We start from the raw sequence: 288,358 nt of genomic DNA, 5'->3' as shown, positions 1-288,358 counted from the left end.
CAGTTTGAAGTGATTTTTGGAACCTAAGAAAATAAAATCTGTTACTGTTTTTAATTTTTCCCCAGATGGGACCAGATATCATGATCTTAGTTTTTTGAATGTTGAGTTTCAAGCCAGCTTTTCCACTCTGCTCTGTCACTTTCATCAAGAGGCTTCTCACTTTCTGTCATTAGAATGGTATCATCTGCATATCTGTGGTTATTGATATTTCTCCCAGAAATCTTGATTCCAGCTTGTGCTTCATCCAGCCCAGCATTTTGCATGATGTATTCTGCATATAAGTTAAATAAACATAGTGACAATATACAGCCTTGTCATTCTCCTTCTCCAGTTTTGAAGCACTCCATTGTTCCTTGTCCAGTTCTGTTTCTTCTTGACTTGCATACAGGTTTCTCAGGATACAGGTAAGATGGTCTGGTATTCCTATCTCTTTCAGAATTTTTCACAGTTTGTTGTGATCTACACAGTCAAAGCCTTTCACATAGTCAATGAAGCCAATGTTTTTCTGGAATTCCCTTCATTTCTCTATGATCCAGGGAATATTGGCAATTTCACCTCTGGTTCCTCTACCTTTGGTAAACCCAGCTTGTCCAGCTGGAAGTTTCTGGTTCATGCACTGCTTAAGTCTTGTTTGAAGGAATTTGTGTATAACCTTACTAGCATGCAAATGAGTGCAAATGTATCATAGTTTGAACATTCTCTGGGATTGCCTTTCTTTAGGATTGGAATGAAAACTAACCTTTTCCAATCCTGTGGCCACTGTTGAATTTTCCAAATTAGCTGGTATATTAAGTGCCGCACTTCAACCGAATCATCTCTTAGGAGATTAAACTGCTCAGCTAGAATTCCATTACCTTCCCTAGCTTTGTTCATAGTAAAGCTTTGAAGTTAAGGTCCACTTGACTTCACAGTCCAGGATGTCTGGGCTTAGGTGAGTGACTACATCATCATGGTTATCCAGGTCATTAAGATCTTTTTTGTACAGTTGTTCTGTGTATTCATGCCATCTCTTCCTAATCTCTTCTGCTTCTCTTAGATCCTTACCATTTTCATCCTTTATCATATTAATCCCACCTGGATTGAGATACACTTGACAGTATAACATAGGTGAGGATGCCATTGCTCAGATTTTTAACCTTATGCTTCAATTATCATTATGTAATTTCACTATGTCCAATGTATCTGCTATTGAAATCACAAAAACAAGACAATGGGTTTTGCAAAACTAGGCAATGCTTTTAAATCTAACAAATTAATCTCATTTTTGCATTAAAGACTGTGATTCAGGGTTATTGTTATGGAATAGTGAGGGATGGTGAATTCATGACACACATTCCAACAATTGCTCATTTGTGACGCACACAGCAGTGAGGATACTGTTTTTGCTACAGAGACTCTTTCTAACACCAGTACACCAGACGCCTACAACCAAGAGTTCCAAGTAGCCCTAAGGCTAAAATCTATAACCTAAACAGTCAGTTCAGCTCAGTTGCTCAGTCCTGTCTGACTCTTTGTGACCCCATGAATTGCAGCATGCTAGGCCTCCCTGTCCATCACGAACTCCTGGAGTTCACTCAGACACACGTCCATCGAGTCAGTGATGCTATCCAGCCATCTCATCCTCTGTCGTCCCCTTCTCCTACTGCCCCCAATCCCTCCCAGCATCAGAGTCTTTTCCAATGAGTCAACTCTTCGCATGAGGTGGCCAAAATACTGGAGTTTCAGCTTCAGCATCAGTCCTTCCAAAGAAATCCCAAGACTGATCTCCTTTAGAATGGACTGGTTGGATCTCCTTGCAGTCCAAGGGACTCTCAAGAGTCTTCTCCAACACCACAGTTCAAATGCATCAATTCTTTGGTGCTCAGCTTTCTTCAGAGTCCAACTTTCATATCCCTACATGACCACTGGAAAAACTATAGCCTTGACTAGCCAGAACTTTGTTGGCAAAGTAATGTCACTGCTTTTGAATATGCTATCTAGGTTGGTCATAACTTCCCTTCCAAGGAGTAAGCATCTTTTAATTTCATGGCTGCAATAACCATCTGCAGTGATCTTGGAGCCCAAAAAGATAGTCTGACACTGTTTCCATTGTTTCCCCATCTATTTCCCATGAAGTGATGGGACCAGATGCCATGATCTTCGTTTTCTGAAAGTTGACCTTTAAGCTAACTTTTTCACTCTCCTCTTTCGCTTTCATCAAGAGGTTTTTTGTATGGATATGAGAGTTGGACTGTGAAGAAAGCTGAGCACCGAAGAATTGACGTGTTTGAACTGTGGTGTTGGAGAAGACTCTTGAGAGTCCCTTGGACTGCAAGGAGATCCAACCAGTCCATTATGAAGGAGATCAGCCCTGGGATTTCTTTGGAAGGAATGATGCTAAAGCTGAAATTCCAGTACTTTGGCCACCTCATGCGAAGAGTTGACTCACTGGAAAAGACTCTGATGCTGGGAGGGATTGGGGGGAGGAGGAGAAGGGGACGACAGAGGATGAGATGGTGGGATGGCATCACTGACTCGATGGACGTGAGTCTGAGTCAACTCCGGGAGTTGGTGATGGACCGGGAGGCCTGGCGTGCTGCAATTCATGGGGTCGCGAAGAGTCAGACACGACTGAGCGACTGAACTGAACTGAACTTTCTGCTGTAAGGTTGGAGTCATCTGCATATCTGAGATTATTGATATTTCTCCCAGCAATCTTGATTCCAGCTTGTGCTTCCTCCAGCCCAGCGTTTCTCATGATGTACTCTGCATAGAAGTTAGATAAGCAGGGTGACAGTATACAGCCTTGATGTATTCCTTTTCCTATTTGGAGCCAGTCTGTTCCATGTCCAGTTCTAAGTGTTGCTTCCTGACCTGCATATAGGCTTCTCAGGAGGCAGGTCAGGTGGTCTGGTATTCCCATCTCTTTCAGAATTTTCCACAGTTTACTGTGATCCACACAATCAAAGGCTTTGGCATAGTCAATAAAGCAGAAGTAGATGTTTTTCTGGAACTCTCTTCCTTTATCCATGATCCAGCGGATGTTGGCAATTTGATCTCTAGTTCCTCAGCCTTTTCTAAGCTGTACAGAAAGCTTAATAGTAAACTTGGTTCTCTCTATCCAACTACAGGACACTACCTGGGATGTTCAGAAGGTCATCCTTCTACAGTTATATAGACCTCAACTCATTCAAAGAAAGATAAAAAGATAAAAGATCTCCATGATGACCTACTGTAAACAAACAAACAAACTACTTAAGCAATCTACAGATTCAATGCAATCCCTATCAAATTGCCAATGGCATTTTTCACAGAATTAGAACAAAAAAGTTTACATTTTGAATGGAAACACAAAATACCATGAATAGCCAATGTAATCTTGAGAAAAACAAAGAAGAAAAATGAAGCTAGGAGGAATCACGCTCCCTGTCTTTAGACTATATTACAAAGCTGCTGCTGCTGCTGCTGCTGCTAAGTCGCTTCAGTTGTGTCAGACTCTGTGCAGCCCCATAGACGGCAGCCCACCAGGCTCCCCCATACGTGGGATTCTCCAGGCAAGAACACTGGAGTGGGTTGTCATTTCCTTCTCCAATGCATGAAAGTGAAAAATGAAAGTGAAGTCACTCAGTCGTGTCCGACCCTCAGAGACTCCATGGACTGTAGCTTTCCAGGCTCCTCCGTCCATGGGACTTTCCCAGGCAAGAGTACTGGAGTTGGGTGCCATTGCCTTCTCTGTATTACAAAGCTACAGTAACTGAAAGTGGTACCAAATGCTAAGTGGCACCAAAATCAGAAATACAGATCAACAGAACAAGGACAGAAAGTCCAGAGATAACCACCAGGCATCTATGATCACTTATGACAAAGTAAGCAAGAATATACAACAGAGAAAAGACTTTCTTCAATAACTGGTGCTGGGAAAACTGGACAGCTACATGTAAAATAATAAAATTAGAACTTTCCCTAACACCATACACAAAAATAAACTCAAAATGGATTAAAGACATAAATGTAAGACCAGACACTACAAAACTTTTAGATGAAAACACAGGGAGAACTCTCTCTGACATAAATTGCAGGACCTCCTAGAGTAACGAAAATAAAATAAAACATAAACAAATGGGACCCAATTAATCTTAAAAGCTTTTGCACAGCAAAGAAATCCATAAAAAATACGAAAGATAATCTGCAGAATGGGGAGAAATATTTGCAAACAAAGTGACTTACAAGGGATGACTCTCCAAAATATACAAACAGTTCATGCAGTTCAATATAAAATAAATAAATAAACAAAAAATCCAAAAAATGGGCAGAAGATTAAAAGAGAATGTCTCCAAAGAAGAAACACAGATGGCCAAAAAAAAAAAAAAAAATGCATGAAAAGATGGTCAACATCTCTAATTATTAGGAAAATGTATATCAAAACTACAGTGAAAAAAAATGAAAAAAAAAAAAGCAAAAATCTACAGTGAGGTTTCACCTCACACCAGTCAGAATGACCATCATCAAAACAATAAATACTGGAGAGGATGTGGAGAAAAGGGAACCCTCCAACACTGTTGGTGGGAATGTAAACTGGTAAAGCCACTATGGAGAACAATATGGAGTTTCCTTTAAAAACTAAAAAGAGAGCTACCATATGATCCTGCAATCCCACTCCTGGGCATATATCCAGAGAAAACCATAATTCCAAAAGATACGTCCACCCTTATGTTCACTGTAGCACTATTTACAACAGCCGGGACATAGAAGCAACCTAAATGTCCATCAACAGAGCAATGGATAAGGAAGATGCGCTATTATAAATATAGTGTAATACTACTCAGCCATAAAAAAGAGTGAAATAATACCATTTGCAGCAACATGGCTGGACCTAGAGATTTTCATACTGAGTGAAGTAAGTCAGACAAAGAGAATATGATATTGCTTATATATGGAATATAACAAAAGGCTACAAATGAACTTATCTACAAAACAGAAGTAGAGTAACAGATGTAGAAAATAAACTTACGGTTAACATGGGATAAGGGAGGGGAGGGATAAATTGGAAGACTGGGATTGACACATACATACTACTCTATATAAAATATTAAAATAGATAACTAATAAGAAACTACTGTAAAGTACAGAGAACTCAGTAATGATCTACATGAGAAAGAACCTAAAAAAGAGTGGATATATGTATATGTACAGCAGATTGACTTTGCTGTACATTGGAAACTAAGACAACAGTGTAAATGAACTATACCCCAATAAAACTTAAAATAAAAATGAAAGAATGTCCTGAGCGAGCCAAAGCAGGGGCCCAAGGCACCAAAGGTCTGCTGGAGCAGGCACGTCATACCTGGACTTTGCTCCTAAGGATTCTGAAAGTGAAATATAGAAATTCTTTTCTAAAAGATAGTTCATTTGAAGTAGTAATCAAAATGCAAATTACTTAAAAAAATATACATTCACCCCAATGTTCATGGGGTATGGAAAAAGAATCTTTAAAAAGTGGATATATGTATAACAGAGTCACTTGGCTGTACACCTGAAGCTAACACATTGTAAATCAACCATATGCCAATCTTTTTTTTTTTTTAATGGCCTCAAAAAGACCTACTGTAAATAAATAAGTAAATAAAAAAAAAAGATAAAAGTTCTCATTAAGACAGAAACAACTTCTCATGGACCACACTGTGGAGTCACATACTACAGACACTTTAATACAATTCATTAGAACCAAAGAGTATATATTAGACATCTATAAAGAGTATAGATGACAAGAGTTTAATAACTACAAAAAAAAGCTAAAAAGTGTAAACATACCACAAGTATTCATATCTTTACTTACTTTCTACCAGAATCAGGGCCCCGAAAGCAACAGCAGTGACAAAGATGGCACAGATGACATCTAGATACACAGCGAGCCATCGGGACGTCGTCAAAAGCAGGAACCAAGCCTCTGTTTTGTGAACCATAATAAGTGTAATATATAAACAGAAAAACCATGTTAGCTGCTTCTCATGAGGGAGAATATTTTCTCAGTTGAGCTACAGAAGATTTTACACAGGTAGGACAGCAAAGTTACATACCCAAGGAACCTGAAGATTCTAGAAAACTAGGTTCTAACACAAGACAATGAATGTATGGGACACACAGGAATCAGTCCAGGAAGCATGCATTGAAAATTTCAACCCACAGGTTATCAACAGAAATAAGATCACAAGAAGGAAGATGGAAAATCATCTCATCTGTGCATTTCCTGCAGTGCTGGGCCTCAGTGTGAAGATCATCCTCTCACAGGGTCGACTGCTCCCAGCTCTCACACAGCAGAGAGCACAGCTCACACTGTTTCCAGCACCTTCTGCCCTCACCACAGGGCCCTGCAGTGTTTATTCTTAGGAGCCAATGTCTATGTGACCATCAGCTAACAGGAACTGCATGTGACTTTCTTTTTTTTTTATGTAATTTTATTTTTTAACTTTACAATATTGTATTGGTTTTGCCATATATCGAAATGAATCTGCCACAGGTATACATGTGTTCCCCATCCTGAACCCTCCTCCTTCCTCCCTCCCCATACCATCCCTCTGGGTCGTCCCATTGCACCAGCCCCAAGCATCCAGTATCGTGCATTGAACCTGGACTGGTGACTCGTTTCATATATGATATTATACATATTTCAATGCCATTCTCCCAAATCATCCCACCCTCTCCCTCTCCCACAGAGTCCAAAAGACTGTTTTATACATCTGTGTCTCTTTTGCTGTCTCGCATACAGGGTTATTGTTACCATCTTTCTAAATTCCATATATATGCGTTAGTATACTATATTGGTGTTTTTCTTTCTGGCTTACTTCACTCTGTATAATAGGCTCCAATTTCATCCACCTCATTAGAACTGATTCAAATGTATTCTTTTTAATGGCTGAGTAATACTCCATTGTGTATATGTACCTGCATGTGACTTTCAAAATGCCATTTTTATCTTCAAAATACAATAATTATTGGAAAGTTTAGCTTGGATTTTATAGACTTAGAGGAAATTCTGAATTTTCTACCTAGGGAAAAAATTTCACTGATAAAAACATAATCAAGTGGATGGCAAATCAGGAAATTATTTCCTCAATCACATCTGCCACCCTCCACGCTCTGAAAAGAGTCAGCAAACCGCAGTCTGGAGGGTGAGAACAGCTACCACCTGGTTCTGTAAATAAAGTTTTATTGGAACACAGAAACTGCCATTTTCTGATGTATTATCTTTGCCTGTCTTTGTGCTACAACAGCAAAGGTGAGTAGTTGCAACAGACACAGTACAGCACACAAGCCTACAATATTTTCTATCTGGATCTTCACAAAAAAGAAGTTTTCTGACTCTTACCCTAAAGAGACAGAAGTCTACAGGGCACAGTGATGCAAGGACAATGCGAGCCAGTCAGGGGAGAAAAGCAGGGGATGACAGGGAAGAAGGGAGCACTGAGGGGATGCTGAGAGGAAGGGGTGGGGGAGGCAGGTGTGCAGAGGGGGATGAGGAGTGACACAGAGAGAGGTGCTGGCCTACTAGGCCACCTGAGAGGGAGGTCAGCCTCAGAAGGGAGCACATCCCATCCTTTGAAATCATCTCCAGAAACTTACAGACCTGAGTGCAAATCCTGGTGTGCATCAAACAGTTCCAGAAACTTCTGTTCAGCTTTGTACGCCCGGATGGTCCAGAGTCCCCGGAGAGAAGATGCTAAGTGGGAAAATACTGGGCTCCGTGCTGGGGAAGCAGAGACAGACACACAGTAGAGAAAGTCAAGGAGGCTGGATGCAAGGAAACCCACTGCCTCCCGGGCTCTGTGGTCACACATCCCATCAAAGGGAATCCTCCATGTGACCCTCAAATTCCTGCTCACACTAAGCTTCACTTTAATGACCTGCGAATGAAAGATTCTCCTTGAAACTATTTTTGATCAAATTCAAACCACAGCTAGATTTAGATAAAGAAATTCTTGTTCTTTCATCAAGATCCTCTCACACACGCCTCCCTCCAAATTTTTCTGGCATCTCACCAGGTGGAAATTGTTGACAATTTTTAAAAAATATATTGAAGTACAGTTGATTTACAATAATGTGCTAGTTTAAGGTATATAGTATAGTCATTCAGTTATTTTTTTTCGGATTATATTTTATTACACGTTAATACAAGATACTGAATAAAATTCCCTGTGCTTTGCAGTAATTCCTTGTTGTTGTCTATTTGACACATTAATAGCAGTATGTCTATTAATCCCATACTTCTAACTTGTTCTTCCCTCTTTCCCAATCCCCTTTGCCAACTGTAAGTTTGTTTTTTATGTCTCTGAGTCTATTTCCATTTTGTATACAGATTCATTTGTATTATTTTTAGATTCCATATATAAGTGATATCATATTTATCTTCCTCTGACTTACTTTACAAATAATAATATTCCCAAGTCCATCAATGTTGCTGCAAATGGTAATATTCCATTCTTTTTCATGGGTGAGTAATTACCCTTCACTATTGGGTAGTGAAGTGAAGAATAATGGTAGTGAATTACCATTCACTAATTTTTGAATCAGTAGCCTTTTAAAATTTAATTCCTAATTAGAGTCCTCACCACACTGAATTTTGTTGAGTAACCTGTGGGCTGTCTCCTCCTCAGATGAGTAACATAAGGGCTGGGATAGAGTCAGTACATCCCCAACCCTGCACCAGAGCCAGACACAGGACAGGGTGAGACGACTAAGGGGAGTGGACAGTCTGCTGCCTCCCCTGTCCTGGGCCTCTCCCTGCACCTGCGCCAGGAACCTCTGTGCAGGTCATGGATCACCCGGTGCTGCACCACTCTTGTGCCCACAGGACCTGGCAGATGAGGAGCCTTTGAACAGTCTTGACTTCCATTCCAGGAACCTGATGGACATTTTATTAACTGCCTGCTAGATACCTGTCCTGGTGTTCTGAGGTCACTGCAGCGTGTGACACTCACATCAATCTTTTAGAATCTGACAGTGGCCTTAGTGGCCATTCTCTTTTGAGTGACTACATGTGGGTTTGGGCCTGGTGTCACATGACTGACCATTCATATCCTGCCTTCTTTTCTAAAAGCACACTGACCACAAGCATCAAGGTCAGGCTCCTGCACATCAGGGAACAGGTAGGCTGCAGGCTGCCAAGCAGGGAGGACACTTCTGGTGGGGTTTTCATTCCTCCAAAGAATGAGGCTGTAACTTGCTGTTGTCAGGGACACATAGTGAGCCTGTGACCTCTGTCTGGGGGTGAATGATAACTTGTGCTGTATCAGCAGGAAATACTGACATCACTTTGTTACCTGTGTGTCTCCTAGAGAAGACCTGTTAGTACAATTAGGTTGTTTATGGGAAGTTAGTAATGCATCTTACAGGAGGCTTCAGAGATTTTATAAAATTATGGGGAAAGAATCAAGGGTGAAACTCCAAACTGTTTTCAGGTTCTCACTCTTTAGTCCAGTATCTGAATGCCTGTCTGATGACAGTTCAGCCAGTACCAACATGCATCTGCGCACTGCACATTTAGAGGGGTTGAGGTACAAATAGGTAAAGACACAGAACCTCCTCTTGTGTTTAGTGTTCCCAATTCTATAAGGAAGGAAGGAGCAGGCTTCCTTCTGTGAGACACTGGGGCTCAGAGAGAATGGGAGACCCTCGGCTGGGGGAGGACAGCATGGGCTAGGGGCCAGGTGACAATCCACTCAGCCCTAGGATGAGATGGTTGGATGGCATCACCAACTCAATGGACATGATGAGTTTGAGAAAACTCTGGGAGATGGTGAAGGACAGAGAAGCCTGCCATGATGCATGTAGTCCCTGGGGTCAAAGAGTCAGACACGACTGAGGGACTGAACACAACCACCACCACCACCTAGATAGAGAACATAAACATTCTAATCAACTGGCTACCGCATATGGTTATCTGAGGTATGCAGGATGGGGTACCTGGATTAAATGTATTGTCTAACTTGTTTTATTGACTATATATTCCAAAGCCTTTGATTTTGTGGATCACAATAAACTGTGGAAAATTCTGAAAGAGATAGGAATACCAGACCACCTGACCTGCCTCTTGACAAACCTGTATGCAGGTCAGGAAGCAACACTTAGAACTGGACATGGAACAACTGACTGGTTCCAAACAGGAAAAGGAGTACATCAAGGCTGTATATTGTCACCCTGCTTATTCAACTTATATGCAGAGTACATCATGAAAAATGCTGGGCTGGATGAAGCACAAGCTGGAATCAAGATTGCTGGGAGAAATATCAATAACCTCAGATATGCAGATGACACCACCCTTATGGCAGAAAGTGAAGAGGAACTAAAAAGCCTCTTGATGAAAGTGAAAGAGGAGAGTGAAAAAGTTGGCTCAAAGCTCAATATTCAGAAAACGAAGATCATGGCATCTGATCCCATCACTTCATGGGAAATAGATGGGGAAACAGTGGAAACAGTGGCTGACTTTATTTTTCTGGGCTCCAAAATCACTGCAGATGGTGACTACAGCCATGAAACTAAAAGACGCTTACTCCCTGGAAGGAAAGCTATGACCAACTTAGATAGCATATTAAAAAGCAGAGACATTACTTTGCCAACAAAGGTCCGTCTAGTCAAGGCTATGGTTTTTCCAGTAGTCATGTATGGATGTAAGAGTTGGACTGTGAAGAAAGCTAAGCACCAAAGAATTGATGTGTTTGGACTGTGGTGTTGGAGAAGACTCTTGAGAGTCCCTTGGACTGCAAGGAGATCCAACCAGTCCATTCTAAAGGAGATCAGCCTTGGGTGTTCTTTGGAAGGAATGATGCTAAAGCTGAAACTCCAGTACTTTGGCCACCTCATGCGAAGAGTTGACTCATTGGAAAAGACTCTGATGCTGGGAGGGATTGGGGGCAGAAGGAGAAGGGGACGACAGAGGATGAGATGGCTGGATGGCATCACCAACTCGATGGACGTGAGTTTGAGTGAACTCCGGGAGTTGGTGATGGACAGGGACGCCTGTTGTGCTACAATTTATGGGGTTGCAAAGAGTCGGACACGTCTGAACCACTGAAATGAACTGAACTTAACTGTTTCAGCCTACTCGGTGCAAAAAATCCAAACAATCCACAGTGATGGTGCCAAAGTTCTCAGACTCTCCAGATCAAATACTGAGAAAATCGTGTATTGCTTCTTGACAAAAGCCTCAGAAGGAGCCCATTTCTCCACTTCCATGTGAATGGGAAATAGCCCTTGCCCCATGCAAAAATTCTGTCAAATATTCTTTCTGGAACAACCTCTCTCTCAATGTGCCAGAGACCTGCTTTGCGACAAGACTATTTGAATGACTCCATCTCATGAGTGGCCTCAAACCATAAAACGTCTGAACCCTGTCTACACAGAAGACTGGATGGAGCTCATCACTTCCTTTTCTGCCTCCCCAGGTCCTACCATCCCACTGAGTCATATAGGTAGAACTGCACACACACCTGGACTCTACTGGTCCCCATCCATCCAAACACCTCGCCAAACTCGACCTCACAGGAGGTTAGCTGCTTCTCTTGATGAGTGAAAATGTCTTCTACAGATTTTATGAAACTGATGATCACTATTCTTTTTGCAAATAAAGGTAAGTACCTCAAGTGTTTACTATTAAAAACAAAACATACAAATGCCACAATAAAACTCCTGACTGGATGAACTGAGATTTTTTTCCCACTTAGTAGATACAGAGAAGCATGAGACTCAACATGCGTCTGTTCTTGGCTTGGTTTCTAGAAGGTTAAATTGGTATTAATCTCCAATAATTATTCACGGTTGAGGTCTCTGATGCAAACATATTCTCTCCTTACTTTTTGGTTATTTTTATAACTTTTAAAAATATATAACAATCTATTTTCCTTATTTTTGTTTTAATACTGATGAAATGTGTGCAATAATAAGAGAAAAATTTGATTATTTCATCATCTGTGATTACCTGTATAATAGACTAATGAATCATAAAATGTGTTCCCCATTATTCTGTTTTTTGCTGCACCTTGCAGAATGTGGTTTCCCAACAAGGACTAAACTGGTTGCCCCCACAGTGGAAGCACAGAGTCTTAACCACAGGACCACCAAGGATGCCTCTGTTCCCCATTATTCTAAAACTAGGAAGGTGAATGGAGTTATCAACTAAATACATACTGAACCGATCCCCCTCCTGAGTTCTCCTAGGGGATTATTTTCAGCATCACTTCTATGAATAGCTTTGAGAAAGGGGAACACAAACAGTGTGGTTCAATTCAGTTCAATCGCTCAGTTGTGTCAGACTCTGTGTGACCCCATGAACCGCAGCACGCCAGCCCTCCCTGTCCATCACCAACTCGCGGAGTCCACCCAAACCCATGTCCATTGAGTCAGTGATGCCATCCAACCATCTCATCCTCTGTCGTCCCCTTTTCCTCCTGCCCTCAATCTTTCCCAGCATCAAGGTCTTTTCAAATGAGTCAGCTCTCCGCATCAGGTAGCCAAAGTATTGGAGTTTCAAACACTTCAAAATCAGTCCTACCAATGAACACCCAGGACTGATCTCCTTTAGGATGGACTGGTTGTATCTCCATGCAGTCCAAGGGACTCTCAAGAGTCTTCTCCAACACCATAGTTCAAAAGCATCAATTCTTCCCCACTCAGCTTTCAAACAGTGTGGTTATCACCCCAAATACTGAAAATGACCAAGAGCAGACATGAAAATAAAAGGGCTTATCTTTTCAATAGGGCTCCCCTGGTGACTTAGATATCAGAGTCCACCAGCAATGCAGGAGAGCTGGGTTCAACCCCTGGGTCAGGAAGATCCTCTGGAGAAGGGAATGGCTATCCACTCCAGTATTCTTGCCTGGGGAATTCCATGGACAGAAGAGCCTGGTGGGCTACAAACCATGCAGACTCAAAAAGTCAGACATGATTAAGCAACTAACACACATCTTTCCAATACTTTTAACAACTGCAACTTACTAGAACATGTGAAAGAATATTTTTTTCAAATATATCACTTTTAACATATATTTCCTGAGGTCTCCTTTCCTTTCCCTAATCTTTTCCTTTCCTTGTCATTTCTGGTAACTTTCAGTTCAGTTCAGTTCAGTCGCTCAGTCGTGTCTGACTCTTTGCAACTCCATGAACCACAGCACGCCAGGCCTCCCTGCCCATCACCAATTCCCAGAGTTTACCCAAACTCATGTCCATTGAGTCAGTGATGCCATCCAACCATCTCATCCTCTATCATCCCCTTCTCCTCCCGCCTTCAATCTTTCCCAGCATCAGGGTCTTTTCAAATGAGTCAGCTATTCATATCAGGTGGCCAAAGTATTGGAGTTTCAGCTTCAACATCAGTCCTTCCAATGAACACTCAGGACTGATCTCCTTTAGGATGGCCTGGTTAGATTTCTTTGCAGTCCAAGGGACTCTCAAGAGTCTTCTCTCCGACACCACGGTTCAAAAGCATCAATTCTTCAGCGCTCAGCTTTCTTTTGAAGAACAATTCTCTATTTTCCTTCTACATTAGTTCCAACATGATTAAATACTTTCAATAATGGTATTAACAGAGTGGATACTCAGGACATAGGTCATGAACAAGACAGAAATGTTTCCTGTCCTCATGGTGCTCACATCCATCCTCCTTGGGATAAAATGCAAAGGGCAGCTGACCCGCTGCCAGCTCCATTTGCCTTAAGGGCCAAACCTACTCTCAGGGGCTATAACTTTCAATCACCTAATGTTAACAGTGAGAAATGCCATAGAACAGTCTGCAGAGTTTCAGGGGTCTGGTTAATTGAGGCATAAATGGAAGATAGACTGCACTGCCATCCCAACCTGAGAGCCCTGGTACTCACTTGTACATTCCAGGCGTTTCACATCTCGTGATGTCTCTAAGAAATATCGCCGAAGAAAAAAGAAAATGATGCCAAGGGGAATCACAGGTATAGCAGTCCAAGGAATTGCAGCCACCATCACGCCCACCACACCAATCACAAGTAGAAATGTCTGAAATAGCGAAAATACAGAGGCCTTCATGTCAAGGATACTTTTCAAAGATAAATTTTATTGATTTGTTAGGATTAAACTCCTTTCCTTGAAACTTGTTGAAACAGCAGGGAATGCTTTCCCTTCCAAAGAAACAGAAGTATAGGTGGTCCTCATGATGTTTATTGCATGCACCAAACACTCTGATAAGAACTTTCTAGGTATCAGCTCTTGTGATACACTCAGTAGCCCTTTGAGGCAGGAATTATTATTATTATTATTTTTTTTTTTTCTCTAATTTTATTTTATTTTTTAAACTTTACATAATTGTATTAGTTTTGCCAAATATCAAAATGAATCCGCCACAGGTATACATGTGCTCCCCATCACGAACCCTCCTCCCTCCTCCCTCCCCATACCATCCCTCTGGGCCGTCCCAGTGCACCAGCCCCCAGCATCCAGCATCATGCATCGAACCTGGACTGGCAACTCGTTTCCTACATGATATTTTACATGTTTCATTGCCATTCTCCCAAATCTTCCCACCCTCTCCCTCTCCCACAGAGTCCATAAGACTGTTCTATACATCAGTGTCTCTTTTGCTGTCTCGTACACCCGGTTATTGTTACCACCAGAAAATTACTAGAAATAATCAATGACTACAGTAAAGTTGCAGGATATAAAATCAACACACAGAAATCCCTTGCATTCCTATACACTAATAATGAGAAAACAGAAAGAGAAATTAAGGAAACAATTCCATTCACCATTGCAACGGAAAGAATAAAATACTTAGGAATATATCTACCTAAAGAAACGAAAGACCTATATATAGAAAACTATAAAACACTGGTGAAAGAAATCAAAGAGGACACTAATAGATGGAGAAATATACCATGTTCATGGATTGGAAGAATCAATATAGTGAAAATGAGTATACTACCCAAAGCAATTTATAGATTCAACGCAATCCCTATCAAGCTACCAACAGTATTCTTCACAGAGCTAGAACAAATAATTTCACAATTTGTATGGAAATACAAAAAACCTCGAATAGCCAAAGCGATCTTGAGAAGGAATTATTATTTTTAACAGATGAGACTATTTGAGGCTCAGAGAGTAGGAGCTGCATCTCAAACTATCAGGAGTCAGCAGGTGTTACTAGAGAAAGGAGTGAGCAAGCATTACAGATGAGGAATCCAGATGCTTCAGCTATCCATGTAGGGATAAAGAAGTGGTTAATCACTTTCACTTTTCACTTTCATGCATTGGAGAAGGAAATGGCAACCCACTCCAGTGTTCTTGCCTGGAGAATCCCAGGGACGGGGGAGCCTGGTGGGCTGCTGTCTATGGGGTTGCACAGAGTTAGACACGACTGCAGCGACTTAGCAGCAGCAGCAGCAATTACAAATTCAGTGTAACGTATCTAGTAACAGTATTATCTAATTTTACAAATGGAGACAGTGAGGCACAGGGAGAGGAAAAGTAACTTGATGGAAACTGCAAAGCCTAAGTCACGGAGCTGGGAACCCCATGTCATGAGCCATTATGTCATATTTAAGCTTGCCCCCAACATACAGCCATCTTTCTATCATTATACTAAGTATTTAAAATGCCCATTCCAAAGGTTAACTATTATAACAACACCAGATTCCATTTACAATGTGTGTACTGTGTGTAAGGCCCTGTGTTGGGTTCCATGAATATTCTCTTAATCATCACATTATCCCCTGAGATGATTTTCTCTTAGGAAATGATCTAGGTCTAAAAAAGACATCAGGTAGAATAGAAAATGAAATCATTGGTTGATGCTGATTTAAGCATCCATCTTTATCAGGAAAAGTATGATGATACTCTGGAGGACAGTATCAGGCAATAAGAATGCAATCAACACTGAGTGTCTGCCTGCCAAGAAAGTCGGGTGAAGTGGTAGGGACTAGCAGATTCACCCAGTTTTGACCAAGGCCTCTGAAGTTTATGATCTCAGGTGGATACAAATCCATGGTGATATTCACAGGGGGATGGGGAAACACAGGGAAGAATACCTGAATATTTTTAGACAATTCTAAGACTTATGACTGATTTTATAGGCTTGTTTAACAAATATAAAGAATGGCATGAATGATTTTCAGGCAGTAATCACAGTTAATGGAAATTTTGACCAAAAAGGAGCTGGGATGAGAAGGTTGAGATGCTTAACTGAGTTAACACTGGATATTCTTTACAGATAAGAAATAATGAAGTTGGGAGGGTAAGTGGTTGTCCTAAAGTTTCCCAGTAAGGTATTGCTTATCCTGGAGAAGGAGAGGAGCAGTTTGTGCTCAGGGACTCCCAGAGCCACAGCTGCAGGCAGGAGGAACAAACAACCAGAACTGTGACTCTGTGGCCAGGAGCCCTTGGGAACCAAACTGCATGATCTGGATGGAGACCCACGTGCTTTCCCGTTTCTCCCTGTCTCTGCTGTGGTATCAAAAGAAAACTCAGAGTGAAGAGCATGGAGTTCTGAAGGAATAAATGATAATCTTAAGTGGAGAAAAGTAGGGCTGTCTGACTGCCCTCCTATTAGACCTACAGAAAACAATTTCTTTCAGCCACTGGCTTGACTGTGCGTCCTACCAGGCTACAACCTTCATGTTCATAGGGAGGGGTCCTTCCAGCTCCTTCTATGTCTAGACTTTAGGTCACTTGGCTTGCCATTGTTTTTTGTCAAAAACAAAAACTACACCTAAAGTGTTAATTATTAACAGAAAAAACCCCAAATTATTGGTTTTTAGCAGACTTGCATCATTTGATGAACAACATTCATCCATTTCAACAATCTGGCTCTCCCCAGGTGGCTTCCCTGGTGGATCAGTCATTAAAGAATCTGACTGCTATGCAGGAGACCCAGGTTTGGTCCCTGGGTCAGGAAGTTCCCCTGGAGAAGGAAATAGCAACTGACTCCAGTATTCTTGCCTGGAACATCCCATGGACAGAGGAATCTGGCATGCTAGAGTCCATGGGGTCAAAAAGAGTCAGACAAGACTGAGTGACTAAACCACTCCAGGTGAGGGCCTTTTATGACTAACCCAGCCTGGCACGTAGCCTGGGAAGCAGAAGTAAGATCAAAATGAAGGGCTCCATGGAAGCTGTGCCAATGCTTTTTCCTTAGGTACCCACTGAAGACCCATTACTAATGCTCTCAGAAACTCTGGAGTTAGGTTCAGATTTCATGGCCCTAAATTCTAAAGCAACTCAAAGAAGGTGCCTCTAACAGCTTTATTATACATACACACACACACACACACACACAACATATTGGTTTCCCAAGTGGCTCAGATGGTAAAGAATCTGCCTGTAATGCAGGAGACCCAGGTTTGATCCCTGGGTTTGGAAGATCCCCTGGAGAAGGGATGGGCAACCCACTCCAGTATTCCTGCCTGGAAAATCCCATGGACAGAGGAGCCTGACAGGCTACAGTCCATGGGGTGCCAAAGAGTTGGACATGACTGAGAACTTTTACTTTTATATTTATGTACATTTGTGAATCTTTTATTGCCAGCCATCTTAAACCCTTTATAGAAGTTTGTAGAAGATGAAAATAGTATCTAAGCAAGAAGTTAACATCTGAAGAAGGAAACAAAAGATCCTAGTGTACAATAAACACACAATAAATCCCTTCCTTGTAGCCAACCTCATTTCTTTCTCCTACATTCTCAGAAATGCCAAAAAGCCCAATTCAAGCTACACACACAGTTACCCCCACCTGGTTGGATTCCAGGCCCATCTGATGGACCACATCACCATGGCATGTGCTTCTGCACCTCTGTCAGACTATGGAACAGAGACAGTGATGGGTATATAGAAAGAAGTATATTGACCCAGAAGCAAATGACCCAAGTCCTGATATTCCCCAGATAAGGAGAATCATTATTTTTACATATTTCCCATTTGGGAAATTCTATCCAAAGTCTATGAATCCACATAATCAAATAAAAAAATTCTTAGATGAAATCTTTCACTTGAGAGAAAATGGTGATTTTTCATAATTCAGAAAAATTCACAGAAAATCCCTGGGCTGGGAAGATCCCCTAGAAAAAAGAATGGCACACCACTCCATTATTCTTGCCTGGAGAATTCCATGGACAGAGGAGGCTGGCAGTTTAGTCCAGGAGGCTGCAAAGAATCGGACACAACTGAGTGACTAACAAGCATACACATCCACGTACAAACCCTAAGACTAAGCTTTTCTAAACCTGGCCTTTGCTTGGGATATGTTAATCACATTCTTCATCCCTTATTTGACTGCCTTGGGTCTTTTCACAACCACATAAGCTCTGGGACCTGGATATCCTTCAATTCACTCCCAACTTAGAGTCATAGCTAACTCCACTGAAGAGTGAATAGTGGGGTTTGGTTCACAGTTTGCTAACCAGCACGATAGGAAGCTTTAGGGAAACATGGTGTATCTCTTCCCTCATGTTTAGTGTATCTCACTGATCAATAGTTTCCTTTCCACTTTTGTCAGAGTTCAACGATATTACAAAATTTAAGACTGGAGTCCTCTTATTTTATAATTTATCATGGTACACCTTAAAAAGAAGAGCACTATAAAAGTATATCACAGGGAAATCTATTTAACATTCTGTGATAACCTATATGAGAAAAGAACCTAAAAAAGAATGAATATAGGTACATGTATAACTAAATCACTTTGCTGTACATCTGAAACAAATACAACATTGTAAATCAACCATATTCCAATAAAATTAAAATAATTTTTAAAAAAGAAAAAAGTCTTTAAAAAAAACTAAAATCAAGGGTTTTGAAATCCATCTTATAAATAAAAGAAAAAAAAACAGCATATTAAAGTATGTAGAAGAATGAAAATAAAAAAAAAAAAATAGACTCTTGAGAGTCCCTGGTACAGCAAAGAGATCAAACCAGTCAATCTCAAAGGAAATCAATGGTGATTATTCACTGGAAAGATTGGATGCTGAAGCTCCAATACTTTGGCCGCCTGATGTGAAGTGCTGACTCATTGGAAAACACCTTGATGCTGGAAAAGACTGAAGGCAGGAGTAGAAGGGAGCGACTGAGGATGAGATGGTTGGATGGCATCATCAACTCAATGGACAGGAGTTTGAACAAACTCTGGGAGATACTGAAGGACAGGCAAGCCTTGAGTGCTGCAGTCTATGAGGTCACAAAAAGTCAGGCACAATTGAGCAACTAAATGACAAAAGACCTGAATGAAAAAGAAAACTAACTTCTAAGCAGAAAAATCAACAAACACAAAGCGTGGTTCTTTGAAATCACCACAAAATGCAAAAGAAAAAAAAAAGAGAGAGAAAATTTACAATTCACATGAATTAAAAGAGGATAACACAAAAGATTGGGCTTCCCTGGTGGCTCAGATGGTAAAGAATCTGCTTGCAATAGGGGAGATCCACATTTGATCCCTGGGTTGGGAAGATCTCCTGGAAAAAGAATAGTAACCTATACCAGTATTCTTGCCTGGAGAATCCCATGGACAGAGGAGCTTGACAGGTTACAGTCCATGGGGTTACAAAGAGTCGGACATGACTGAGGAACTAACACTTCGGCTTTAATTTTAACACAAAAGATACCATAAGCATTACAAAGAGACTATAATAAACATTGTGCAGATAAACGTTTAAATTTTAATGTAAAGGACAAATGTCTTAAAAAATGACATATAAAACTAACAATGATATAGAAAATCATAATAACTACATATTGATTTAAGAATTTGAATCCTTTTTTTTTTAAATTTTACTTTATTTTATTGTTTTGGCCATTCCGTGCAGCTTGTGGGATCTTAGTTTTCCTACCAGCAATCAAACCCAGGCCCGCAGAAGTGAAAGCACCAAGTCGTGACCCCTGGACTACCAGGGAATTCCCTGAATACATAATTTTTAAATTTCTCAAAGAAAAGACTGTAAATCCATAGGGCTTCACAAAAACACTGTGCAGAAAAGTTTTACCAAACTTTTCCCAGTACTTTTCCAAGGTCCAGCATTATCATGATATAAAAACCAGATAAAGACATTAAAAGAAAGAAAAATTGCAAACCAAACTGTCTTGGAATATTAAACGACATACCAATGAACTGAATCTAGCAATATAAAAAGGGTAATATTTCACAATCTAACTTGACTGGGCAAGTCCAAAATACTCAGGGTCGCCTGTTACAAAGGACAGGTTGGAACCCTCGGGCAGGAGCTGATACTGTTCTCTACAAGCAGAATTTCTTTTTATTTCAGGGAGGCTTTGTCCCTACTTAAAATCAACTATTTATGGACTTCAATCACATCTACAAAATACCTACAGAGCAACACACAGATCACCTTTTGACTGAATAACTAAGGAATGTAGTCTCGTCAAGCTGACATTAAACTGACCATTAAAAATGGAAATATTTCCCATGTATTTCCATGAGGATACATAAGAATTGATGCTTTTGAACTGTGGTGTTGGAGAAGACTCTTGAGAGTCCCTTAGACTGCAAGGAGATCCAACCAGTCCATCCTGAAGGAAATCAGTCCTGAATATTCATTGGAAGGAATGATGTTGAAGCTGAAACTCCAATACTTTGGCCACCTGATGCGAAGCGCTGACCTCATTAGAGAAGACCCTGATACTGGGAAAGATTGAAGGCAGGAGGAGAAAGGGATGACAGAGGATGAGATGGTTGGATAGCATCACTGACTCGACTGACATGAATTTGAGTAAGCTCCAGGAGTTGGTGATGGACAGGGAGTTGGTGGCGTGCTGCAGTACATGGGGTCGCAAAGAGTCGGACATGACTGAGCGACTGAACTGACTGACATACTTCTGATAACAAAAGCTGACAAAATATTTTAAGTAAAGCAAATTATAGACCAATATCCTTCATGAACAACAGGTCCAGAAATTCTTGACAAACTACATACAGCAATACAGAAAAAAGATGCTACATTATGACCAAGTAAACTCTTTTCCAGGAATGTTAAGTTTAATTTTCAAATACCAATCACCATAAATCACATTAAAACATAAAGATAAATAAGTGTATGACCAGCTGAAGAGATGTAGAAGAAATATTTGTTAAAATTCCTTACCTCTTCCTCATTTTTTTAAAAAAGTAAAATTCTTGACAATTGAGAAATTAAAAGAAACATTTTCAATCTGATAACAGATACCTACCTAAAAAATTGCAATTAATATTATTTGTAATGAAAAATTACTGAAAGATTTTGCCCTAAGAATACAAGATTATCTTATCTAACTGATTCTCTTTAACTAACTGGAAATTCTAGCCACAACAAGTCAAGAAAAGGAAATAGAAGTCATAGATATTGGAAATGAAGATACAAAACTGCCATTATTTATAGCTGACATGATTGCATATGGACAAAATCCTATAGAATTAAAAAAAATAAAAAACATACCACTATTGACTCCAGGAAATGTAAAGTTAATTCACAAATAAATCAACTATATTTCTATAAACTAGCAACAGCAAGTGAGTAATAGTATCAGAAACAAGACTTCCTAGTGGTCCAACTGGTTAAGAATCCACCTGCCAATGCAGGGAACATGGGATTGATCCCTGGTTTGGGAAGAATCCACATGTGCAGAGCAGGTAAGCCCATGTGCCACAGTCACTGAGCCCAGGCTCTAGAACCAAATGGCTGCACCTACCGAGCCCATGTGCCAGAATTACTGAAAACCATGTGCCCTAGAGCCCATGCTCTGCAATAGGAAAAGCCACCAAAATGAGAAGTGCACCCATAGCACCTAGTCACCACCCGCCACCGCAACTAGAGAAAACCCATACATAGCAAAGAAGGCCCAGTGCATCCAAAATAAATGAATAAATAATTTAAAAAGACAATCCAACAATACTATGAAAAACAAATATGCATGAATAAATTTAACCAGAGACATGTAAGATGTCTATACTAAAAATTACAAAATATTTCTAAAATTAAAGAAGACCTAAATAAGCAGAGAGAGACAAATATTAGTAATTGCAGATCCAACATTGTTAAGACTCAGATTTCTCAAAATATTCTATAGCTAAAAGGAAACATTAATAAAATGTTCAGGCTTTTATTTAAAAACAAATTGAAAGATTTCTAAAATTGATACATAAAAGTAAAGAATCCAGAATGATCAAAGCAAACTTGACAAAGAAACACAAAGTTAGACAATTTAAACTATGGGTTTCATCTCTTATTAAAATGTACAGTAACTAAGAATGCAGTATTGGTATAAGGATCAAAATATTGGCATAAACTGCAACTACTCAGGAACAAAATCTATTACACAGATGCAGATTTCCTTAATTCAATGCATAAAAGTCTTTAACAAATATGTCCAGAATAATTGGAAAAAATAAAACTCAACCACTAATTACTCTTTCACATTTAAAAATTAGTGCAAGATGCATCAATATCCAAAAAGGTAGAACACAGAAAAGTATCTTCACACTCCTAAGGATGTGCAAAGATTTCTTAGGATACAAAAACATCAACTACGGTTCGATGCACGATACTGGATGCTTGGGGCTAGTGCACTGGGATGACCCAGAGGGATGGTATGGGGAGGGAGGAGGGAGGAGGGTTCAGGATGGGGAACATATGTATACCTGTGGCCGATTCATTTTGATATTTGGCAAAACTAATACAATTATGTAAAGTTTAAAAATAAAATAAAAAAAAAACATCAACTACAAAAGAAAAAAAAAGGTAAACATTAGACTTCATCAAAATTAAACCTTGACCTCCACTAAGGATATAAATGGCAAGCCACTGACAGGAAGAAAATATCATGGCATTGAAACATGTATAATATCATATATGAAATGAGTAGCCAGTCCAGGTTCGATGCAGGATACTGGATGCTTGGGGCTGGTGCACTGGGACGACCCAGAGTGATGGTACGGGGAAGGAGAAGGGTGGAGGGTTCAGGATGGGGAACACGTGTATACCTGTGGCGGATTCATGTTGATATTTGGCAAAACCAATACAATATTGTAAAGTTAAAAAATAAAATTAAAAAAGAAAAAATATCCACAAAGGACTAGCATTAAATATATATTAAAAATAAACATCCCCAAGGGGGATTTGAGGAAGCGGTTGGGGAAGTGATCAACACATCACAGAAATCTCAAAATGACAAACTCATTATTCAGTGGGAGAGGCTGCAATACTCTACACATTTTCCCTGACATCTCCACACAATGAAATGCAAGGGTCACTGGTGCTGAGACAAGTAAAGGCTGTAAAAGCAAGTGACCCATAATAACCTATTACACTGAATCTCAGGCTACAGTTCTCAATATCCAGATGCAGTGGCATGTTCTTTTGCACTCCCCTTTCTGGAAAGAAATGACCACATTCACATTTTCTTTTTCTTGGGCATTTTTACTTCATACAACTGCAGTCAGTGCATTCTTTTTGTGCTGAGGAGGGAATGACACAGTCCCTGGTGTTCCCACCACGGCCTCCATTGGTGACTCAAAGGCATTTGCCCTTTGTGACCATGAAAGGACGTGAAGTCTAGTTCAGCTCTGCCAAGCTGCTAATTTTTTTTTCCCCTCGAATGACGGATGTGTGGGGAATAAGCGTTTTGCAACTTAGTTTTCCTCAATAAATTACAGTATTTTGCTGAGAGCAGCTGTGTGAAAGTTCACATGCTCAGAGCAGTCCCAAACTTTTTTTTTTGTGGAAAATTACAATGCCTAAACCTAACTTCCACATCTCACCTTCATTTTCACTTGTTTTACCAGTAGGAAGACTCCTTGGAGGTGATGATTTCAATGACAAGAATTGTAGATAATTGAGACTGCTTATTCAGTGTTATTTGGGACTTTGGCAAATTGTATGAAAATTACATTACTCTGAAATATTTAATGCTCAATGGTCTATCTTGAAAACAACTGATTTTTACTTTGTGAGTCTATATAAGAAAGTGTCCATCAAAATTTACAAGGATTACAATCCTAGAATCTCTGTGATACAAACTCATGAGATATTTATGGGCCTGGAAACTGTCTCTGACAATAAATTTAATGCAACATAATGCCACTTTGGAGAAGGCAATGGCACCCCACTCCAGTACTCTTGCCTGGAAAATCCCATGGACAGAGGAACCTGGTGGGCTGCAGCCCATGAGCTCGCGAAGAGTCAGATACGACTGAGTGACTTCACTTTCACTTTTCACTTTCATGCATTGGAGAAGGAAATGGCAACCCACTCCAGTGTTCTTGCCTGGAGAATCCCAGGGAAGGGGGAGCCTGGTGGGCTGCCGTCCATTGAGTTGCCCAGAGTCGGACACTACTGAAGCGACTTAGCAGCAGCAGCAATGCCACTTTGCCAAAGGCAAAAGGAGAAGAGGGTGACAGAGAATGAGATGGCTGGATGGCATCACTGACTCAATGGAAATGAACTTGGGCAAACTCCCAACAGGAAGCTTGAAGGAAGAACAGGAAGGCCTGGAGTGCTGCAGTTCATAGAATCACAAAGAGTCGAACATGACTTAGCGACTGAACAGCAACAAATGCCACTGTCATCAGACTATTTCTCTTACCTAAGACACACATGTGGTATTTTTAAAATAGTTACCCATTACTTAGTGCTCAACATGCATTTATATATTATGCAAAAATTAATTAAAATGAATTTCATTTTGTCTTCCCAACAAACATTAGGAAGTGGGTATTACTTTCTCCATTTTACAGAAAGGAGAGTGTGGCTTTGTGGGGCAGAGATGGTAAGAGGGAGAGCTGGGATGGGGGCTTGGAAAGGTAGACTGCGGGGCTCTGCACTGACACACTTTAAAGCTGTGAATGATTATCATGAATCATGAATGATTATCAGGTGCAATCACACCACATAAATTGACATTTTTATGCTGCTTTCCTTCATCCTTTGAAATGGTGAACAACTCCAATTTGCCCAACCACTTATATAATGTGACTGGACAGGCTGGTAGCTGTGAGAGTCAGTGTACAGGATGGTGCACAAACTCATGATTGTTTCTCTATTGGAATGTTGTCTCTGAGTGACATCACCTGAGAGGGTGGATTGTCCTGCAGTGTAGACCACTACTCAGAGTCCAGGGTTTGCCTTAGCCACACTTGGCATCACTATCACAAAATATTAAATAAATTATCTGAAATACAATTTAAGGGAATGAGAAGGAATTAGATGAGGGAAAGTATATGGAATAAACACTTTCAGTTCAGTTCAGTTTAGTCGCTCAGTTGTATTTGACTCTTTGCGACCCCATGAATTGCAGCACGCCAGGCCTCCCTGTCCATCACCAACTCCCGGAGTTCACTCAAACTCACGTCCATCGAGTTGGTGATGCCATCCAGCCATCTCATCCTCTGTCGTCCCCTTTTCCTCCTGCCCCCAATCCCTCCCAGCATCAGAGTCTTTTCCAATGAGTCAACTCTTCCCATGAGGTGGTCAAAGTACTGGAGTTTCAGCTTTAGCATCAGTCATTCCAAAGAACACCCATGACTGATCTCCTTTAGAATGGACTGGTTGGATCTCCTTGCAGTCCAAGGGACTCACAAGAGTCTTCTCCAACACCACAGTTCAAAAGCATCAATTCTTTGGCACTCAGCTTTCTTCACAGTCCAAATCCCACATCCATACATGACCACTGGAAAAACCATAGCCTTGACTAGACGGACCTTTTTTTGGCAAAGTAATGTCTCTGCTTTTGAATATGCTATCTAGGTTGGTCATAACTTTCCTTCCAAGGAGTAAGCGTCTTTTAATTTCATGGCTGCAGTCACCATGTGCAGTGATTTTGGAGCCCCAGAAAATAAAGTCTGCCACTGTTTCCACTGTTTCCCCATCTATTTCCCATGAAGTGATGGGACCAGAGGCCATGATCTTAGTTTTCTGAATGTTGAGCTTTAAGCCAACTTTTCCACTCTCCTCTTTCACTTTCATCAAGAGGCTTTTGAGTTCCTCTTCACTTTCTGCCATAAGGGTGGTGTCATCTGCATATCTGAGGTTATTGGTATTTCTCTTGGCAATCTTGATTCCAGCTTGTGCTTCTTCCAGCCCAGCATTTCTCATGATGTACTTTGCATATAAGTTAAATAAGCAGGGTGACAATATATAGCCTTGACATACTCCTTTTCCTGTTTGGAACCAGTCTGTTGTTCCATGTCCAGTTCTAACTGTTGTTTCCTGACCTGCATACAGGTTTCTCAAGAGGCAGGTCAGGTGGTCTGGTATTCCCATCTCTTTCAGAATTTTCCACAGTTTATTGTGATCCACACAGTCAAAGGCTTTGGCATAGTCAATAAAGCAGAAATAGATGTTTTTCTGGAACTCTCTTGCTTTTTCCATGATCCAGCGGATGTTGGCAATTTGATCTCTGGTTCCTCTTCCTTTTTTTTTTTAAAGTAATAAAAATAAAAATGATCAAGAATCTTCTAAAGTTTATCAAATAAACCAAGGATAAGCAAAATCATCAAAAATGAGTTTGAACACTGGTACACTAACACAGCTGAACAATGCCCTTCCAGACCCTTCCCTTCTAGCCTCTCAGCTGATCATAGAGAGAAAGCCTGGGTCCCACACAGGAACTCTGCTTCCAGCATCTACAGTGGCCTTTCCCTCTCATCTGGGATCAAAGCTCACCTCCAAAGCTCTGCCACCTCCTGGACCAGGTTCCCTAACTGCCTCCAACCTCCACATCCAGTTTGCCTTCCAGGACTTCTTCCACAGGGCTCCCACAAATAGGATTCCAAAGTCATCAAGGGGTGAATCTCTGGATGTCTTCCTTCCCTGGGGAGGGAGAAGACCTATGAGGGGCGGGCTTCATGCCTGATTCACCCCTGTACTTCCTGGCCTCAATCCTTATTTGTTGAAGGGAAGGATGGAAGAGAGGGAAAATTCTCCAATCATACTCCCCTCCCAGAAACTAAAATCTCAAACAACAGGCAAGAGCTTCTCAGACCCTGCATTCCAGATGGGCCTCTCTCCTGATTCATTCAAATTCTTTCCACCCTGTCTTCACCTCAACTCCCTCCAAGCCTCCTGGATTTGCAGTCCTTTGCTCTTTAACTCCTCGGGTCACCAGACGCCTCCTGATTCCAAATCACCAACAAGTTTCCGTGGACTCACCTCATTTGCACTGAACAGATTTGTCCTTCTTCGGGTCTCCACCATATTTCCTCCTCTCATCCTTGCTGTTCATTATCCATCTTCAGTACTTCCCTTCTCTCTCTGCTTTCTCCCTGAATATCAGGGCTTCCCTAAGCTTCTGATCTGGGCTCCTAAAACGCTCTCCCCTCTCTGGGCAATCTTATCCATCCTCATGGATTTAGCTACCTGCTCAGTGAAGAATACGCAGGCTCCATGCTCATCCCAGTTCTCTCTCTCAAAGAGCAGACTTTTACTTCTAATGAACTATAGGACACTTCCAGCAAACTTCAAGATAATTGAACTACAAGTGGTAGGGGAAGGACTGGAAATCAGCTAGACTAGAAATTTCTCTTCTCTTTAATGAGAGTATTTCCTGCTGAAATCAGGTAGCATCTACCCCTGTCCCTCTACATGCTATCCAAAAATATGTGACAAATTCTGATTATGATGACTAACCATATGCTAAGCACAAGGCGGAAACCCAACCTTGGCCTAGCTTGCTGTAGCAAAGAAACAGAACCTTTCACAAAATCCTTTCAAAGTAATTTATAATTACTGTCAAAACCTGACACTGTTTTTAGGGAAAAATTGTTTCTGGGGATAAATTATGTAGCTTAACCCAGCAGGGCATAATTATAAAATAAGTTTGCAGAAGAGAAAAAAACAATCAGACATCTTTGTAGTAAAAGTTCTCTGCCTCCAAGTCTCAGTTCTCATTGGTAACAGTGGAAGCCTTGCCCTCAGACTGCACTGTCTGTAGGACACTGTTGCACTGTTCATTGCTGCATTTCTCTGTGCAGCTTTTGATAAATGCATTTCATTTCCAAAATTAACACTTGGAAAGAAAAAGTAAATTCCCCACATGCTTAATCACTGATAAGTAGACAAAATAACAGAGGGGGAAAACAAACAAACAAACAAAAAACATAACACTCCATAAGAGCAACAATACTGAATGTGAGAATGAGAGCTGAGATGACCTAACATTATTTCTTAGACTTCAAGTTCACAGACAAACTGAGGCGAGATAGAAAATATTCCTGTAAGTCTCTCTCTCTCTTTTTAAAGACACCTTAAGATAGAGCAATCAGCTTGTAAAAAGAAAAACTGCCTACATAAACAAAAGACATTTTCTGAGATGACTTTGATCCCGGAATCAAATTACTGGCTTAAAAGCTTTTGTGTCTTTAAAGGTGCTGTCTATGGTCCTTCTTGGACTTCTCAGGTGGCTCCATGCTAAGAATCTGCCTGCAATGCAGCAGATGCAGGAAACACGAGTTTGATCTCAGGGTTAGGAAGATTCCCTGGACAAGGAAATGGCAACCAACTCCAATATTCTTGCCTGAGAAATCCCATGGATGGAGGAGCATGGCAGGCTGCCATCCACAGTGTCACAAAACAGTCGGACACAACTTAGCAACTAAACAACACTGTCCTTATTAAAATATTATTTTCACCGTATTTTTAGCCAATCTTTTCTTTGCAAGTAACCACACCTGGCTTTATCCAAATAAAACGGTGCAGCAGATATCTGTCCCCTGTGGGAGTACAATGCATCATGCTCATGCTCAGTTTTGTCTGAGTCTTTGCAGCCCCATGGATGGCAGCTCACCAGGCTCCTCTGTCCACGAATTTTCTAGGCAAGAATACTGAAGTGGGTTGCCATTCCCTTCTCCAGGGCATCTTCCCAACCCAGGGATTGATTCCACGTCTCTTGCATCTCCCGCATTGGCAGAATTGATGCTTTTGAACTGTGGTGTTGGAGAAGACTCTTGAGAGTCCCTTGGACTGCAAGGAGATCCAACCAGTCCATTCTAAAGGAGATCAGTCCTGGGTGTTCATTGGAAGGACGGATGCTGAAGCTGAAACTCCAATACTTTGTCCACCTGATGTGAAGAGCTGACTCATTTGAAAAGACTCTGATGCTGGGAAAGATTGAGGGAAGGAGGAGAAGGGGATGACAGAGGATGAGATGGTTGGATGGCATCACTGACTCACTGGACAAGAGTTTGGGTAAACTCTGGGAGTTGGTGATGGACAGGGAGTTGGTGGCGTGCTGCGGTTCACGGGGTCTCAAAGAGTCGGACACAACTGAGCAACTGAACTGAACTGAGCCACCTGGGAAGCCTAATAAAATGCATAATTTAGTTAATCTAGGCTATCTTTCCATGAGAGGTGGTTATTTTTATATTAGGAAATGTGCTCATAATAAAGGGATTCCACGCCAGACACCTTGGAGGCAGAGGCAGAACCACTTACCCAGCATGTCGCTGCTTCAGACCAACGTTGACGTGACTGTGTAGCCACTCCTGCCCCAGGGGTTACTCATGTTAACTCAGGATCTCAATCAGAACTGCACCTCTTTCTCACAAACACAGCCTTTACTGAAGATAACAGGACACACTGCCAAGCTTAAAGGCCTACCCTCAGCCCCTGTGAGAAGGCCTTGAGAAACAGGCACTCTGCTCTTCCCTGTGAGAACTCTGACAGGACTGTTACATTACCTGGATGAAATCAAGAAATATCAGGGGCAGTAAGTCATCCATATGCCCAACGTCTTTGGAGAAACGATTCAAAATTCTTCCTGCAAGAACAAGATACAAGAAAATACTCATTACCTCAGGAGCTTTACGAGAAATAATTCATGCACATATCACAATAATATTTTTGAAGACTATGTATTTAGGGACTTCCCAGTGCAGGGGGCATGGGTTCAATCCCTGGTCCGGGAAGATTCCACATGCTGCAGAGAAACTAAGCCTGTGCGCCACAACTACTGAAGCTCATGCGGCTAGAGCCTGAGCTCTGCAACAGAAAAACCCACCACAATGTGAACCCCAGGCACTGAAGTGAAGAGTAACCCTTGCTTGCTGTTAACTAGAGAAAGCCCATGTGCAGCAAGTAAAAATAAACCTAATGCAACTAAAAATAAATGAATAAATCTTAAAAAAAATAAAGTACATGTATTAAATATTTAATATATTGGGCTTCTCCAGGGACTCAGTGCTAAAGAATCCATCTGCCAATGCAGGAGATATAAGAGACAGGGGTTCAATCCCTGGGTCAGGAAGATCCCTTAGAGAAGGAAATGGCAACCTACTCCAGTATTCTTGCCTGGGAAATCCTATGGACAGAGGAGCCTGGCAGGCTACAGTCCATGGGACTACAGAAGAGTTGGTCATGACTTAGAGGTAAAAACAACAACAAGTTTAATACATTACAAATTCATATGAAATAAGCCAATGTCAGTGGTAAAAAGAAAGACAAAATAGGATGATACCTAAAGAGAAACAAAAATACCACCAAATGGCAGTGGGTGGGGAAGTGAAACTTAGCCCTGATTTTTAAAAGAATGGGGGAACCCTATGTCAGTATCAGGAAGAATTGCTGGATTTGAGAAAGTTCCCTCGCTTTAGGTCCATCCTGTCTAAGGCTCACTCCAAGTGCTAAATCTGTAAATAAACAGTTGTAAAATACCTAAGTTAATCTTAATTGTGATACCAATTTTGCTTTAATTATCAAGATTAATTTTGCCAAGTGATGCTTGCTACAGTAAACATAATTATATCCTCTCTCTAATTTTTTTTTTCCCTCCATCGGCTAACAGTACTTCACATTTTGGGAAATTTTGGATTCTGGACATTTCCAAGTTGTGAGTTTACTATTGCAATAATAAGTCGCTATTTTCAGAGGTGTACCAGGTGTGACAAGCATAGACTTATGAATAAGCATCTAAGAAGACCACCAGAATGTAGGTAGGAAAACAGAAATATTACTAAATGACTAAGAATCACTTATCATTGACTTTATTTCCCTTCTCAGAATCCACAATAATAGCATATCCTTAAGTCTGCAGGACAGAATATGGGAATTTCTGGTAAATATCTGGCATAAACTAAAAATGTCACATCAGTAAACAAAAGATGCTGCAGCCATCAGGACTCTGCAGCCACCCCTGCAAGGGTGGTGAACCCTGAGGAGACTCAGGATGACAAAGAACAGGACACTGGCCCCAGACAGGGGAGGTGCATATCAAAGAAACTGTAACAGGGAGGAGCCAATTTTGACTCCATGCTGGATCTGTTTCTTTGACCATTGCTAGTCATTGCTTTGGTCAGGGAACCCTGCCCCTCTGCCTGAACGTTAAACTAAAGTGGCTCTTTTCAGCTCACAGGGAGACAATCTGACCCTCACCACATGTGAATGGCTGCAGAAAAGAAAAAATGGACAAATATCCTCTTATTGTGCAAGATAAATGGCCTTTTGACTTTACTTCTTCACCTGCTCTCCTCTCTGTTCTATAAAAGAACCAGGCATCCAGATCCCAATAAGATGGCTAATTTGAGACATCAGTCTGCCATCTTCCCAGTCTGCCAGCTTTCCAAATAAAGTCATTATTCTTTGACTTAACACATTGTCTGTAAGATTTATCAGCGTTTTGAGGCGAGAAGAGCCAGCTTGAACTTGGTAACAAGTAACACCACTCTGTGTGGTTCTCTCTTCATGCCATCACATTCCAGAAACAAAGATACCATAAATAATCTATTATAAATTCTACTTTTGAAAATAAACACAGGGTAGAGTTCAATTTAATATACCACTAAAAGAGTAAATAACTGGCCCCTAAACCTTTAGGCCTATCTTTGCAATCCTTATTCGGGCTTCTATTTTCTTGAAAGGATGAAGTTCTTTTTTTTTTTTTTTTTTTTCTTTTTAAACTTTTTTATATTTGTATCAGTTTTGCCAAATATCAAAATGAATCCACCACAGGTATACATGTGTTCCCCATCCCGAACCCTCCTCCCTCCTCCCTCCCCATACCATCCCTCTGGGCCGTCCTAGTGCACCAGCCCCAAGCATCCAGCATCGTGCATCGAACCTGGACTGGCAACTCGTTTCCTACATGATATTTTACATGTTTCATTGCCATTCTCCCAAATCTTCCCACCCTCTCCCTCTCCCACAGAGTCCATAAGACTGTTCCATACATCAGTGTCTCTTTTGCTGTCTCGTACACCGGGTTATTGTTACCCTCTTTCTAAATTCCATATATATGCGTTAGTATACTGTATTTATGTTTTTCCTTCTGGCTTACTTCACTCTGTATAATAGGCTCCAGTTTCATCCACCTCATTAGAACTGATTCAAATGTATTATTTTTAATGGCTGAGTAATACTCCATTGTGTATATGTACCACTGCTTTCTTATCCATTCATCTGCTGATGGACATCTAGGTTGCTTCCATGTCTTGGCTATTATAAACAGTGCTGCGATGAACATAGGGGTACACATGTCTCTTTCCCTTCTGGTTTCCTCAGTGTGTATGCCCAGCAGTGGGGTTGCTGGATCATAAGGCAGTTCTATTTCCAGTTTTTTAAGGAATCTCCACACTGTTCTCCATAGTGGCTGTACTAGTTTGCATTCCCACCAACAGTGTAAGAGGGTTCCCTTTTCTCCATACCCTCTCCAGCATTTATTATTTGTAGACTTTTGGATCGCAGCCATTCTGACTGGTGTGAAATGGTACCTCATAGTGGTTTTGATTTGCATTTCTCTGATAATGAGTGATGTTGAGCATCTTTTCATGTGTTTGTTAGCCATCTGTATGTCTTCTTTGGAGAAATGTCTATTTAGTTATTTGGCCCATTTTTTGATTGGGTCGTTTATTTTTCTGGAGTTGAGCTGTAGGAGTTGCTTGTATATTTTTGAGATTAGTTGTTTGTCCGTTGCTTCATTTGCTATTATTTTCTCCCATTCTGAAGGCTGTCTTTTCACCTTGCTAATAGTTTCCTTTGATGTGCAGAAGCTTTTAAGGTTAATTAGGTCCCATTTGTTTATTTTTGCTTTTATTTCCAATATTCTGGGAGGTGGGTCATATAGGATCCTGCTGTGATGTATGTCGGAGAATGTTTTGCCTATGTTCTCCTCTAGGAGTTTTATAGTTTCTGGTCTTACGTTTAGATCTTTAATCCATTTTGAGTTTATTTTTGTGTATGGTGTTAGAAAGTGGTCCAGTTTCATTCTTTTACAAGTGGTTGACCAGATTTCCCAGCACCACTTGTTAAAGAGATTGTCTTTAATCCATTGAATATTCTTGCCTCCTTTGTCAAAGATAAGGTGTCCATATGTGCGTGGATTTATCTCTGGGCTTTCTATTTTATTCCATTGATCAATATTTCTGTCTTTGTGCCAGTACCATACTGTCTTGATAACTGTGGCTTTGTAGTAGAGCCTGAAGTCAGGTAGGTTGATTCCTCCAGTTCCATTCTTCTTTCTCAAGATCGCTTTGGCCATTCGAGGTTTTTTGTATTTCCATACAAATTGTGAAATTATTTGTTGTAGCTCTGTGAAGAATACTGTTGGTAGCTTGATAGGGATTGTGTTGAATCTATAAATTGCTTTGGGTAGTATACTCATTTTCACTATATTGATTCTTCCAATCCATGAACATGGTATATTTCTCCATCTATTAGTGTCCTCTTTGATTTCTTTCACCAGTGTTTTATAGTTTTCTATATATAGGTCTTTAGGTAGATAAATTCCTAAGTATTTTATTCTTTCCGTTGCAATGGTGAATGGAATTGTTTCCTTAATTTCTCTTTCTGTTTTCTCATTATTAGTGTATAGGAATGCAAGGGATTTCTGTGTGTTGAGTTTATATCCTGCAACTTTACTATAGTCATTGATTATTTCTAGTAATTTTCTGGTGGAGTCGTTAGGGTTTTCTATGTAGAGGATCATGTCATCTGCAAATAGTGAGAGTTTTACTTCTTCTTTTCCAATTTGGATTCCTTTTCTTTCTTTTTCTGCTCTGATTGCTGTGGCCAAAACTTCCAAAACTATGTTGAATAGTAATGGTGAAAGTGGGCACCCTTGTCTTGTTCCTGACTTTAGAGGAAATGCTTTCAATTTTTCACTGTTGAGGATAATGTTTGCTGTGGGTTTCTCATATATATAGCTTTTATTATGTTGAGGTATGTTCCTTCTATTCCTGCTTTCTGGAGAGTTTTTATCATAAATGGATGTTGAATTTTGTCAAAGGCTTTCTCTGCATCTATTGAGATAATCATATGGTTTTTATTTTTCAATTTGTTAATGTGGTGTATTACATTGATTGATTTGTGGATATTGAAGAATCCTTGCATCCCTGGGATAAAGCCCACTTGATCATGGTGTATGATCTTTTTAATGTGTTGTTGGATTCTGATTGCTAGAATTTTGTTAAGGATTTTTGCATCTATGTTCATCAGTGATATTGGCCTGTAGTTTTCTTTTTTTGTGGCATCTTTGTCAGGTTTTGGTATTAGGGTGATGGTGGCCTCATAGAATGAGTTTGGAAGTTTACCTTCCTCTGCAATTTTCTGGAAGAGTTTGAGTAGGATAGGTGTTAGCTCTTCTCTAAATTTTTGGTAGAATTCAGCTGTGAAGCCGTCTGGACCTGGGCTTTTGTTTGCTGGAAGATTTTGGATTACAGTTTCAATTTCCATGCTTGTGATGGGTCTGTTAAGATTTTCTATTTCTTCCTGGTCCAGTTTTGGAAAGTTGTACTTTTCTAAGAATTTGTCCATTTCTTCCACGTTGTCCATTTTATTGGCATATAATTGTTGATAGTAGTCTCTTATGATCCTTTGTATTTCTGTGTTGTCTGTTATGATCTCTCCATTTTAGTTTCTAATTTTGTTGATTTGATTTTTCTCCCTTTGTTTCTTGATGAGTCTGGCTAATGGTTTGTCAATTTTATTTATCCTTTCAAAGAACCAGCTTTTGGTTTTGTTGATTTTTGCTATGGTCTCTTTTGTTTCTTTTGCATTTATTTCTGCTCTAATTTTTAAGATTTCTTTCCTTCTACTAACCCTGGGGTTCTTCATTTCTTCCTTTTCTAGTTGCTTTAGGTGTAGAGTTAGGTTATTTATTTGACTTTTTTCTTGTTTCTTGAGGTGTGCCTGTATTGCTATGAACTTTCCCCTTAGGACTGCTTTTACCATGTCCCACAGGTTTTGGGTTGTTGTGTTTTCATTTTCATTCGTTTCTATGCAAATTTTGATTTCTTTTTTGATTTCTTCTGTGATTTGTTGGTTATTCAGGATGAAGTTCTGATAATAGACACGGGAAGGTGAGACAAGATACACACTGTGTATGCCTTCTGTTCTAGAATTGGTGACCTTAAAGATTTAAACTTGGTTCCAAATCCTTGAATAATTAATCAGCATCTGGAGAAGCCTACAGATCATCAAGTGCCTGGTTAACAGTGGTTACAGGCTGTGATAACAGAAATTCAGTCCCACTTGATGCTCCCAAATTTACAACTATAGTTTCCACATTAACAGGAAAAGTAGAGCAACTTCACAGCTATAATAGCAAAGATTCTTCCAATCACTTCCTCACTCCATTCATAATAAAATGAGATTGTGTGAGCCTCTGCAGTTTACAATCCTGTGCTCCTCACAGTGTCTGGACTAAAGAACATGTGTTGAATAAATCTGCACAAGATGCTGCACTAAACAGTCTTATTTAATCCTCACAACAGTCTTGTGAAACAGGAAGGGCAGCAGTTAATTCCATTTCACAGGAAAGAAGTTCCCAGACACCATGTTGACATCCTCACTGAGGTTCATTAGGCACTAACCCTGTGCTAAGCGCTGTGAATGTATTAACCTGCTTCATGCCCACAACATCAAGATATCAGTAAGTGTGTAAACAGTATCCTCATTTCATAGGTAAGAAAACTGAGACACAGAGAAATTAAATAACTAGTATAAAGTATTAACATAACTATAACTGGCTATTACTATTAGTAACTATCTCCAGGACTGAACCAATAAAGTTGGCTCCAGGGTCCATACTTATAACCATGACAGCATCCTGCCTGGAGATTTGCCTGCCCAGTAGTATCTACCTACTTTGGCCTCGGTCACACAGATAGTTGATGGCCAGGCCAAAGCTACTGCTGTCCTCTCTCCAGTCACATCCCGGCCTCAACAGGCCGTGTCAATTATGACCTGCAAAAACAAAGCCACCCCTGTGTTTCAGCACAAGTCTAACCAACTGAACAGAGTGGGCATGTGTGCTGATGGACTAGCTCTTCATAGGAACCCAGGTCAGGAGGCTACCTTCCAAAGCAAGACAGGTTGAAGGCCTCAGGGTGTAGGAAGCAACCACTGGGAGCCCTTTAGGGACACTCTTACTTAATAATGAAGATCCACCTGCTAGGTATCACAGACATCTTTAATGTAACCAAAAGTCCATTGTAAAACTAGAGAGTTGATTTTATCGAAGAGGATGTTTACATTTCATTGATTTTGTATTTTAATTAATCTTACTTTACCATTTAGGTAAAATTCAAAATATGAGCACATGTCAGAGCTCTGTGGTCCCAGAAATGGATGGGCAATGAAAGAAACAAACACACAGCCTGTCTCCTGTAGAGATGTTCTTGGAAGATGGTCCTTCCTAGTTAGCTTAACACCATGTAACACAGCCAATGTTTTAACACCAAGTCAAAAACATTTCAACACATTTTCACCATCTGTTGGGTATTTCATATGCCACATAACAAATGGACTCCTAAATCATACTGGAAAGTACACATTCATGTATTTTTACATGAATGCATAAATTGGAATGAAAGCTTATATGCTCCTATATTCAGATTTTCTCTGGTAGGAAAAATTACCAGTGAAGCTTTTTGTAGAAAATGAATAAACATACACAGTGATTTTCTTCCAAGCATTTCTTCCACTTTCAAATATGAAAATGCAAATAGGCACTTAATGTTTTAACAAGACATATTCATTATGAAATTTCATGTCTGACTTACCTATTGGATTTCTATGGAAGAACAATACCGGAGCTCTTAAAATGGACTCCAACATTTTGTTGTGCAAAGCTCGTGAAGAATTAACAAGGATGTAGACTATCAACAGAGATCTTGTGATACCAAAAAGGACAGTAGACACAGTTAACCCTGAAATAAAGAAGCATCAATCAGCACAAGATCTCTGTCTTATGTTCAACCATGCTAAAGCATGGCAGGCAGTTTAAAAAGATACTGTGCATTTTATTCTATAGATAATATTTGTATAGAGATTTACATATATACAGAATAAAAACATATATATAAAGTAGGTTATCTAAGAGTTTAATGCTTTCAAAAATACATTTATAAAGAAAAGTGTAAAAATCACTGTTTTCCTCTCACTAAATAGAAACAACATGGGGGGAAAATGTGTAAACTGCAGCTTCATTCTAGCCTTGCCAATTCAATTACAAGTTCTAATAAAACTTATAAGAAAGATAAATATACAAGTAACTGATCTTCCTTTCTCCACATTTCAAATCTCATTATTTACAATATGTCCCATAATCTAAAAGTAAGGTACACTTTGGTGAAAGTGAAAGTGTTAGTTGCTCAGTCAAGTCATACTCTGTAACCCCATGGACTGTAGCCCTCAGGTTCTTCTATCTATGGAATTCTCCAGGCAAGAATACTGGAGTGGATTGCTATTACCTTTTCCAATGCTTTGCTACCAGCATGTGATTTAACAGGGAAGAGGAGAAGTGATCTACAATTTCCTTGTAATTTACAAGGAAATATACTTCCATGTAAAGTAGCTTTTTAAGAACCTATTGTATAATACAGGGAACTCTACTTAATGTTCTGTGGTGACCTAATTGGGAAGGAAATCCAAAGAGAGGATATATGTTCAACTGGTTGACTTGGCTGTACAACAGAAATTAACACAACATTGGAAAGCAACTATAATAAAAATTAATAAAAATTTAAAACATTAAAAATAAAGTAGCTACTTCTGTGCCCAAGTAGCTATAAAGAGCATGAAAAGACCATGTTAAGTTGCAAGTAGACAATCTCTTTCATAATTGAACTGCAAGAAACTACAAATTATATTTTGACATGAGATAATCTAAACATGATAGTCTAAACTAATCTCTCACTATTTTATAGAACCCCAAAGCATTTGTAAATAAATATAATCATTTAAAGTTATGTCTTATCAATGACATAAATGAACACTACAATGCTCACTTAATATAAAAATTAAAATAGCCCTCCAAACATCTCTTCAACTCACAATGCTAAATAGAGTGGGGATAAATTCGGCAACATATATTCCATCAAGTACTTTTTTCCATTCAGCTAGCACATCAGTGTTATTTAAATGCTGAAAGCTGGGTAAATTCTTGAATTTCATCAACAGGCATTTGCCTTAGCCCACAATCCTATATGAATGTTTAGCAAAATCCCTTCCTTTTTCTTTAAGCCCTCATTGTCCACCAATTCAGAAGGCAAACAGCTGGTAGATTCAAGTTTCTTATCAAGTGATGAATAAAATAAATACAAAATTTCAATGAGTGGATTTTTACATAATTTAAGGGTCTGTCTAGTCAAGGCTATGGTTTTTCCAATGGTCATGTATGGATATGAGAGTTGGACTGTGAAGAAAGCTGAGCACCTAAGAATTGATGCTTTTGAACAGTGGTGTTGGAGAAGACTCTTGAGAGTCCCTTGGACTGCAAGGAGATCCAACCAGTCCATCCTAAAGGAGATCAGTCCTGGGATTTCTTTGGAAGGAATGATGCTAAAGCTGAAACTCCAGTACTTTGGCCACCTCATGCGAAGAGTTGACTCATGGGAAAAGACTCTGATGCTCGGAGGGATTGGGGGCAGGAGGAGAAGGGGATGACAGAAGATGAGATGGCTGGATGGCATCACCGACTCAATGCACGTGAGTTGGTGATGGACAGGGAGGCCTGGCGTGCTGCAATTCATGGGGTCACAAAGAGTCGGACATGACTGAGCAACTGAACTGAACTGAACTCTTTGAAGAAACTTTTTCCAAGCATTTCCTGTGAGGATATTTAAATTTTTACTTATTAAAAAAAAATATTGGGGTATAGTTGCTTTACAATGTTGTGTTAGTTTCTGCTGTTCAACAGAGTAATTCAGCTATAAATATACATATATCCCTTCCCTCTTCCTCCCATCCCTCCCTTCTAGGTCATCACAGAGCACTGAGCTGAGCACCCTGTGCTATATAGCGGCTTCCCACTAGCTATCTGTTTTGCACATGGTAGTGTATATATGTCAATCCTAATCTTCCAATTCATTTCCCTCACCTCCCCATGCCCGCTCTGTGTCCAAACATCTATTCTCTACAACTCCATTCATCCCCTGCAAATAGGTTCATCTGTACCATTTTTCTAGATTCCATGTTGTTGTTGTTCAGTTACATAGTCGCATTCAACACTTCACAACCCCATGGACTGCAGCATGCCAGGCTTCCCTGTTACTCACCATCTCCCAGAGTTTACCCAAGTTCTTGGATTGGTGATGCCGTCCAACCAGCTCATCCTCTGTCTCTCTCTTGTCCTTTGCCTTCAACCTTTCCCAGAATCAGGGTCTTTTCCAGTGAGTCAGCTATTTGCATCAGAGGCCAAATAATTGGAGCTTCAGCTTCAGCATCAGTACTTCCAATGAGTATTCAGGGTTGGTTTCCTCTTAGACTGACTGTTTTGATCTCCCTGCTGTCCAAGGGACTCTCAGTCTCAAGTCTTCTCTAGCACCACAGTTCTAAAGCACCAATTCTTCAGTGCTCAGCCTTCTTTATAGTCCAGCTCTCACATCCATACATGACTACTGGAAAAACCATAGCCTTGAGTATACCACCCTTTGTCGGCAAAGTGATGTCACTGCTTTTTAACACACTGTCTAGGTTTGTCATGGCTTTCCTGCAAAGAAGCAATTGTCTTCTAACTTCATGGCTGCATTCACCATGTGCAGTGATTTTAGAGCCCAAGAAGAGGAACTCTGTCACTGCTCCCACATTTTCCCTTCTGTTTGCCGTGAAGTGATAGGATTGGATCCCATGATCTTAGTTTTTTTTTTTTTTTTTTAATATCCAGTTTTAGAAGCTCTTTAGTTCCTTTTTGCTTTTTGCCATTAGAGTGGTTATCACCCACATATCTGAGGTTGATATTCTCCAGCAATCATGATTCCAGTGTAACACATCCAGCCTGGCATTTCACATGTTGAGCTCTGTGTATAAGTTAAATAAACGGAGTGACAATAAACAGCCTTGTTGTACTCCTTTCTCAATCCTGAACCAATCAGTTGTTCCATACAGGGTTCTAACTGTTGCTTCTTGATCTGCATACAGGTTTCTCAGGAGACAGCTAAGAAGGTCTGGTATTCCCATCACTTTAAGAGTTTTTCATAGTTTGTTATGACAAACACAGTCAAAAGCTTTAGCTTAGTTAGTGAAACAGAGGTAGATGCTTTTCTGGAATTCCCTTGCTTTCTCTATGATCCAGCCACTGTTGGCAACTTGATCTCTGGTTCCTCTGCCTTTTCTAAACACAGCTTGACCATCTGGAAGTTCTCGGTTCACATGATGCTAAAACATAGCTTGAAGGATTTTGAGTATAACATCAGTAGCATGGGAGATGAGTGTACTTGTCTGGTGGATTGAACATTCTTTAGTACTGCCCTTCTTGGGAATTGGGATGAGGATTGACTTTTTCCAGTCCTGTGGCCACTGCTGGATTTTACAAATTTGCTGACATATTGAGTGCAGCAATTTAAATCTTTTAGGATTTTAAATAGCTCTGCTGGAATTCCATCACCTCTAGTAGCTGTATAGGCAGCCATGCTTCCTAAGGCTCACTTGACTTCACACTCCAGAATGTCTGGCTCTGAGTGAGAGACTACATCATGGTGGTTATCCAGGTCATTAAGATTTTTATTGTATAGTTCTTCTGTATATTCTTCCATCTCTTGTTGATATCTTCTACTTCAGTTAGGTCTTTATCATTTTTGTCCTTTATTGTGCCCATCTTTGGATGAAACGTTCCTTTGATATTTCCAAGTTTCTTGAAGAGATCTCTAGCCTTACACTTTCTGTTGTTTTTCCACTATTTCTTTGTATTGTCCATTGAAGAAGGGCTTCCAATCCCTCCTTGCTATTCTCTGGAACTCTGCATTTAGTTCTAGGAAGTCTTCTAGGTCTTCATAGAACTGGTCAACTTTAGCTTCTTCAGCATCAGAGGTTGGAGCTTAGACTTGGATTACTGAGATGTTGAATGGTATGCCTTGGAAATGAACTAAGATCATTCTGTCATTTTTAAGGTTGCACCCAGGAACTGCATTTTGGACTCTTGTGGATTATGAGGGCTATTCCATTTCTTCTAAGCAATTCTTGCCCACAGTAGTAGATACAATGGTCATCTGAATTAAATTCACCCATTCTTGTACATTTTAGTTCACTGATTCTTAAGATATCTATGTTTACTCTTACTATCTCCTGCTTGACCACGTCCAATTTACCTTGATTCATGGACCTAACATTCCAGGTTCCTATGCAATACTGTTCTTTACAGCATCAGATTTTACTGTCATGAACAGACATATCCACAACTAAATGCATTTCCACTGTGGCCCAGCAACTTCATTCTATATGGAGCTATTAGTAGGTGTCTTTTGTTCTTCCCCAGTAGCTTATTGGACACCTTATGACCTGGGGAGCTAATCTTTTGGTGTCATATCTTTTTGCCTTTTTATGCAGTTCATGGGTTTCTCATGGCTAGTACACTGGAGTGGTTTGCCTTTCTTTCCTCCACTGGATTACATTTTGTCAGAACTCTCCACTATGACCCGTCTGTCTTAGGTGGCCTTGCATGGCATAGCTCATGAGGGCCATGGCATAGCTCATAGCTTCACTGAGTTATGCAAGCCCCTTCACCATGATAAGGCAATGATCCATGAAGAGGCTAGATTCTATATATATGCTTTAATACATTATTTTTTCTGTTTTATTTTTTTTTCTTTCTGACTTACTTTACTTTGTATGACAAACCCTAGGTCCATCCACCTCTCGACAAATGACCCAATCTCCTTCCTTTCTATGAATAAGTAATATTCCAGTGTACATGTGTTTTATTTGCTCTGCTGCTGCTGCTAAATCACTTCAGTCATGTCCGACCTGTGTGACGCCATAGACAGCAGCCCACCAGGCTCCTCTGTCCCCGGAATTCTCCAGGCAGGAACACTGGAGGGGGTTGCCATTTCCTTCTCCAATGCATGGAAGTGAAAAGTGAAAGTGAAGTTGCTCAGTCCGGCCCGACTCTTAGCGACCCCATGGACTGGAGCCTACCAGGCTCCTCCGTCCATGGGATTTTCCAGGCAAGAGTACTGGAGTCGGATGCCATTGCCTTCTCCGAGTCACTCAGTCATGTCCAACTCTTTGCAACCCCATGGACTGTAGCCCGCCAGGCTCCCCTGTCCATGGAATTCTCTGAGCATGAATACTGGAGTGGGCTGCTACTCCCTTATCCAGGGGTTCTTCCTGACCTAGGGATGAAACTCAGGTCTTCAGCATTTCAGGAAAATTCTTTACCATTTGAGCTACCCAGGGAGCCCCTCTCCCCTGATCCAGTGTATATATATATATCACAAATGAGGTGAAAAGACAGTCCTGAGAATGGGAGAAAGTAATTACAAAATAAGTAACTGACCAAGGATTAATCTCCACAATATACAAACAGCTCATGCAGCTTAATATCAAAAAAACCAAACAACCCAATCAAAAAATGGGCAGAAGACCTATATAGACCTTTCTCCAAAGAAGACATACACATGGTCAAGAGGCACATGAAAAGATGCTCAATATCATTATTTGAGAAATGCAGATCAAAACTATAATAAAGTATTACCTCACACCAGTCAGAATGGCCATCATCAAAAAATATACAAACAATAAATGCTAGAGAAGGTATGGAAAAATAGATCCTTCTTGAACACTTAGTAGGAATGTAAATTGCTACAGTCACTATGGAGAACAGTATAGAGGTTCCTTAAAAAAATTGAAAATAGAACTACCATACGACCCAGCAATCCCACTACTGGGCACATACGCTGAGAAAACCATAATTCAAAAGACACACGTACCCTAGTGTCCATAGCAACACTATTTACAAAAGCTAGGACATGGAAGCAACCTAAATGTCCATCAACAGATGAATGGATAAAGAAAGCATTTAAAATTTTATTAAAGACATCCTTTAAATAGTATGTAATGCTATGCTATATATATATATATATATCCTAAATACTCTTGTGAATAGAGAGAGTCATGTTAATAGTTAATATTAGTCTGGCAAGCCAAAGTTTGAATTAATCACACAGTTGGGGAGAGATAACACTGTGATCTCAGGGTAAGAAAGAGCAGGAATCCTAATTCCAGACACTGGACTTCCCCTGCTTAGCTTCCCAAGTTATTAGTGAAGCTCAGGAAATAAGCAGTATGGAAAGGGGAGCTTTGCATACCTGGGAGGGAATAATGCTTTTATTTTTAGCCCATGCTGCCAGAGGATTTCATCCAAGATCAATAAAAGCCAGGGTTTATTCAGAGAGAATTGGAACAACCTGAACCACAGGGTGGGGATTCATTCCTATCCCCCTTGCCCATCCATATAATGGTATAAGATTTGGCTAAAGCACCTACTAGGATACACAGTAGCTACATATTTCCAGTGGCTGATTTTCTCAATATGCAATCCTGGTTTAACTACCAAAATCCAGTATGGAACAAGTTAAGAGTCTTCATTCAACCTTTTTTCTTCTAGTAGATATTTAAAATAATTATACTAATTAATTCACAGACTAAATGTGATTCAGATACTTAATCTATTAAGACATTACCTAATTACTCTGGAGCCCTCTTGTTCACGCAAACTCATTTAAGCACCTCAAACTCTGGTATTATGGAGCAGATGACTCAACTTTACCTGAATAAACACTTAAGTACCAGTTAAGAACGAATACTACATCTTCATCTTCTTTTACATATACCCCAAAATACAGGTCATTTTGTACATTCGCCCTATGGAACAGGAAGTAAAAAATATTACACTATAGATATACATAGAATTTATACAAATATCACAAAAAATTTTCTCAATTCAAGAAATGCATATTATGCTGGAAAGTGTTTCCCAGATTGAAAGGCCCTGTGTGTATCTCCCTTTTACAAATCTGAATCATGACTTTCAGTTTTCAAAATTATCTGTGGAGATAGACTTAGAAAATGAACTTATGGTTGCCAAGGGGAAGGATAATTAGAGAGTTTGGATGTTGATGCACAAACTGCTAGATTTAAAACAGGTAAGCAACGAGGACTTACTGTATAACACATGGAACTCTGCCCAATATTATGTGGCAGCCTGGATGGGAGGGAATTTTGGGGGAGAATGGATACATGTGTATGCATGCTGCATCCCTTCACTATTCAAATGAAACTATCACAACATTGTTGATTAGCCATATCTCAATACAATAGTAAAAGTTCAAAAAAAGAAAAGAAAAATTGTCTGTGAAGAAGCTGCTAAAGGGAGGGGACATGGGGAGAGACCACAAGGGGATCGATCACACACCACCCACAGGAACTTTCATCTTTCTTCAGGGAAACTACGTGAGGGTCAGTCCCCTTGACTCTGTGGGAAAGTGAAGCTTTGTGTAGATTTCGCAGCATTTTGGGTCAGAACAGGAATAACTCACCAGAATGCAAGCCACCAATCCTGCAGAACGTAGGCAACCTGGAGCAGGAAACAGCAGTCACTCACACAGTGACATCACTGAGCCTCATACCCCGCTCACTAGGATGGGGGACGAAAAGGCTCCACAACACAGAGATAGTCTTTCCAGTTCAGGTCTGCACCAAACCCCACACCCCAGATGACCACAGGTCAGGGGAGGGCATCTTACAAGTTAATATTTTTGAAAGAAATCCCCTTTTCCCTAGAAGACTTTGCTCCCCAGATATAATGTACTTCAATGCAAATCCAAGTGGACTGCCAAAGTCAGTAACAACAGAACAAATGTTGGGATTTTTCAAAGCAAAAAGCTTGACAGGTACAGTGATGGTCAGTCCTGGGTGTCGGCTCAGCTGGGCCAGTCTCCAGTGATTCAACTAAATAGTCATCTAGATGTTGCTGTGACGGTATTTTGTGGATGTGGCTCACATCCATTATCAGAACCTAAGTAGGAGATCACTCTTAACACTGTGGTCACCTCATTCAGTCAGTCAAAGGCCCTAAGAGCAAAACCCAAGGCTTCCTGGAGGAGGAAGAAATTCTGCCTCAAGACAGCAGAGTGAGCTCCTCCCTGAGGTTCCAGCCTGCAGGCCTGCCTTTCTGATCTCACATTCACCAAGCTAGATCCCACAACCTCATGAGCCAAGTCTTTGAGATAAATCTCTTAATACAAATATTTAAAAAGAATTATACAATTACAGTATAAATAGTATATAAATATCAAGCCAAGAGCATAAACCAAAATAAACTCCCTTACGTACCTGAGCTGCGATGTTTACTAGAATAAAGAAGATGATGATAGGCCAGTCGGCACCAGCTGTGAAGTAATTCTTATAGGTCTTAAAACCAACTTTTCCTTCCAAATGGTCCTCTACAGGTAGAGTAACCTGTATATTCTCAGTCTAGGAGGGAAAAATGGCAGTAAGAGATGAAATTTTAAAAATGAACCCCAAATTTCAAGAGTTCAACAATGCCCTCCACTGCAAAGCTGTGGGAATCAGAAATATCCCACATACTGGTAGGAGTGCAGGATGGTCCATCTCCTACGGATATAGGTATGGGAATATCTGGTCAAATCACATATGTGTTTACCCCTGGACCCAGCCATCCCACTCGTAGGAATCTATGAGAAATAATCAAACGCATTCACATGAGGTTATTCACTGTTGGGGAGCTTTGCTTAAAATAGCACATGACTCTCAACACACACAAATCAAAATAAATTAATGTATAAATGTAGAAACTTCCTCTAAAATAACACACAAAATGATATGGAGCTAATGTATCCCTCGAGATGACTGTGTCATTTAATGACAGAAATGTAAAACATACGTGGGGCTCAAAACTCTAGCCAAATACAGTAAACTGAGTTCACAGAGAGTGTTAAAGAGGAGTTTGGACAGCACGTTGCAAGCATATGATCTGAATCTATTTGGTTCCTAAATTTCAGACAGTGATTCCTGAGTTTAGAAAGTGAACAACTAATCCAAATACTTATCAGAATCATCCAGGCTCCTGGCTTTGGATATCAAGGAATATCTGTGTATATTTTTAAGGGAGATCTAGTGCATTTCTGCAATTCTGTCTGGAGGACTTAGAATGCATTATGCAGTCACAGGAGGCTAGAATGTCCTTGGCTCTACCCCAGCCCCTGGGATTCAAGGTCGATAAGATGTGGTTCTCAGTCTTGAAGGGTAAGAAAGGAGGATGGGAACTAACACCGAAGTGTCTACCGTGTATCAGGTCCTTTGCCCACATTACCTCTGGCCTATCACAAACCATCTGACACCGAGGCAAAAATACTACTGTCAGTCACATGCAATGCTAGAACATTCCAACATACAGGAAAAGTAGCTGATTTAATGTGGCAACAGCAGGACTCAGTCTAACAGGGTCTTCATGTTAAGCCTCTGGATACATAAAAGAATCAGGGGCAACCAGCATGAGTAGGATGTAACTATGGTAAACTGAAGAGTCCTCAATCTGTGTGAGCCACATTCACTCAGAAATTCATAGCAGTGCACCCACTTCTGGTCTCCATAAGATTCTCCATCCTACACTCAAAGGGGAACCCCAAGCAGGCTTGCTCCCCTCATGCTCTTCTAACTCTACCAATTCCATGGAACAAGACTTTGGGAACCTTAGGGTCTGCTTTGGGACAAATGAAGATGTCATGAGCAGAGCAGATGAAGGTCCATGAGACCACCAAGAGCAGACAGGCCCAGGTGTGTTGCAGGATGAGAAACTCACTTCTTGGTCCTCTTGAGCTGCATCTTTCAATGAGGGCCTGGGAGACTTGAAAGACTGAACCAAAGACTCAGAGATGAGACTGGGAGCTCCTGGAACTGGAGATGGTTCAGACTGCTCATTCCCCTTCTCAAAAAGGGAAAAAATATCTATCCCAGATTTCAGGAACTCAGAGTAAGTTCCTCTTTCCACCGTTATCCCCTAAAATAAAATTTTTGAGAGAAATTAATTTATATTTGATAACATTCAGTTCACTTCAGTTGTTCATTCATGTCCGACTCTTTGCGACACCATGAATCACAGCACACCAGGCCTCCCTGTCCATCACCAACTCCCAGAGTTTACTCAAACTCATGTCCATTGAATTGGTGATGCCATCCAGCCATCTCATCCTCTGTCATCCCCTTCTTCTCCTGCCCCCAATCCCTCCCAGCATCAGGGTCTTTTCCAATGAGTCAACTCTTCCCATGAAGTGGCCAAAGTATTGGAGTTTCAGCTTTTGCATCAGTCCTTCCAATGAACACCCAGGACTTTAGAATTGACTGGTTGGATCTCCTTTGCAGTCCAAGGGACTTTCAAGAGTCTTCTCCAACACCACAGTTCAAAAGCATCAATTCTTTGGCACTCAGCTTTCTTCACAGTCCAACTCTCACATCCATACATGACCACTGGAAAAACCATAGCCTTGACTAGAGGGACCTTTGTTGGTAAAGTAATGTCTCTGCTTTTGAATATGCTATCTAGGTTGGTCATAACTTTCCTTCCAAGGAGTAAGCGTCTTTTAATTTCATGGCTGCACTTACCATCTGCAGTGATTTTGGAGTCCCAAAAAATAAAGTGAAGTTGATAATATTAAACCAACCTAAATACTAATCAAGAGAAGTTATCTGGTCTTAAATGATCATTTTAGAAAGAAAAATGATGCCTGGGTCTAGAATTCTTGTTGAGAAATCTAGTTCACTTAACTCAGTACAGAACTGAGCATTGTGTTCTCTGCCAAACCCTGTCCCTGTGTTAGGTGATTGGGGATATGAAAAAAACATGTGTTCATGTGTTAAAAATGGAGGCCATTGACATGACTACCCTGGGCACTTAGGGAGGATCAGCACAGTCTTTTTACACAACATGGAAACTGAGAGAAGCCTCATATGACAATTATAGGAAAGAAATTTATACTTAATCCAGAGGTGGGCACAAGTACATCTGCATACAGGTAAGAGTCTCTCATTAAATCTTCACTGACCACTATCATTGTCACACTATCATGTGCCCGGCCAGAATAATAGGAACCAGCCCTGGACAGAAAATCCATGAAAGGCATCTCCATGGTCTCTACAACTGCCCCCACACACTCAGCAAGTTCCCAACTGAAAATTCAATATTCCACCTGATAAAGTAATTAAACAAGGAGGCCATGGGACTGGAGTGGCTCTAAAGCCTTGGCAGTCTGTGTCCACAAACCAAAACCTAAGCCAGAATCAATTCACTCAGATCTGAGATAAAACTTAGGAACGACCAACCACAAGCAGCCAGCTAGGCTTCCCCAAATCAGGCAACTGCTAAAAATACAGCCAATCAAATCATTTCTTTGAACACATGTGACATATCCTTGCACAGTTTCTCTCCCTGACAAATTCATGTAAAATAATGTCTGCAGATGTTTTACTATTTTCTGACCCCTGAAACCAGACTCAGCTCCTTCCCTCAGTAGCAAATAAAACATTAGTGAAAAAAATCTCAGGATGCAAAATTCATTAAATGAGAGCAGCTCTGGTTAAGGCAGCTCAGGTGGAGGGGGATGACCAGGACCCTCGCTGGGACCCCTCTCCCCCTCTTCCTCGAGGGAGTCCACTGGGAGAAATGCAGGAAAGCATCTGGGTACCATCAGATACTGCAGAACTAGAAAATGATGCAGGATATATTATGCCGTGTTCCACTTGGGAGGTGAAATTCACATACCTCTAGTGAAATTACCACTCACCACATCAAATCTGTAATATGCAAATTTAAATGACTGGTGGTACAAAGACAGCAATTTCACTCAACAGTCAAGCACTGACAATTCCGGGGGGATGAGGGGACAGCCATCCCCCATCTGCTGTGAAGAGAGGGACCTGACAATGAAGATGGACCCCAACTTATGCAGTGATGCTCACCAGTGGACAAATAGTTGTTTTATTAGTACTAAAATTGGGGTAGTGTCCTCAAAGGAAGCACTAAGGGGGCCCCAAAAAATCTAGAAATGGGTGAAATAGGTTACACTCCTGCCCACTGATCCTGTGCTCATAACACTGTCAACACTGGGGTTTACACACTAGAATCGCCTCCTCTGCACATGAAATCAACTGCTCTCGAGCTTGAGAACCCTTAGCCCCTCCCCCCATTCCTAGAGGAGTGGAGAAGGGCTGACACATGGAACTGCTTCTAGAGAGTTAGGGGTCCTGTATCTTAATAATCTTTCTTAGAGCAGAGATTCATTTCAGAAGTCAGGGCCTATGGACCAGTCAGGGGTTAATGACAGAGGTGCTGAGGCCCAGAGGTAAACAAGCCAAGGAGTGAAGCATCAGTGATCTCTAAGTCTGAACACTTCTCACTAATCTCCAACACACCACCAACCATGTTAAGAGTTGTGGCTTGGATGGTGCCCCCTCCTCAAAAAGATGTGCTCAAACATGACACCTGGGGACGTGATGACCTTATTTGGATACAGGGTCTTCACAGATGTAATCAAGTTAAGATGAGGTCACACTGGAGCAGGGCGACCCTAAAGCCAATAAGACTGATGTTGCTATGAGAACAGAAGAGACCCAGACTGACACGGGGACATGGCCACAAGACATCAGAGGCAGAGACCACAGTGCTGCAGCTGGAAGCCAAGGAACACCAAGGAATGCCGGTGAACACCAGAGGCTGGAGGGAAGGATTCTCCCCTGGAGCCTTCAGGGAGAGCATGGCCCTGCCAGCACCTGGATTTGGGACCTGTAGCCTCCAGAAGAGGGAGACGATAAAGTCCTGCTGTCACCCAGCTTGCAGTGCTGTGATACGGCAGCTCTAGAAACTGATACCCTAGCCTGAGCTCACACTTCTGTGTTCTCAGCTTTACTAAGACTCCTAACTGCTTCTTCTGTCACCCCTCCAGTGACCATCAGGGGACTCTCTTAACTCCCACATCAGATGATATCCCCCCTCTGCTCTGGACCATCCAAGACTTCCATTCCACTTCCGGGCTCCCTGCCCACAGCTCAGAGACCAGCTCCTCCCATCCCCCTGCTCACTCTCCTCAGACACTCTGGTCTTCCTGCTGTTCCTCCAACCTGCCAGGTCAGCTCCTTCCTTAGGACCCCCTGCCTCAGACCCCCTCCCCCAGGTTACTGTGTGGCCCCCACCTTCATGTCACTCAGACCCCGTGGAGCACCAGCTCCTCAGGCCGGCAGCCAGGACATCACCCTCTTTGTCACATCCTCCCCATCAGAACTGGAGTGCAAGGAAGGCAGGGCCTTGTCCTCCTGCTGCACAGGCTCCCACACATATTGGGCACATAGAGGCCTGGGCAGGGAGACCAGAGACTGGAGACACCAGCAGAGAGGACGTCTCTGACCTGGGTGCTCAGCTACCCAACTTCGCTTCTGGTGTTAATGGAAGATGCTCTTTTGGCAAACTATGTATGACAATGACCTGGATACCAACAGATCTTAGAATCTCTAATTTCTAAGTGATACACTTTGACTTAAGTCATGGAAGAGGAAACTAAAAAGTTCTAAATAAAACTGCAACATTACCCTTAACAAATTTCATTAGAATAGTGATGATTCAATAACATTGTGGTTGCACTTTTATACACTTTAGGGTTTATATGGCTTAGAGTGTGATAACGACACTTCTACAGGGCTTTAGGTTCATTCTCCAAGGCATGAACACCAGCTCTGAGAAGAAGGGGGCAAAAACTGAGGGAGAAGAGGGCGTTTACCATGAACTCAAAGACAGTGACCTGCAGGGAGGTCTGTCCTTCAACATAACTGAGTGTTTGCAATTCCAAGGATTTCTAGAAATTACTTACATCTTTCAATACCAGAATCTGACTTGCATCTTTTAGGTGCTGCAACTGATGAGTCACTAAGATTGTGATCTTATCCTTCAAGGCCTGACAAACACACCTACAAATATAAAAGGCACAGTAAGCAAAAGCACATTAATGGAATGCCTCAAACTGAAAACCTATATTTTGAAAACAGTGAGACAAAGACCACACAGCAGTGAAAGATCTTTAGTTTAAATACCAAATCGATAATAAAAATTAAATAAACATAAATCAATTAATCCAACTAGTTTCTTAAACTTATCAGCAGAAAATTTGAATCTAGTGCCATAAAAAGTTCTTAAAACCAGTCTACTGAAGGAGGCAAAAACAGCTAAGTTTCTTCCTCTAAAACTCAGCTTAACAATTATTTACAGTTCATAAAGGAAAACAACTGAGTAATACTGAGATCTCAAAACTTGACTAAACTAAAACACTATTTTATTGCTATTCGGGAATGGGAGAAGAGGGATCAATGTCATTTAAAACTTGTGTACATTCTTAGACATCTTTCTAGGAGATTATTTATAATTTATGATGTAAATATTCACAACAAAATATTAATAGATTCTTGGTAATCTTTGCCAGAGTGCATTTGCTAGACACATGTTCCCAAAGAATATTAGATAGAAAATGAATGCCAGAGTGGCCTCCATGAGTCACTACAACTCCCAGTTCCCTCCAGGAATCACGTCTTTCATTTGGAGTGAACACCTTCCACATATGAAAGTAAAAGAACAGAATCCAAATGGCCCAAATCACAGTGGAAATCACCCAATGACTCAGAGCACCCACCAGTTCTCTTAGTCAAGACACCCCTCACTATTCAACCTTAAATTGTTTTCACAGTAAAAAACAAACAAACAAAAAAAAACTAGTCCTACATTTCAAATGTAGACCCCTAGGAACTCAGCCCCAGTGTCATCCCACAAAGTCCACAACCCCTCCAGGGAAGCAAGTGGGTTTGGGGCCCCAGTGACCACAGGCAGGGCTCCAGGCAGGTACTCTGGGAGCCCGAGCCCCTTGCAGAGCAAATCGCAGGAACCTGGACCAGAGTTCAGCCTGTGAGTGAGTCAGATGGAGGCAGCAGGCTGCAGCTCAGTTCTTCTCATGAGCCTGACATCAGATGAACAACTCAACCTCAGTTTCTTCATCTCAAAACAAGATCAAACAACTCATCGACATGTTCTGAGAAATCAAACCACCAATCTACTCAGCAAATGTCAGCTTTCTTTTCCTCTTCTCCCTAAACATGAGCAGTCATGTGCTTTGGACTCGGGTCAGAAAACTCTTAAGGAGACACTCTGGACACTGAGTCTGTGATCAAAAACAAGACCCTGGAATGTAAACACATATACCATACATTCGCTAAGTCCAAAAGGATTCATTTTTACATTTTGACATGTGTTAGCTCAGCATTCATACCTAAGTTTCTTGACTAACAGCTTTTCAAATTTAGTACTAAAACAGATTTTTTTCTCCTTGATTCATAATTGCCTGCCAATAATCCCTTAAAGTGGATGTTAATCAAATCTGACAGGGTTTTGTGTCCAAGATGAACCAACCCAAAAGTTTTAAGATGTTTTGTTCCTAACATCCCATCACAGATGAGGTAATACAAATAATTACAATGAAGAGATCAGTTAATGCCTTTGAATTTTTCATAAATGATGCTTTTATCCATATCACTAGAAAAATACACTATTTTCCAAGTTTTTAAAGATTTCCCCTCTAACTACCTCCTCCCTCTTCTCTTCTCCATGTAACCCTGTGAACCTCTCTGAGTGACCCTCACTGTAGAGAAACTTTTCATCTTTTATGTGGATATTTTATCAATGGTGCTGTATAGAAGGAGAAGTTTTGAAACTACTGTAAAAATAAGACCGATAACCGGAAGCAGGAGACTTAAGTCCAAACCCTGACTCCAGGGAACTCCTGACTCCAAGGAACATTAATTGACAGGAGCTCATCAAATGCCTCCATACCGACACTGAAACCAAGCACCACACAAGGGCCAATAAGTTCCAGGGCAAGACATACCAAGCAAATTCTCCAGCAACAAAGGAACACAGCCCTGAGCTTCAAGATACAGGCTGCCCAAAGTCACCTCAAAACTATAGACATCTCATAACTCATTACTGGACATTTCATTGCACTCCAGAGAGAAGAAATACAGCTCCACCCACCAGAACACCGACACAAGCCTCCCTAACCAGGAAACCTTGACAAGCCACCTGTACAAACCCACACACAGTGAGGAAATGCCACAATAAAGAGAACTCCACAAACTGCCAGAATACAGAAAGGACACCCCAGACTCAGCAATTTAAACAAGATGAAGAGACAGAGGAATACTCAGCAGATAAAGGAACAGGATAAATGCCCACCAAACCAAACAAAAGAGGAAGAGATAGGGAATGTACCTGATAAAGAATTCCAAATAATGATAGTGAAATTGATCCAAAATCTTGAAACTAAAATGGAATCACAGATAAATAACCTGGAGACAAGGATTGAGAAGATGCAAGAAAGGTTTAACAAGGACCTAGAAGAAATAAAAAAGAGTCAATATATAATGAATAATGCAATAAATGAAATTAAAAACACTCTGGAGGCAACAAATAGTAGAATAACAGAGGCAGAAGATAGGATTAGTGAATTAGAAGATAGAATGGTAGAAATAAATGAATGAGAGAGGATAAAAGAAAAACGAATTAAAAGAAATGAGGACAATCTCAGAGACCTCCAGGACAATATTAAACGCTCCAACATTCGAATCATAGGGGTTCCAGAAGAAGAAGACAAAAAGAAAGACCATGAGAAAATACTTGAGGAGATAATAGTGGAAAACTTCCCTAAAATGGGGAAGGAAATAATCACCCAAGTCCAAGAAACCCAGAGAGTCCCAAACAGGATAAACCCAAGGCGAAACACCCCAAGACACATATTAATCAAATTAAGAAAGATCAAACACAAAGAACAAATATTAAAAGCAGCAAGGGAAAAACAACAAATAACACACAAGGGAATTCCCATAAGGATAACAGCTGATCTTTCAATAGAAACTCTTCAAGCCAGGAGGGAATGGCAAGACATACTTAAAATGATGAAAGAAAATAACCTACAGCCCAGATTATTGTACCCAGCAAGGATCTCATTCAAGTATGAAGGAGAAATCAAAAGCTTTTCAGACAAGCAAAAGCTGAGAGAATTCTGCACCACCAAACCAGCTCTCCAATAAATACTAAAGGATATTCTCTAGACAGGAAACACAAAAACGGTGTATAAACTTGAACCCAAAACAATAAAGTAAATGGCAATTGGATCATACTTATCAGTAATTACCTTAAACGTACATGGGTTGAATGCCCCAACCAAAAGACAAAGACTGGCTGAATGGATACCAAAACAAGACCCCTACATATGTTGTCTACAAGAGACCCACCTCAAAACAGGGGACACATACAGACTGAAAGTGAAGGGCTGGAAAAAGATTTTCCATGCAAATAGGGACCAAAAGAAAGCAGGAGTAGCAATACTCATATCAGATAAAATAGACTTTAAAACAAAGGCTGTGAAAAGAGACAAAGAAGGTCACTACATAATGATCAAAGGATCAATCCAAGAAGAAGATATAACAAGTATAAATATATATGCACCCAACACGGGAGCACCACAGTACGTAAGACAAATGCTAACAAGTATGAAAGGAGAAATTAACAATAACACAATAATAGTGGGAGACTTTAATACCCCACTCACACCTATGGATAGATCAACTAAACAGAAAATTAACAAGGAAACACAAACTTTAAATGATACAATAGACCAGTTAGACCTAATTGATATCTATAGGACATTTCATCCCAAAACAATGAATTTCACCTTTTTCTCAAGCGCACATGGAACCTTCTCCAGGATAGATCACATCCTGGGCCATAAAGCTAGCCTTGGTAAATTCAAAAAAATAGAAATCATTCCAAGCATTTTTTCTGACCACAATGAAGTAAGATTAGATCTCAATTACAGGAGAAAAACTATTAAAAATTCCAACATATGGAGGCTGAACAACACGCTGCTGAATAACCAACAAATCACAGAAGAAATCAAAAAAGAAATCAAAATTTGCATAGAAACAAATGAAAATGAAAACACAACAACCCAAAACCTGTGGGACACGGTAAAAGCAGTCCTAAGGGGAAAGTTCATAGCAATACAGGCACACCTCAAGAAACAAGAAAAAAGTCAAATAAATAACCGAACTCTACACCTAAAGCAACTACAAAAGGAAGAAATGAAGAACCCCAGGGTTAGTAGAAGGAAAGAAATCTTAAAAATTAGAGCAGAAATAAATGCAAAAGAAACAAAAGAGACCATAGCAAAAATCAACAAAACCAAAAGCTGGTTCTTTGAAAGGATAAATAAAATTGACAAACCATTAGCCAGACTCATCAAGAAACAAAGGGAGAAAAATCAAATCAACAAAATTAGAAACGAAAATGGAGAGATCACAACAGACAACACAGAAATACAAAGGATCATAACAGACTACCATCAACAATTATATGCCAATAAAATGGACAACGTGGAAGAAATGGACAAATTCTTAGAAAAGTACAACTTTCCAAAACTTGACCAGGAAGAAATAGAAAATCTTAACAGACCCATCACAAGCACGGAAATTGAAACTGTAATCCAAAATCTTCCAGCAAACAAAAGCCCCGGTCCAGACGGCTTCACAGCTGAATTCTACCAAAAATTTAGAGAAGAGCTAACACCTATCCTGCTCAAACTCTTCCAGAAAATTGCAGAGGAAGGTAAACTTCCAAACTCATTCTATGAGGCCACCATCACCTTAATACCAAAACCTGACAAAGATCCCACAAAAAAAGAAAACTACAGGCCAATATCACTGACGAACATAGATGCAAAAATCCTTAACAAAATTCTAGCAATCAGAATCCAACAACACATTAAAAAGATCATACACCATGATCAAGTGGGCTTTATCCCAGGGATGCAAGGATTCTTCAATATCCACAAATCAATCAATGTAATACACTACATTAACAAATTGAAAAATAAAAACCATATGATTATCTCAATAGATGCAGAGAAAGCCTTTGACAAAATTCAACATCCATTTACGATAAAAGCTCTCCAGAAAGCAGGAATAGAAGGAACATACCTCAACATAATAAAAGCTATATATGACAAACCCATGGCAAACATTATCCTCAATGGTGAAAAATTGAAAGCATTCCCTCTAAAGTCAGGAACAAGACAAGGGTGCCCACTTTCACCATTACTATTCAACATAGTTTTGGAAGTTTTGGCCACAGCAATCAGAGCAGAAAAAGAAAGAAAAGGAATCCAAATTGGAAAAGAAGAAGTAAAACTCTCACTATTTGCAGATGACATGATCCTCTACATAGAAAACCCTAAAGATTCCACCAGAAAATTACTAGAAATAATCAATGACTATAGTAAAGTTGCAGGATATAAACTCAACACACAGAAATCCCTTGCATTCCTATACACTAATAATGAGAAAACAGAAAGAGAAATTAAGGAAACAATTCCATTCACCATTGCAACGGAAAGAATAAAATACTTAGGAATATATCTACCTAAAGAAACTAAAGACCTATATATAGAAAACTATAAAACACTGGTGAAAGAAATCAAAGAGGACACTAATAGATGGAGAAATATACCATGTTCATGGATTGGAAGAATCAATATAGTGAAAATGAGTATACTACTCAAAGCAATTTATAGATTCAACGCAATCCCTATTAAGCTACCAACAGTATTCTTCACAGAGCTACAACAAATAATTTCACAATTTGTATGGAAATACAAAAAGCCTCGAATAGCCAAAGCGATCTTGAGAAAGAAGAATGGAACTGGAGGAATCAACCTACCTGACTTCAGGCTCTACTACAAAGCCACAGTTATCAAGACAGTATGGTACTGGCACAAAGACAGAAATATTGATCAATGGAATAAAATAGAAAGCCCAGAGATAAATCCACGCACATATGGACACCTTATCTTTGACAAAGGAGGCGAGAATATACAATGGATTAAAGACAATCTCTTTAACAAGTGGTGCTGGGAAATCTGGTCAACCACTTGTAAAAGAATGAAACTAGACCACTTTCTAAGACCATACACAAAAATAAACTCAAAATGGATTAAAGATCTAAACGTAAGACCAGAAACTATAAAACTCCTAGAGGAGAACATAGGCAAAACACTCTCCGACATATATCACAGCAGGATCCTCTATGACCCACCTCCAAGAATATTGGAAATAAAAGCAAAAATAAACAAATGGGACCTAATTAACCTTAAAAGCTTCTGCACATCAAAGGAAACTATTAGCAAGGTGAAAAGACAGCCTTCAGAACGGGAGAAAATAATAGCAAATGAAGCAACCGACAAACAACTAATCTCAAAAATATACAAGCAACTCCTACAGCTCAACTCCAGAAAAATAAATGACCCAATCAAAAAATGGGCCAAAGAACTAAATAGACATTTCTCCAAAGAAGACATACAGATGGCTAACAAATACATGAAAAGATGCTCAACATCACTCATTATCAGAGAAATGCAAATCAAAACCACTATGAGGTACCATTTCACACCAGTCAGAATGGCTGCGATCCAACAAATAATAAATGCTGGAGAGGGTGTGGAGAAAAGGGAACCCTCTTACACTGGTGGTGGGAATGCAAACTAGTACAGCCACTATGGAGAACAGTGTGGAGATTCCTTAAAAAACTGGAAATAGAACTGCCTTATGATCCAGCAATCCCACTGCTGGGCATACACACTGAGGAAACCAGAAGGGAAAGAGACACGTGTACCCCAATGTTCATCGCAGCACTGTTTATAATAGCCAGGACATGGAAGCAACCTAGATGTCCATCAGCAGATGAATGGATAAGAAAGCAGTGGTACATATACACAATGGAGTATTACTCAGCCATTAAAAAGAATACATTTGAATCAGTTCTAATGAGGTGGATGAAACTGGAGCCTATTATACAGAGTGAAGTAAGCCAGAAGGAAAAACATCAATACAGTATACTAACGCATATATATAGAATTTAGAAAGATGGTAACAATAACCCTGTATACGAGACAGCAAAAGAGACACTGATGTATAGAACAGTCTTATGGACTCTGTGGGAGAGGGAGAGGGTGGGAAGATTTGGGAGAATGGCATTGAAACATGTAAAATATCATGTAAGAAACGAGTTGCCAGTCCAGGTTCGATGCACGATACTGGATGCTTGGGGCTAGTGCACTGGGACGACCCAGAGGGATGGTATGGGGAGGGAGGAGGGAGGAGGGTTCAGGATGGGAAACACATGTATACCTGTGGCGGATTCATTTTGATATTTGGCAAAACTAATACAATTATGTAAAGTTTAAAAATAAAATAAAATTAGAAAAACAATAAATAAAAACAATAAAAAAAAAAAAAAAGATTTCCAAGTCATGCCATAGAAATGACTGAGTCAGCAACCAGTTGTATAACAGTTATTCCTATATAAAGGCTGTGTTAATCCTATAATCCCACATATAATCCTATACAAGGATTCTATTAAGAGGGGACGCATCTTGTGGTGGAGGCAATACAAGAAAGACAGAGGCCTCACCTCTATTCATTCAATCAGCAGAAGTTTGCTGAGGAGCCAGGCACTGTCCTAAGTGCTGAGGATCCACCCACAGGTCAAGACAGAAGACAACACTCTGCACCGTGTAGAGGACACAGTGAGCAAGCATAGAAAACCCACTATTTGGCTGTGACCTGTGCTCTGAAGGAAAAAGAAGAGCAGCTGCTGTCTTAGATGTGGAGACACGGGAGCCCTGAGACTAAGTGGGGAAACATCCTGGAAGAAGGCACAGAAGGTACAGGGTTCCTGGGACAGAACACGCTGGGCTGAGGTGCTTTCCTGCATTCATAGTTTATGGGTGGCAGGCGGTGGTGGTGGTTTAGTGGCTAAGTCGTGTCTGTCTGACTCTTGCAACCCCATGGACGGTAGCCCGCCAGGCTCCTCTGTCCATGAGGTTTTCCAGGCAAGAATACTGGAGTGGGTTGCCATTTTCTTCTCCAGGGGATCTTCCTGACCCAGGAGTCGAACCCGGGTCTCCTGCACTGCAGGCAGATTCTTTCCCAACTGAGCTACAATGGGTGGCAGGGGGACTCATAAATGGTCAAGTGCACCCACCGAGGGCTGGGGGAAGACAGAGAGCACCGCGCCCCCTGGAGGAGCAGGAGGGAATGGCAGGTCCCATACTCCACCTTCCTTCTGTGTCCTGGGGCACTGCTCCCTGGCTCTGGAACAGAGGGGACCAGTATGTACAGACAGACAGGGGTGAGACAGGACCCCCACAGAGCCAGCTCAGCTGGACACAGAGTGGGTGTGCAGATGAACTGGAAAGGCTGATGGGAGCAGACAGCAAGGAAGCCTGTTTGTTTGAGGACTTGGAGCTGCTTTGTGAATGTGGTGGTGGGTGGAGGTGAGGTGGGAGGAGGTGTGTCCGTGAAGGGCTGGAGCAGGTGGGTGAGCTGTGTAGACAGGAGGGTGAGCTGTGTAGACAGCAGTGTGGGAGTCTGATCAGGACAGACCCCAAGGTCTGATGATGCAGGAGGCAAGGGTCTAGTGATGTGGGGCTGAACCAGGATGGGATCCATGGCTGGACACAGGTGAGACTGCATCAATTCACATAAGGCCTTCACCTTCTGTAGCTGATAGAATCCACTGTGTTCACAGCATAAAGCTGTAAAAGTCATGAACCTCAATAACCTTGAATATAAATTCATGACTGAAGGAAACTGTTAACAGCAAGCAAAGTGTGAGTCATTCATTTGTAATACAAAACCCTCCTTTTGAGTAAGCTTCCACACGACCACCATACCTCACAGCATATTGTTCCATCTGATTCTCTGACTTGAGAACACTCTCCAGTTGCTGCTGAGTGGTTTCCTAAATTTCTTTCATGCTCTCTGCTTTAACTTTCCCTAGAGAATGTGGTTCTGATTACAAACAACAGTCTTAAGCTTGCTTCTATCAAGTATATATCCAAAGCGGTATACTCAAAATATTTGAAAAGATTTTATAAATATCTCCAGGGTTTGAAAAAGAACTCAGGAGAACTTCTGCAATCAGCACCCTGTACTTGGCACCAAAATGCCTTGCTCTCCCCTCCCTGTGACACAGATGCAATGACCAGGAGAATCTGTTCCTGCCGTGATGGAGAACTTGTGCAGATGCTCACAAGATGGGGTGACACACATTTGTGAGCTCAGGGTGGGGCGCTGGGAACAAGGAGGCTGAGCTACTCAGGATGCCAGGAGGGCGGGGGTGGGGAATCCCTGTCACAGCACAAGCTCCTGTCACTGAACTGATGATAAGACACAGGCACTTCTCTAAGGGAAAATTCATCAAGTCATGAAGAGGAGAGGCTGGGAAAGGGGAGGTCAGATCAGACAGCTGGGGACCATGCCATGTGTGATCTGCCCTGTTCCCTCTTGTTCTCAAGGATTCTGTGCTACTATTCAGGTTTTTATGTGTGTTACAATATACCTAACATGAAATTTACCATTTTTGCTATTTTAGGCTTACAGCTCAGTGGCATTAAGTACATTCACATTGCTGTGCAACCATCACCACCATCCATCTCCACAAATCTTTTATCACCCCAACACCAAGCACGTTTTATACAAGGTCAGGTTCCACCAAAGTCTAACAAAGCCTGCTTAGTGGACGTGGAATCCCAGCTCCTAGCCAGCTCCTAGTGTCCAGAGCCCAGAGCTCCTCACAGGCCTCCCTCTCAAACTTGCAGACCCTGCTGAAGTCTCTGTTTTGCTATTCTGGACCTGCTGTAAATCAATCCCATCCCCTCAGATTCACATGTGGTCACCTGAGTCATCAGCACCTTAGAATTTGGTGTCATGAACTTTAAAGAGGTAATCATTACCCTTAATTATACTGGACCTAATCTAATCTGACTGGTGTGCTTAGATGAAGAGACTAAGATACAAGGACAGAGACACAAGCAGGAAATCAATAAAGTTAGAACACACCCCCTCACCATGCACAAAAATAAACTCAAAATGGCTTAAACACTTAACCATAAGACATGACACCATAAAACTCCCAGTAGAGATCACAGGCAAAACATTCTCTGACATAAATTATACCTATGTTTTCTTTGGTCAGTCTTCTAAGGCAATAAACATATAAGCAAAAATATACAAAAGGGGGCTTCGATGGTGGTTCAGTGGCAAAGAATCCACCTGCCAGTGCAGGAGACATGGGATTCTTCCCGGGTCCAGGAAGATCCCACAAGCACAAAACACCTCAGCCCATGCACCATAACCACTGAGCCCTGTGCTCTGGAGCCCAGGAACCTCAACTACTCGCCCACATACCATAGAGCTGGGCTCTGCAACGAGAGAAGCCATCACCATGAGAAGTCCATGCACCACAACTAGAGAGTAACCCCTGCTCACTGCAAGTAGAGAAAACCCCGACCGTGCGAGGACACAGTGAGGGGATGTGATCAGAAGCCAAGGAGACAGGTCTCAGGAGAAACCAAACCACCCATACCTTGAACCTGTAGCCTCAAGAACCGTGAGAAATTTAATTTCTATTCTTTGAGCACCCCCATCTGTGACAACTTGCTATAGACTGAATGTTTTCCTCCTCAGAAGTCATACATTGAGACCTAATCCCCACTGTGTTGGTATTAGGAGGTGAGGCCATTGGGAGGGACCAGATCATGAGGGTGGAGCCTCCATGCAAGGGATTAGTGTCCTTATAAAAGGGACCCACATGGCTCTCACCTCAGCCACCACATGAGGCCGCAGGAATCGGACCCTCACCAGACTGAATCTTTCAGCACCCTGACTAGGACTTTTCCAGCCTCCAGAACCTTGAGAGATAAACTTCTGTTATTTCTAAGCCACCCAGCTCTGGTGTCCTATGAGAGCAGCCTGGACAGGCACAGTCCTAGAAACACAGGACCTGACAGAGAGAATTCCCAAACAGCTCCTCTGTGCTGCACACCCCGCCTCTTCCAGGCGAAGATGTGCCTGCTATTCCCCTCACAGCCCTGCTTCCTCCTCCCTCCACACCTGAGCTTCTTCTCCTCTTCCTTCAGCAAAGGACTGGGTCCTCCTCTCAGCCTCCACATACCGGCCCCACCTTCAGGCCCCCATGACACTTCCTGCCCAGCTCCAGGCACAGGGACCTTTCCAACTTCAGTGAAAGCCTCCAGCTGACACTTCCACTTTACATTCCGCACTTAATATCCTGTATCAAAACCCTCTAAACCCTGACTAGGCTGAGCTTTTTCCAGTCATCTGTCTTAACAAGCTCCACATAGATACAGGTTCCTCAGAAGCAGGAATGAGAGCTGGGCGTCCCAGTCTCCCTTATTCTGCCCAGTGTGGGTCCTTCCCATTTCCTGGCTCACTGTCCTTCTTGTAAACTAAGAGGTTTATGAAATAACATCCGTAAGGGCATTTGATCTTAGTGCACACAGCAGGGTGTTTATAAGTGCAGCTGGAAGGCTCATTGGCTTTAACAAAGTGAACAACAGCAAGTGACTTGACCATGGGGGAGATGTGAAGGCTGTTTTAGAAGAAAAACAAGTTTGCAAGGCTTTCAAAAAGGCCAATCTAGACTCCATAAGAGGCCTCAGTCAGTGTGTATTAGGGCACATTATACACAGAAGAGAATCAGAGTTGTTCTACTTTAGTCATTGTATAGCCAACCAGGAGCCACTGACAAGTTCAACATTTTAGAAACAGGAATGAGAGTCAAGACTTAAGCCAGATTATAGGTGACACTACATTGTAGGTCTAAGTATTAATTCTAATAAGCATCCATGAAATAACATGCAATGATCCAAATCATACTCAGATGTGGAATACATGATTCTCAAATTCTAGACTTTATTAAGTCTAGACTTAATAAAGACTTTATTTCCAAAGTGATAGAATAACAAGCATAAACCAACAGGGTCTTTCCATGGAAGCCCTATGTCAGTACTGAAAACTTCACTTCTAACGTGCCTTAAGCCAATAATGGAGGGAAAAAACTAGCAGCCAAGTACCGAGTCATAGAGTCTCTCTCTCTGATTTTAAAACCCCATATTGTCTTTCTTATTCCTGGCATCTGGATCCACCTGGAGTGTCTGACAATCAACTGCAAGTAGCAGGAGGGAAGCTGCCATCTATCCCTGACTCTCTAAAGCACGGACCCCACTGCCCCCACACACTGGAAGCACCTGCTGTATTTTCCTGTCCTGACCTCTTCATGAGGCAAGATTTCTCTACGATGGATCTTCTGTGGAGGGAAGGGAGGTGAGGGAGGGACACCAGGGCAGAGGGAGCTGAGTCTCCTGGAGCATAAAGACCTTTCTGAGCTCTCTTCCATCATTTCTGAAGGGCACTTGGAAAGAAGAAACAATAGAAAACAGGAACAAACTCACTGTTCAAATAAGTGCCTGCTGACTCCTACATCCACTGCGCTGAGTGGATCGTCCAGGAGGTAGATGTCTGCGTCCTGATACACGGCTCTAGAAAACACAGAGAGACGTCAGGAGACGACACTTCACACTCCCTGGGTCTCATCTCTGAATCATGATGTTGTCCAACAACTTCATGTTTCTTCTACAAACCCAGGGAAAGGGCCAAGACCCTGTTTCACACCAGCCCACCGGTGAGCGGGGTCTGCGTGCTCACGCCCAATAGGAGCTGCGAAGGAGGAGGGGCAGGACGGCAACTGAAACCCCATTTACCTGGCGAGGCTGACCCGGGCTTTCTGGCCTTCACTCAGTGGGGTTCCTCTGTCTCCTATCTCAGTTAGATCTCCTTCCTCCAAAAGCTGTAAATCCTATACAGATAGGAAAGGGGAAAAATAAAAAGATATAAATTGTGTTCTACTACCATCTTACAGTTTTAGCATTAGTTCCTCATACAAGTATTTGATTAACATGCATATATGCTCAGCTGCTAAGTCGTATTCAACTCTTTGTAACCCCGTGGACTAGGACTTGTCAGGCTCCTCTGTCCATGGGATTCTCCAGGCAACAACACTGGAGTGGTTTGCTGTTTCCTCCTCCAGGAGATCTTCCTGACCCAGGGATTGAATCAGTGTCTCCTGCGTCTCCTGCACTGGCAGGTGGATTCTTTACCACCAAGTGACCTGGGAAGTGACAGCAGTGGGACTAAGTCAGAGTAACTAAACTGTAACCTTGAAAATTAAAAGAAAAAAAAATCTGTGTTTATTTGTTTTCATTCTGTAGTTTGGGAAAGCATGTACGCATTTGACTATTTTAACGGTATTTACTTAGGACCTACTGTATGACAGGCATTGCTCTGGGCACAGTGAACTCAGTTGTGAAGAAACAAACCTCCTAGAGTTTCTTTCCATGATGGAAGATGGACGATATGGAAAATAACCTGAGCACAAGTACTGAGGACAGGAAGGAAAAGGAAGCCGGCTCAGGGGGACAGAGAGTGAAGGAGGGAAGTGAGTCCACACTGGGGTGTGAGGGCTCTGCTCAGAGCCCGGTAAGCAGATCTGGGGCGGGGGGGGCAGGGATCAGGCAGACCTGGAGAGGCTGCTCCACACAGAGGGATGGGCCAGTGCAGGGGACACTGAGGAGATGCCCAAGGTGTTCAGAACAAGGAGGCAGGAGAGCAGAGCAGAGTAAGAATGAGGGCCGTGAGGGCAGAGACAGAGCAAGAGGAGCCTGGGGTCACTCCAGTAAGAAGAGGAGGGGGAGGTTGGACCTATTTGAGGTTTTAAGGAATTGCTCCTGTGCTTTACAGAAAAAGACAGTAAGTGGGGAAGGGTGAGGGTAGATACAAGTGAGGACGTTACTGGAATAATCGAGGTGAGAGACGACAGTGGTCAGGACCAGAGTGAGAGCAGTGGTAATGGAGAGATGGGGTCACACTCCAAGCACATGTTGAAGGCAGAGTCCAAAAGATCTGCTGACAGGATAGGTGTGGGTTGTAAGAGAAGAGGAGACTGTGGTAATTGGGGCGTAAGGAAGGGGAAGAACAGGGTCTCCATTTACTGAACTGGAGAAGATGGTGGGTACAGGTTTAGGGGACTTCGCTTGTGGACAAGCTGAGATGACCTCTCGGTGGTGTCACATTGCAGCTGGCATGCAAGTGTGAAGGTCTGTGCTAGACACACAGGTGTGAGGCTGGCAAAGGCACAGGACTTCTTTTTATCAAGGAATGAGTGTCTCTTAAAAAGACATTTTGCTGATCTCTGCCTCAGCTTCCCACTTTCAGAGAAGGGATAACACCTGACCCAAGTCTTCACAGTGATACTTAAAGTGAGTGACAGACAAGGTCTGTACAAGAAATGGGAGCAGAAAGAGCAGGCTGGGCAGGAAAACCGAAAGGAAAGAAACAGTGTGCTTGAGGGACACCCAGCAGATCAGCTGGACTAAGTAGATACTTGTCTGTGAAAGCAGGAAAACTCAAAGCTAAGAAGGAAATAAAGCTGTAACTTGAGGATCTGGGAATCAATCAAAAGTTATATTTGAATATTATTTAAGAAGTAAATAGACAAAGACAAATCAGCCTATTTTCCCCAGGGTACCATGGGAAAAAAAGAGAATAGATGACAAATACATTCCCAAAATGACACGATAGAAATCAGGCTTAAGAAGTTGTTCAGTCACTCAGTTGTGTCTGACTCTTTGTGATCCCATGGAACGCAGCACTCCAGCCTTCCTTGTCCTTTACCATCTCGTGGAGTGTGTTTAAACTCATGTCTACTGAGTCAGGGATGCCATCCAACCATCTCATCCTCTGTCATCCCCTCTCCTCCTGCCTTCAATCTTTTTCAGCATCAGGGTCTTTTCTAATGAGTCAGTTCTTCCCATCACATGGTCAAAGTATTGGAGCTTCAGTCTTTCCAATGAATATTTGGGGTTGATTTCCTTTACAATTGACATGTTTGATCTCTTTGAAGTCCAAGAGACTCTCAAGAGTCTTCTCCAACACCACAGTTCAAATACATCTATTCTTCTGCACTCAGTGTTCTTTATGATACAATTCTCACATCCATACATGACTACTGGAAAAACCATAGCCGTGACTAGATGGAATTTTGTTGGCAAATCAATGCCTCTGCTTTTTAATATGCTGTCTAGGTTTGTCATGGCTTTTCTCCCAAGGAGCAAACGTTTTTAATTTCATGACTGCAGTCACCATCTGCAGTGATTTTGGAGCCCAAGAAAATAAAGTCTATCACTGTTTCCATTGTTTCCCCATCTATTGCCATGAAGTGATGGAACTGGATGCCATGATCTTAGTTTTTTGAATGTTAAGTTTTAAACCAATTTTTTCACTCTACTCTTTCACATTCATCAAGAGGCTCTTTAGTTTCCCTTCACTTTCTGCTATATGGGTGGTGTTATCTGCATATCTGAGATTATTGATATTTCTCCCAGCAATCTTTATTCCATCTTGTTCTTCATCCAGACTGGCATTTCACATGGTATAATCTGCATATAAGTTAAATGAGCAGGGTGACAATATACAGCCTTTCACTCCTTTCCCAATTTGGAATCAGTCCGCTGTTCCATGTCCAGTTCTAATTGTTGCTTCTTGACCTCCATACAGGTTTCACAGGGAGCTGGTAAGGTGGTCTGGTATTCCCATCTCTTTTAGGAATTTTCCACCCTTTTTTGTGATCCATACAATGAAAGGCTTTATCATGTCAATGAAGCAAAAGTAGATGCTTTTCTGAAATTCTTGTGCTTTTTCTATGATTCAACAGATGTTGGGAATTTGATCCTTCGTTCTCTGCCTTAGAGTTAAGTTACATGGTATTTCATTAGAAGTCTGTGGTTGCCTGCAATTATCAATTGGCACATTCTGTCACAGACAGGGTTTTTTTGGAGTTTTTATCTACTAAACCCCCCATGCCTCAACCTAGGATGCACAGCAGTCCCTTTCTGCAGATGAAGTCCTCACTTCTCTGTCTCTACTGCAGCAAATTTGGGGGAAAAGCAAGTAGCATACTGGTGCCACCATGACAAACAAGTCCTTTGACCTCCCTAAGTCTCATTTTCCTCTTCTATAGAATGTGCTGCAGAAACCAGAGTCACTGAACTCAAGGACGCTGTGAGAATCTAAAGAATTGTGTGAACACCTCCACAAATGAAAAATGGACATGAGTTGATTATAAGTTGCTGTCGGTGACTGATTCCTATTTTCTCACCAAGCCAACAGTGGGACCCTGTTTACAGTGTGAATCATAACCTACAAAGCACATGACCACCACGGAAGAAAGAGACTCCATCATAACCCTCCCTGACAACCATAAAGACACAGACACAGACAGGTTCCCCACTCACTCAAATCTTAATGGAGGTGCATCTGATGAAAGGCAGCAAGTGCTCTGCTGTGATAATTTATAATTACCTCCCATTCTTTCTTTCTTGAGCTCAGAAATTAATACCATCTCTTGCTTTGGGTTTTCATTGAAAAAATGAGCTATGTTATGTTCTCAGTCTCATGCCCACACATAGAATCACTTGGCCTCTCTTTCACTGTTGAGAGTCCTTGCAAACGGTTCCGCTTAGTTTTTATGCTTTGATTTTATGTTGGTCAAATGGTTTTCTTCTTAAAATAGCACATTTTAATACAGCAATCTTAACCACATTCTAGAAAAAGCATTCATGGTCTCTCTTTCCAGGACCTAAGAAATTATCTCTGAGTCTGGTAGTAATACTTTGACTGTGTTGTTGACTCTGAAAATTATATATGAACAAGCCACTAGGGGAAAAACATTTTGGAGGCTTTGAAGTAAAACCAAGTAGAGTTGATTTGTCAACCAACTTGTTCTGATTAGATTAAAGGGGAAAAGCCTGAGTTGAGCATATATTACAGTTTCTTCCACTGACAAGAAAGTGTTCTTATTCATATTTGTTACCTCAAAGTTAAGTAAGTAAGTGTTAGTTACTCAGTTGTTTTCCAATTCTGTGATCCCATGGACTATAGCCTATTAGGCTCCTCTGTCCATGGAATTCTCCAAGGCAAGAATACTGGAGTGGGTTGCCATTTTCTTCTCCAGGGGATCTTTCCAACCCAAGGAGTGAGCCCAGGTCTTCCTGTATTGCAGACAGATTCTGTACTGTCTGAGCGACCAGGGAAGCCCAAGAATTCAACCAATTCTCACTGAACAGCAGACACACAAACTAGAGGCAAACTAGGAGAAGACAATGCTGGTTTGATGCCATCCATCCAGAAGCACATCAAGGGCCCTTCAGCGATGGTGGAGACTTACAGTAGAAGCACCATGGAGCAGACTGCTGAAATGGTTAATGAGGGCCAGATGTGAGGCCCTGGCAGAGGACGGCTGGGTTCCAGAGTCAAACAGCAGGAGGCCCTGCTTCCTTCACAGCTTTTCTTCCATTTGGAATTGCTCTTTCTCTCACGGTCTATCAATATCCTGACCATTTTCTAGCCTCACCCAAAACACACTCTCCCATGAAACCATCCTGCACTCATCTCTCTTCCTGCTGGGTTCCCAAGGCTCTCATCTCTCATGAAGGACCATCTTATCTGCTCCATTATTTGTACACGTGCACATGGCTTCTCTCAGCTCCTGCAGGGTAAGATCTGTGCATGAAGCTCTGTGCTGGACCCTGATGCTCATTATCTCTAATCCTCACAGCAAGATGCACAGTAAGTGCTGGCCCCATTTCACAGATGCGGAAACTGAGAGTGAGTGAGGTCACATCACTGCTCAGCTGTTAAACAGAAGAGCTGGAATCTGAACCAGCTCATGTCAGTTTAGAGCCTTCTTCTTTTTCACATCATGCTGCCCAGATGGTGACTGAAGGTATATGTGAAATGAAGACAACTCAATAAAGTAACTCAAGACTTGAAGGCCTCTATACCTAGACATATAAGTATCAACAAACTTATTATCTGATGATTGTCAAAGCAGTCTGAAAAGAAATGTCCAAGTAAGTGATCTATGTGGAAAAATATTAAAGTAGAATTTATCAATTTGGTACCTTTAAATACATGTTCACTAAACATTTTCAAATGCCTTAAGGATAACATGTAACAAATGTTACATACTATATTGGGTAACAGGATATTGTTATTGTTGATTTACATAATGTACTATGTATAGAGCTCCTATAGAAATATCAACTTAAACAATGGAAGTTAAATACTCTTCCATAAGAAGTTAAATACTTTTTCTTACATGTCACATTTTATAGATATAATTTTCCAGAATCTGGATGAGCTTATAATTGAGAATTAATTTATTTTAAAACTCATTTACAGAGTACTTGTTAGGTCCCTAGCAATCAGGTGCTTTAAAATGATAACCACATTTCATCCTCAAAATAACATCATGAGGTTGATAGTTTTACTATCTCCATTTTACAGATGAATAAACAGGATTGTAAGGATCAAAAAAACCAAAACCAAACATCTGGTCAATAGAATGACTGGGACTCAATTCCTGAACCTTCTGACTCCTAGACCTTGGAGTTGATGTCATTAGCCTGAATCAACATCACAGTCTGATTACTTCATGTCTCCCTGTTTTGTTACAGAAAAATTTTCAGCTCAATGAACTTAAATAGTTACTTCAATAAGTTCTAGTATAATACATCTAGTTGCTACTAACGTATGTTATATAAAAATGTTGCTTTTAGAAAGAGAGTGATGAAGATCCTACAGGCAGGGCAGCAAAGGAGACACAGGTGTAAAGAACAGACTTTTGGATTCAGGTGAGAAGGTGATGGTGGGATAATTTGAGAGAATAGCATTGAAACATGTACAGTGCCATAAGTAAAATAGATGACCAGTGCAAGTTTCATGCATGAAGCAGGGCACACAAAGCCAGTAATCTGGGGCAATCCAGTGGGATAGGGTGGGTAGGGAGGTGGGAGGGGGGTTCAGGCTAGGGGGACACATGTATACCCATGGCCGATTCATGTTGATCTATGGCAAAAATCATCACAATATTATAATTATCCTCCAATTTGAATAAATATTTTTAAAAAAATAAATGTTGCATTTTTATGGCTTTTCCTCCAGGATGTGGGGGATGTAGGGGTAAGGAGAAATCTTTGTTATATTTATATGGATGGATAAATGGATAGAGAGGAAAAGGGTAGAATGATACCGATAGTAACCATTAACTGAAACTCTGGTTTGTTTACATTTCACAGGCATTTTCTGTAGTCTTTACAGTAACCCCAACCCTCCCCCATTTAATAAGAATGGAAACTGAGACAAATATCTGGAGTTACTACCCAGGACTGGTTCTCTCCAAAGTGAAAGTGAAAGTCACTCAGTCTTGTCCAACTCTTTTCGACCCCATTATAGTCCATGGAATTCTCCAGGCCAGAATACTGTAGTGGGTAACCTTTCCCTTCTTAAGGGCATCTTCCCAAACCAGGGCTCGAACCCAGATCTCCCATGTTGCAGGTGGATTCTTTACCAGCTGAGCCACAAGGAAGCCCAAGAATACTGGAAAGGATAGCCTATCCCTTCTCCAGCAGATCTTCCTGACCTAGGAATCGAACTGGGGTCTCCTGCATTGCAGGTGGATTCTTTACCAACTGAGCTATGAGGGAAGCCTGGCCAAGCCTTTTCTACCACACATGCTGTCTCTGTGCCTACAGGCCAGACTAAACTCCAGGACGCTACTATTTCCTGTGATTGCCTTATGACCATCCTCTGATACCTGGAATCCAAAAGGAGACAAGCAGAGGCTCTCTTAACTTACTAGGTAGTTCTCAGGTATCATAAAGACCTTGCTGACCTCTTATTAACTGGAGTCATACATGACATTTCAGAGCAGCAACAAAACCTCCTGGAAACCCTCTGACCCAATGTTCTCACTTTGCTGCAGAAACGTCAGAGGTCCAGGCAGGTAACAGGATATGTCCAGAGTGACAGCAGGCAAGTGATGAAGCTGGGGCCAGAACTCTCCTCTCCGCTACTTCTCCACTCTGGGCCTCCCTTCCTGCCAAGGATGGAATGAGCATGAGAGGCCCAAACCCCATGTCCCAACTACGCACAAGAACAGGAGAGCAGTCCATGTTTATAGAAACGTCACATCACATACAGAAGAATCACCGTGCAGCCCAGTCCTGCAGGTCCCCTTCCCACCAGAGTCTGTGCTGCACACTTGCCCCAGGGAGGGTAAAGCCCCAGAACACTGCCCGTGTTACTGATCTAGTCACCCCACGAGGCTGCGGCAAAGCATCAGCTCCCTGGGATCTGAACTTGAGCTGCAAATGTAGAGATGAGGTGTCTCATTGCTCCAGGCCTCAGTTATACTAACTATAAAGTGAGGAAGGGAATATTGAAGACACTCATAAAGAATGAATAACTCATAAATCTAAATTATCTGTGTGCATGTGCACGTGTGAAAGACAGAAAAAGCCTTTGCACATGGACTCTTAATAAATGGGAGCTACTGTTCTCACTGTTCTACATTTGCTCTCCCTTCTTTTCTTACATGGAATCTACACCATTTAATAAAAATCTAGCTCATTCCTGCTAATTTAACATCATTTCTGCAAACGCACAATCACCCATGAACAAGAACACAGAATAAAGAAACAAGCCCATTAAACAAGCAATTCTGTTTGTTCACATCATTGTAAAATGCTACTTACTTGATACAGGGCTTCCTAGCTGGCACTAGTGGTAAACAATCTACCTGGCAATGCTGGAGACATAAGAGACGAAGGTTTGTCCCCTAGGTCAGGAAGATCCCCAGCAGGAGGGCATGGCAACCCAACCCAGTATTCTTGCCTGGAGAATCCCATGGATAGATAAGCCTGCCACGCTACAGTCCATAGGGCCGCAGAGTCGGACACAACTGAAGTGACTTAGCACGCACGCTCTCACCTGATATAACCTATGATGTTCAAGTCATTTTTTGAGGAGAATTACCAGTTCCTCACAAAGCAGGTTTGGAGTCTTCAACACCACACCTTTGAAGCTCTGTCCCTGTCTTCTCCTCACAGTACAAGAGAATAGTGGGATTCCAGACTGCACTGAACAGAACCCAGGGGTGGGGGTGGGGGGGAGCCCTTTAACACTATTATTCACTGAATTTTATAACCCAAGAGAGTAACAGAGTATTTAATGTTATTTACTTTTTTCCCTTTCTTTTTGCCAAATTGTATTCTCCTATCAGTTTAGTTCTCATTATTTATTCACCAATCTTATTTAAATCCCAACGTACAGTTAAACCTTTCATCTCACCATTTCTGTGAAACACAATGCCATTTCTGAAAATAATCCCCCTCAGTGAAATGATGCAGTATTAAAAAGAAATGTTTAAGCATTCCTGTTTCCTTAAATGATAAATTACAAGTCAAAAATGAAGTGGAGAGAGACACTCACAGACTGAAAGGGAACAAGGAAGCATCAGCTAAGTACAGGGGCAGACCTTACGTGGGTTCAAACAGTGCTGAAGGAGATATCTCAGTGAGATGATCAAAAACATGCAAACACACACTAGCAGGTTGATGATACTCAGGTGAAATATATTTTTTCAGGTGAAATATAGTGATTTTTTTTTCCCCAAAGGCTTTACTATCTTTTACAGAAAACTAATGAAGTGTTTACAGATGAACTAATCTGAGGTCTAGGATCTGCTCCACAATACTCTGGGTGAGGGTGGGGCTGGCAGAGGGCAGGGGTAGAGATGCAGCGAGACTGGCCACCAGCTGATTCTGGCTGAAGCTGGGGGTGGTACATGAAGGGTTCATTACACTGTGCTCTCTGTTTTTGTAAATTTTTATAGCTTTCCATTAAAAAAGTTAAAAGCTAATGAAACTTCACAGAATGAAACAATCCCCGCCCCACACCCGCCTCCCGGCAAAGGCATTCTGTAAGTGTCATTATCCCATAAACATTAAAAGGACAGCATATGTAAATATGCCTGCATAAAAACCCAGAAGAGCAACTTTAAAAATTAAGCAACATTAAAAAATCTTTCCATTTTGTTAAAAAGAACTTTTGACAAACCTTGTAGTTTAAAATCAACACTATCATTATTTGAAATTCAAGTAAACGCAACTCAAACGTCATTACTCACGTTTTTCAAATCACAAGCCTCTATTACTTTTTCATATCGTTCTTTGTCATATTTCTTCCCAAATAAAATGTTACTCTTCACAGTTCCTGGAAACAACCAGGGCTGCTGAGAGACATACGCGATCCTCCCGTGGATGCTGACCTTCCCTTGGCTCAGGGGCAGCTCCCCCAGTAGAGCATGTAACAGTGATGACTGAAACAGACGGCAACACACACACATGAACAGGCAGCACTCAGGGCGGAACACACCCCGCAGCACAGCCGACCCCACCCTGGTACTTGATACAGGATAGAACCTTTTCCTTCAATAGGATAAAGTACAGCCCTCGCAGTTGATAAAAAAAAAGAAAATACCACAAATGGTCAAGGAAAACAATGACTGATAAGGAATACATTAATAGTATAGTGAAGTCGCTTAGTCATGTCCAACTCTTTGCGACCCCATGGACCGTAGCCCACCAGACTACTCTGTCCATGGGATTTTCCAGGTTACAATACTGGAGTGGGCTGCCATTTCCTTCTCCAGGGGATCTTCCCAACCCAGGAGTCGAACCTGGGTCTCCCACACTGCAGGCAGACTTTACCATCTGAGCCACCAGGGAACATAGTATAACAACAGTATAAACAATCTACTCTGCCCAAGTATCCTTCAGATGAAGTTCTACTCAGGAAAGAGTAATTAAGAATGTTAACATCCTTCTCTAACAGAGCAGCCCAGCAGGATGTATATTTTCTATATCTGATGTTTAATTTAGTTGCTCCTGCATCTGGGTCTCTTTTACTTGACAAATACTTGTTCTTAAAAAGCTATGTGTGAAGAATATATCAAAAGATGATTAACTGAAAAAACTCTGAAGTGGGCTGTGTCTGCAGAGCAAAAGTCTATCATAGAGGAAATCATCACCCTTTTGTGTACACACTCCCACATTTTTAAAAATAATTTTATTTATCTTGAGTTTTTTTTTTTTTCATTTATTTTTTACAATATTGTGTTGGTTTCTGCTGTACCACAATTCTAATTTTATTTATTTTTGTTTGCATTGGGCCTTCATTGCAGTGCATGGGTTTTCTTATTAAGGAGCACAGGCTCTAGTGGGCAGGCTTCAGCAGCTGCAGCCCGTGGGCTCAGCAGTTGCAGCTCCCAGGCTCCAGAGCACAGACCGAACAGTTGTGGTGCACGGGCTTAGTTGCTCCACATGTGGGATCTTCCCAGACCAGGGATCAAACCGGTGTCTCCTGCATTGGCAGGTGGACTCTTATACCACTGAGCCAGCAGGGAACCCCACATCCCACATGTAGATTTCTGTATTTTGTTGTTTGTTTTGCTGTTTGTTGTTGTTGTTTTTTGTGCATGTGCACATTTCCTTCAGATCTTCAACATCACAGAGACGTGGTATGTATCCACACCATCAGAGCGCTCACGACACTGGGCTGAAATAATATGTCTGCATGTCTGTCTCGCCCCAGAACCTGGTTGCCTCTGAAAGGCAGAGAGTTGGGGTCTTGCTCCGTCTGTATCTTTATCTCCAGCACGTGGCTGCACATTCGCTGCACGTGCACTGACAGGATCACATCAAGGCACAGGAGGAAATACTCAAAGTTTCTGGGAGGAGCTTTATGACCTCCAGACCTCCTGGAGGGGGTCACAAGATGAAAAGGAGTCCTCATTGTTTCTGTCCATTCTGAACAGCTGTCACATAAACAGTTTCCTTCACTGAGATGTCCAAATTCCCCACAAGCAATTTGCAACTGGGCCATGTGAAGCACCAAGAAAGAAAAGACAATGTGTATTTATCCTGATTTATTTGCCACAGAACCTTCTTGTAAAATGAGTATTTCATGGAAACACTAGAGAAACACTGTTCTAGACACACTCAATTCAAACTGAATCACACTTGGCTCTGGGCTCCACTCTGAGGATTGAACAGGGGCTGTGGAATTGCATCAAGCTGACAAAAGGCATCACAACTTACCTTTCCTGCGCCCACAGGTCCAATCACAGCTAACAGTTCACCAGGTCTGACAGTAAATGAAAGGCCTTGTAGGGTTGGGGTCTCTGATGTCTACAAATTAAAGTGTATAAAAATGTACCCATTTTAATAAAGTAACACAAATTGTTTTACAAAGGGGAAAAGATAACAATAGTCGACATAACTGATATGCAAAATATAACCCACATTTTTCTCTTTCCTGTTTTAAAATATTGTGTTCTGGAGGTCTCTTCATTAAATCTTATCTCTTTGGGGATTTGAGGCAGCTTTAGCTAACTTTAGGAAGGTTCCTTCTTTGACTAGATTCCCATACAAACAGAGGAACATTCCAACTACCACACAATTGCGCTCATTTCACGTGCTAGCAAAGTAATGTTCAAAATCCTTCAACCTAGGCTTCAGCAGTACATGAACAGAGAACTTCTAGATGTGTAAGCCGGGTTTAGAAAAGACAGAGGAACCAGAGATCAAAGTGCTGATATTTGTTGGATCTCAGAACTCCAGAGAAATATCTACTTCTGCTTCATTGACTACGCTAAAGCCTTTACCAGTGTGGATCACAACAAACTCTGGAAAACTTATAAAGAGAAGGGAATACCAGATCATGTTACCTATCACCTGAAAAACCTGTATGCAGGTCAAGAGGAAACAGTTAGGACGAGACATGGAACAACAGACTGGTTCCAAATTGGGAAAGGAGTACATCAGGGCTGTATATTGTCACCCTGCTAATTTAACTTTTATGCAGACTACATGATGCAAAATGCCAAGCCAGATGAAACACAAAATGGAATCTAGAATTCTGACAGAATATCAACAATCTCAAACATGCAGGTGATACCACTCTAATGACAGAAAGTGAAGAGGAACTAAAGAGCCTCTTGATGAAGGCTGAAAGAGGAGAGTGAAAAAGGTGGCTTAAAACTCAACTTTCGAAAATCTAAAATCATGGCACCTGGTCCCATCACTTCATGGCAAATAGAAAGGGAGAAAGTGGAAACAGTGGCAGATTTTATTTTCTTGTGCTCCAAAATCACTTCAGACAGCGATTGCAGCCATGAAATTTAAAGATGCTTGCTCCTTGGAAGAATAGCTATGACAAAACTATACTGTGTATTAAAAAGCAGAGATATTACTTTGCCTATAAAGGTCCACATAGTCAAAGCTATGGTTTTTCCAGTAGTCATATATGGATGTGAGAGTTGGACCATTAAGAAGACTGAATGCTAAAGAATTGATGCTTTTGAACTGTGGTGTTGGAGAAGAGTCTTGAGAGACCCTTGGACAGCAAGGAGATCAAACAAATAAATCCTAAAAGAAATCAATCTTGCATAGTCATTGGAAGGACTGATGCTGAAGCTGAAGCTCCAATATTTTAGCCATCTGATGCGAAGAGCCAACTCATTGGAAAAGACCCTGATGCTGGGAAAGATTGAAGGCAGGAGAAGAGGATGACAGAGGATGAGATGGTTGGATGGCATCACCGACTGGATGAACATGAGTTTGACCAAGTTCAGGAAATGGTGGAAGGACAGGGAAGTCTGGCGTGCTGCAGTCCATAGAGTCACAAAGAGTTGGACATGACTGAGCAACTGAACAAAAACAACAGAAATACTGGGGTGGGTATCCATCCCCACGGACAGAAGGGCCTGGTGGGCTACAGTCCATGGGGTCACAAAGACTCAGACACAACTGAAGCGACTGACACTTCACAATGAAGCCCAAAATATTAGATCTGGGTTTTCAAGAAAAGATGTATTTGTGCTCTATGTCTTTTGTTTAAGGTGATCCTATTGTATAGCACAGGAAATTATATTTTTGTAATTATTTTTATAATTTAATATAAAATTTATAACAATTTTATAATTGTTTTATACTTATTTTATAATTATATTTATATAGTCTATAATAAAACAATGAAAAATGAAAATTAAAAGAATAATTTACATACTTTAAGTTCAACATGTGCTAATACACTGAAAGCTCTCTTGAAAATGAAAAAAAGAGCAACATATCAAATGCCTCAGGCTGATTTTACACTTAATCTCCATTGATTGCAAACCTTATTCCTATTCTGAGAATTTTTATAACATATTCTCAGTAAATGAGAAAGTCACATTTTACAGTATGTGTAAAATCTCAAAATTTTCTAATAAATCTATGTCACAGTTGTCTTTTAGCAGGCACAATTTTGGAAAGCAAAGTGTCTTACCTTTTCCCAAGAAGCTGAAAAAGCTTGCACATCCACGATTGTTTTACCATCCGATGGCAGCTGAGGGTAGCACTGTGATACCTCATCAAGTAACAGAAAGTTCTACAGAAAAAGGCAAAACATATATTGTTTATACTGCAAGAACAAAGCACAAACAAAACAACTGCTTCTCTGAAATTTGCAATAAAAATTTTATACAGCCTATCATTTTATAGCTGTATTTTATTAGGTCTTGGTTCACCTGAGAAATAGTAAATAGTATATGGTATGTAATACATTATTATTATAGTATGTATACATCTAAGTATATAATACAGTATAGCATATATATAAAATATAGCATATATATAGTATATGTGTATGTGTGTGTGAGAGAGTGTGAATGTATAAAACAGATACTAAAGAATTCCTGGCCATGAGGCTATCTTTGCTACTTTTTCAACAAGTGTACTGGTTCCTTTCTAAGAAGAAAATATGGCTTCAAACTCCAATGCATTTAGAACCTGGACATTTCTATTGTTTTACTTCTGTGTTACCAACAATGAACAGGTGAGCTAGTAGGAAATTATTTCATAAATATTAACTGAATCCCACCAGGTGCCAAGCACCATGCAACACTGTTAGGAACACAGAGAGGAAGGCCCTTCCCAGGCCGTCAGGAATCAGGTGGCACAGGACAGGCTGGGAACACAAGACCAATGACAGAGACTCTGAGTGCAAACCCTGTACTCAATGCTTTTCTCCTCATGTGTGTCAAATCCATATCACTGCTTGTCATTATTCTAAAAAGAAAACACTCTTAAGTTTCTATGCCTTAAAAAATATTTTACAAGCATCTTTTCAAAAATGCTGTCTCTTGTCCTTACTTGGTGCCCCCTCTCCTCTGCAGCAGGAATGGCCGCACCTACCACTTGTTATCTTCTACACCACTTGGCAGTCAATCGATGCAAAGTAGCTTATAAGACAAGGTCTTATAAATTGCTACAAAGCTGACAAACACATCCCTCTTGCCTTGCAAATGCTAGACATAATTCAATGAGAAAAGCTAGAGGGGTAGAGATACTGAACACACAACTTAGACCATTCCCACTCCCCAAGGTCCCGGAACTGTGAACATGGGGCAGAGATGGCTGGCTGTCCTCGAAATCTGCTCTCATTCTTCTGAGGTAACAGACCCTGGATTTTAGCTGCACTTGGCAGCCTGGAAGGAGGTCCTCTGCTTCTAGACTCCCGAGCAGATAGGAGCAGCCATGCGACCAAATCCAGGTCAGTGGAGAGTGACAGCAACCAGGACCTTCCTCCACTCCAAGGCCTGGGCCTTGGGGGCTGGCAGCTGGGTCGAGGTCACATGTGATGGGATAACAAGAGAGAAAGAGTCTGGGTCTCTAACACCATGGAGATGGACTGGTTGGATCTCCTTGCAGTCCAAGGGACTCTCAAGAGTCTTCTCCAACACCACAGTTCAAAAGCATCAATTCTTCAGCGCTCAGCTTTCTTCATAGTCCAACTCTCACATTCATACATAACTATTGGAAAAACCATAGCTTTGACTAGACAGACCTTTGCTGGTAAAGTAATGTCTCTGCTTTTTAATGGTTGCTGTAAATGTAATCAATTAAAGTGAGATCACAGTGGAGTAGTGTGGGCCCTGAATCCAGTAAGACTGGAGTCCTCATGAGAAATGCAGAGACAGCTTTACACATAGAAAACAGCTTACCTGATGGAGAGAAAGGCTGGAGTGATAGCTGTTACAAGCCAAGGAATGCCAGGTTTGGCCTGCAACCACTCAAACCTAACAGAGGCAATAAAGGGTGCTCCCTTATTGGATTCAGAGGGATCCTGACCCTGCTGACACCTTGATTTTAGACTTCTGTCCTTCAGGACTGTGAAACAATACATTTCTGTGGTTTTAGGCCACGTGGTTTGTGGTACTTCATATCAGCAGCCCCAGGAAACCCATACAGAGCCTCACAAGGATTCTTGCATGAGAGAAAAACAAATGACCCCTGTAAGCAGCTTTACCATGGGTAACTCTGGGACCCACAGGCAAACCAAATTCTAACCCATACGGGGAAAAACTGAAACAAGCATGTGAGGATGTTTGAGAAAGAAAACAACACATAAACAATAATCTACTACCTTAAACATCTTGACACCCCATCTCTCATGCCTCAGAGTCATAAATGTGATTGCAACCTTCTACTTAAAATGAATAACTGGTCAAAGGCAGTTTAGTTCAGTTGCTCAGTCATGTCCGACTCTTTGTGACCCCATGAACCGCAGCATGCCAGGCCTTCCTCTCTGTCACCGACTCGCAAAGTCCACCCAAACCCATGTCCATTGTGTCAGTGATGCCATCCAACCATCTCATCCTCTGTCATCCCCTTCTCCTCCTACCCTCAATCATTCCCAGCATTAGGGTCTTTTCAAATGAGTCAGAGCTCTGCATCAGGTGGCCAAAGTATTGGAGTTTCAGCTTCAACATCGAACTGGTCAAAAGTGAATGTGAAAAACGTTCTGCAGGAAAAGAAAGATGTGATCCTTGCATTTCTCTCAAAGCCCAGCTGGTGGGAGATACGATTCTTTCACGCCCTCCTCCTCTCATCCAGGCTCACTGAGAACCTAGCACCGGGCATGGTGACTCCTACCCTCCCCGAGCCTGAGTCCAGAAGGAGGCAGGATGGACAGATGGTGGTCTGAGGACACGTTGGCAGGCTTTCAACCACCACAGCCTGAGTTCTCTCTCCACACCATCTCCCACACTGTCAGCCAGGTACCAGCTCTCATCTGTTCTGAAACAGTTCATATCTCTCCCAATTCTCTTTTCCCCTTGAAACAACATAGTTTAGAATCTCATTCACCATTAGTCATCTCAATAATGCAGCTTTTCTTTTTCTGATTCCTTCTGCAACATCACTGAACCTTACCCCAAGACAACTCCCTCCTGATCTTACAGCCCCTCTAAGAGAGTCCACAAGCTTAACACCCCCCAGTGACCCAAAGCACCTAAGTCCACACTCCACAGGTGGCCTCTGCCTAGACACCCTGAGTTCTGACTCCACCCATCCTTCCAGCCCTTCTTAAATACTAGCCATATTGAAATTAGCTCAGCACATCCCCAGCTGGCACTGCCCTTCCTACTTCTGAATCCCCAGAAGGATAGTAAGTCACGTACAGAGGAGACACTACATCATTTGTGCACTTTTACTGTCCCAACTCCAACTAAGACCGAGCCCTGCACAGTCAGCCCATTGAGGGCATCAGCTAAAAGAAGGAACAGACTGCACGGCTGTTCAAACCATCCAACCACTGACTGCATGGCTACAGCCTTACACAGTCTAAGCTGACAGAGCAACAAGCAAAAGGTGATGGGACAGGCTGGGACCCGGGACCCTTTATGGGAGCGTTTGCACCTAAACCATAAGGGACTAAATATAACTGCACACATGCAAAGGCAATTTCAAACAGTAAGACATAAAAACACCACAAGCCAACTGCCATTTCTGAGCTGCTGGGAGCAAAGCAGGGAACTGCATATGATTTTGACACACGGCACCTACAAGACGGTGGGCAGACCACACAAGTCATCCCTGCGGCTCAAACGACCAAGCCTCCCCTACCCTCACCCCACTTAAGGAACCAGTCGGCCCATCTCAAAGAATCAACGGGGCATCAGTTTCTTGTTTTCATATTTTGTGCTGTAGCACAAGCCTCAAAAAGCCTTGTCTGAATTTATCGTCTGGCCTATTATCAATTTCTATTGATTAAAAAGACCAAGGGCCCTGGAGAGTAATGTATATGTTATATATTCAGTCTGCTGCTGCTGCTAAGTCACTTCAGCCATGGTCTGACTCTGTGTGACCCCATAGATGGAAGCCCACCAGGCTCCCCCGTCCCTGGGATTCTCCAGGCAAGAACACTGGAGTGGGTTGCCATTTCCTTCTCCAATGCATGAAAGTGAAAAGTGAAAGTGAAGTCGCTCAGTAGTGTCGGACTCTTCTCGACCACATGGACTGCAGCCTACCAGGCTCCTCCGTCCATGGAATTTTCTAGGCAAGAGTACTGGAGTGGGGTGCCATCGCCTTCTCCAATATTCAGTCTAGACAGAATCAAATACAGTTTCAACTTGAGCATGTAACCAATATTGAGTGTGTGTATATTAGAATAGAAATCCCTCACTTTCAAAGAAAAAAGAAAGAAAAGGAAAATTATGCCCTAAGTGAATTCAATTTATTGAGCACTTGTCCACAAATAATAGTCCTGAGGGGAACAGATGTCAGTCTTCCAAGGGTTAAAATGAGACCCCATTCTATACATGATCAGCTCCTAAAAGCATCAGAAGTGCTGGCTGGATTTTTTTCCAGGACTCAGTCTGATGAAAGAGCTGAAATTAAATGGCCATTAGCCAGGAAGTGCAGACCCAGAACAGGTTATGCAGTAAAGTATAAAAGTCAGAACTGCAGCCACAAAGACTGACTTCCCAGTGGCTGGTAATGGAAAACCTAAAGCTGCTTTGTGAACAATATAACCTCAGAGGCACATTTGACTGGATGCAAAAGTCATTGAAGACTTTTAGTGCTTTGAAGTTGAGATCTTTTGCAATTCTATTGGAGTCATTCAGTGCCAAGACCATGGGTCCCCCTTCCTCTCTTCAATAAAAATAGAGCCTTCTTGGGCCTTTGAGGTCATAATAAATCATTCATTTTCACAGAGCCCATTTAATCTTCATTTTAAACAGAAATACTTGAGCACCTACTGTGTGCAAGGCCCTAGTCTTCATGATAAAAATTATTTACCCCTGACTAGAGACAGTTTTCAGAGAAGGCAATGGCACCCCACTCCAGTACTCTTGCCTGGAAAATTCCATGGACGGAGGAACCTGGTGGGCTGCAGTCCATGGGGTCGCTAAGAGTTGGACACGACTTCACTTTCACTTTTCACTTTCATGCATTGGAGAAGGAAATGGCAACCCACTCCAGTGTTCTTGCCTGGAGAATCCCAGAGACGGGGGAGCCTGGTGGGCTGCCGTCCATGGGGTTGCTAAGAGTTGGACATGACTGAAGTGACTTAGCAGCAGCAGCACAGAGAGTTTATAAAAGAGACAGGAGGTATGGTGGGAATCACAGGTTTGAAAGGAAGGGGGCAGCTAGAGACAGGCTTAGACACTAAGCAAAATAAGGACAGGAACAAAAATGCAGAGATCAGACATCAGCAGGAAAACATCTATGGAGCAAAGAATCTAGTTTTAAACACAGAGAACTAAGTGAAGCTGAGGCCACTCTTCCTGCCCTGGGAATAGGACTTCTCAGCAAGTTCCTCCCCTCCCGGCCCAGAGAGGAATCCTGTTCACCCTGGTACTGTGCACAGTTGCTGCCTAGTCATTCCAGGTAGCACAGGAGATGCAATCTGTTTGTGTCTCCTGCTTTCAGACATTTTAATTGTCCAGCAGTCATCCCAGAGACGGGGAGCCTGGTGGGCTGCCGTCTATGGGGTCGCACAGAGTCGGACACCACTGAAGCGACTTAGCAGCAGCAGCAGCAGCCATCACTGAACGTCAAGAGCCTGTGAGGCTTTATTTATGCTACTGTCCATAAAGGAGCATGGGTCTTATGATACTTTTAACACACTTTACCTAAGAAAAGAGGGAAATACATACATTTTGGAAAGACTGCCAACTTGGCACTGAAAGAGTTAAATCTCACCTAACTGGCACACAATGACACCACATAAAAAGAGGCATTTTAGGTAAAATCCACCTATAACTTTAAAAAGTTATTTTTCACTAAACCTTGATTCTTCGGATGCTGACGACGGCCTCTGACACCTTCTCGATGGCCATGGGGAAGTAGAGGGTGCTCGAGAACCGCAGAGCCTCAAACAGCATCACCACCACAAACACTTGGCTGGCTGTGATCAGGTTGTCAAGGAGCTCATTGGCGATAAAGGTAACGAAAATCATGATTTTGCTCACAGCAAAAAATGATGTCAAATTCATGGCCCTAAGGTAGGAACTTCTCAGAATCTTGGAAATTTCCTTCCTATAAAAGAGAATAGGATATAGGTTTTATAAGAAGCATCAACATACAAGACATGGATTCAGTGCCACGTGTGAGTGGCCCCTTTCTAGGGAGTGGACACACAGATAAAGATAAACCATCCCTCACCTCACTACACAGTGCACACTTGGGGTTCCCCAACACCAGTATCACACACTGCGTCACCACTTCAATCTTTCAAGTGAAAAGAGGCTTAATGTCACACTTTCAAACATTCTGCATCAGTCAGACTGGGTTTGAACATTCATTCAACAAACATTCATAATCACAAGTCCTGGGCCAGGCTCCTCACAGAAAGACACAACCTGTCCCCTCCAGGGGCTCATGAATGTGTTGGAGAAGAGAATTAGCAACCAAAACACTTGGGAGACAATGGACAGAAACGGTCAGCACAGCCCCCAAGGGAGCCCAGAGCAGAGGTGTGCAACTCTGAGCAGTGGAGTCAGGGCAAGTCATACACACATGTGGACCCTGAGAAGATGAACTGGAGTCAGTCAGGCTTGGTGGAGGCCAGAGTAGAAGGAAGAAGGAAGTGTATTCCCAGCAGATGGAGGGGCCCCCATAAAGGTGCAAAGTTAGAGGTGACAAGGTAGAGTCAGAGAAATGCTCATCAGATATTTAAATGAAAGATGGAGAAACATCCTACAAACATGAAGCAAAACAAAAGGAACAGCATTTTCATAGCTCCATTTGAAATTAATAATAGGGATTCATGAGCTTTCCTGGTGGTAAAGAATCTGCCTGCAATGCAGGAGACATGAGTTCAATCCCTGTGTCGGGCAGATCCCCTGGAGGAGGAAATGGCAACTCACTCTAGTATTCCTGCCTGGGAAATTCCAAGGACAGAGGAGCCTGGTGGGCTACAGTACATGGGGTTACAAAGAGTTGGACACGAACAAGCAACTACGCATGACAATGACAAAGAACAGTGATTCATATAGTTCGGCTCGATACAAGTACACCCAGTCTCTATAATCTCCCTGTTTGTACTCCATCAACATAAGTTACAATTTTAGTTTGCATGTCATTGTCTCAAATGCTAAATATCTTAAAAGCATTGCTCATTAGGATTTGAGGTATTAAGAACTACTTAGAATTTCATTTCTATACAGGTAAGAAGCATATATATTTTTTCCTTTGAGACGATAGTAAATGGAAGAGTAGGTTAAATGATGTCTCCACTATTCTACAGAACCCTCCTGCAACATGTAGAGGATGCAGTGAATAGTAAGTATTTAAGCTCACCTTAATGTGAAGGTGAACTTAAAAATGTATTTGGTAAGACATCGAAAGCATTTAGTAGACTAGGAAATAAACCATGAAAGTATGGAGTAAGATATATATGTATATATATATACATATATATCTCACACTTACCTTCCCAATCTGGTAATAAGGTTTATGAATGACTGTTCCCAAACATTCATTTTTACTGTTCTGATGCCAGTTATGACTTCACTCATGGTCCTAATCCTGTCGTCTGTGAGAGCTGCGGTCCTACTCCTGAGGGGACAGACGTGAGACAAGCCTCAGTGACCACAGCCCAACTTCCCTCAGCAGCAGCAGCAGGAGTGGGCACGGAGGCAGGGCTAGGAATCAAAAGATTCTCTACAGCCCTTTTGCACTTAGAACACAGGCAGGTCCTACTCAAAGTACAAATGGAGAAAAGGGTTTCAGTTAGGAAGTCAAACACTCAGCCCATTTCAAGAAGTAACTTGGAGAACGTGCAGCATTGGTTAAGGAAAACCTGAAATGAGTCAGATACAAACCACCTGTTCAAAGAGGTCACAGTCAGGTAGGGAAGGCAGAAAAGCACCCAAATCTACCAGGAAGACAGTGGCTGTGCTGTAATAAAACAGGAATAAAGTTCTGGGGAGCAGAAAAGATGGTGCTGTTAATTCCAGCAGGAAAGGAGAACAAGAAGAGCTTCACAGACCTGGTAGCACTGGAACAGGGCCTCGGAGGATAGGGAACCTCTCTCCATATCAATGGCAGGAAAGGGAATTCCGAATAGAGAAAGACACCTAGCATGGAACGGAACACAGACAACACACACAAGGCTCAAGGAGCTTCAAATAGCTCATCTCCATCACCTGACAACCACCCACTTCCAACCCTCTGGCACCTGCTTCAGGTCTAACTCAGCAGCAGAAGGCTCTTCACCACCAGCCACTTTTCTGTCACATGTGCTGCTGTGAATGTGGGGCTTCATAAAGACACAATGAAGATCAGCCTGGGCCTTGGGGTGCTTATAACTTATTGGAAACATGAACAGAATACCTGAAAAGGTTCCAACAGAAGCATAACAAAAATATATGTGGTGAGAAAAGGGCCTACAAGATTATTACTATTTAAAAAGATTTAAATAACTTGGACATGGGTAAATTCTGCTGAAGAACACTCTACTTATTTAGATATGGTGCCAAGAGGACCCAGTGAATGCCTTCACTGTTCCTGTTTCAGGATCAGCCTTCAGTTTAAGGCTGGAGCCTTCACTGGCTAAGCCTGAAGGGTCTACAACCTACACAAAGAAGAGACCAGAAAAGGCATTTGTCTTGTTTTCAACAAAAGCATCAAGCAGACTGTGGATGTTACCAATTACATAGTGTCCATTTTTAAAAGAAATGTTTCTCTTACCGGAGTGATGAAAATGACATCCCAAAGCAGCTTTGCAAAAGCAGAAGAATAATGAGAACCGCCATCCCAGCAAGACACGACATTCCTATTTCCATCCAGAGCAGGGCGGTCACTGCGATAACCTGCAGTGGCCCCACCCACAGATAGTGCAATAACGTTGTTACCTTAAAAGAGAGAGACAAAGCCTTCTTAGGACTGCATACAATAAAACAAGTGAGGACAGAGTATAGAAACAATCTGCTCTGAAGGAAGAGACAGGAACCTAAACAGCAATGACCTCACTGGGTTTTAAACATGCTGAAGCAGAAATCAAGTGTCCACCCAAGACGATGCCATTCAGGGGCAGCACAGGGCTGGCTTCAGGGATGTCCTGGGAGAATCAGAACAGCAGCACTGAAGGAAGATGTCTATTTTGTCCACAACACAGATGAGCTCAGGGCTTCCCCAAATGCTCTCTGTCCTAGAATTTAGACCCCATCTCCTCTGGGGAACCATGGCATCCCAGGAAAACCTATATTATGGTACCTACCACTTTCTCCAATAATTACTTGTGTATTTAGCTCCCTGATAGGCTGTGGCTTCTATAGGGCAAAAACTAAGCTTGGCTCATCTCTGAAAGTGAGCAGGGGCCTCACTTCATGTTTGATGAATGAATACTTGAAACAGAAGTATCTAGTGCAACACAGATCTGACCAACAGCTACAAGGCCCTGGGTAATGTGATCTATGCATAAGGTCAGTGGAAAAAAGACTGTGGAGGGGACGGTAGAGAGGAGGTTGTGTCTTGCTGGGGACCACACACTTGGCATTATTCTTCGAAGGTTCCCTATGCAGCAGGCGCTGATCAGGGTGCAGGGGAAAGAACAATCCCTCCCACCAGACCTTCATCATCCAGAGGAGGAGGAAGACAGTTCAGCAACAGCCACACCACGTGCCAAGAAGGGCCGCTCCAGGAGGACCCCTAGGGACACTACCAAACCTGAGCAAGAACACTGCTGCCTATTTATTATTAGAAAAACAAAACTCCCATTTACAGAACAATACATATAATTACATCACAGTTGCACACAGAGAAATGAAAGTTGGATAAATACAACCTTTGTCTTACATCCTCAGTGGAATCCTGGCCGACAAACCCTGGCACTTCGCATCCAATAAGCTGAACCCAGTGAGAAGGATGGGAAATGGAAGAGGATCCCTCAGGGGCAGCTCACCTGGTCAAACCTGTTCACATCGTTGGACAGCAGGTTGACTATCTGGCCTGTGGTGGTCTTCCCCATGGCCGAGCTACTCAGGCGAAGTGTCTGAAATGAGACAGGGAGACAGAAAACTGGATTCCTAAGGTGATACCAAGTCATCTTAGAACATAACACAATGGAGCATGTGTTCCAGGGGTCTTGAGTGGTGTCAGCAGGAGCAGGATGACCCCTGACAGCATGGCTCTAGGGACCCTTGTTCAGCCTCTAACTCCTGAGTGTGGCAGCAGCCCCTCCAGCAAGGACGGCAAAGGCAGGAGCAGGAGGTAGAAGCAAAATCCCCACCCTATTTCATTGAACTTGGACCTGTCTGAAGGGTAAAGGGTGTAGGTTTACACTTAAGAGACAACTAAGTAATTTTGAGCCAAATTAGATGAGAGCAGAGAGGCTAATTTAAGGAAGGAAATTTGGAGACTTGGACTACAAATCTGGACTCAATCATTAATTCTGTGGGTGACAATATTTAAACACTTCAGGCTTAGATTGTTCATTCTGAAATGAGCAAGTATAATATTCAAAACACTTGCTGTGAGGAAACTGTGTTCTTAACACCAGTCTGCTGACCTACAAAAACCAAAACCCGTGTTACATAATCCCTTTATTTAGTAAGAAAAATGCCCTAGAGATCTGAGGAAACTGAAGACACACCAGGAGCTGCTTCAACAGACCACCAACTGGAGCCACTGATCCAAACACAATTTTACACTTTATAAAAATGCTTTGTTTACTCTTCAAGTTAGAGAAAACCAATGATCAAGTGAGAATGTAAAATGATATAACCACAATGGAAGAGAATACGGAAGTTACTCAAAAATTAAACAAATTATCATACAATACAGAAATTATAGTACTAATGATATACTCAAGAAAAGCTAAAAACGCAAACTTGAACAGACAATTTAACTCATATTCAGAGCATCTATGTTCACAATAGCTAAAAGGTGGAAACAACTGTCCATTGACAGATGAGAGGATACACAGAATGTTGTATAGACCTATAATGTAATGTTATTCTGTCTTAAAAAGGAATTAAATTCTGACACCTGCTATAACACGGATGAACCTTGCAGATATTATGCTACAGGACATAAGCCACACACACACACAATGACAAACACTGTATGATTCCACTTAACAGAGGCACCTACAATAGTCAAATTCACAGAGAAGAAGAACGGTGCTGGGTAAGGGGACAGGGGTTGGGGAGTTAGTGTTTAATGGGTGCAGAGGTTCTGTTTGGGAAAAACAAAAAGTTTCAGAGATGAATTATGGTGATGGCCACCAACAATGTGAATGTACCTAATGTCACTAAATGCTGCATTGAAAAGGAGTGAAAATAGGACACTTTATGCAGTGTATATTTCCCCACAATAATAAAAAAAAAAGATCAATGATCAAAAGCCAAAAGTAACTTTACCAAATTTGTGACAATGTATTAATAAATAAATGGTAAGTCATTTTTACTTATGGAACCTCCCATAGGATCATTCAAAATTCAGCTGAAAAGAGCATGAAAACGCTGAATGGGCCATGTTAGGAGTGGCAGATGTGCAGCCTTAGAGATCCCCTGGAGACCTGCCCCAGCCTGGAATCCATGGTGTAGACAAACTACAGCTACGAGCTTAGCAGCCACTCCATTTCTAACACTCGACCTGGTTTCTTCCCAGGACCAGGGATCAGGAGGTGGGGCCCAAGATGAACCACAAATGTTCAGAGGGGACTTTCAGAGCTGCTCTGTCGCACCAGTTTTTGGGTCCTAAGGAATCAGTCCACCTGTAACCTGAAAAGGAGTGTCTTGTTTCTACAACAGCAGGACTCTAGATGCAAGGCTGTGAACAAGGAAATCTGTCTTTCCCATGTTTCTGGAATTTCAGATTATGTCAATGGTGTAATCCCCACAATTTCTGACTTCATATAGGAACCATCTTTTGGGTATAATTAAGGCAGCAAATGAACATCTCGGGAGATGGTTACATTCACATAAGCCAACGTGCCAGGTCAGATCACGTTTCCAAAAGGCAAGATTTCAAAGTGTTAGAGGGGAGAGGAAGAAAAACAAGTGGACAATGGCTCACCTATGCAGCAAAGAGTGAGCTTTGACTAAACCATCACCTCACACCTAACTTAAAGCTTTCACAATGCAGTTCTGGTAAAATTTCATATTTATTATGAGAGTTATGGAGAAGGACATGGCAACCCACTCTAGTATTCTTGCCTGGAGAAATCCATGGACAGAGGAGCCTGGCAGGCTATGGTCCGTGGGGTCACAAAGTGTCGGATACAACTGAGCAACTAGCACTCACATGAGAGTTAAGCATGATCTAAAAAGACAAACATTTAGCCAATTGGTGGGAAAATCTTGAGTATCCACCTCCTAAATGGTTAAAGATGCAACAGAATAACAAAGATGATGTTGAATGGCAATGAAGACCCTGACTGGAATGTGTTGGCACAGCTCAGATTTCCACATCACCCAGAAGGAAACCAACTCAGATGCTGCTGCCAAACAAGACAGTGAGGTCTCCAGGTTCACTCAGTCCCGGGATGTACAAGACTCTGATCAAGGAGAGATGAGACGACATCTCACTTTCTGCTGACAGAAGTATTCCGAAGAAATGGAAGCTCTAAATAAGTAGCAACCAGGTAAAAGAAGCAATATTTTAAATTTAAGCTGTTTGGGTTTATCTTTCAATGAGGGCTATATTTATTAATAAAAATTGCGTATGCTTAAGGTTACCACATGATGTTTTATATAAGTACACATTGGGAAATGATTACTATAGTAAAACCACTTAAAATATCCACTACCTAATACAGTTATCCTATTTTACATGTGTGGTGAGAACATTTAAGATCTACTCTCTTGGAAAATTTCAAGGCTACAATACAGTCAAATAAGGATTTTTTTTTTTTTTTAAAGCAAACAGTCTGAGGCAAAGAGGTATCCAAGGTCAAATTTAAACAGAATCCTTCAGTTCTTGACACTTATATATCTGTGGCAATACCTTTGTAAAGATACCTGAGATCCTTATTCCTTCTATACTAGTTTAGACCAGGGTAAATTGTGAAATAATTTCCTGGCATTCCTCAATACAAAATCGGTGAACACATTAAATTAGTTCTAATTAAAAGTGCTATGATGCATACTGAAGATAAAAGGAAATATTGTATTAAAGTAGCTTAAATGAAGAGCAACAAATTCTCTCTAGAATGAATGAAACTGTAAAATTTCAAGTTTTATCTCAAAAACCCTACTATTTTCTTTAATATCATTAACAACAATCACATCCATAGAATATAGTGAGTGAGTCTATATTTGGCATGAATTCTCTTTATATTTTCTCTAATTAACATAACTATATTGAATATAATTAGATGGGTCTTTTAAAATTATAATCATTCCCTTTCTCAAATACATTATCTGCTTCTAGATATAGTTTTATAGATCCAATATCCTTAGTTCCCTTTTAAATAAATATCTGATGTAAATTAAGGTTTTAATGAACAACAAAAAAATTTTCTATAAACAGCACTATGGGATATAAGCATGAAGACACTAACAATCGGCTTGATACTTTTGATACTTATTTTTAAATATTAATTTAATATTTTAAAAATATAATTTAATATTAATTTAATACTACAAATTTAGTGGGTATTATGCCACAGCCTATGGCTAAAAGTTATCAAGGGCAGCCCTCATGTGATCTCAAAAGAAAACTTTTCATTATTTATTGGTAAAGTTTACTTCAACAACAACAAACTTGGCTTAATGCAAATAGCAAGCTTCTCTAGGAAGGTGTAAATGATCCCAGTTATGTAATTTTTAGTTTATAGAGAACCTTCCCTAAATGTCCCTGATGCTTCAGGAGAGGTACACACCATGGTACCGAGCAACACTCACCTTGCGGTAGATCATGTGGCACACGGCTACTCTCAGCCTCATCCCCACGCGCTGCATGTGGTAGAAGTACAAGTGGTGCAGAACGGCCCACAGGAGCACGCAGGCACTCAGCCCCGCCGCGTAGCCGTAGGCTTCGTGCAAAGCGGCAGAATCGGTGGGATTGTAGTTTTCAAAATAACTAATCATTTTCCCCAAAAATATAGGTTGGACTACTCTGGTGCCTTCCTAAAAGAAAAGAAAAGCCTTAATTAGACATGTCAGTTTTTCTTAATACAAGATTTACTTTTAGCATTAGCAGGTTAAAAATACATTTTGACAAAACGCTACATTCATGGCTAATTTAAAAGAAAAATATACAGATCCACTATCTCCTATAAGACAAGTAGGCAACAGTTTAACCTTATGGCAAAATTTTACATTCAAAGATAGTAAAGCCTTAGTACTTTATGCCTAATACACTGTGGATACTCAGTATAAATATCACAACCAGTGCTTTAGAAGTCATTTGGCACAATACAAGTGAGCCTTAAGATGAATAAAGAAAAAGGTGGCAGAAGAAGAAATCTGCTTCCATATGAATTAGCCTGCAGGCAGCCTACCCCTGTCCCCTGTCCTCTCAATGACCCAGCCCAATAGAAAGTCAACCTGGTTCACATATGGGAGACACACTTTCATCACCTTCTTCAGGAATCTTTGTGAACTGATACCCTGGCACAAACACCCACTCCTTTCCATCCCAAACTCCACATGTCTGTAGATCAAGAGAAAGGAAACCAGCTTCATTTGGAAGGCCATAAAGAAATCAGGCTTGGCAGCTCTGCAGGCTCTCAGCTCCTGAGAGCACAGCCTCACTATGTCTCTACCCTATAGAAGTCAGAATGTTCCTTGGAGTAAAAAATTAAACATGGTGGAGGCCAAACTAAAAAATGATGTCTTCCGTGGCTCTCCATCCACCATCCACTGCAGGTGGGTTGGAAGAAATGTTCCCAATCCTCCCTTCCCCAAGGCTAAACCAATTGACACAAGGTGCACTGAGGCTTCTACCCCGAATAAGACTTAGGAAAGCAAGTTTCTTTTTCAAAGAAAAAGGCAAAGAAACAGCAACACCTACCTACCCTGCCAAACAGCCACTTCACCCCACAACTTACTTCCTCTCTCTAGTCACCCCTTGAAGGTCTCCTTTTCCCCAGCTTCCCTTTCCTTTCCCATCAAGGAAAACCACTCAGTGAATGAAAACCACTCACCTAAAGTAAACATCTCCACCCTCAACATCATTTCCTACACAGACTTCATAAAAGACAAAATGTTAAAAGTTTGAAAGTCTTTCAGGAACAGGGCTTTTTGTTTTTGGCAATCCCACCTTACTAACACAGACGGGATAAGCAACTGACAGGTTTGCTTTGACAGCTCTCTTCTATCTGTCTGAAGCTGAGGAAGCCACATACAAGAGGAAGGGAAGGAGAATCCATAACACCAAACAACAAAAAAACTAAGCATTTTCTTAGCCAACTAGTGCCTGATCAGGATATTTATCAAAAGATGTCCCCATGCCTCATATGGGTGTCTCATTAAACCTCAGCATTCTTGTCTTGTTCTACACACATGCACACACGCATGCACACACACACACGTTCACAGGCTGCACCAACTGCCTCTCCTTCCATGAAGTCAGGGACATTTTCATCTACTACAGAGAATAAAGAGAACACTATTTAGCTGAAGAAGTATAAGTAAGATGATCAGACAGCAGCAAAACGATCAGTTCTGATACATTTCCACCGTGTCCTGTCATCCATCCCAAGAGGCACAGAGACCTCTTGGAAGAGTCCCTCATACAGCAGATTGTCAAACACACTGTTTATAGAGTTTCCTGAGATGGGAATGTGGAGGCCACACAGATAAGCAAAAATGTCAAACTGTACACATGGGCAGTCCCAGCCCAGGTGTCGCCAAGGGCAGTCCAGTGCTGCAGTCACAAACCACCAGAAGCCCAGCAGGAATATCTGCCATCCCCAAATTTCCTGAAATTTATGATTCTTTTTGGGAATCACTGTTGCCTTTTACTCAGCTCTCCATTTGAGCCTAACATCCTTGTAATTACAGGAGAAATAAGAGTAATATCACTCACCAAAGAGAATATGGTTAAGTGCAACAAATCCAGCAAAAAAAAGTAAATAAAGACAGATCGCTACCACCTAAACATATCTGGTTTTTTCTTCGCTGAGAGACAATATTTAATAATTCAGTTGTGGGACTTCCCTGGTGGTCCGGTGGCTAAGATTCCACACTCCCAATGCAACAGACCAGGGTTAGATCCCTGGTCGGGGAACTAGATCCCACATGTGGCAACTAAGACCCAGCACAGACAAATAAATAAATATTAAAAAAAAAACAGTTTATCAAAAAGCCTCATTAAGGTATAATGCCAGTTTAGGGCCCATACCTTCCACTCATCTGTCAATTCTTTTTTTTTTTTTTCTTGGTAATGATTTTTCTTTCCTGGGAATAGAAATTTTCAAAAGATAATAAAGGTTTTCAGTCATGACCTGTTACTTTGATCTGATGTAATTTGGGAGGAAAGTCATTTGTTATTCTTAAGCACTATTTTGGGACTTCCTCCAATGGCTCAATGATAAGGAATTCATCTCAATGCAGGAGACACAGGAGATGCAGGTTTGATCCCTAAGTTGGGGAGGTCCTCTAGAGGAGGAAATGGCAACCCACTCCAGTATTCTTGCCTGGAGAATCCCATGGAAAGAGGAGCCTGGTGGGCTACAGTCCTTGGGGTCACAAAGAATCAGACACAACTGAGTAACTGAGTACAAATGCACAAGTTTTCCTCTAACAAGGAGCAGTCATGGTAATTCAGAAAGGTGATTAAAAGTATAACATACAAGGAATTTCCATTCTGGCATAAGTTGCAACTATTGAAAACAGAAAATTGATATTATACTCCATATGAAAAATAACAGCAAGCAAAGAACAATTTTCCAGTAATTTCTCTCAAAAAAAAAAAATTGAAAGCAAAATAGTAAATAACACAAAACTGTGAAAACAAAACCCCAAAGTACATATAGAGAATAAGAATACACATATTAAATACGACTCTTGCAAGCTTCCAGAACACATAGGGCAGAAGTGATTACAGCCCTCAAAGGTAAACTGAGTAAATCCGTCTCCTCCACACATAAGGAAAGGTTAGAGATGAAGAGTCATTTAACAGGACAGCTATCAGCAGCATTTGTAATCTGTGAATATTTCCATTTCTGGCATTTGGTAAAACTGGCTGAGGCAAACCAGGCAAAAGATTTTCCGACTACCAGAAGATTAGTTCCTACATATGCTCAATGCTCCGTTCCAAGTATTATCTCCAAATCAAATAATGGTGTGAATCCCAAGGAAAGGTCCAATTTGAGAAGACTCTGTTTGTCTTGGAGAGTCTCTCAGAGAGGCAAGGAGCGCCTGTGGCTGGGGACACAGACACTGGTGGCAGCATTCCCAGAACCTAACCCCACCACGTGTACACAGGTGTGAGCACACACCACCAAGAAATTCTCTTATCTGCACATTCCCGATTCTCACCTTCAACTAATAAAAGAGAAAACAACTGAGAAAATATTCATTATCAACCAAGCTGCAGCTGCTGCTAAGTCGCTTCAATCTTGTCCAACTTTGTGCGACCCCATAGATGGCAGGCCACCAGGCTCCCCCATCCCTGGGATTCTCCAGGCAAGAACACTGGAGTGGGTTGCCATTTACTTCTCGAATGCATGAAAGTGAAAAGTGAAAGTGAAGTCGTTCAGTCATGTCTGATTCTTAGCGACCCCAAAGACTGCAGCCTACCAGGCTCCTCCGTCCATGGGATTTTCCATGCAAGAATACTGGAGTGGGGTGCCAATGACTTATCCTGTCAACCATGAAACTAACCAAATTAAAATGTTCCTGATAAGTAGTGCAGTTCAGTTCAGTTCAGTTGCTAAGTCATGTCCGACTCTTTGTGACCCCATGAATCGAAGCACGCCAGGCCTCCCTGTCCATCACCAACTCCCGGAGTTCATTCAGACTCACGTCCATCGAGTCAGTGATGCCATCCAGCTTTCTTATCCTGTGTCATCCCCTTCTCCTCCTGCCCCCAATCCCTCCCAGCATCAGAGTCTTTTCCAATGAGTCAACTCTTCACATGAGGTGGCCAAAGTACTGGAGTTTCAGCTTCAGCATCATTCCTTCCAAAGAAATCCCAGGGCTGATCTCCTTCAGAATGGACTGGTTGGATCTCCTTGCAGTCCAAGGGACTCTCAAGACTCTTCTCCAACACCACAGTTCAAAAGCATCAATTCTTCAGCACTCTGCTTTCTTCACAGTCTAACTCTCACATCCATACATGACCACTGGAAAAACCATAGCCTTGACTAGATGGACCTTTGTTGGCAAAGTAATGTCTCTGCTTTTCAATATGCTATCTAGGTTGGTCATAACGTTTCTTCCAAGGAGTAAGCGTCTTTTAATATCATGGCTGCAGTCACCATCTGCGGTGATTTTGGAGCCCCAAAAAATAAAGACTGACACTGTTTCCACTGTTTCCCCATCTATTTCCCATGAAGTGATGGGACCATATGCCATGATCTTTGTTTTCTGAATGTTGAGCTTTAAGCCAACTTTTTCACTCTCCATTTTCACTTTCATCAAGAGGCTTTTTAGTTCCTCTTCAATTTCTTCCATAAGGGTGGTGCCATCTGCATATCTGAGGTTATTGATATTTCTCCCGGCAATCTTGATTCCAGCTTGTGCTTCTTCCAGCACAGCGTTTCTCATGATGTACTCTGCATATAAGGTAAATAAGCAGGGTGACCATATACAGCCTTGACATACTCCTTTTCCTATTTGGAACCAGTCTATTGTTCCATGTCCAGTTCTAACTGTTATTTCCTGACCAGCATATAGGTTTCTCAAGAGGTAGGCCAGGTGGTCTGGTATGTAATCTCTTTCAGAATTCTCCACAGTTTATTGTGATCCACACAGTCAAAGGCTTTGGCATAGTAAATAAGGCAGAAATAGATGTTTTACTGGAACTCTCTTGCTTTTTTGATGATCCAGTGGATGTTGGCCATTTGATCTCGTTCCTCTGCCTTTGCTAAAACCAGCTTGAACTTCTGGAAGTTCATTGTTCATGTATTGCTTAAGCCTGGCTTGGAGAATTTTGAGCATTACTTTACTAGCGTGTGAGATGAGTGCAATTGTGTGGTAGTTTGAGCATTCTTTGGCATTGCCTTTCTTTGGGATTGGAAGGAAAACTGACCTTTTCCAGTCCTTTGGCCACTGCTGAGTTTTCCATATTTGGTGCAGCACTTTCACAGCATCATCTTTCAGGATTTGAAATAGCTCCACTGGAATTCCATCACTTCCACTAGCTTTGTTTGTAGTGATGCTTTCTAAGTCCCACTTGACTTCACATGCCAGGATGTCTGGCTCTAGGTCAGTGATCATACCATCGTGCTTATCTTGGTCATGAAGATCTTTTTTGTACAGTTCTTCTGTGTATTCCTGCCACCTCTTCTTAATATCTGCTACTTCTGTTAGGTCCATACCATTTCTGTCCTTTATCGAGCCTATCTTTGCATGAAATGTTCCCTTGGTATCTCTAATTTTCTTGAAGAGATCTCTAGTCTTTCCCATTCTGTTGTTTTCCTCTATTTCTTTGCACTGATCACTGAGGAAGGCTTTCTTATCTCTTCGTGCTATTCTTTGAAACTCTGCATTCAGATGCTTATATCTTTCTTTTTCTCCTTTGCTTTTCACTTCTCTTCTTTTCACAGGTATTTGTAAGGCCTCCTCAGACAGCCATTTTGCTTTTTTGCATTACTTTTCCATGGGGATGGTCTTGATCACTGTCTCTTGTACAATGTCAGGAACCTCTGTGCATATTTCATCAGGCACTCTGTCTATCAGATCTAGGCCCCTAAATCTATTTCTCACTTCCACTGTATAATCATAAGGGATTTGATTTAGGTCATACCTGAATGGTCTAGTGGTTTTCCCTACTTTCTTCAACTTAAGTCTGAATTTGGCAATAAGGAGTTCATGATCTGAGCAACAGTCATCTCCCAGTCTTATTTTTGGTGACTCTATAGAGCTTCTCCACCTTTGGCTGCATAGAATATAATCAATCTGATTTCCATGTTGACCATCTGGTGATGTCCATATGTAGAGCCTTCTCTTGTGTTTTTGGAAGAGGGTGTTTGCTATGACCAGTGCATTTTCTTGGCAAAACTCTATTAGTCTTTGCCCTGCTTCATTCCTTATTCCAAGGCCAAATTTGCCTGTTACTCCAGGTGTTTCTTGATTTCCTACTTTTGCACTCCAGTCCCCTATAATGAAAAGGACATCTTTTTTGGGTGTTAGTTCTAAAAGGTCTTGTAGGTCTTCATAGAACTGTTCAACTTCAGCTTCTTCAGCATTATGGTTGGGGCATAGACTTGGATTACTGTGATACTGAATGGTTTGCCTTGGAAACAAACAGAGATCATTCTGTTGTTTTTGAGACTGCATCCAAGTACTGCATTTCAGATTCTTTTGTTGACCATAATGGCTACTCCATTTCTTCTGAGGGATTCCTGCCCGTAGTAGTAGATATAATGGTCATCTGAGTTAAATTCACACGTTCCAGTCCATTTGAGTTCGCTGATTCCTAGAATGTCAATGTTCACTCTTGCCATCTCCTGTTTGACCACTTCCAATTTGCCTTGATTCATGGACCTAACATTCCAGGTTTCTATGCAATATTGCTCTTTACAGCATTGGACCTTGCTTCTATCACCAGTCACACCCACAACAAGGTGTGGTTTTTGCTTTGGCTCCAACCCTTTATTCTTTCTGGAATTATTTCTCCACTGATCTCCAGTAGTATATTGGGCACCTACTGACCTGGGGAGGTCCTCTTTAAGTATCCTATCATTTTGCCTTTTCATACTGTTCATGGGGTTCTCAAGGCAAGAATACTGAAGTGGTTTGCCATTCCCTTCTCCAGTGGACCACATTCTGTCAGACCTCTCCACCATGACCCGCCTGTCTTGGGTGGCCCCATGGGCATGGTTTAGTTTCATTGAGTTAGGCAAGGCTGTGGTCTTAGTGTGATTAGATTGACTAGTTTTCTGTGATTATGGTTTCAGTGTGTCTGCCCTCTGATGCCCTCTTGCAACACCTACCATCTTACTTGGGTTTTCCTTACCTTGGACATGGAGTATCTCTTCACAGCAGCTCCAGTAAAGTGCAGCCACTGCTCCTTATCTTGGACGAGGGGTATCTCCTCACCGCTGCCCCTCCTGACCTTGAATGTGGAATAGCTCCTCTAGGCCCTCCTGTGCCCGTGCAGCCACTGCTCCTTGGACGTGGGGTTGCTCCTCCCAGCCGCTGCCCCTGGCCTTGTGCATGGGGTAGCTCCTCTCAGCTGCTCCTGCGCTGTCGCAGCCTGGCACTCTCGGCTGCTGGCCCTGACCTCGGACGCTGGGTAGCATCCCCTTGATAAGCAGGAACAGGGTCAAACACTGCCCCCTTAAACCCTTTCCCTTCGACATCAATCTATGACCACATGTATATTCTTTCCACAAACCAATTGAGCGTATAGTTTTATTCTTTCACAAGAATTCTTCACAAATCTGAAATCATAAAGGATCTTTAAAAGAACTGAATTTAATACCACCACATCCATTATTCAGGATTATCTGAGAGTCTGAGTCTCTGAGGCAGACTTTTTATTTGGGGCATACAATGTGGCATGCAGAATCTTAGTTCCCTGACCAGGGATCAAAAACCTTGGCATCTACTATGGAGAACAGTGTGGAGATTCCTTAAAAAAACTGGAAATAGAATTGCCATATGACCCACCAATACCACTGCTGTATATACACACTGAGGAAGCCAGAATTGGAAGAGATACATGTACCCCCAATGTTCATTACAGCACTGTTTACGATAGCTAGACATGGAAGCAACCTAGATGTCCATTGGCAGATGAATGGATAAGGAAGTTGTGGTATATATCCACAACAGAATATTACTCAGCTATAAAAAAGAATGTATTTCAACTGGATGCTTGGGGCTAGTGCACTGGGATGACCCAGAGGGATGGTATGGGGAGGGAGGAGGGAGGAGGGTTCAGGATGGGGAACACATGTATACCTGTGGTGGATTCATTTTGATATTTGGCAAAACTAATACAATTATGTAAAGTTTAAAAATAAAATAAAATAAAAAAATGTAGAGAGAGAAAAAAAAAGAATGTGTTTGTGTCAGTTCTAATGAGGTGGATGAAACTAGGGCCTATTATACAGAATGAAGTAAGTCAGAAAGAGAAATTCCAGTACAGTATATTAATGCATATATATGGAATTTAGAAAGACAGTAACATCAACCCTATATGCAAGACAGCAAAAGATATACAGATGTAAAGAAGAGACTTTTGGACTATGTGGGAGAAGGAGAGGGCAGGATGATATGGGAGCATAGCATTGAAACATATATATTACCATATGTAAAACAGATGACCAGTGCAAGTTGATTCATGAAGCAGAGCACTCAAAGCTGGTGCTCTGGACAAGCCAGAGTGATGGGGGAGGGAGGAAGGTAGGAGGGGTAGGAGGGGGATTCTGGATGGGAGAACACATGTACACACCCATGGCTGATTCATGTTGATATTTGGCAAAACCACCACAATATTGTAAAGCAATTAGTCTCCAATTAAAATAAATAAGTTAAAATTCATTTTGATATTTGGCAAAACTAATACAATTTTGTAAAGTTTAAAAATAAAATAAAATTAAAAAACAACAACAACAACAACACCAAAACAAAAAACAAAAAAAACCCTGGCATCTGCACTGGGGACATGGAGTCTTAACCAGTAAACTGCTAGGGAAGCTCAAGGCAGACATTTAGTGGTAGAGTCCTTGGTATTCAGCCTCAGGAAAGCACCTGACAGTGGGTCCCACCTGTTGCTTCTTAGGGTAACTTCTTGCAGGGTTAGCTTAGATGCCAGAACTTCTGAGTGGGTAGAATTCCTTCTCCACCTTAATGCACTTGAAACATTTCTCACACAACTTCCCCATATCTCATTCATGGGGAAAAAAAACACAAAAATAGAAACAAACTATCAAAGTTTTACCAAACGCTTGACTGAGACATATAAGCAGAAAAGAATGGGTTTGTAAGAAAAAACCAATAGACAGAATCTTTAGAAGTGGGTGAAAGGTGACAAAATGTAGAGTTGAGAAAAAACCAAAGATAAGGAGGAAAAGCAGTGAACCTGTGGAAATCATAACCATCAGGATTCCAGACATACTAGCCTTCACTCGTCTCTTACACACTGGTCTTCATCCTGACCACACCTTAGCATCACCTGGGAGGGGACTGGTGTACTCTGACACCCAAGACCCAGCCTCCAGAAACTGGTTTAGGTTCAACTGATTAGGGTGGAGAAGGTTCTCCCTGTAGATTCTGGAGGCAGAAACTAACCGCATGTAAGTATCTGCTAACCTCCACTCTCGCACTGTCATGGCATCTGAGCCTGGAATGGCTGCAGACCTAATCTGCAGGAATTACAAGGAATTACAATGATCACAAAGACTTTTTACCAGAGTTCCATTGCACATTTCATGCTTCCAGAAAAGTCCAGAGATTACAGTATTAAAATTGAAAATGTATCTATTTCAGAATTCTCCACAGTTTATTGTGATCCACACAGTCAAAGGCTTTGCAAATAGTAAATAAGGCAGAAATAGATTGTTTTACTGGAACTCTCTTGCTTTTTTGATGATCCAGTGATGTGCCATTTGATCTCGTTCTCTGCCTTGCTAAAACCAGCTGAACTTCTGGAAGTTCATTGTTCAGTCGTATTGCTTAAGCTGGCTTGAGAATTTTGAGCATTACTTACTAGCGTGTGAGATGAGTGCAATTGTGTGGTAGTTGAGCATTCTTGCATTGCTTTCTTTGGGATTGGAAGGAAAACGACCTTTTTTCCATCCTTTGGCCACTGCTGAGTTTTCATATTTGGTGCAGCACTTCACAGCAATCATTTCAGGATTTGAAATAGCTCACTGGAATTCCATCACTTCCACTAGCTTTGTTTGTAGTGATGCTTTCTAAGTCCCACTTGATTCACATGCCAGGTATTCTGGCTCTAGGTAGTGATCATACCATCGTGCTTATCTGGTCATGAGATCTTTTTTGTAACAGTTCTTCTGTGTATTCTGCCACTCTTCTTAATATCTCTACTTCTGTTAGTCCATACCATTTCTGTCTTTATCGAGCCTATATTTGCATGAAATGTCCTTGGTATCTCTAATTTCTGAGAAATCTCTAGTCTTTCCCATTCGTGTTGTTTCCTCTATTTCTTTGCACTGATCATGAGGAAGGCTTTCTTATTCTCTTGCTATTCTTTGAAACTCTGCATTCAGATGCTTATATCTTCTTTTCTCCTTTGCTTTTCACTTCTCTTCTTTCACAGGTATTGTAAGCTCCTCAGACAGCCATTTGCTTTTTGCATTTACTTTTCCATGGGGAGGTCTTGATCACTGTCTTTGTCAATGTCAGGAACTCGTGCATATTTCATCAGGCATCTGTTCTATCAAGATCTAGGCCCTAAATCTATTTCTCACTCCACTGTATAATCATAAGGGATTTGATTAGGTCATACCTGAATGGTCAGTGGTTTTCACCTACTTTTCTTCAACTTAAGTCGAATTTGGCAATAAGGAGTTCATGATCTGAGCACAGTCATCTCCCAGTCTTATTTTTGGTGACTCTATAGAGCTTCTCCACCTTTGGCTGCATAGATATAATCAATCTGATTTCTGTTGACATCTGGTGATTCCATATGTAGAGCTTCTCTTGTGTTTTGGAAGAGGGTGTTTGTATGACACAGTGATATTTTCTTGGCAAAACTCTATTAGTCTTTGCCGCTCATTCCTTATTCCAAGGTCCAAATTGCCTGTTACTCCAGGTGTTTCTTGATTTCCTCTATTTGCATCCAGTCCCCTATAATGAAAAGGACATCTTTTTTGGGTGTTAGTTCTAAAAAGGTTTGTAGGTCTTTCATAGAACTGTCAACTTCAAGCTCTTCAGCATTATGGTGGGGCAGTAGACTTGGATTACTGTGATACTGAATGTTTGCCTTGGGAAACAAACAGAGATCATTCTGTCGTTTTTGAGACTGCATCCAAGTACTGGCATTTCAGATTCTTTTTTGTTGACCATAATGGCTAACTCCATTTCTTCTGAGTAGTCCTGCTCCGTAGTATAAATAAATGGTCATCTGATTAAATTCACACGTTCCAGTCCATTTGAGTTCGCTGATTCCTAGAATGTCAATGTTCACTCTTGCCATCTCTGTTTGACCACTTCCAATTTGCCTTGATTCATGGACCTAACATTCCAGGTTTCTATGCAATATTGCTCTTTACAGCATGGACTTGCTTCATCACCAGTCACACCACAAACAAGGTGTGGTTTTTGCTTTGGCTCAACCCTTTATCTTCTGGAATTATTTCTCCTACCATGAGATTCCAGTAGTATATTGGGCACCTACTGACTGGGGAGGTCCTCCTTTCAGTTACCCTATCATTTTGCCTTTTCATACTGTTCATGGGGTTTCTCAAGGCAAGAATACTGAAGTGGTTTGCCATTCCTTCTCCAGTGGACCACATTCTGTCCAGACTCTCCACCATGACCCGCCTGTCTTGGGTGGCCCCATGGGCATGGTTTAGTTTCATTGAGTTAGGCAAAGGCTGTGGTCTTAGTGTGATTAGATTGACTAGTTTTCTGTGATTATGGTTCAGTGTGTCTGCCCTCATGATGCCTCTTGCAAATAGAAATTTTCAAAAGATAATAAAGGTTTTCAGTCATGACCTGTTACTTTGATCTGATGTAATTTGGGAGGAAAGTCATTTGTTATTCTTAAGCACTATTTTGGGACTTCCTCCAATGGCTCAATGATAAGGAATTCATCTCAATGCAGGAGACACAGGAGATGCAGGTGTTGATCCCTAAGTTGGGGAGGTCCTCTAGAGGAGGAAATGGCAACCCACTCCATATTCTTGCCTGGAGAATCCCATGGAAAGAGGAGCCTGGTGGGCTACAGTCCTTGGGGTCACAAAGAATCAGGACACAACTGAGTAACTGAGTACAAATGCAACAAGTTTTCCTCTAACAAAGGAGCAGTCATGGTAATTCAGAAAGGTGATTAAAAGTATAACATACAAGGGAATTTCCATTCTGGCATAAGTTGCAACTATTGAAACAGAAAAATTGATATTATACTCCATATGAAAAAATAACAGCAAGCAAAGAACAATTTTCCAGTAATTTCTCTCAAAAAAAAAAAATGAAAGCAAAATAGTAAATAACACAAAACTGTGAAAACAAAACCCCCAAAGTACATATAGAGAATAAGAATACACATATTAAATACGACTCTTGCAAGCTCCAGAACACATTAGGGCAGAAGTGATTACAGCCCTCAAAGGTAAACTGAGTAAATCCGTCTCCTCCACACATAGGGAAAGGTTAGAATGAAGAGTCATTTAACAGGACAGCTATCAGCAGCAATTTGTAATCTGTGAATATTTCCATTCTGGCATTTGTAAAACTGGGCTGAGGCAAACCAGGCAAAAGATTTTTCCGACTACCAGGAAGATTAGTTCCTACATATGCTCAATGCTCCGTTCCATAGTATTATCTCCAAATCAAATAATGGTGTTGAATCCCAAGGAAAGGTCCAATTTGAGAAGACTCTGTTTGTCTTGGAGAGTCTCTCAGAGAGGCAAGGAGCGCCTGTGGCGGGGACACAGACACTGGTGGCAGCATTCCCAGAACCTAACCCCACCACGTGTACACAGGTGTGAGCACACACCACCAAGAAATTCTCTTATCTGCACATTCCCGATTCTCACCCTTCAAACTAATAAAAGAGAAAACAAACTGAGAAATATTCATTATCAACCAAGCTGCAGCTGCTGCTAAGTCGCTTCAATCGTTGTCCAACTTTGTGCGACCCCATAGATGGCAGGCCACCAGGCTCCCCATCCCTGGGATTCTCCAGGCAAGAACACTGGAGTGGGTTGCATTTCCTTCTCGAATGCATGAAAGTGAAAAGTGAAAGTGAAGTCGTTCAGTCATGTCTGATTCTTAGCGACCCCAAGGACTGCAGCCTACCAGGCTCCTCCGTCCATGGATTTTCCATGCAAGAATACTGGAGTGGGTGCCAATGACTTATCCTGTCAACCATGAAACTAACCAAATTAAAAATGTTCCTGATAAGTAGTGCAGTTCAGTTCAGTTCAGTTGCTAAGTCATGTCCGACTCTTTGTGACCCCATGAATCGAAGCACGCCAGGCCTCCCTGTCCATCACCCAACTCCCGGAGTTCATTCAGACTCACGTCCATCGAGTCAGTGATGCCATCCAGCTTTCTTATCCTGTGTCATCCCCTTCTCCTCCTGCCCCCAATCCCTCCCAGCATCAGAGTCTTTTCCAATGAGTCAACTCTTCACATGAGGTGGCCAAAGTACTGGAGTTTCAGCTTCAGCATCATTCCTTCCAAAGAAATCCCAGGGCTGATCTCCTTCAGAATGGACTGGTTGGATCTCCTTGCAGTCCAAGGGACTCTCAAGACTCTTCTCCAACACCACAGTTCAAAAGCATCAATTCTTCAGCACTCTGCTTTCTTCACAGTCTAACTCTCACATCCATACATGACCACTGGAAAAACCATAGCCTTGACTAGATGGACCTTTGTTGGCAAAGTAATGTCTCTGCTTTTCAATATGCTATCTAGGTTGGTCATAACGTTTCTTCCAAGGAGTAAGCGTCTTTTAATATCATGGCTGCAGTCACCATCTGCGGTGATTTTGGAGCCCCAAAAAATAAAGACTGACACTGTTTCCACTGTTTCCCCATCTATTTCCCATGAAGTGATGGGACCATATGCCATGATCTTTGTTTTCTGAATGTTGAGCTTTAAGCCAACTTTTTCACTCTCCATTTTCACTTTCATCAAGAGGCTTTTTAGTTCCTCTTCAATTTCTTCCATAAGGGTGGTGCCATCTGCATATCTGAGGTTATTGATATTTCTCCCGGCAATCTTGATTCCAGCTTGTGCTTCTTCCAGCACAGCGTTTCTCATGATGTACTCTGCATATAAGGTAAATAAGCAGGGTGACCATATACAGCCTTGACATACTCCTTTTCCTATTTGGAACCAGTCTATTGTTCCATGTCCAGTTCTAACTGTTATTTCCTGACCAGCATATAGGTTTCTCAAGAGGTAGGCCAGGTGGTCTGGTATGTAATCTCTTTCAGAATTCTCCACAGTTTATTGTGATCCACACAGTCAAAGGCTTTGGCATAGTAAATAAGGCAGAAATAGATGTTTTACTGGAACTCTCTTGCTTTTTTGATGATCCAGTGGATGTTGGCCATTTGATCTCGTTCCTCTGCCTTTGCTAAAACCAGCTTGAACTTCTGGAAGTTCATTGTTCATGTATTGCTTAAGCCTGGCTTGGAGAATTTTGAGCATTACTTTACTAGCGTGTGAGATGAGTGCAATTGTGTGGTAGTTTGAGCATTCTTTGGCATTGCCTTTCTTTGGGATTGGAAGGAAAACTGACCTTTTCCAGTCCTTTGGCCACTGCTGAGTTTTCCATATTTGGTGCAGCACTTTCACAGCATCATCTTTCAGGATTTGAAATAGCTCCACTGGAATTCCATCACTTCCACTAGCTTTGTTTGTAGTGATGCTTTCTAAGTCCCACTTGACTTCACATGCCAGGATGTCTGGCTCTAGGTCAGTGATCATACCATCGTGCTTATCTTGGTCATGAAGATCTTTTTTGTACAGTTCTTCTGTGTATTCCTGCCACCTCTTCTTAATATCTGCTACTTCTGTTAGGTCCATACCATTTCTGTCCTTTATCGAGCCTATCTTTGCATGAAATGTTCCCTTGGTATCTCTAATTTTCTTGAAGAGATCTCTAGTCTTTCCCATTCTGTTGTTTTCCTCTATTTCTTTGCACTGATCACTGAGGAAGGCTTTCTTATCTCTTCGTGCTATTCTTTGAAACTCTGCATTCAGATGCTTATATCTTTCTTTTTCTCCTTTGCTTTTCACTTCTCTTCTTTTCACAGGTATTTGTAAGGCCTCCTCAGACAGCCATTTTGCTTTTTTGCATTACTTTTCCATGGGGATGGTCTTGATCACTGTCTCTTGTACAATGTCAGGAACCTCTGTGCATATTTCATCAGGCACTCTGTCTATCAGATCTAGGCCCCTAAATCTATTTCTCACTTCCACTGTATAATCATAAGGGATTTGATTTAGGTCATACCTGAATGGTCTAGTGGTTTTCCCTACTTTCTTCAACTTAAGTCTGAATTTGGCAATAAGGAGTTCATGATCTGAGCAACAGTCATCTCCCAGTCTTATTTTTGGTGACTCTATAGAGCTTCTCCACCTTTGGCTGCATAGAATATAATCAATCTGATTTCCATGTTGACCATCTGGTGATGTCCATATGTAGAGCCTTCTCTTGTGTTTTTGGAAGAGGGTGTTTGCTATGACCAGTGCATTTTCTTGGCAAAACTCTATTAGTCTTTGCCCTGCTTCATTCCTTATTCCAAGGCCAAATTTGCCTGTTACTCCAGGTGTTTCTTGATTTCCTACTTTTGCACTCCAGTCCCCTATAATGAAAAGGACATCTTTTTTGGGTGTTAGTTCTAAAAGGTCTTGTAGGTCTTCATAGAACTGTTCAACTTCAGCTTCTTCAGCATTATGGTTGGGGCATAGACTTGGATTACTGTGATACTGAATGGTTTGCCTTGGAAACAAACAGAGATCATTCTGTCGTTTTTGAGACTGCATCCAAGTACTGCATTTCAGATTCTTTTGTTGACCATAATGGCTACTCCATTTCTTCTGAGGGATTCCTGCCCGTAGTAGTAGATATAATGGTCATCTGAGTTAAATTCACACGTTCCAGTCCATTTGAGTTCGCTGATTCCTAGAATGTCAATGTTCACTCTTGCCATCTCCTGTTTGACCACTTCCAATTTGCCTTGATTCATGGACCTAACATTCCAGGTTTCTATGCAATATTGCTCTTTACAGCATTGGACCTTGCTTCTATCACCAGTCACATACACAACAAGGTGTGGTTTTTGCTTTGGCTCCAACCCTTTATTCTTTCTGGAATTATTTCTCCACTGATCTCCAGTAGTATATTGGGCACCTACTGACCTGGGGAGGTCCTCTTTCAGTATCCTATCATTTTGCCTTTTCATACTGTTCATGGGGTTCTCAAGGCAAGAATACTGAAGTGGTTTGCCATTCCCTTCTCCAGTGGACCACATTCTGTCAGACCTCTCCACCATGACCCGCCTGTCTTGGGTGGCCCCATGGGCATGGTTTAGTTTCATTGAGTTAGGCAAGGCTGTGGTCTTAGTGTGATTAGATTGACTAGTTTTCTGTGATTATGGTTTCAGTGTGTCTGCCCTCTGATGCCCTCTTGCAACACCTACCATCTTACTTGGGTTTTCCTTACCTTGGACATGGAGTATCTCTTCACAGCAGCTCCAGTAAAGTGCAGCCACTGCTCCTTATCTTGGACGAGGGGTATCTCCTCACCGCTGCCCCTCCTGACCTTGAATGTGGAATAGCTCCTCTAGGCCCTCCTGTGCCCGTGCAGCCACTGCTCCTTGGACGTGGGGTTGCTCCTCCCAGCCGCTGCCCCTGGCCTCGTGCATGGGGTAGCTCCTCTCAGCTGCTCCTGCGCTGTCGCAGCCTGGCACTCTCGGCTGCCGGCCCTGACCTCGGACGCTGGGTAGCATCCCCTTGATAAGCAGGAACAGGGTCAAACACTGCCCCCTTAAACCCTTTCCCTTCGACATCAATCTATGACCACATGTATATTCTTTCCACAAACCAATTGAGCGTATAGTTTTATTCTTTCACAAGAATTCTTCACAAATCTGAAATCATAAAGGATCTTTAAAAGAACTGAATTTAATACCACCACATCCATTATTCAGGATTATCTGAGAGTCTGAGTCTCTGAGGCAGACTTTTTATTTGGGGCATACAATGTGGCATGCAGAATCTTAGTTCCCTGACCAGGGATCAAAAACCTTGGCATCTACTATGGAGAACAGTGTGGAGATTCCTTAAAAAAACTGGAAATAGAATTGCCATATGACCCACCAATACCACTGCTGTATATACACACTGAGGAAGCCAGAATTGGAAGAGATACATGTACCCCAATGTTCATTACAGCACTGTTTACGATAGCTAGACATGGAAGCAACCTAGATGTCCATTGGCAGATGAATGGATAAGGAAGTTGTGGTATATATCCACAACAGAATATTACTCAGCTATAAAAAAGAATGTATTTCAACTGGATGCTTGGGGCTAGTGCACTGGGATGACCCAGAGGGATGGTATGGGGAGGGAGGAGGGAGGAGGGTTCAGGATGGGGAACACATGTATACCTGTGGCGGATTCATTTTGATATTTGGCAAAACTAATACAATTATGTAAAGTTTAAAAATAAAATAAAAAAATGTAGAGAGAGAAAAAAAAAGAATGTGTTTGTGTCAGTTCTAATGAGGTGGATGAAACTGGGGCCTATTATACAGAATGAAGTAAGTCAGAAAGAGAAATTCCAGTACAGTATATTAATGCATATATATGGAATTTAGAAAGACAGTAACATCAACCCTATATGCAAGACAGCAAAAGATATACAGATGTAAAGAAGAGACTTTTGGACTATGTGGGAGAAGGAGAGGGCAGGATGATATGGGAGCATAGCATTGAAACATATATATTACCATATGTAAAACAGATGACCAGTGCAAGTTGATTCATGAAGCAGAGCACTCAAAGCTGGTGCTCTGGACAAGCCAGAGTGATGGGGGAGGGAGGAAGGTAGGAGGGGTAGGAGGGGGATTCTGGATGGGAGAACACATGTACACACCCATGGCTGATTCATGTTGATATTTGGCAAAACCACCACAATATTGTAAAGCAATTAGTCTCCAATTAAAATAAATAAGTTAAAATTCATTTTGATATTTGGCAAAACTAATACAATTTTGTAAAGTTTAAAAATAAAATAAAATTAAAAAACAACAACAACAACAACACCAAAACAAAAAACAAAAAAACCCTGGCATCTGCACTGGGGACATGGAGTCTTAACCAGTAAACTGCTAGGGAAGCTCAAGGCAGACATTTAGTGGTAGAGTCCTTGGTATTCAGCCTCAGGAAAGCACCTGACAGTGGGTCCCACCTGTTGCTTCTTAGGGTAACTTCTTGCAGGGTTAGCTTAGATGCCAGAACTTCTGAGTGGGTAGAATTCCTTCTCCACCTTAATGCACTTGAAACATTTCTCACACAACTTCCCCATATCTCATTCATGGGGAAAAAAAAACACAAAAATAGAAACAAACTATCAAAGTTTTACCAAACGCTTGACTGAGACATATAAGCAGAAAAGAATGGGCTTGTAAGAAAAAACCAATAGACAGAATCTTTAGAACTGGGTGAAAGGTGACAAAATGTAGAGTTGAGAAAAAACCAAAGACAAGGAGGAAAAGCAGTGAACCTGTGGAAATCATAACCATCAGGATTCCAGACATACTAGCCTTCACTCGTCTCTTACACACTGGTCTTCATCCTGACCACACCTAAGCATCACCTGGGAGGGGACTGGTGTACTCTGACACCCAAGACCCAGCCTCCAGAAACTGGTTTAGGTTCAACTGATTAGGGTGGAGAAGGTTCTCCCTGTAGATTCTGGATGCGGAAACTAACCGCATGTAAGTATCTGCTAACCTCCACTCTCGCACTGTAATGGCATCTGAGCCTGGAATGGCTGCAGACCTAATCTGCAGGAATTACAAGGAATTACAATGATCACAAAGACTTTTTACCAGAGTTCCATTGCACATTTCATGCTTCCAGAAAAGTCCAGAGATTACAGTATTAAAATTGAAAATTTTCATTCTGCACAGTTGGAAAAATAACATGTTCAGAAAAAAACTATATTTAAGAAACATTAATAAAAAGATGAGTCAAAATTAGCCTGGAAAGTTATCTATAAAAGGAGAAGAAGAATTAGAATAGAGCTAACAATGATATCAGACTTCTTTAAGTAACCTTTTCTTGATTTTGGAATCATGAAAACATTATACAGAATTATGATTATAAAATAACTAAATTTTTAAAAAGCAATTCCTAAAATTTTAGAGTAAAATTACATAAAAGTACCTAAATATATACACCCATCCTGTTGGTTTGCAGAGCCATACAAAAAAGAACTATCAAAAGTGATTTGAAACAAAATAATTTAAAAACACATTCGCTGCGTGATACACCCAAATGAACACAGTATGAACTCCAAAAAAAAAATAAAAAATATTAGATTGGTCTCAAAAGTCACTTTATAAGGTACAACAAATGAATAATTATGTTGATATCATTGAGAATTGGGCTTAGACATTGGACAAAGAGAATAGATGATGGGGGAAAAGAGACATGCAAGAAAAATAACAACAAACTGGAAAATTCTGAAAGAGATGGGAATATCAGACCACCTGACCTGCCTCTTGAGAAACCCATACACAGGTCAGGAAGCAACAGTTATAACTGGACATGGAACAACAGACTGTTTCCAAATTGGAAAAGGAGTACGTCAAGGCTGTATATTGTCATCCTGCTTATTTAACTTATATGCAGAATACATCATGAGAAATGCTGGGCTGGAAGAAACACAAGCTGGAATCAAGATTTCCGGGAGAAATATCAATAACCTCAGGTATGCAGATGACATCACCCTTATGGCAGAAAGTGAAGAACAACTAAACAGCCTCTTGATGAAAGTTAAAGAGGAGAGTGAAAAAGTTGGCTTAAAGCTCAACATTCAGAAGACTAAGATCATGGCATCCGGTCCCATCACTTCATGGGAAATAGATGGGGAAACAGTGGAAACAGTGTCAGACTTTATTTTTGGGGGGCTCCAAAATCACTGCAGATGGTGACTGCAGCCATGAAATTAAAAGATGCTTATTTGGAAGGAAGGTTATGTCCAACCTAGAAGGCATATTAAAAAGCAGAGACATTACTTTGTCAACAAAGGTCCATCTAGTCAAGGCTATGGTTTTTCCAGTAGTCATGTATGGATGTGAGAGTTGGACTGTGAAGAAAGCTGAGTGCCGAATAATTGATGCTTTTGAACTGTGGTGTTGGAGAAGACTCTTGAGAGTCCCTTGGACTGCAAGGAGATCCAACCAGTCCATTCTAAAGGAGATCAGTCCTAGGTGTTCTTTGGAAGGACTGATGCTGAAGCTGAAACTCCCATACTTTGGCCACCTCATGCGAAGAGTTGACTCACTGGAAAAGACTGATGCTGGGATAGATTGAGGGCAGGAGGAGAAGGGGATGACAGAGGATGAGATGGCTGGATAGCATCACCAACTTGATGGACATGAGTTTGGGTGAACTCTGGGAGTTGGTGATAGACAGGGAGGCCTCACATGCTGCAGTTCATGGGGTTGCAAAAAGTCGGACACAACTGAGTGACTGAATTGAACTGAAGTTTTTATGGTGACAGTTGGTAACTAAAATTACTATGTACTATATCAAATATTAAATCACTAATGATGTATACCAGAAACTAATAAAACTTTGTAAGCCAATCATACTTCAATTAAAAAAATTCTTTTAATTTTGCAATAAAATCTTACATATACTTAGAAAAAGAAAAGAAAATGGATTGAAAAGCATCACCCTCATTTGTAACTCAAGGTCATCACGGTGGCTATTACTGACACCTAAGGGCTAACACGATGCTCTCAGGAACCAGCAGGGCACACAGCAGGTCTGCTCTGCAGGTCCCCGTCCACTTGGCTCAAGGCCCCCTCCTCCTTTCCCTTGCTGTGTGGTCCTCAGTGGTTGCTCTCAGCCCACAGTATCTTTGCCACCAGCAGCCACTCTTCAGCCTCCTGGGTTGAGCAAAGTAAGGGACACATGGAAGAAAGGACTGGAAATAAATGCAAAGACCACTCAGCTCCTGGGGAAAAAGCTGTGAGTTGAGGCATAAAGCCCACTGTGGGAAACAGAGGATTCTGTTTACTTCCTGCCCATCAGCTGAGCTCCAAAGTGAAGATTTACACAAACATGTGCTTCCCAACCTCCACCTGGACCAGAGACCATCAGTAAAAGTGGCCTCAGACAAAGGACAAGTGACCAGACAAGACCAAGCCACTTTTTAGGGTCCTGGGAAAAGGACATAACTCCCAGCCACTCCTCCCCTCTCAGAGGAAGGGACTGGGTGAACCCACTCTGGCTCTCTGAGGTCACCCCACTTACACACCAGCAGTGGAGACCTCACCTCTCAGAGAGAAGTGCTAATGACTTGGGGAGGTGGTCTCTGTGACTCAGGCCCAGGCAGAGGCTTCAGGCTCCTCCTCTCCATCCTGAGGGACCCAGGCAGGCAGAGACCTGTCCTCTCCACCCTCAGTACCCGTGGAGGTGCACACAGGGGCCAGGAGTGCTGGGAGCTCTCTGGCTGTTCTGTTCTAATTAGGGGTGACCAGCAAGTGCTCCACAGCCTGGTACTTGTTTCTCTGAGGAGTAGAGATACTCCTCACTTCTCATAGGACAGAGGTTTTTGAATCTCAAAATCCTGAAACCTAAAAGCCTCACCCTACTGGCGTCATCCTGTTTTTTCCCACTGGTGCCGCCAGGAGTACCTGGGAGGCCCTGCTCGTGCTGTGGGTGGAAGGAACACACTGCTTGGGACCATGGATGATCCACGGGGCATGCTGTGCACCCAAGGAATTGAAAGAGGGCTGGAGGTCACCAAGGAAACACGTTTGTGTTTTACAGACTTCTGGGTTGAATTTACATTTTCCACTGTCTAAAATACAAAGACCAACAAGCAGTACAGATAGATCACAACATGGGAAGTTGCTTCATAAAATCAGTTATTTAACTAAGTAGCACTGCTACTAGTACTAGCAGTACTACCACACAGATGAGCCCCTACATTCAAGGTCCTCTACTCCCCACTTCTCCACCATGACCACCCAAAAACCAATCTCCTAAAAGAGAGGCTGGAGCTCTATCACTTGTACCTTATGCAGCCCCTAGGGACCTTTATGGACCCTCAGGTGGCTCAGATGGTAAACAGTCTGCCTCTAATTCAGGAAACCCGGGTTTGACACCCGGGTCAAGAGGGATGGTATGGGGAGGGAGGAGGGAGGAGGGTTCAGGATGGGGAACACATGTATACCTGTGACGGATTCATTTTGATATTTGGCAAAACTAATACAATTATGTAAAGTTTAAAAATAAAATAAAATTTAAAAAAAAGAAGATCCTCTGGAGAAGTAACCCACTCCAGTATTCTTGCCTGGAGAATTCCATGGGCAGAGGAGCCTGGCAGGCTACAGTCCATGGGGTAGTAAAGAGTCGGACACGACTGAGCAACTAACACTTTCACTTTCAGTAGGATGTATTCCAGGGGCTGGACAACTTTGAAACCAACACTCCCAGCACCACAGTGGGGCAGATTCGCTCTCAGGAAGAACTCCAGATCCTGCAGGCTCTCTCTCTATGTCTGCTTCTCCCATGAGCTGCCGTAGCCAAGAACCAAAGCTCATATTAGGATGGAATCCATCCAAGGCTTAGCGACCCCACCCAAGGAGCCAACAGCCCAGGACAGCAAGAAAAACCAGCAGCTCAGTTCAAACCCAGCCACATGGTCTATGCTTTGAGACCCACTTGACTTTAAGCTTCTTTAGCATCCAGTACCAAAGAGAAACTAGAGAACCAGGGGCAGCAGAGAAAGACCTGCTCCAGGATATGATCAGACATTAAACCTGGAGACCACTCGTCCAACCAGGCACCTGGCATGAGCCACAGGCAGACACCAAGGCCCCAGGGTTTCCTGATAAACAGAATTCATGAGAGCGCTGCTGTGTGAGGTCAGGAAATCCTGTACAAACAGGCCACACCAGCATGCCAACTGTGTATTTCAAACAGACTTACTGTGACTATGTGGAAATTCCATGACTGGGACAGCTGCACACAGGACAAAGAAGGGCTGGGGCAGCCTGACGGGCTCCTGCTCCCTCTCCCACCCCCTGCCCTTCACAAGGCACTGCAGTAGCTAGATGGTCATTGCCCTCTCTAAGGTGGCACCCTGCCCCACATACCTGTCCCACCCTCTGGCACAATGCCCAATCCATTTCTCTCATCAATGAGAACTCCATCCCCCAGGACCATCCAGTAACCTGGGAGCTGACAGATTCTCTCTCTCCAGTTGTGTGGGGTGGACTTCACCTGCCCAGCTGCCCACTGCCTGCAGTGCCCTTCAGCACAGCACAGCCTTTAAACAAGAGCCATGCCACCCGCCTGTAAACCACCTGGCCCACCCACCTCACCCCCAACACGATGGACTGAGGACAGCTCACCACCTTCTCCACCTAAAACACCCCTTTTACAGCAGCTGCATCTTCCATCCCTCCTGCTCTCACACACTCACAGACTGCCCGTGCCCCTAAGGCAGCGCTAAGGGACCATGGAGAGCACGAGCCACCCAGGAGGGCCTGCAGCAAACCCCCAGCAGGCTCAGCCAGAACAGGGGGCTGACAGCACTGTGTCCCCAGGTGGATTGTCCTCTGGGGGATCTTGACCCAGGATCTTCAGGGTCATGGAGGTTACTGAGTTCACAGCTTTCTGTCTTTAGTTTTCCCTGCACATCCTCTCCTCCACCCTCTGCCAATGCCAGGCTACCAAGATCCCCCTTCAACCAGCAAACCACCCCCACAGCCAGGATGGAAACCAGCATGGAGGGTGCACAGAATTCATGGTGAAGTTGAAGCTTCTCCCACGTAGGGGTCTGGCCTGGATGACCTGGCCTATGAGGAGGGGGCACCCTAGGGAAGGGTGTGCCAGGGACACCCCAGGGAAGAGCTCTTGGACGCTCTGGCAGCTCCAGCCCAGATGCAAGGCCCCAGGTTCTGTTCCACAGGAACAGGATGATCCTTTCTTAGAAAGCATTTATCAGATGTGACCCGGAAAAGTCAACAATTACTTGCTGAGCACCTGTAAAATGTCTTACATTATTCTGGACTGGACTCCAAGTTTGAGTGAGTAATAGTTGCTCAGTCGTGTCCAACTCTTTGCGATCCCCTGAACTGGAGCATGCCAGGATCCTCTGTTCATGGAATTCTTCAGGAAAAAATACTGGAGTGGATTGCCATTTCCTTCTCCAGGGTACCTTCCTGACCCAGGGACTGAACATGGATCTCCTGCATTGCAGGCAGATTCTTCTGAGCACCAGGGAAGCCTACTATTAAGAGACATTTCTAAGTATAAGGGCAGGTCAATTTAAAAAGTATAAGAAGATATGTGTTTGACTTTATCTTACAATCTACAGGCAATACATTAGAATATGTAATGAATCCATACACCTTTTCCAAAGGAATACCCGAGACAGAAGCAGCAATAAAGTTACAAATGACAGTCATCAATCAGATGAAATAATTATGATGAAGCTTGTCTCTCTCAAAGAGATGGGGACTGGGCAAGTGGTCAGGAAAGAAATATAATGTGCTTTTAACTTTGTATGAAAAATAATGTTCAGTTCCATGTTGCTGAGCATAGTTCTGTTGTTGCCACATAAATCCTGTACTTCAAATTACTGTCCCAATGCTTTGTTAAAACTCTGCTTCTGGGCTTTGTTTTGGAATCTGTTACATTTGTTGCCATCTTCTCATCTCTGACCTCTGAAGTTTACTTCCTCCAAACCACAGGACACATATTCCCTGAGGTTGTAAGATATTCTTTTGGTCCAGGATCACTCAGCATTTATACTGAGCACCAAGAACATCCTAACATGGTATAAAATATCTTTCCTTTCCGGTGCTATCTTTCCATTACACTATGTTTTGATCATTAATCCCCAGAGGTCAAGTCTTTTAAGCACCTGTCTGTCCTAAAGAGAAATGCAACCGCTGATCTACATCATGATTCCTAGATGAGATTTACTCTTGGACCTTAAACCACTGTCCTCTCCCCGCCTCAGTCCATCCATCTGAGGACTGACTCACATACACTGAAATGCAAAGCACTGTATGGAAAAGCTTTTACCTCAAGAAATGTTAACATTCCCCAAACTAAGTAGGATTTCCCGTAGCACTTTATGATTGCTTTCATTAAAGAAGGCTCCCGTGCATCTTTCTGGGCTCTCAACACTTCTTGATCCCAGTACCTGTGAAGAGAGACAAAGCACAGTGAGGAACAGCCCTGCCGCAGGAAAACAGGGGAGGGACAGAGCAGAGGATAAGTCTTCACTACAGGGTGCTCCGTGGCTGCCCATAGATGCTGGCTAACTGCTCGCAGGCTCCTGAAAGATGAGCGGTGCAGACACTGAAGCACCAGGAAAAGCACCAGACCAGGTCTTCAGAGAAAAGTCCCAGATTCTAGAAACAAGTTCCTGCTAAGCTTTGCTGAACTCACAGGTCATGAGCAGTTCAGAAGGGCAGACACTGTCCTCCATGGACCCCATCTCTTGGGACAGAGCTAGGTCTCCAGGGCCATGGCTGTGGGCTCCCTCCACATCCACTCACACAGGGAATACAGGCTCCCCCAACCTCCAAAGTGGGCTAAGCCTGGGATCAGCATGAAGGGCTGACAGTTCAGTGTCAGGGAAGGAGGCTCAGAAGACCCCAGAGGAAGGCAAAGCTCTGGCTACACCTTTAGCCACACGTGGAAATTCTCACTCTCCCTCCCCTTCTCCCTCCTGCCTGGGCTTACCCTTGCAGCTCTTCTCCGAGGTGCTGGGAGCGATCTTCTGGAAGCACTGAGTACATGTCATTTGCTTCTAATTTCCGTTTGTGACCAATTTTAAACAAGGGGTTTAGCCACCTGTTAAAAATTAAAAGGAAAGTGACATATATCCAAATTACACATCTTTGTCTAATTATTATCCTACATTCATGGATATTGTTTTTTAAAAAACTACATTTTAAATATACAAAGAGGTAGGGAGAAAATTAGACATATGCTTACAAACATATAAACACACATATTAGGGTGTCGGTAAGTCACTCTGGTGGAGAAGGCAATGGCACCCCACTCCAGTACTCTTACCTGGAAAATCCCATGGACGGAGGAGCCTGGAAGACTGCAGTCCATGGGGTCACTGAGGGTCAGACACGACTGAGCGACTTCACTTTCACTTTTCACTTTCATGCATTGGAGAAGGAAATGGCAACCCACTCCAGTGATCTTGCCTGGAGAATCCCAGGGATGGGGGAGCCTGGTGGGCTGCCGTCTATGGGGTCGCACAGAGTCAGACACGACTGAAGTGACTTAGCAGCAAGTCACTCTGGCTTACACACAATATAACTTAACTAAAATACCCTGTTTGTGTTCTACTGAACATACATTGTACATCTACTTTAATTATTAAGAAAAATACATTTAGAAATCAAAATACAGTTCCCTTGGTTCGGGAGCACAGAATAGAGCTGAATGGCCATTGTGGATAAGGCTGTAGATGCATTCCTGTATTACCAAGCACTTAAATTTTCTGAACTGTATTAGACTCAAGGATTTTGCTGTTGTTGTTTAGTGGCTAAGTCGTGTCTGACTGGTTTTGTGACCCCATGGATTGCAGCCCTCCAGGCTCCTCTGTTCATGAGATTTCCCAGGCAAGGATACTGGAGTGGGTTGCCATTTTCTCCTCCAGAGGATCTTCTTGGCTCAGGGATCGAACCTGTGTCTCCTGCAATGGCAGGTGGATTCTTTACCACTGAGCCACCAGGGAAGCCCACCAGACTCAAGAATGCCTCCAGTCATATTCACATAAAATGTGACCTTGTGGTCTCAAGACCTCCTTGAAAGTGAAAGTGAAGTCGCTCAGTCGTGTCCAACTCTTTGCGACCCCGTGGACTGTAGCCTCTGTCCATGTGATTGTCCAGGCAAGAATACTGGAGTGGGTTGCCATTTCCTTCTCCAGGGAATCTTACCAACTCAGGGATCAAACCCAGGTCTCCCGCATTGTAGGCAGATGCTTTAACCTCTGAGCCACCAGGGAAGCACGACCCAAGACCTCCTTAGTTCAACTAATAACACAAATGAAATTTTGCAGGGGATCACGTTACAATACAACACACTGAGTCCAACAGGCTCTGGACCCTGACCTCCTTACGGCCCTGTCAGACTCCCCTCACAAGAGCCTCTTTCTGACCCTGACCTTCTGAAGATGTCCTAAAGATAAGTAACATCTTTCCAACTAAACTTCATATGTTGATTTTTCTTATCGTCCTCCCTATAATTAAAGCAGAAATTGCTAGACAGTGTAAGACTTCTTTTAATTTCAATTTTTAATCCCTTTTTTAATTTCAATTTTTCTCTTCTCAAGTAGGCATCTCACTCTTTGTTCCAATTTCCAGTCATTCAGAGGAATGCCTCCCTGGTCTGGAAGGTCATAAAGCATTCAGATCCAGGAAAAGACAATCACTAACTGCTGTCCAGTTTATCAAGGGGAAAAAACAAAAAACAAAAAAACCCTAACTCCAAGAAAACCATTAGCTCTTAAAACATACATTTGGTCCCTAAATAATGGTCTGGGGTCTTGAGAAAGGGTTGAGGGATGGCGTTGCAATGTCTAGAGAAACTGAGAAACTGGGGGATCCAAGAAAGCCATAAAATTGACAAACTGGACATTGTGACGTTTAAATTAATTGGTCAAAAATCGCGTATATTAAACTCATGAGTCAACCAAAAACATACAGGTCAATACTAAAAGATATAAAACTGCTATAATCCTTGCCTTTTGGGGGCTCTTCACCCCCTCTCAGTGTCTATGCTGAGGACTTTGTATCTCTGTCTTCTAAAATAAACTTTGCCTGTGTGTTTCCAAGTTCCCAGAATTCATTCTTTGGCTCTGTGAATAGAACTCAGGTTTCATGTTTCATTATCACTTCCTGGCAGATTAATTTCTTTTCAAATGTAACACAAGACTTTCATAAGGGCTGAAATTTTACTGACTGTGGGGTCTGCCCAGAGAAGGCAATGGCACCCCACTCCAGTACTCTTGCCTGGAGAATCCCATGGACAGAGGAGCCTGGTAGGCTGCAGTCCATGGGGTCGCTAAGAGTTGGACACGACTGAGCGACTTCACTTTCATTTTTCACTTTCATGCATTGGAGAAGGAAATGGCAACCCACTCCAGTGTTCTTGCCTGGAGAATCCCAGGGACGGGGGAGCCTGGTGGGCTGCTGTCTATGAGGTCGCACAGAGTCGGACACGACTGAATCGACTTAGCAGCAGCAGCAGCAGCAGTGGGGTCTGCCACCTTCAGCCTCGATCAGGGAATAAATATACCCCCTATACTTCCAGGAAACTCCACTAACAGCTGACAACATCACCAACCTACAGTTCAGTTCCTTTACGCCCAGGCTTCTGCCCAGGGATATCAAGGTTACACCCATTGCCACCCCACCCCAGCAAAGGTGTATGTGTTAGTCAAATCACTGTTTTCTTGGGGCCCAACCAATCTTTCTGACGAGCCCTCCACCTCCAGGCATGGCTGACTCTAGATTCAGACCATGCCCAAGGGCTCTGGGAACAGGATCATACCAGACCTGGAGGGGTCTGGTCTATGGAGGCAGTATCCTGGATGGAAGGGCACCACCGTTAGTCTAAACATGACTCAAGAAAACCCAAAGACAGTGAGCCCCTGAGGGGCCCCGAGGCCCCTGGGGCAAGGACCACCCATGTTGGGCCATCAACTGTCTCCAAGAGAACTCTACTAGTGGATACTGGGCTATATAAGGTGCACACCCCGATCCAGGTCACATTCAGATTTTAATTACACTCACCCCACCTCCCATCTAAATGGAGCCATTCATCTAGTCAGGAGGGAGCTGGACTGGACTGGTAATGGAAGGAGTTGTCGCCCTTGTAGCATCCTTGGTGAGCCTAGCACGAGAAGCAATTTATAAAGCCAACATTATTTTAAATAAAAGCACCTGAACATTGGCCTGGGCAACTAAAGAACCCAGCTCTAACTTTAGAAAGATGACATCTTCTCTGGGCTTCTGGTCCGCATGACACTTGACCACTGCATAGCTCCTGTTTACTTGCTGGCTGATCAAGGAGGACTTTGTGCCCTTGCAACTATTTCCTGTTGTTTCTATGTTAACATGAGTGGTCAAATAGATGCAACCTGACTGTTAGAGAAGGCTGCTTGCAGACAGAGAAGGACGAATATCATATGATATCGCTTATATGTGGAATGTAAGTAAAGGCTATAAATGAACTCTTTAAAAAAATAGACTTAGAGTGACAGATGAAGGAAAAAAGAAAAACCTATGGTTACCAGGGGGTGAGAGGAGGGACAAATTGGGACACTGGGATTGACATATACACACTATAACATATAAAACATATAACTAAGAAGGACCTACTTGTACAGCACAGAGAACTCTATTCTATACTCTGTAATGGCCTACATAGGAAAATAATACAAAAAAGAGTGTGTATATGTATGTGTACATGTATATGTATAAGAGATTCACTTTGCTGTACAGCAGAAAGTAACACAACATTGGAAATCTACTGTACTCCAATAAAAATTCAATGAAGAGAAAGTCACTTGATCAAATACTCAGAACAAGAAGGGCCCTGACTGAACAAACTTGAGACAGTATCAAAAGGGCAATCTCAGCTTCCTGGGTTTCTGCCATTCTTAGGACCCCTTACAATTATTCTCCTTCTCCTGCTCTTTGGTCTGTGTATCCCCAACTGCATTATTAGTTTTATCTGGTCTTTACCCGGGTGTGAGAAATTGGGATTTCAGGCAGGTGACAATCATATTTATTTTAGCTATCCACTCTAGTATTCTTGCCTGGAGAATCCCATGGAGAGAAGAGCCTGGTAGGCTACAGTCGGTGGGGTCACAAAGAGTTGGACACAACTGAGTGACTAACTCTTTCACTTTCACTTCCTGCTTTTGTCTGAGTCTCCAACTCAAAGGAGGAAGTTACAGAGAAAAATAAAAACTGGTTAGAACTGCTGCTGCTGCTGCTAAGTCACTTCAGTCGTGTCCGACTCTGTGCGACCCCATAGATGGCAGCCCACCAGGCTCCCCCATCCCTGGGATTCTCCAGGCAAGAACACTGGAGTGGGTTGCCATTGCCTTCTCCGGTTAGAACTAGCTAGGCCCAAAATTGGAGAAGGAAATGGCAACCCACTGCAGTACTCTTGCCTGGGGAATTCCACAGACAGTGGATCTGTGGGCTACATTCCATGGGATCGCAAAGAGTTGGCCACAACTGTGTGACTAACGTTCACTTTCAGGCCCAAAATGGGGAAAAACCTAACCTCCCCTAGACCCTGAGTCTCATTTGTGTATTCACTGTAATGTATTAGTATGCTAAATGGCATACTCACCCATGTCATGACAGCTGACAATGGTCATGACAACAACCCACACAAGGACTAAATATGAGTGTTGCCTCATTTTGAACCTCATTCAGGCTCAAACCACACCCTTGTTCTCAGATAAGTCATGAATATTCCTCCCTCTCTTGATTCAATTTCCTTGTTTTTACCTTGACCCAAATTGTGTTTAGAAGCTGATTTTTAAACTAAGCTCTCACTTCTCCATTCTTTGATCATTGAATAAAATTTGTACTGTTCCAGTCTCACCATCAATTTAGTTATCGGCTGTGGGAATCTGAGTGGAAAAACAACCTCTTCAGCCAAGATAAGGAATCTTAGCCTGGGCTCAGAGCCCAGCACAAGGCGGGAGACCAATTTGGAGACATCAGTTACATATACAAGGAACACCGTCTTCAGAGCCAGACTGCTTGACTTGGGATCCTGCTCCATTACTTACTGGCTGTGTGGCAGTAAGCGACTTACTCAACCTCCCTGCTTCAGTGCCTTCAGGTATAAAATAAGCGGTAATAGTGCCTTTCCCTCCAGCAGGAAAACTGGAAATGGGTGCCTACCCAAATCAATGAAAAGTCCTCACCTTCCCATTTCCAGGCACACGCATTTTGAAAATTTACAAACAGAAGGTGTTTGGAAAGTTCCTTGCCCTGTCTGAAGTTAAGAATTTTTCCTACTTTATTATTATTTACAGTAACCACACCCATTCCTTCTTCTAGGCTCCTCTTTCCTTAAGGGCCACCAAATGGCCAAGAGATGAAGCTACACACACTAAATACACCACCATCAAAACAAGCAGAGGAGCTCCCAATCCCTGGAGATCCCCCGGGCTGTCCCATAAAAGAAGGAAATACTAGAAATTTGGGAAATATAAATGGGTTAGGGTCCAGAAATAAAACAACTAGTAATCATCCAAGTGTGATTAAAGCCCAAAGGTTCAGGACCACATAGTTAGTGGCCCAGCTACCACATGGAACACTTCAGTTAAGAGCTGCAACTCTCTGAGCTGTTTTTCATCTGTGTGTTTCCTCTGGGCTCAGGGACCCTTCAGTGGTTTCAGGACCAAATGATTCCTGGGCAAGACCACCTGCATCAAGACCATGCACTGCTTCTCTGAAGGCTAGAGATTGGGAAAGACCTCACAGGCTTCAGGGACCCTATCCCCAGAGTGATCCCCAAAGGTGGAAGTGGAGATATCCACAATAAGGAAAGGGGCTGGTCAAATAAATCCTCCAGTCCTGACTGTGTGTCCCAAGCAAAAGCAAAACGTGTTCAAGAATAGTGTTCCCAATCATTAAATAAAAAACGTTTCATTTTTTTACCCACGTGAAATTTGCCACAACTAGGAACCAGGTCGTACAGTGAGAGTCACACAGGGAGAAAGGGAGACGGAAAGAAGTACACGGTCATAGACATGGGGGCAGAGGGAACCCAGTGGAGCTGGAACACACTGTCGCACAGGGCATGTGGGAAAAGGTGGGGACATTACTGAAAGAAGCAAAGAAGGTGGAGCACTGAAGAACTGATGCCTTCGAACTGTGATGCTGAAGAAGATTTCTGAGAGTCCCTTGGACTACAAGGAGATCAAACCAGTCAATCTTAAAGGAAATCAACCCTGAATATTCTTTGGAAGGACTGATGCTGAAGCTGAAACTCCAGTATTTTGGTCATCTGATGCAAGCAGATGACTCACTGGAAAAGGGCCTGATGCTGGGAAAGATTAAGGGCAAGAGAAGAGGGTGTCAGAGAGTGAGATATATAGATGACATCACAGATGCAATGGACATGAACTTGGGCAAACTCTGGAGACGGTGAGGGACAGAGACCGGCAGTGCTGCCATCACGGGATTGCAAAGAGTTGGACAGGACTGAACGACTGAACAACAACGGTCTAAGGCACTAATTAGATAAAGGAAGCTGTTCATAAGCTGCTTGCTTGGGGCTGGGGACGGGGTAGGGGGTGGAGGTATGACGCTTCAGTTCAGAACTGCGAATTCCTGAGCAGTTCAGGGGAAGCCTGTTAAGAGTAGAGGCGGGGTGTTCAGCGCATTTTCCCTCTGGGCTGTGATTCCCCCTAGGCAGCCTTCCAGCTTCCTGTTTTCTGGCTCTGGAGGGGCTGCCAGCGGCAAGGCACGGAGACCCTGTATCTCCGCCACCAGGTCACCGGGTCCCCTCCCCACCCCTGCTCCCCACTTCCTTGCCCAGTCGTGCTCCGCCTTCCCAGAGTGCAGGGGGTGCAGGACAGCATTGGGAGAGTCCACACTTGTTTCCCAATAGCGGGGCAGCGGAGGGCGCCGAGACTACCGCGTGTCACGGCCGCGGAGCGCTCACCAGAAGAACAGGCGCGAGCAGAGGTTCGCTTTCTGCAGCGGGTTGGGCTTCGGGTACAGCAGCGGCATCGTGCAGGCCGGGGCGGGCGTGGAGCGGCGCAGCGCTGCTCTGGCCACGGTGAGGCTCCCGCTGCTCCTGGAGGCGACCGCGGGCATGTTGGAGACCAGTTCGCCTTCGGGGTCTGCTGGGCGGGCCCGGAGAACCACAGGTTTCCGGGAATGGAGCACCCATCGCCCGCCAGGTCTCTGCCTCCCGGGACTGCGCAACCTCCCCACTGCGCAACCTCCCGGGTCGCCTCCGGGTCTCCGGTTCTGCGCTACTGCCAAGGCTCTGGGAGAAGTAGGGCCGTGTGTGGGGCTGCAGGACGAAGAGGCCATCAGGACAAAGCTTCCAGGAGCCTCAAGCAAGTGGGAGGCAAGGCCACCGGCTCTTTGATGGAGGAGGGTAGGCGGAACGGACAGCACAAACAAACCAGCCCCAAGGATCCCACCTGGCTGCAAACTCCGCTGAAACTCCTATTCTGAGCCCAGAGGCTCACCCAGAAGGCGAAGAGGGGAGGCTCAGGCTCTGCCCTCCTCTGCTGCTCCGAAGCTCCCCATGGGCTGCAAGGAAGGCCTGGAGAAAGCTGGCAGAAGGCATGATCAGCTCATGTGAGATGTCCTGTGGCATCTCACACGTTGTATTGTGAGGGAACCTCTGTGAGCTTTTTGCTGCCCTCTTAGATTGGGAAAGGGGAGTCTGGGGGGAGAGAAACTGCCTCCTAATTTCTTTCATCATGCTTTCAAAACAGATAAGTAACAGTGACATATGTCACAAAATACATTTCTGGGGACCTTACCTCAGTTTCAACTCTAACAATGTCCTGGTCAGGAAGGTATCATCCCTATCCTACAGATGAGAAAGATGAGGCTCAAGGATAGCCTTTGTCCAAGGTCTTGGACCCAAGTTTGGGGTTCAGCATGGTTGTCTCACTGGTACATGGACAGTGTGTGTGAAAAGTGCCTAGGATATGCTGTGTGAATGAATGAATGGCTGCAGGACTGAATGAACAAAATCTTGGGCTCCTACTCAGAAGTGTTTAGTTACCAGCTCAACAGTTTCTCTTCCTTTCTACTCTAAATGAAGAAATATCAAAATTTTTGTACCTACAACAAGATCACCATATTATTCTTTTTTTTTTTTTTTACAGCTTATAACACAACTTTTATTAGAAAAGTTATACATAACATAGCATCAACTATTTTCAAGAACAATATTAAACCCGATAAGCAACAAAAACCAGACTAACAAAATGTGTAACGAGAAACTAATGACCTTTCTATAATCAAACATTCAATTATCTACAATGTCTTTATACAAAGGGAGAAAAATCCATGGTTTACAGGCACATGATACTGAAATAAAGCAGCAATAGCAATTTATACAATTACCATCTCAAGAAACTGAATCATCAAAACAGGAATTACGAGTTCACAAATTTAAAACATCTCACATAATTTAAAATTATTGGGTATACACCGAAGTCTGAGTGATTTTTTTTTTCCACACAAGTGCCAACACTTAAGCTAGAACTTTTAGTGTGTAATTTTGCCCTAAAAAGTTAAGACATGTTTTGATAATCATAACAGTCACATAATTTCTGGTGCTACCTGGTCTGTTAATATTTAAAGCCTTTATTTGGATGTTTTTCACTTAATTTATAGGAAACTATTGGATTTCTGTTGCAAAGCTATTACAGTTCCAAAGGAGTGTGCAAGCTTTGGAAAAAAAGATCAGTACTAAAACTTACAATAAATATCAAAGCCATTAGTTTTTACAGCACTGTCTGCTTAAAGGTTAAGTCTACCAGTTGTACCATTTCCCATCAGTCTGTCCTTTCAGTTAGCACAGTAATTTCTATTTTCATGATCTGAATACTCAAATATGTCCAAACATCTTTTTAAAACCTTGATTTACAGCTCCTGGAAAATCAGAGATGCTTTTTATATTCATTCTACTCTAAAAGTCTATTTCTGCTCATTTTAGAGTCTCACTAAAACAACAGATGTCAGCACAGTTAAAAAGTTTCAAATGGAATGATTTACAAAATAGGGCACTTTAAACCAAGTCCTACCTTTTTATAGTTACAGTACAATTTCACATACCAACCGCCACCCCCAATGGTGAATTGTGAAATTATACTTTAAAACTTATCCCGAGAAGACATTCTGTTTGGGGCACCATCCCCGAAGGCCAATGGTCCCTTCTAAGACTGCCGGGTGTTGCTGATGGGAAAAGACAATTTCTGTCAAAGATTCACACTACTGTTCTTAACTGTCAGGTGTTTTTCCCTGAAACGTTCTCCTTTAGAATGCAGTAATGGAGAACTAAGAGAAAAACTCCAACCTTCCGTTGCTACTCAATTATACTCAATTATATAAAGATATAAAGAATATATTATTCTTTAACAATTTCTCATATACCTTGGCTAAGATTGGTGTTATTAATGACGGCTTTTAGCTTCAGTTATGCAAGATGAAAAGGTAAGTTCCATAAATCTGGTGTACAGCAATGTGATAATATTGCTGTGTACCTTTAATTTGCTTAAAGAGTAGTAGTTCTCAACATAAAAAAGAAAAATGGAAAAAGTATGAAGTAATGGACATGTTGATTGGCTTGGTTATGATAGCTTACAGTGAATGGAGTCAAATTTGTGATCTCCGAAGCAGAAGATTTAGCTTCGGGACCAGGGACCAGGCTTGATCACTCAAGAGCTTTTGTGTAGCAGAGTTTCATTAAACTGTGAAAAGGGGCAGAGAAATCTTCTGACATAGACATCAGAAGGGGGATGGGGGCGGGGGATTGAGAGTGCCCCGACTAGGTAGTCATATCAAGGCCTTATATATTTTGCTAGACCCACTCCCACAACATACATTGGAAGATGACAGGATTAGTCAGAAGGTTTTCAAGAAGAAACATGTCCTGGAGCAAGCTACATTGTTATATTGACTACCACAAAGCTATGTAGGAAAAAATAGTTTGTCTTTTTCTCCTTGAGAGCCCCAGATCCCTTTCTTCTTCTTTAGGGCTCCAGACCCCTTTCTCTTCCTCAGGGACCCTGGACTTCTTAGCAACCTACCTAGGAACTGACTCTCTCAGTTGTGATGAATATTTCACAGTGTATATATAAATGAAGTCAACATGTTGAACATCTAAATATATATACTATTTGTCAATTATACCCTTAATGCCAGAGGGGAGATTGATTTTAAAGAAATCTTTAATGTATTCACACTTTTTTTTATGAGTCAAACATATAAGAATGTTAAGGTGTTGATGGGCATGATGAGAATTTATTACACTATTTTCTTGATATTTCATGCATGTTTGAAATTTTCTGTTGCAAAAAAGAAGAATGATTAGAGCTGAAAATTTTAATTTTTCAATTACCTACCCTTCTTGTGTTAGCTTTTTCTCAGATAATGCAATCCACAATGTATGGTACCAGACTTGTCCTGATTTACAGTTCTCTTTTAGATTCCCTATATTTTCCAGTGCTATAAGCACTCAGCAACTAGTTCTACTCCAAAGATGAAGGAATTGGTTGCTACAGTTGGAAGTCTGTCAGACTGCCCCAGACTGTTCCGTCCGGTCCCCACAACTATCTCAGGACCATAATTAGCCATCTACAAACTGACAAATACATTCAGTCCCTTTAGATTCTGCTGTCTTTTTTTTTTTTTTTTAACTAAATCTTTTGAAACTTCTTAGTATCCTCTTCTGGGCATAAAATCCTTGAATGTGATCTAATTCATGAAAAGAAATCATCCTCACATTTCAGAACTTTGTTACTAGTAATGAATTACTTCTGTCACTTCCCACTGGCTCTCAGATATACTTGCATTATGACACTTTTACAGAGAGTTCTGGTATAAAAACTTAAACAAAACTCCTTATTTTCTGCCAATATATTCTATTTGATCTTCATTTAAGATGTTATGATAATAATGGAACGTGGGTTATTTTGTTTTCAGTTCATCAGAAACACTAGTCCATTACTGACTGAGTTGTCCAGAAACTGTTGAGAGTTGATAAAGATGTCCTCCGAAAATAATATACCTAAAAAATTGAAATTCCTATTTTCATTAGGCTCACAATCTAGAAAAAGAATAGGTAAAAAGGAAATTTCAGCAAAAGAATAAAAAATAATAAAATTACACAAACACATTAATTCTTACCCTGATAAATTAAGGATGTTCGTGATGCTGCTGGTGCTGATTGTGTCACACATTTTCACACTTCAAATGTTTTTCAGCAAAATAAAGAGGTCTAATAGTCATAACAACAACAACAACAACAACAAAAAAAAAAAAAAAAAACGAGAAAAACCAGAATACCCCAACCTAATGAAGGCAAAGTCTGATAGGCACTGTAGTATAATATTGGCAAAATATAAATTAGAATAGTTTTTTCATAAAATAATCTAACAATATTTATTTTTAAGAGCCTTAAAAATGTTCATTCTTTGCAACTCAATAAAATTTCCACTTTGAAGATGAAGAAGATAAAAAGTCAGCTATAAACAGCTACTTATGTACAACTACCCAAACAGTAAATAACCTGCAATGCAGGAGACCAGGATTCAATACCTGGATTGGGAAGGTCCCGCGGGGAAGGAAATGGCAACCCATTCCAGGAAGTACTCTTGCCTGGAGAATTCCATGGACAGAGGAAACTAGCAGGGTATAGTTCATAGGATCACAGAGTCGGACATGACTGAGCGACTAACTCTCACTTTCGTGTTTCTCAGAGAGCAGTTCTTGTTATAATATTAGAATTGAGAAACATCCTAACTTCTAAGTTCAGCAATAGCAAAGTGATTGAATAAATCATGAACCATTTTTAGAGAAGTGCTTTAGATTTCCCTGGCGGTAGAGTGGGTAAGAATCCATGTGCCAATGCAGGGGACACAGGTTCAACCTCTGGTCCAGGAAGATCCCACATGCCGCCAAGGGGCAACTAAGCCCAAGCACCACAACTACTGAAGCCTGTGTGCTTAGAGCCCATGCTCCGCAACAAGAGAAGTCACTGCAATGGAAAGCCTGTTCAATTCAGTTCAGTTGCTCAGTTGTATCCGACTTTTTGCAGCCTCATGGATTGCAACGTGCCAGGCTTCCCTGTCCATCACCAACTCCCAAAGCTTGCTCAAACTCACGACCATTGACTCGGTGATGCCACCCAACTATCTCATCCACTGTTCCCCTTCTCCTCCCACCTTCAATCTTTCCCAGCATCAGGGTCTTTTCCAATGAGTCAGTTCTTCGCATCAGGTGGCCAAAGTATTGGAGTTGCAGCTTCAGCATCAGTCCTTTCAGTGAATATTCAGGACTGACTTTCTTTAGGATTGACTGGTTTGATCTCCTTGCAGTCCTGGGGATTCTGAAGAGTCTTCTCCAACACCACAGTTTAAAAGCATCAGTTCTTTGGGGCTCAGCTTTCTTTATGGTCCAATTCTCACATCCATACATGACTACTGGAAAAACCACAGCTTTGACTAGACAGACCTTTGTTGGCAGAGTAATCTGCTTTTTAATATGCTGTCTAGGTTGGTCTTGGCTTCCCTGGTAGCTCAGATGGTAAAGCATCTGCCTGCAATGCAGGAGACCTGGGTTCGATCCCTGGGTCAGGAAGATCCCCTGGAGAAGGAAATGGCAACCCACTCCAGTATTCTTGACTGGAGAATTCCATGGACAGAGGAGCCTGGTAGGCTATCCATGGGATCGCAAAGAGTTGGACATGACTGAGCGACTTCACTTCACTTCACTTCTAGGTTGGTCAGAGCTTTTCTACCAAGGAGCAAGCATCTCTTAATTTCATGGCTGCAGTCAACATCTGCAGTGACTTAGTAACCTAAGAAAATAAAGTCTGTCAGTGTTTCCTTTGTTTCCCCGTCTATTTGCCATGAAGTGATGGGACAGGATGCCATGATCTTCTTTTTTTGAATGTTGAACTTTAAGCCAGCTTTTTCACTCTCCCCTTTCACTTTCATCAAAATGCTCCTTAGTTTCTCTTCGCTTTCTGCCATAAGGGTGGTATCATCTGCATATTTGATGTTTTTGATATTTCTCCTGGCAATCTTGATTCCAGCTTGTGCATCATCCATCCCAGCATTTCACATGATGTACTCTGCATATAAGTTAAATAAGCAGTGTGACAATATACAGCCTTGACAGACTCCTTTCCCAATTTGAAGCTAGTCCATTGTTCCATGTCCGGTTCTAACTCTTGCTTCTTGACCTGCATACAGACAAGGGGCAAGTCAGGTGGTCTGGTATTCCCATCTCTTAAAGAATTTTAAATAGTATCTTGTAATCCACAAAGTCAAAGGCTTTGGCATAGTCAAGAAAGCAGAAGTCGATGTTTTTCTGGTATTCTCTTGATTTTTCTTTGATCCAAACAGATGTTGGCAATTTGATCACTGTTTCCTCTGCCTTTTTAAAATCCAGCTTGAACCTCTGTAAGTTCTCAGTTCATGTACTGTTGAAGCCTAGCTTGGAGAATTTTGAGAATTACTTTGCTTAGTAAGGCCCCAGAGAAGCCTTCCGATGGCTGCAGCTCCAGCGTGCATCTGATTGCAGCCCCATGAGGGACCCTGAGCCAGGTCACCCAGCCAAGTTGCTCCCAGATTACTGACCCTCAGAAATTCTGTAAAATTTGGAGTATCCAGGAGTCTCTGCAGAGGTGTGAGTCAGCAGTGGCCTGCTGCTGAGTTAGGGGCACTGAATGCAACATTGTGTCCACAAATCCTTTTGAAGGAGGTCTCCATTATCTTCATTACCCCCACCATAGTTTGGCCTTAGGCCAAACAACAGAGAGGGAACACAGCCCCGCCCATCAACAGAAAATTGTATTAAAGATTTATTGAGCATTGCCACCCATCAGAACAAGACTCAGTTTCCCTTGCACTCAATTTCTCTCATCAGGAAGCTTCCATAAGCCTCTTATCCTTATCCATCAGAGGCCAGACAGAAGGAAAACCACAATCACAGAAAACTAACCAAACTGATCACATGGATCACAGCCTTGTCTAACTCAATGAAACTATGAGCCATGCCAGGTAGGGCCACCCAAGATGGATGGGTCATGGTGGAGAGTTCTCACAAAACATGGTCCACTGGAGAAGGGAATGGCAAACCACTTCAGTATTCTTGCCTTGGGAACCCCATGAACAGTATGAATAGCTCATGTTCCACAACAAACAGTAGCCCCCACTCACCACAACTAGAGAAAACCCAGGCAGCAACAGCAAAAATGGTATTGAAAGCTTTGAAGAACGACCAAAATGGGAGAAGATCTTAAAAAATGCTGGATGCTGAGAGTGTACTGATGAAAGAAACAAAGAAGTTGTGAGGTATTCTAGCAAAGAAGCTGTTAGGCTCTGCCTGCCATTCCCATTCTTTCATTTCTCTTTCATGGCAAAACATGTTGTGTATCACCTGTCAATTCAGAATCAGCCCACTGTATATTGACTTATCTCTACTGCACTGACAGCTAATACCTTTTTCTGACTCAACTGTAGGTTCTTTCTGGATTCTTACTTTGTAGTAGGTTTTGCTGGATTCTGCCTGGTAATGGTATTTTACTATTGACCAGAGTCTACCACATAGAGGAATCGAGATCAAAGTGATAGGGTTTTTTTTTGGGGGGGGGGGGCAGGGGAGGGGTTTGTTTGTTTTACTCCCTGCAGTGAGTTTCTCTGGATTCTGTGTGGTGACAATATTTTATTTTACTATTGACAACAATCTACCAGATGGAGGATCCATGGTAAGGTGATAGCTTTAGAAAAGAAGCAACTGGGAAAGAGCAACTGGCTTTTGGTTCAAAGCTGGTAGTTTTGGTCAGAGAGCCTGAGGTGCCACCTCTTCAAATGAGCTGATCTGTAAGGATACATTTAACTCCATGTCATGTAGCCACACAAAGTTCAGAATCAAATTATGTGGTATAGCTTGCTTGTACCCCATGAGAGACACCACTCTGTCTAAATTGAGACCAAATTCTGGACTAAAAGTTTTGATACCTTTATGTGTATGTCACTTATTGTTCTGCAACAGCCAAGAGACTTAAGTTTCTACTCATTAATCAAAACAGCCTGGAGGCTATTTCTAGCACACATCTAGATGTCCTGTTGGGTCATAACCTTTACTATGCTAACCTCAAACCACTTTTCCTATTTCAAAATTTAGAATTTCACCCAGCAACTGATTACCAAGTATTGCCATCCATTTCTATCAGTCAACTTGTTCAGTTTCCATAAAACAATCATCTCTGTATCATAATGGCCCTTCTTTGTAGATCCATTTAGGTGTTTTATTACATTTTCCTTCACTGTTTTAAAAAATAGAAGATGGAAAGAATTGATATGCTAATATTAACAACAATTAATGTAAATTAATTAATTTACAATTAATGTAAATATGGAGAGAGCATGAAATGAAAGAAAGGAGGTGCCTCTTCAGTCTGGTTTGGATGCATATTTGAAGTAAGCTGGCTCATTATATATTTAATTTTTAAGGAAGAGAAACCATTTTTTTGAACCTATGAAATATCTAGGGCAGCTTTATTCAAACTACCAAAATTTGGAAGCAATCACGATATCCTTCAACAGGTGACTGGACAAACTGGTTCATCCTGGCAATGGAGTACTACTCAGCACTAAAAACAAATGAGCTACCAACACATGAAACAACACGGAGGAAACATAAATGCTCATTACTAAGTGAAAGTAGTCAGTCTGAAAAGGCTACACGCTGTATGATTCTAGCTATGTGACAACAAGGCAAAACTATGGAGACAGTAAAAATCAGTGTTGCCAGAGGGTGGAGGTAGGATGAGAGATGAGTAGATGGAGCACAGGGGATTTTTAGGGCAATGAAAATACTCTGTAATATACCACAATGATGGAAATGTTATCATACATTTGTCTAAACCCATGGAACGCATGACACTAAGAGTGAACCCTGACGTGAACTATGGATTTGTGGTGACTGCTGTGTCTCTATAGATTCATCAGATGTAGCAAATCTTTCACTCTGTGTTGACAGTGGGGAAGCTATGGTGTGTGGGGGCAGGGGAGAGAAGGAATTCTCTGTGCCTGCCCCGCCTCACCTCCCCCAGAAAGAAAAATCTATGAAATTCTTGTGAGACACTGATGATTATACATTCAAACTTCCCTGGTCGTCCAGGGGTTAAGAATCTGCCTGCCAGCACAGGAGACATGGGTTCTATCCCTGCCCTCAGAAGATCCCACAGGCTGTGTAACCTGCACTCTAGAGCCTGCACTCTGCAACTACTGAGCTCACAAACCGTAACTCCTGAAGCATGTGCGCCCTAGGGCCTGTGCTCCACAACAGGAGAAGCCACGGCAGTGAGAAGCCCACGCACCACAATGAAGAGTAGCCCCTGCCCACCGCAGGTAGAGAAAGCCCATGCATAGCAGCAAAGACCCAGCACGGCAAAAATTAAATAAGCAAATAAATAACAATTTTAAAAAATGAAGTGTTATAGTAGAGGAAATGAGATTTTTAAATGTATTGATTGAGATTCATTTTAATAAAATGTCCCATTGATCCCTTATAGTATTTCTTAGACTTATAAGTCACATGATAACTTTCTTCAATTTAATCAAGAAAATAAGAACAATTTACCTTTTCTCTTGTCAATTTTTTAAAATAACTCATAAAACACTACCAGAGTTATAATCTCCTTCCCACCCCTTGCAAATCAAGTCCATTTTGCTTCATTAAATTTTTTGTTTCTTAAATATAACTTCAGTGAAATTAAGAGAAATTGAGTTTGAGGTAAGAAATACATCTATAAAATTAATTTATATTGTATATTATTAATATTTAATCTATATTTTAGATACTTTTATAACATTCAGAGGTTAAAAACCTGAAATATTCTTTCTAAACATAAAGAACTTTAGAATTCTTTCTTTGTTTTCTGAGAAGAGACTTCCCTTGCTTCCTTTCATCCAGTCTACTTTCAATTGCACTCTCAGGGAAGCTGTGGGCATAAAAGTACCGAATTGCATCTGGATGAAATGTATTTCCTACCCTCACCAAGCATACAACTTATACTGTGTGTACAATTCCCATTCTTAAGAGTCACATCTTTGCATGAAGGCTTTCATTATATATGGACAACAGAAATGAAGTCCATCATGTGTCAATATTAAAACAAAGTATTGACTTTTTATGGACATTTTTTTCTAACATGTATTGCTGATGTCCCTCCCTTGCAGTTTGCAGAACATAATGACAAACATTCTTAACTATTTGATATCATTACCAGCAGTAGTATTATGCCATTTGGTGCAATACACTTAGGGGCTAAGAAACATAGGTATAGGGGTTTACAGATTCATTCATATACACTTACTAACAGCAAATTAACTTTAAAAAATTTCACATCTATTTTTTTCTATATTTTTATTTCTTATCTTGTCTAATAATACTTTACTTTTTACTACTTTTAAACTAGCTTGTAAAGTAAGATTTAATAGGCTTTAAAATAAAGACCTGATGATCTCTGATAGGAATAATTATGAGTTTGCAGATCTAATTTTGGCAACTTAGATGCCTCTTGGTGTCAGATGTCTTCTGTGAGACTGAAATTACCCAAGGATGACAGCTCGAAAAGTGAATGCTATCAGAAGGTGCTTTGGTTTACCAGTGGCTTTATGAAAGTGAAGGTGAAAGTGAAAGTTGCTCAGTCATGTCGGACTCTTTGAAACCCCAGGGACTGTACATTCCATGGGATTCTCCAGGCCAGAATAATGGAGTGGGTGGCCTTTCCCTTCTCCAGAAAATCTTCCTAACCCAAGGATTGAACCTAGATCTCCAGCATTGCAGGCAGATTCTTTATTAGCTGAGCCACCAGGGAAGCCCATGGATTTATAAGTGTTCCTAAATAATTAGTAAATTTCCTCTCTTCTTTTGACATGAAATAGTTTCAGAATGCTAAAATATTCCGCAATTTTATTTTTTAAATGTAAATAATTCCCAAATGGATTACATATAAAGTATTCACACTTTTCTATAGTTATTTAAGGATTATCATTAAAAAATAAGATATACAGAAACAAATCAAAGAGAAAGAGGGAGAGAGAAGACCAAGGCTGAGACCTGAGACCATCTAGCATTCACAGTTAGAGACTCACCCAAGGAGACTGAGGAGGGAGAGAATGTGCAGTTACTGGAGTGCAGGAGAACCTGAGCCTATGCCTCTGAGAGGCTGATAAGTTGAAGACAGAAGAGTACCAGTTGGATTTGGCAAAGACAGGGGTTTTGGTGACTTCAGTTCAGTTCAGTTGCTCAGTCATGTCCGACTCTTTGCGACCCCATGAATCACAGCACGCCAGGCCTCCCTGTCCATCACCAACTCACGGAGTTCACTCACACTCACATCCATCGATTCAGTGATGCCATCCAGCCATCTCATCCTCCGTCGTCCCCTTCTCCTCCTGCCCCCAATCTCTCCTAGCATCAGAATCTTTTCCAATGAGTCAACTCTTCACATGAGGTGGCCAAAGTACTGGAGTTTCTGCTTCAGCATCATTCCTTCCAAAGAAGTCCCAGGGCTGATCTCCTTCAGAATGGACTGGTTGGATCTCCTTGCAGTCCAAGGGACTCTCAAGAGTCTTCTCCAACACCACAGTTCAAAAGCATCAATTCTTCCACGCTCAGCCTTCTTCACAGTCCAACTCTCACATCCATACATGACCACTGGAAAAACCATAGTCTTGACTAGAAGAACCTTGGTTGTCAAAGTAATGTCTCTGCTTTTGAATATGCTATCTAGGATGGTCATAACTTTCCTTCCAAGGAGTAAGCATCTTTTAATTTCATGGCTGCAGTCACCATCTGCAGTGATTTTGGAGCCCCCCAAAATAACGTCTAACACTGTTTCCACTGTTTTCCCATCTATTTCACATGAAGTGATGGGACCGGATGCCATGATCTTAGTTTTATGAATGTTGAGCTTTAAGCCAACTTTTTCACTCTCCACTTTCACTTTCATCAAGAGGCTTTTGAGTTCCTCTTCATTTTCTGCCATAAGGGTGGTGTCATCTGCATATCTGAGGTTATTGATATTTCTCTCGGCAATCTTGATTCCAGCTTGTGTTTCTTTCAGCCCAGCGTTTCTCATAATGTACTCTGCATATAAGTTAAATAAGCAGCGTGACAATAAACAGCCTTGACGTACTCCTTTTCCTATTTGGAACCAGTCTGTTGTTCCATGATCAGATCTAACTGTTGCTTCCTGACCTGCATACAAATTTCTCAAGAGGCAGATCAGGTGGTCTGGTATTCCCATCTCTTTCAGAATTTTCCACAGTTTATTGTGATCCACACAGTCAAAGGCTTTGGCATAGTCAATAAAGCAGAAATAGATGTTCTTCTGGAACTCTCTTGCTTTTTTGATGATCCAGCGGATGTTGGCAATTTGATCTCTGGTTCCTCTGCCTTTTCTAAAACCAGCTTGAACATCAGGAAGTTCACGGTTCACATATTGCTGAAGCCTGGCTTGGAGAATTTTGAGCATTACTTTACGAGCATGTGAGATGAGTGCAATTGTGTGGTAGTTTGAGCATTCTTTGGCATTGTCTTTCTTTGGGATTGGAATGAAAACGGACCTTTTCCAGTCCTATGGCCACTGCTGAGTTTTCCAAATTTGCTGGCATATTGAGTGAAGCACTTTCACAGCATCATCTTTCAGGATTTGAAATAGCTCAACTGGAATTCCATCACCTCCACTATCTTTGTTCATAGTGATGCCTTCTAAGGCCCACTTGAGTTCACATTCCAGGATGTCTGGCTCTAGATCAGTGATCACACTATCCTGATTATCTGGGTCGTGAAGATCTTTTGGTGACTTAGGAAAGACATTATTTTAAAGAGAAAGAGATTGAAATCTTTTAAAGATGTGTTGAGCAGAGGACTGTGTCTGAAAGTGTGGAAAAGTGGTTGTACACAACTCTTGTGAGAAATTTTGCTGTGAGGAGGAACAGAACATAGAAAAAAGTAACTGCCGGACTATAACCCTTGAGGCGGCACTCATCCACACTGTGAACTGTTCAATAGCCAGTCTAAAATACACTGTTTGAGTAATATGGGTGAGCCGATGTTGTCAGTATCTTCCCTGGTGCCTTCCATGTCACCCTAGCCTGACTTCCTGCAACTCTGCCTGAGGGCTTTGTCTGCCACCTGAACCGGCTCTTCTAAAGCACAAAGCAGCCAGAAGCCCTCCCCTCCGGCAGCCTTCAGTCAACAGACAAAGCAGAGCTGGTGTGTAAATACCCCAACTCCCTCACTCAGGGAAGCTAACCCTGAGGCTTGTGCTCCACACTATCTCCTACGGTTTCCCAGCAGGATTGTGTTCCAGTAACCCAGCCTGGAACATACCTGATAACACGTCCTGTGCGGCCCTCTCCCCATTTCTTGTCTCACTTCCCCACTCCATTACCAGTGTTTCCTGCCACCCCCTCCCAAATAACCTATTGCATTCAAATTCCCATCCTAGACTTCAGCTTCAGCACACCCAAACTAAAACAACCGAAAATATTCATGTAATGACTTGAAACCATTATACCAATTTTGCCCAAGAATGCAAGAAACAAGAAACATTAAAAGAAAATATTTCAAAATGATAACAAGGATCATTTCTTTATTGTGGGATTATGGGTCATTAAAAAAAAAAATCTCGTTTTTCCTCAAGAAAATAAAGTGGTTTTCTTTTGGTAAAGAAGTACTATAATTACAACATACAGATTGATAGAGATTTTGTGAATTTCATAAGGTGGTCTTAAAAGAACAAGTAAAGGGAAAGAAAGAAAGGGAAGTCGCTCAGTCATGTACAACTCTTTGTGACCCCATGGACTGTAGCCCACCAGGCTCCTCTGTCCAGGGGATTTCGCAGGCAAGTGTACTGGAGTAGGTTACCATTTCCTTCTCCAGGGGATATTCCCAACCCAGGGATCGAACAAACCCAGGTCTCCTGCACTGCAGGCAGACGCATTACCATCTGAGCCACCAGGGAACCCTAAACAATACAAAGTATTGCTAAAGAAAATATGGCTGCTGCTAACTCTCCCAGCAGCATATAGTAAATGAAGTACAAATATCCATATGAAAAACTCACCAACGGCTATTGGTATAGTTACCACTTATTGAATGTGTAGGGGCTTCCCTGGTGGCTCAGATGGTAAAGCGTCTGCCTGCAATGTGGGAGACCCAGGTTTGATTCCTGGGTCAGGAATATCCCCTGGAGAAGGAAATGGCAATCCACTCCAGCACTCTTGCCTGGAAAATCCCATGGACGGAGGAGCCTGATAGGCTACAGTCCATGGGGCCACAAAGAGTCGGAACAATACCCTTTTACCATCTCACAAATCCTTGCAATACTACTGTAAGGTATGTATTATTCTTATCTTTTTTCATAAAATATAGTTCAGACAACAGTGAATTCTCCAAAAAGGGGGAAGACTTGAACCCAGATATTGGTCCCAAAGCCCATGAACTTCCTGCCCCTTTGGGCTGCCTCTCTCTGTACCTTCAGGTATTATTTTAGAGTCACCAACACAAAATCAAAGAGTAATCACTGCATCAACATTTCTGATGTACTTGATGCAGTTTAGAACTAGGAGGATAGATGTGTATAAAGATATTTTGCTGGGGCAAATGGCTTCTCCAGAGCAAGCTGAAGTGTGGTCACCATGGTCATGTTGGATTGAACAATTAGAATGTGTGCTGTCAAGCCCTGGAGGCAAGAACAGTACATTACAATGGTGGAAAAATCAAACTGTACAGCAGAGAGATGAATTTTTTAAACTACGAGGCAGAGATATACCACAATCTTAAAGTATATCTGAGCTTAAAGGACTAAAAATGGCAGAGAGTACATAATAACATGCTGTAGAATGAAGTTTTGGTCAGCATTAGGTTCTTTGCTCTCACTTTACACAAGAACAGCTCTTACTAATCTCTCAGCTGTATTTGCTGTCAAGCAAAATAGTCATATCTACTAGACAACAGTCACTACTTTATTTACAAGGTAAAATGCAGATTAATCTTTAAGAGATAAAGGAGAAAGAAGCCTGTTATTTCTACTTTTAGTTTATTAAAAATGAGCTAAGAGTTATAATCGCTGGATCTTCACTGGTTCACAATGCCTGGAGCACAGACTTCTTAAAGCAGATGGAGAAGGATTGCTCCCTCGGATTCGAGTGCCCACTCAATGTCCTGCCCACAGGAAGTCTTAGAAAGCACATGCCTGGTGAATGATGAGGATACCCACACCCCACCAGAAAGAGGAGGGCACCACAACCTCTAAAAACATTTCAGTTCAGTTCAGTTCAGTCGCTCAGTCGTGTCTGACTCTTTGTGACCCCATGAATCGCAGCACACCAGGCCTCCCTGTCCATCACCAACTCCCGGAGTTCACTCACACTCACATCCATCGAGTCAGTGATGCCATCAGCCATCTCATCCTCTGTCATCCCCTTCTCCTCCTGCCCCCAATCCCTCCCAGCATCAGAGTCTTTTCCCATGAGTCAACTCTTCACATGAGGTGGCCAAAGTACTGGAGTTTCAGCTTCAGCATCATTCCTTCCAAAGAAATCCCAGGGCTGATCTCCTTCAGAATGGACTGGTTGGATCTCCCTGCAGTCCAAGGGATTCTCAAGAGTCTTCTCCAACACCACAGTTCAAAAGCACCAATTCTTTGGTGCTTACCCTTCTTCACAGTCCAACTCTCACATCCATACATGACCACTGGAAAAACCATAGCCTTGACTAGACAGACCTTTGTTGGCAAAGTAATGTCTCTGCTTTTCAATATGCTATCTAAAAACATTTACTGTGACTCAAAAAGTTTCTATGTGTCTCAGGACCAAAGGGAGAACTATGCTTCCCACACTGCCTGAGATACACAGGGATAGTGGCCAATACTGATCAGTGGAGGTGAACATAAATGACGGACAAAGTCAGCCAGACTACTTAAATGTCTGTTCTACTGCTAGGTTGGTCCTGGAGGAATCCTGTTTTGATATACAAGAGGAAAAGAGGAAAGACCAAAGCATATTCTTCTCGGGACATGAAGGGAGTTACCCAGCAACTGTTGCATAGAGAAAACTACATAAGCAAGAAGTAAAACTCTGGTTTCTTTCTCTCTCAAATAAATAAATAATTTCAGTGAACAATAAGTGCACATCAGTATAAGAGGAAAATAAGCAACTTCAGAATTTTTCCCATATATAAAAACCATCTGAATAAAGAAAATAAAGGCACTCAAAAGTGTTGTTTTTGAAAGTGTTTCTGAAAGAAGCCTTTCCCTTCTCCAAGGGCTCTTCCCAACCCACGGATCAAACTCCGGTCTCCTGGATTGCGGGTGGATTCTTTACCAACTCAGCTATCAGGGAAGCTCTCCTAAAACAAAGTGTGATCTAAACATACAATGAAATATGACATAAACCTACAATGAAATATCACTCAGCCTTAAAACTGCAGGAAATTCTGACACGTGCTGCAGCATAGACGAACCTTGAAGAGTGTGATGCTGTGACTTATAATCAGAAATATTTTTGGTCTTCAATCTCTTCCTGGCTCAGAGCTGCTGAAACACTTTGGAGAACTAAGAGTGATGAGATGTCTTTTGTTATAACAAGCCCCTATCAGCCCCACCTGGGTTTTTGAATGACTGCTTCTCAGTCAAACCAAATGCTTGATTAAAGGAAGGAACTTTCAGCCCCACCCTCCACATCCAGAGAGGAGAGGAAATGGGAACAGTTCAACCACCAATGGCCAATGCTTTAATCAACTTGCCTAAGTATGCTTCTATGAAGCCTCAATAAAAACTCAGTAGGATGGGGATCACAGAGCTTCCCGACTGATGAACATGTGCAGGTGCTGGGAGGACAATTCTCCTGGAGAGGGCCTGAAAGCCCCCGCCCCTCCTCCTACCTTGCTCTGCATCCCTTCCATCTGGCTGTTCCAGAGTTGAATCCTTTTATAATAAACTAGTGATCTAGTTGAGTAAACTGTTTTCCTGAGCTGTAAGCCACTCTAGAAAATTACCAAACCCAAAGAGGAGGTTATGGGAACCCTGATTTATGATCAGTCCATAAGAAAAGGTAACCACCTGGACTCATGACTGGCTCTGAAATTGAGAAGAAGGAGCAGTTTTGTGGGACTGAGCCCTTAACCTAAGATGAGGTCTGGCACTAACTCCAGGTAGATTGTATCAGAATTGACTTAAATTGTAGGACACAGTTGTGTCTGAAGATTTGTAGAATTAGTATGGGAAAAATACCCACTCACTTGATGTCCAGAAATACTGAGTCACCAAAAGACAAATACTGTGATCCCAGTTATGTGAGGTGCCTAGACTAGTCAAATTCATAGAGACACAAAGTGGAATGATGTTTGCAGAGTGGGGTGGGGATGCACCGTGGGGAGTGTTTAATGGACACAGAGCTTCAGGTGGAAGATGAAAAAGTTGTGGAGATGTATGGTGGTGATGGTTGCACAACAATGTGAATATAATTAATGCCCACAATAGTACATTTAAAAATGGTTAAAATGGTTCATTCTATGTTATGTATATTTTACCATGTAAGGGAGGAGAAAATTCCTTTCTGTTTTACCCTTCTAGGCTCTCTGGCTGGGGCCTTGGAAGCTCAACTGATGTAAGAGAGATGTAAAGAGAGAAATAGTTTATTAACCTGCACAGCATGCACAGTATGGGGAAAGTCTTTTGTCATTTACACATAGTTTTTGCTGTACTCAGATGTGTTTGTAAAAGTGCTTCAGCTCTATAAAGATTCATAGGAAGGACTTTTGACAAGTAGACATTTCTAATAAGTTGCAAACCACAAGGAAATTTTGTAAGAAATTATGGGGTCCTAATGGAAAACCTGATGCCTTCATAAAACCATTAATAAAAAGGACTAGTTGCTGAGTGACCTGGTGAATATGGTCATACTTTTGGTTGTTTTTTCTTTTGAAATACTACTGGTTTCAGTTTGTGTTTCCAAAATAAGGAAACCCTTTCCCGCACGCTAATTATGACTTACAACAATTTGAAAATTAAACCTTTGTAACCAGTAATGCTGAAGAAGCCGAAATTGAGCAGTTCTATGAACAGTTCTTTTAGAACTAACACCCCAAAAAGATGTCCTTTTCATTATAGGGGACTGGAATGCAAAAGTAGGAAGTCAAGAAACACCTGGAGTAACAGGCAGATTTGGCCTTGGAGTACAGAATGAAGCAGGGCAAAGGCTAATAGCATTTTGCCAAGAGAATGCGCTGGTCATAGCAAATACCCTCTTCCAACAACACAAGAGAAGACTCTACACATGGACATCATCAGATGGCTAACAGCGAAATCAGACTGATTATATTCTTTGCAGCCAAAGATAGAGAAGATTTGTACAGTCAGCAAAAACAGGACCAGGAGCTGACTGTGGCTCAGATCATGAACTCCTTATTGCCAAATTCAGACTTAAATTGAAGAAAGTAGGGAAAACCACTAGACCATTCAGGTATGACCTAAATCAAATCCCTTATGATTATACAGTGGAAGTGAGAAATAGATTTAAGGGACTAGATCTGATAGACAGAATGCCTGATGAACTATGGACAGAGGTTTGTGACATTGTACAGGAGACAGGGATCAAAACCATCCCCAAGAAAAAGGAATGCTAAAAAGCAAAATGACTGTCTGAGGAGGCCTTACAAAGAGCTGTAGCAAGAAGAGAAGCAAAAAGAAAAGGAGAAAAGGAAAGATAAAACCATTTGAATGCACAGTTCCAGAGAACAGCAAGGAAAGATGAGAAAGACTTCCTCAGCAATCAATGCAAAGAAACAGAGGAAAACATTAGAATGGGAAAGACTAGAGATCTCTTCAAGGAAATTAGAGATACCAAGGGAACATTTCATGCAAAGATGGGCACAATAAAGGACAGAAATGGTATGGACCTAACAGAAGCAGAAAATATTAAGAAGTGGTGGCAAGAATACACAGAACTGTACAAAAAAGATCTTCACAACCCAGATAATCACAATAGTGTGATCACTCACCTAGAGCCAGAGAAACTGGAATGTGAAGGCAAGTGTACCTTAGGAAGTATCACTATGAACAAAGCTAGTGGAGGTGATGGAATTCTACTTGAGCTATTTTAAATTCTAAAAATGATGTTGTGACAGTGCCGCACTCAATATGCCAGCAAACTTGGAAAACTCAGCAGTGGCCACAGGACTGGAAAAGGTCAGTTTTTATTCCAATCCCTAAGAAAGGCAATGCCAAAGAATGCTCAAACTACAGCACAATTGCACTCATCTCACACACTAGTAAAGTAATCCTCAAAATTCCCCAAGCCAGGCTTCAGCAATACATGAACTATGAACTTCCAGATGTTCAAGCTGGTTTTAGAAAAGGTAGAGGAACCAGAGATCAAATTGCAAAACATCCTCTGGATCATCAAAAAAGTGAGAATTCCATAAAAATATATATTTCTGCTTTATTGACTATGCCAAAGCCTTTGACTGTGTGGATCACAATAAACTGTGGAAAATTCTGAAAGAGATGGGAATACCAGACCACCTGACCTGCCTTTTGAGAAACCTGTATGCAGGTCAGGATACAACAGTTAGAACCGGACATGGAACAACAGACTTGTTCCAAATAGGAAAAGGAGTACGTCAGGGCTGTATATTGTCACCCTGCTTATTTAACTTATATGCAGAGTACATCATGAGAAACTCTGGGCTGAATGAAGCACAAGCTGGAATCAAGATTGCCAGGACAAATATCAATAACCTCAGATATGCAGATGACACCACCCTTATGGCAGAAAGTGAAGAACAACTAAAGAGCCTCTTGATGAAAGTGAAAGAGGAGAGTGAAAAAGTTGGCTTAAAGCTCAACATTCAGAAAACTAAGATCATGGCATCCAGTCCCATCACTTCATTGCAAATAGATGAAATAGATGGGTAAACAGTGGAAACAGTGGCTGACTTTATTTTTGGGGGCTCCAAAATCCCTGCAGATGATGATTGCAGCCATGAAATTAAAAGACGCTTACTCCTTGGAAAGAAAGTTATGAGCAACATAGACAACATATTATAAAGCAGAGACATTACTTTGTCAACAAAGGTCTGTCTAGTCAAGGCTATGGTTTTTCCAGTAGTCATGTATGGATGTGACAGTTGGACTATAACAAAAGCTGAGCACCAAGAATTGATGCTTTAGAACTGTGGTGTTTGAGAAGGCTCTGCAGAGTCACTTGGCCTGCAAGGAGATCCAATGAGTCCATCCTAAAAGAAATCATTCCTGGGTGTTCATTGGAAGGACTGATGTTGAAGCTGAAGCTCCAATACTTTGGCCACCTGATACGAAGAGCTGACTCATTTGAAAAGACCCTGATGCTGGGAAAGATTAAGGGCAGGAGGAGAAGTGGACGACAGAGGATCAGATGGTTGGATGGTATCACAACTCAATAGACATGAGTTTGAGTAAACTCCAGGAGTTGGTGATGGACAGGGAGGCCTGGCATGCTGCGCTCATGGGGTCACAACGAGTTGGCCACAACTGAGCGACTGAAGTGAACTGAACTGAAGTAGAATTAAAACATTTTTTCTTTTCTTTCTCATGATCCCTCCAAAAATTGGAAACTCTTAGTTTCTCAGAAGCTGTATTAGATAAATGAGGAAGGCTACTTCCTAACAGGGGCAATTCTTCCACCTGTGATTCAATGACACATGTTCTCTGAACTCAGTTTCTTATCTGTAAAATGGGTACTGAAGTAACATATTGGACTTCACTGGTTGTCCAGTAGTTAAGATCTACCTTTGAAGGGGACCTGGATTGGATTCCTAGTCAGGGAACTAAGTTCCCACATGCTGGTTGAGGAAGTAAACCTGTGTGCCACAACTACTGAGCCTGCCCACTCCATATAAGAGAGTCCATGCACCCCAATGAAAGAGCTCCCTTAACACAACGTAGATCCCAAGTGCCAAAAATAAGACCCAGCAAAGCCAAAATAAAAAAAGGAATATCTATTTCATGGAGTTATTGTTTATGTGAAAGTGCTTGTTGCAATTTCTGGCAAAGAGGAAATGTTCAATAAGTGGAAGCTATTATGGCAAGATATTTTATCAGAATATTAAGTTAATTGCCCTTGCTATGTATGAATGTTTATGATAAAGGAATGAAAATGAAAATCTTGAGGTTATAGCTTAAAGGCCACTGGTGCTGGCATAAAGCACACAGTTTGCAAGAAAACTTAGGCAACCAAGATTTCCTCCACAGAAGAGAGATTAAAACGCAAGTCAGAGGAGAGCAAAGGTCTGGGAATAAGAGGCAGAGAGTTGGTGATCCTTAGCTCCAAGGTCACCATCCTCAACCTCCTGGGCAAGGACAAAGCAGGGGGGACACAGGATATGATAGAACCCCTCCAAGTATGGGTGATGCCTTACCTCCTGCTAGAAGCCAGGTGAGTTACCAGCTTTGTAGGGGAGATCCCTTGCCATTAGCTTGTGTTATGAGTTAAAGAGAAAACCCTGACTCACCTGGGGTCTGGAAAATTCAGAAAGGGAGGCAGCAGGTTTAAGGAGTCTGTGAGCCAGGATGAGAGAATGCCACAGAGGGAGATGTAGCTTGTGGCGTCAGCTGGGGAGCAGATGAGAATCAGTTATGTCTTCCTTCAAACTCCCACAGTAGAGTTAATTTTAAAAACCAAATACATTTGCCCAGGAAAGCAGAAACCAGACTGCTAACATTTAAGAAACAACACTAGGAAGATAAATAAGAACCCTTCCTAAATCTAGATCATCTGCTTTATAATCAGTTTAGATCTATAGTCCCTATTCTTCATCTTCCATGTTACAAGTGGTGCAGGAGAAGGACATATCTCTTCCTGGAAGATGTGGAAGTACCTGGGGCCAGCTTCCAAGTGAGGGTCCTTGGCTTCCTGCAGGAGAGAACTGAGGAGCAAGCTGAAGCAGAGTGAAAATGGACTTATTCAGGGAGACACACTCTCCATAGTCAGAATGTGGACCTTCTCAGAAGGCGAGAGGACCCAGGGTATGGAGTTGTTAGTTGTCATGGGCTCGGTAATTTCATTCAACAACAAGTGGGAGAAATATATTTGCTATTCCAGGGAAGGGACAGGGATTTTCAAGAACTGAAGCACTGCACACTTTTAAAATGGAGCAGGACCCTATGGTCCTTGGCCCCCATGTCCTCTGCCTGCCTTTTGTCTGTGGAAAAACTTTAGCCAAAGAATAAGTTTAATCAGAGAAGTGAGAATATGCAGAAACAAAGGAAAACAGTCAAAGGAGACCAATAATAATAATGTAGTTATTCAGCATAGTTAAGGACCTTTTAATTCCTTCTCAAGGGCTATAGATAATATTCTGAGCCATACACTGTGAGCTGTCTTATAGGTACTGAAACCCCCACCAGGTAAAAGAACTATATAATGACCGGACTGTAGCCGTGACATCAGGTGCCACAATTCTGAGAACTGATCTCGAGAAATGGGAACAAACCAACCCTGGAACTGAAGATTAATTGTACCTAAAACAATCAAGATGACACTGGTCAGACCACCAATGGCCAATTTCAAGATGAATGTCAGCGCTGACTGTACTGTTTCTACATGTAGCCCTCTCTGTCTATAAAAGTTCTTGTCCACTGATTGTCAAAAGAGGGGGAGTCAGCCTTTGGACAGGCATCCACCCTCCCCTCAACACACACACCTGCATCCAAAATAAACCAAATGTTCCTTTCCACCAACCTGGCCTCTTTATTGGCTTTTGAACGGTGAGCAGACAGGCACCCCCCCCACCCCTGCCACCCCTTCGCTTTTTGGCCTTCTATGGTCAGCCTTGGAACTATCACAGCACCTGTCATAGTGAGAGGGGAGTGGATTTCAGTGTTACAATGAAGGTGTAATGAGTGAGAAGTCAGAGAACAGACCATACTCAAAACCATCTTGATTTTAGCTGGCTTAAGCCAGTTTTTGTGGGATCCTGTTTTTCCCAATATCTGTGCCCACCTACTTCCCTCCTGTCTCACAAGCATAGACACACTGTTTCCATAGTGATGAGGCCATCTTATCCTGTCACCTGAGAGCCCAGACCTGGTTCTCTGTGCACCTTGATGCCTAGGTCTTTTCCTATTTAAATAATACCCATTTGTCTTCCTCAAATGAAGGGTGCCAGGGGCTCCCATTTGTTTCTGGCAACATCAAGCCCCAGCCAAGAGGGAGCTACCTTATGGGTTAAAAAACAACAACAACAACAAAATAAAACTTCCCTTTCGGGCCTTCAGGAATAGAAGAGAAATTGGTCTCTTTTTCTTCATCAGGACTATCTCCACAGCTAACAAAGGAAACAATCATTAAAGGTAAGTCGGGGCCCTTAATATTCCATGAGGCTGGGCTGTGATCAAACAGTCACCAACAAAGCCCATCAACAATTCCCTGGGAGTAGAAGTAGAATCTTGGTAATAAAATAAAGTCTAACTTTTTGTCACTCCTTTTGGGCTGAGTCGAGTTTCACTTGCTCACAGGGTGCTTCATGGAGAGGCCTCACAGCCGGCCCGTCAGACAAGACTCCCTGGTGTGAAACGGCTGCGTTGACACCTCAGCTCAGAGGGCCGAGTGCAGGATCATTGCCCCCAGCACTGCAATTCAAGATGGCATTGAGGTGTCGAATGCAGAGATGCTGAGTCCAGCACTACAATCTGGAGCCACCAGCAGCACAGCTGAACCAGTTCTATGAAAACACCCCCGACCTCCACTTGACAGCAATCACATTCAGGCGCCCCCTGGAGGGTTTTCAGAGGAAACAGTGTCCTCTAGAACACTTTCTACTGGCACAAGCCACACCCGGCAGAGGGACTTCCCAGGTGGCTCAGCAGTAAATATCCCGCCTGCCAATGCAGGACAATCGTGTTGATCCCTAGGTCAGTAAGAGCCCCTGAAGCAGGACATGGCAACCCATTCCAATATTCCTGCCTGGGAAATCCCATTAACAGAGGATCCTGGCAAGCTGTAGTCCATGGGGCCACAGAGTCGGACATGACTGACTGAGCATGCGCACACACACGCCTCTAGCAGAAGGAGCCCCACCTCCTGTCAGGGGAGTCTGACTTGGAAGAATCGGTAACAAAATAGGAAGAAATCAAATTGTCTCTGTTTTTCCTGGTGGCTCAGAGGGTAAATTTGATCCCTAGGTTGGGAAGATTCCCTGGAGATGGGAATGGCTACGCACTCCAGTATTCTTGCCTGGAGAATTCCATGAAATTCTCGTGGGCTATAGTTCAAGTCGCAAAGAGTCAGACACAACTGAAAGACTTACACTTTTTCACACTTTCTAGCAAAGAAAGCGGCTGCCATTTGGGAAGAAATGAGATCTGCTTCCAATAGTGGTTGTCACTTGGCTGCAGGGTAGAATCACCTGTGAGGTTTTAAAAAGTGTTGATTCCTGTGTCCCCTCCTGTGAGATTCTGATTTAACTGAGATGAGGCTTCAGCACTGGGATTTACAGAGCTCCCCTGGTGATTCAAATGTGTAGCCAAGTTTATAAACCATTGGCCTTTGCCATACTGAGGATATAAAGAACTCTACCTGGACGAGGAAGCAGAGTAAACAGACCGAGTGATTCTGCAGGAGCAGGAGTGTATGTTTCTGTGTACAGGGTGTAGTTGGGGTGGGGGCCTGTGACCCCTTTTGCCCACTCTGAGGCCTTCCTGGCCCCTCATTGCACAGTCTTTCCACACTTCTCACCTGAATGCCTGGATTCTCCTGCACCTTGGTGGTGATTTTCAGTATGATACAGTTGTCTGAGGAGATTTCATACAAAACCCATCTTAGTTCATCACAAACCTATGAGCAGGATTCCCAAGGTGTGGCTTGCTGGGAGGGAAATCCTGGGAACTATACAGGATGAGCAGCTCAGCAGTAACTTCAGGAGTTGCTCCTGCACAGGGAAGTTCAGGGAGCTCCAGGTGACTGGCCAAGCATGGGTGTGGCACACAGCTGTGACTGGAACCTTCTTATGCCTTGGATCTGAAGTGTGTGTGTATACTCAGTCATGAGGACTCTTTGGTACCCCATGGACAGAGGATAGGATTTCCCAGGCAGGAATACTGGAGTGGGTTGCCATTTCCTCCTCCAGGGGATCTTCCCGACCAAGGGATTGAACCTGTTTCTCGTGGATCTCCTGCACTAGCAGGTGGATTCCTTACCACTAGCGCCCCCTGAGAGCTTGAGGGACCTGATCTTAAAGTCAGTGACAGGTAATTCCCAGGCTCAGTGATAAAGAATCTGCCTGCCAATGCAGGAGACACAGGAGCCACTAGATTGATACCTGGGTCGGAAAGAAGCCTTGGGGGAGGAAACAGCAACCCTCTCCAATATTGTAATCTTCCTGGAAAATCTCATGAACAGAGGAGCCTGGTGGGCTACAGTCATAGGGGCACAAAGACATGATTGAACATGTCTTTGGACATGTTGGACATGATTGAACACAGGCAGTGATAAGTGCCTATAATATTGAGCATCAAGAAGTGCAGAATTGTAATGTAATAAGCATCCCAATAAACAGCAGCTACCCCTTGTTTTGCTCTGTGTGACAAGGATGTGCTTTTACTTAACTATCATATCACATTTAATTTTTTTTGGTATATGAAAATTTATTACTATCATTCTTTCATCATCAAAATTTATGATCTTGGTCTTTCCTTCTTGCCTTTGTAGAAGACCAAAAAACACACTGGCTACTTTGACATCCTTAAAGTGGACTCCAGGAATGTCACCAACAGCATGACCTTTGGAACCAAATCCAGCAACCAGAACTTCATCATTTCCCTCAATAAAATTCAAGCAACAATCACTGGGTACAAAAGGCTGTGATTTTTTTGCCATTCTTGGTGAACTGAACCCTGACATATTTCCTGATGGCAGAATTTGGATGTTTGGCCTCAACCCTTATTTTTTCGAGCACAATTCTCTTGGCATGAGAAGTGCATCCAAAAGGGTTGGCCTTCAGGGCTGTACCCAAATGGGCTTTCTTACACTGTTACCACGCCGCTTCTGGGCTCATCGGTGGCTACAGAGCTTCCTAGCAAAATCCACAACACTTGCTCATCCTACCAGCATTGTGGGCCTGAACGAAAGACCATCATGTTTAATTTTAACACAAGCTCAGAGGGTACTAGGATGTTAGGACCCCCATCTTACAGAGCTTAAGGACATTGCTAGAGGTCATAAGACTCCTAACTGACAGATGTAGCCAGTGAGCCCCAGTGGAACTGCACAGTCTGTCCCCGCTCCACCTGTGTCCTGCGGGACCATGACGTTTCCTTGCCCAAAGACCTGCTCAGCGGCTTCAGCCTGACTCCCTGGGTGGGTCCATGTGGTCCCTCCAAACACCCGCAGCTCCTTTGCTTCTATTGCCCTTGACTCAGGTCCTTCCTTCTGCAGGGCAGCCCCGGAGAACCCCACGGTCGGCAGAAGGATACCTTTGCCCAGTTCTAGCAGCTTCTCCCTGCAGCCAACTCCCGGAGGTGGGGTCAGGCCAGGTTGTGAGGAGAATCAGGAGAGAAGCAGGACCTCCCTCTCTTCTGACACTTCCCACCACTCAGGGCAGCTCCACTCCATGCCCCACCCCCCTCCATTACAAGTGCTCCTGTAGCTCTGCTGTGGATCAGAGTCACCAGGGGAGGGGTCAGAATGCAGAGTCCTAGGCTCCAGCCTCAAAGGTCTGATCCAAATTCCCAGTGGATTGGGATGCAGAGGGTCCTCTGAAAACATTCTGAGAAGCATTTAACAGACCTGCCACTCACATATGTGGGCCCTGGGTCAAGAGTATAATGAAGCCCATCCTTTTATGTTTTAATATTTAAAAGTTATAAATCAGGCTAACACACTGTCAAGTACACACTCATAACCACCTGGCAGGCTGGGGTTCCTGGACCCTAGAGTTTGGAGCCAGAAGGCAGGACAGCAGAGGGAGGGGCCGACCCAGCCCCCAGCCCTCCCCTTCTTAGTTCCATCTCTGGCTCTGACCCTCTCTTTGCCCTGAGGAATCTGCTGCTCAAGCAAGAGCACCTCCAGCCTTCAAGTCCAAGCTCAGGCCACCCTCTTCCGCCCCATAAACAGCTGAATGTTGACCACCTGTCGGGCTGGGAGATGGGCCCCAGGAGGGAGGCCTGCACTGGAGCTGGGAACAAGGATTCTAGGGTCCAGGTGCTCAGAGCACGGCCTGAAGGGGGTGGGTCTCCAGGTGGCCACACCCCCTGGTCCTCTCTGGCTGCCTGCACCTGGGGGAGGGTGCAAACACAGGATGACCTGAGCAGGGCCTCTAAACCAGCGCTTCTCAAACTGTACTGTGAGCAGGACTCACCTGGATTCTAGAGATTCTGAGTCAGTAGTGGGTAGAGACAAGATTTTGTGTTCTAATGGCCTCACAGGCCAGCCAGTGCTGCTGGTCCACAGGATGCACTTAGAACAGCAGAGCCGCAGGGCAGTGTGGGCAGAGTTTTCCTGTATAGGACGAGGAAGCCCATTTCCAGGATTTGTCGGCCTTATGGTTTCTGCTCAGAAAAATATCTACTTCTGCTTTGTTGACTACACTAAAGCTTTTGACTGTGTAGATCACAACAAACTGGAAAACTTAAAGAGATGGGAGTATCAGGCCACCTTACCTGTCTCCTGAGAAACCTGTATGCAGGTCAAGAAGCAACAGTTTGACTGGGCATGGAACAACTGCCTGGGTCAAAATTGGTAAAGGAGTATGACAAGGCTGTATATTGTCACCCTGCTTATTAAACCTACATGAGAAAGAATGCATGTATATGTATAACTGAATCACTGCTGTACAGCAGAAACTAACACAACAGTGTAAATCAACCATACTTATATACATTTTTAAAGATACAAGAAAAAAAGCCAAGGGTGTCAGTAGGTTCACTATTAATATTTACTCTAGTTACTTGCTTAGCCTGGTGTTTGTCTGATTTTTCCACTTTAAAAATATTATTCTTCCCTAAAAAATTAATCTGAGATGATATTTTGAGTCCATGAAAATGCTGTGTCTCTTCCAACCCCCAAACATTCAACATATGTTCAGTCAATGATAAATTTTGTCTGAATTATTTATGACAATGGTTCCCATATGGTACTTTTCTATCAATCTGTCTACATTTGTGAGTTGCCTTTCTACTGTAAAAAAAAAAAATCTTTCCTTTCCTCCTATTTTATGTCTTATTGGAATAAGTATAAACTCGTAGATTTAAAAAAATTTTCATTGTTGCAAAATGTAGGGTTTAAAAATCCTCAATCTACTGTTTATTGTTATTTACTTACAAAAGTTCTAATGTGATATAAACTCCATCTCAGAGACTCATTTTTTTGTTTAGGTAGTCTGCAAAATGTAATTTAAAAAATGTTTTTCACTTAATGTCCTCCAGAATTAAAGGTGATTAACTATTGGATCAAACACTTGCTGGGAGCCGGCATATTGCATATTGAGTGCATATTGCATATTGAGTGCAGCACTTTCCACAGCATCATCTTTCAGGATCTGGAATAGCTCAACTGGAATTCTATCACTGCTGGGAGCCAGTGAGGAACTCCGCCCATGACAAAGGTCATGAGGAAGGAGGCTCGGCATACGCAAAGGCAGGATCGAGCCTCAGGAGTCCCCCATCTACCCCCAAAACCAGAGTCTGCCTACTTTCTGCTTTGTGCTTTCACCTACACCTCTGACTTTACGGGGGGCTGTCCCCCAATACCTCTCTGAAAAAAGAGTTAGCTTACAGCTCCAGTTAATAATTCCTGGGTGTGACAGTGTTTAACCTACAAACTCCTTTGGAAATCCTCTAGCCCACCTGAATAGGTTTTTCCGGCCACATGTGATTGTTCAGAGCCTCCCAACTGTGAGAGGCAGGAGATGTTCTAAACTGTCTAAACACAGATTCTTTTGAGTAGTTAAAAGATTGATTAGAAATTGTATTAGTGAAGGGATTTTCACTTGTTGGGCCAATGTTTGCTGCTAAGTTTCCATATGCCTTACCTGCTGTGTCCCTGGCAGTGTATTGATTAATATAATTGGTGTAAATAGTAGCTTTAATGTTTGTAACCTGGGACCCTTGAGTTAATTCTTTTTCTTGTTATAGCCCACCACACCTTTGCTCTGTAGGAATGCAACTTTATCTAATGCTTTTGGAGGGTGGCTCCTGACCAATCACCTTTAGAGAAAAATAAGTTTTCTGAAGAAAAGGTCTTAAAATGTTAACAGGCCTCCGGGCCAGAAGATGGTGCAAATCACCTAAGCTTTTGCATATGATAAGTTTGCAGGAAGAAAGCCTGGCTTGCTGCAAGACTCTACCCCTTCCCCCATTACCCTCTATGCATAACTTAAGGTATAAAAACTACTTTGGAAAATAAAGTGTGGGCCTTGTTCACCGAAACTTGGTCTCACCATGTCGTTCTTTCTCTTACCTTCTGGCTGAATTATTCAGCCTCTTTTCTCCACTGAATTTCCTCACTGAGCTATCCTCATTCTAGTACTCTTTATATCCTTAATTAACGTTTAATTAAGCAGTTGTTTCCTGATCTTCGCCTACGCAGTCTCTCCTTCGAATACCCTGGATCAGCTGGGGCTGGTCCCCGGCAAACACTGGTTTGGAATACACAAAGCCTCCACCTATTAGGTGGATAATTGTGAGCATTGTTGCTGAGTGAAAGAGTGAAGTTAGTCAGAACCCTCCAATGTAAACTCCGTGTAGAACATTTTTAGTGTGTCTAAGTCTTAACCTTGTTCTTCTTAAAAATATCACACAATCCCAATTTGATTACAGCCGGTCACATGGTTCTGGTGTATAGACGAAGGTCTCATAGGGCTGGGGCATGTTATTCCTTCTAGTAATGTTATTTTTTTGGTCTAAATTCAAATAAATATGTATTTCTCCCAGTTTTCAACATACACTGCTGGTTTAGTCTTTGAAAAAAAATTTTTTTTTTCCTCAGAACATTAGGTTTAAAAAACAAAAACTCAGTTAATCCATATTCTGTTTTTAAATTAAAATTAATAATGTATACATGAAACCTTGATTTTAAAAAAAAACCCTGTTGTGTTTCTAGGTACCCTCTTCAACACTAGGACCATGCTGCTGATTCAAGAATAGAATCTATATAAATACATGCACAGAATTGTTTTTAGACTAAAGCTACATGGCTGAAGGGTGTCCATAGTCCATTTTGTCAAAGATGGTGCCAGATTATTTCCCTGGCACTCTGGCTGGTTACTGCTTTCCTTTCAGTCTCAAGTGTCCCACTCTGGACAGTATATTCTTCAGACACTCACACTGCTTGTGAGAGCAGAGTTAAAGACCTGACAGGCAGGTCGGTGTGACTGACTCCAAAACCAGGGCTTTCTGTTATCCCAGGCTACTTCTTAGAATTACAAAATTATAAAGTTGACAAGGAAGGTTTGTTCTCAGTCATCATTTCCTCATTCAGAAAACATTTACTGAGTGCTCCCTATGTAACAGATACTGTGCTGAAAGATGTAATTAAAAAGTGAATAGGGCACAGTTCCAAGTCTTTTTCTCACTTGGTTTAGTGAGAAAACAAACCACAGGAATACTCATAGTCAGGGCAGGTTATATAGTTTACATAACTTGTGTAAAATGGAAAGAACAGGCTCCTTGTTTAAGAATCACCACACTGGATGACAATAGGACACTAGCCAAGTACAGTTCAGTTTAACAAACGGGAGGCACTCGGGATCCTACAGAAAGACGAGTTACCTAGGATGATGACTGATCTTAAGGTGACTTCCTAGAAGAGGTGACGACTGGGCTGACCCTAGAAAATGAGATTTCTCCCCTTCATGGACCTTCTCCTCTATTGTTTAAAGCAGAGGGTATTGAGGAGAATCACTAAGTCATCATTTTGACTTACACATCAGTCATCAAGATTTTCCCCCACAGTACATCTTCATCACCTACCTTAGAGCTGTGACGCAGGATGTGGGGCGACATGGAGACGTGCTGTTCAGACCTCCCTTCAAGGACTCGTTGCCCAGCTGCTGGAGGTGCTGCCAGTGGGCAACCTTAAACCACCTGGCTGCATACAGTAACCCTTCCAGGTGGAGGTATAAAGACCAGCCATTGGATGTGTCAGGACAACCCTGAAGGGCTATCTTCACTCCAGATGCTCCATGGAGTCAGCTCAGGTCGTCCAGCCAGTGATCCAGCTTGATCTTTCCTTCTGCCCTATCCCATTTCTTCCCTCCTGATTCCACAGTGTTGACCCCAAGGGCAACCCTGATAAACATCCCAGCACTAAACTCAATTTGAGTCTGCATTCCAGAGAACCAGCCTTCAACATGTATCAGAAAACATTCCAGTACTTAGGGAGGACTTTTATTTGAAAATTACTGGTTACACATGTACTTATAACATTTAAAAACCCTCAAATAAAATAAAAATGGTGGAAACAAGGACTTTTTGCGTGAATATCATTACTTTTGGTTTAAAATCCATAACCTAATGTTGTCTGGCCAAAATGAAATTAAGTTATATATTAATAACAAAATAAAACTATTCTGTTGAAACACATGAAAGTGCCATTTTATACAAAAGGCTGAACGTTAGCAGTTCCACATGTTCAATCTAATAGAAAAAATCCATTAGCATTTGAAATTTAGAGAACATTATGCTTATAAATAACTCATGGGTAAAAGATATAGTTAATGAATTAAATTAGGAATTAGAAAATACATAATACTTTGGCTATTGAAAGTGGATCTCAGAAAAAATGTCAGTTTTACATACTTAGGTTAGAAAAATAATGATGGTATTAATCTGTTTGCAATTTAAGAATTTAGAGAAAAAAATCTCAAAAAGGAAAAGTTGAAAGAAAGAAAGAATGATATGACGAATTAGAAAGAAAAACAGAGCATCAATCCAGCAAAAAGTTGATTCTTTGAAAATAGGAAAAAGTTATACAAGATTACTCATAAAAAAGAGAAGTTTCAAAGAAAATTAAAAAGCCAAAAGAACACAGAGATGCTGCAGAGTTTAAACATGTAAGATAATTGTGAATAAATTTATGCCAATCAAGCTCAAAACTCAGAGGAAACAGATCCACTTCTAGAAAAGTGAAACTTACCAAAATGACTCTGCAGAAATAACACACTGAATTACCAAAAGTTACCCAGACAATGATGGCTGCACAACAGTGTGAGTGTGATTAATACCACAGAATTGTGTGATTAAAAATAGTTGTATGGTAAATTTTATGTTATATATATTTTACAACAATTTTTTAATGTAAAAAATAAAATCCTCTATCTAGAAGACAGTCTAGAACATGTCTGTCCTTCATTAGCAAATCCTCTGGAAGGGTTCCTACTTTGATAAAGAATATTTTCTCTTCCTTCTCTTTTAGAGGGCTTCCCCAATGGTTCAGTGGTAAAGAATCTGCCTGCAACTAAGGGGACAAACGTACAATATTGTCCTTCTGTATTTTAACCATATATTTTTGGAGGGTGACACCTGTCTCTCCTATAATGTTACTTAAACTACATTACTGTATGTTTTTCCTGTTACTTTTCTCTGTAGTATTTTAACCAGAGGTCTTTGAGTGGAAAATGAATAGTAGTTCTGTTAAAGGAAGTGGTGATACAAAATAGCATCATCACACAGTCTTCAAGAATCCCTAATATAATTAGAAAGTAATATGTAATTCTGGGAACAGTCAAAAAAAAAAAAAAAAAGAAAATCTGTGAGAAATTTGCCTCAAATCTTAGAAAATGAGTTTGGCTCCAGAATCTCTCAAGACACAAAACCAGCTCTTATTGGTGGCCTGCACCTCTGATTTAGATAAAAAAGAAAATAGTATTACATATAAATAAACATAACAAATCCTTTTCCAAGAGTTTGAACTCACTAAGTGAAGTTGGATAAAAAATTATAGATTAATATTTGTAATATGTAAATATCTGTTGCTGGTGTAAAAAAAGTATAATATAATTTATGCAGTGCAGAAACCTATTGAAAAAATGCCTTTGGAATAGACATGAACTCATGGTAGAATCACAGAGTCAACTCAAAAATTATGAAGGCTGAGGGTTGTCCACTCGTCATTCTTAATATTCATAACCACATGGTCACTGTGAGTGATATCTGGTTATTTCCTTTCAGAGTGCACCTAGAGGGAGGGGGGAGACAAAAACCACATATTTATGAGTTTTAACTCCTTCTCCTAAGGCAACACATTCTTAGGTCCACTGCTTCACGTGAAGCAAATCACATCCCTACTAGAGGCACAATAAGAAAAACCAGGGGTGTATTTATTCAATGGAGGAAGTAGCCCCATTAAAACCTTCACTGGGGCTGGACTTAATGCCAAACAACCCATAGATACAATTGAGTTCTGATCATTCTGATTCACAGATATGCTTTATCACTAAATTGATAAGTAAAATCATTTTACTAACTCAAAGCCTGGAGAGAAATTAAAAACAAGGTGACAAAGAGGCTGGGAAATCTATTAATACTCTCTGCCCAAGCGTTTCTCATTTTCACACATAAAATGGGCACAACAAATTTGGATGTTAGTGTCAGGTTGTATTCCCTGTATTTTATAAACTCTTATTGACAAGCATTGAAAATAAGGAGTACAAAATGGAGAAAGCATAATACTATGTTCTTGCCTGGAGAATCCCATGGACAAAGGAGCCTGGTGGGCTACAGTCCATGGGGTCACAAAGAGTCGGACACTACTGAGCAACTAACACACACACACGTAGTCATTAAAAAGAATGAGATAACCATATGCATTGATATAATCTGAGATACAACATTGAGTGAAAAATAGAGAAAGAATAGCTATCATTTGTGCTTAGAAACAGGAATTTTCTTCCTGATACACAGAACATCTCAACAGAACAGTTAACAGTGGTGCTGGGGCTCCACCATGTGGGGGAGCTGTGTGATGACAGGAATGGAGAGTGATTTATCTTTAGTTCATAAATTTTAAAAAAGGGTGGGAAGATTTGGGAGAATGGCATTGAAACATGTAAAATATCATGTATGAAACGAGATGCCAGTCCAGGTGCGATGCACGATACTGGATGCTTGGGGCTAGTGCACTGGGATGACCCAGAGGGATGGTATGGGGAGGGAGGAGGGAGGAGGGTTCAGGATGGGGAACACATGTATACCTGTGGTGGATTCATTTTGATATTTGGCAAAACTAATCCAATTATGTAAAATTTAAAAATTAAAAAAAAAAAAAAAAGTACTGTACACTAAATCTTTGCAAAGCTCCTCTACAAGTCAGCCAATAAGCTTTGGCAAAGAACAGACAATCATTGTCTTCTATTTCTGTCAACAGTTACATAAACTGGCAATGATTCATAGCATTTGCATGTGTACTGAACAATTTTAATAACTGTATCCATGACATTTTTCTTAGGTTTGCTTCAGAAAACTGAGCACAAATATTTTCAATATGCATTATACAGTGGAACAAAGCAATAAGAGAAACATCAGCCTTTTTTTAAAACAATTCAATAAATTCATATTTTTGAAACTAAAAAAAAAGTATTTTAAAAAAATTTTTTAAATTTTGTAGCATTAGATAAGCCATGTGTTTTAAAATATATTATTATAAATACATTTTAATTGTTTAGAGCAGCAGTCCCCAACATTTTTGGCACCAGGGAACCAGTTTCTGGAAGACACTTTTTCCACAGACAGGGAGAGAAAGAGGAGATTCAGGTGTAAAGTGAGCAATGGGGGCAGCAGCTGAAGTTTGCTCCTTTGCACACCATTCACCTCCTGCCATGTGGCCCAGTCCCTAACAGCCCACGGACCATACCAGTCTAGCCCAGGAGTTGGGGACCCCTGATTTAGAGTCTCTAAAGCTACTTAAAATATGGGTGTATTTTTTATTACTGGAAGGCAGATCCTCTGTCTACACTGTTTTAAAAAATGATCTGAATTTTATACTTTAAAACACTTTATATTCTCAACACCCTTAAGCATCTGCTCTCTCATCTGATCCCTGTAATAAGTGTGAAGAAGCCGGCAGGGCTGTAATCCCTGCTCCACACACAGCTGAGGACCTGAGGCTTAGAGATCTTGGGGGACAGAAGGCCACGTGGATGCTAAGTGCCTCTTCCATCTATTCAAATGGGTCCAGGCTCCCAGAGCTTGGATACGAGGATTTTATAACTTCTGGGCTCTATTAGGTGATTTCATGAATAGACAAAATGACACCTCTGTTGCACACTGGGAACAAAGAAATTTCAAAAAACCTCAACATGACCTGCTTCATCACAGAACAGAGTAGATGACAGGCATTCATTCTTTAAGCTGAACTGTGTCCCCTCCAATTTTACATGTTGAAGTCCTAAACACCACCGTACCTCAGAATGTGACTGTTTGGAGACAGTATCTCTAAAGAGGCAATAAAGTTAAAATGAAGTCATACAGGTAGGTCCTAATCTAACAGACTGGAGTTCTTATAAGAAGAGGAGATCAGGACACAGGCAAACAGAAGGAAGTCCATGTGAGACACAGAGAGAAGATGGCATCTCCAAGCCAAGGAGAGAGACCCCAGAGGAAACCAACCCTACTGACATCTTGACCTCAGACTTCAAGTCTCCAGGGCTATGAGGAAATAAGTTTCTGTTGTTTGAGTTGCCTGTTCTGTGGTCTTTGTATGGCAGCCCTAGCAGACTAATGCCCCCTTCAGCTTTATGAATCTAAAAGGTACTTTTTCCACTATATCATGGACATGGGTCAATCAGACAGTGATCAGTTCACCTGAACTATTTGTTCAAGAAAATGTGATATGGAAGCCCCTCTCCCAGATGTTGGGTTTTCTCTTCAGAAGAATGAATTCTGTTCTATTAGAGTGAAAATCTTGTGACTTAGGCTAATCAACCCGTTGTTACAGCTCTGAACAAGGCATTGATATCTGATGCTTGAAAATTCAAAAAACTGATAGTCTGACAGCTTATCCTCCTAAGAGGATGTAGAGTATGCAGAAGTAATGTCAAAATGGGATGAGAATCAAGAACTGCATTTCTTTCTGTAGAGGTGACCTGAGCCAGTGGCAAGACTGAAATTTAAGAGTGAGGTTCTGTCACCCTGTGAAGTTGAGTGACCGCCTCCACCTTGGCTACCGCGTGAAAGGAGCAGTGTTCTCAGAGTCAACACAGAACACAGAAACTAGGACTGCACTCAGCCTCCCCAGAAATCCCCCTCTGTGCTCCCTGGACCAGCTCTGTGACCTTGGGTGGGCCCTGGACCAATCTCTTCATCCATGACTTGTGATAAAAAAGGGCAGTCATGAGGATTATGTGAAATTATACATGCAAGAACTGTGTAAAATAAATTATAAAAAACTACAAAAATGTAACTTACCATTAAAATTGTTAGAGTAGGGGCAGGATTACTAGACCAGGAATCACAAGATTTCTAATTCTATGACCGATGTCTCCTTCTGTATGTATCTTATGTGACACTTGATTTAAAACATATACTTAAAGAACAGATTTCTAATTCTGTGTCTGCTGCAAACTAGCTTAACACCAATTATATACATGCAACCACATTCCTTCTGAGGACTTAGTTTCCTCACTAAGGAATGTTGAAACCTATCATCTTATTTGGACACATCTAAAATTCTGAGATTGATTTCTCAGTACTCAATGACTTGATCATACATAAGGATAATATAGTTTTTAAATGAACACTTTGACACATAGGTGGGGACACCTGTCTTTGATGTGTGATGCCTAAGTTCAAAAGAACAAAAGGGTTTTAAGAGTCCTTGCTGTTTTATGACTAGGTTATATTTGAAATCACAAATGATTATCAGGTCTCAGGAGGGAAACTCTGACTGGGAGACACTCTAGTAGATGAAAGAACTCTGTGAATTTTAGGCACAAAAAATAAAAACCTCCATGTTAAAAAGCTTCTCAACGTTTGCATAATATAGTACTTATGAAAAGTTATTCCTACCCTATTAACAGTGGAAGGTACAGCTGTGCATTTCCTCATTTCTAAGAAAGGTTGAGATGAAACAGTGACAGATGTAATTTAGGCCACATTTTAGATACATTTTTCATATGGAAATACTGTTAGATACTGGGGTATGTTTTCTTTAACAGATATTTTAAATATTACACAAGTAATTTTATTATAATTTACAAGTAAAAATCTGGGAAATGCAGAAAAGTATGAAGAAGGAAAAATGCATCCATAATTTAATACCCAAAGATAAATTTTCAGGGGGGAAGCCTCACCACACACAGCCTGAAGCCTCATCCCACCCCAAACCATGCATCTCAAGCAACAAGAACACCACACCTTCCCTCCCTCCCCCTATCTTCCCATCAGTGTCAATCCCACCTTGTTCCAGAGTGAATTACAGGTGGCTGCATGACAATGACTAAGTCCCTTAAACTAGACCTCAGTTGTCACATCTGTATAAGATACTACCTCCTCATCTTTGTGAGAAAGACTCCACATGACTGAAGGTCACTCATTGAGGGCCTTCCTCACACTGTGTAGAGTGCTTAGTGCTTTCACACACCTCATCTTCAAGCACCATTCAGAGTACAGTGTTAAGGTTTTGTGAATTCCTGATTTATCCTGAGGACAATCTACCTTCTTCTGGAAGTTAGAGGGAGCATGGGTAGGGAGGGGGTAATTGAATAAAATTCTAAACAACAAAGAATTAGGGATTAAGTGACAGTATCATGTATGAGGTTAGAAACAGAAGCAACTTATACCTTTTCCAGGTAAATCTTCCTAGACTCAAAATATTCCAAAATTTTTTCCTTAAACTCTCAAATTTCATGGATTTTCCTGGACAGCACTTGCACCACAAATGTGCTAAGGATCAATCGGAATCTGCAAAATGAGAGTGTTCTAAGAGAATCTGAACCTAGGGTCCAAGCGTGTGCTGAGTCCTATCCAAAATCTCTCTCTTAGGCACAGGTATGCCTGCACAGAAGAGCACACTCATAGTACACCCCACCCCCACTAATGTTGCAGATTCTCAGCAGACCTGCTTTTAACCTGCCACATGCTGTTAAGACCCAGTCATGAAGTTTAGTCTCTTGAGGTTTATGATTGAAAAGGGCACAGAGATCCCGGGTGGAGATTCTGAAGAGTGAACCAGGAGACAAACTAATTACAACACTCTGCAGAAGGCTCACCTGTTTTGCCCTTTCAGTGAGGGCAGAGGCCTCTGCCTTGCCCAGTTTTTGCACCATCTTGTAAAACAGGCTCTCTGTATTTTGCAGCAAATCGTATGGTGGGGTATATTCTTTCCATATCCCTGAATCCAAAACCTGTTAATCATCAGAAAGAAACCAATTAGCACTAGTGTTTCACAGTAACGTATTATGTGTGTGTGTGTGTGTTAAGTCATTTCAGTTGTGTCCAACTCTTTGCAACCCTATAGACTGTAGCCCATCAGGCTCCTCTGTCAATGGGATTCTCCAGGCAAGAATACTGAGTGGATTGCCATTTCCTTCTCCAAGGGATCTTTCCAACCCAGGGATTGCACCCATGTTTCTTATGAGTCTCCTGCAAGGGCAGGCGGGTTCTTTACCTTGAGAGCCTAGTGTTTCACAGTAACATATTATAATTTGGACAATATTTAAGAAACAGGCAGGACAGGGAGAATAGGGAGAATCTATTTGGGTGGTAGGTCTGGCTGGTGTTTAAATGGTTTGATGCCCCTGTTTTACTAGGTAGACAAAGGCCTAACCTGACCTTTTATTATTATAAAGTTATAGGAAAGGAAGAAAATGGGTTTTATAGTATGATTACTGACACTCAGCAGTATGTAGCATCTTATAGTCTGCCCAGGGCATTTGGAGTTGTTATCATTAGTTAGTGCTTTTAGCTCTCAGACTCCGAGCTTTGAGGGATTTTTATACAGATACACAGAGTTGGCAAAAATCTTGATTCAAGAAAATCAAAGTCAATCTATCTAAAAAGCAGGTTCACATCAGACAAACCAGATGGCAGAGACCTGAAAGCAAATTGCTAGCTTAGTTTGACAGAATCTGAGCAGTATTTGGGAAAAAAGAAGATGCTTCTGGAATTTCTTTATGGTTCTGGATTACTGTCAGCTCCTAAGAGGGGCTGAATCCTTTATCTGAGAGGTTAAGATGTTTCTTGAAGTTGGCTGTGGTCATAGTTTATTATTCTGAGAGTGAAAGGCTGGCAAAAGGAGCTGCTACATAGCAGCATTAGTAGAATTGCTCTGCACACACAAAAAAAATCTCTAGAAATCCATTTTTCTCCTTGGATAAGATCAAAGAAGCAATTAAGAAATTGGGATTGTAATTCTAGTGATCATAGACCACACAGCACATGGAGGCAGCCCAATCTGAATGCCTAGGACCTGAACCTGTTTTCACAAATTATCTTTCACTGTTCCTTTTTCTTTCTTTCTAAATGCCTTCCTTACACCCCTTTTATTGCTCATTAATAGGTCTGCTGGGTGTCCCTGGTAGCTCAGATGGTGAGAATTCACCTGCAATGCAGGAGACTCTGATTCAATTCCTGGGTGGGTAAGTTCCCCTGGAGAAAGGATAGGCTACCCACTCCAGTGTTCTTGGCTTCCCTGGTGGCTTAGACAGTAAAGAAACCGCCTGGGAGACCTGGCAGTTTGATCCCTAGGTTGGGAGGATCTCTTGGAGGAGGGCATGGCAACGCACTCCAGTATTCTTGCTGGAGAATCCCATGTACGGAGGAGCCTGGCCGGCTACAGGCCATGGGGTCACAGGGAGTCAGACTCGACTAAGCGACTAAGCACAATGCTGCTGCTGCTAAGTTGCTTCAGTCATGTCCGACTCTGTGCGACCCCATAGATGGCAGCCCACCAGGCTCCCCCATCCCTGGGATTCTCCAGGCAAGAATTTTGGAGTAGGTTGCCAATAGGTCTGCTAATTACAAATTGAAAGAGTGAGGAAGGGGCTCAACTCTCCCTTCCTACTTATTAGGGACTTTGGTTAATGATTTTATTTGGGGGTGGGGGGTGGAGTGTCTGAAACAATTTGCTCAAATGATATAAATATAAAAACTGTTCTGATGCTAAACAGTACTTTTTTCTTCATTTAGAGTAAATGTATCTTAAGAGAGTATGCTGAAACTATAAACAAGACACAGGTTGTTTTTCCATGTCTATGTATTACAGTTAACTCCATTCTTTTTATTTAACTAGAAATATTAAGTCTCATAAAGTCCATTTTCCTATTAATCTTTTGTTCACTCCCATGGATCATTGCTAAGGGCAGCTCTCTCAAAAAAGCCCAAGAATAACAGAGTCTTTCACATCCACATAATAATTTATATCTTCTGTAACTTGGCCAACTCTGATGCTCTAAATGTATAATTTTACTTAAGTATAACATGATGGAACATAATTACTAATTCTGATATCAAAGAAGGAAAAATACAATTTTAAAACACAGGTCTCCAAACACCTATGGTCAATTAATCTATGAAACAGTAGTCAAGAATATACAATGGAGAAGACAGTCTCTTAGGTAAATAGTACTGCGAAAGCAGGACACCTATATGGAAATAAATGAAACTAGAACACACTAATTTTTCTGTATATATGCATGCATGCTAAGTCGCTTCAGTCCGACTCTGTGCAACCCCATGGACAGCAGCACACCAGGCTCCTCTGTCCACAGGATTCTCCAGGCAAGAATATTGGAGTGGGCTGCCATTTCCTTCTCCCAATATACAAATTTTTTTTGTATATATACAATCATACAAAATAATCCATGTACAAAATAAACTGAAAATGGTTTCAGATCAGATCAGATCAGTCGCTCAGTTGTGTCCGACTCTTTGAGACCCCATGAATCGCAGCACTCCAGGCCTCCCTGTCCATAACCAACCCGGAGTTCACTCAGACTCATGTCCATCGAGTCAGTGATGCCATCCAGCCATCTCATCCTCTGTCGTCCCCTTCTCCTCTTGCCCCCAATCCCTCCCAGCATCAGAGTCTTTTCCAATGAGTCAACTCTTTGCATAAGATGGTCAAAGTACTGGAGTTTCAGCTTTAGTATCATTCCTTCCAAAGAAATCCCAGGGCTGATCTCCTTTAGAATGGATTGGTTGGTTCCCCTTGCACTCCAAGGCACTCTCAAGAGGCTTCTCCAACACCACAGTTCAAAAGCATCAATTCTTCAGTGCCCTCAGCCTTTTTCACAGTCCAACTCTCACATCCATACATGACCACTGGAAAAACCATAGCCTTGACTAGACGAACCTTTGTTGGCAAAGTAATGTCTCTGCTTCTGAAAATGCTATCTAGGTTGGTCATAACTTTCCTTCCAAAGAGTAAGCGTCTTTTAATTTCATGGCTGCAGTCACCATCTGCAGTGATTTTGGAGCCCAAAAAATTAAAGTCTGACACTGTTTCCACTGTTTCCCCATCTATTTCCCATGAAGTGATGGGACCAGATGCCATGATCTTCGTTTTCTGAATGTTGTGCTTTAAGCCAACTTTTTCACTCTCCACTTTCACCTTCATCAAGAGGCTTTTGAGTTCCTCTTCACTTTCTGCCATAAGGGTGGTGTCATCTGCATATCTGAGGTTATTGATATTTCTCCCAACAATCTTGATTCCAGCTTGTGCTTCTTCCAGTCCAGAGTTTCTCATGACGTACTCTGTATATAAGTTAAATAAACAGGGTGACAATGTACAGCCTTGATGTACCCCTTTTCCTATTTGTAACCAGTCTATTGTTCCATGTCCAGTCCTAACTGTTGCTTCCTGACCTGCATACACATTTCTCAAGAAGCAGATCAGGTGGTCTGGTATTCCCATCTCTTTCAGAATTTTCCACAGTTTATTGTGATCCACACAGTCAAAGGCTTTGGCATAGTCAATAAAGCAGAAATAGATGTTTTTCTGGAACTCTCTTGCTTTTTCCATGATCCAGCGGATGTTGGCAATTTGATCTCTGGTTCCTCTGCCTTTTCTGAAACCGGCTTGAACATCAGGAAGTTCACGGATCACAAATTGCTGAAGCCTGGCTTGGAGAATTTTAAGCATTACTTTACTAGCATGTGAGATGAGTGCAATTGTGCGGTACTTTGAGCATTCTTTGGCATTGCCTTTCTTTGGGATTGGAATGAAAAATGACCTTTTCCAGTCCTGTGGCTACTGCTGAGTTTTCCAAATTTGCTGGCATATTGAGTGCAGCACTTTCACAGCATCATCTTCCAGGATTTGGAATAGCTCAACTGGAATTCTATCCCCTCCACTAGCTTTGTTCGTAGTGATGCTTTCTAAGGCCCACTTGACTTCACATTCCAGGATGTCTGGCTCTAGGTCAGTGATCACACCATTGTGATTATCTGGGTCGTGAAGATCTTTTTTGTACAGTTCTTCTGTGTATTCTTGCCACCTCTTCTTAATATCTTCTGCTTCTGTTAGATCTATACCATTTCTGTCCTTTATCAAGCCCATCTTTGCATGAAATGTTCCTTTGGTATCTTTGATTTTCTTGAAGAGATCTCTAGTCTTTCCCGTTCTGTTGTTTTCCTCTATTTCTTTGCATTGATCACTAAAGAAGGCTTTCTTATCTCTTCTTGCTATTCTTTGGAACTCTGCATTCAGATGTTTATATCTTTCCTTTTCGCCATTGCTTTTTGCTTCTCTTCTTTTCACAGCTATTTGTAAGGCCTCCCCAGACAGCCATTTTGCTTTTTTGCATTTCTTTTCCATGGTTTAAAGACCTAATACAAGACTTGATATTATAAAACTAGAGGAAAATACAGGCAGAACACTCTTTGACATAAGTCACAAAAATATTTTCTTAGATCAGTCTCCCAAAGCAAAAAAAAAAAAAAAGCAAAGTAAACAAATCAGACCTGCTGCTACTGCTAAGTCAATTTAGTCGTGTCCGACTCTGTGCGACCCTATAGACGGCAGCCCACCAGGCTTCCCCCTCCCTGGGATTCTCCAGGAAAGAACAGTGGAGTGGGTTGCCTATTCTTTCTCCAATGCATGAAAGTGAAAAGTGAAAGTGAAGTCGTTCAGTCGTGTCCGATTCTCGTGACCCCATGGACTGTAGCCTACTAGGCCCCTCCAGCCATGGGATTTTCCAGGCAAGAGTACTGGAGTAGGGTGCCATTGCCTTCTCCCAAATGGGACCTAATCAAACTCAAAAGCTTTTGAACAGCAAAGAATAACACCAACAAAATGAAAAGACAACACCAAATGAATGGGTTAAAATATTTACAAATAATGCAACTGACAGGGGTTTAATATCTAAAATATGCAAACAATTCATATAACTCAATATCAAAAAATGGACAGAAGACCTAAATAGACATTTCTCCAAAGAAAACATACAAAAGACCAACAAGCACCTGAAAAGATGCTCCACATCACTATTTATCAGAGAAGTGTTAATCAAAATAATAATTTGGTATCACTCACATGGGTGATGGCCATCAGAATGGCCATCATTAAAGAGTCAAATGTTGGAGAGAGTGTGGACAGAAGGATACACCTCTTACACTATTGGTGGAAATATAACTTGGTGCAGCCATGATGGAAAAAATTAGTATGGAAATTTCTGAAAAAAACTGAAAATACACTACCATATGATCTAACAACCTCAGTACTGGGCATGTATCTAGAAAAGACAAAAACCCTAATTCAAAAAGATACATACAACATCGTTCATAGCAACAATACTTAAAATAGCCAAAATATGGAAACAACCTAAATGCCCATCAACAGATGATTGGTTTAAGAAAATCTGATACATACACACACGCGCGTGCACACACACACACACACACACACACTTATGCACAATGGAATATTACTCAGACCATAAGAATTGATGAAATATTGCCATTTACACCAACATGGGTAAACCTAGAGAATATCATACTAAGTGAAGTAAATCAGACAGAGAAAGACAAATATGATATTATTTGTATGTGGAACCTAAAAAATAATAAAAACAAACTGACATATAAAACAGAAATATACTCACAGACACAGAAAACAAACTCAGTCACCAAAGAGGAAAGGAGAGAGCATATAAATTAGGACTATGGGATCAACAGATACAAACCACCATAAATGAAACAGATAAGCAAAATAGACTTAATGTATAACACAGGTAACTATATCCAATATCTTGTAATTATCTATAATGGAAAATATTTTGAAAAATATATACATATTTAGGTGAATCACTTTGCTATACATCTGAAACTAACAAAATATTGTAAACCAACTATAGTTCATGCTTACAAACAGGAGTAACACATAGCCAAAACACATTTGAGGAATATTTCAAGTAAATTTTCATTAATTTCTGAATTGATTCTGCAAAGATTTATTGCACATTTAAGTGCACTGATGGTACTTTCTTAGATGCTGTTGAAGACGAAATCACACATAAGCCACAGACCCTGCCCCTGGGGAGCCTGTACTGAGAGAATAGAGAGAGAAGAAATTCTCAAGTGTCTATCATGCAGGGAAAAAAGCACAACAAGAAGAGTTTACTAACAGAAGAGATAACTTCCGGTCAGAGGTTCTGAGAATGAGCTTCAAGGAGAAGAGAGGGCAATGACCTAGGCTATGAAGAAAGGAAAAGCATGAACATTGCAGAAATAGGGGTGGGAGGTTGGACAGTGGTCATTCCAGACACAGGGACTATCATGGGCCAAGTGGACTGGAGATGAGCCTGGAGATGCTCCTTAAGGGCAGGGTTATGCAGTTTTCCTTGTTCACTGTTTCATCTCAGGGCCCTGGCATTGTACAAGATAAGTAACAGGCACACAGTACATGCCAGTTGAAAGTTCAATACAAATGAAACTAAATTCAGGGCATTACTTGGTGAGCACTCAATGGTGTGGTTTGTCAAGACTACAGGGTGAGATCAAGGGGAGAATGAGTCCAGCTGGCACTTGGAACAGCTAAAGTGGAGGTATACAGAGATGACAGGATAAGGGATGTGGACCTGGAGGACCACATGTCTCAGGTGGATGACTGTGGATAAGAGGAAGAGTGAGAGGGAAAATGGGGGAGGGTCAAACCAGAGTTGAGGATGAAGGCTTCAAACTCATTTATGTCAAATATTGGAAAAGATAAAGAAGAAAAGAGATAGAGAGGAGGGAGAGTTATTCCAGGTAGCTGTCCTACACATAAAAATTAAATGGAGCCATTGAAATATAATACGATTTGTTTTCACTGGCAGGATGCCATCAGTGATAATAGAGTGGCTGCAGGGAAAGGTAGGGGCAGGAAAGGCTGGAAGAAAAGCCCAGTAAGAAAAGATGCCAGTTTTCAATATGATGACAAACATTAAAAGGAGATCGCATTAGGGACAAATAGAGTAGGGAAGTGAAGATCTGAGTATTAGATCTCTGATTTTGGCTGCCAGGTGACACAAGAACAGGTGTCCAACCTTGGAAATTGTTCAGTTCAGTTCAATCATTCAGTAGTGACCGACTATTTGTGACCCCATAAACCACACCACGACAGGCCTCCCTGTCCATCATCAACTCCCGAAGTCCACCCAAACCCATGTTCACTGAGTTGGTGATGCCATCCAAACATCTCATCCTCTGCTGTCCCCTTCTCCTCTTGCCCTCAATATTTCCCAGCATCAGGATATTTTCCAGTGAGTCAGTTTTTCTCATCAGATGGCCAAAGTATTGAAATTTTACCTTCAACATCAGTCCTCCAACTGAACACCCAGGACTGACTTCCTTTAGGATGGACTAGTTGAATCTCCTTGCAGTCCAAGGGACTCTCAAGAGTCTTCCCCAACACCATAGTTCAAAAGCATCAATTCTTTGGTGCTCAGCTTTCTTTATAGCCCAATTCTCACATCCATACATGACCACTGGAAAAACCATAGCCTTGACTAGATGAACCTTTGTTGACAAAGTAATGTCTCTGCTTTTGAATATGCTATCTGGGTTGGTCATAACTTTACTTTAAGAAGTAAGCATCTTTTAATTTCATGGCTGCAATCACCATCTGCAGTGATTTTGGAGCCCAGAAAAACAAAGTCAGACACTGTTTCCCCAACTATTTGCTATGAAGTGATGGGAACAGATGCCATGATCTTAGTTTTCTGAATGTTGAGCTTTAAGCCAACTTTTTCACTCTCCTCTTTCACTTTCATCAAAAGGCTCTTTAGTTCCTCTTCACTTTCTGCCATAAGGGTGGTGTCATCTGCATATCTGAGGTTATTGATATTTCTCCTGGCAATCTTGATTCCAGCTTGTGCTCCTTCCAGCCCAGTGTTTCTCATGATGTGCTCTGCATATAAGTTAAATATGCAGGGTGACAATATACAGCCTTGACATACTCATTTTCCTATTTGTAACCAGTCTGTTGTTCCATGTCCAGTTCTAACTGTTGCTTCCTGAACTGCATACAGATTTCTCAAGAGGCAGGTCAGGTGGTCTGGTATTCCCATCTCTTTCAGAATTTTCCACAGTTTATTGTGATCCACACAGTCAAGGGCTTTGGCATAGTCAGTAAAGCAGAATTAGACATTTTTCTGGAACTCTTGCTTTTTTGATGATCCAGCAAATGTTGGCAATGTGATCTCTGGTTCTTCTGCCATTTCTAAAACCAGCTTAAACATCTAGAAGTTCACGGTTCATGTATTGCTGAAGCCTGGCTTGGAGAATTTTAAGCATTACTTTACTAGTGTGTGAGATGAGTGCAATTGTATGGTAGTTTGAGCATTTTTGGCATTGCCTTTCTTTGGGATTGGAATGAAAACTGACCTTTTCCAGTCCTGTGGCCACTGCTGAGTTTTCCAAATTGCCGGAATATTGAGTGCAGCACTTTTACAGCATCATCTTCCAGGATTTGAAGCAGCTCAACTGGAATTCCAGCATCTCCACTAGCTTTGTTTGTAGTGATGCTTCCCTTCACATTCCAGGTGTCTGGCTCTAGGTGAGTGATCACACCATCGTGATTATCTGGGTCGTGAAGATCTTTTTTGTACTATTCTTCTGTGTGTTTAAGGCCCACTTGACTTGCCACCTCTTCTTAAAATCTTCTGCTTCCGTTAGGTCTCTACCATTTCTGTCCTTTATCAAGCCCATCTTTGCATAAAATGTTCCGTTGGTATCTCTAATTTTCTTGAAGAGATCTCTAGTCTTTCCCATTCTATTGTTTTCCTCTATTTCTTTGCATTGATCACTGAGAAAAGCTTTCGTATCTCTCTTTGCTATTCTTTGGAACTCTGCATTCAAATGGGTATATCTTTCCTTTTCCCCTTTTCTTATCACTTCCCTTCTTTTTACAGATATTTATAAGGCCTCCTCAGACAGCCATTTTGCTTTTTCGAATTTCTTTTTCTTAGGGATGGTCTTGATCCCTGTCTCCTGTACAATGTCACAAACCTCCGTCCATAGTTCATCAGCCACTCTATCAGATCTAGTCCCTTAAATCTATTTCTCACTTCCACTGTATAGTCATAAGGGATTTGATTTAGGTCATACCTGAATGGTCTAGTGGTTTTCTCCACATTCTTCAATTTCAGTCTGAATTTGGCAATAAGGAGTTCCTGATCTGAGCCACAGTCAGCTCCCAGTCCTGATTTTGCTGACTGTATAGAGCTTCTCCATCTTTGGCTGCAAAGAATATAATCAGTCTGATTTTGGTGTCAACCATCTGGTGATGTCCATGTGTAGAGTCTCATCTTGTGTTGTTGGAAGAGGGTGTTTGCTATGACCAGTGCGTTCTCTTGGCAGAACTCTATTAGCCTTTGCCCTGGTTCATTCTGTTCTCCAAGGCCAAATTTGCCTGTTACTCCAGGTGTTTCTTGACTTCCTACTTTTGCATTCCAGTCCCCTATAATGAAAAGGACATCTTTTTTGGCTGTTAGTTCTAGAAGTAGGTCTTCATAGAACTGTTCAACTTGTTGGAGAAGTTGGGTCCCTAATAAAAAGGGTTCCTGTGATTTTCTTAGGGACTGGATATTCAACATTTTTTCTTAGGTCTTGAAATAATAAATTATTCTTCATACCCATGGAATGATGAATGCTGGGTCATGGTCAATTGCTCTCCCAAATCTGCTGCTTTTGCATGTAAGCACCCCCTTCATATGCATGTAAGCACCTTCTTCATAAAGTGTTTCTTCTCCCTTATTGTGCTCTCTACTTCCATATTAGTTATCTTTCCTCTAAAAACTTGAATGAAAGCTCTTGGCATGTTTTTGAAGGAGATTTCTCTTTTGAAATGTTCTAACTGTATCCATGTAGGCTTATGCAAAAAAAAAAAAAAAAAAAAAAAATCCATGAAGGTAAAAATCAGAATTTAAGTAAAACTCTAGTTAGGTTTTAGTTGTTTTTGTGTTTTTCAGGTGGGTATATTACCATAGTTTCTGGGTTTGATTTCTCTGGGAAAAATACTTAGCAGAGGTTTTAGCTGAGGAAAAGAGGTAAAGAATATGCATAAGATTGTTTACAAATAGAAGAGGTAGAATTCGAGATAACTATTCCTGGATTTGGTCCTTCATCATTCATTTCCAAAGAATAATTAAAGACAGTGAAAATGTTGAACACAGACAACGACACTGAAAGGTTGTTGTTGAATAACGCGAATACACCAGGATTCTTGGCCCCCGGAGGAGAAGAATTCAATCCGGGGCCAGAGATGAGGCTTGATCGCTCAGAGCTTTTGTGTAATAAGTTTTATTGAGGTATAAAGGAGATAGAGAAAGCTTCTGACATAGGCATCAGAAGGGGGCAGAAAGAGTACCCCCCTGCTAGTCTTTAGCTGGATGTTATATAGTCACTAGCAGTCTGTTAATGAAAGAAAGGAATATCTTAAAATTCAGAATGGCACCAGGCCCCTCACCCATAAGATGCATTTTGGGATAAATGGTTTATCCTGGGCCATAAAATGATTAACTTGAATCTTGAAGAAGGGCAGACCACCATACAAATAGTTTCATTTACATAGATTAGGGGAACAATATCCATACTGGTTTGTCAAGTAGGTTCTGGGCCAAGAGGCGGAACCGACTTGGAGACAGAGTTTGGGGTAAAGGCATAGTACATTAGCATAGCTTAAGACAAACATTTCCATAAGAAAAAGGCATTGGTTATCTCTAGGCTCAAGAATAGCTAACTTCAGGCGAAGCCGGGTGTCATTATGGCAACACAATAATTTAAGAGAAACCTCCCTTTAAATTTGTATAGAGAAGGAAAAAATATTGCTAGTTTGTTTCCTCCTGCCGCTTAAGAGAGATAAAAATGTCTGACACTTGCAGGCTATTTCCTCCATTTGGAGACCCCTGGCCTTCCTGCCTGTTACCCTCTCAACACTGTTACAGCAAGTGCAGATTTTCATACGCCTCCTATGCTCATTCTTATAGGGAGAATGCAGGTGATATGAAGACTAGAGTGTGCAGAGATGGGAGGAGACAACTGTGTTCTTGGGTGAAGAGAAAACAGGTCACAACCACCCAGTGAATCCTAAAAACTACAGAAGAACCCACCTTTTAAGGCAGAAAAAGTGGTGAGTATTAGGAGAAAGAGGATTTCTAATTTATCTGTCTTGCTCCACTTTTTTGGAGGCAATAAGGAAGATTAAATTAGCTGTTCTTATGACTCAATTGTGTTTAATGATGTGGCAGCTGCACAGGTGCGGGAGGGCTGAGAGGAGCTACTCCATGTTCAAGGACAGGAAGGGCAGCAGTGAGGAGATGCCCCTCGTCCAATGTAAGGAGCAGTGGCTGCACTTTGCTGGAGCATCCATGAGGAGATACCCCACGTCCAAGGTAAGAAAGTAGGTGTTGCAAGAGGGCATCAGAGAGCAGACACATTGAAACCATAATCACAGAAATCTAGTCAATATGATCACATGGACCACAGCCTTGTCTAACTCAACGAAATGAAGCCATGCCTTGTGGGGCCACCCAAGACAGGCGGGCCATGATGGAGAGGTCTGACAGAATGTGGTCCACTGGAGAAGGGAATGGCAAATCACTTCAGTATTCTTGCCTTGAGAACCCCATGAAAAGGCAAAATGATAGGCGACTGAAACAGGAACTCCTCAGGTCGGTAGGTGTCCAATATGCTACTGGAGATCAGTGGAGAAATAACTCCAGAAAGAATGAAGGGATGGAGCCAAAGTGAAAACAATACTCAGTTGTGGATGTGACTGGTGATAGAAACAAGGTCCTATGCTGTAAAGAGCAATATTGCATAGGAACCTGGAATGTTAGGTCCATGACTCAAGGCAAATTGGAATTGGTGAAACAGGAGATGGCAAGAGTGAACATGGACATCCTATCAATCAGTGAACTAAGATGTAGTGGAATGGGTGAATTTAACTCAGATGACCATTATATCTACTACTGTGGGAAGGAATCCCTTAGAAGAAATGAAGTAGACATCATGGTCAACAAAACAGTCTGAAATGCAGTACTTGGATGCAATCTCAAAAACAACAGAATGATCTCTGTTCATTTCCAAGGCAAATAATTCAATATCACAATAATCCAAGGCTATGCCCCGACCAGTAATGCTGAACAAGCTGAAGTTGAAAGGTTCTATGAAGACCTAATGCAGGTCAGGAAACAACAGTTAGAACTGGACATGGAACAACAGACTGGTTACAAATAGGAAAAGGAGTATGTCAAGGCTATATATTATCACCCTGCTTATTTAACTTCTATGCAGAGTACATAATGAGAAATGCTGGACTGGAAGAAACACAAGCTGGAATCAAGATTGCCAGGAGAAATATCAATAACCTCAGATATGCAGATGACACCACCCTTATGGCAGAAAGTGAAGAGGAACTCAAAAGCCTTTTGAAGAAAGTGAAAGTGGAGAGTGAAAAAGTTGGCTTAAAGCTCAACATTCAGAAAACGAAGATCATGGCATCCGGTCCCATCACTTCATGAGAAATAGATGGGGAAACAGTGTCAGACTTTATTTTTTGGGGGCTCCAAAATCACTGCAGATGGTGACTGCAGCCATGAAATTAAAAGACACTTACTCTTTGGAAGGAAAGTTATGACCAACCTAGATAGCATATTCAAAAGCAGAGACATTACTTTGCCAAAAAAGGTCCGTCTAGTCAAGGCTATGGTTTTTCCTGTGGTCATGTATGGATGTGAGAGTTGGACTGTGAAGAAGGCTGAGTGCCGAAGAATTGATGCTTTTGAACTGTGGTGTTGGAGAAGACTCTTGAGAGTCTCTTGGACTGCAAGGAGATCCAACCAGTCCATTCTGAAGGAGATCAGCCCTGGGATTTCTTTGTAGGGAATGATGCTGAAGCTGAAACTCTAGTACTTTGGCCACCTCATGCAAAGAGTTGACTCCTTGGAAAAGACTCTGATGCTGGGAAGGATTGGGGGCAGGAGAAGAAGGGGACAATAGAGGATGAGACAGCTGAATGGCATCACTGACTCGATGGACGTGAGTCTGGGTGAACTTCAGGAGTTGGTGATGGACAGGGAGGCCTGGTGTGCTGCGATTCATGGGGTCACAAAGAGTCAAACATGATTGAGTGACTTAACTGAACTGAACTGAACTGAATGAAGACCTACAAGATCTTCTAGAGCTAACAGCCAAAAAAAGATGTCCTTTTCATTATAGGGGACTGGAATGCAAAAGTATGAAGTCAAGAAACACCTGGAGTAACAGGCAAATTTGGCCTTGGAGAACAGAATGAACCAGGGCAAAGGCCAGTAGAGTTTTGCCAAGAGAATGCACTGGTCATAGCAAAAACCGTCTTCCAACAACACAAGAGAAGACTCTACATATGGACATTACCAGATGGTTGACACAGAAATCAGATTGATTATATTATTTGCAGCCAAAGATGGAGAAGCTCTATACAGTCAGCAAAAACAAGACTGGGAGCTGACTGTGACTCAGATCATGAACTCCTTCTTGCCAAACTCAGACTTAAATTGAAAAAAGTAGGGAAAACCAATAGACCATTCAGGTATGACCTAAATCAAATCCCTTGTGATTATATACTGGAAGTGAGAAAAAGATTTAAGGGGCTAGATCTGATAGACAGACTGCCTGATGAACTAGGGACGGAGGTTTGTGACACTGTATAGGAGACAGGGATCAAGACCATACCCATGGAAAAGAAATGCAAAATGGCTGTCTGTGGAGGCCTTACAAATAGTTGTGAAAAGAAGATACGTGAAAAGCAAAGGAGAAAAGGAATCATATAAGCATCTGAATGCAGAATTCAAAAGAAAACCAAGGAGAGATAAGAATGCCTTCCTCAGCGATCAATGCAAAGAAATAGAGGAAAACAACAGAATGGGAAAGACTAGAGATCTCTTCAAGAAAATTAGAGATACCAAGGGAAGGTTTCATGCAAAGACGGGTTCAATAAAGGACAGAAATGGTAGGGACCTAACAGAAGCAGAAGATATTAAGAAGAGGTGGCAAGAATACACAGAAGAACTGTACAAAAAAATCTTCATGACCAAGATAATCACAATGGTGTGATCACTCACCTAGAGCCAGACATCCTGGAATGTGAAGTCACGTGGGCCTTAGAAAGCATTACTACGAACCAAGCTAGTGGAGGTGATGGAATTCCAGTTGAGCTATTTCAAATCCTGAAAGATGATACTGTGAAAGTGCTGCAGTCAATATGACAGCAAATTTGGAAAACCCATCAGTGGCCACAGGGCTGGAAAAGATCAGTTTTCATTCCAATCCCAAAGAAAGGTAATGCCAAAGAATGCTCAAACTACTGCACAATTGCACTCATCTCACACGCTAATAAAATAATGCTCAAAATTCTCCAAGACAGTCTTCAGCAATACGTGAATTGTGAACTTCTTGACGTCCAAGCTGGTTTTAGAAAAGGCAGAGGAATCAGAGATCAAATTGTTAACATATGATGGATCATTGAAAAAGCAAGAGAGTTCCAGAAAAACATCTATTTCTGCTTTATTGACTATGCCAAAGCCTTTGACTGTGTGGATCACAATAAACTGTGGAAAATTCTGAAAGAGATGGGAATACCAGACGACCTTACCTGCGTCTTGAGAAATCTGTATGCAGGTCAGGAAGCAACAGTTAGAACTGGAAATGGAACAACAGACTGGTTACAAATAGGAAAATGAATATGTCAAGGCTGTATATTGTCACCCTGCTTATTTAACTTATATGCAGAGTACATAATGAGAAACGATGGGCTGAGAGAAGAACAAGCTTGAATCAAGATTGCCTGGAGAAATATCAATAACCTCAGATATGCAGACGACACCACCCTTATGGCAGAAAGTGAAGAGGAACTAAAAAGCCTCTTGATGAAACTGACAGAGGAGAGTGAAAAAGTTGGCTTAAAACTCAACATTCAGAAAATGAAGATCATGGCATCTGGTCCCATCGCTTCATGGGAAATAGATGGGGAAACAGTGGAAACAGTGTCAGTCTTTATTTTTCTGGGCTCCAAAATCACTGCAGATGGTGACTGCAGCCATCAAATTAAACGACACTTACTCTTTGGAAGGAAAGTTATGACCAACCTAAATAGCATATTCAAAAGTAGAGATATTACTTTGCCAACAAAGGTCCATCTAGTCAAGACTATGGTTTTTCCAGTGGTCATGTATGGATGTGAGAGTTGGACTGTGAAGAAGGCTGAGCACCGAAGAATTGATGCTTTTGAACTGTGGTGTTGGAGAAGACACTTGAGAATCCCTTGGACTGCAAGGAGATCCAGCCAGTCCATTCTGAAGGGGATCAACCCTGGGATTTCTTTGGAAGGAATGATGCTAAAGCTGAAACTCCAGTACTTTGGCCACCTCATGTGAAGAGTTGACTCTTTGGAAAAGACTCTGATGCTGGGAGGGATTGGGGGCAGGAGGAGAAGGGGACGACAGAGGATGAGATGGCTGGATGGCATCACCGGCTCGATGGGCATGAGTCTTAGTGAACTCCAGGAGCTGGTGATGGACAGGGAGGCCTGGAGTGCTGCGATTCATGGAGTTGCAAAGAGTCAGACACAACTGAGCAACTGATCTGATCTGATACTCCTTGGAAAGAAAGTTATGACCAACCTAGATAACATATTCAAAAGCAGAGACATTACTTTGCCAACAAAGGTCCATCTAGTCAAGGCTATGGATTTTCCAGTGGTCATGTACGGATGTGAGATTTCGACTGTGAAGAAAGCTGAATGCTGAAGAATTGAGGCTTTTGAACTGTGGTGTTGGAGAAGACTCTTGATTGTCCCTTGGACTGCAAGGAGATCCAACCAGGCTATCCTAAAGGAGATCAGTCCTGGGTGTTCATTGGAAGGACTGATGCTAAAGCTAAAATTCCAATACTTTGGCCACCTCATGCGAAGAGTTAACTCATTGGAAAAGACTCTGATGCTGGGAGAGATTGGGGACAGGAGGAGAAGTATATGACAGAGGATGAGATGGCTGGATGGCATCACCGATTCGATGGACATGAGTTTGAGTGAACTCTGGGAATTGGTGATGGACAAGGAGGCCTGACGTGCTGGGATTCATGGGGTCGTGTAGAGTCAGTCACGACTGAGCGACTGAACTGAATTTAACTGAAAATTAAAATTGAGAGAACATGTTTATAAAATAGCATTCTGAAACATTTATGGTACTTAATGAACCAAAGCTGGGTAAATCCCTTTGGACTGTCAAAACAAAAACAAAGTTATTAACTGAGTCAGTTTTTTCCCAGCAGGTCTTTTGCTTAGTTTACTCAGAGTAAACCAAACCATTTCAAACAGCTGAGATACAAAGGTAAGTGAAAGGCAAAGAAGAAAAGGAAAGATATACCCATCTGAATGCAGAGTTCCAAAAAATAGCAACTGATCTGATCTGATATTACATCATTACACATGGAATATAAAATATGAATACAAATGAGCTTACCTATAAAACAGATACAGACTCGTAGAGAACAGACTTCTTGTTGCCCAGGTGGAGTGTGGGAGAGGGATGGATTGGGAGTTTGGGATGCAAATGCAAACTATTATGTATTATATATATATGTGTAACTGAATTGCTTTGATGTACGCCAGAAACTAGCAAAACACTGTAAATCAATTATATTTCAATCAAATAAATTTTTTAAAAAGAAAAAAAAATAGCATATAGAGATAAGAAAGCTTTCCTTGGTGATCAATTCAAAAAAATACAGTAAGACAATAAAATGGGAAAGACTAGAGTTCTCTTAAGAAAATTAGAGATACCAAGGGAACATTTCATGCAAAGATGGACACAATAAAGGGCAAAAATGGTATGGACCTAACAGAAGCAGAAGATGTTAAGAATAGGTGGCAAGAATACACAGAAGAACTCAGATAACCATGATGGTGTGATCACCCACCTAGAGCCAGACATCCTGAAGTGCAAAGTCAAGTGGGCTTTAAGAAGCATCATTAGGAACAAAGCTTGTGGAGATGATAGATTCCAGCTGAGCTAGTTCAAATCCTAAAAAATGATGCAGTGAAAGTGCTGCACTCAATATGCCAGGAAATTTAGAAAACTCAGTAGTGGCCACAGGACTGGAAAAGGTCAGTTTTCATTCCAATGGCAAAGAATGTTCAAACTACCACACAATGCACATATTTCACACTTTAGCAAAGTAATACTCAAAGTCCTTCAGGCTAGCCTTCAATAGCAGGTGAACCAAGAACTTCCTGATGTACAAGCTGGATTTAGAAAAGGCAGAAGAACCATAGATCAAATTGCCAACTTCTGTTGGATCATAGAAAACGCAAGAGAATTTCAGAAAAATATCACCTTCTGCTTTCATTGACTATCCTAAAGCCTTTGACCATGTGGATCACAACTAACTGGAAAATTCTTCAAGAGATGGAAATACCAGGCCACCTTAACTGCCTCCTGAGAAATCCATATGCAGGACAAGAAGCAATAGTTAGAACTGGATATGGAACAACAGACTGGTTCAAAATTGGGAAAGGTTTATGTCAAAGCCGTATATTGTCACCTTGCTGATTTAACTTCTATGCGAAGTACATCATGTGAAATGCTGGGCTGGATGAAGCACAAGCTGGGATCAATATTGCTGGGAGAAATACCAAAAACTTCAGATATTCAGATAATGCCATGCTTATGGCAGAAAGCAAAGAGGAACTAAAGAGTCTCTTGATGAAGGCAAAAGAGGAGAGTGAAATAGCTGGCTTAAAACTCAGCATTCAAAAACTAAGATCATGGCATCCAGTCCCATCACTTCATGGCAAATAGATGGGGAAACGATGGAAACAATGGCCGATTTTATTTTGGGGGGGTCCAAAATCACTGCAGAAGTTGACTGCAGCCTTAAATTTAAAAGACACTTACTCTTTGGAAGAAAGCTGTGACAAACCTAAAGTATTAAAAAGCAGACATTACTTTGCCAACAAAGATCTGTATAGTTAAAGGTATGGTTTATCCAGTATTCATGAATGGATGTGAGAGTTAGACTATAAGGAAAGTTGAGTTCTGAAGAACTGATGCTTTGGAAATGCAGTGTTAGAGAACACTCTTAAAAGTCCCTTGGACTGCAAGGAGATCAAAGCAGTCAATTCTAAAGGAAATCAACCCTGAATACATTGGAAGGACTGATGCTGAAGCTACAAAACTTTGGCCACCTGATGTGGAGAGTCAACTTATTAGAAATGACCCTGATTGAGGGAAGGAGGAGCAGGGGATGACACAGGATGAGATGGTTGGATGGCATCACTGACTCAATGGACATGAGTTTGAGCAACCTCTAGGAAATGATGAAGGACAGGGAAGCCTAGTGTACTGCAGTACACGGGGTCTCCAGGAGTTGGACATTACTGAACAATTGAACAACAACAAAACAAAAGCATACCCTCTGTCTTTGTGCAAATATATTCACCAGTGCAACAAAATGACTTGTTACAAGAAATGGCAACCCACTCCAGTATTCTTGCCTGGAGAATCCTCATGGCCAGAGAAGCCTGGCAGGTTATAGTCCATGGGATGACACAAAAGTCAGACACAACTTAGCAACTAAACAACAACACCTTCAGCACCTATAACCACAGGACTTTAAGGTGACAACCCTGTCAGTTATACCCTTTATCAATATCTGTCACTTCCACAGCCCCTCCCTCAGGCTAGTTGCTTGCCCTCTGGAGCATTAGGCTTTGCAGCCTGTTGACTCATCTCATGTCCACATTAAAGCTTTTAGAACAGTCACCTGCTTTCCAGAAAGGAAAGAGGTATGGAGATCCCTTGAAGATATCAGTGATTCAGTTCCAAAACACCAGAATATACTGAATATCACAATAAAATCAGTTATACAAAATTTCTGGTTTCCCAGGGTGTATAAAAGTTATGTTTAGACCACACTGTAGCCTAGCAAGTGTGCAGTAGCATTATGCCTGAGGAACAATCTACAGACCTTAATTTAAAAAACAATTTATTGCTCATGGGTGTACCTATGGGTGATTCTTGTTGATTAATGACAGAAAACAACAAAATTATATAAAGCAATTATCTTTCAATTAAAAATTAATTAAAATAATAGTAATAATTTATTGCTAAAAGTACACTAGCCATCACTAGTAGTACACTAGTACACTAATTGTAGACTTCAACAAGTAACACTAAAGATCATTGACCACAGATCACAACAAATGTAATGATAGTGAAAAAGTTTGATATATTGTGAGAATTACCAAAAAGTGACACAGACACGGAACAAATGCTGTTGGAAAAACGGTACCTATAGACTTTCTCGACTTGCTGACAAACTTTTAATTTGTAAAAAAACAAACAAACAAAAAAACCTTCAATAAAACAAGGTACGCCCATATTTCTAAAGCTTCTAAAGCAAGCAATAAAGAAACTGATTCAAAAATCAAAGGTTTGAAAAAAAAAAAACCATTATTTTCTATTTGTGATGATTTGCTGAATTGAAAAGCAACCAGTAATCACAAGCTCTAGAACAAAATATAAGGTTTACACCTGGGGTGGATGGAACACAGAGGACAATGCCCAGCTCTGAAGCTGGGGAATGGATGTCTCTTAGCCCTAATGTCTAATCCTGCCATTCCTACAAGAGGCGTCAGCAACCACAACCATTTCGGACCAAGATGAAAACAAGTGGCCAAGTTTACATCTCTTGGTGGGACCTTCCATGGCATCACTGATGACCTCAATCAGGGATCCCTAAACTGAAGGTCTCCCAATACTGGAGTGGGAAGGGCAGCTCCAGAGTGAAGGACAAGGTCATCACAGAAAACAAGTCCAGTCATTGCAAAGGTGACAGGCTCCAAAGAGAACCCACACATTTCTCTTCTATCTCTGCCTTCCCCATTCACCCAGATGCTGAGTCTCCTCAACCAGACACCAGCATCAACTGCTCTCTCTCCCCTGAGTCCCACATTCAATTCATCACTTGGCTCTTCTTCCTTATCTCCCCCAAATCCAACCATCTGCCCATTTCCACTGCAGGCACCTTAGTCTCACCCATCAGCAGTCAAAAGAGGGCACAACTGCGAAAGAGAGGGAATACTGCATTTGGAGAATTGAAGACCATCAATGTGGTTTTAGCTGTAAAAGAAGGAGGGGGAGCAGAGTGGGATAAAACTAGAAAGGTGGGGAGGGGCATGCTTTAAATTGTTTTGTTAAAGCACATTAAAGATTTGTACACTTATCAATTGAGAAAAATATGAGGTTGCAGATATTTACTAGGAGATAGGTTTCCCTGGTGGCTCAGATGGTAAAGAATCTGCCTGCAGTGCAGGAGACCCTGGTTCAGTCTCCAGGTTGGAAAGATCCCATGGAGTAGGAAATGGCAACCCATTCAGTATTCTTGCCTGGAAAATCCTATGGACAGAGGAGCCTGGCAAGCTAGAGTTCATGGGGTCGCAAAGAGTCGGACATGACTGAGCAAGCAAGTAACACACACAAGTAAGTAAAGCATTAAATAAATTTAACATACTTTGATAATAGCAACAAAGCTGATTGGTTCAGCAGATACAGGCATTCACATCTCTGAATCAGGTGTTGAGGGATAAGACTGAGAACTGACCAGCGGAGAGGCTTTCAAAGCTCTGTCCTTCCTCACTGTTTCCTTAACCAATCACACATTTCAAGGTCACAGTATTTCTAAGAATTAGATAATAAAAATAATCTGCTACTATTAATGCTGGAATACCAAACCAAAAATAAAGCTGCAGGTTACATCTAGGAACAAAGTATTTATTTGAACAGACCCCTAACTGAGCTGGAGATCAAGCCATCTTCTGCTGCTGCCTCTAAAGCCTGACAAAGGGCTTGAAACAGGTAAATTTTATAGCATCATTTATTTATTATGGAATAAAGATGCTTTGGGGGATAGTCTTCAAAATATACAGTGCTAAGAGGTAAGAACAACAAAGCAACAAGGAAAGCGTAGGCTACTTTTCCAATTAGCATTCAAGAACACAAAATGAGGATCTAAGAATATCAGGTGCTAAAAATCATTTCTGGAATTTGAGCTACTGTCCTGTAGTCTTGGAATTTAACCCGGTCCCTCATCAAAGTTTGCAGGTGGAGTCGGCTTCCTACTGAGCTGCTCTAGTCCAGACAACTGGCTACACTGTTAGAGCCTAGAGCATAGCTTTGGTTGGGGATATTCCACTCCTGTCGTTGGACTCCTTGGAGCTCACTTCTCTGTATGCCCAGCTCGGTGAGTGAGGCTACAGACATTGCCTGATATCTACTCAGTGTCCCCACTGATGATCCATCTGACACTGTATGTGAAGTTGTGGGGGCAGGGGTCATATTCCAGAAACTGTCCAAGAAGTCAAAAGAGACAGTTCCAATATCATAAGACATAAGGAAGTTGGGATGTTACTGTTTATTATTGATTATTACCTATTTTGTGTGGACCATCAAAATACCTAAATGTATCTTGCATTCTTTTGGTACTGACTTCTCTTGTGGCTCAGACAGTTAAGAATCTGTCTGCAATGCAGAAGACCTGCATTCAGTCCTTGAGTCAGGAAGATTCCCTGCAGAAAGGAATGGCTACCCACTCCAGTGTTCTTGCTTAGAGAATCCCATGGACAGAGGAGCCTGGCAGGCTATAGTCCATGGGGTAGCAAAGAGTCAGACATGACTGAGTGACAAACACATTCTTTTGGGATTATATGCAGACAAAGGTTTTCCTTTGAGCCATGCCTTCTGTATCATTTTATAAAGCCACACTCTATCATTTACTGAAACTCAGCGAGCAGCAGAGGGAAACAACAAAGAAAGAAGGTGAAAAGAGATAAGGAATAGAGGGAGAAAGGAAAAGATAAAGAAAGGAATATTAAATTACTGAGAGGAAAGAGCCAATCAAATCTGGAGGGAAGATACTACACAGATATCCAGAGACCAAAGCTTGGAGCCTATTGTGTGTGCAGTGCCAGGATCTACTGTGTAAGAGACTTGTTTGTTTATCTACAGTCTCTTAGTCTCTCTTGATTTGCCTTTCTTTTCAAACTCTCACCTGCGATGCACAGATTCAGTTTCTGCAAGTCACATTTCAGAGGCTCTTTGGCAAGCTAGCCTTTTCTTAGGTTGTGCCAGTAAGTGGGCACTAGAGGGAGACTGAAAGTGGGACAGAGCTAATGTTCTATGTGATTTGCTGTTCCTGCAGCATCACCTCACCAGGAGGACCTGACTCCAGCTCTGAGCTTCTATTAGCACATGAAGAAAGAGCCCCATCGTGCTTCCTCAGTACATATGACCAGCAACTGGGCCTCTCCTTGGAGGTTTGAACACCAACTGTAGGGCCTCTCTTCTAAGTTCTTAGGTCTGGAGATCCATCCTAGGACATGGTAGCTGCTTCCTAAAATCATTACTCCAGTGTTTCCTTTCATTTTTCTAGCTTCCAATTCTTATGTAGCAAATTTCCTGTATTAAACCTTTTCATGGGAAATAGATGGGGAAACAGTGGAAACAGTGTCAGACTTTATTGTTTTGGGCTCCAGAGTCACTGGAGATGGTGATTGCAGCCATGAAATTAAAAGTGTAGGAGACAGGAAGAAGAAAATAAAAGCAGGCCCTGGCAAGGGCCGCAAAATAAATTTATAATTATTGATAAACTGGATGCTGTAAGGCATGACACTCTTGGAACAACTCCAGAGGGGACAGTGCATAATCTTAAAACAAGATATAATCCTGGGGTTGGAAAACTGACACCAGACTGTTTCTCAACTGGTGTCTCAGAGTCACATGTTTTATGTGTCTGGTGGAAAATCTATAGATAAGAATATTAGTTTTAGTTACTGATTTTTTATTGATTACTGTTTCCTAATTACTCAATGGTTAATGATCATTTTGTTCTTTGGCCCTGAAGGTCACATGAGTTATAGATTAACTCCCCATTTATTCTTTCATTCATGGCTGAAAGTATAATAAAGCTGGCTTGGATTCAGTTTTGGCACCTTCACCTTGGAGCGGTGTTGGTCCCCTGATCCTTGTTTTTCTCTGAATTCTCGTGTCTCATTTCTCATTCTCTCCCCATATTGTGATTTTAGAAACCCTATTTGTCAAGCTAGTCTTGACAAAAAGACGCTTACTCCTTGGAAGGAAAGTTATGAGGGACCTAGATAGCACATTAAAAAGCAGAGACATTAATTTGCCAACAAAAGTCCATCTAGTCAAGGCTATGGTTTTTCCAGTGGTCATGTATGGATGTGAGAGTTGGACGGTGAAGAAAGCTAAGCACCGAAGAATTGATGCTTTTGAACTGTGGTGCTGAAGAAGACTCTTGAGAGTCCCTTGGACTGCAAGGAGATCCAACCAGTCCATCCTAAAGGAGACCAGTCCTGGGTGTTCATTGGAAGGACTGATGCTGAGGCTGAAACTCCAATACTTCGGCCACCTCATAAGAAGAGTTGATTCATTGGAAAAGACCCTGATGCTGGGAGGGATTGGGGGCAGGAGGAGAAGGGGACAACAGAGGATGAGATGGCTGGATGGCCTCACCGACTCCATGCATGAGTTTGGGTGAACTCTGGGAGTTGGTGATGGACAGGGAGGGCTGGTGTGCTGCAATTCATGGGGTCACAAAGAGTTGGATATGACTGAGCGACTGAACTGACCCGAACTGAAACCCTTTCAGCTGAAATACTGTTTTTCTCATGAGGCCCTTTCTTCTCATGGACTCCCTTCTGACAGCAAGAGCTGAAAAATTCTGCAACCTTAGCCAACAACCTCCTGTCAATCTAAATGAGATGTTAATTTTTTTATTAAGGGAATTGGAAAATACTGAAACAACTGTAACACAGTGAAAGTGACTGTGCTCCACCCTCTTGAAATATGGAGCTATAACTTGGGTATGGAATATTCTCATGGCTGAACATCCTAAAAAATGACAATTTAAATATAAAAATATTATATGAAAATATAAAGTTATCAGGTATATTATTTAATAGCACATTTTGAAAGTAAATTAACTACTTGAGTTATTTTCAGGAATGAGAAGAGAAACCAAGAGAAAATTAAATGACTGGAGGTTTCTATCAAGTTTTACAAGGAAGGATCAGTGCAAAATTAAATATAAATGAACACAGCTGAAATGGTGAGGGTCTTACCAGTATCCGTTCACAGCCAATAACGGTGCTCAACCTGTGTGTGATGGTTAGCACAGTGCACTGGGCAAATTTCTCATGGATTTTTTTTTGTATTAACTCATCAGTTCTGGAATCAGAGAAGTTGATATACTTCAGTGAAGACAGGAAAAGCAGACTAAATAATTAAACATTAAAAATCAATACTTTAACATAGATTCTTGTTCCTAAAAACCTAAGTATAAAAAGTCTATCTAGAAATTTACTATTTTTCATAAAATGATGGAAAATAGTCTTCCCTTGAAATTGCTTAAAACTATCAGGAGCTGCATTTAGGAATCCAGCTCTCTTAGGATCCCTCGTAACAACATTAACATACATATAATACATCTTGGTTTCTTCCTTTGTTTTATGTGATTAATATTATTAAGATATATCTGTTGGGCAAAGACAGCATAGAAACATTTCTCAGCATCACTAAATGTTTTCACATTTACAATATGGATTCCAGGTGTCATGGACCTCAGCTCCATACCTTGGATCCACATTGGATGTGGCTTTGTCAAGAATCAATATCTGATTTTTCCTGAGAATAGCCCTGGCAAGGCACACCAGTTGTCTGTCCAACGCTCAAATTCAATCCTGATTCTCCTAATTCAGTATACATTTCACTAGGAAGAGCTCTGATGGCTTCTTTAAGTTGTACCTGTGGATACAGAAAGAACATTTTGAAAATGTTGTTCTAACTTAAAATGTTAGAACTTTAAAGTCCTCATGACTTCTTATGTATCTTACATGTACAGCCATGTGATGGGAAAAGCTGTTTCCAATTAGTGTTCACTGAGAAAGATGGTTGGTAGAGTCAACTCAGGACAGAAAGATCTCAATGTCTCCCCATCCCCGACATATGCCACCCATCAACAACCCTCACCTAGGAATTAGTTCAGAAAGTCTCTCAAAAATTGAAGGTATTTCTCCCAGTGTGGTTTAAACAGAAAATCTAAACAGATTTTTATGGTTGAATCAACTTTACCAAAGTATATTTTGCATAGGAGTTGGTACACTAAAAGGAAACTTAAAAAAAAAATACAGAAAGTATGGTTCCCTAACGATATAATCTTATTAACAGTTTACAACTTTTTAACATTTAAAATAATACAAATTTAAACAATGGAAAACTCCATCTTATACATTAGTAATCCTGGGACATTTCCCAAGCTTAGTCTATAAATAGTGGACCAGTCAAGTGCATTTTCGTCAATATCATAAATGTCTTCCAGTGAATGAAAACTCACAAAAAACAAGATAGAATATTTTATCTTATCTCTCCCACAATATGGATATATGTGATGTTTATACTAATTTATCTTCATAAAATAATACTCTTTAGATTAAAAAAACACAAATCTTTAACCACCAAATATAATCTGAAAGTACACTTGGTGGTAGGGGTCAGTTCAATGAATATTCATTTTGGAGAAATATTATGGAGCAAGAAGCAAACTCAGGCTATACTTAAAGTGAAAGAACAAAGAAGAAATACACTTCAAATTAAGAAACCAACATATTGATGGCCAATAAGTAGTGTGACACAGTACAACTTCAGATAACAAAACACCAAGGGTGAATGAGCAGCATTTTTGCTATATCCTAAATGCTGGAGCACTTCCACGAATGTGATCCTGAACTATGCTCCTGATGGAGTCCAATCCCTAGAAAGCAGAATTTTGAGTTAGGATTAAATATGGTACTGGTACTTAGTGATAGCATGAAATGTGTAAAAACTCTAAAGGGTAAGATTTGGATTGTGCTGCAAATGGTTGGTCTTTGTTAAGACTGATACTCTAACTTTGAAGAAATAATCTCACACTTACTCCTGAGTTGGATGACATCACATAACTAATCTGGTTGTTTTCTTTTCCTTCAGGTTGTCCATATCTGCTTCATGACAAATAAGAATTGTTAAGGGGAAGTGTTTTTCATAAAATAATGTTTTCTGAGATACTGCATTTATTTATGAATCAGGGATGGTTATGAGAATAATATGAATATCAAGGCCCTCTGTAGTGTAATCATAAAATCAAGGCAGAAAGTATTAGAATGGAAGAAAAGGGCAACAGATGCAGTAGACAATAATAACTAGAAGTTACAACTGGAGAATATGAACACATTAGATGATAGTGTAATATTACTGTTTTATTTCTTCTTCAAGATAACTGTGTTACTTTATGCAAGAGAATGTCCTTGAAAAGGACAGAGATTGTGTCTCTTGATGACTGTGATAGACCCAAAATCTGCAACGATGTCTGTCTAAGAAGCTCTTGGAGATATTTGTTGGTAGTGTGAAGACAGAAGTGAATCTCGTCATATGACCTATCTGTTCCTATGAATTAGAAAGTAATCCATGTAGACAGTTTACATACAACACTATTATTAAGTGTAAAATGATTATATTCTTATAACAATTAACTTGCTCCAGAATATCACATCACACTGTAAGCTGTGGAAAACATATAAAAAGTTATAATTTAAGGAAAATGGATCAAATAATACTATTCAAAACTATACATCTCAATATTAAATACTTCAGATCATTTTTGAGGTTGGGAAAATAACAGAATATAGCAAAATTGAAAAACAATGAACTGAATTTATAAGGTACCCTATTTCTGTCATCATAAATATTTTTAAAGTAACCCACTGTGTAGTGTATCTAGCAGGTGCCAACACCTCTCACAGGAGGTTAACACAGATGTCAGATGGTTCCCACATTTCATGGAACCTTCTTACTTCTCAAAAAGAAAGGCTGGTGCGGGCTGGAAGGAGACAGGGAAATGCAGTCAAAAAATGGGCAAAAGCTTTTACTAGAGCAGGACCAGCGGTAAAGGAAGTAAAGGGACAGCCCGTTCACCTAACACAAGGCTCGGAAATGGAAATGTGACCTGTCCCACAGCAAGGACTGAAGCACGTGGTTCCTGATGCATCGGCTGCTGACACCCAGATTTCTGTATCTTGGTTTCCTGTGTGGTGAGACACACTTGTGTCCTAACAGAGATACTACCAGCTGGATTTGTGTAACACAAAAATTTTTAAAGAAATAAGCCATACTTCTCTGAAATGAAGAGATAAACATTTAGTACCTATTTATCAAGTGCTACTTTTTTTTCCTTTTTTTAAATTTTATTTTATTTAACTTTACAATATTGTATTGGTTTTACCATATATCAAAATGAATCTGCCACAGGTACACATGTGTTCCCCATCCTGAACCCTCCTCTCTCCTCCCTCCCCATACCATCCCTCTGGGTCATCCCAGTGCACCAGCCCCAAGCATCCAGTATCGTGTAATATCATATATGAAATGAGTCAAGTGCTACTTTTTAAAAGAAAAAGACTGAGCTAGAACCCATGAGAGATTAGAAGTCTGTCTATGGTTTAGAAATCTAAAGTTTCTGTCATTAGTAGAATCAATTTGCAAAACTAGGGCTAATACACAAAATAATTAGTATTAAAATAAACAAACCAACAGCAACCTAATAGTCAAAATTTTTTCATGCAAGGGCAGGGAAACTCAGTGAAGTAGGGCAAGGGGAAACATGACACAAATAACAGGAGCTCCTCTAGAAATTAACTTATACATATAAAATCTGAGCCAAAACACCAGGGTTCTGTTACCTACATTCATGCTAAGCAATAAAATGATATAATTGTCAGTAAGTAATCATTATCACATTCCAACCAAATAATTTACTTTTATGAACACTATTTTAATAAAACATCATAGCATTTTATTGGAAGGATCTTGTTTATATTTCAGTTAATAATGAAAAACTAGTGTCTCCACTTAGATATCCCCTAAGCCCAGAAGAATAAAATGAACATTGGAGGATAATTAGGGTAATTAATTTACTAGGTCACTCACAGAATTGGACCCCACAGTTTTAAAGTCTAGTTTAATGCTCTGCTAAGGACAAAATAATGTATCTAGTTGCTTGGGGTTCTATAGAAAAAGCTAAAATTAAAACATGAGCAATTATATTGTTGGTTTTCATTATCAATACACATACTTTAACTGTACCCATCTCATCACTGTTTTCCTAGAAACTAAACAGTTAAAATGATAAGCTTCCCTTAATTATCTGCAATGCTATGAACATACACACACAGATACTGATGCTAACAAGTTAATCACATTACATAAATTACCTCTTCTAAGACATTCCACAGTTGCTCCTCCAAATACTCATTAAAGGGATCCAGATTTTTCCTCATTGTTCCAGTGAATAAAAAGGGTTCCTAAATACCACAACATAGCGAACATTATTATCTTAATCTCTTTTCATTTTAAACCAATGCTTATAGAAAAGAATGAAAATACAAAATATCAAAATTCACTGCAATTATTAATATTAAAGTTCCAAATGTATGTTTACAAAGCAGTATCTCTAAAATAATTTTCCATTGTACAAAGTGTGCTACAAAAAATCCTCTGGACTTTAACACTAAAAGAAGAAAGTGTTTAAGAAGTATTTTCATCTTAAAAAAAGAAAAACTGAAGAAAAGAAAGGAAAATTTGATTTTTTTAAAAATTGGCATTCTGATCATAAATATCTGCTTAAACACACACACAAACTGACCTTATAATCACATGAGAAACTTTACATCAAGATCTACATAAGTTAACTGTCAATCCTGGTGTGACTGGGAAATGTCAACTGCATGATTAGTTGAGGTTTGTGCTTCAAAGCAGAACTATTCAATATTTACACATTGGCAATGAAGAGGTCTGACAGAATGTGGTCCATTGGATAAGGGAATGGCAAACCACTTCAGTATTCTTGCCTTGAGAACCCCATGAACAGTATGACAAGGCAAAAAGATAGGACCCTGAAAGATGAACTCCCCAGGTCAGTAGGTGCCCAGTAGGTGCTACAGGAGATCACAGGAGATCACTGGAGAAATAACTAAATAAAGAATGAAGGGATGGAGCCAAAGCAAAAACAATGCTCAGTTGTGGATGTGACTAGTGATAGAAGCAAGGTCCGATGCTGTAAAGAGCAATAATGCATTGGAACCTGGAATATTAGGTCCATGAATCAAGGCAAATTGTAAGTGGTCAAACAGGAGATGGCAAGAGTGAACATCGACATTCTATGAATCAGTGAACTAAGATAGATTGGAATGACTGAATTTAACTCAGATGACCAATATATCTACTACTGGGGGGCAGGAATCCCTGAAGAAATGAAGTAGCCATTATAGTCAACAAAAGAGTCTGAAATGCAGTACTTGGATGCAATCTCAAAAATGACAGAATGATCTCTGTTCATTTCCAAGGCAAACCATTCAATATCACAATAATCCAAGTCTATGCCAGACCAGTAACACTGGAAAAGCTGAAGCTGAATGGTTTTATGAAGACCTAAAGGACCTTTTAGAACCAACACCCCCAAAAAGATGTCCTTTTCATTATAGGGGACTGGAATGCAAAAGTAGGAAGTCAAGAAACACCTGGAATAACAGGCAAATTTGGCCTTGGAGAACAGAATGAAGCAGGGCAAAAACTAATGGAGTTCTGCCAAGAGAACGCCCTGGTCATAGCAAACACCTTCTTCCAAGAACACAAGAAAAGACTCTACACATAGACATCACCAGATGGTCGACACTGAAATCAGTTTGATTATATTCTTTGCAGCCAAAGATGGAGAAGCTCTATACAGTCAGCAAAAACAAGACCAAGAGATGACTGTGGCTAAGATCATGAACTCCTCATTGCCAAATTTAGACTTAAATTGAATAAAGTGGGGAAAATCACTAGACCGTACACGTATGACCTAAATCAAATCCCTTATGATTATACAGCAGAGGTGAGAAATCTATTTAAGGGACTAGATCTGACAGACAGAGTGGCTGATGAACTATGGACTGTGGTTCATGACATTGTACAGGAGACAGGGATCAAGACCATCCCCAAGAAAAAGAAATGGTAAAAAGCAAAATGGCTGTCTGAGGAGGCCTTATAAATAGCTGAGAATAGGAGAGAAGTGAAAAGCAAAGGAGAAAAGGAAAGATATACCCATTTGAATGCAGAGTTCCAAAGAATAGCAAAAGAGAGATAAGAAAGCCTTCCTAGTGATCAATGCAAAGGAATAGAGGAAAACAATAGGATAGGAAAGGCTAGAGATCTCTTCAAGAAAATCAGAGATACCAAGGGAATATTTCATGCAAAGATGGGCTCAATAAAGGACAGAAATTGTATGGACCTAACAGAAGCAGAAGACATTAAGAAGAGGTGGCAAGAATACACAGAAGAACTGTACAAAAAAGATCTTCATGACCCAGATAATCACGATGATATGATCACTGACCTAGAGCCAGACATCCTGGAATGTGAAGTCAAGTGGGCTTTAGGAAGTACCACTACGAAGCAAGTTAGTGGAGGTGATGGAATTCCAGTTGAACTATTTCAAATCCTAAAAGATGATGCTGTGGAAGTGCTGCACTCAATATGCCAGCAAATTTGGAAAACTCAGCAGTGGCCACAGGACTGGAAAAAGTCAGTTTTCATTCCAATCCCTAAGAAAGCCAATGCCAAGGAATGCTCAAACTACCACACAGTTGCACTCATCTCACATGCTACTAAAGTAATGCTCAAAATTCTTCAAGCCAGGCTTCAGCAATATGTGAACTGTGAAATTCCAGATGTTCAAACTGGTATTTGAAAAAGCAGAGGAACCAGAGATCAAATTGCCATCATTTGCTGGATCATCTAAAGAGCAAGACAGTTCCAGAAAAACATCTATTTCTGATTTATTGACTATGCGAAAGCCTTTGTGTGGATCACAATAAACTATGGAAAATTCTGAAAGAGATGTAATACCAGACCACTGGACCTGCCTCTTGAGAAACCTGTATGCAGGTCAGGAAGCAACAGTTAGAACTGGACATGGAACAACAGACTGGTTCCAAATAGGAAAAGGAGTACGTCAAGGCTGTATAATGTCATCCTGCTTATTTAACCTATATGCAGAGTACATCATGAGAAACACTGGGCTGGAAGAAGCACAAACTGGAATCAAGATTGCTGGGAGAAATATCAATATCCTCAGATATGCAGATGGTACCACCCTTATGGCAGAAAGTGAAGAAGAGCTAAAGAGCCTCTTGATGAAAGTGAAAGAGGAGTGTGAAAATGTTGACTTAAAGCTCAACATTCAGAAAACTAAGATCATGGCATCTGATCCCATCACTTCATGGCAAATAGATGTGGAAACAGTGTGAACAGTGAGAGACTTTATTTTGGGGGGCTCCAAAATCACTGCAAATGGTTACTGCAGCCATGTAATTAAAAGACACTTACTCTTTAGAAGGAAAGTTTTGACCAACTTAGACAGCATATTAAAAAAGCAGAGACTACTTTGTCAACAAAGGTCCATCTAGTCAAGACTATGGTGTTTCCAGTTGTCATGTATGGATGTGATATTGGACAATAAAGAAAGGTGAGCACTGAAGAATTGATGCTTTTGAACTGTGGTGTTGGAGAAGACACTTGAGAGTCCCTTGGACTGCAAGGAGATCCAACCAGTCCATCCTAAAGGAAATCAGTCCTGGGTGTTCACTGGAAGGACTGATGTTGAAGCTGAAGCACCAATATTTTGGCCACCTGATGCGAATAGCTGACTCATTTGAAAATACCCTGATGTTGTGAAAGATTGAAGGCAAGAGCAAAAGGGAACGATAGGATGAGATGGTTAGCTGGCATCACCAACTCAATGGACGTGAGTTTGGGTAAACTCCGGGAGTTGGTGGTAGACAGGGAGACCTGGTGTGCTGCGGTTCATGGGGTCGCAAAGAGTTCGACACAACTAAGCAACTGAACTGAACTGAATGAAGAATAAACTAGGCTATTTTCCCCATTGGTCAGACTATCTTCTAGAATCTGGAATCTCTCTGCAGGTGAGAATGGAACATCCCTGCACATTCAAAGAGAACGTCAGCTCCTGGAGCCTGAGGCACCTCTGTTTGTGGTGAGATCACATCTGATTCTGCATCAGCTGGTCCCCACATTCTCTCACCTGTGCGTCAGGATGACGTGCAGAACCTCGTTACTAACTGCAAGGCCAGGAGGGCCTGGAAACCCACTGTAATGTGAGCCATAATAAAATTATTTAAATAGCTTTTCCAAGTCATCTACTTTCCTATTCACCATCAGGAGGAGCCACAAGTAAATTATATTGGAAATATACACCTCCTGAGTTTCAAGATAGAATCTTTTACATAAACTCGTGTAGACCATTTTCTTCTGGAAGGCTCTAGTATGCCAGGTCATAAGAATATGGGCAGCAGGAAAGAGCCCAATAGGCTCCTTTCAGTGAAGGGGGAAGAATAAGGGGAGGCACACGTGTGGGAACAAGAGACCTGACTCTTCCACAGGTGCCTGGGACTGCTTCAGGAAATCACCATGTTCAAATCCCGCCTGGTCTTGGGGCTGGACTTTCCTCCTCATTTAATAAAAGCCTGAGAAGAAAGATGAAGAAGACAGACATTTATTTTCCCTAGTCATGATGAAGAATGACACTCAGAGAGCCTCCCATACCTTTTTTTGCTATTGTCTCAGTTTTAAGTCTAGTGATAAAGAAATGAATGCAGAAGGCACAGGACAGTGTGCTACCAAAAGAGATACATCCCTAAGGAAAATCCAAAATTAAAACTATACTATGTAGGGAGCTTCATTTGGACAAAGTTGATTAAGTGACCAATAAGCCTACAAACATTGAAAATCACTGGACATACAACATTTAAAGATGATTGTTGAACTGAACTAAAAAATCCAGACTCAAATTTAAAGTTTCCCTTAAAAGTCTTGAATTTAGGATCAAAGATTAACAACCATCTAAGCAATAGTAAGAGTTCCTTGTCAGGAGAATAACCATCATTCCACCTCAGATTTTTATAAAAACTTTTTACTTTTTGTAATTTTCAACCCTAAGATTCCCATATGTAGGAGATTTCTCATCCTTTAGCTGTATCTATGAAGTTTACACAAACAACTGGTGAGATGAGGGGAGGCTGGTCCCGAATATTCCTCGCCCTTCTCTTCTCTATCTTCCCTCCATTATCCAGGTCCTTTCAAGTAAGCAGGTACTCCCTGAGTGTAATCTCAACTGGCGTTCTTCCTGGGGAATATACTTAACTACTTCAGATCTTGAGCACAAAGGACACATACACTTCAACTACCTGCTGTGTTTAAGGAAACTATTTAGGAAAAGCTTTCATTTTTGCTTCTTCCTGGAACTTTGAACACAAATTGAGGAGTACTTCTTAAGAACATGATAGTCATCTTTTAAAGCTCCCCCAAGGACTGATGGTCTATGTCCTGAGTCCCCTGTCTCTGGTTCCTATTCAGGTCCTTGCTGCTATCATATCTCCCCCAGTTCTGACCTGTTCATGGCAGGACCAACAGTGATGGGGATAAGCCTAGGAGAGAGAGAGAGAGAGATGACCCCAGAAGCTTGCTGCTGTTCCCAGGATCACAGGTAACAGGGATTCGGGGAATATGATGTGGGCCTGGCTCACCTGAGTGGGGCAACTCAAAGAAACAGCACTGTTCTCCCCATTCTGCAGAGTCTGCTCTCAGCTTCCCAGGTTACTTAAATCAGGGTGTTGCCACACAAGCATCACTGCTTGCTACTCATTTGAGGGGAAGAGGGATGTATATGTTCTGCACATAGACAAGTTAACTTCAAGTAACCAAACCAACAGACTTTTTCCATCTCTGAGCCAGCAAGACACTGTAAAGACAAAGGGCTCTTGGCTGGGGAGGGGCAAGATTTTGAGTATCTTCTCCTGACACTTATTAGCCCATAACACATTAATGAAAAAAAAAACATTTCAAAACTGATATTCTCCAACTGAGACTCAAAACAGGAGGAGTTGTATCTTCTGACCTTGCCAAACTTTTGTTATGTGAGAACATAGTTCAATTTAACTAACATTTATTGAAGACAAAAAATAAATTTGGAGTCAGACATTTCTGAAAAGTTGATGCATATTTTCATTAGTTATTAAACACAGGTAAATTATTTATCTTTCTAAGACAGTTCCCTTACTGGAAACTAGGGTTAGCCTTGCAAGGTTGCTGTGACAATCTGAAACACAATGAAGTTCCTGATGTGATGCTAACATGGACCAGGAGCCCAGCCCAACGGGGGGACAGGCAGGGACAGTGTTTGTCAAACTTCAGATGTAGTTGGTGGATTATGAAATTAATTTTGTGTCTCTTGATCATCATTTTGTCTTTTTATGAACTAGAATAGAACTGGTATCACAAAAAATATCAGAGCACAGAGCAATAGTAATGTTGTTTTGTGACATTTTTGTTCCTCTGTGTATGTGTGTGCATGCATGCACATGAAATCATGATATGAAGCAGTTCTATCAAGGACCACAGTCAACAGCCTTGCACAAGCAGAGTAATTCGTTTCTCAGCCTCTGGAGTTGGGAATCTCTTTAAATTTACTTTGAATCCTATTAGTATATTTTTGAAATTAATACCTTATTGATCACGTCATTTGCAAATGTTTTCTTCTTTTCCGTAGGTTGTCTTTTTTTTTTTTTTTTTTTTAATGGTTTCCTTCGTGCTGCAAATTCTTTTAAGTTTAACAAGGTCACATTTGTTTATTTTTGCTTTTGCTTCCATTAATTTTGGGGTCAGATCCAAAAAATAGTGATGTGATTTATGTCAAAGAGTATTCTGCCTGTGTTTTCCTCTAAGATCTTGGTCTTACAAAGTATCTTTTCTTACAGGTCTTTGGTCATTTATTCATTTTACTTTTATTTTTTTATATGGTTTACTGAATCTTCTAATTTCATTCTTTTATACGCAGTTGTGAAGATTTCCCCCCACTATTTATTGAAGTGACTATCTTTTCTTTAGTATATATTGTTACCTCTTTTGTCTTAGATTAATTGACCATAAGCGCATGGGTTTATGTCTGGGTTTTCTATCCTGTTCCATTAATCTATGTGTCTGGTTTCTGTGATAACATAATTTTTCAATGCTGTAACTTTCTACTATAGTTTTTTTTTTTTTTTTTTTTTAACTTTTACAATACGGTATTGGTTTTGCCATACATTGACATGAATCCACCATGGGTGTACATGTGTTCCCCATCCTGAACCCCATCCCATCCCTCCAGGTCATCCCAGTGCACCAGCCCCAAGCATCCTGTATCCTGCATCGAACCTGGACTGGAGAGTCATTTCACATATGATAATATACATGTTTCAATGCCATTCTCCCAAACCATCCCACCCTCACCCTCTCCCACAGAGTCCAAAAGACTGTTCTATATATCTGTGTCTCTTTTGCTGTCTCGCATACAAGGTTATTGTTACCATCTTTCTAAATTCCATATATATGTGTTAATAGTCTTATATCAGGGACTGTGATTCCTCAGCTGTATTCTTCTTTCTTAAGACTGTTTTGCCTATTTGGGGTCTTTTCTGTTTCCGTACAAATTTTTAAAAAAACTTTTTGCTCTAGATTTGTGAAAAATGCCACTGGTAATTTGATGACAGAGATTGCATTGAATCTGTAAATTGTCTTGGGTAGTATAGTTATTTTTAACAACATTGATTCTTTCAATCCAAGAACACAGTATATCTTTTCCTCTGTTTGTATCATCTTCAATTATTTTCATCAGTGTCTTACAGGTTTTGGACTACAGGCCTTTTTTACCTCCTTAGGTAGGTTTATACCAAGAGTATTTTTTTCCCTTTGATGTGATATCAATGGGATTGTTTCCTTAATTTCTCTTTCTGATACTTTGTTTCTAGTCTGTATAAATTGGGTCAATTTCTGTATATACAAAGGCTTATACAGATCAGATCAGATCAGTCGCTCAGTCATGTCCGACTCTTTGCGACCCCATGAATCGCAGCACGCCAGGCCTCCCTGTCCATCACCAACTCCCGGAGTTCACTGAGACTCATGTCCATTGAGTCAGTGATGCCATCCAGCCATCTCATCCTCTGTCATCCCCTTCTCCTCCTGCCCCCAATCCCTCCCAGCATCAGAGTCTTTTCCAATGAGTCAACTCTTCGCATGAGGTGGCCAAAGTACGGGAGTTTCAGCTTTAGCATCATTCCTTCCAAAGAAATCCCAGGGCTGATCTCATCAAAGAAACAAACAACCTAATCAAAAAATATGAAGACCTAAATAGACATTTCTCCAAAGAAGATATACAGATGGTCAATAGACCCATAAAAAGATAACTCAACGTCACTATTCAGTTCAGTCACTCAGTTGTGTGCAACTGTTTGCGACCCCATGAACTGCAGTGTGCCAAGCTTCCTTGTCCATCAACAACTCCCAAAGTTTACTCAAACTCATGTCCACAGAGTCGGTGATGCCATCCAACCATCTCATCTTCTGTCGTCTACTTCTCCTCCTGCCTTCAATCTTTTCCAGCATCAGGGTCTTTTCAAATGAGTCAGTTCTTCAAATCAGGAGGCCAAAGTATTGGAGCTTCAGCTTCAGCATCAGTCCTTCCAAAGAATATTGAGGACTGATTTCCTTTAGGATTGACTGGTTTGATCTCCTTGCAGTCCAAGGAACTCTCAACAGTCTTCTCCAACACCACAGTTCAAAAACATCAATTCTTCAGCTCTCAGTTTTCTTTATAGCCACTAATTATTAGAGAAATGCAGATCAAAACTACAATGGGGTATTACCTCACACTGGTTAGAATGACCATCATTTAAAGTCTACAAACAATAAATGCTGGAGAGGGTGTGGAGGAAAAGGGACCCTCCTACACTGTTGGTGGGAATGTAAATTGGTGCAGCTATTATGGAAAACAATATGGAAGTTCCTTTAAAAACTGAAAAAGAGTTTCTGTGTGATCCAGCAATTTAACTCCTCAGCAAACATCTGGAAAATGTAAAAAACCCTAATTCAAAAAGATACCTGCACCCAAGTTTTCACAACTGTATTACTTACAATAGCCAAGATATGTCCAGGACAGATGAATGGATAAAGACATGATGTTTACACACACACACAGAGGAATATTATTCAGCCATAAAAACAATGAAATAATGCCATTTGCAGTAACATAGATGAACCTAGAGGTTGAGACTAAGTGAAATAAGTCAGGCAGAGAAACACAAATATCATATGAGATCACTTATATATGGAATCTTAAAAAATGATAGAAATGAACTTATTTACAACACAGAAACAGATTCACAAACATAGAAAAAACAAAAACAAAAACAAAAAACTAATGGTTACCAAAAAGGAGCATGGAGAAGGATAAATTCAAAATCTGTGTTTACTAAATGCACACTACTATTTTGCTATACAATTGAAACACTGCAAAAAAATAATTAGACAAAGTATCTGGGGAAATTTAAAAAAATTATACTATGTATAAAATAAAGACAAAATGAATTAAAGACCTAAATGTAAGACAAGATACTTTGTAAGACAAAAGCTTAGAGGAAAGCATCTGCACTGATTTTGGAGCCCCCAAAAATAAAGTTGATAATATTAAACCAACCTAAATACATTGTGTTCTCTGCCAAACCCTGTCCCTGTGTCAGGTGATGGAACTTTGTTGGCAAAGTAATGTCCCATGAAAGGCATCTCCATGGTCTCTACAACTCTCCCCACACACTCAGCAAGTTCCCAACTGAAAATTCAATATTCCACCTGATAAAGTAATTAAACAAGGAGGCCATGGGGCTGGGGTGGCTCTAAAGCCTTGGCAGTCTGTCTCCACAAACCAAAACCTAAGCCAGAATCAATGCACTCAGATCTGAGAAAAAACTTAGGAATGACCAACCACAAGCAGCCAACTAGGCTTCCCCAAATCAGGCAACTGCTTAAAATACAGCCAATCAAATCATTTTCTTTGAATACATGTGACATGTCCTTGCACAGTTTCTCTCCCTTACAAATTCATATAAAATAATGTCTGTGGATGTTTTACTATTTACTGACCCCATGAAACCAGACCCAGCTGATTTCCTCAGTAGCAAATAAAACATTAGGGAAAAAAATCTCAGGATGCAAAACTCATCAACTGAGAGCAGCTCTGGTTGAGGCAGCTCAGGTGGAGGGAGATGACCAGGACCCTGGCTGGGACCCTTCTTACCCTCTCCCCTGAGGGAGTCCATTGGGAGAAACACAGGGAAGCATCTGGGTACCATCAGATAATGCAGAACTAGAAAATGATGCAGGATATATTATGTCATGTTCCACTTGGGAAGTGAAATGCACATACCTCTTTAGTGAAATTACCACTCACCACATCAAATCTGTAATATGCAAATTTAAATGACTGGTGGTACAAAGACAGCAATTTCACTCAACAGTCAAGCACTGACAATTCCTAGGGGATGAAGGGACAGCCATCTCCCATCTGCTGTGAAGAAAGGGACCTGACAGTGAGGATGGTCCCCAACTCATGCAGGGGTGCTCACCAGTGGACAAATAGTTGTTTTATTAGTACTAAAATTGGGGTAGTGTCCTCAAAGGAAGCACTAAGGGGGCCCCAAAACATCTAGAGATGGACGAAATAGCACTGATCTTGTGCTCATAACACTGTCAACATTGGGGTTTACACACTAGAATCACCCCCTCTGCACATGAAATCAACTGCTCTCAAACTGGAGAAACCTTAGCCTCCCCCTATTCCTAGAGGACTGGAGAAGGACTGACACATAGAACTGCTTCTAGGAGGCAGGGCTTCTGTATCTTAATAATCTTTCTTCAAGCAGAGATTCATTTCAGAAGTCAGGGCCTGTGGAGCAGTCAGGGGTTAACGAGAGAGGTGATGAGGCCTGGAGGTAAACAAGCCAAGGAGTGAAGCATCAAATGACCTCTAAGTCTGAACACTTGTCACTACTCTCCAACCCACATCAACCATGTTAAGAGTTGTGGCTTGGATGGTGCCCCCTCCTCAAAAAGATGTGCTCAAACATGACACCTGTGGACATGACCTTATTTGGATACAGGGTCTTCACAGATGTAATCAAGTTAAGATGAGGTCACACTGGAGCAGGGTGACCCTAAAGCCAGTGAGACTGATGTTGCTATGAAAACAGAAGAGACCCAGACTGACACGGGGACAACAGCCACATGACATCAGAGGCAGAGACCACAGTGCTGCAGCTGGAAGCCAAAGAACACCAAGGAAAGCTGGTGAAATAGGCTGGAGGGAAGGATTCTCCCCTGGAGCCTTCAAGGACAGCACAGCCCTGCCAGCACCTGGATTTGGGACTTGAAGCCTCCAGAGCAGCGAGACAATAAACTCCTGCTGTCACCCAGCTTGCGGTGCTGTGATACAGCAGCTCTAGAAACTGAATCTCTAACCTGAGCCCACACTTCTGTCTTCTCAGCTTTACTAAGACTCCTAACTGCTTCTTCTGTCACCCCTCCAGTGACCATCAGAGGAATCTCTTAACTCCCACATCAGATGACATCCCTCCTCTGATCTGGACCATCCAAGACTTCCATTCCACTTCTGGGCTCCCTGCCCACAGCTCAGAGACCAGCTTCCTCCCATCCCCCTGCTCACTCTCCTCAGACACGCTGGTCTTCCTGCCATTCCTCCAACCTGCCAGGTCAACTCCTTCCTTAGGACCCCCGGCCTCAGACTCCCTCCCCCAAGTGACTATGTGGCCCCCACCTTCATGTCACTCAGACCCCCTCCCCCAGGTGACTATGCAGCCCCCACCTTCATGTAACTCAGACCCCGTGGAGCACCAGCTCCTCAGGCAGGCAGCCAGGACATCATCCTCTTTGTCACATCCTCCTCATCAGAATAGGAGTGCAGGGAAGGCAGGGCCTTGTCCTCCTGCTGCACAGGCTCCCACACGTTTCGGGGACATAGAGACCTGGGCAGAGAGACCAGAAACTGGAGACACCAACAGATAGGGCATCTCTGACCCGGGTGTTCAGATACCCAACCTCGCTTCTGGTGTTAATGGAAGATGCTCTTTTGGCAAAACTATGTATGACAATCACCTGGATACCAACAGATCTTAGAATCTCTAATTTCTAAGTGATACACTTTGATTGAAGTCATGGAAGAGGAAAGTAAAAAGTTCTAAATAAAACTGCAACATTACCTTAACAAATTTATTTGGAATAGTGATGATTCAATAACACTGTGGTTGCACTTTTATACACTTTAGGGTTTATTTGGCTTAGAGTGTAATAGTGACATTTCTATAGGGCTTTAGGTTCATCCTCCAAGGCATGAACACCAACTCTGAGGAGAAGGGGGCAAAAACTGAGGGAGAAGAGGGCGTTTACCATGAACCCAGGAGACTGACCTGTTGGGAGGTCTGTCCTTCAACACACCTGAGTGCTAGCAATTCCACGGATTTCTAGAAATTACTTACATCTTTCAATATCAGAATCTGACTTGCATCTTTTAGGTGCTGCAACTGATGAGTGACTAAGATTGTGATCTTCTCCTTCAAGGCCTGACAAACACATCTACAAATGGAAAAGGCACAGTAAGCAAAAGCACATTAATGGAGTGCCTCAATGAAAACCTATATTTTGAAAACTGTGAGACAAAGACCACACAGCAGTCAAAGATCTTTAGTTTAAATTCCAAATCAATAATAAAAATTAAATAAACATAAACCGATGTATAGATCAGTCTTATGGACTCTGTGGGAGAGGGAGAGGGTGGGGAGATTTGGGAAAATAGCACTGAAACATGTATAATATCATGTATGAAACGAGTCGCCAGTCCAGGTTCGATGCACGGTACTGGATGCTTGGGGCTGGTGCACTGGGATGACCCAGAGGGAGGGGAGGGGAGGGAGGACGGTGGAGGGTTCAGGATGGGGAACGCAGATATACCTGTGGCGGATTCATTTCAATATTTGGCAAAACTAATACAATATTGTAAAGTTTAAAAATAAAATAAAATTTAAAAAAATTAAATAAACATAAATCAATTAATCCAACTAGGTTCTTAAATTTATCAGCAGCAAATTTGAATCTAGTGCTATAAAAAATTCTTAAAACCAGTCTACTGGAGGAGGCAAAAACAGCTAATTTTTTTCCTCTAATACTCAGCTTAACAATTATTTGCATGTTTCATAAAGGAAAACAACTGAGTAATACTGAGATCTCAAAACTTGACTAAACTAAAACACTATTTTATTGCTATCCGGGAATGGGAGAAGAGGGATCCATGTAATTTAAAAATGTGTACATTCTTAGCTTTCTAGGTGATTATTTATAATTAATGATGTAAATATTCACAACAAAAAATTAATAGATTCTTGGTAATCTTTGCCAGAGTGCATTTGCTAGTCACTTGTTCCCAATGAATATTAGATAGAAAATGAATGCCAGAGTGGCCTCCATCAGTCACTACAACATTACCAGTTCCATTCAGGAAGCAAGTCTTCTTTCATTTGGAGTGAACACCTTCCACATATGAAAGTAAAAGAACAGAATCCAAATGACCCAAATCACAGTGGAAATCATCCAATGGCTCAGAGCACCCACCAGTTCTCTTAGTCAAGACACCCCTCACTATTCAATCTTAAATTGCTTTCACAGTAAAAAAAAAAAAAAAAAAAAAACTACTCCTACATTTCAAATGTAGACCCCTAAGAACTCAGCCCCAGTGTCATCCCACAAAGTCCACAACCCCTCCAGGGAAGCATGTGGGTCTGGGGCCCTGGTGATCACAGGAAGGGCTCCAGGCAGGTACTCTGGGAGCCCAAGCCCCTTGCAGAGCAAATCTCAGGAACCTGAGCCAGATGCTCAGCCTGTGAGTGAATCAGCTGGAGGGTCTGGAGGCAGCAGGCTGCAGCTCAGTCCCTCTCACGAGCCTGATGACATCAGACAAGCGACTCAATCTCAGTTTCTTCATCTCAAAACAAGATCAATGACAACTCATCCACACATTCTGAGAAATCAAACCACCAATCTACTCAGCAAATGTCAGCTTTTTTTCCCACTCCTCCCTAACCACTAGCGGTCATGTGCTTTGGACTCGGGTCAGAAAACTCTTAAGGGGACACTCTGGACACTGAGTCTGTGATCAGAAACAAGACCCTGGAATGTAAACACATTCTAAAAGGATTCATTTTTGTTTTGACATATGTTACCTCAGCATTCATACCTAAGTTTCTTGACTAACACCTTTTCAAACTTAGTACTAAAACTTAGTACTAAAACAGAATTTTTGCTCCTTAATTCATAATTGTCTGCCAATAATACCTAAAGGTGGATGTTAATCAAATCTGATGGGGTGTTGTGTCCAAGATGAACCAACCCAAAAGTTTTAATATATTTTCTTCTTAACATCCTATCACAGATGAGGTAATACAAATAATTACAATGAAGAGATCAGTTAATGCCTTTGAATTTTTCATAAATGATGCTTTTATCCATATCACTAGAAAAATACACTATTTTCCAAGTTTTTAAAGATTTCCAAGTCATGCCATAGAAATGACTGAGTCAGCAACCAGTTGTATAACAGCTATTCCTATATAAAGGCTGTGTTAATCCTATAATCCCACATATAATGCTATATAAGGGCTCTATTAAGAGGGGATGCATCTTGTGGTGGAGGCGATACAAGTAAGACAGAGGCCCCACGTCCATTCATTCAATCAGCAGAGGTTTGCTGAGAAGCCAGGTACTGTCCTAAGTGCTGAGGATCCACCCACAGGTCAAAATAGAAGACAATACTCTGCACCATGTAGAGGACACAGTGAGCAAGCATAGAAAATCCACTGTTGGGTCATGACCTGTGCTCTGAAGGAAAAAGAAGGGGAGCTGCTGTTTTAGGTGGGGACACATGGGAGCCCTGAGACTAACTGGGGAAACATCCTGGAAGAAGGCACAGCAGGTGCAGGGATCCTGGGACAGAACATGCTAGACAGAGGTGCCTACATTCATAATTTATGGGTGGCAGGTGGTGGTGGTTTAGTGGCTAAGTTGTGTCTGAGTCTTGCAAGCCAATGGGCTGTAGCCCACCAGGCTTCTCTGTCCATGATATTTTCCAGGCAAGAATACTGGAGTGGGTGCCATTTCCTTCTCCAAGAAATCTTCCTGACCCTGGAATAGAACCTGGGTCTCCTGCATTGCAGGCAGATTCTTTCCCCACTGAGCTACAATGGGTGGCAGTTCAGTTCAGTTCAGTTCAGTCACTCAGTCATGTTCGACTCTTTGCGACCCAATGAATCACAGCATGCCAGGTCTCCCTGTCCATCACCAACTCCTGGAGTTCACTCAAACTCATGTCCATTGAATCGATGATGCCATCCAGCCATCTCATCCTCTGCCATCCCCTTTTCCTCCTGCCCCCAATCCCTTCCAGCATCAGGGTCTTTTCCAATGAGTCAACTCTTCACATGAGGTGGCCAAAGTATTGGAGTTTCAGCTTTAGCATCAGTCTTTCCAATGAACACCCAGGACTGATAACCTTTAGAATGGGCTGGTTGGGTTTCTTTGCAATCCAAGGGACTCTCAAGAGTCTTCTCCAACACCACAGTTCAAAAGCATCAATTTTTCGGTGCTCAGCTTTCTTCACAGTCCAACTCTCACATCCATACATGACCACTGGAAAAACCATAGCCGTGACTAGACAGACCTTTGCTGGCAAAGTAATGTCTCTGCTTTTGAATATGCTGTCTAGGTTGGTCATAACTTTCCTTCCAAGGAGTAAATATCTTTTAATTTCATGGCTGAAATCACCATCTGCAGTGATTTTGGGGCCCAAAAAATAAAATCTGCCACTGTTTCCACTGTTTCCCCATGAAGTGATGGGACCAGATGCCATGATCTTCGTTTTCTGAATGTTGAGCTTTAAGCCAACTTCTTTACTCTCCTCTTTCACTTTCATCAAGAGGCTTTTGAGTTCCTCTTCACTTTCTGCCATAAGGGTGGTATCATCTGCATATCTGAGGTTATTGATATTTCTCCCAGCAATCTTGATTCCAGCTTGTGCTTCTTCCAGCCCAGCATTTCTCATGATGTACTCTGCATATAAGTTGAATAAGCAGGATGACAGTACACAGCCTTGACATATTCCTTTTCCTATTTGCAACCAGTCTGTTGTTCCATGTCCAGTTCCCACTGTTGCTTCCTGACCTGCATATAGGTTTCTCAAGAGGCAGGTCAGGTGGTCTGGTATTCCCATTTCTTTCAGAATTTTCCACAGTTTATTGTGATCCACACAGTCAAAGGCTTTGGCATAGTCAATAAAGCAGAAATAGATGTTTTTCTGGAAGTCTCTTGCTTTTGGGGGGACTCGTAAATGGTCAAGTGCACCCACTGAGGACTGGGGGAAGACAGATGGCATGGGCGCCCCCTGGAGGAGTAGGTGGGAATGTCAGATCCCATCCTCCGCCTTTCTGCTGGGTCCTGGGGCACTGCTCCCTGGCTCTGGGACAGAGGGACCAGTATGTACAGACAGACAGGGGTGAGAAAGGACCCTCACAGAGCCAGCACAGCTGGATACCAAGTGGGTGTGGGGACGAGCTGGAAAGTCTGAAGGGAGCAGATGGCAAGGAAGCCTATTTGTTTGAGGACCTGAAGCTGCTTTGTGAATGTGATAGTAGCAGAGTGGTCGTGGGGGTCGGGGGAGGTGTCTGTGAAGGGCTGAAGCAGGACGGAGAGCTGTGTAGACAGGAGGGTGAGCTGTGTAGACAGCAGCATGGGAGTCTGATCAGGACAGACCCCAAGATCTGATGACACAGGAGGCAGGGGTCTGGTGATGTGGGGCTGAAGCAGGATGGGACTCATGGCTGGACACAGGTGAGACTACATCAGTTCACATAAGGCCCTCACCTTCTGTAGCTGATAGAATTCACTATGTTCACAGCATAAAGCTGTAAAAGTAATGAACCTCAATGGCCTTGGATATAAATTCATGACTGAAGGAAACTGTTAAAGGCAAGCAGAAGTGTGAGTCATTCATTTGTAATACAAAACCCTCCTTATGACTAAGCTTCCACACGACCACCATCTCTCACAGCATATTGTTCCATCCGATTCTCTGACTTGAGAACACTCTCCAGTTGCTGCTGAGTGGTTTCCTAAATTGCTTTCACACTCTCTGCTTTAAGTTTCCCTAGAGAATGTGGTTCTGATTACAAACAACAGTCTTAAGCTTGCTTCTATCAAGTAAATATCCAAAGTGGTATATTCAAAATATTTGAGAGGATTTTATAAATATCTCCAGTATTTGAAAAAGAACTCAGGAGAACTTCTGCAATCAGTGCACTGTACTTGGCACCAAAATGCCTTGCTCTCCCTTCCCTGTGACATGGATCAACGACCAGCAGAATCTGTTCCTGCCCTGATGGAGAACTTGTGCAGATGCACACAAGATGGGGTAACACACATTAGTGAGCTCAGGGTGGGCTGCTGGGAACAGGGAGGCTGAGCTACTCATGATGCCAGGAGGGCAGGGGTGGGGAATCTCTGTCACAGCACGAGCTCCTGTCATTGAACTCATGACAAGACACAAGGCAGTTCTCTAAGGGAAAATTCATCAAGTCATGAATGGGAGAGGCTGGGAAAGGGGGGGTCATATCAGAGAGCTTGAGACAATGCCATGTGTCATCTGCCCTGTTCCCTCTTGTTCTCAAGGATTCTGTGCTACTATTCAGGTTTATATGTGAGCAATATACCTAACATGAAATTTACCATTTTTGCCATTTTAAGCATACAGCTCAGTGGCATTAAGTACGTTCACATTAATGTGCAACCATCAACACCATCCATCTCCACAACTCTTTTATCACCCCAACACTAAGCACGTTTTATACAAGGGCTGCTGCTGGTGCTGCTAAGTCACTTCAGTCGTGTCCAACTCTGTGCAACTCCATAGACGGCAGCCCACTAGGCTCCCCCATCCCTGGGATTCTCCAGGCAAGAACACTGGAGTGGGTTGCCATTTCCTTCTCCAATGCATGAAAGTGAAAAGTGAAAGCGAAGTTGCTCAGTGGTATCCGACCCTCAGCGACCCCATGGACTCCAGCCCTCCAGGCTCCTCCGTCCATGGGACTTTCCAGGAAAGAGCACTGGAGTGGGGTGCCACTGCCCTCTCTTTATACAAGGGCAGGTTCCACCAAAGTCTAACAATGCCCGCTTAGTGGACGTGGAATCCTAGCTTCTAGCCAGCTCCTAGTGTCCAGAGCCCAACCTCCTCAAAGGCCTCCCTCTCACATTTGCTGACTCTGCTGAAGTCTCTGCTTTGCTATTCTGGACTTGCTGTAAATCAATCGTGTCCCCTCAGATTCACATGTGGTCACCTGAGTCATCAGTACCTTAGAATTTGGTGTCATGGATTTTCAAGAGGTAATCATTACGCTTAATTATACTGGACCTAATCTAATCTGACTGGCGTGCTTAGATGAAGAGACTAAGACATAAGGACAGAGACACAAGCATGAAATCAATAAAGTTAGAACACACCCCCTCACCATGCACAAAAATAAACTCAAAATGGCTTAAACACTTAACCATAAGACATGACACCATAAAACTCCCAGTAGAGATTATAGGCAAAATATTCTTTGACATAAATTATACAAATGTTTTCTTTGGTCAGTCTTCTAAGGCAACAGACATATAAGCAAAAATATACAAAAGGGAGCTTTGTTGCTGGCTCAGTGGCAAAGAATCCACCTGCCAGTGCAGGAGACATGGGATCACTCCCTAGTCCAGGAAGATCCCACATGCACAAAACACCTCAGCCCATGCACCACAACTACTGAGCCTATGCTCTGCAGCCCAGGAACCACAACTACTCGCCCACACACCATAGAGCCCGGGCTCTGCGATGAGAGAAGCCATCGTCATGAAAAGTCCATGCACCACCACTAGAGAGTAGCCCCTGCTCACTGCTACTAGAGAAAACCCTGACCGTGTGAGGACACAGTGAGGGGATGTGGTCAGAAGCCAAGGAGAGAGGTCTCAGGAGAAACCAGACCACCCACACCTTGAACCTGTAGCCTCAAGCACTGTGAGAAATTTAATTTCTATTCTTTGAGCACCTCCATCTGTGACAACTTGCTATAGACTGAATGTTGTTCTCCTCAAAAATCATACACTGAGACTTAATCGCCACTGTGTTGGTATTAGGAGGTGGGGCCATCAGGAGGGACCAGATCATGAGGGTGGAGCCTCCATGCAAGGGATTAGTGCTCTGATAAAGGGGACCCACATGGCTCCCTCACCTCTGCCACCACATGAGGCTGCAGTAATTGGACCCTCACCAGACTGAATTTTCAGCACCCTGACTAGGACTTTTCCAGCCTCCAGAACCTTGAGAAATAAACTTCTGTTATTTCTAAGCCACCCAGCTCTGGTATCCTATGAGAACAGCCTGGACACAGTCCTAGAAACACAGGACCTGACAGAGAGAATTCCCAAACAGCTCCTCTCTCCTGTACACCCCGCCTCCTCCAGGTGAGGATGTGCCTGCTATTCTCACAGCCTTACTTTCACCTCCCTCCACATCTGAGCTTCTTCTACTCTTCCTTCAGCAAAGGACTGGGACCTCTTCTCAGCCTCCACATACCTGCCCAGCCTTCAGGCCCCCATGGCACTTCCTGCCCAGCTCCAGGCACAGGGACCTTTCCAACTTCAGTGAAAGCCTCCAGCTGACACTTCCACTTTACATTCTGCATTTACTATCCTGTATTAAAAACCCTCTAAGCCCTGACTAGGCTGAGCTTTTCCCAGACATCTGTCTTAACAAGCTCCACATAGAGACAGATTCCTCAGAAGCAGGAATGAGAGCTGGGCATCCCAGTCTCCCTTATTCTGGGCACATTGTGGGTCCTTCCATCTCCTGGCTCACCTTCCTTCTTGTAAACTAAGAGGTTTATGCAGTAACATCTGTAAGGGTATTGATCTCAGTGCACACAGCAGAGTGTTTATACGTGCAGGGTGTTTATAAGTGCAGCTGGAAGGCTCATTGGCTTTAACAAAGTGAACAACAGCAAGCGACCTGACCGTGGGGGAGATGTGAAGGCTGTTTTAGAAGAAAAACAAGTTTGCAAGGCTTTCAAAAAGACCAGTCTAGACTCCATAAGAGGCCTCAGTCAGTGTGTCTTAGGACACATTATACACAGAAAAGAATCAGAGTTGTTCTACTTTAGTCATTGTGTAGCCAACCAGGAGCTACTGACAAGTTCTACATTCTGGAAACAGGAATAAGAGTCAAGATTCAAGCCAGACTATAGATGACACTACATTGTAGGTCTAAGTATTACTTCTAGTAAGCATCCATGAAATAACTTGAAATGATTGAAATCATACTCAGATGTGGAATACATGATTCTCAAATTCTAGACTTTATTAAGTCTAGACTTAATAAAGACTTTATTTCCAAAGTGATAGAATAACAAGCATAAACCAACAGGGTTGTTCCATGGAAGCCCTATGTCAGTACCCAAAATTTCGCCTCTAACATGCCTTAAGCAAATGATGGAGGAAAAAAACTGGCAGCCAAGTACCAGGTTATAGAGTTTCACTCTCTGATTTAAAAACCCTATATCATCTTTCTTATTCCTGGGGTCTGAATCCACCCAGAGTATCTGGTAACCAACTGCAAGTAGCAGGAGGGAAACTGCCATCTATTTGTCACTCCCTAAAGCATGGACCCCCTGGCCCCCACAAACTGGAAGCACCTGTTGTATTTTCCTGTCCTGACCTCATCAGGATGCAAGATTTCTCTATGATGGATCTTCTGTGGATGGAAGGGAGGGGAGGGAGGGACACCAGGGCAGAGGGAGCTGAGTCTCCTGGAGCACAAAGACCTGCCTGAGCTCTCTTCCCTCATCTCTACAGGGCTCTTGGAAAGAAGAAATGATAGAAAACAGGAGCAAACTCACTGTTCAAAGTCCCTGCTGACTACTGCATCCACTGTGCTGAGCGGATTGTCCAGGAGGTAGATGTCTGCATCCTGATACACAGCTCTAGAAAACACAGAGAGATGTCAGGAGAGGACACTTCACACTCCCTGGGTCTCATCTCTCAATCATGACGGCATCCAACAACTCCAGGTTCATTCCAGGAGCCCAGGGAAAGGACCAAGACCCTGTTTCACACAGGCCCACGCGGTGAGCAGGGTCTGTGTGCTCACGTCCACTAGGAGCTGCGGAGGAGAGGGGGCAGATGGCAACTGAAACCCCATTTACCTGGTGAGGCTGACCCGGGCTTTCTGTCCTTCACTCAGCAGTGTTCCTCCATCTCCTATCTCAGTTAGATCTCCTTCCTCCAAAAGCTGTAAATCCTATACATATAGAAAAGAGGGGAAAGAAAAAGATATAAATTGTGCTCTACTACCATCTTACACTTTTAGCATTAGTTCCTCATACAAGTATTTGATTAACGTGCATACATGCTCAGCTGCTAAGTCATATTCAACTCTTTGTAACCCATTGGACTAGGGCTTGTCAGGCTCCTCTGTCCATGGGATTCTCCAGGCAACAACACTGGAGTGGTTTGCTATTTCCTCCTCTAGGAGATCTTCCTGACCCAGGGATCGAATCAGTGTCTCCTGCGTCTTCTGCACTGGTAGGTGGGTTCTTTACCACTGAGCGACCTGGGAAGCTAGAGCAATGGGTATCAGTCAGAGTAACTAAACTGTGATCTTGAACATTAAAAAAAAAAAAAAAAAACACAGACACACACACACACTCTCAGTGTTTTTTGTATTCATTCTGTAGTTTTGCACAGCATCTATGTGTTTGACCATTTTAACAGATATTTACTGAGGACCTACTATATGACAGGCATTGCTCTGGGCACACTGAACTCAGGTGTGAAGAAACAAAGCTCCTAGAGTTTCTTTCCATGATGGAAGACAGATGATATGGAAAATTAACCTGAGCACAAGGCCTGGGGACAGGAAGGAAAAGCAAGCTGGCTCAGGGGGGTGGAGAGTAAAGGAGGGAAGTGAGTCCACACTGGAGTGTGAGGGCTCTGCTCAGAGGAGGTGTGAGTAGATCTGGGGCAAGGAGGGGCTCAGGCAGACCTGGAGAGGCTGCTCCACACAGAGGGAAGGGCGAGTTCAGGGGCCACAGGGAGATGCCCAAGGGGTTCAGGACAAGGAGGCCAGGAGAACAGAGTGATAATGAGGGGAGTGAGAGCGGAGCCAGAGCAGAAGGAGCCTGTGGTCACCACAGTAACAGGAGGAGGGGGACAGACCTGGTTTGAGGTTTTAAGGAATCGCTCCTGTGCTTTACAGAAAAAGACAGTAAGTGGGGAAAGGTGAGGGTGGATACAAATGAGGATGCTACTGGAATAATCGAGGTGAGAGATGATGGTGGTCAGGACCAGAGTGAGAGCAGTGGGAATGGAGAGATGGGGTTACACTCCAGGCACATGTTGAAGGTGGAGTCCGAAAGACCTGCTGACAGCATGGGTGTGGCTGTAAGAGAAGAGGAGACTGTGGTGTTTGGGGTGAGGAGGGGGAAGGACAGAGTCTCCATTTACTGAGTTGGGGAAGATGGTGGATACAGGTTTAGGAGACTTCGCTTGTGGACAAACTGAGATGACCTCTCGGTGATGTCACGGTGCAGCTGGACAGGCAGATGTGAAGGTCTGTGCTAGAGACACAGGTGTGAGAGCTGGTGGCCCAGGCTGGCAAAGGCACAGGACTGGTTTTTATCAAGGAATGAGTGTCTCTTCAAAAGAAATTTTCCTGATCTCTGCCTTAGCTTCCCACTTTCAGAGAAGGAATAACACTTAAGTCTTCACAGTGATAGTTAAAGTAAATGACAGACAAGGTCTGTATAAGAAATGGGAGCAGAAAGAGCAAGCTGGGCAGGAAAACTGAAAGGAAAGAAACAGTGTGTTCAAAGGACACCCAGCAGATCAGCTGGACTAAGCAGATGCTTGTCTGTGAAAGCAGGACAAACTCAAAGCTAAGAAGGAAATAAAGTTGTAACTTGAGGATCTGGGAATCGATCAAAAGTTATATTTGACTATTATTTAAGAAGCAAATAGACAAATCAGCCTATTTTCCCCAGAGTGCCATGAGGAAAAAAAAGAATAGATGACGAGAACATTCCCAAAATGATGAGATAATCAGGCTTAAGTAGTTGTTCAGTCACTCAGTTGTGTCTGACTATTTGTGATCCCAAGGAATGCAGCACTCCAGGCTTCCTTGTCCTTTACCATCTCCTGGAGCTTGTTCAAACTCATGTCCACTGAGTTGGGTATGCCATCCAACCATCTCATCCTCTGTCATCCCCTTCTCCTCCTGCCTTCAATCTTTTTCAGCATCAGACTCTTCTAATGAGTTGATTCTTCCCATCAGGTGGTCAAAGTATTGGAGCTTCAGCATCAGTCCTTTCAATGAATATTCAGGACTGATTTCCTTTAGGAGTAACAGGTTAGATCTCCTTACAGCCCAAGGGACTCTCAAGAGTCTTCTCCAACACCACAGTTCAAATGCATCTATTCTTCTGCACTCAGCTTTCTTTATGGTCCACTCTCACATCCATACATGACTACTAGAAAAACCACAGCTTTGACTACATGGACCTTTGTAGGCAAAGTAATGGCTCTGCTTTTTAATATGCTGTCTAGGTTTGTCATAGCTTTACTCCCAAGGAGCAAACATTTTTAATTTCATGACTGCAGTCACCATCTGCAGTGATTTTGGAGCCCAAGAAAATAAAGTCTGTCACTGTTTCCATTCTTTCCCCATCTATTGCCATGAAGTAATGGAACTGGATGCCATGATCTTAATTTTCTGAATGTTGAGTTTTAAGTCAACTTTTTCGCTCTCTTCTTTCACCTTCATCAAGAGGCTCTTTAGTTCCCCTTTGCTTTCTTCCATAAGGATGGTGTCATCTGCATATCTGAGGTTATTGATATTTCTCCCAGCAATCTTTATTCCAGCTTGTGCTTCATCCAGCCTGGCATTTCACATGGTGTACTCTGCATGTAAGTTAAATAAGCAGGGTGATAATATACAGCCTTGTACTCCTTTCCCAATTTGGAATCAGTCCGTTGTTCCATGTCCAGTTCTAACTGTTGCATCTTGACCTCTATACAGGTTTCACAGGTGGCCTGTAAGGTGGTCTGGTATTCCCATCTCTTTTAGGGATTTTCCACCCTTTGTTGTGATCCACACAGTGAAAGGATTTATCATACCAATGAAGCAGAAGTAGATGCTTTTCTGGATTTCTCTTGCTTTTTCTATGATCCAACAGATGTTGGGAATTTGATCTCTGGTTCCTCTGCCTTAGACTTAAGTTACATGGTATTTCATTAGAAGTCTTAGGTTGCCTATAATTATCAATTGGCACATTCTGTCATAGACAGGGTTTGGATTTTTTATCACTAAACCCCCCATGCCTCAACCTAAGATGCACAGCAGTACCTTTCTGCAGATGAAGCCCTTACTTCTTTGTCTCTACTGCAACAAATCTGGGGAGAAAGCAAGTAGCTCACTGGTGCCACCATGACAAACAAGTCCTTTGATCTCCCTAAGTCTCATTTTCCTCTTCTATAGAATGTGCTGCAGAAACCAGCATCACTGAACTCAAGGATGCTGTGATGCTGTGAAAATCTAAAGAAGTATATGAATACCTCCACAAATGAAAAAAGGACATGAGTTGATTATAACTTGCTCTTGGTGACTGATCCCTATTTTCTCATCAAGCCAACAGTAGGACCCTGTTTACAGTGCGAATCATAACATACAAAGCACATGACCACCACAGAAGAAAGAGACTCCATCGTAACCCTCCCTGACACCACACAGACACACACAGGTTCTCCACTCACTCAAATCTTAATGGAGGTGCATCTGATGAAAGGGAGCAAATGTTCTGTTGTGATAATGTATAATTACCTCACATTCTTTCTTTCTTGAGCTCAGAAATTAACACCATCTCTTGCTTTTGGTTTTCATTGAAAAAACGAGCTTTATGTTAAGTTCTCAGCCTCATGCCCCCACACACAATTACTTGGCCTCTCTTTCACTGTTGACAGTCCTTGCAAACTGTTCCACTTAGTTTTTATGCTTTATGTTGTTCAAATTTGTTTTCTTCTTAACATAGCACCACGTTGTAATACAGCAATATTAACCACATGCTAGAAAAAGCACTCACGGCCTCTCTTTCCAGGAAATTAGAAACTATCTCTGAGTCTGGTAGTAATACTTTGAATATGTTGTTGACTTCACAAATTATATATGAACAAGCCACCAAGGGGAAAAACATTTTGGGGGATTTGAAGTAAAACCTAGTCAAGTTGATTTCTCATCCAACATGTTCTGATTAAAGGGAAAAAGCCTGCGTTGGGCATATATTATAGTTCCTTTCACTGACAAGAAAGTGTTCTTATTCATATTTGTCACCTCTAAGTTAAGTAAGTAAGTGTTAGTCACTCAGTCGTGTCCAATTCTGTGATCCCATGGACTACAGCCTACCAGGCTCTTCTGTCCCTGGAATTCTCCAGGCAAGAATACTGGAGTGAGTTGCCATTTCCCTCTCCAAGGGATCTTTCCAACCCAGGGAGTGAACCCAGGTCTTCCTGCATTGCAGACAGATTCTTTACTGTCTGACCCACCAGGGAAGCCCCAAAATTTAACCAATTCTCACTGAATAGCAGACACACACACTAGAGGAAAACTAGGAAATGGTGATGCTGGTTTGATGCCATCCGTCCAGAAGCACATCAAGGGCTCTTCAGCGATGGTTGAGACTTACAGTAGAAGCACCACGAAGCAGACTGCTGAAATGGTTAATGTGGCCAGATGTGAGGCCCTGGCAGAGGAGGGCTGGGTTCCAGAGTCAAACAGCAGGAGCCCTGCCTTCCTTCACAGCTTTTCTTCCATGTAGAATTGCCCCTCCTCTCATGGCCTGTAAATATCCCACCCATCTTTCCAGGCTCAGCCCAAACACACTCTCCCATGGAACCATCCTGGACTCGTCTCTCTTCCTGCTGGGTTCTGTTTACATTTCTCATTTCTCGTGAAGGACCCGTCTTATTCTGCTCCATCATTTGTACATGTGCACATGGCTTCTCATAGCTCCTGGGAGGGTAAGATCTGTGCACCAACCTCTGTTCTGGAACCTGATGCTGATTATCTCTAATGCTCACACCAAGCTGCACAGTAAGTGTTGGCCCCATTTCACAGATGAAGAAACTGAGACTGAGTGAGGACCACATCACTGGTCAGCTTTTAAACAGAAGAGCTGGAATCTGAACCAGCTCATGTCAGTTCAGAGCCTTCTGCTCTTTCACATCATGCTGTCCAGGTGGTGACTGAAAGTATGTTTGAAATGAAAACAACACTTAAGTAATTCAAGACTTAAAGGCCTCTACACTTGGATATGTAAGTGTCAATAAACTTACTATCCTATGGTTGTCAAGGCAGTCTGAAAAGAAAATGCCCAAGTAAGTGATCTATGTGGGAAAATATTAAACTAGAATTTATCAATTTGATACCTTTAAAGATTTGTTCACTAAACATTTTCAAAAGCCTTAAAGATAACATGGAGACAAATGTTGCACACTATTTGGTTATATTATGGTAACAGAATATTGTTGATTCATACAATGAACTGTGTGTAGAGCACCTACAGAAATACCAACTCAAACAATGGAAGTTAATACTCAGATACCTTCTTTCTTATATGTCCCATTTTATGGATGTAATTTTACCAAAAACTGACTGAGCTTATGATTAAGAATTAATTTGTTTTCAAAATCATTCTAATACTTACAGAATGATTTTTATGTCCCTAGCAAGCAGGTGCTTTAAAATCACGACCACATTTCATCTTCAAAACAAACTCATGAGGTTGATAGTCTTAATATCTCCATTTTACAGATGAAGTAACAGGCTTGTAAGGATCAATCAGTCAAAACCTCATACCTGATCAACAGAGAAACCAGGACTCAATTCCTGAACCTTCTGACTCCTAGACCTTGGAGTTGATGTCATCAGCCTGAATTGATGTTGTCAGTGTGATTACTTCATGTCTCGCTATTTTGTTCCAGAAAAGTTTTCAGCTCAATGAACTTAAATGATTACTTCAATCTAATCTAGTATAATACATTTAGTTGTTTTTAACATATGTTATATAAAAATGTTGCTTTTAGAAAGACAGTAATAACAATCTTACATGCAAGAAAGCAAAGGAGACAGATGTAAAGAACAGACTTTTGGACTCAGTGGGAAAAGGTGAAGGTCAGATGATTTGAGAGAATAGCATTGAAACATGTATATTAACATATGTAAAGTAGATGGCCAGTGCAAGTTTGACACATGAAGCAGGTCACTCAAAGTGAGGAGGTCACTCAAAGTGAGGACTCTGGGACAACCTAGAGGGACAGGGTGGGTAGGGAGGTGGGAGGTGGGTTCAGGATGGGGGGCATATGTATACCCATGACCAATTCATGCTAATGTATAGAAAAATCATCACAATATTATAATTATCCTACAATTAAATAAAATTTTAATAAATAAATAAATACTGCTTTTTCATGGCTTTACCTCCAGGATTTGGGGGAGGTGGGAGTAAGGAGAACAATAAGGAGAAATCTTTATTATTTTTATATAGATGGATAGATGGATGGAGAGAAAAAGGTTAGAATAGCAACAATGGTCATCATTTACTGAAACACTGGTTTGTTTACATTTCACAGGCATTGTCTTTAGCCTTTACAGGAATCCCACCCCTCCTCCATTTAACAAGAAAGGAAACTGAGACAAACACTTGGAGTCACTACCCAGGACTGTTTCTCTCCAAAGGCCAAGCCTTTTCTACCAGACATGCCGTCTCTGTGTCTATGGGCAGACTAACTCCAAGATGCCACTATTTCCTGTGTGTGCCTTATGACCATCCACTGATACCTGGGATCCAGAAGGAGATAAGCAGATGCTCTCATAACTTACTAAGTGCTTCCCAGGTGTTGTAAAGACCTTGCTAACCTCTGATGAACAAGATGACATTTCAGAGCAGCAAGAAAACCTCCTTGAAACCCTCGGACCCAAAGTCCTCATTTTGCTGCAGAAATATCAGAGGTCCAGGCATGTAATAGGACGTGTCCAGAGTGACAGTGGGCAAGTGATGAGCCTGGGGCCAGAACTCTCCTCTCCACTACTTCTCCACACTGGGCCCTTCCTGCCAAGGAGGGGATGGGCATGAGGGACCCAAATTCATGTCCCAATTATGCAGCAGAATAGGAGAGAAGTCCATGTTTATAAATGTCACATCATGTACAGAGGAACTGCTGTGCATCCCAGTCCTGCAGGGCCCCTTCCACCAAAGTCTGTGCTGCACACATGCCCCATGTGGGTGAAGCCCCAGAACACTGCCCACATTAGTGGTCCAGTAACCCCACGAGGCTGCGGCAAAGCATTGGTCCCAAGGATCTGAACTTGAGCTACAAATGTAGAGATGAGGTGTCTCATCTGTCCTGGCCTCAGTTTTACTAACTATAAAATGAAGATGGGAATATCGAAAGCACTCATAAAGAATGAATAACTCATAAACCTTTTTACATGTGTGCATGCACATGTGTGAAAGGCAGAAAAATGATTTGCACGTGGACTCTGAATTAATGGAGGCTACTGTTCTCACTGTTCCATGTTTGCTTTCCCTTCTTATATGGTACCTAGACCATTTAATAAAAATCTAGCTCATCCCTGCTAACTTGACATCATTTCTGCAAATGTACAGTCACCCATGAACAAGAACCTGAAGTAAAGAAGCAGGCCCATTAAACAAGCAATTCTGTGTGTCCACATCATTGTAAAATGCTGCTCACCTGATGCAGGGCTTCCCAGGTGGTGCTGGTGGTAAAGAACCCACCCACCAATGCAGGAGACAGAGACTCAGGTTTGATTCCTGGGTTGGGAGGATCCCTGGGGAAGGAAATGGCAACCCACTCCAGTATTCTTGCCTGGAGAATCCCATGGACAGAGGAGTCTGGTGGGCTATAGTTCATAGGGCCACAGAGCTGGACACGACTGAAGTGACTTAGCATGAACACACACACCTGATGCAACCTATGATGTTCAAGCCGTTGTTCAGGAGAATTACCATTTCCTCACAAAGGTAATGGTAATGGTAAAAGGTTTGGAGCCTTCAACACCACAACTTTAAAAATCTGTCCCTGTTTTTTCCTCACAGTACAAAAGAGCAGTCAGATGTCCAGACTGCACTGAAAGATCCTGAGGGGAGACCTTTAATGCTATTATTCACTGAGTTTTTACAACCTGAGAGAGTAACATAGTATTTAACATTATTTACCCTTTTTCCTTTCTTTTTACCAAATTGTATTCTTATATTGCTTAAGTTTAGTTATAATTTATTCACTAATCTTATTTAATTCCCAATATACAGTTCAACCTTTCATCTTACCATTCTCTGTGAAACACAATGCCATTTCTGAAAACAGTCTCCCTCAGTGAAATTATGCAGTATTAAAAAGAAGTTTAGGAGCATTCTATTTTCTTAAAATAATATATTACAAGTCAAAAATGAAACGGAGAGAGAAACTCACAGACTGAAAGGGACCAAGGAGGCATCAGCCAAGTGCAGGGGGCAGACCTTGTGTGGCTTCCAACAGTGGTGAAGATTTCTCAGTGAGATGATCAGCAGCATGTAAACACAGACTAGCAGGTGGGTGATATTCAGGAATTTGAGGTATTTTCCAGGTGAAATAAAGTAGTGATTTTTTCCCCAAAGCTTTCCTATCTTTTAGAGAAAAATAATGAAATGTTTACAGATGAACTAATTTGAGGTCTAGGATCTGCTCCACAATACTCTGGGGTGGGTATGGGGCTGGCATGGGTAGGGATGCAGCAAGACTGGCCACAAGCTGATTCTGGCTGAAGCTGGGGCTGGTACATGAGGGCTCATTACACCATGCTCTCTATTTTTGTAAATACTTGTAACTTTCCATTAAAAAAGTTGAAAGTGAACGAAAACCTCACAGAATGAAACAATCCCCCCTTCAGATAATGTATTCTCTGTGTTATTAACATATAAGAATTAAAATGATAGCATATGTACGCCTGCTTATTTAACAAATTTTGTAGTTTAAACCACTATCATTATTTGAAATTCAAGTATATGCAACTTAGAAGTCATTACTCACCCATTCCAAAGCACAAGCCTTTATTACTTCTTCATATCGTTCCTTTTCATATTTAGTCCCAAATGTTACTCTTCACAGTTCCTGGAAACACCCAGGGCTGCTGAGAAACATATGTGATCCTCCCAAGCATGCTGACCTTCCCCTGGCTCGGGGGCAGCTCCCCCAGCAGATCTCTTAACAGTGACGACTGCAATAGACGGCAACATGCACACGTGAACAGGCAGCACTAAAGAGGGAACACAACCCAGAGTACAGCCAACCCCACCCTGGTGCTTGATACATGTTTCCTTCAGAACAGAATAAAGTACAGCTCTCTCAATTGAGACAAAAAAAAAGAAAAGAAAAGAAACTAACACTAATGGTCAATGAAAATGACTGATAGGAATATATTAATAGTATAAACAATCTACTCTGCCGGAGTATCCCCTCAAATGAAATTCTACTCAGCAAAGAATAATTGAGAATGCTTAACATCCTTCTCTAGCAGAGCCAGGCAGGATGTGTATTTTATGTATCTGATGTTTTTGCAATTATTCCTGCATCTGGTATCCTTCACTTGACAAATACTTGTTCTTAAAAAGCTATGTGTGAAGAATATAGCCAAAGATGATTAACTGAAAGAACTCTGAAGTGAGTTGTGTCTGCAGAGCAAAAGCCCATCATAGAGGAAATCAACACCCTTCATGTACACATCCCACATTTTAAAAAATAATTAAATTAATTAATTTATTTTTAGTTCTTTTTTTTTCATTTATTTTTTACAATGTTGTGTTGGTTTCTGCCATACCACAATTCTAATTTTTTATTTATTTTTGCTTCCACTGGGTCTTCATTGCAGTGTATGGATTTTCTTGTTGAAGAGCACAGTCTCTAGCAGGCAGGCTTCAGCAGTTATGGCCCAAGGGCTCAGTAGTTTCAGCTCCCAGGCTCTAGAGCAGAGGCCCAACAGCTGTGGTGCATAGGATTAGTTGTTCCACAATTGCAAAGTGAGAACTTCCCAGACCAGGGACCGAACCTGTGTCTCCTGCATTAGCAGGGGATTGTTTTATCACTGAGCCACCAGGGAAGCTCACATCCCACATTAGGTTTCGGTATTTTGTTGTTTCAGACCAAGTGCATGTGCACCTTTCCTTTCAATCTTCAACATCACACAGATGTGGCGTGTGTGTATCCATACCATCAGAGTGCTCATGACACTGGGCTGAAATAATATGTCTGCATATCTGTCTCGCCCCTGAACTTGGTTGCCTCTGAAAGGCAGAGAGTCAGGATCTTGCTCACATCTGTACCTTTATCTCCAGCACGTGGTTTCACATTCGCTACATGTGTACTGATGGGATCACGTCAAGTCACAGAAGGAAATGCTCAAAGCTTCCAGGAAGAGCCTTTATGACCTCCAGACTTTCTGGAAGGGCCACTAAGATGAAAAGAAGTCCTCATTGTCTCTGTCTATCCTGAACAGCTGTCACATAGATAATTTTCTTCACTGAGACGTCCAAATTCCCCACAGGCAGTTCCTAACAGGGCAATGTGAAGCACCAAGAAGGAAAAGACAGTGGGGGTTTATCCTGATTTATTTGGCCATGAAACATTCTGGTAAAATGAATGTCTCATGGAACACACCTAGAGAGATGCTGTTCTAGATACACTCAGTGCAAACTAAGTCACACACAGATCTGGGCTCAATTCTGAGAATTTAACAGGGGGTGTGGTGTTGCATCACCATAACTTACCTTTCCTGCTCCCATAGGTCCAACCACTGCTAACATTTCACCAGGTCTGACAGTAAAGGAAAGTTTTTGTAGGGTTGGGGTCTCTGATGTCTACAAATTAAAGTTTTTAATTTAACTTACACATTTTAGTAAAGTAACACAAGTTTTTTTTAGAAAGTGGAAAATATAACAATAATCAACATAATTTTACTGGATTCACATATGGACAGAAGAATGTTTGAATTATTGCATAACTGAGCTCATTTCACATGCTAGCAAAGTAACACTCAAAATTCTTCAAGCTAGGCTTCAGTAGTACGTGAACTGAGAAATTCCAGAGGTACAACCTGGAGTTAGAAAAGGCAGAGCATCCAGAGAGCAAATTGCTGATACCTGTTACATCACAGAAAAAGCAAGGTAATTCCAGAAAAACATCTACTTCTGCTTCATTGACTAAAGCCTTTGATAGTAGAGATCACAACAAACTGTAGAAAATGTTTAAAGAGATGTGAAGACCAGACCACATTACCTGTCACCTGAGAAACCTGTATGCAGATCAAGAAGCAACAGCTAGAAGCAGCATGCAACAACAGACTGGTTAAAAAACAGGAAAGAAGTACGTCAATGTTGTATATGGTCATCTTGCTTGTTTAACTTTTAGGCAGACTACATGATGCAAAATGCCAAGCTAGATGAATCACAAAATGGAATCTAGAATTCTGACAGAATATCAACAATCTCAAACATGCAGATGATGGCAGATAGTAAAGAGGAACTAAAGAGCCTTTTGATGAAGGTGAAAGAGGAGAGTGAAAAAGAGTGAATGTTGGCTTAAAACTCAAAATTCGAAAATCTAAGATCATGGCATCTGGTCTCATCACTTCATGCAAAATAGAAAGGGGGAAAGTGGAAACAGTGGCAGATTTTATTCCAAAGTCACTACAGACAGTGACTGCAGCCATGAAATTCAAAGATGCTTGGTCCTTGGTAGAATAGCTATTGCAAACCTAGACTGTGTATTAAAAAGCAGACATTACTTTGCCGATAAAGGTATGTATAGTCAAAGCTAAGATTTTTCCACTAGTCATATATGGATGTGAGAGTTGGACCATAAAGAAGGCTGAGCAACAAAAAATTGATGCTTTTGAACTGTAGTGTTAGAGAAGACTCAAGAGTCCCTTGGACAGTAAGGAGATCAAACAAGTCAATCCTAAAGGAACTCAATCTTGCATATTCATTGGAAGGACTGATGCTGAAGTTGAAACTCTAATACTTTGGCCACCTGATACAAAGACCCGACTTATTGGAAAAGACCCTGATGCTGGGAAAGACTGAAGGCAGGAAGAGAAGGGGACCACAGAGGACGAAATTGTTGGATGACATAATCGACTCAATGGACATGACTTTGAGCAAACTCTGGGAGATGGTGAAGGACAGGGAAGTCTGGCGTGGTGCAGTCCATGTAGTGTCAAAGATTTGGACATGACTGAGTGACTGAACAACAACAACAGAAATACTGGGGTGGGTATCCACTCCCATGGACAGAAGGTCCTGGTGGGCTACAGTCCATGGGGTCACAAAGACTCAGACACAACTGAAGCAACTTACACTTCACATTTCAGCTCAAAATGTTAGATCTGGGTTTTTAAGAAAAGATGTATTTGTGCTCTATATGTTTTTTAAAGGTGATCCTATTGTATAGCACAGGGAATTATATTTAATCAGTTCAGTTCAGTCACTCAGTCGTGTCCATCTCTTTGCAACCCCATGAATTGCAGCATGCCAGGCCTCCCTGTCCATCACCAATTCCTGGAGTTCACTCAAACTCATGTTCATCGAGTTGGTGATGCCATCCAGCCATCTCATTCTCTGTCGTCCCCTTTTCCTCCTGCCCCCAATCCCTCCCACCATCAGAGTCTCTTCCAGTGAGTAAACTCTTCACATCAGGTGTCCAAAGTAATGGTGTTTCAGTTTTAGCATCAGTCCTTCCAAAGAACACCCAGGACTGATCTCCTTTAGAATGGACTGGTTGGATCTCCTTGCAGTCTAAGGGACTCTCAAGAGTCTTCTCCAACACCACAGTTCAAAAGCATCAATTCTTCGGTGCTCTGCTTTCTTCACAGTCCAACTCTCACATCCATATATGACCACTGGAAAAACCATAGCCTTAACTAGAAGGACCTTTGTTGGCAAAGTAATGTCTCTGTTTTTGAATATGCTATCTAGATTGGTCATAACTTTCCTTTCAAGGAGTAAGCGTCTTTTAATTTAATGGCTGCAATCACCATCTACACTGATTTTGGAGCCCTCCCAAAAAAGTCTGCCACTGTTTCCCCATCTATATCCCATGAAGTGATGGAACCAGATGCCACGATCTTAGTTTTCTGAATGTTGAGCTTTAAGCCAACTTCTTCACTCTCCTCTTTCAATTTCATCAAGAGGCTTTTTAGTTCCTCTTCACTTTCTGCCATAATACTCTCCAATAAAACATAATGAAAAATAAGCTAAAAAATAAAAGAACAATTTATGCACTTTAAGTTCAACACGTGCTAATTAAAAGCTCTCTTGAAAATGAGAAAAACAGCAACATGTCAATTTCCTCAGGCTGATTTTACACTTAATCTCCATTCATTGCAAAACTTATTCCTGATTCTGACAATTTTTATAACATATTCTCAGTAAATGAGCAAGTCACATTTTACAGTATGTGTAAAATATCAAAAGTTTCCAATAAATCTATGTCCCAGTGGTCTTTTAGCAGTTACAGTTTTGGAATGGAAGGTTTCTTACCTTTTCCCAAGAAGCTGTAAATGCCTGTACATCCACAATAGTTTTACCATTTGATGGCAGCAGAGGGTGGCACTGTGTTATCTCATCAAGTAACAGAAAGTTCTACAGAAAAAGGCAAAATGTAGGTTGTTTATATTGTAAAAACAAAGGACAAACAAAACAATTGCTTCTCTTGAATTTGCAATAAAGGTTTATACCTATCGTTTATACCTACCTATCATTTTACAACTGAATTTTATTAGGTCTTGGTTCACATGAGAAATATTAAATAGTATATAGTATGTGATATACTATTATTATAGTATATGTACATCTAAGTATATAATATAGTACAGCATATATATATATATAATATAGCATATACATACATATATACAGTATGTGTGTATGTGTGTGTGTGTGTGTGTATGTGTGTATGTGTGTGTGCATGTATAAAACAGATAAAGAGTTCCTGGCCATGGGGCTCTCTTTGTTACCTTCTCAACAAGTATACTGGTTCCTCTCTAATAAGAGAATATGGCTTCAAACTCCAGTACATTTAGAACCTGGGCATTTTCACTGTTTTACTTTTGGGTTACCAACAATAAACAGGTGAGCTGGTAGGAAATTATTTCATAAATACTAACTAAATCCCACCACGTGCCAAGCACCATGTGGCACTGCTAGAACTCAGAGAGGAAGGCCCTCCCCAGGACATCAGGAAGCAGGTGGCACAGGACAGGCTGAGAACACAAGACCAATGACATAGACTCTGAATGCAAACCCCGTACACTCTGCTTTCCCCCTCGTGTGTCAATATCATATCACTACTTGTCATAAATTATCACTTATGTCATCATTCTAAAAAGAAAATAGTCTTAAGTTTCTATCTCTTAAAAAATATTTTACAAGCATCTTTTCACAATCACTGACTCTTCTCCTTAGTCAATGTCCTCTCTCTTCCACAGCAGGAATGGCTGCACCTCTCACATAGTAGCTATTGATGCAAAGTAGCTGAATAAAACCAAGTCTTATAAACTGCTACAAAGCTGACAAACACATACAAGAAAACTCCTTCTTGTCTTGCAAATGCTATACATAATTCAATGAGAAAAGCTAGAGTGGTAGAGACATTACTTTGCCAACAAAGGTCCGTCTAGTTCAGGCTATGGTTTTTCGAGTGGTCATGTATGGGTGTGAGAGTTGGACTGTGAAAAAAGCTGAGCGCCGAAGAATTGATGCTTTTGAACTGTGGTGTTGGAGAAGACTCTTGCGAGTCCCTTGGACTGCAAGGAGATCCTACCAGTCCATTCTAAAGGCGATCAGTCCTAGGTGTTCTTTGGAAGGACTGATGCTAAAGCTGAAACTCCAATACTTTGGACACCTGATGTGAAGAGTTGACTCATTGGAAAAAACTCTGATGGTAGGAGGGATTGGGTGCAGGAGGAGAAGGGGACAACAGAGGATGAGATGGCTGGATGGCATCACCGACTTGATGGACAAGAGTTTGGGTGAACTCCGGGAGTTGGTGATGGACAGGGAGGCCTGGCATGCTGCAATTCATGGGGTCACAAACAGTCAGACACGACTGAGTGACTGAACTGAACTGAACCCCAGTTAGCTCAAAATGTGACTTTATTTGGAAATTTGCTTGTTGTAAATATAATCAATTAAAGTGAGTTCACAGTGGATTAGGGTGGGCCCTGAATCCAATATGACTGGAGTCTTCATGAGAAATGCAGAGACAGATAGGCATGCAAAAATACAGCTACCTGATGATGGAGACAGAGGCTGGGGTGATGGCTTTCAAGCCAAGGAACGCCAGGGTTTGCCTGCAACTACTCAGAGCTAGCATAGGCAAGAAAGGATGCTTCTTTATCGGATTCAGAGGTATCCTGACCCTGTTAACACTTTGATTTCAGACTTCTAGCTTCCAGGACTGTGAAACAAAACATTCCTGTGGTTTAAGCTACATGTTTTGTGGTACTTTGTATCCGCAGCCTCTGGAAACCCATTCAGAGCCTCACAAGGATTATTGCATGAGAGAAAAACAAATGAACCCTGTAAGCAGCTTTAACCTGGGTAACTCTGGGACCCACAGGCAAACTGAATTCTTACCAACACAGGGGGTGCAACTGAAACAAGCATGTGAGGATGTTTGAGAAAGAAAATGACACATAAATAGTAATTTACTACCTTAAACCTCTTGACACCCCATCTATCATGCCTCAGAGTCATAAATGTGATTGCAAACTTCTACTTAAAAAGGAGAAAGAGTAAAAACTAAACGTGAAAACCGGTCTGCTGGAAAAGAAAGACAGGATCCTTTCATTTCTGTCAAATATCAGCTGACGGAAGATGGGATTCATTCATTCCTTCCTCCTCTCATCCAAGCTCACTGAGAACCTAACACTGAGCACAGTGACTTCTACCCTCAATGAGCCTGTGTCCATCAGGAGGCAGGATGTACTGAGAGTGGTCTGAGGACACAATCACAGGCTTTCAACCACCGCAGCCTGAGTTCTCTCTCCACACCACCTCTCCCATTGTCAGCCAGGTACCAGCTCTCACCTGTTCTGACACAATTCATCTCTCTCCCAATTTTCTTTTCTTCTGGAAACAACATAATTTCAGAATCTCACTCACTATTAGTTATTTCAATAATGCAACGTTTCTTTTGCTGGTTTCTTCCCTAGCCCTCCCCAATACCACTGACCTACCCCAAGACAACTCCCTCCTGATCTCCTTACAGCATCTCTGAGTGTCCACAAGCTTAATACCCACCAGTGACCCACCAGCACCTAAGTCCACACTCCCCAGGTGGCCTCTGCCTGGACACCCTGAGTACTGACCCCACCCACCCTTCCGGCCCATCTCACATACTAACCCTACTGGGAACAAGCTTAGCACATCCCCAGCTGGCACTGCCCTCCCTACCTCTGAATCCCCAGAGGAATACTAGGTCACACAGAGGGGAGACACTACATCATTCATGCACTTATACAGTTGCAACTCCAGCTAAGACTGAGCCTTGCACAGTCAGCCCATCGAGGGCATCAGCTAAAGGAAGGAACAGACTGCACAGCTGTTCAAACCATCCAACCATTGACTGCATGGCTACAGCCTCACATAGTCTAAGCTGACACAGCAACAAGCAAAAGGTGATGAGACAGGCTGGGACCCGGAACCCTCTACGGGAGTGCTTACACCTGGACTAACGTCTCTTTAGCAACAAAATACAAAGAAATCATAAGAGACTAAACACATCTTTACACGAGGAAAGGCACTTATGAACAGTAAGATACAAAAACACCACAAGCCAACTGGCATTTCTGAGCTGCTGGGAGCAAAGCAGGGAACTGTTTACAATCCTGGCACATAGCAACTACAAGACTGGGGGCAGACCACATAAATGACCCCTGTGGCTTAAACTGCCAAGCCTCCCCTACCCTCACCCCACTTAAGGAACCAGCCCACTCTTCTCAAAGAGTCAACACGGCATCAGTTTCTTGTGTCCATACTTTGTGCTGCAGCACAAGCCTCAGTAAAGGCTTGCTTGAATTTCTCGTCTGGCCTATCATCAACTGCTATTGATTAAAAAGACCAAGGGCCCTGGAGAGAAATATATGTGTTATATATCTGGCCGGGAGGCGAGACACAGGAAGAGCTCAGGGACAAGAGAGCCTTCCTCCCCGTTCCTGTCCCTCGTCCCTTGGGAAGCTGAGCTGAGCTTCCTGCCTGGGATTCCATGAGACACCACTGAAACTGCACGGATTTTTCTCTCTCTCTCAAAACTATCTTGAGGGAGTTTTGGTTCCCTCAGAGCAAAACTCTACCAGCAGACGTCATGTCTAAGCCTTGGAAGACTGGCTTCAAGCTACGGATCCAGTGTTAAAATTTTTCTCAGACTTGTTCCTCTCTCCTGACCCCTAGATTGTTTCAGATAACTAACCGCAGCCGGGACGAGCAACCCACGCCCGAGGCCAGGGGCGGTGGCTGGGAGGACCAATCCCACTTCCAATGAGCCGTGGCTGCGTGGGCACAGGAGGGCCTAGAGGAGCTATCCCACATTGAAGGGCAGGAAGGGCGGCAGTGAGGAGATACCCCTCATCCAAGGTAAGGAGAAGTGGCTGTGCTTTGCTGAAGCAGCCGTGAAGAGATAACCCACACCCAACGTAAGAGAAACCCAAGTAAGACGGTAGGTGTTGCAAGCGGGCATCAGAGGGCAGACACACTGAAACCATATACACAGAAAACTAGTCAATCTAATCACACTAGAACCACAGCCTTGTCTAACTCAATGAAACTAAGCCATGCCCGTGGGGCAACCCAAGATGGTTAGGTCATGGTGGAGAGGTCTGACAGAATGTGGTCCACTGGAGAAGGGAATGGCAAACCACTTAAGCATTCTTGCCTTGAGAACGCCATGAACAGCATGAAAAGGCAAAATGATCGGATACTGAAAGAGAAATTCCCCAGGTCAGTAGGTGCCCAATATGCTACTGGAGATCAGTGGAGAAATAACTCCAGAAAGAATGAAGGGATGGAGCCAGAGCAAAAAGAATACCCAGCTGTGGATGTGACTGGTGATAGAAGCAAGGTCTGATGATATAAAGAGCAATATTGCATAGGAACCTGGAATGTCAGCTCCATGAATCAAGGCAAATTGGAAGTGGTCAAACAAGAGATGGCAAGAGTGAATGTCCACATTCTATGAATCAGAAAACTGAAATGGACTGGAACGGGTGAATTTAACTCAGATGACCATTATATCTACTACTGCGGGCAGGAATCCCTCAGAAGAAATGGAGTAGCCATCATGGTCAACAAAAGAGTCCGAAATGCAGTACTTGGATGCAATCTCAAAAACGATAGAATGATCTCTGTTCGTTTCCACAGCAAAACATTCAATATCACAGTATTCCAAGTCTATGCCCCAACCAGTAATGCTGAAGAAGCTGAAGTTGAACGGTTTTATGAAGACCTCCAAGACCTTTTAGAACTAACACCTAAAAAAGATGTTCTTTTCATTATAGGGGACGGGAATGCAAAAGTAGCAAGTAAAGAAACACCTGGAGTAACAGGCAAATTTGGCCTTGGAATACGGAATGAAGCAGGGCAAAGACTAATAGAGTCTTGCCAAGAAAATGCACTGGTCATAACAAACACCCTCTTCCAACAACACAAGAGAAGACTCTACACATGGACATCACCAAATGGTCAACACAAAAATCAGATTGATTATATTCTTTGCAGCCAAAGATGGAGAAGCTCTATACAGTCAGCAAAAACAAGACCAGGAGCAGACTGTGGCTAAGACCATGAACTCCTTATTGCCAAATACAGACTGAAATTGAAGAAAGTAGGGAAAACCACTGGACCATTCAGGTATGATCTAAATCAAATCCTTTATGATTATACAGTGGAAGTGAGAAATAGATTTAAGGGCCTAGATCTGATAGATGGAGTGCCTGATGAACTATGGAATGAGGTTAGTGACACTGTACAGTACACAGGGATCCAGACCATGCCCATGGAAAAGAAATGCAAAGGAGCAAAATGGCTGTCTGGGGAGGCCTTACAAATAGCTCTGAAAAGAAGAGAAGTGAAAAGCAAAGGAGAAAAGGAAAGATATAAACATCTGAACGCAGAGTTCCAAAGAATAGCAAGAAGAGATAAGACATCCTCCTTCAGTGATCAATGCAAAGAAAGAGAGGAAAACAACCAAATGGGAAAGACTAGAGATCCCTTCAAGAAAAGCAGAGATACCAAAGGAACATTTCATGCAAAGATGGGCTCAATAAAGGACAGAAATGGTATGGACCTAACAGAAGCAGAAGATATTAAGAAGAGATGGCAAGAATACACAGAAGAACTGTACAAAAAAGATCTTCACGACCCAGATAATTACGATGGTGTGATCACTAACCTAGAGCCAGACATCCTGGAATGTGAAGTCAAGTAGGCCTTAGAAAGCATCACTATGAACAAAGATAGTGGAGGTGATAGAATTCCAGTTGAACTATTCCATAATCCTGAAAGGTGATGTTGTGAAAGTGCTGCACTCAATATGCCAGCAAATTTGGAAAACTCAGCAGTGGCCACAGGATGGGAAAAGGTCAGTTTTCATACCAATCCCAAAAAGGCAATGCCAAAGAATGCTCAAACTACTGCACAATTGCACTCATCTCACACACTAGTAAAGTAATGCTCAAAATTCTCCAAGCCAGGCTTCAGCAATATGTGAACTGTGAATTTCCAGATGTTCAAGCTGGTTTTCGAAAAGGCAGAGGAACCAGAGATCAAATTGCCAACATCTGCTGGATCATGGAAAAAGCAAGAGAGTTCCAGAAAAACACCTATTTCTGCTTTACTGGCTATGCCAATGCCTTTGACTGTATGGATCACAATAAACTGGAAAATCCTGAAAGAGATGGGAATACCAGACCACCTGATCTGCCTCTTGAGAAATTTGTATGCAGGTCAGGAAGCAAGAGTTAGAACTGGACATGGAACAACAGACTGGTTCCAAATAGGAAAAGGAGTACGTCAAGGCTATATATTGTCACACTGCTTATTTAACTTATATGCAGAGTACATCATGAGAAACGCTGGACTGGAAGAAACACAAGCTGGAATCAAGATTGCTGGGAGAAATATCGATAACCTCAGATATGCAGATGACACCACCCTTATGGCAGAAAGTGAAGAGGAACTAAAAGCCTCTTGATGAAAGTGAAAGTGGAGAGTGAAAAAGTTGGCTTAAAGCTGAACATTCAGAAAACGAAAATCATGGCATCCTGTCCCATCACTTCATGGGAAATAGATGGGGAAACAGTGGAAATTGTGTCAGACTTTATTTTTCTGGGCGCCAAAATCACTACATATGGTGACTGCAGCCATGAAATTAAAAGACGCTTACTCCTTGGAAGGAAAGTTACGACCAACCTAGATAGCATATTCAAAAGCTGAGACATTACTTTGCCAACAAAGGTCCGTCTAGTCAAGGCTATGGTTTTTCCTGTGGTCATGTATGGATGTGAGAGTTGGACTGTGAAGAAGGCTGAGCACCATAGAATTGAAGCTTTTGAACTGTGGTGTTGGAGAAGACTCTTGAGAGTCCCTTGGACTGCAAGGAGATCCAACCAGTCCATTCTGAAGGAGATCAGCCCTGGGTGGTCTTTGGAAGGAATGATGCCAAGGCTGAAACTCCAGTACTTTGGCCACCTCATGTGAAGAGTTGACTCATTGGAAAAGACTCTGATGCTGGGAGGGATTCAGGGTAGGAGGAGAAGAGGACGACAGAGAATGAGATAGCTGGATGGCATCACTGACTTGATGGACGTGAGTCTGAGTGAACTCCGTGAGTTGGTGATGGACAGGGAGGCCTGGCATGCTGCAATTCATGGGGTCGCAAAGAGTCAGCCATGACTGAGTATTGATCTGATCTGATCTGATATCTGTTCTAGACAGAATCAAATACAGTTTCAGCTTAAGCGTGTAACCAAGACATCAATACTCAATGTATATACTTTCAAATAGAAATTCTTCACTTTCAAACAAAAAATAAAGAAAAGGAAAATTATGCCTTAGTGAAGAATTAAATTTATTGAGCACTTGTCCACAAATTATATCTCTGAGGGGGACAGATTTCACAGTCTTCCAACGGTTAAATGAGACCCCATTCAATACATGATCAGCTCATAAAGGTGCCAGAAATGCTGGCTGGGTTTTTCTGCAATACTCATTCTGATGAAAAAGCTGAAATTAAATGGCCATTAGAGCCATGAAGTGCAGACCTAGAATAGCAAATGCAGGAAACTATCAACGCCAGAACTGCAGCCAAAAAGACTGACTTGGTCATGACTGGTAATGGAAACCTAGAGCTGTTTTCTGAACAATATAACCTCAGAGACACATTTTACTAGATGTTAAAGTTATTGAAGACTTTTAGTGAGTGCTTTGAAGTTGAGATCTTTTGCCATTCTCCTGGAGTCATCCAGTGCCATGACCATGGGTCCCCCTTCCTCAGTCAGAGAAAAATAGACAGCCTTCTTTGGCTTATGAGGACATAATAAATCATTCATTTTCAGAGAGCTGGTTTAATCTTCATGTTAAACAGAAATACTTGAACACCTACTGTGTGCCAGGCTCTTGTCTTTGTGATAAAAATTATTTACCCCTGACTATTTAGGGACAGTTTTTTTTTTTTAATTAATTAATTTATTTATTTTAATTGGAAGCTAATTACTTTACAATATTGTAGTGGTCTTGCCAAACATTGACATGAATCAGCCATGGGTGTACATGTGTTCCCCATCCTGAAGCCCCCTAGCACCTCCCTCCCCATCCCATCTCCCAGGGTCATTCCTGAGCACCCAGTTTCATGCATCGAACCAGGACTAGTGATCTGTTTCATATATGGTAATATACATGTTTCAATGCTATTCTTTCAAATCATCCTACCCTCATCTTCTCTCACAGAGTCCAAAAGTCGGTTCTTTACATCTGTGTCTCTTTTGCTGTCCCGCATATAGGGTTATCATTACCATTTTTCTAAATTCCATACATATGTGTTAATATACTGTATTGATGTTTTTCTTTCTGACTTAACTCTCTATAATAGGCTCCAGTTTCATCCACCTCATCAGAACTAATTCAAATGCATTCTTTTTAATAGCTGAGTAATATTCCATTGTGTATATGTACCACAGATTTCTTATCCATTCATCTGCTGATGGACATCTAGGTTGCTTCCATGTCCTGGCTATGAAAAACAGTGCTGCAATGAAATCGGGGTACATGTGTCTCTTTTATACCTGGTTTCCTTGGTGTGAATGCCCAGCAGTGGGATTGCTGTGTTGTATGGCTACGACCAGCACACTTAGTGCAGGTGGCTGCGACCTGCACACTTAGCAGGGCCAAGAGGAGCTACCCCACGTCCGAGGTCAGGGGCAGTGGCTGAGAGTGCCAGGCTGTACGGGGTAGGAACGGCCGAAAGGAGCTACCCCACGTCCAGATAAGGGGTGGTGGCTGAGAGGAGCTACCCCACCTCCAAGAAGCAGTGGCTGCACAGGCGCAGGAGGGCCTAGAGGAACTATTCCATGTTCAAAGTCAGAAGGGGCGGTGGTAAAGAGATACCCCTCGTCCAAGGTAAGGAACAATGGCTGCACTTTGCTGGAGCAGCCGTGAAGAGCTACCCCACGTCCAAGGTAAGAGAAACCCAAGTAAGACGGTAGGTGTTGCAAGAGGGCATCAGAGGGCAGACACATTGAAACCATACTCACAGAAATCTAGTCAATCTAATCACACTAGGACCACAGCCTTGTCTAAATAAAGGAAACTAAGCCATGCCTGTGGGGCCACTCACAACGGGCAGGTCATGGTTGAGAGGTCTGACAGAATGTGGTCCACTGGAGAAGGGAATGGCAAACCACTTCAGTATTATTGCCTTGAGAACCCAATGAACAGTAGGAAAAGGCAAAATAATAGGATACTGAAAGAGCAACACCCCAGGTCAGTAGGTGCCCAATATGCTACTGGAGATCAGTGGAGAAATAACTCCAGAAAGAATGAAGGGATGGAGCCAAAGTAAAAACAATACCCAGTTGTGGATATGACTGATGATAAAAGCAAGATCCAATGTGGTAAGAGCAATATTGCATAGGAACCTGGAATGTCAGCTCCATGAATCAAGGCAAATTGGAAGTCGTCAAACAAGAGATGGCAAGAGTGAATGTCCACATTCTATGAATCAGAAAACTGAAATGGACTGGAATGGGTGAATTCAACTCAGATGACCATTATATCTACTACTGCGGGCAGGAATCCCTCAGAAGAGATGGAGTAGCCATCATGGTCAACAAAAGAGTCCGAAATGCAGTACTTGGATGCAATCTCAAAAACGACAGAATGATCTCCGTTCGTTTCAAAGGCAAACCATTCAATATCACACTAATCCAAGTCTATGCCCCAACCAGTAACGTTGAAGAAGATGAACGGTTTTATGAAGACCTCCAAGACCTTTTAGAACTAACACGCAGTCCAGGTTCGATGCACGATACTGGATGCTTGGGGCTAGTGCACTGGGACGACCCAGAGGGATCGTATGGGGAGGGAGGAGGGAGGAGGGTTCAGGATGGGAACACATGTATACCTGTGGTGGATTCATTTTGATATTTGGCAAAACTAATACAATTATGTAAAGTTTAGAAATTAAATAAAATTAAAAACAAAAAAACAAAACAAAACAAAAAAGAACTAACACCCAAAAAAGATGTCCTTTTCATGATAGGGGACTGAAATGTAAAAGTACGAAGTCAAGAAACACATGGAGTAACAGGCAAATTTGGCCTTGGAATACGGAATGAAGCAGGGCAAAGACTAATAGAGTTTTGCCAAGAGAATGCACTGGTCATAACAAACACCCTCTTCCAACAACACAAGAGAAGACTCTACACATGGACATCACCAGATGCTCAACACTGAAATCAGATTGATTATATTCTTTGCAGCCAAAGATGGAGAAGCTCTATACAGTCAGCAAAAACAAGACCAGGAGCAGACTGTGGCTAAGACCATGAACCCCTTATTGCCAAATTCAGACTTAAATTGAAGAAAGTAGGGAAAACCACTAGACCATTCATGTATGATCTAAATCAAATCCCTTATGACTATAGAGTGGAAGTGAGAAATAGATTTAAGGGCCTAGATGTGATAGACAGAGTGCCTAATGAACTATGGAATGAGGTTCGTGACATTGTAAAATGTCCTGGAGACAGGAATCAAGACCATCCCCATGGAAAAGAAATGCAAAGGAGCAAAATGGCTGTCTGGGGAGGCCTTACATATAGCTGTGAAAACAAGAGAAGTGAAAAGCAAAGGAGAAAAGGAAAGACATAAACATCTGAATGCAGAGTTCCAAAGAATAGCAAGGAGAGATAAGAAAGCCTTCCTCAGTGATCAATGCAAAGAAATAGAGGAAAACAACAGATTGGGAAAGACTAGAGATCTCCTCAAGAAAAGTAGAGATATCAAGGGAACATTTCATGCAAAGATGGGCTCGATAAAGGACAGAAATGGTATGGCCCTAACAGAAGCAGAAGATATTAAGAAGAGGTGGCAAGAATGCACAGAAGAACTGTACAAAAACATCTTCACAACCCATATAATCACGATGGTGTGATCACTCACCTAGAGCCAGACATCCTGGAATGTGAAGGTAAGTGGGTTTTAGAAAGCATCACTATGAACAAAGCTAGTGGAGGTGATGGGATTCCAGTTGAGCAGCCATGAAATTAAAAGACGCTTACTCCTTGGAAGGAAAGTTATGACCAAACTAGACAGCATATTCAAAAGCAGAGACATTACTTTGCCAACAAAGGTCCGTCTAGTCAAGGCTATGGTTTTTACTGTGGTCATTTATGGATGTGAGAGTTGGACTGTGAAGAAGGCTGAGTGCCGAAGAATTGATGCTTTTGAACTGTGGTGTTGGAGAAGACTCTTGAGAGTCCCTTGGACTGCAAGGAGATCCAACCAGTCCATTCTGAAGGAGATCAGCCCTGGGATTTCTTTGGAAGGAATGATGCTAAAGCTGAAACTCCAGTACTTTGGCCACCTGATGCAAAGAGTTGACTCATTGGAAAAGACTCTGATGCTGGGAGGGATTGGGGGCAGGAGGAGAAGGGGACGACAGAGGATGAGATGGCTGAATGGCATCACTGACTTGATGGACGTAGGTCTGAGTGTAGTCCAGGAGTTGGTGATGGACAGGGAGGCCTGGCGTGCTGCGAATCATGGGGTCACAAAGAGTCGGACACGACTGAGTGACTTAACTGAACTGAACTCAACTGATGGCAGTTCTATTTCCAGTTTTTAAAAGAATCTCCATTCTGGTCTCTATGCTGCTGCTGCTGCAAAGTCGCTTCAGTTGTGTCCAACTCTGTGCAACCCCATAGATGGCAGCCCATCAGGCTTCCCTTCCCTGGGATTCTCCAGGCAAGAACACTGGAGTGGGTTGCCATTTCCTTCTCCAATGCATGAAAGTGAAAAGTGAAAGTCAAGTCACTCAGTCGTGTCCAACTCTTAGCGACCCCATGGACTGCAGCCTACCAGGCTCTCCGTCCATGGGATTTTCTAGGCAAAAGTACTGGAGTGGGCTTCTATTGCCTTCTCCACTGCTCTCCATAGTGGCTTTATTAGTTTGCATTCCCACCAACAGTGAACAGTGTAAGAGGGTTCCCTTTTCTCCACCCACTCTCCAGCATTTATTGCTTGTAGACTTTTGGATCACAGCCATTCTGACTGGCGTGAAATGGTACCTCATTGTGGTTTTGATTTGCAGTTCTCTGATAATGAGTGATGTTGAGCATCTTGTCATGTTTTTGTTAGCCATCTGTATGTGTTCTTTGGAGAAATGTCTCTTTAGGTCTTTGGTCCATTTTTTTGACTGGGTTGTTTATTTTTCTGGAATTGAGCTACATCAGATGCTTGTATATTTTTGGAATTAATTTTTTGTCAGTTTCTTCATTTGCTATTATTTTCTCCCATTCTGAAGGCTATCTTTTCACGGTGCTTATAGTTTCCTTCATTGTGCAAAATCCTTTAAGTTTAATTAGGTCCGATTTGTTTATTTTTCTCTTGGCAAAACTCTGTTAGCCTTTGGCCTGCTTCATTCCATATTCCAAGGCCAAATTTGCCTGTTAACCTAGGTGTTTCTTGACTTCCTACTTTTTCATTCCAGGCCCCTATAATGAAAAGGACATCTTTTTTGGGTGTTAGTTCTAAAAGGTATTATAGGTCTTCATAGAACTGTTCAACTTCAGCTTCTTCAGTGTTACTGGTTGGGGCATAGACTTGCACTACTGTGATATTCAATGGTTTGCCTTGGAAACAAACAGAGATCACTCTGTCGTTCTTGAGATTGCATTCAAGTACTGCATTTCAGACTCTTTTGTTGACCATGATGGCTACTCCATTTCTTCTGAGGGATTCCTGACAACAGTAGTAGATATAATGGTCATCTGAGTTAAATTCACCCATTCCAGTCCATTTTAGTTCGCTGATTCCTAAAATGTCATTGTTCATTCTTGCCATCTCCTGTTTGACTACTTCCAATTTGCTTTGATTCATGGACCTGACATTCCAGGTTCCTATGCAATATTGCTCTTTACAGCATTGGACCTTGCTTCTATCACCAGTCACATCCACAACTGGGTATTGTTTTTGCTTTGGCTCCATTCTTTCATTCTTTCTGGAGTTATTTCTGCACTGATCTCCAGTACAATATTGGGCACCTATCAACTCTACACATGGACATCACCAGATGGTCAAAACCGAAATCAGATTGATTATATTCTTTCCAGCCAAAGATGGAGAAGCTCTATGCAGTCAGCAAAAATAAGACCAGGAGCTGACTGTGGCTCAGATCATGAACTCCTTATTGCCAAATTCAGGCTTAAATTGAAGAAAGTAGGGAAAACCACTAGACCATCCAGGTATGACCTAAATAAAATCCTTTATGATTATACAGTGGAAGTGAGAAATAGATTTAAGGGACTAGATCTGATAGATAGAGTGCCTGATGAACTATCGACAGAGGTTCATGACATTGTCCAGGAGACAGGGATCAAGACCATACCCATGGACACAAGACAAGGTGCCCACTCTCACCACTACTATTCAACATAGTCTTGGAAGTTTTGGCCACAGCAATCAAAGCAGAAAAATAAACAAAAGGAATCCAAATTCGAAAAGAAGAAGTAAAACTCTCACTGTTTGCAGATGACATGATCCTCTTTAGTGTAGAAAACCCTAAAGACTCCACCAGAAAATTACTAGAGCTAATCAATGAATATAGTAAATTTCAGGATATAAAATCAACACACAGAAATCCCTTGCATTCTTATACACTAATAATGAGAAAATAGAAAGAGAAATTAAGAAACAATTCCATTCACCATTGCAACGAAAAGAATAAAATAGTTAAGAATATATCTACCTAAAGAAACTAAAGACCTATATGTAGAAAACTATAAAACACTGATGAAAGAAATCAAAGATGACACTAAGAGATTGAAAAATATACCATGTTCATGGATTGGAAGAATCAATATAGTGAAAATGAGTATACTACCCAAAACAATCTATAGATTCAATGCAATCCCTGTCAAGCTACCAATGGTATTTTTCACAGAGCTAGAAGAAATAATTTCACAATTTGTATGGAAATACAAAAAACCTTGAATAACCAAAGTAATCTTGAGAAAGAAGAATGGAACTGGAGGAATCAACCTGCCTGACTTCAGGCTCTACTATAAAGCCACAATCATAGAGACAGTATGGTACTGGCACAAAGACATAAATGTAGATCAATGGAACAAAATAGAAAGCCCAGAGATAAACCCATGCAACTATGGACACCTTATCTTTGACAAAGGAGGCAAGAATATACAATGGAGAAAAGACAATCTCTTTAACAAGTGGTGCTGGGAAAACTGGTCAACAACTTATAAAAGAATGAAACTAGAACACCTTCTCAGAGAACGCAATGGCACCCCACTCCAGTACTCTTGCCTGGAAAATCCCATGGACGAATAGGTCTGGTAGGCTGCAGTCCATGGGGTTGCAAAAAGTTGGACACGACTGAGCGACTTGACTTTAACTTTTCACTTTCATGCATTGGAGAAGGAAATGGCAACCCACTCCAGTGTTCTTGCCTGGAGAATCCCAGGGACGGCGGAGCCTGGTTGGCTGCCATCTATGGGGTCGCAGAGTCGGACATGACTGAAGCAACTTAGCAACTGCAGCAGCAGCAGAACACTTTCTAACACTGCCAGGAGCCACCACGGGAGATCCTACCCATGACAAAGGTCATGTGGAGAAGACCTGACAGGCAAAGGCAGATCAGGACTCGAGGGATTCCCTGGACCTGCTCAAGCATCTACCCCGAAACCAAAATCTGTCTGTCTACTGTTTCCTATACTATGCCTTTCCCCAACTCTTCTGACATTAACAGGGGGCTATCCCCGGCCACCTTTCTCTGAAGAAAATCAACTTAAGGCTCTAGTTAATAAGTCTTCTGGGCTTGATAGGAGTATTTCAATTCTAACCCCTCTGTCACCATTTTAGCTTGCTTGGCAGGTTTATCCATACTCTTGCAACTAACGCACATGATTGTTCACAACACCCCAAGCATAACCTTCGAGCGATAAAAAAGCTTTATTAAAATAATACTGCATTGTTGAGCCAATGTTTGCCACCGAGTTTCCTTGTCCTTTACCCAATGTGCACCTGGGAGTACATTAGCTAATATAGTTGGTATGCAAGAAAAACAAGCAGTAGCCTTGACATTAGCAACATAAGAGCCTTGAGTTAATAAGTTATTTCTTTATTGTAACCCACTACACGTTTGCTCCATAAGAATTTAGCTTTGTTTCCTGAGGGGGACTGCAGTTCGGAAAGATAAAAGGAAAACAAGTTTTCTGATTGGCCAACCTTTATCAGGAAAGAGTCACAAAATTTTAACAGGCCACAAGGCCAGAAAATAATGTACATAAGACCTTTGTTTATAAAAAAGCTATGCAGAAAATGTCCTGGTTCCAATAAAGGTAAAACTGATGTAATGTTGAGTTGACTCTGCATGACTTTGTATCTTTCACTTCTGGAAATGTGTAACTCATGGTATAAAAGCTCCCTTTGAAAATAAAGCTGCAGACCTGCTTCATCAGAGCTTGGTCTCCCCGTGTTATTCTTTCTCTCTTTCTTTCTTTCTCTCTTCTTTTTTCAGGCTTATCCCCTGGAGTGCAGAGGCCCTCTGAGTTCACTTTTTTGCCCGGGCTTCTAAAACCCTCTCAAGAAGGCGCTCTGGGTCTTCACCCCATCGAGAGGGTGCCTGAGGCCTCCATGAACAGAACAAGTCCCATGTCAGGGGCTTTATTGGCTTTCTGTGTAAATCAAGAAATACCAGCCTCTTTCTCTCTCCTTTACTTTCTCTCTTGCCGATGCCATTCATCCTGAGGGTATCCCTAGATCCTGCTGGGGCTGGACCCTGACATAACACTATACACAAAAATAAACTGAAAACGGATTAAAGATCAAAACATAAGACCAGAAACTATAAAACTCTTAGAGGAGAACACAGGCAAAACACTCTCCGACATAAATCACAGCAGGATCCTCTATGACCCACCTCCCAGAATATTGGAAATAAAAGCAAAAATAAACAAATGGGAAATAATTAAAATTAAAAGCTTCTGCACACACACAAAAAGAAACTATAAGCAAGGTGAAAAGACAGCCTTCAGAATGGGAGAAAATAATAGCAAATGAAGCAACTGACAAACAACTAATCTCAAAAATATACAAGCAACTCCTGCAGCTCAATTACAGAAAAATAAATGACCCAATCAAAAAATGGGCCAAAGAACTAAATAGACATTTCTCCAAAGAAGACATACAGATGGCTAACAAACACATGAAAATATGCTCAACATCACTCATTATCAGAGAAATGCAAATCAAAACCACAATGAGGTACCATTTCATGCCAGTCAGAATGGCTGCTATCCAAAAGTCTACAAGTAACAAATGCTGGAGAGGATGTGGATAAAAGGGAACCCTCTTACACTGTTGGTGGGAATGCAAACTAGTACAGCCACTATGGAGAACAGTGTGGAGATTCATTTAAAAACTGGAAATAGAACTGCGATACAAAACAGCAATCCCACTGCTGGGCATACACACCAAGGAAACCAGAATTGAAAAAGACACGTGTACCCCAATGTTCATTGCAGCACTGTTTATAATAGCCAGGACATGGAAGCAGCCTAGATGTCCATCAGCAGATGAATGGATAAAAAAGCTGTCATACATATACACAATGGAGTATTAGTCAGCCATTAAAAATAATACATTTGAATCAGTTCTAATGAGGTGGATGAAACTGGAGCCTATTATACAGAGTGAAGTAAGCCAGAAAGAAAAACACCAATACAGTATACTAACACATACATAAGGAATTTAGAAAGATGGTAACAATAACCCTGTATACGAGACAGCAAAAGAGACGTTGATGTATAGAACAGTCTTTTGGACTCTGTGGGAGAGGGAGAGGGTGGGATGATTTGGGAGGATGGCATTGAAACATGTATAATATCATATATAAAACAAATCACCAGTCCAGGTTCGATGCAGGATACAGGAAGCTTGGGGCTGGTGCACTGGGATGACCCAGAGGGATGGTATGGGGAGGCAGGTGGGAGGGGGAGTTCAGGATTGGGAACACTTGTACACCCATGGCGTATGCATGTTGATGTATGACAAAACCAAAACAATATTGTAAAGTAAATAATAATGATAATAAAAGAAAAGAAAAATATGTTAATTAAATTGAAACAAACAAACACAAAAACCATCCCCATGGAAAAGAAATGCAAAAAAGCAAAATGGCTGTCTGGGGAGACCTTACAAATAGCTGTGAAAAGAAAAGAAGTGAAAAGCAAAGGAGAAAACGAAGGATATAAGCATCTGAATGCAGAGTTGCAAAGAATAGCAAGGAGAGGTAAGAAAGCCTTCCTCAGCAATCAAAGCAAAAAAATAGAGGAAAACAACAGAATGGGAAAGACTAGAGATCTCCTCAAGAAAATTAGAGATACCAAAGGAACATTTCATGCAAAGATGGGACAATAAACAACAGAAATGGTAGGGACCTAACAGAAGCAGAAGATATTAAGAAGAGATGGCAAGAATACACAGAAGAACTGTACAAAAAAGATCTTCATGACCAAGATAATCACGATTTTGTGATCGCTCACCTACAGCCAGACATCCTGGAATGTGAAGTCAAGTGGGCCTTAGAAAGCATCACTATGAACAAAGTTAGTGGAGGTGATGGAATTCCAGTGGAGCTATTTCAAATCCTGAAAGATGATGCTGTGAAAATGCTGCTCTCAATATGCCAGCAAATTTGGAAAACTCAGCAGTGGCTGACAGGAAAATGTCAGTTTTCTTTCCAATCCCAGAGAAAGGCAATGCCAAAGAATGCTTAAACTACCACACAATTGCACTCATCTCACATGCTAGTAAGGTAATGCTCAAAATTCTCCAAGCCAGGCTTCAGCAATATGTGAACCGTGAACTTCCAGATGTTCAGGCTGGTTTTCGAAAAGGCAGAAGAACCAGAGATCAAATTGCCAACAACTCCGGGAGTTGTTGATGGACAGGAAGGCTTGGCATGCTGCGATTCATGGAGTTGCAAAGACTCGGACACGACTGAGTGGCTGAACTGAAGTGAACTGTTTATTTTTGCTTTTATTTCCATTACTCTGTTAGGTGGGTCATAGAGGATCCTGCTGTGATTTATGTCAAAGAGTGTTTGCCTATGTTTTCCTCTAGGAGTTTATAGTTTCTGGTCTTACATTTAGATCTTTAACCCATTTTGAGTTTATATTTGTGTATAAAAAAGGAGACAATAGGTATGGGTGGGAATCACAAGTTTGAAGGGAAGAGGGGAGCTAAAGACAGGCTTAGACACTAAGTAAACTAAGGACAGGAACAAAAATGCAGAGATCAGAAATCAACAAGAAAACATCTGTAAAGAATCCATTTTTAAACACAGAGAACTAAGTGAATCTGAGGCCACTCTTCCTGCCCAGGGAACAGGGACTTCTCAGCAAGTTCCTCCCCTCCCGGCCCAGAGAGGAATCCTAGTCACCCCAGGACTATGCATAGTCGCTGCCTAGTCATTCCAGTCAGCACAGCAGATGCAATTGTTTGCTTCTTCTGCTTGTAGACATTTTAATCATCCTGCAGCCATCACTGCATATCAAGAGCCTGTGCTGCTGCCATTGGTACTACTGGCCCTAAACAAGCATGGATTTTACAGTACTTTTAACTCACTTTACCTAAGAAAAGAGGGGAATACATACATTTTGTAAAGACTGCCTGCTTGGCACTGAAAGAGTTAAATCTCACTTAACAGGCACACAGTGACACCACATAAAAGGCGGAGTTTTAGGTAAAATCCACCTATAACTTTAAAAAGTTATCTTTCACTAAACCTTGATTCTTTGGATGCTGACGATGGCCTCTGACACCTTCTCGACGGCCATGGGGAAGTAGAGGGTGCTCGAAAACCTCAGTGCCTCCAACAGCATCACCACCACAAACACTTGGCTGGCTGTGACCAGGTTGTCAAGGAGCTCATTGCTGATGAAGATGACAAAAATCATGATTTTGCTTACAGTGAAAAATGTTGCCAAATTCATGCCCCTAAGGTAGGGACTTCTCAGAATTATGGAAATTTCCTTCCTGGAAAAGAAAGTAGGACAAAGATTTTATAAGAAGCATCAACATACAAGATGTGAATTCAGTGCCCTGTGTGAGTGGCCCCTTTCTAGGGAGTAGACACAGATTAAGATAAACCATCCCTCACATCATGGAGACATTAGCATAGTGAACACTCAGGGGTCTGCCTGACACCAGGACCATACACTGCATCACCACTTCACTCTTTCAAGTAAAAGGAGGCTTAATGCCACACTTGCAAACATTTTGGGTCAATCAGACGGGGTTTGAACATTCATTCAACAAGCATTCATAATCACAAGTCTGTGCCCGGCTCCTCACAGAAAGACACATCCTTTCCCTTCCAGGCACTCATGAACTTATGGGCAAAGAGAATTAGCAACCACAAAATTGGGAGACATTAGAGATGGTCATCACAGCCCCCAAAGGAGCTCAGAGAAGAGGCATGTAACTTGGAGCAATGGAGTCAGGGCAAGTCACACACACATGGAACCTGAGAAGATGAGCTGGAGTCAGTCAGGGCTGGCGGAGGCCAAAGAAGAAGGAAGATAGGAGTGTATTCCCAGCAGAGGGAGGGACCCCACAAAGGTGCAAAGTGAGAGGTGACAACGTGGCGTCAGAGTAATGTTCATCAGGTATTTAAATAAAAGTTGGAAAAACAGTCTACAAACATGAATATTATCATATGTGAAACAGATTGCCAGTCCAGGTTCGATGCATGAGACGAGGTGTTCAGGGCTGGTGCACTGGGATGACCCAGAGGAATGGGATGGGGAGAGAGGTGGGAGGGGGTTCAGGATGGGAAACACATGTACACCCATGGCTAATTCATGTCAATGTATGGCAAAACCACTACAATATTGTAAAGTAATTATCCTCCAATTAAAATAAATAAATTAAAAAAAAACATGAAGCAAAACAAAAGGGACAGTACTTTCATAGCTCCATTTGAAAAGAATAACAGTGATTTATGAGCTTTGTTGGTGTTAAAGAACCCACCTGCAATGCAGGAGACATGGGTTCAATCCCTGGGTCAGGAAGATCCTCTGGAGGAGGAAATGGCAACCCACTCTGGTATTCTTGCATGGGAAATCCCATGGACAGAGAAGCATGGAGAGCTACAGTCCATGGTGTCACAAAGAGTTGGATATGAGTGAGCGAATAAGCATGACAACAACAAAGAATAGTGATTCATATAGTTTGACTCAATATAGGTACAGCCAATCTCTATAGGGTTTCCCTGATAGCTTAGTTGGTAAAGAATCTGTCTGCAATGCAGGAGACCCTGGTTTGAGTCTTTGGTCGTGAAGGTCCATTGGAGAAGGGATAGGCTACCCACTCCAGTACCTTTGGACTTCCCTTGTGGCTCAGCTGATAAAGAATCCACCTGCAATATGGGAGACCTGGGTTCGATCCCTGGGTTGGGAAGATACCCTGGAGAAGGGAAAGGTTACCCACTCCAGTAATCTCCCTGTTTATTCTCCATCAACATAAATTACAATTTTAGTTTGAATATCATTGTCCAAATACTATATTAAAAACATTGCTTATTGAGATTAGAGGTATTAAGGACTACTTAGAATTTCATTTCTATATAAGTAAGAAGCATATACATTTTTTTTTCCTTTGAGATGATGGTAAATGGAAGAGCAGGTAAATGATGTATCCACTGTTCTCCTTAACCCTACTGCAACACGTTGGGGATGCAATGAATAGAAGGTATTTAAGTTCACCTTAATGTGAAGGTGAACTTAAATACTTCTTTGGTAAGACATCTAAAGCATTCTGTAGAATTGGAAATAAAGCATGAAAATATGGAGTGATATATATCCTTTACCTTCTCAATCTGGTAATAAGGTCTATAAATGACTTGTCCCAAGCACTCATTTTTATCGTTCTGATGCCCATTATGACTTCACTCATGGTCCTGATCCTGTCATCTGTGAAAGCTGTGGTCTTACTCCTAAGGGGACAATTGTGAGAAATGAGCCTTAGTGATCACAGCCCAACTTTCCGTGGCCACAGCAGTAGTAGTGGGCATGGGGGTGTGGAGGTGGAGGGTGGTGGCTAGGAAGTAAATGATTCTCTACTGTCCTTTTGCACTTAGAACACAGGCCAGTCCTACTCAAAGTACAAATGGATAAAAAGGCTTCAATTAGGAAGCCAACCCTTCAGCCCATTTCAAGAAGTAACTTGGAGAACATGCAGCACCAGCTAAGCAAAACTTGAAATGAGTCAGATATAAACCATCTGCTCAAGGATGTCACGGTCAGGTAGGGAAGGCAGAAAGACACGCAGAAAGACATAGTCTGTGATGTAATAAAACAGGAGAGAAGTTCTGGGGAGCAGAAAAGATGGGACTGTTAAATACACTGTGAAAGGAGAACAAGAAGAGCTTCAGAGACCTAGTAGCACTGGAACAGGGCTTCGAAGGATAGGAACATCTTTTCACAGCATAGACAGAAAAGGAAATTCCAAATAGAGAAAAATACCAAGTTAATAACTGTAAACACACAGAACATACACAAGAGCTCAATGAACTTCAAATAGTACAACATCACCATCACCTGACAATCTCCCACCTCCAACCCTTTGGGACCTGCTTCAGGTCTAACTCATCACCAGAAGGCTCTTCACCATGAGTCACTTTTCTATCATGTATGCTGCTGTGAATGTGGGGCTTTGTAAAGACACAATGAAGATCAGCCTTGCCCTTGGGGTGCTTATAACTTAAAGGCAACATGAACATAAAACTTGAAAAGGCTCCAACACAATCGTAACAAAAATATATGTGGTGATAAATGGGTCTACAAGATCATTACTATTTACCAATATTTAAATAACTTGAACATGGGTAAATTCTGCTGGAGGACGCTCTACTTATTCAGATATGGTGCCAACAGCAGCCGGTGAATGCTTTCACTGTTTCTGTTTCAGGATCAGCCTTCAGCTTAAGGCTGGAGTCTTCACTTGTTAAGCCTGAAGGGTCTACAACCCACACAAAGAAGAGACCAGAGAAGACATTTGTCTTGTTTTTGAACAAAAGCATCAAGCAGACTGTGGATGTTACCAATTACATATTATCGGTTTTTAAAACCAGTGTTTCTCTTACTGAAGTGAGGAAAGCAACTTCCCATGGCAGCTTTGCAACAGCAGAAGAGTAATGAGAACCACCATCCCAACAAGACATGATATTCCTATTTCCATCCAGAGGAGGGTGGTCACTGCAATAGATTGCAGTGGCCCCATTCACAGATAGTGCAAGAACATCATTACCTTAAAAGAGAAAGACAAAACCTTCTTAAGATGGTGTAAAAACCAATAAGGACACAGTGTAGAAACAATCTCCTCTGAAGGAATAGACAGGAACATAAACAGAAACTATCTCAGTGGGATTCAAACCTGCTAAAGCAGAAATCTTCTCCAACACCACGGTTCAAAAGCATCAATTTTTTTAGTGCTCAGCTTTCTTTAAGTCCAACTCTCACATCCACACATGACTATTGGAAAAACTATAGCTCTGACTAGATGGGCCTTTGTTGGCAAAGTACTGTCTCTCCTTTTTAATATGCTGTCTAGGTTGGTAATAGCTTTTCTTCCAAGTAGCAAGTGGTTTTTAATTTCATGGCTGCACTCACCATCTGCAGTGATTTTGGAGCCCACAAAAATAGTGTCTCTCACTGTTTCCATTGTTTTCCCATCTATTTCCCATGAAGTGATGGGACCAGATGCCATGATCTTTGTTTTTTAATGTCGAGTTTTTAACCAGCTTTTTCACTCTCCTCTTTCACTGTCATCAAGAGGCTTTTGAGTTCCTCTTCACTTTCTGCCATAAGGGTGGTGTCTGCATATCTGAGGTTATTGATATTTCTCCTGGCAATCTTGATTCCAGCTTGTGCTTCATCCAGCCTGGCATTTCACATGGTGTATTCTGCCTATAATTTAAATAAGCAGGGTGACAATATACAACCTTGACATACTCCTTTGCTACTCTGGAACCAGTCTGTTATTTCATGTGCAGTTCTAAATATTGCACCTTGACCTGCATACATATTTCTCAGGAGGCAGGTAAGGTGGTCTGGTATAACCATCTCCTGAAGAATTTTTCACAGTTTGTTATGATTTACAGTCAAAGGCTTCGGTGTAATCAATAAAGCAGAATTAGATGCTTTTCTGGAATTCTCTTGCTTTTTTGATGATCCAGTGGATGTTGGCAATTTGATCTCTGGTTCCTCTGTCTCTTCTAAATCCAGCTTGAACCTCTGGGAGTTCGTGGTTCACATACTGCTGAAGTCTGGCTTGGAGAATTTTGAACTTTACTAGTGTGTAAAATGAGTGCATTGTGCGGTCATTTGAACATTCTTTGGTATTTCCCTTCTTTGGGATTGTAATGAAAACTGACCATTTCCAGTCCTGTGGCCACTGCTGAGTTTTCCAAATTTGCTGGCATGTTGAGTGTAGCACTTTCACAGCATCATCTTTTAGGATTTGAACTAGCTCAGCTGGAATTCCATCACCTCCACTAGCTTTGTTCATAGTGATGCTTCCTAAGGCCCACTTGACTTCACATTCCAAGATGTCTGGGTCCAGATGAGTGATCACCACATCGTGGTTATCTGGGCCATGAACATCTTTTTATGTACAGTTGTTCTGTGTATTCTTGCCACCTCTTCTTAATATCTTCTGCTTCTGTTAGGTCCATATCATTTCTGTCCTTTATTGTGCCCATCTTTGCATGAAATATTTCCTGGGTATCTCTAATTTTCTTGAAGAGATATCTAGTTTTCCCATTCTATTGTTTTCCTCTATTTTTTTGCATTGATCACTGGTGAAGGATTTCATATCTCTTCTTGCTATTCTTTGGAACTCTGCATTCAAATAGGTATATCTTTCCTTTTCTCCTTTGCCTTTAGCTTCTGTTCTTTTCATAGCTATTTGTAAGGCCTCCTAAGACAACCATTTTGTCTTTTTGCATTTCTTTTTCTGGGGATGGTCTTGATAATTGCCTTCAATTCAATGTCACGAACCTCCATCCATAGTTCTTCAGGTATTCTGTCTATTAGATCTAATCCCTGGAATCTATTTGTTACTTCCACTGTGTAATTGTAAGGTATTTTATTTACGTCATACCTGAATGGTCTAGTGGTTTTCCCTAATTCAATTTAAGCCTGAATTTTGCAACAAGGAGTTCATGATCTGAACCATAGTCAGCTCCCAGTCTTGTTTTTGCTGAATGTATAGAGCTTCTCCATCTCTGGCTGCAAAGAATATAATAAACCTGATGTTGGTACTGATCATCTGGTAATGTCCATGTGTAGCGCCATCTCTTGTGTTGTTGGAAGAGGGTGTTTGCTATGACCAGTGGGTTCTCTTGGCAAAACTCTGTTAGGCTTTGCCCTGCTTAATTTGTACTCCAAGGCCAAATTTGCCTGTTACTGCAGGTATCTCTTGACTTCCTACTTTTACATTCTGGTACCCTCTGATGAAAAGGACATCTTTTTTGGGTGTTAGCTGTAGAAGGTCTCGTAGGTCTTCCCCAAATGTTCTCTGTTCCAGAATTGAGCCCCCATCTCCTCTGGGTCTCCTTGACATCCCAGGAAAACTTATATTATGTTACCTACTTCTCTCTCAAGTAATGTCTTCTGTATTTATCTCCCTGATAGGCTGTGATTTCTATAGGGAAGAAACTAAGCTTTATTCATCCCTGAAACTGAGTAGGGACCTTACTTCATGTTTGATGAGTGGATACTCGAAAAAGAAGTGTCTAGTGCAACACAGATCTGACCAATAGCTACAATGCCCTGGGTCATGTGATCTATGCATAACATCAGTGGTAAAAAGACTGAGGGGGGAGAGCAGAGAGGAGATTGGGTCTGGCTGGGTACCACCCACTTGGCATATCCCTTGAAGGCTTCCTATGTAGTAGGCACTGATCAGAGCACAGGGGAAAGAAAAATCCTTGCCCATAAGACCTTCATCATCCAGAGGAGAAGAAGATAATCCAGCAACACCTATACCACGTGCCAAGAAGGGCCACTCCAGCAGGATCCTTAGGGACACTAACCAATGTGTGTTGGTTAGTGGGCAACAACACCACTGCCTATTTATTATTAGAAAAGCAAAACTCTCACTTATGGAACAATACATATAATTACATTGAATTTGCACACAAAGAAATGAAAGTTGCATAAATAGAACCTTTGTCTTACATCCTCAACAGAACCCTGGCTGACACCAAACCCTGGCACCTGGCATCCCAATAAGCTGAGCCCAGTGAGAAGAACAGGAAGTGGAAGAGGATCCCTCAGGGGCAGCTCACCTGGTCAAACCTGTTCATATCGTTGGACAGCAGGTTGACTATCTGGCCTGTGGTGGTCTTCCCTGTGGCCGAGCTACTTAGGCAAAGTGCATGAAGTGAGAGAGGGAGATAGAGAACTGGATTCCTAAGGTCATACCAAGTCATCTTAGAACATAACAAAATGGAGCATGTGTTCTTGGGGTCTTGAGTGGTATCAGCACAAGCAGGGTGACTCCTGACAGCAGGGATCTAGGGACCCTTGATCAGCTTTTCACTCCTCACTGTGGCAGCAGCCCCGCCCGCAAGGACGGCAAAGGGAGAAGCAGGAGGCAGAAGCAAAATCCACCCCCCTCCCCAGTTTCAATGAACTTGGACCTGGCCGAAGGATAAAGGGTGTAGGTTTACACTTAAGAGACAAGTAAGTAATTTTGAGCCAAATTAAATGAGGGTGGAGAGGCTGCCTTAAGGAAAGAAATTCAGAAACTTGGACTCTAAATCTGGACTCAATCATTAATTCTGTAGGTGATAATATTTAACCACATGGGCTTTGTTTTCTCATTCCAAAACGAGCAAGTATAACATTCAAAACACTGTTCCTGTGAGGTTCCCATTCTTAATGCCAGTCTGCTGACTTTACAAAAATCACAACCTGTGTTGTACAATCCCTTTATTTTGTAAGAAAAATGCCCTAGCAATCTGAGGAAACTGAAGAGACACCAGGAGCTGCTTCAACAAACCACCAACTGGAGCCACTAATCCAAACAAAATGTCATACTTTATAAAAATGCTTTGATTACTCCTCAAGAAGAAAACCAATGATCAAGTGAGAATGTAAAATGATATAACCACAATGGAAGAGAATATGGAAGTTAATTAAACGTGAAATTAGCATACAATATAGCAATTACACTACTAAGGATATACTCAAGAAAACTAAAAACACAAATTTGAACAGACAATTTGTGTACTCATATTCATGGCAGCAATGTTCACAATAGATAAAAGATAGAATTGTCCATTGACAGATGAGCAAATACACAGAATGTTGTATAGCCCTACAGTGGAATATTATTCAGCCTTTAAAAGGACTTAAATTCTGACATCTGGTACAACATGGATGAATCTTGAAGACAGTGTGCTACAGGAATAAGCCACATACAAAATGACAAACACTGAATCAATCCACTTACATGAGGTACTAAAGTAGTCAGGTTCACAGGGAAAAGATGTAGAATGGTGCTGGATGAGGGAAGAGGGACTGGGAGTTAGTGGCTGCTATCCAAAAGTCTACAAGCAATAAATGCTGGAGAGGATGTGGAGAAAATGGAACCCTCTTACACTGTTGGTAGGAATGCAAACTAGTTCAGCCACTATGGAGAACAGTGTGGAGATTCCTTAAAAAAACTGGAAATAGAACTGCCTTATGACCCAGCAATCCAATCCCACTGCTGGGCATACACACCAAGGAAACGAGAATTGAAAGAGACACATGTACCCCAATGTTCATAGCAACACTGTTTATAATAGCCAGGACATGGAAGCAACCTAGATGTCCATCAGCAGATGAATGGGTAAAAAAACTGTGGTTCATATACACAATGGAGTACTACTCAGCCATTGAAAAGAATATATTTGAATCAGTTCTAATGAGGTAGATGAAACTAGAGCATATTATACAGAGTGAAGTAAGCCAGAAAGAAAAACACCAATACAGTATACTAATGCATATATATGGAATTTAGAAAGAAGGTAACGATAACCCTGTATGTGAGACAGCAAAAGAGACACAGATGTATAGAACAGTCTTTTGGACTCTGTGGGAGAGGGAGAAGGTGGAATGATATGGGAGAATGGCATTGAAACATGTATATTGTCATATGTGGAACAGATCGCCAGTCCAGGTTCAATGCATGATACAGGATGCTTGGGGCTGGTGCACTGGGATGACCCAGAGGGATGGTATGGGGAGGGAGGTGGGAGGGGGTTCAGGATGGGGGACACGTGTACACTCATGGTGGATTCATGTTGATGTATGGCAAAACCAGTACAATATTGTAAAGTAATTAGCCTCCAATTAAAAAAAAAAATGGGTGCAGAGGTTTAGTTTGGGAAAAGAAAAAGTTCCAGAGATGAATAAGGGTGATGGCCACACAACTATGTGAATGTACCTAATGTTACTAAGTGCTGCACTGAAAAGGAGTGAAAATGGTAAACTTTATGCTGTGTATATATTACCACAATAAAAAAATCAATGATCAAAAGCCAAAAGTAACTTTACCAAAGCAGTGGAAATGTACTAATGAATAAATGGCAAGTCATTTTTTTTTTTTTTGGCAAGTCATTTTTATATATAATATCTCCCTATCATTCAAAATTCAGCTGAAAAAAGCACAAAGATGCTGAATGGGCCATTTCAGAAGCAGAAGATGTGCAGCCTTAGAGATCTCCTGGAGACCTGCCCCAGCCTGGAATCCATGGTGTAGACAAACTACTGCTACGAGCTTTAACACCCAATCTGATTCCTCTCCAGGACCAGTGATCAGAAGGTGGGGCCTGAGCATGAACCACAAATGATCAGAGGGGCCAATCAAAACTGCTTGGCAGTACAAGCTTTCCCCTAAGGAATCAGCTCACCTGTAACCTGCAAGGAAGTGTCTTGTTTCCAAAACAGCAGGGCTCTAGAGGCAAGGCTGTGTATGAGGAAATTTGTCTTTCCCAGGTTTCTGGAATTTCAGGTTATATATATGGTGTAATTCCCACAATTCCTGACTTCATACAGGGACAAACTCTTAGTAAAATCAAGTCAGCAAACATTCACATAAGCCAACATGGCAGGTCAGATCACATTTCCCAAAGCCAAGATTCCAAAGTGTTAGTGGGAAGAGGAAGAAAATCAGGTGGACAATGGCTCACCTGTGCAGCAAAGAGTGAGCTTTGACTTACCCATCAGCTCACACCTAACTTAAGGTTTTTGCAATGCAGTTCTGGTAAAATTTTGTAATTATTATGAATTAAGTATGATCTGGAAAGATAAACATTTAGCCAATTTGTAAGGAAATCTTTGAGTATCCATCTCATAAATGGTTAAAGATGAAATAGAATAACAAAGATGATGATAAATGACAGTGAAGACCCCTGACTGGAGTGTGCAGGCACAGCTGCAATTTCCACATCACCCAGAATGAAACCTACTCAGATACTGTTGCCAAACACAAATAGCAAGACGCCAGGTTCCCAGGTTCACACAATCCCGAGATGAACAAGAATCTGCTCAATGAAAGGTCAGATGACATCTCACTTTCTGCTGACTGAAATATTCTGAAGAAACAGAAGCTCTGGATAAGTAGCAGCTAGGTAACAGAAGCAATATATTCAATTTAAGCTGTTTGGTTTTATCTTTCAATGAGGACTTTATTTATTTATAAAAAATGCGTATGTTTAAGGTTACAACACAGGTGGGTGCAGGAGGGCCTAGAGGAGCTATTCCACGTTCAACGTCAGGAGGGGAGGCAGTGAGGAGATACCACTCGTCCAAAGTAAGGAGCAGCGGCTGTGCTTTGCTGGAGCAGCCGTGAAGAGATACACCACGTCCAAGGTAAGAGAAACCCAAGTAAGACGGTAGGTGTTGCGAGAGGGCATCAGAGGGCAGACACACTGAAACCATACACACAGAAAACTAGTCAATCTAATCACACTAGGACCACAGCCTTGTCTAACTCAATGAAACTAAGCCATGCCCTGTGGGGTGACTCAGGACAGACAGGTCATGGTTGAGAGGTCTGACAGAATGTGGTCCACTGGAGAAGGGAAAGGCAAATCACTTCAGTATTGTTGCTTTAAGAACACCATGAATAGTACAAAAAGGCAAAATGATAGGATACTAAAAGAGCAACTCCCCAGGTCAGTAGGTGCCAATATGCTACTGGAGACCAGTGGAGAAATAACTCCAGAAAGAATGAAGGGATGGAGCCAAAGCAAAAAGAATACCCAGCTGTGGATGTGACTGGTGATAGAACAAGGCCCGATGCTGAAAAGAGCAATATTGCATAGGAACCTGGAATGTCAGGTCCATGGACCAAGGTAAATTGGAAATGGTCAAACAAGAGATGGCAAGAGTGAATATCAACATTCTAGGAATCAGCAAACTCAAATGGACTGGAATGGGTGAATTTAACTCAGATGACCATTATATCTACTACTGGGGGCAGGAATCCCTTAGAAGAAATGGAGTAGCCATCATGGTCAATAAAAGAGTCCAAAATGCAGTACTTGGATGCAATCTCAAAAACGACAGAATGATCTCTGTTCATTTCCAAGGCACACCATTCAATATCACAGTAATCCAAGTCTATGCCCCCAGTCAGTAACACTGAAGAAGCTGAAGTTGAATGGGTCTATGAAGACCTACAAGATCTTTTAGAAATAACACCCAAAAAAGATGTCCTTTTCATTATAGGGGACTGGAATGCAAAAGTATGAAGTCAAGAAACACCTGGAGTAACAGGCAAATTTGGCCTTGGAATACAGAATGAAGCAGGGCAAAGACTAACAGAGTTTTGCCAAGAAAATGCACTGCTGCTGTTGCTGCTAAGTCACTTCAGTCGTGTCCGACTGTGTGTGACCCCATAGACGGCAGCCCACCAGGCTCCCCCGTCCCTGGGATTCTCCAGGCAAGAACACTGGAGTGGGTTGCCATTTCCTTCTCCAATGTATGAAAGCGAAAAGTGAAAGTGAAGTCACTGGTCATAGCAAATAGCCACTTCCAACAACACAAGGGAAGACTCTACACATGGCCAAAACCAGATGGTTAACACCGAAATCAAATTGATTATATTCTTTGCAGCCAAAGATGGAGAAGCTTTATGCTGCTGCTAAGTCACTTCAGTCACGTCCGACTCTGTGCGACCCCATAGACAGCAGCCCACCCGGCTTCCTTGTCCCTGGGATCCTCCAGGCAAGCACACTGGAGTGGGTTGCCATTTCCTTCTCCAATGCATGAAAGTGAAAAGTGAAATTGAAATCACTCAGTCATGTCCGACTCTGGGCTACCACATGGACTGCCACCTACCAGGCTCCTCCATCCATGGAATTTTCCAGGCAAGAGTACTGGAGTGGGGTGCCATTGCCTTCTCCAGGAGAAGCTCTATACAGTCAACAAAAACAAGACCAGGAGCTAACTGTGGCTCAGATCATGAACTCTTTATTGCCAAACTCAGCCTTAAATTGAAGAAAGTAGGGAAAACCACTAGACCATTCAAGTATTACCTAAATCAAATCCCTTATGATTATACAGTGGAAGTGAGAAATAGATTTAAGGGCCTAGATCTGATAGAGTGCCTGATGAACTATCGATGGAGATTCATGACACTGTACAGGAGACAGGGATCAAGACCATCCCCATGGAAAATAAATGTAAAAAAGCAAAATGGCTGTCTGGGGAGGGCTTAAAAATAGCTGTGAAAAGAAGAGAAGTAAAAAGCAAAGGAGAAAAGGAAAGATATAAATTGCAGAGTTCCAAAGAATAGTAAGGAGAAATAAGAAAGCCTTCCTCAGCAATCAATGCAAAGAAATAGAGGAAAACAACAGAATTGGAAAGACTAGAGATCACCTCAAGAAAATTAGAGACACCAAGGGAATATTTCATGCGAAGATGGGCTAGATAAAGGACAGAAATGGTATGGACCTAACAGAAGCAGAAGATATTAAGAAGAGTTGGCAAGAATACACAGAAGAACTGTACAAAAAAGATCTTCGTGACCAAGATAATCACGATGGTGTGATCACTCATCTAGAGTCAGATATCCTGGAATGTGAAGTCAAGTGGGCCTTAGAAAACATCACTACAAACAAAGCAAGTGGAGGTGATGGAATTCCAGTTGAGCTATGTAAAATCCTGAAATATGATGCTGTGAAAGTTCTGCACTCAACATGCCAGCAAATTTGGAAAACTGAGCAGTGGCCACAGGACTGGAAAAGGTCAGTTTTCAGTCCAATCCCAAAGAAAGGTAATGCCAAAGAATGCTCAAACTACCACACAATTTCACTCATCTCACACGCTAGTAAGGTAATGCTCAAAATTCTCCAAGCCAGGCTTCAGGAATACGTGTATCATGTATTGAACTCTTCCAGATGTTCAAACTGGTTTTAGAAAAGGCAGAGGAAGCAGAGGTCAAATTGCCAACATCTGCTGGATCATGGAAAAAGCAAGAGAGTTCCAGAAAAACATCTATTTCTGCTTTATTGACTATGCCAAAGTCTTTGACTGTGTGGATCACAATAAACTCTGGAATATTCTGAAAGAGATGGGAATACCAGACCACCTGACCTGCCTCTTGAGAAATTTGTATGCAGGTCAGGAAGCAACAGTTAGAACTGGACATGGAACAACAGACTAGTTCCAAATAGGAAAAGAAGTATGTCAAGGCTGTAAATTGTCACCCTGCTTATTTAACTTATATGCAGAGTACATCATGAAAAATGCTGGACTGGAATAAGCACAAGCTGGAATAAAGATTGCTGGGAGAAATATCAATAACCTCAGATATGCAGAAGAAACCAGACTTAAGGCAGAAAGTGAAGAGGAACTAAAAAGCCTCTTGATGAAAGTGAAAGAGGAGAGTGAAAATGTTAGCTTAAAGCTCAACATTCAGAAAACTAAGGTCATGGCATCTGGTCCCATCACTTCATGGGAAATAGATGGGGAAACAGTGGAAACAGTCTCAGACTTTATTTTCTGGGGCTCCAAAATCAATGCAGATGGTGATTGCAGCCATGAAATTAAAAGACGCTTACTCCTAGGAAACAAAGTTATAACCAACCTAGATAGCATATTGAAAAGCAGAGACATTACTTTGCCAACAAAGGTCCGTCTAGTCAAGGCTATGGTTTTTCCAGTGGTCATGTATGGATGTGAGAGTTGGACTGTGAAGAATGCTGAGTGCCAAAGAATTGATGCTTTTGAACTGTGGAGTTGGAGAAGACTCTTGCGAGTCCCTTGGACTGCAAGGAGATCCAGCCAGTCCATTCTAAAGGAGATCAGCCCTGGGATTTCTTTGGAAGGAATGATGCTAAAGCTGAAACTCCATTATATTGTCTACCTCATGCGAAGATTTGACTCATTGGAAAAGACCCTATGTGGGAGGGATTGGGGGCAGTAAGAGAAGGGGACGACAGAGGATGAGATGGTTGGATGGCATCACTGACTCGATGGACGTGAGTCTGAGTGAAGTCCGGGAGTTGATGTTGGACAGGGAGGCCTGGAGTGCTGTGATTCATGCAGTTGCAAAGAGTCCCATACGACTGAGTGACTGAACTGACTAAGGTTACAACATGATACTTTTATATAAATACACATTGGGAAAATTACTGTAGTAAAACCACTTAAAGGATCTTCTACCTAATATATTTATCCTATTTTATGTGTGTGTTGAGAGCACTTAATATCTACTATCTTGGAAAATTTAAAGGCTACAATACAAATGAAGACTTATTTAAAAAAAAAAAAAAAAAAAAACAGTCTAAGGCAAGATTTCCAGGATCAAGTTTGTACAGAGCCATTCACTTCTAGACACTGATACATCTGTAGTAATACTTTTGTAAAGATACCTGAAATCCTTAATCCTTTTATACTAGTTTAGACCAGGGCAAACTATGGAATAATTTCATGGCATTCCTCAATACAAAATCACTGAACACATTAAATCAGTTCTTATTAATAGTGCTATGATACATACTAAAGATAAAAGGAAATATTGTATTAAAATAGCCTAAAAAAATAAAATAGCCTAAATGAAGAGCCACAAATTCTCTCTTTAAAATTTCAAGTTTTATGTCAAATAAACTACTACTTTATTTAATACCATTAAAAACAATCATGTTTATAAAATATAGTGAGTGAGTCTATACTTGACATGAATTCTTTTTATATTTTCCTTTAGTTAATATAATTATGTTGAATATAAATAGATGGGTCTTTTAATATTATAATCATTCCCTTTCTCAAATATATTCTCTTCTTCTAGATTTAATTTTATAAATCTAATCACTGAAGTTCCCTTTTAAATACAAATTTTATGTAAATGAAAGTTTTACTGAAAAACCACAAAACATTTCCATAAATGCCACTATGGGATGTACGCATGAAGACATTGAAAATCATCTTGATACTTTTGATACTTATTTTTAAATATTAATTTAATATTTTTCACTATAAATTTAGTGGGTATTATGCAGCAGCCTATGGCTAAAATATATCAAGGGCAGCCCTCACTCAATCTCAAAATAAAACTTTTCATTATTTATTGCTAAAGTTTGCTTCAACAACAAACTTGACTTGATGCAAATAGCAAACTTCTCTAGGAAGGTGTAAATGATCCCAGTTACGAAATCTTTAGTTTACAGAGAAATTTCCCAAAACACTTCTGATGCTTCAGGGGAGGTACACACTTCAATACCGAGTGACACTCACCTTGTGGTAGATCATATGGCACATGGCTACTCTCAGCCTTATCCCCCAGCATGTGGGAGAAGTACAAGTGGTGCAGAATGGCCCACATGAGCACACAGGCGCTCAGCCCTGCCGTGTAACCATATGTGGCAGAATCATCAGGATCATAGTTTTCAACATAACTAATCATTTTACCCAAAAATATGGGTTGAACTACTCTGGTGGCTTCCTAAAAGAAGAGAAAAGGTCTTAATTAGAAATGTCAGTTTTTCTTTACACAAGATTTACTTTTAGCATTAGCATGCTAAAAATACATTTTGACAAAATGCTACATTCATGGCTAATTTAAAAGACAAATATGCAGATCTACTATCTCCGATAAGACAAGCAGGCAACAGTTTTAACCATACGGCAAAATTTTACATTCAAAGATAATAAAGCTGTTTTTAGTACACTGTGGATCCTCAGTAAATATCATAAACAGTGCTTTAGAAGTCATTTGGCACAATACCAAGTGAGACTTAAGAAGAGTAAGGAAAATGTGGCAGAAGAATAAGAAATCTGCTTCCATATGGACAAGCCCTGTTGGAAGGCTGGCCCTGTCACCAGTACTCTCAATGTCTCAGCCCAATAGAAAGTCAACATGGTTCATTCTATGGGAGACATGTTTTTATCACCTTCTTCATGAATATTTATGAGCTGAGACACTGGCACAAACACATCCACTCTCTTCCACCTCAAACTCCATATGTCTGTAGATGAAGAGAATGGAAACCAGCTTCAGTTGGAGTACCACAAAGAAACCAGGCTTGGTAGCTCTGCAGGCTCTCAGCTCCCAAGAGCACTGCCTCAATATGCCTCTGTCTTCTAGAAGTCAGAATGTTCCTTCGAGTACAAAATTAAACATGGTGGAGACCAAGCTAAAACCTTGTGTCTTCCATGGTTCTCCATCCACTATCAACTGCACTTCATAGTTTGGAAGAAATATTTCCAATCATCTCTTCCCCAAGGCCTAAACCACCTGACTCAGGGTGTGCTGAGGCTTACACCCTGAGTAAGACTTAGGGAAAGCAAGCTGCTTTCTCAAAGAAAAAGGCAAAGAAACAGCAACACTTACCCACCCTGCCAAACAGCCACTCTACCTCACAACCTATTTCCTCTCTCTAGTCATTTCTTGAAAGTCTCCTGCTCCCCAGGTACCCTTCCTTCTCCACAATCAAGGAAAACCAAACACTCAATGAATCCAAGTCACCAAAATAAACACCTTAGCCCTCAACATCATTTCCTCCACATACTTCTCAAAAGACAAAATGCCAAAAGTTTGGAAGTCTTTCAGGAACAGGGCTTTCCTTTTTAGCAATTCCCCGTTACTAACACAGATAGTTTGCTTTGATAGCTCTCTTCTGTCTGTACAAAGCTGAGGAACCCAAACACAAGAGGAAGAGAAGGAGAATCCATAACACCAAACACCAAAAAACCTAAGCATTTTCTGCTCAGCTAATCAGTGCCTGAGTAGGATATTTATCAAAAGATATCCCCACCCATCATATGGGTGTCTCATTAAACCTCAGCATTCTTGTCTTTTTCTACACACATGCACACATGCATATACACACACACGTTCACAGGCTGCACCAACCACCTCTCCTCCCATGAAGTCATGGAAATTTTCATCTACTATAGAGGATAAAGGGAACACTATTTAGTTGAAGAAGTGAGATGATCAGACCTGAGTACAATGATCAATTCTGATACATTTCCACTGTGTCCTGTCATCCATCCCAAGAGGCATAGAGAGCTCATGGAAGAGTCCCTCACACAGTGGACTGTCAAACACACTATTTATAGTTTCCTGAGGTGGAAATGTGGAGGCCCACACAGAGAAGCAAGAACATCAAACTGTACACACGAGCAGTCCCAGCTCAGGTGCCGCCAAGGGTAGTCCAGTGCTGGAGCCACAAACCACCAGTAGACCTGCAGTAATATCTTCCATCCAAAACTTCCCTGAAATTAATGATTCTCTTTGGGAATCACTGTTGCCTGTTACTCAGCTCTCCACATGAGCCTAACATCCTTGTAATTATAGGAGAAATAAGAGTAATGGCACTCACCAAAGACAATACAGATAAATGCAACAAATACAGCAAAAACGAGTGTAAATAAAGGCAGGTCACTTCTGCCTAAACATATCTGGATTTTTTTTACTGAGAAATAGTTTTTTTTAATAACCACCAGGGATTTCCCTGGTGGTCCAGTGGCTAAGACTATACACTCCAAATGCAGGGGACCTCGGTTCAGTACATGGCTGGGTAACTAGATTCCACATGCTGAAACTAAGACCCGGCACAGCCAAAAAAAAAAAAAAAAAGAGAGAGAGAGAGAGTTTAGCAAACAGCCTCATTAAGGTATAATGCTAGTATAATGCTCGTACCTTCCACTCATCTGTCAATTCTTTCTTTTTTCCTTCTTGATAATGATTTTTCCTTATTTGAGATAGAAAATTTCAAAAAGATAATAAAGGTTTTCAATTATGATGTGTTACCTTGATATGATGTAATTTGGGGGGAAAGTCATTTGTTATTCTTAAGCACTATTCTGGGACTTCCTCCCATGGCTCAATGGTAAGGAATCCAACTGCAAAACAGGAGATACAGGAGATGCAGGTTTGATCCCTGAGTTGGGAAGATCCTCTGGAGGAGGAAATGCAACCCACAACCCACTCCTGAATTCTTGCCAGGATAATCCTATGAACAGAGGAGGCTGGTGGGCTACAGTCCTTATGGTCACAAAGAATCAGACACAACTGAGTGACTGAGCACACATACACAACTTTTCCTGCAGCAAGGGGCAGTCACTGCAATTCAGAAAAGTGATGAAAAGTATACTGTATGTGGAATTTCCATTCTGGCATAAGTTGCAACTATTGAAAATAGAAAATTGACATTATACTCCATATGAAAAGTAACAGCAAGTAAAGGACAATTTTCTAGTAATTTCTCTCAAAAAAATAGAAAGAAAAATAGTGAATGGTACAAAATTGTGAAAACAAAACTCCAAAGTACATACAGAAAATAAGAATGTACACATAAAATATGATTATTTAATGCTTCCAGAACACATAGCACAGAAGTGACTGAGGCCATCAAAGGCAGACTGAATAAATTCATCCCCTCTACACACAAGGAAAGGTTCGAGATGGAGAGTCATTTAACAGGGCAGCTGGAGCAGCATTTGTAATCTGTGAGTGTTTCCATTTCTAGCATTTGGTAAAACTGGCTGAGGCAAACCAGGCAAAAGAATTTCCAGCTACCAGAAGATTATCCTGCATATGCTCAATGTTCTGTTCCAAGTTTTAACTCCAAATGAAACAGTGGTGTGAATCCCAAGGAAAGGTCCAATTTCAGAAGACTCTGCTTGTCTTGGAGAGTCTCTCAGAGAGGCAAGGAGTGGCTGTGGCTCACACTGGGGACACAGGTGGTGAGGCCATTCCCGGGAGCTGCCCCCACCACGTGTACACTGGTGTGGGCAGACACCACCAAGGAATTCTCTCAACTGTACTTTCCTGATTCTCACCTTCAACTAATAAGAAATAAAGCATCTGAGAAAATATTCATTATCAACCATGAAACTAACCAGATAAAAACTTTCTTAATAAGCAGGAATAAGGTCAAACACTGTCCCTTTAAACCCTTCCTCTTTAACATCAATCTATGACAACATGTATATTCTTTCCACAAACCAACTGAGAATATAGTTCTTATTCTTTCACAAGAATTCTTCACAACTCTGAAATCATAAAGGATCTTTAAAAGAGCCTATTTTAATACTATAGCATCCATTATTCAGATTCTCTGAGAATCTGAGTCTTTCAAGCAGACTTTTTCTTTTGACCACACAATGTGGCATGCAAAATTTTAGTTTCCTGACCAGGGATCAAAAACCCTGGCATCTCTATTGGGGGCATGGAGTCTTAACCACTGGACTGCCAGAGAAGCATGAGGGAGACATTTCTTGATAGAGTCCTTGGTAGTCAGTCTCCTGAAAGCACCTGGCATTGTGTTTCACCTCTTGCTTCTTACAGTAACCTCTTGCATGGTTAGACTAGATGCTAGAACTTTTGCAGTGAGTAGAATTCCTCCTCCACATTAATGAACTTGAAATATTTCTTAACTAACTTCCCAGTATCTTAAGACAAAATACACACACACACACACACACACAAAATAGAAACAAGCTATCAAAGAAAAATACTTGAGTGAAACATATAAGCAGAAATGAGTGAGCTTGTAGGAAAAATGAATAGGCAGTTACTCTTTAGAACTGGGGGAAAGGTGACAAAATGTAGAGTTGAGGAAAATCCAAAGATCAGGAGGAAAAGCAGTGAATCTGGGGAAAACATAGCCATCAGGATTCTAGATATTTCAGCCTTCACTTGTCTTTTACACAGTGGTCTTCATCCTGACTGTACCTTAGCATCACCTGAGAGGGGATAAGTGCACTCTGATACCCAAGGCCCAGAATCACAGCAGATGTGAATGCAGCTCCAACTGCAGTGATTTTGGCTCCAAAATTACCACAGATGGTTATTGAAACCATGAAAGTAAGACATTTTCTCCTTGGAAGAAAAGCCATAACCAAACTAGACAGCATATTAAAACACAGAGACATTATTTTGCTGACAAAGGCACAGCTAGTCAGAGCTATGGTTTTTCCAGTAGTCAACTATGGATGAGAGTTGGACTATAAAGAAAGCTCAGCACCAAAGAATTGATGTCCAACACTGTGGTGTTGGACAAAACTCTTGAAAGTCCATAGGACTGCAAGATCAAACCAGTTAATCCTAAAGGAAATCAGTCCTGAATATTAATTGGAAAGACTGATACTGAAGCTGAAACTCCAATACTTTGTCGAACTGATGAAAAGAACTGACTCATTTGAAAAGACCCTGATGCTGGGAAAGACTGAAGGCAGGAGGAGAAAGGGACGACAAAGGATGAGATGGTTGGATGGCATCACTGACTCAATGGACATGAGTTTGAGCAAGCTACAGGAGTTCGTGATGGACAGGGAAGCCTGGCATGCTGCAGTCCATGGGGTCACAAGGAGTCGGACACAATTGAGTGACTTAACTGGACTGGACGGCCAAGGCCCAGCCTCCAGAAACTTGTTTAGGTTCAACTGATTAGGGTTGAGAAGATCCTCTCCCAGTAGATTCTGGATGCAGAAACTAACCCCAGATAAGCATCTGCTAACCCCTACTCTTGTAGTGTGAAGGCATATGAGCCTGGAATGGCTATAGACTTGCTATGAAGGAGTTACAAGGATCACAGAGAGTTTTCCCCAGAGTTGCATGACATATTACATGCTTCTAGAAAAAAATCCGTATAATTCCAAATACAGAGATTACAGTGATGAAATTAAAATTTTTCATTCTGCACAGTAGGAAAAATAAAGTGTTCAGAAAATACTATATTTTAAAAATATTAGTAAAAATAGTATTTAAAATTAGCCTAGAAAATTACCTCTAAAAGGAGAAGAAGAATTAGAGTTGAGGTAACAAGCATATCAACCTTGTTTGAAAATAGCTTTTTCCTGATTTTGGAATCATGAAAACATTATACAGGATTATAATTATAAAACAATTTTTTAGAAAGCAATTCCTAAAATTTCAGAGTAAAATTAAACAAAAGTACCTAAATATGTACCCATCCTTTTGGTTGATAGAACCATACAAAAAAGAATAATCAAAAGTGGTTTTAAACAAAATAATTTGAAAACACATTCTCTGTGTGATACACCCACCTGAAGACAGTATGGACTGCAAAAAAATCTTAAATTGTTTTCAGAAGTCACATTATAAGGTAAAACAAATGAATAATTATGTTTATATCATTTAAAATTGGGTTTAGACATGGGACAAAGAACACATGAGGGGAGAAAAGAGATACAGATGTAAAAGCAATAAGATGAAGTAAAAACACTAGTCACCTGCATCTGACTTGGATTGGAAACACCCATATATACATAAAAAAATGTATTCTAACTTTGTCTAATGAAAAAGCCAAGAAAGAATAACCAAGAGCAATAAGCACCTCTAGCACCTAGACTATAGTCTATAAGTACCATTTCACACTAGAAGAAGCCAGGACTACTTGGAGAAATGGATGATTCCAGGGCTGGAGCAAATGTTGTACAAAATGAGCTAGAAATATCCTGTCACACCAGAAACCAACAAACAAAACAAAACAAAAACCCTAACAAAGACTTCTAGAGTATGTGCAAAAGACTCAGGACTCAACCTGAATAGACTCTTGCTGCCCAAAGATGGCCAAATTAGGCACAAGTTTAACAAATGAAATGGACTGAAGCAGATCAGAAATGCTTAAATCCATGAGCTCAAACTGACATTCACAAAACCAAACCAAAAAAAAAAATAAAAAAATAAAAATAAAAATTCACTAGCCCCAGAGAAGAACCAACTCATTATTTTGAAAACAGGTTTTAAAAAGTGAAAAAATTAATTTCCCCTACTCATCTCATAAATACTATAGTTCAAGGTTAACCAAACAACTTAGAACATCCTCATTTTGCAACCTTTAATGAATTAATGAACCTTGAGCAAAGATCGTAAATAGCTCCTAACATCACACACACACACACACACACACACACACACACACACACACAGTGTTATGTACCTCATAAGGGAGGTATACTACCCTACCTCCTACATAGATGAAAGGGGTGAAGAAAATCCAAATGAGTTACATCAAACTTCTAGACCTAAACATCAACCTAAGGTGCCAGAGGAACATGTTAATTGACACAAGGGGAGAAGTTATCAGCCATATCTAGTCTGTGGGAATCTCTAAAGGACAAACAACCTAGAAGCATGGGGTGGAGGGGAATAGAAAAGCAATCTATATAACTAGGTCAATTAAATGTACCTTATTTAATATGGCTTTGAACAGCAAGAGGAGGAAAAGGACAACTGTGAGCACTGGCTAGATATTGATGAAAGTTAATATTTATGCATAATAATAATAATGTTTATGTTAATATGTTTAGTGGGGGGGGTTACATCTTTAAAAGATATGCAGATATGCATAACTATATGCAGAGTATATCATGTGAAATGCCAGGCTGGAAGAAGCACAAGCTGGAATCAAGATTGCTGGGAGAAATATTAATAACCTCAGATATGCAGATAACACCAACCTTACAGCAGAAAACTAAGAACTAAAGAACTTCTTGATGAAACTGAAAGAGGAGAGTGAAAGATTTGGCTTAAAACTCAACATTCAGAAAACTAAGATTATGGCATCCAGTCCCACCACTTCATGGCAAAAAGATGGGGAAACAATGGAAACAGTGACATACTTTAGTTTTTGAGGGGCTCCTAAATCACTGCAGATGGTGACTGCAGCCATGAAATTAAAAGTTGCTTGCTCCTCGGAAGAAAAGCTATGACCAACCTAGATGGCATATTAAAAAGAAGAGACATTACTTTGCCAATAAAGGTCCATCTAGTCAAAGCTATGGTTTTTCCAGTAGTCATGTATGGATGTGAGAGTTGGACTATAAAGAAAGCTGAAAGCTGAAAAATTGATGCTTTTGAACTGTGGCATTGAAGAAGACTCTTGAGAGTCCCTTGGACTACAAGGAGATCAAACCAGTCAATCCTAAATGAAATCAGTCCTGAATATTCATTGGAAGGACTGATACTGAAGCTGAAGCTCCAATACTTTGGCCACCAGTGCAAAGAACTGACACATTGGAAAAGACCTTGATGCTGGAAAAGAATGAAGGCAGGAGGAGAAGGGATGAAAGAAAATGAGATGATTGGATGGCATCACCGACTCGATGGACATCAGTATGAGTAAGCTCCGGGAGTTGGTGATGGACAGGGAAGCCTGGCATGCTGCAGTGCATGGGGTCGAAATAACTATATTCAATAATAACTCCTTCTGAGTTCTTAGCTGATTATTATTGTTTAGTCATTAAGTCATGTCCAACTCTCTACAATACAATGGACTGTAGCCCTCCAGGCTCCTCTGTCCAGGATTTCCCAGGCAAGAATACTGGAGTGTGTTATCATTTTCTCCTCCAGGGAATTTTCTGACCCAGGGATTGAACCTGCATCGCCAGCATTGGTAGATGAGTTCTTTACCACTGAGCCATGAGGGAAGCCTGGATAAAATACAAAATAAGAGAAAATCAAACAAAAGTTTATTAACATGTGTATTTCTGATACACATGGAAAATATCAAGAAGAACTGAGTAACTCCATGAGATGGCCCAAGCCACCACCTTAAATATCATCTCCAGCTAAAGATAAAGTAAAGGTGAGGAAGCACCTATGAGAAGTTAACAGGAAAAGCAGCTGAAACTATTGTAGGGTTGGGTTTGTTAGGCAGATTTCATTCTTCTTGAAGACTGTCCTTCAACAGGATTCTGCTGTGATTTAGAGCCATCCTTCTCTTTCTGGTACAGAGAGGGAGTGAAAAGTGAAATGAAAGTCACTCAGTCACGTCCCATTCTTTGCGACTCCATAGATTATATAGTCCGTGGAATACTCCAGGCCAGAATACTCGAGTGGGTAGCCTTTCCCTTTTCCAGGGGATCTTCGCAATAGAGAGGGAGACACCATTACCAACGGAGATTTCCTTTATCAGTGTAAATGTCCCTCACAGAAGAGTATCTTCGACTCTGTCCTCAGAGTTTCTCCTGTGTCTATTTCTCAATAAAGAATCAACTCACAACAATTTTCTGCGAGAGAGGCCTATTCTGCAGTGTCACATTGTATTACCCTTTCATTCTATTCTATTTTTGTATTTTTGAAATGTTCTCAGTTGACAGTTCTATAGGAAGAGCTGTTGTTAGGAAAACACCTCCGCTTGACTGTGAGCCTCAGGGGAGGCTGTGGGAGGAGAGGAAGCCTCAGGACATGATGCAGAGAGCACTGGTCTAGGAATCAGAACTCTGTGCTTCAGAAACCAGGTCGGCCACCTGTGAGTCATAAGACTCTAAGCCCATCATGTGTCCTCCTGCATCTCCAGGTCCTTATCTATGGAAATACCTTCCTTACCTCCCTTGGAGGAATCCTGGGACAACTAAATGAGCCACAACAGCTCAAAGTGCTCTGAAATCATTTCAACATTTTTATTAACAGAAATCCAGGGCAGAGACTTACTCTATTCATAATGGCAGAGGCTGGTTTCACAAAGGGCTTAGAAAACTCATTGCTGCTTACAGGTGATCATAGTAGAACAAGAACTCTTGAGAAAAATCATGTATGAAAGCCAAATTTCTAGCCTGTAATTAAAGTTTCACTTCTAAGCAGATTGCTAAAATTTTTAACCATTAGGAATGTAGTCTTTTAAAAAAGAATCACCTACCACCCTGACTACTTAAAGAAAATGGATTAAGGGGAGTGAAGTGAACAAGTGAAATAGGTGAGGAAACTTAAGAGGTACAAACACCAATTTATCAAATAAATAAAAGGGGATTGGGAGAAAAGATAAAATCTTTAAAAATAAATCACAATATTGTAATATATAACATAGAAAATATACTCAATAATACTGGAATAACTTTTTATGGTGACAGTTGGTAACTAAAATTACTATGTACTGTATCAAATATTAAATCACTAGTGATGTATACCAAAAACTAATAAAACATTATAAGCCAATCAGACTTCAATTTAAAAAATTATTTTAATTTTGCAATAAAAACTTACATATACTTAGAAAAAAAAAGAAAGAAAATGGATTGAAAACATCACCATCATTTATAACTCAAGGTCATCATGGTGGGTATTACTAACACCTAATGGCTAACATGATGCTCTCAGGAACCAGCAGGGTGCACAGCAGGTCTGCTCTGCAGGTCCCTGTCCACTTGGCTCAGTGCCCCCTCCTCCTCTCCCTTGCTGTGTGGTCCTCAGTGGTAGCTCTCAGCCCACAGTATCTTTGCCACCAGCAGCCACTCCTCAGCCTCCTGGGTTGAGCAGCAGTGAGGGACACATGGAAGAAAGGGTTGGGAAATAAAGGCAAAAGTCCACTGCAGCTCTCAGGGAACCAGCTGTGAGTCAAGGCACAAAGCCCATTGTGGGACTCAGAGGATTCTGTTTACTTCCTGGCCATCAGCTGAGCTCCAAAATGAAGATTTACACAAACATGTGCTTCCCAACCTCCAGATGGACCAGAGACCATCAGTAAAAGTGGCCTCAGACAAAGGACAAGTGACCAGACAAGACCAGGCCACTTCTTAGGGTTCTGGGAAGAGGACATAATTCCCAGCCACTCCTCCCCTCTCAGAGGGATGGGGTGAACCCACTCTGGCTCTCTGAGGTCACCCCATTTATACACCAGCAGATAGAGACCTCACCTCTCAGACAGAAGCCCTGATGACCTGGAGAGGTGATCTCTGTGACTGAGGCTCAGGCAGAGACTTCAGGCTCTTCCCCTCCATGCTGAGGGGCCCGGGCAGGTGGGGACCTGTCATCCCCACCTGTGGTCCCTTGGAGGTGCACACAGGGTCCAGGGGTGCTGGGAACTTGCTGGCTGTTCTGTTCTAATTAGGGGTGACCTGTGCAGGCTCCACAGCCTGGTACTTGTTTCTCTGAACAGTAGAGATACTCCTCACTTCTCACAGGACAGAGGTTTTGAAATCTCAATATCCTGAAACCTAAAAGCCTCACCCTGGACTGCCGTCACCCTGCTTTTTCCCACTGGTGCCACCAGGAGTACCTGGGAGGCCCTGCTCGTGCTGTGGGTGGAAGGAGCACACTGCTTGGGACCATGGATGATCCACGGGGTGTTCTGTTCAGCCAAGGAATTGAAAGAGGGCTGGAGGTCGCCAAGGAAACACGTTTGTATTTTAGAGACTTCTGGGTTGAGTTTACATCTTCCACTGTCTAACATACAAAGACCAACAAGCAGTACAGATAGATCACAACATGGGAAGTTGCTTCATAAAATCAAATATTTAACTATCACTGCTAATAGATCTAGCAGTACTACCACACAGATGAGCCCTTACATTTATGGTTCTCTACTCCCCACTTCTCCACCACGACCACCCAACGACCACTCTCCTAAAAAAGGGGTCAGGGCTTTACCCAGTTGCACCTTGTGCAGCCCCCAGGGACCTTTCTGGACCCTCAGGTGGCTCAGATGGTAAACGGTCTGCCTCTTAGGCAGGAAACCTGGGTTTCATCCCAGGTTCAGGAAGATCCCCTGGAGAAGGAAACAGCAACCCACTCCAGTATTCTCGCCTGGAGAATTCCATGGGCAGAGGAGCCTGGCGGGCTACGGTCCATGGGGTAGTAAAGAGTTGGACACGACTGAGCGACTAACACTTTCACTTTTTGGCAGGATGTATTCCAGGGGCTGGAGAACTTTGAAACCACTACTCCCAGCACCACAGTGGGAATGATTCGCTCTCAGGAAGAACTTCAGATCCTGCAGTCTCTCCCTCTATGTCTGCTTCTTCCATGAGCTGCCACAGCCAAGAACCAAATCTTATATTAGGATGGGATCCATCCAAGGCTTAGTGACCCCACCCAAGGAGCCAACAGCCCAGGACAGCAAGAAAAACCAGCAGCTCAGTTCAAACCCAGCCACATGGGCTATGCTTTGAGACCCACTTGACTTTAAGCTTCTTTAGCTTTCAGTACCAAAGAGAAACTAGAGAACCAGGGACAGCAGAGAAAGACCTGCTCCTGATACGATCCAACATTGAACCCGGAGTCCACTCATCCAACCAGGCACCTGGCATAAGCCACAGGCACACACCGAGGCCCCAGGGTTTCCAGACAAGCAGAATTCATGAGAGCTCTGCTGTGTGAGGTCAGGAAATCCTGCAGAAACAGGCCACACCAGCTTGCCACCTGTGTATTTCAAACAGAGACTTACTGTGACTATGTGGAAAGATCATCACTGGGACAGCTGCATATGGGACAAAGAAGGGCTAGGGCAGCCTGAAGGGTTCCTGTCCCCTCTCCCACCCCTGTCCTTCACAAGGCATTGCAGTACCTAGGTGGTCAGTGCCCTCTCAAAGGTGGCACTCTGCCCCACACACCTGTCCCACCCTCTGGCACAATGCCCAATCTTCTTCTATCATCAATGAGAACTCCATCTCCCAGGATCACCCAGTCACCTGTGAGCTGACAGATTCTCTGTCTCTCAAGTTGTGTGGGTGGAATTCACCTGCCCAGCTGCCCACTGACCACAGTGCCCTTAAGTACAGCACAGCGTTTAAACAAGAGCCACATCACCCACCTGTAAACCATCTGACCCATCACCTCACCCAAACACAATGGACTGAGGACAGCTCACATCTTCTCCACCTAAAACACCCCTTTCTCAGCAACTGCATCTTCTATCCCTCCTGCCCTCACATGCTCACAGGCCTCCCGTGTCCCTAAGGCATCATTAAGGGACCATGGAGAGCACGAGCCACCCAGGGGGGTCTGCAGCAGACCCCCAGCAGGCTCAGCCAGAACAGGGGGGCTGACGCCACTGTGTCCCCAGGTGGACTGTCTCACTGGAGGCCTTGACCCAGGATCTTCAGGGTCACGGGGGTCACTGACCTCACAACTTTCTGCCTTTAGTTTTCCCTGCACATCTCCTCCTCGACCCTCTGCCAATGCCAGGACACCAGGATCCCCCTTCAACCGGGAAACCACCCCCACAGCCAGGATGGAAACCAGCATGGAGGGTGCACATAATTCATGGTGAAGTTGAAGCTCTTCCCACGTAGGATTATGGCCTGGATGACCTGGCCTATGGGGAGGGGGCATCCTAGGGAAGGGTATGCCAGGGATAGCCTAGGAAGAGCTCTTGGGTGCTCTGGAAGCTCCAGCCCAGATGCAAGGCCCCAGGTTCTGTTCCACAAGAAGGGGATGATCCTTTTTTAGAAAGCATTTATCAGATGTGACCTGGAAAGTTCAACAATTACTTGCTGAGCACTTGTAAAATGTCTTACATTATTCTGGACTTGACTCCAAGTTTGAGTGAGTAACAGTTGCTCAGTCGTGTCCAACTCTTTGTGACCCCCTGGACGGGAGCATTCCAGGCTCCTCTGTTCATGGAATTCTCCAGGAAAGAATACTGGAGTGGATTGCCATTTCCTTCTCCAGGGGGTCTTCCTGAGCCAGGGATTGAACATGGGTCTCCTGCATTGCAGGCAGATTTTTCTGAGCACCAGGGAAGCCTACTATTAAGAGACATTTCTAAGTATAAGGACAGGTCAATTTAAAAACTATCAGCAGATATGTATTTGACTTTATCTTACAATATATAGGCAATACATTAGAATATGTAATGAATCCATACACCTTTTTCAAAGGAATACCCAAGACAGAAGTAGTAATAAAGTTATACATGACAGTCATTAATCCGATGAAATTATTTAGATGAAGCTTGTCTCTCTCGAAGAGATGGGGATTGGGCAAGTGGTCAGGAAGGAAATACAATGTGCTTTTAACTTTGTATGAAAAATAATGTTCAGTTCCATGTTGTTGAACATAGGTCTGTTATTGCCACATAAATCCTCTACTTCAAATTATTGTCCAAATGCTTTATTAAAACTCTGCTTTGTTTTGGAATCTGTTACATGTGTTGCCATCTCCTGATCTCTGTTCTCTGAAGTTTACTTCCTCCAAACCACAGGACACTATTCCCTGAGGTTGTAAGATCTTCTTTTGGTCAAGGATCACTCAATATTTATATTGAGCACCAAAAACATCCTAACATGGCATAAAATATCTTTCCAGTGCTGCTCTCCTTCCATTACACCATGTTTTAATCAGTTAAAAGAGAAATAGTAATCTCCATAGCTCAAGCCCTTTAAGAATCTGTATATTCTAAAGATAAATACAACTGCTGATCTACATCATGGTTCCTAGATGAGATTTACCCTTAGGCCTTAAACCACTGTCCTTTCCTTGCCTCAGTCCATCCATCTCAGGACTGACCCACATATATTCAAAATCAATGCACTGTATGGAAAAGCTTTTACCTCAAGAAATATTAACATTCACCAAACTAAGTAGGATTTCCCGTAACATTTTACAATTGCTTTCATTAAAGAAGGCTCCTGAGAATCTCTCTGTGTTCTCAAAACTTCTTGATCCCAGTACCTGTGAAGAGAGACAAAGAACAGTGAGGAACAGCCCTGCCGTAGGAAAACAGGAGAGGAACAGAGCAGAGGACAAGCCTTCACTACAGGCTGCTCTGTGGCTGCCTGTGCTACTGCTAAATCGCTTCCGTCGTGTCCGACTCTGTGCGACCCTATAGACGGCAGCCCACCAGGCTCCCCCATCCCTGGGATTTTCCAGGCAAGAACACTGGACTGGGTTGCCATTTCCTTCTCCAATGCATGAAAGTGAAAAGTGAAAGTGAAGTCACTTGGTCCTGTCCAACTCTTAGCGAAGCCATGGACTGCAGCCTACCAGGCTCCCCCGTCCATGGGATTTTCCAGGCAAGAGTACTGGAGTGGGGTACCATTGCCTTCTTCGTGGCTGCCCATAGATTCTGGCTAACTGCTCACAGGGCTCCCGAAAGATGAGCAGTGCAGACACTGAAGCACCAGGAAAAGCACCAGATCAGGTCTTCAAAAGAAAGAAGGGGTGGAGCCAAAGCAAAAAGAATACCAGCTGTGGATGTGACAGGTGATAGAAGCAAGGTCCAATGCTGTAAAGAGCAATATTTCATAGGAACCTGGAATGTCAGGTCCATGAATCAAGGCAAATTGGAAGCAGTCAAACAAGAGATGGCAAGAGTGAATGTCGACATTCTAGGAATCAGCGAACTAAAATGGACTGGAATGGGTGAATTTAACTCAGATGACCATTATATCTACTACTGCAGGCAGGAATCTCTCAGAAGAAATACAGTAGCCATCATGGTCAACAAAAGAGTCTGAAATGCAGTACTTGGATGCAATCTCAAAAACGACAGAATGATCTCTGTTTGTTTCCAAGGCAAACCATTCAATATCATAGTAATCCAAGTCTATGCCCCAACCAGTAATGCTGAAGAAGCTGAAGTTGAACCGTTCTATGAAGACCTACAAGATCTTTTAGAACTAACACCCAAAAAAGATGTCCTTTCCATGATAGGGGGCTGGAATGCAAAAGTAGGAAGTCAAAAAACACCTGGAGTAAAAGGCAAATTTGGCCTTGGAATACGGAATGAAGCAGGGCAAAGACTAATAGAGTTTTGCCAAGAAAATGCACGGGTCATAGCAAACACCCTCTTCCAACAACACAAGAGAAGACTCTACACATGGACATCACCAGATGGTCAACACTGAAATCAGATTGATTATGTTCTTCGCAGGTAAAGATGGAGAAGCTCTATACAGTCAGCAAAAACAAGACCAGGAGCTGACTGTGGCACAGATCATAAACTCCTTATTACCAAATTCAGACTTAAATTGAAGAAAGTGGGGAAAATCACTAGATAATTAAGGTATGACCTAAATCAAATCCCTTATGATTATACAGTGGAAGTGAGAAATAGATTTAAGGGCCTAGATCTGAAATACAGAGTGCCTGATGAACTATGGAATGAAGTTCATGACATTGTACAGGATACAGGGATTAAGACCATCCCCATGGAAAAGAAATGCAAAAAAGCAAAATGGCTGTCTGGGGAGGCCTTACAAATAGCTGTGAAAAGAAGAGAAGCGAAAAGCAAAGGAGAAAAGGAAAAATATAAGCATCTGAATGCAGAGTTTCAAAGAATTTCAGGAAGAGATAAGAAAGCATTGCTCAGTGATCAATGCAAAAAAATGGAGGAAAATAACAGAATGGGAAAGACTAGAGATCTCTTCAAGAAAATTAGACATACTAAGGGAACATTTCATGCGAAGATGAGCTTGATAAAGGACAGAAAAGGTATGGACCTAACAGAAGTAGAAGATATTAAGAAGAGATGGCAAGAATACACAGAAGAACTGTACAAAAAAGATCTTCATGACCCAGATAAACACAATGGTATGATCACTGACCTAGAGCCAGACATCCTGGAATGTGAATTCAAGTAGGCCTTAGAAAGCATCACTACGAACAGAGCTAGTGGAGGTGATGGAATTCCAGTTGAGCTATTCCAAATCCTGAAAGATGACACTGTGAAAGTGCTGCACTCAATATGCCAGTAAATTTGGAAAACTCAGCAGTGGCCACAGGACTGGAAAAGGTCAGTTTTCATTCCAATCCCAAAGAAAGGCAATGCCAAAGAATGCTCAAACTACCGCACAATTGCAGTCATCTCACATGCTAGTAAAAATGTAATGCTCAAAATTCTCCAAGCCAGGCTTCAGCAATATGTGAACTGTGAAATTCCTGGTGTTCAAGCTAGAAAAGGCAGAGGAACCTTTTAGAAAAGGCAGAGGAACCAGAGATCAAATTGCCAATATCTGCTGGATTACGGAAAAAGCAAGAGAGTTCCAGAAAAACACCTATTTCTGCTTTACTGACTATACCAAAGCCTTTGACTGTGTGGATCACCATCAACTGTGGAAAATTCTGAAAGAGATAGGAATACCAGACCACCTGATTTGCCTCTTGAGAAATATGTATGCAGGTCAGGAAGCAACAGTTAGAACTGGACATGGAACAACAGACTGGTTCCAAATAGGAAAAGGAGTATGTCAAGGCTGTATATTGTCACCCTGCTTATTTAACTTATATGCAGAGTACATCATGAGAAATGCTGGGCTGGAAGAAACACAAGCTGGAATCAAGACTGCCAGAAGAAATATCAATAACCTCAGATATGCAGATGATACCACCCTTATGGCAGAAAGCGGAGAGGAACTAAAAAGCCTCTTGATGAAAGAGAAAGTGGAGAGTGAAAAAGTTGGCTTAAAGCTCAACATTCCGAAAACGAAGATCATGGCATCTGGTCCCATCACTTCATGGGAAATAGATGGGGAAATAGTGGAAACAGTGTCAGACTTTATTTTTGGGGGTTCCAAAATCACTGCACATGTTGACTGCAGCCATGAAATTAAAAGACACTTACTCCTTGGAAGGAAAGTTATGACCAACCTAGATAGCATATTCAAAAGCAGAGACATTACTTTGCTAACAAAGGTCCGTCTAGTCAAGGCTATGTTTTTTTCCTGTGGTCACGTATGGATGTGAGAGTTGGACTGTGAAGAAGGCTGAGAGCCAAAGAATTGATGCTTTTGAACTGTGGTGTTGGAAAAGACTCTTGAGAGTCCCTTGGACTGCAAGGAGATCCAACTAGTCCATTCTGAAGGAGATCAGCCCTGGGATGTCTTTGGAGGGAATGATGCTAAAGCTGAAACTCCAGTACTTTGGCCACCTCATGTGAAGAGTTGACTAATTGGAAAAGACTCTGATGCTGGGAGGGATTGGGGGCAGGAGGAGAAGGGGACAGCAGAGGATGAGATGGCTGGATGGCATCACTGACTCGGTGGAGATGAGTCTGAGAGAATTCCGGGAGTTTGCGATGGACAGGGAGGCCTGGCGTGCTGCGATTCATGGGGTCGCAAAGAGTCGGACATGACTGAGCAACTGAACTGAAGTGAACTGAGGTCTTCAGAGAAAAGTCTCAGATTCTACAAACAAGTTCCTGCTAAGCTTTGCTGCTCTCACGGGTCATGAGCAGCTCAGAAGGGCAGACCCTGTCCTCTTGGGACCCTATCTTTGGGGACAGAGCTAAGTCTCCAGGGCCATGGCTGTGGGCTCCCTCCATGTCCACAGACACAGGGAACACAGGCTCCCCCAGCCTCCAAAGTGGGCTAAGCCCAGGGTCAGCATGAAGGAGTGAGGGCTCAGTGTCAGGGAAGGATGCTCAAAAGACCCTGGAGGAAGCAAAGGCCCCTCCCCACAAGCTTTTAGCCCCATGGAGAAATTCTCACTCTTCTAACCGTACTCCCTTCTGCATGTACTCACCCTTCCAGCTCTTCTCCAAGGTGCTGGGAGCGATCTTTCGGAAGCACTGGGTACCTGTCTTTTTCTAATTTCTGTTTATGACCAATTTTAAACAACGGGTTTAGCCACCTGTTAAACATAAAAAGGAGAGTGAAATATATTCATATTATATATTGTTAATTAGAATCCTGCATTCATGGACATTGTTTAAAAAAAAGTCTACATTTTAACTATACAAAGATATAGTGAGAAAATTAGACATATGCTTACAAACACATATATTAGAGTGTCAATAAGTTTTATTCTGGTTTACACAGAATAAAACATAAATAAAATACCCTGTTTATGGTCTACTGAACATACATTGGAATACAGAATGAAGCAGAGCAAAGACTATTAGAGTTTCACCAAGAAAATTCACTGGTCATAGCAGACACCCTCTTCCAACAACACAAGAGAAGACTCTACACATGGACATCACCAGGTGGTCAACACTGAAATCAGATTGATTATATTCTTTGCAGCCAAAGATGGAGAAGCTCTATGCAGTCAACAAAAACAAGACCAGGAGCTGACTGTGCTCAGATCATGAACTCCTTATTGCCAAATTCAGACTGAAATTGAAGACAGTAGGGAAAACCACTAGACCATTAAGATATGACCTAAACCAAATCCCTTATGATTATACAGTGGAAGTGAGAAACAGATTTAAGGGCCTAGATCTGATAGATAGAGTGACTGATGAGCTATGGACAGAGGTTTAAGACATTGTACAGGAGACAGGGATCAAGACCATCCCCATGGAAAAGAAATGCAAAAAAGCAAAATGGCTGTCTGGGGAGGCCTTACAAACAGCTGTGAAAAGAAGAGAAGCCAAAAGCAAAGGAGAAAATGAAAGATATAAGCATCTAAATGCAGAGTTCCAAAGAATAGCAAGAGGAGATAAGAAAGCCTTCCTCAGTGATCAAAGCAAAGAAATTGAGGAAAACAACAGAATGGGAAAGACTAGAGATCTCTTCAAGAAAATTAGAGATACCAAGGGAACATTTTATGCAAAGATGGGCTCGATAAATGACAAAATGTTATGGACCTAACAGAAGCAGAAGATATTTAGAAGAGATGGCAAGAATACACAGAAGAACTATACAAAAAACATCTTCACGATGCAGATAATCACGATGGTGTGGTCACTCACCTAGAGCCAGACATCCTGGAATGTGAAGTCTAGTGGGCCTTAGAAAGCATCACTACGAACAAAGCTAGTGGAGGTGGTGGAATTCCAGTTGAGCTATTTCAAATCCTGAAAGATGATGCTGTGAAAGTGCTGCACTCAATATGCCAGCAAATTTGGAAAGCTCAGCAGTGGCCACAGGACTGGAAAAAGTCAGTTTTCATTCCAATCCCAAAGAAAGGCAATGCCAAAGAACGCTCAAACTACCACACAATTGCACTCATCTCACATGCCGGTAAAGTAATGCTTAAAATTCTCCAAGCCAGGCTTCAGCAGTATGTGAACTGTGAACTTCCTGATGTTCAAGCTGGTTTTAGAAAAGGCAGAGGAACCAAAGACCAAATTGCCAACATCCACTGGATCATCGAAAAAGCAGGAGAGTTCCAGAAAAACATCTATTTCTGCTTTATTGACTATGCCAACGCCTTTGACTGTGTGGATCACCATCAACTGTGGAAAATTCTGAAGGAGATGGGAATACCAGACCACCTGACCTGTCTCTTAAGAAATCTGTATGCAGGTCAGGAAGCAACAGTTAGAACTGGACATGGAACAACAGACTGGTTCCAAATAGGAAAAGGAGTTCATCAAGGCTGTATATTGTCACCCTGCTTATTTAACTTCTATGCAGAGTACATCATGAGAAATGCTGGGCTGGAAAAACACAATCTGGAATCAAGATTACGGGAGAAATATTAATAACCTCAGATATGCGGATGACACCACCCCTATGGCAGAAAGTGAAGAGGAACTAAAAAACCTCATGATGAAAGTGAAAGTGGAGAGTGAAAAAGTTGGCTTAAAGCTCAACATTCAGAAAATGAAGATCAGGGCATCTGGTCCCATCACTTCATGGGAAATAGATGGGGAAACAGTGTCAGACTTTATTATTTTGGGCTCCAAAATCACTGCAGATGGTGACTGCAGCCATGAAATTAAAAGACGCTTACTCCTTGGAAGGAAAGTTATGACCAACCTAGATAGCATATTCAAAAGCAGAGACAATACTTTGCCAACAAAGCTCCGTCTAGTCAAAGCTATGGTTTTTCCTGTGGTCATGTATGGACGTGAGAGTTGGACTGTGAAGAAGGCTGAGCATCGAAGAATTGATGCTTTTGAACTGTGTTGTTGGAGAAGACTCTTAAGAGTCCCTTGGACTGCAAGGAGATCCAACTAGTCAATTCTGGAGATCAGCCCTGGGATTTCTTTGGAAGGAATGATGCTAAAGCTGAAACTCCAGTACTTTGGCCACCTCATGTGAAGAGTTGACTCATTGGAAAAGACTCTGATGCTGGGAGGGATTGGGGGCAGGAGGAGAAGGGGACAGCAGAGGATGAGATGGCTGGATGGCATCACTGACTCGATGGACTTGAGTCTGGGTGAACTCCGGGAGTTGGTGATGGACAGGGAGGCCTGGCGTGCTGCGATTCATGGGGTCGCAAAGAGTCTGACATGACTGAGCGACTGAACTGAACTGAACATACATTGTAAGTGAAGTGAAGTTTCTCAGTCATGTCCGACTCTTTGCCACCCAGTGGACTGTAGCCCACCAGGCTCTTCATGGAATTCTGCAGGCAAGGATACTGGAGTGGGTTGCCATTTCCTTCTCCAGGGGATCTTCCCGACCCAGGGATTGAACTCAAGTCTCCCACATTGCAGGCAGATGCTCTACTCTCTGAGCCACTAGGGAACATACATTGTACATCTCCTTTATTTATTAAGAAAAATACATTTAGAAATCAAAATAATGTTACTTTGGTTCAGGAGCACACAATAGAGCCAAAAGGCCATTGTGGATAAGGCTGTAGATAGTTCCTGTATTACCAAGCACTTACATTTTCTGACCTGTATCAGACTCAAGGATTTTGCTGTTGTTTTTAAGTGGCTAAGTCCTGCCTGACTGGTTTTGTGACCCCATGGACAGCGGCCCTCCAGGCTCCTCTATCCCTGGGATTTCCCAGTCAAGGATACTGGAGTGGGTTGCCATTTCCTTCTCCAGGGGATTTTCTTGGCTCAGGGATTGAACCCATGTCTCCTACACTGGCAGATGGATTCTTTAACCACTGAGCCACCAGCGAAGCCCACCAAACTCAAGAATGCCTCAGTCATATTCACATAAGATGCAACCTTGCAGTCTCATGACAGCCTTAGTTCAGCTAATAACACAAAGGAAATTTTACAGGAAATCACATTACAATACATCACTCTGAGTCCAACAGGCTCTGGACCCTGACCTGCTTACAGCCCTGTCAGACTCCCCTCACATGAGCCTCTTTCTGACCCTGACAGTCTGAAGATGTCCTAAACATAAGTAACATCTTTCCAACTAAAATGAATACATTGATTTTTCTATAGTCCTTCCTATAATTGAAGCAGAAATTGCTAGACAGTGTAAGACTTTTTCTAATTTCAATATTTAATTCCTTTTTTAATTTCAATTTTTCTCTTCTCAAGCAAGCATCTCACTCTGTGCTCCAATTTCCAGGCATTCAGAGGAATCCCTTCCTCGTCTGGAAGGTCATAAAACATTCAGACCCAGGACAAGACAATTATTAACTACTGTCCGGTTTATCAAGAGAAACCTCCAAGAAGACCATTAGCACTTAAAACATACATTTGGTCCCTAAATAATGGTCTGAGGTCTTGAGAAAGGGTCGAGGGCTGGCGTTGCAATGTCTAGAGAAACTGAGAAACTGGGGGATCCAAGAAAGCCATAAAATCGACAGACTGGACATTGTGACTTTTACATTAATTGGTCCAAAATGACATATATTAAAGTTATGAATCAACCCAAAATATACAGATCAATACTAGAAAAGATATAAAACTGCTATAATCCTTGCCTTTTGGGGGCCCTTCACCCCCTCTCAGAGTCTATGCTGAGGACTTTGTATCTCTATCTTCTAAAGTAAACTTTGCCTCTGTGTTTGCCAGTTTCCCGGAATTCATTCTTAGGTTTCATGAACAGAACTCAGGTTTCATGTTTCATTATCACTTCCTGGATGATTAGTTTCTTTTCAAATGTAACACAAGACATTCATAAGGGCTGAAATTTTACTGACTGTGGGATCTGCCACCTTCAGCCTCAATCAGGAAATAAATATAGCCCCCTATACTTTCAGGAAACTCCACTTACAGCTGAGAACATCACCAAACTACCGTGTAATCCCCTCATGCCCAGGCTTCTGCCCAGGGACAACAAGATTACCCCTATTGCCACCCCACCCCAGCAAAGGCGTATGTGTTAGTCAAATTCCTATTTTCTTGGGACCCAATCAATATATCCGATGAGCCCTCCACCTCCAGACACTGACTATGCCCAAGGGCTCTGGGAACAGGATCATACCAAGCCTGTGGGGTTCTGGTCTGTGGAGGCAGTATTTTGGATGGAAGGGAACCACCATTAATCTAAACATGACTCAAGAAAACCCAAACACAGTGCACCCCTGAGGGTCCTCAAGGCCCCTGGGGCAAGGACCACCCACATTGGGCCATCAACTGTCTCCAAGAAAACTCTACTAGTGGATATTGGCTATAGGAGGTACACACCCTGATCAGGTCATAATGCAGATTTTAATTACACTCACCCCACTTCCCATCTAAATGGAGCCATTCATCTAGTCAGGAGGGAGCTGGACTGGACTGGTAATGGAAGGAGTTGTCACCCTTGTAGTATCCTTGGTGAGCCTAGCACGAGGAACAATTTATAAAGCCAAAGCTACTAAAAAAAAAAAAAAAAAAGGGCACCCGAACATTAGCCTGGGCAACTAAAGAACCCAGCTCTAACTTTAGAAAGATGAAATTTTCACTGGGCCTCTAGTCCACATGACAATGACCACTGCATACCTCCTGATTACCTTCTGGCTGATCAAGGAGGAGTTCGTGCCCTTGCAACTAGTTCCTGTTGTTTCTATGTTAACATGAGTGGTCAAGTAGAAGACAGTGTAACCTGACTGTTAGAGAAGGCTGCTTGCAGACAGAGAAGGGTGAATATCATATGATATCGCTTATATATGGAATGTAAGTAAAGGGTATAAATGGACTCTTTAAAAAATAGACTTAGAGTCACAGATGTAGGAAAAAAAAAAAAAAGCTATGGTTACCAGGGGGTGAGAGGAGGGACAAATTGGGACACTAGGATTGACATACACACACTGTAATATATAAAACAGACAACTAAGAAGGACCTACTATATAGCACAGAGAACTCTATTCTATACTCTGTAATGGCCTACATAGGAAAAGAATCTAAAAAAGAGTGTGTATATGTATATGTATAAGAGATTCACTTTGCTGTTGAGCAGAAACTAACACAACCTTGTTAATCAACTATACTCCAATAAAAATACAAAGAGAAAGTCGCTTGATCCAATACTCAGAACAAGAAGGGCCCTGACTGAACAAATTTGGGACAGTATCAAAAAGGTAATCTCAGCTTCCTGGGCTTCTGCCATTCTTAGGACCCCTTACAATTATTCTCCTCCTGCTTTTTGGTTTGTGTATCCCCAACTGCCTCATTAGTTTTACCTGGTCTTTATCTGGGTGTGAGAATTGGGACTTCAGCCAGGTGACAATCATATTTAGTTTAGCTATCCACTCCAGTATTCTTGCTTGGAGAATCCCATGGAGAGAAGAGCCTGGCAGGCTACAGTCCATGGGGACACGAAGAGCTGGACATGACTGAGTGACTAACTCTTTTACTTTCACTTCCTGTTTCTGTCTGAGTCTCAGGCTCAAAGGAGGAACTTACAGAGAAAAATAAAAACTGGTTAAAACTAGCTATTGGGGAAGGAAATGGCAATCCACTCCAGTAATCTTGCCTAGAGAATCCCGCAGACACAGGAACCTGGTGGGCTGCTGTTCACGGGGTCGCACAGAGTCAGACACGACTGAAGCGACTTAGCCTGCATGCATACATTGGAGAAGGACATGGCAACCCACTCCAGTGTTCTTGCCTGGAGAATCCCAGGGAGCGGGGAGCCTGGTGGGCTGCCATCTATGGGGTTGGACAAAGTTGGACATGACTGAAGTGACTTAGTAGCAGCAGCAGCAGCAGCAGAACTAGCTAGGCCCAAAATTGGAGAAGGAAATGGCAACCCACTCCAGTACTCTTGCCTGGGGATTTCCATGGACAGAGGACCTGGTGGGCTATATTCTACGGGATCGCAAAGAATTGGCCATGACTGTGCAACTAACTTTCACTTTCAGGCCCAAATGGGGAAAAACCTAACCTCCCCTAGACCCTGAGCCTCATTTATGCATTCTCTGTAATATATTAGTATGCTAAATGGCATACTCACCCATGCCATGACAGTTGACAACAGTCATGACAACAACACACACAAGGACTAAAAATGAGTGCTTCCTCAGTTTCAGGTCCAAACCACAACCTTGTTCTCAGATAAGTCATGAATATTCCTCTCTCTCTTGATTCAATTTCCTTGCTTTTACCTTGACCTAAATTGGGTTGAGAAGTTGATTTGTGAACTAAGCTCTCGCTTCTCCATTCTTTGGTCATTGAATAAAACTTGTGCTGTTCCAGTCTCACCATCAATTTAGTTATTGGCTGTGGGAATCTGAGTGGAAAAGCAACCTCTTCAGCCAAGAAAAGGGGTCTTAGCCTGGGCTCAGAGCCCAGCACACGGTGGGAGACCAATTTGGTGACATCAGTTACATATACAAGGAACACCGTCTTCAGAGCCAGACTGCTTGACTTGGGGTCCTGCTCCATTACTTACTGGCTGTGTGATGGTAAGCAACTTACTCAACATCTCTGCTTCAGTGCCTTCAAGTATAAAATAAGAGGTAATAGTACCTTTCCCTCCAGCAGGAAAATTGGAAATGGATGCCTACCCAAATCAATGAAAAGTCCTCACCTTCCCATTTCCAGGCACATACACTTTGAAAATTCACAAACAGAAGGCGTTTGGAAAGTTCCTTGCCCTGCGTGAAGTTAAGGAGAATTTTTTCTACTTTATTATTATTTACAGTAACCATACCCATATTCCTTCTTCTAGGCCCCTCTTTCCTTAAGAGCCACCAAATGGCCAAGAGATGAAGCTGCTGCTGCTAAGTTGCTGCTAAGTCACTTCAGTTGTGTCGACTCTGTGTGACCCCATAGACGGCAGCCCACCAGGCTCCCCTATCCTTGGGATTCTCTAGGCAAGAATACTGGAGTGGGTTGCCATTTTCTTCTCCAATGCATGAAAGTGAAAAGTCAAAGTGAAGTTGCTCAGTCGTGTCTGACTCTTAGTGACCCCATGGACTGCAGCCTACCAGGTCCCTCCATCCACGGCATTTTCCAGGCAAGAGTACTGGAGTAGGGTGCCATTGCCTTCTCCAAGAGATGAAGCTACACACACTAAATACACCACCATCAAAACAAGCATAGGAGCTCCCAATCCCTGGGGATCCCCCGGGGTGTCCCATAAAAGAAAGAAATACTAGAAGTTTGGGAAATATAAATGGGTTAGGGTCCAGAAATAAAACAACTAGTAATCATCCAAGTGTGATTAAAGCCCAAAGGTTCAGGACCACATAGTTAGTGCCCCAGCTACCACATGGAACACTTCAGTTAAGAGCTGCAACTCTCTGAGCTGTTTTTCACCTGTGTGTTTCCTCTGGGCTCAGGGACCCTTCAGTGGTTTCAGAACCAAATGATTCCTGGGCGGAACCACCTGCATCGAGACCATGCACTGCTTCTCTGAAGTCTAGAGATTGGGAAAGACCTCACAGGCTTCAGGGACCCTATCCCCAGAGTGATCCTCAAAGGTGGAAGTGGAGATATCCACAATAAGGAAAGGGGCTGGTCAAATAAATCCTCCAGTCCTGACTGTGTGTCCCAGGCAAAAGCAAAACGTGTTCAAGAATAGTGTTCCCAATCATTAAATAAAAAACCTTTCATTTTTTTACCCACATGAAATTTGCCACAACTAGGAACCAGGTCATACAGTGAGAGCCACACAGGGAGAAAGGGAGAGGGAAAGAAATACATGGTCATAGACATGGGGGCAGAGGGAACCCAGTGGAGCTGGAACACACAGTCACACAGGGCATGTGGGAAAAGGTGGGGACATTACTGAAAGATGGCAAAGAAGGTGGAGCACTGAAAAAAGGATGCCTTCAAACAATGGTGCTGGATAAGACTTCTGAGAGTCCCTTGGACTGTAAGGGGATCAAACCAGTCAATCTTAAAGGAAATCAACACTGAATATTCTTTGGAAGGACTGATGCTGATGCTGAAATTCCAGTATTTTGGTCATCTGATGCAAACAGATGACTCACTGGAAAAGGGCCTGATGCTGGGAAAGATTAAGGGCAAGAGAAGAGGGTGTCAGAGGATGAGTTATAAGGATGACATCACGAATGCAATGGACATGAACTTGGGCAAACTCCGGAGATGCTGAGGGACAGAGAACAGCAGTGCTGCCATCCACCGGGTTGCAAAAAGTCGGACATGACTGAACAACTGAACAACAATGGTCCAGGGCACTAATTAGATAAAGGAAGCTGTTCATAAGCTGCTTGCTTGGGGCTGGGGACAGGGATAGGGGGTGGGGGTCTGAGGCTTCAGTTCAGAACTGAGAATTCCTGAGCAGATCAGGGGAAGCCAGTAAGAGTAGAGGCGGGGTGTTCAGTGCATTTTCCCATTGGACTGTGATTCCCACCACCTCCCCACCCGCCCTGCCTTGGGCAGCCTTCGCACATCCTGCTCTCTGGCTCTGGAGGGGCTGCTGGCAGCAAGGCAAGGAGACCCTGTAGCTCTGCCACCAGGTCACCGGGTCCCCTGCCCACCCCTCCTCCCCACTTCTTTGCCCAGTCGTGCCCCCGCCTTCCCAGGGTGCAGAGGAGAACAGGCCAGTGTTGGGAAGGTCCACACTCGTTTCTAAAAGGTGCGGGCAGCGGAGGGCGCCGTGACTACCGCGTATCGCGGCCGGCGGGGCGCTCACCAGAACAGGCGCGTGCAGAGGTTCGCTTTCTGCAGAGGGTTGGACTTCATGTTCAGGTACAGCGGCAGCATCGTGCCAGCCGAGGCAGGTGTGGAGAGGCGCGGCCCTGCTCTGGCCGCGGTGAGGCTCCCGCTGCTCCTGGAGGTGACCGCGGGGATGCTGGAGATCAGTCTGCCTTCTGGGTCTGCTGGGCGGGCCCTGAGAACCACAGGCTTCTGGGGGTGGAGCACCCACAGCATGCCTGGTCTCCGCCTCCCCCAACTGGGAAACCTCCCAGGTCGCCTCCAGGTCACCGGCTCTGCCCTGCTGTCAAGGCTCTGGGATAAGTAGGGCCGTGTGTGGGGCTGCAGGACTAAGAGGCCGTCAGGCCAAAGCTACCAGGAGCCTCATGCAAGTAGGAGGCAAGGCCAATGGCCCTTTGATGGAGGAGGGGCACCCCACTCTAGTGCTCTTGCCTGGAAACTCCCATGGATGGAGGAGCCTGGTGGGCTGCAGTCCATGGGGTCGCACAGAGTCACACACGACCGAAGTGACTTAGCAGCAGGCAGACCAGATAGCACAGCGCGAACAAACCAGCTCCAAGGATCCCACCTAGCTGCAAACTCCGCTGAACTCCTGTTCTGAGCCCAGGCGCTCCCCCAGAAGGCAAAGAGGGGAGGTTCAGGCTCTGCCCTCCTCTGCTGCTCCGAAGCTCCCCATGGGCTTCAGGGAAGGCCTGGAGAAAGCTGACAGAAGACATGAACAGCCCACATGAGATGTCTTGTGGTATCTCACATGTTGCATTGTGAGGGAACCTCCGTGAGCTTTTTTGCTGCCCTCTTAGATTGGTAAAGGGGACTCTGGTGGGAGAGAAACTGCCTCCTAATTTCTTTCATCATGTGTTCAGAACCTAGGTAAGTAACAGTGACATATGTCACAAAATACATATGTAAATTTCTGGGACCTCACCTCACTTTGAACTCTAAAAATGCTCTGTTCAAGAAGACATTTTCCCTATTCTACAGATGAGAAAGATGAGGCTCAAGGGCAGCACTTGTCCAAGGTCTTGGACCCAAGTTTGGGGTTCAACATGGTTGTCTCACTGATAGATGGAGAGTGTGTGTGAAAAGTGCCTAGAATATGCTGTGTGAATGAATGAATGACTGCAGGACTGAATGAATAAAATCTTGGGCTCCAACTCATAAGTGTTTAATTACAAGCTCAACAGTTTCTCTTCCCTTCTACTCTAAATGAAAAAAGATAAATATTTATGTACCTACAAAAAGATCACCATATTATTCTTTGATGATTTCCCATATACCTTGGCTAAAATTGGTGTTATTAATGATAGCTTTTAGCTTCAGTTATGAAAGATGAAAAGATAAGTTCTAGAAAACTGGTGTACAGCAATGTGACAATATTGCTGTCTAATTTGCTTAAAGAGTAGTAGTTCTCAACATAAAAAAGAAAAAAAAAAAGGAAAATGGCAAAAGCCGAAGTGATGGGCATGTTGATTGGTTTGGTTGTGATAGCTTATGGTGAATGGTGTTGAATTTGTGATCTCCAAAGTAGAAGATTTAGCTTCAGGACCAGGAACCAGGATTGATCACTCAAGAGTTTTTGTGTAGCAGAGTTTTATTAAACTATGAAAAGGGACAGAGAAATCTTCTGACATAGACCCCAGAAGGGGGCCGGAGGGTGGGGGATGGAGAGTACGCCCACTAGGTAGTCTTATCAAGGTCTTATATATTTTACAAGACCCACTCCCACAACATACATTTGAAGATGACAGGATTAGTAAGAACATTCTCAAGAAGGAAA

The 288,358-nt window shown here is 41.9% G+C and overlaps 1 protein-coding gene and 1 pseudogene across 1 annotated transcript in view; both read right to left on the bottom strand.

Annotated features, from left to right (window-relative positions):
- Window positions 1-124,852, bottom strand: part of LOC528412 (ATP-binding cassette sub-family C member 4) — a 209,142-nt gene extending 84,290 nt beyond the window's left edge. Inside the window, exons 1-23 of the mRNA XM_059884492.1 lie at window positions 124,126-124,852; window positions 117,145-117,255; window positions 116,479-116,599; window positions 91,273-91,497; window positions 87,327-87,416; window positions 86,114-86,277; window positions 84,854-84,979; window positions 83,209-83,458; window positions 77,421-77,522; window positions 75,191-75,280; window positions 73,219-73,410; window positions 63,896-63,990; window positions 63,587-63,673; window positions 51,047-51,143; window positions 46,993-47,190; window positions 45,504-45,644; window positions 44,708-44,745; window positions 43,939-44,033; window positions 36,956-37,102; window positions 29,642-29,721; window positions 13,845-13,995; window positions 7,604-7,723; window positions 5,816-5,926 (exon numbers count right to left, since the gene is read on the bottom strand). Of these exons, the coding sequence (XP_059740475.1) occupies window positions 5,816-5,926; window positions 7,604-7,723; window positions 13,845-13,995; window positions 29,642-29,721; window positions 36,956-37,102; window positions 43,939-44,033; window positions 44,708-44,745; window positions 45,504-45,644; window positions 46,993-47,190; window positions 51,047-51,143; window positions 63,587-63,673; window positions 63,896-63,990; window positions 73,219-73,410; window positions 75,191-75,280; window positions 77,421-77,522; window positions 83,209-83,458; window positions 84,854-84,979; window positions 86,114-86,277; window positions 87,327-87,416; window positions 91,273-91,497; window positions 116,479-116,599; window positions 117,145-117,255; window positions 124,126-124,502 (3,208 nt within the window). The 5' untranslated portion in view covers window positions 124,503-124,852. The remainder of the gene's footprint in view (window positions 1-5,815; window positions 5,927-7,603; window positions 7,724-13,844; window positions 13,996-29,641; window positions 29,722-36,955; window positions 37,103-43,938; window positions 44,034-44,707; window positions 44,746-45,503; window positions 45,645-46,992; window positions 47,191-51,046; window positions 51,144-63,586; window positions 63,674-63,895; window positions 63,991-73,218; window positions 73,411-75,190; window positions 75,281-77,420; window positions 77,523-83,208; window positions 83,459-84,853; window positions 84,980-86,113; window positions 86,278-87,326; window positions 87,417-91,272; window positions 91,498-116,478; window positions 116,600-117,144; window positions 117,256-124,125) is intronic.
- A 30,720-nt stretch (window positions 124,853-155,572) lies between these two features.
- LOC100847383 (ATP-binding cassette sub-family C member 4-like) lies at window positions 155,573-286,698 on the bottom strand (annotated as a pseudogene).
- Window positions 286,699-288,358: the final 1,660 nt, after the last annotated feature.

Source organism: Bos taurus, unplaced genomic scaffold (assembly GCF_002263795.3).
Source record: "Bos taurus isolate L1 Dominette 01449 registration number 42190680 breed Hereford unplaced genomic scaffold, ARS-UCD2.0 Leftover_ScbfJmS_713, whole genome shotgun sequence".
NCBI classification, from domain to species: domain Eukaryota; kingdom Metazoa; phylum Chordata; class Mammalia; order Artiodactyla; family Bovidae; genus Bos; species Bos taurus.
Note: the sequence above shows the minus strand (reverse complement) of the source record. Positions and strands in the feature narration are given on the sequence as shown.